The sequence below is a fragment of the Mustelus asterias genome, chromosome 23 (genome assembly GCF_964213995.1).
Source record: "Mustelus asterias chromosome 23, sMusAst1.hap1.1, whole genome shotgun sequence".
In the NCBI taxonomy this organism is placed as follows: Eukaryota; Metazoa; Chordata; class Chondrichthyes; order Carcharhiniformes; family Triakidae; genus Mustelus; species Mustelus asterias.
In genome coordinates, this window is record NC_135823.1 from 66,005,513 (window position 1) to 66,272,949 (window position 267,437).

The 267,437-nt window shown below is 44.0% G+C and overlaps 5 protein-coding genes and 1 non-coding gene across 9 annotated transcripts; 1 reads left to right on the top strand and 5 right to left on the bottom strand.

The window, feature by feature from the left end:
* Window positions 1-33,526: 33,526 nt before the first annotated feature.
* On the bottom strand, window positions 33,527-47,937 carry LOC144510854 (small ubiquitin-related modifier 3-like). The gene is made up of 4 exons (XM_078240836.1): window positions 47,752-47,937; window positions 41,489-41,632; window positions 34,850-34,921; window positions 33,527-33,838 (listed from the first exon to the last, which is right to left on the bottom strand). Exons 1-4 carry the CDS (start codon window positions 47,773-47,775, stop codon window positions 33,776-33,778), a joined length of 303 nt encoding a protein of 100 aa, XP_078096962.1. The 5' UTR covers window positions 47,776-47,937; the 3' UTR covers window positions 33,527-33,775.
* An 8,241-nt stretch (window positions 47,938-56,178) lies between these two features.
* LOC144510940 (U2 spliceosomal RNA) lies at window positions 56,179-56,377 on the top strand. Its single transcript, XR_013500710.1, has one exon. It is a non-coding gene; the product is annotated as a U2 spliceosomal RNA (small nuclear RNA).
* Window positions 56,378-59,216: 2,839 nt separating this feature from the next.
* jpt2 (Jupiter microtubule associated homolog 2) lies at window positions 59,217-73,323 on the bottom strand. 2 transcript variants are annotated; one of them, XM_078240837.1, is made up of 5 exons: window positions 73,220-73,323; window positions 62,969-63,111; window positions 61,967-62,100; window positions 60,766-60,808; window positions 59,217-60,592 (listed from the first exon to the last, which is right to left on the bottom strand). In XM_078240837.1, exons 1-5 carry the CDS (start codon window positions 73,267-73,269, stop codon window positions 60,432-60,434), a joined length of 531 nt encoding a protein of 176 aa, XP_078096963.1. In that variant the 5' UTR covers window positions 73,270-73,323; the 3' UTR covers window positions 59,217-60,431. The 2 variants fall into 2 exon arrangements, with proteins under 2 accessions (XP_078096963.1, XP_078096964.1); XM_078240838.1 differs by having other exon boundaries at window positions 62,969-63,108; window positions 73,220-73,287.
* An 11,197-nt stretch (window positions 73,324-84,520) lies between these two features.
* tdrd5 (tudor domain containing 5) lies at window positions 84,521-152,025 on the bottom strand. Its single transcript, XM_078239897.1, has 19 exons — window positions 151,898-152,025; window positions 146,616-146,852; window positions 142,165-142,560; window positions 141,587-141,756; window positions 137,615-137,698; window positions 133,852-133,908; window positions 132,078-132,231; window positions 130,769-130,816; window positions 130,205-130,329; window positions 119,974-120,176; window positions 117,367-117,579; window positions 115,565-115,631; window positions 114,593-114,793; window positions 112,529-112,711; window positions 108,456-108,626; window positions 100,995-101,151; window positions 95,560-95,625; window positions 89,499-89,627; window positions 84,521-84,534 (listed from the first exon to the last, which is right to left on the bottom strand). The coding sequence occupies exons 2-19, from the start codon at window positions 146,842-146,844 to the stop codon at window positions 84,521-84,523; spliced, it is 2,667 nt and encodes an 888-aa protein (XP_078096023.1). The 5' UTR covers window positions 146,845-146,852; window positions 151,898-152,025.
* Window positions 152,026-158,290: 6,265 nt separating this feature from the next.
* Window positions 158,291-169,399, bottom strand: nhp2 (NHP2 ribonucleoprotein homolog (yeast)). The gene is made up of 4 exons (XM_078240840.1): window positions 169,100-169,399; window positions 166,771-166,840; window positions 161,024-161,129; window positions 158,291-159,395 (listed from the first exon to the last, which is right to left on the bottom strand). The coding sequence occupies exons 1-4, from the start codon at window positions 169,251-169,253 to the stop codon at window positions 159,270-159,272; spliced, it is 456 nt and encodes a 151-aa protein (XP_078096966.1). The 5' UTR covers window positions 169,254-169,399; the 3' UTR covers window positions 158,291-159,269.
* Window positions 169,400-185,063: 15,664 nt separating this feature from the next.
* On the bottom strand, window positions 185,064-266,221 carry brd8a (bromodomain containing 8a). 3 transcript variants are annotated; one of them, XM_078240843.1, is made up of 29 exons: window positions 266,184-266,221; window positions 262,239-262,335; window positions 260,650-260,719; window positions 260,023-260,072; window positions 259,802-259,924; window positions 258,314-258,394; window positions 258,096-258,160; window positions 250,605-250,738; window positions 247,272-247,496; window positions 246,676-246,811; window positions 242,622-242,798; window positions 237,658-237,926; window positions 236,850-237,215; window positions 234,873-235,065; window positions 232,900-232,946; window positions 231,315-231,532; window positions 229,466-229,558; window positions 227,657-227,725; window positions 225,033-225,210; window positions 223,059-223,163; window positions 221,258-221,302; window positions 208,844-209,161; window positions 205,838-205,931; window positions 203,619-203,665; window positions 203,368-203,519; window positions 199,477-199,566; window positions 196,899-196,967; window positions 192,010-192,187; window positions 185,064-185,200 (listed from the first exon to the last, which is right to left on the bottom strand). In XM_078240843.1, the coding sequence occupies exons 1-29, from the start codon at window positions 266,203-266,205 to the stop codon at window positions 185,147-185,149; spliced, it is 3,765 nt and encodes a 1,254-aa protein (XP_078096969.1). In that variant the 5' UTR covers window positions 266,206-266,221; the 3' UTR covers window positions 185,064-185,146. The 3 variants fall into 3 exon arrangements, with proteins under 3 accessions (XP_078096969.1, XP_078096968.1, XP_078096967.1); XM_078240842.1 differs by lacking the exons at window positions 185,064-185,200; window positions 192,010-192,187; window positions 196,899-196,967; ... (3 more) ...; window positions 205,838-205,931; window positions 208,844-209,161 and adding exons at window positions 216,669-216,910; window positions 217,453-217,535 and having other exon boundaries at window positions 250,629-250,738; XM_078240841.1 differs by lacking the exons at window positions 185,064-185,200; window positions 192,010-192,187; window positions 196,899-196,967; ... (3 more) ...; window positions 205,838-205,931; window positions 208,844-209,161 and adding exons at window positions 216,669-216,910; window positions 217,453-217,535.
* Between the last annotated feature and the right edge of the window lie 1,216 nt (window positions 266,222-267,437).

The window sequence follows — 267,437 nt, forward strand, 5'->3', positions numbered from 1 at the left end:
GAGATTGCAACCCCCCCACTGCAACCTGCATCAATCTGCAACCCCCCCCCACTGCAACCTGCATCAATCTGCAACCCCCCCACTGCAACCTGCATCAATCTGCAACCCCCCCCCCCACTGCAACCTGCATCAATCTGCAACCCCCCGCCCCCACTGCAACCTGCATCAATCTGCAACCCCCCCCCCACTGCAACCTGCATCAATCTGCAACCCCCCCCCACTGCAACCTGCATCAATCTGCAACCCCCCCCCCACTGCAACCTGCATCAATCTGCAACCCCCCCCCACTGCAACCTGCATCAATCTGCAACCCCCCACCCCCACTGCAACCTGCATCAATCTGCAACCCCCCCCACTGCAACCTGCATCAATCTGCAACCCCCCACTGCAACCTGCATCAATCTGCAACCCCCCCCCACTGCAACCTGCATCAATCTGCAACCCCCCCACTGCAACCTGCGTCATTCTGCAACCCCTACCCCCCCCCACTGCAACCTGCATCAATCTGCAACCCCCCCACTGCAACCTGCGTCAATCTGCAACCCCCCCCACTGCAACCTGCATCAATCTGCAACCCCCCCACTGCAACCTGCATCAATCTGCACCCCCCCCCACTGCAACCTGCATCAATCTGCAACCTCCCCCCCCACTACAACCTGCATCAATCTGCAACCCCCCCCCCACTGCAACCTGCATCAATCTGCAACCCCCCCCCCACTGCAACCTGCATCAATCTGCAACCCCCCCACTGCAACCTGCGTCAATCTGCAACCCCCCCCCCACTGCAACCTGCATCAATCTGCAACCTCCCCCCCCCACCACTGCAACCTGCATCAATCTGCAACCCCCCACCACTGCAACCTGCATCAATCTGCAACCCCCCCACTGCAACCTGCATCAATCTGCAACCTCCCCCACACACACTGCAACCTGCATCAATCTGCAACTCCCCCCCACTGCAACCTGCATCAATCTGCAACCCCCACCCCACTGCAACCAGCATCAATCTGCAACCCCCCACTGCAACCTGCATCAATCTGCACCCCCACCCACTGCAACCTGCATCAATCTGCAACCCCCCCCCCCACCCACTGCAACCTGCTTCAATCTGCAACCCCCCCCCACCCACTGCAACCTGCAACAATCTGCAACCTGCATCAATCTGCAACCATGCCCCCCCCCACTGCAACCTGCATCAATCTGCAACCCCCCCACAGCAACCTGCATCAATCTGCAACCCCCCACTGCAACCTGCATCAGTCTGCAACCCCCCCCCACTGCAACCTGCATCAATCTGCAACCCCCCCCCCCACTGCAACCTGCATCAATCTGCAACCTGCATCAATCTGCAACCTGCATCAATCAGCAACCCCCCCCCCCCACTGCAATCTGCATCAATCTGCAACCACCCCCCCCCCACTGCAACCTGCATCAATTTGCAACCCCCCCCACTGCAACCTGCATCAATCTGCAACCCCCCCCCCACTGCAACCTGCATCAATCTGCAACACCCCCCCACTGCAACCTGCATCAATCTGCAAGCCGCCCACTGCAACCTGCATCAATCTGCAACCCCCCCCCCACCGCAACCTGCATCAATCTGCAACCCCCCTCACTGCAACCTGCATCAATCTGCAACCCCCCCACTGCAACCTGCATCAATCTGCAACCCCCCCCACCCACTGCAACCTGCTTCCATCTGCAACCCCCCACCCACTGCAACCTGCAACAATCTGCAACCTGCATCAATCTGCAACCACGCCCCCCACTGCAACCTGCATCAATCTGCAACCCCCCCACTGCAACCTGCATCAATCTGCAACCCCCCCACTGCAACCTGCATCAATCTGCAACCCCCGCACTGCAACCTGCATCAATCTGCAACCCCCCCCCCCCCGCAACCTGCATCAATCTGCAACCCACCCACCCCCCACTGCAACCTGCATCAATCTGCAACCTGCATCAATCTGCAACCACCCCCCCCACTGCAACCTGCATCAATCTGCAACCCCCCCCACTGCAACCTGCATCAATCTGCAACCCCCCCTTCACTGCAACCTGCCAATCTGCCACCCCCCCACTGCAACCTGCATCAATCTGCAACCCCCCCCCACTGCAATCTGCATCAATCTGCAACCCCCCCCCCACTGCAACCTGCATCAATCAGCAACCCCCCCCCCACTGCAATCTGCATCAATCTGCAACCACCCTCCCCACTGCAACCTGCATCAATCTGCAACCACCCACCCCCACTGCAACCTGCATCAATCTGCAACACCCCCCCCACTACAACCTGCATCAATCTGCAAACTGCCCACTGCAACCTGCATCAATCTGCAACCCCCACTGCAACCTGCAGTAATCTGCAACCCCCCACTGCAACCTGCATCAATCTGCAACCCCCCCTCCACTGCAATCTGCAGCAATGTGCAACCCCCCACTGCAATCTGCAGCAATCTGCAACCCCCCACTGCAACCTGCATCAGTCTGCAACCCCCCACTGCAACCTGCAGCAATCTGCAACCTCCCACTGCAACCTGCATCAATCTGCAACCCCCCCACCCCACAGCAACCTGCATCAATTTGCAATCCCCCACTGCAACCTGCAGAATCTGCAACCCCCCACTGAAAGCAGCTAAATCTGCAATACCCAAAGGACCCTGCAAATTCTACAACCTGCATCAATCTGCAACTCCCACTGCAACCTGCAACGTCTGCAACCCCCATTGCAACCTGCAAAAACTGTAACCCCCACTGCAACCTACAAAATATGCAACTCCCACTGCAACCTACAAAAACTGCAACCCCCATTGCAACCTGCAAAATATGCAACCCCCACTGCAGCCTGCAAAATTTGCAACCCCACTGCAGCCTGCAAAATCTGCAACCCCCACTGCAACCTGCAAACTGCAACATCCACTTCAAACCAATGATCTTCAACCCCCACTGCAAGCAGCAAAATGCAACTCCCCACTGCAAATTGCAAGCTGCAGCTGCAACCCAAAAACTGAAACAAACAAACTGCAGTCTCCACTGTAACCAACTTCCGTCCCACTCCACTGCACCAGGTAACCTCCCTCTCCCAGTAACCGACCTCCTCTCTTCACTGGAATTCAGTGGGAGGCTGTTATTGTGGAACATTAATGTTGAGCTAATTCACCAAAGATCTTTAGACAGCATCTTCCAAACCCACGACCACTTCCATCTAGAAGGACAAGGGCAGCAGATACATGGGAACACCACCACCTGCAAGTTCCCCTCCAAGTCACTCACCATCCTGACTTGGAAATATATCGGCGGTTCCTTCGCAGTCTCTGGGTCAAAATCCTGGAATTCCCTCCCTAACGGCATTGTGGGTCAACCCACAGAACATGGACTGCAGCGATTCAAGATGGCGGCTCACCACCACCTTCTCAAGGGCAACTGGGGTTGGGCAATAAATGCTGGCCAGCCAGTGACGCCCATGTCCCACGGAGGAATAAAAAAACTAAATGGCCTGATTCTGTGCAGCAAATTAGAAGTGGAATGCATTCTATATGAAAGTGTCTGAGCTTATGGAAATTGGCATAGGGATGAGAAAATTAGGGAAGTAAACACATTGTTAAAGGAGTGGTGCGGGGGAAAAGGGGTTCCATTTTGTGGGGCACTGGCATCAGCATTTGCTTCAGTCTTCACAAAGAAAGACGTGAATAATGTACCAGAAGTGTTGCGAGGAACATGTTTTAGTGCGGAGCTGTAGGAAATCGGTATTAGTAGAGAAATAGTTTGGGAAATTGATGGGATCGAAGATGGATAAATCTCCAGGTCCTGATAATCTTCATCCCAGAGCACTTAAGGAAGTGGCCCTGGAAATAGTAGATCCATTGGTGATTATTTTCCAAAATTCCTTGGACTCTGGACTGGTTCCTACAGATTGGAGGGTAGCTAATGTAAGCCCGCTATTCAAAAAGGAGGTAGAGAGAAAGCAGGGAACAATAGACAAGTGAGCCTAATGTCAGTACTGGGGAAGTTGCTCGAGTCCATTATCAAGGATTTCATAACTCAGCATTTGAAAGGCAGTGGTATAATCAGACAAAGTCAGCACAGATTTATGAAAGGGAAATCATGCTTGACGAATCTATTGGAATTCTTTGAGGATGTAACTAGTAGAGTTGACCGAGGAGAGCCTGTGGATGTGGTTTATTTAGACTTTCAGAAGGCTTTCGACAAGGTATCACGTAACAGACTACTATGTAAACTTAAAGCACATGGGATTGCAGATAATATCTTGAGATGGATAGAAAGCTGGTTAGCAGATAGGAAGCAAAGAGTTGGCATATATGGGTCTTTTTCTGATTGGCAGTCAGTGACTAGTGGGGTTCCGCAGGGATCTGTGCTAGGACCCCAACTGTTCACATTATATATTAATGATTTGGAAGAGGGAACCGAATGTGTTATCTCCAAATTTGCAGATAATACAAAGTTGGGTGGGAGGGTGAGCTGTGAGGAGGATGCAGAGATGCTTCAGCGTTTTTTGGACAGGCTGAGTGTGTGGGCACCTGCATGGCAGATGCAGGATAATGTGGATAAATGTGAGGTTATCCACTTTGTTATCAATAATAGGAAGACAGATTATTACTTGAATGGGTGTAAATGGAGAGAGGTAAATACTCAATGAGACCTTGGTATCCTTGTGCACTGAAAGTAAGCGCTCAGATACAGCAGGCAGTAAAGAAGGCAAATGGTATGTTGGCCTTCATAGTGAGAGGCTTTGAGTATAGGGATAGGGATGTTTTACTGCAATTGTACAGGGCATTGGTGAGGCCACACCTGCAGTATTGTGTGCAGTTTTGGTGTCCTTATCTGAGGAAGGATGTCCTTGCTATAGAAGGGAGTGCTGCAAAGGTTTACCAGACTGATCCCTGGGATGGCAAGTCAGTCATAAGAGGAGCGACTACATTGGTTAGGATTATATTCACTGGAGTTTAGAAAAGTGAGAGGGGATCTCACAGAAACTTATAAAATTCTAACAGGATTAGACAGGGTAGATTCAGAAAGAATGTTCCCAATGGTGGGGGAGTCCAGAATTAGGGCCATAGTTTGAGGATAAGGGGTAAACCTTTTAGAACTGAGGTGAGGAGAAATTTCTTCACCCAAAAGGTGGTGAATGTGTGAAATTCACTCCCACAGAATGTAGTTGAGGCCAAAATGTTGTCTGATTTCAAGAAGAAATTAGAAATAGCTCTTGGGACTAAAGGGATCAAGGGATATGGGGGAGAAAGGAGGATCAGGATATTGAATTCGATATTCAGCCATGATCAAAATGAATGGGGGAGCAGGCTCGTAGGGCCAAATGGCCACCTCCTGCTTCTAGTTTCTATGTTTCTATTGGAACAAGAAGGAACTGTACCTTTGAGATGTGCTCCACCTGAATCGATCTGGGACCAATGTCCGAGAGGAAAGGTGGTCACAAGAGCTTTAAATTAGTAAATGGGGGATAAGGCAGGCCTTGGGGATAATAAATAGTTTCAAACACAAGTAACAGGACAGAGAGTAAAGAAACAGCCTGGAATCCTACTTCAGGTGTCAAAGGTAATGACAAAACTGTTAGAAGTATGTAGATTACACTAGAAGAGAGGGGAGGTGATGGGCTAGTGGTATTATCACAAGTGTAGTTGATAATTCTGATTAATTCTAAATACCCAACATGAGGATAATTAGCAGCTAATGTTTGAGAATAATACAAAATATGTAAGGAACATCTTCATGTCTCTAAGAAATGTTTTTAACATGCTATTAAAATGAAAGATGTATTCATGAAAGATATCAGCACAAGTCAGGCACAAATAATGTAACAAAGTAAATTACCAATGCATATCTAAGCCTGGGGAATAAGTCCAATAGATAAAGATGTCTTCAATGGAACCAGTTTAAATTGGTTAGAGAAAAATGCTGAATCATAAGAAGCCATTTTTTGGGAGAGAACTTCCGTAAAACAAACAGAATTATATTTCATAAAATCTCTACAGTACAGGAGGAGGCCATTCAGCCCATCAAGCCTGCACCAACAACAATCCCACCCTATCCACGTAACCTCACACATTTACCCTGCTAATCCCCCCGAAACTAGGGTCAATTTATCATGGCCAATCAACCTAACCAGCACATCTTTGGACTGTGGGAGGAAACCGGAGCACCCGGAGGAAACCCACAGAGAACATGCAAACTCCACACAGACAGTGACCCAAGCCAGGAATCGAACCCAGGTCCCTGGTGCTGTGAGGCAACAGTGCTCACCGCTGTGCCACCGTGCCGCCCTATTTGAAGGTGCCAGAGAATTATTGACTGAAAGACATGTCATCAGTAGATTGACAGATCAGTGAATGAATAAAATTGCTATTAATTAAGTGCTGGGCAGATTAATCTGATTTTAAAAAGTATAACTATTGTACTTTTTTGGCATGAAATCGGAGCTCTTTTGTGAAAGCCTGCTAACCCATTAGCTCATTTGGTGGAACCATTGATCTCCCATTTTGGCCAAAATGTGATTTGTCTTTTTCTAATTTTATGTTTGTCTGAATATTGTTAATGTGTAATGTTTCTGATTCTAACATGTCAATGTTTTAATTGAAAAATTTAATTGAACTGAATAAACTTTTTTTGCCTTTGTGAAATGAAATGTTTAATGCAAAGATTCAGTCTTTAAATTAATCAGGCCACCTAAAAGAATTTCCCCCAACACAAGACTATCAATCCAGAAACTCAGCTAATGTTCTGGGGACCCGGGTTCGAATCCCGCCACGGCAGATGGTGGAATTTGAATTCCATAAAAAACATCTGGAATTAACAATCTACTGATGATCATGAAACCATTGTCGATTGTCAGAAAAAACTCATCTGGTTCACTAATGTCTTTTAGGGAAGGAAATCTACCCTCCTTACCTGGCCTGGCCTACACGTGACTCCAGAGCCACAGCAATGTGGTTGATTCTCAACTGTCCTCAGGCAACTAGGGATGGGCAATAAATGCTGGCCAGCCAGCGACGCCCATGTCCCACAAATGAATATGAATATAAAAGAAGAGAGAATTAATAATCTGGTGAATAAAAGTTAAGTTTGTTTATTTATTAGTCACATGTAGGCTGACATTCACACTGTAATGAAGTTACTGCGTAAACTCCCCTAGTCGCCACACTCCGGCGCCTATTCGGGTACACTGAGGGAGAATTTAACTTGGCCAATGCACCTAACCAGCAGAATGTGTGGCCAAGTAAAAGTTCTGTATATTCGTGGACAAAGTGTAAGGGATAAATTAAATGAGTTCAAATTGGAGATGATGATATAGCAGTCATTACTGAGACATGGCTGCAGAATGGTCGGGACTGGGAACTAAATATGCCGGGTTCTAATGTTTACAGGACGGATAGAGAAAATGGCCTTACTGATTAGAAACAAAATCACTTCAATGGTGAGGGAGGATTATAATGAGGGAAAAGCATCCAATGGAGACCTTATAGGTGGAACTGAGGAACAGTAAAGGATCCCAAACTTTAATAGGTGTTGTGTATAAACCCCCAGGTAGCAGCTCTGAAATGCTGGATTGCATAAGTGCAGCAATTAGGCAAAAGTGTAGCAAAGGCAGCGTCGTATTACCACAGATTTAAACTTTAACACAGATTGGGAGAGGCAGGCAAGGAGCTGTCAGAAAGGCTGTGAATTTCTGGAGTGTGTCTGGAACAGTTTCCTGCAGCAATATGTCCTGGATGTAGCGAGGGGACAAATAATATTGGATTTAGTAATGATCCAGATTTAATTAGTAACCTAATTGTGCGTGAACATTTATCAAATAGTGATCATAACATGATTGAGTTCATAGAATCCTACAGTGCAGAAGGAGGCCATTTGGCCCATCGAGTCTGCACCAACTACAATTCCACCCAGACCCTATCCCCTTAACCCCATGCATTTACCCTAGCTAGTCCCCCTGACACTAAGGGGCAATTTAGCATGGCCAATCCACCTAACCCGCACATAATTGGAGTGTGGGAGGAAACCGGAGCATCTGGAGGAAACCCACGCAGAAAACGGGGAAAATGTGCCAACTCCACATAGACAGTGATCCAAGCCAGGAATCGAACCCGGCTCCCTGGCACTGTGAGGTAGCAGTGCTAACCACTGTGCCACCGTACCGCCCTGCAGCATTTGAAAGCAAAAAGCACAAATCAGCTACTAGAATGTTAGATTTAGCTAAGGTTGACTTTAATGAGATGAGACGGAGACTGTCCACAGTAAACTGTCCACGGTAAACTGTTCACGGTAAACTGGGAGACTCTGCTAATGGATAAAACAGCAGTGGAACAATGGAAGATGTTTCAAGAAACATTTAACACATTACAGAACCAGTTTGTACCCCTGAGAAGGAAAAACATAACTTCATGGAAACAAAAACAGCCATGGGCAACTAGAAGTTAAGGAATAGCATTAAGCTAAAATAGAGGGCATAGAAAATGCAAAAAAACAGCACAGATCCTGTCAAAAATGGGAAAGATACAAAGACCAGCAAAGGGCCACTAAACAGCTTAAAAGAGCGACTAAAATGAATTATTGAAAAGAAACTTGCAGGGACATCAAAATCCATCAGAAGAAGTGTTAGAGTTACATAATGTGGAATCGGGAGGTCAGGAGTTAGCCCAATAAATACTGAAAGTGGGGATATTGTCAATGACTATGGGGAAATGGCAGACACATTAAATAATTACTGTGCCTCAGTATTTACAGTAGAAGAGCGGAATTGTCAAAATCCCCAGGAACTTAATAGTGGATTGGGGACAGGGTCTAAATGAAATTAACGTAAGCAAAACATCAATAATGAGGAAATTAATGGGACTAAAGAGTGCCAAATCCCCAGGACCTGCGGTTTCCATCTGAGGGCGTTAAAGGAAGTAAGGGAGCACATTGTAGATGACCCAACTATAATCTTTCAGCATACCTAGATTCTGGAGTCATCCCTCTGGATTGGAAAATTGCTCTGTTTTTTAAGAAGAGTGAGGGAGGAAAACCAGGGAATTACAGACCAGTTAGCCTAACATCTGTGGTGGAGGGAATTGTTTTCACTTGTTTATTAGTCATATGTTGGCTTATATTAACACAGCAATGAAGTTACTGTGAAAATCCTTCAGTCCGGTGCCTGTTCGGGTACACTGAGAGAGAATTTAGCATGGCCAATGCACCTAACCAGCACACCAAAGAACAAATAACAAAGAAAATTACAGCACAGGAACAGGCCCTTCGGCCCTCCAAGCCTGCACCGACCATGCTGCCCGACTTAACTAAAAGCCCCTACCCTTCCGGGGACCATATCCCTCTATTCCCATCCTATTCATGTACTTGTCAAGACGCCCTTTAAAAATCACTACCGTATCCGCTTCTACTACCTCCCCCGGCAACGAGTTCCAGGCACCCACTACTCTCTGTGTAAAAAATCTGCCTCGTACATCTCCTTTAAACCTTGCCCCTCACACCTTAAACCTATGCCCCCTACTATTTGACTCTCCCACCCTGGGAAAAAGTCTTTCAAACTGTGGGAGGAAACCGGAGCACTTGAAGGAGACCCATGCGGACACGGGAAAACGTGCAGACTGCACTCAGACAGTGACCCAAGCCGGGAAGCGAATCCAGGTCCCTGGCGCTGTGAGGCAGCAATGCTAACCACTGTGCCACCGTGCCAAATTGTTGGAGTCTATAATCAAGGATAGGGTAACGGGACACCTTGCAAATTTTCCATTAATCAGGGAGGGACATCATGGATTCATGACAGGCAGGTTACGCCTGACAAACCTCATTGACTATTTTGAAGAGTTGACTAAGGTAATGGACAGGGGAATGTCTGTGGATGTTGTTTATATGGACTTTCAGAGATTCCACTAAGGTTAACTAAGGTAGAAGTCCATGGAATAGAGGGCAAATTACTGACATGGCTGGGATATTGGTTGAGTGGCAGATGACAGAAAGTAGGGATAATGGTTAGGTATTCAAATTGGCGGGATGTGATGAGTGATGTTCCACAAGGATCTGTGTTGGGGCCTTAATTATTCACATTATTTATTAATGACTTGGATAATGGCATAGAAGGTCATATATCTAAACTTACTGATGACACAAAGTTAGGTGGCGTTGCAGGCTGTAGATGATAGCCTAAAATTACAAAGGGATATTGATAGACTCGGTAAATGGGTAAAACTGTGGCAGATGGATTTCAATGTAAGCAAGTGTGAGGTTATCCATTTTGGACTGGAAAAGGATCGATCAGAGTACTTTCTAGATGGTATGGAGTTAAATACAAGGGATGTCCAAAGAGACTTGGCAGTTCAGGTGCACAGATCTTTAAAATGCCATGAACAGGTGCAGAAAATAATCAAGAAGGCTAATGGAATGCTGGCTTTTACATCTCAAGGACTGGAGTACAAGGATGCAGAGGTTATGCTGCAGCTACACAAAACCCTGGTTAGACCCCACTTGGAGTCACTGTGAGCTGATCTGGGCACCACACTCAGATCCTTGGATGAAGTGCAGTGTAGTTTTACAAGAATGATACCTGGACTTCAGGGGTTTAATTATGAGGAAGGATTTTTTTTATTCATTCGTGGGACATGGGCATTGCTGGCTGGCCAGCATTTATTGCCCATCCATAGTTGCCTTTAGAGGGCAGTTGAGAGTCAACCACATTGCTGTGGCTCTGAAGTCACATATAGGCCAGATCTGGTAAGGACGGCAGATTTCCTTCCCTAAAGGGGCATTAGTGAACCAGATGGGTTTTTCCGACAATCGATTCATGGTCATCAGTAGATTCTTAATTCCAGATATTTTGTACTGAATTTAAATTCCACCACCTGCCGTGGTGGGATTCGAACCCGGGCCCCCAGAACATTGGCTGAGTTTCTGAATTAATAGCCTAGCGATAACGCCACTGGGCCATCGCCTCCCCTTTTACGAATTATACAAATTAGACCTGTTTGCTCTAGAATTTAAAAGGTTGAGGGGTTGATCTGATCAAAATCTTCAAGATTTTAACAGGAAAAGACAGGGTAGATAACGATAAACTATTTCCACTGGTTGGATATTCTTGTACTGGGGCATTGTCTAAAAATTAGGGCCAGAACGTTCAGGGGAGATGAAAGGGTGGTAGAGGTTTGGAATTCTCTTCCACTAATGGCAGTTGATGATAGATCAGTTGCTATCTCTAAATCTGAGATAGATACATTTTTGTTAAGGAAAGATATTAAGGGATAAAGGCCAATGGCAGGTATATGTACAGTGGCACATTGCACCATTTCTACATGGGATTTACACCAATCACCCCCTCTGCCCCTGCCCCTTTGGCACTGCCAAGGTGCCCCTTATACAGTGCCAGTTTGCCCCTTGGGCAGTGCCAGGGGACCAGGCTGGCACTGCCAGGCTGATACTGCCCAAGGGGCACCCCCCCCCCCTTACCCCCGACCTCCTGGGGGGGACCTCAATGGCCTCTCCTCACTCCAGCAGGTTCGGGCCGCCTGTTTCTCCCATTAGTGGAGAGCAGTTGTAAACCACTCCTGGCAACAGGGGGTAGACACTAGTGGGCCCAGAGACTTCAGCCCCGGGCCCACTAATGACATGTAAATGTTAATTTCCATATTATAATCAGCTCCCATGTGACTTAAAACAAAGAGAGTTGGATATAAACCAATCCAGAAGTGAGGTTAGGACTCACTATCGTGCAAACAGTGATTTATGGTCTAGCTGATCAATGAGGGCAAAAACTCTGAAATCGTTCAGGAGAGAGTTGAACATTGTGATGATGGAACCATAAATGTCCAGGGAAGAATGACCCCCATAGTGCTGTGAGGCAGCAATGCTACCCACTGTACCACCGTGACCCCCAAATGACCTCTCTAGGTGGATTGGCCATGCTAAATTGCCCCTTAGTGTCTTAAGTTGTACATGTTAAGGGGTCAGAGTGTAAAATATAGGGTTTGGGTGGGAGGATTTGTCGGAGAATCTTCAATTCTCTTTGTGATCAAACTCTTCTCCAATTGCTTGACGTTTCAGGGGTCCAATATTGCTCCCTTCCCCAATTATAGTTTTCATTGAATCATACATAAATATAGTGCAGAAGGAGGCCATTTAAAGTAAAGTTAAAAAAGAGTAAAGTTTAGTCATAAGTAAGGCTTACATTAATACTGCAATGAAGTTACTGTGAAATTCCTCTGGTCGCCACACTCCGGCGCCTGTTTGGGTCAATGCACCTAACCAGCACGTCTTTCAGACTGTGGGAGGAAACTGGAGGAAACCCACGCAGACACAGGGAGAACGTGCAAACTCCGCACAGACAGTGACCCAAACCGGGAATCGAACCTGGGTCCCTGGTGCTGTGAAGTAGCAGTGCTAACCACTGTGCTACCGTGCTGCCCCATCTGGCCCATCAAGCCTGCACCGACCACAATCCCACCCAAACCCTATCCCCGTAACCCATGTACTTACCCTAGCTAGTCCCCCTGACTCTAAGGGGCAATTTAGCCTGGGCAATCAACCTAACCTACATATCTTTGGAGTGTGGGAGGAAACCGGAGCACCCGGAGGAAACCTGTGCAGACACAGGGAGAACGTGCAAAAGATTCCCAAGCCGGGAATCGAACCCACGCCCCTGGCGCTGTGAGGCAGCAGTGCTAACCTTTTGATGAGAAATAAGCAATATTCCTCAAACTGCCGTGCAAAATGTTTTAAGTCGCAGTTACATTAGAAGTTAGAGATCGATTTTCCTTATTTCACATCCTGCTATTTCAGTACAAATGTGATTAAAGGGGCAGAATGTTAACAGGAGCTGGCATCCTTTAAAGTCTATATCCTAATTTCAAGCATTTTGTTTCCTATTACTCCTTCTTAGCCAATTCATGACTTTAATGTTCACTCTAATGAAATTGTATTCAGTTTCATTGTTGCTCAGATATTATTGTGTTGCAGTGATCCATTAATTATGTTACTTTCTGCAGAGTCAGTAATAGGGTGACACAATATTTAGCAGACACGGTTACTCAATAAGGTACTTATCCTTAATTAAATACTAAGTAATGTTCCCTGGCTTTAAGTTTTCCTGACAAGTCTCTGTGGTGAGTGAACAATGTCTGGAACAGCTCAGAATGCTTCCAATGGCACGAACAAGATTCAGATGATATACTTTGCATTATGAGGACATGTGCCCAAATTGGCACAATGGGATAGATATTAACAAGAGTGGCACTGAAGGTAGAGCTTTGTCATCATGCTGCCAGGGACCTGCGTTCAAATCTGGCCTCGGGTGACTGTGTAGAGTTTGCACTTTCTCCCCATGTCTGCATGGGTTTCCCCCGGGTGCTCCAGTTTCCGCCCACAGTCCGAAGGTCATAGAAGCCCGAAAGTGCAGAAAGAGGTCATTCAGTCCATCAAGTCTGCACAGACTCTCCGACAGAGCATCTCATCCAGGCCCTATCCCCGTAGCCCCAAATATTTGCCCAGCTAATCCCCCTAACCTATACATCTTGGGGCAATTTAGCATGGCCAATCAACCTGACCTGCACATCCTTGCAGTGAGGGGAGGAAACCGGAGCACCTGGAGGAGATCCACGCAGACACGGGGAGAAGGTGCAAACTCCACACAGACACTGACCCGAGGCCGGAATTGAACCCGGGTCCCTGGTGCTGTGAGGCAGCAGTGTGCTAACCACTGTGCCACCATAACGCCTATATGTGTAGGTTAGGTGGATTAGCCATGTTAAATTGCCCCATATTGCCCCAGGATGTATATGTTCACGGATTAGAGAGTAAAATATATGGGGACAGGGCCTGGGTGGGATGATTTGTCAGAGAATCAGTGCAAACTTGATGGGCCAAATGGCCTCCTTCTGCACTGTAGGGATTCCATGATTATACTGTGCCTAGCTGGCTCCAGGGTGGCGCAATATATTTTCATTCATTAAAGGGGTGTGGGTTTCGCTGGTGAGGTCTGCATTTATCCCTAATTACCCTTGAGGAGGCGGTGGTGAGCTGCCTTCTTCAAACGCTGCAGTGGTGTAGGTACACCCACAGTGTTGTTAGGGAGGGAGGTCCAGGATTTTGACCCAGTGACAATGAGGGAACTTGGAATATATTTCCAAGTCAGGATGGTGAGTGACTTGGAGGGGAATCTCCAGGTGGCGGTATTCCTATGTAGGGGGTGCCAGTTTCCTCATTTACCCGTTAATGCATCAGACCTTTGAATGGACTTACCTCGCATTAAGTTGATCTTTCTCTACACCCTAGCTATGACTGTAACACTACATTCTGCACTCTCTCGTTTCCTTCTCTATGAACGGTATGCTTTGGCTATGTAGAGTGCAAGAAACAATACTTTTCACTGTATATTAATACACGTGACAATAATAAAGCAAATCAAATCAAAATCAGGTGCTAGCACCACTGGAGATTTCCAACTTCTGGTGCTAGGGACCTTTGGTTGGCACTGCAACAGGTGGGCAATTGGCCGCTGGATTTGGGCCAACCTTCTGGTGGTGGGGGGCCTCTCCCACATCCAGGCCAGATATGGCAACAGGGCAGCAGCCTGGTGGGGTGGGCATGGGGGCAATCTGGTTGGGATCCCTCTCCTGGTGAGTTGGGTGATGGGTTCCGTGTCTTGCGGGACACTACTGCCCCCTGGGGGATGGTCAGCCCTTGCTCTACCACCAGGTGGCCTGTCTACCGGGGGTGGCAGTTTCTTCACCAGCTCACCAGTATGTAGGAATCTCTGAGGGCTCCTGCTAAATTGGGAAAGGTGGGTTTGGATAGCCAGACCTCCTGCACCTCCAGCAGGGAAATGAACTCACTTCTTTTCAGATTTGCTGGCTGAGTCTAGGGGGTACTTTCTGTGCCCTTAGTTAAATCCAGAACAAAGGTTTCTGCTCGCCATACCTTAAACGTTTCCTTTCCAAGCTCAAGAGGCGGAGACGATGGCCGAGTGGCATTATTGCTAGACTATTAATCCAGAAACACAGCTAATGTTCTGGGGACCCGGGTTCGAATCCCGCCACGGCAGATGGTGGAACTTGAATTCCATTAAAATATCTGGAATTAAGAATCCACTGATGACACTGAAACCATTGGAGATTGTCGGAAAAATCCATCTGGTTCACTAATGTCCTTTAGGGAAGGAAATCTGCCGTCCTTACCTGGTCTGGCCTACGTGTGACTCCAGAGCCACAGCAATGTGGTTGATTCTCAACTGCCCTCCAAGGGCAACTAGGGATGGGCAATAAATGCTGGCCAGCCAGCGATGCCCATGTCCCATGAATGAATAAAAAAAACCCGTGCTATTGGGAAGTCCAGAGGCTGACATGAGCGGCTGGAAGGTCAACTCAGGAAAGGTCAGTCCAGCAATCCACCTCCTCCGAGCCTTAAAAAAAAATCTTAAATTTACCACTTCGATCTTCTTCGGCTGTAGGGTAGAGTAATGCTGGACAAACATGCACAGGACATCCCTTCCCTGTAGCCAAAATCATCCCAATGCTCTGTGGGAATGTAAGAATTAATCTTCACAACCATCAAGATTGCCCTATTAATATGAGATAGTGAAATAGCATAAAGCCAGATAAAGCTTTGACAAGGTTCACATACTTTGCCCTGATGAATATTTGGAGTAAAGACGGAGATGATAAATTGTATTACTATGTTTCTTGTAGCCTAATATGTTCCCCACCAGTTCTGTTTCAACACGTATGTGTTACATCTACATTTACACCATTTTCAATGTTGCCCTGGTGGAGAATTAACAACCATGCACTTCTACATCAGGAAGTTCAGGATATTCTTAAACCCACTGCCCTGCAAGGCTCAGCTATACTAAATCCAGGATCAAAAACTGGTTTCTCTTTGTGAATATAGAAACATAGAAACTAGAAGCAGGAGTAGGCCATTCGGCCCTTCGAGCCTGCTCCACCATTCATTTTGATCATGGCTGATCATCGACTTCAATATTCAGATCCCCCCTTCCTCCCATATCCCTTGATTCCTTTAGCCCCAAGAGCTATATCTAATTTCTTCTTGAAATCACATAACATTTTGGCCTCAACTACTTTCTGTGGTGGTGAATTCCACACATTCACCACCCTCTGGGTGAAGAAATTTCTCCTCACCTCAGTTCTAAAAGGTTTACCCCTTATCCTCAAACTATGACCCCTAGTTCTGGATTCCCCCACCATTGGGAACATTCTTTCTGAATCTACCCTGTCTAACCCTGTTCGAATTTTATAAGTTTCTATGAGATCCCCTCTCACTCTTCTAAACTCCAGTGAATATAATCCTAACCAATTTAGTCTCTCCTCAGCTGACAGACCTGCCATTCCAGGGATCAGTCTGGTAAACCTTTGTTGTATTCCCTCTATAACAAGGACATCCTTCCTCAGATGGGGACACCAAAACTGCACACAATACTGCAGGTGTGGCCTCACCAATGCCCTGTACAATTGCAGTAAAACATCCCTATCCCTATACTCAAAGCCTCTCACTATGAAGGCCAACATACCATTTGCCTTCTTTACTGCCTGCTGTATCTGAGCACTTACTTTCATCAACTGATGCATGAGGACTCCAAGGTCTCATTGAGTATGTGCTTCTCTCAATTTACACCCATTCAAGTAATAATTTGTCTCCCTATTATTGATTTTGGTTTGATTTGATTTGATTTATTATTGTCACATGTATTAATATACAGTGAAAAGTATTGTTTCTAGTGCACTGTACAGACAAAGTATACCGTACATAGAGAAGGAAAGGAGAGACAAAGTGGATAATCTCACATTTATCCACATTATACTGCATCTGCCATGCAGATGCCCACACACTCAGCCTGTCCAAATCACGCTGAAGCATCTCTGCATCCTCCTCACAGCTCACTCTCCCATCCAACTTTGTATCATCTGCAAATTTGGAGATAATACATTTGGTTCCCTTTTCCAAATCATTAATATATAATGTGAACCGTTGGGGTCCCAGCACAGATCCTTGAGGAACCCCACTAGTCACTGACTGCCAATCAGAAAAAGACCCATATATGCCAACTCTTTGCTTCCTATCTGCTAATCATCCAACTTTGTCTCATCTGCAAATTTGATTTGATTTGATTTATTATTGTCACATGAATTAACATACAGTGAAAAGTATTGTTTCTTGCGTGCTACACAGGCAAAGCATACCGTTCATAGAGGAGGAAAGGAGAGAGTGCAGAATGTAGTGTTACAGTCATAGCTAGGGTGTAGAGAAAGATCAACTTAATGCAAGGTAAGTCCATTCAAAAGTCTGACAGCAGCAGGGAAGAAGCTGTTCTTGAGTCGGTTGGTGTGTGACCTCAGACTTTTGTATCTTTTTCCCGATGGGAGAAGGTGGAAGAGAGAATGTCCTGGGTGCGTGGGGTCCTTGATTATGCTGGCTGCTTTGCCGAGGCAGTGGGAAGTGTAGACAGAGTCAATGAATGGGAGACTGGTTTGCTTAATGGATTGGGCTTCATTCACGACCTTATGTAGTCCCTTGCAGTCTTGGGCAGAGCAGGAGCCATACCAAGCTGTGATACAACCAGAAAGAATGCTTTCTATGGCACATCTGTAAAAGTTGGTGAGAGTCATAGCTGACATGCCAAATTTCCTTAGTCTTTTGAGAAAGCAGAGGCGTTGGTGGGCTTTCTTAACTATGGTGTTGGCATGGGGGGACCAGGACAGATTGTTGGTGATCTGGACACCTAAAAATTTGAAGCTCTCGACCCTTTCTACTTCGTCCCCATTGATGTAGACAGGGGCATGTTCTCCTTTTCGCTTCCTGAAGTCGATGACAATCTCCTTCGTTTTATTGACATTGAGGTAGAAATTATTGTCACTGCACCAGTTCACCAGATTCTCTATCTCATTCCTGTACTCTGCCTCATCATTGTTTGAGATCCGACCCACTATGGTGGTGTCATCAGCAAACTTGAAAATCGAATTGGAGGGGAATTTGGCCGCACAGTCATCGCTGTAAAAGGAGTATAGTAGGGGGCTGAGAACACAGCCTTGTGGGGTGTTGAGGATGATCGTGGAGGAGGTGTTGTTGCCTATCCTTACTGATTGTGGTCTGTGAGTTAGGAATGTCAGGATTCAGTCGCAGAGAGAGGTGCCAAGGTCCAGGCCACGGAGTTTGGAGATGAGTTTCGTGGGAATAATAGTGTTGAAGGCTGAGCTGTAGTCAATAAATAGGAGTCTGACATAGGTGTCCTTGTTACCTAGGTGTTCCAGGGTTGAGTGCAGGGCCAGGGAAATGGCATCTACTGTGGACCTGTTGCGGCGGTAGGCAAACTGTAGTGGACCCAGGTAGTCCGGGAGGCTGGAATTAATTTGGCGATAATACATTCAGTTCCCTCTTCCAAATCATGAATATATAATGTGAACAGTTGGGGTCCCAGCACAGATCCCTGCGGAACCCCACTAGTCACTGACTGTCAATCAGAAAAAAATCCATTTATGCCAACTCTTTGCTTCCTATCTGCTAACCAATCAAGTCAGATGTGGCTAACCCTTCACAAATTCATCCTGATGATCTGCTCCAACTTGTCCAAGCGCTCAGTCACTCAGTATCCGATGGTGGTTTCCAGTAATTTCCACACAACCGATGTTTTAATGATGGGTCTGTAGTCAACCAATTTCGGCTGCCCTCCCTTCCTATGTCAATGATTGACAGTTGCAACTTTCCAATCCAAATGCACAATTGCTAAATCTAGGGAACTTTGGAAAATTTTAAGTAACGCATCTACTAAAGTAACGCAGGGGCGGCACGGTGGTACAGTGGTTAGCACTGCTGCCTCGCAGCACCAGGGACCCAGGTTCAATTCTGGCATCAGGTCACTGTCTGTGTGGAGTTCTCCCCATGTCTGCGTGGGTTTCCTCCGGGTGCTCCAGTTTCCTCCCACACTCCAAAGATGTGCAAGTTAGGTTGATTGGCCATGATAAATTGCCCGTTAATGTCAGGAGGACTAGCAGGGTAAATAAGTGGGGTTAAGGGGATAGGGCCTGGGTGGTATTGTAGTTGGTGCAGACTCGATGGGCCAAATGGCCTCCTTCTGCACTGTAGAGATTCTATGATTCTATGAATTTCTTCACCTGTTCTTTTAAGAATCTGGGATGGAAACCATCAGGTCCTGGAGATTTGTCTTCCTTAATCTCATTATTCCACTAGCATCTTTTAACTTAAACTCAATCCACTAAGTTCCTCCACTTGACTTATTTTTATTGTACCTCTGGTATTTTGTCCATTTCTTCTGCTGTGAAAACATATGCAAAGCATTAATTTAATAAGTCTACCATTTCCTTATGCTCCATTTCTAATCTTGCCTACATCTGTTTTTAATTAATCTAAATTCCCGTTACCACTCTCTTTCTCCCAACATAGAAAACTATTTGCTGTTACCATAGAAACCATAGAAAAGTTACAGCACAGAAGGAGGCCATTTGGCCCATCTTGTCTATGCCAGCCCAGGTGCCCTTTCTAATCCCACCTTCCTGCACCCGGCCCTAGCCCTGGAGCTTGCAGCACTTAAGATGCAGATCCAGGTACTTTTTAAAGAGTTTAGGGTCTCTGCCTCCACCACCAACTCAGGCAGCGAATTCCAGACACCCACCACCCTTTGCGTAAAAACATTCCTTCTCATGTCCTCTCTACACCCACTGCCACTTATCTTGAATCTATGTCCCCTGGTTCTAGAACTCTCTGCCAAGGGAAACAATTTTATTCTGTCCACTCTATCTCTTCCCCTCATAGTTTTGTGCACCTCTATCAAGTCACCCCTCAGCCTTCTTTGTGCTAAGGAAAATAACCCCAACCTATCCAATCCCTCCTCATAGCCACACTTTTCCAGCCCTTGCAACATTGTTATAAACCTTTGATATCCCTTGTAAATCTTTTCTCATATTCCTTTTCTGCAACTTCTATCGATAAAATTGTATGGGACAAGGCATTGGCACAGGGCCGCCGTGAACTACCATCGCCGGTACAGGGATGTTGGCATCATTCTGCAACACATGGCTGGCTGACTTAACACACCCTCTCATCCCAGATACTTCCATTAATGCTTCCTATTTTTTAGCTGTAGGTTTACCCATTCGCAGTTCAGCACAGTTTATTGCAGGCAGTTTATTTCTAATTCCCATGAAATTTTGCCTTATTTAAATTTAAAACTTTGGTTTGTGACTTTCCTTTTGCCCTCTCAAACCTAAAATTGAGATCAATTGTATTACAGTCAAATTTGCAGGATGTTTATTACGGTCAGAATGTTAACTAATTCTAATTTGTTACTCATCACCAAATCTGATGTGGCGCTGTTCCCTTGTCGGTTTCAGAGGAACTTGTTCAAGAAAATGGTCCCAATATTTTTTTATTCATTATTGGGACATGGGCATCGTTGGCTGGCCAGCATTTATTGCCCATCTGTACTTGCCCTGGAAGGGCAGTTGAGAGGAAACCACATTGCTGTGGCTCTGGAGTCACATTATGTAATGTCACATTGTAATTATGTAAAAGGAATGTTCAAAATGTAAAAGCAAGTGATGTATTCCACACTTTCATCTTTAATGAAAGTCAGACTACTCTCACAGAAGCTCAATTTAAAGTTGCCAGTGACATAATATCACATAATCATAGGCCAGACCAGGTAATCGTGTGGAGGGCATAGAAGGTCTGCAGAGAGATTTGGACAGGCTGAGTGAGTGGGCGAGGATCTGGCAGATGGAGTATAACGTTGACAAATGCGAGGTTATTCACTTTGGAGGAAATAATAGCAAATTGGATTACTATCTAAATGGAAAAAAGTTACAACATGCTGCTGTGCAAAGGGACCTGGGGGTCCTTGTGCATGAGATGCAAAAACCCAGTCTGCAGGGCAACAGGTGATCAAGAAGGCAAATGGGATGTTGGCCTATATCGCAAGGGGGATAGAATATAAAAGCAGAGATGTCTTGCTGCATCTGTACAGGGCATTGGTGAGGCCGCAGCTGGAATACTGTGTGCAGTATTGGTCCCCTTATTTGCAGAAGGATATATTGGCCTTGGAGGGAGTGCAGAGAAGGTTCACCAGGTTGATACCAGAGATGAGGGGTGTTGATTATGAGGAGAGACTGAGCAGATTGGGTTTGTACTCGTTGGAATTTAGAAGGCTGAGGGGGGATCTTATAGAGACCTATAAGATAATGAAGGGGCTGGATAGGGTAGAGGTGGAGAGATTCTTTCCACTTAGAAAGGAAGCTAGAACTAGAGGGCACAGCCTCAAAATAAAGGGGGGGTCAGTTTAGGACAGAGTTGAGGAGGAACTTCTTCTCTCAGAGGGTGGTGAATCTCTGGAATTCTCTGCCCATTGAAGTGGTGGAGGCTACCTCGTTGAATATGTTTAAATCACGGATAGATGGATTCCTGATCGGTAAGGGAATTAGCGGTTATAGGGATCAGGCGGGTAAGTGGAACTGATCCACTTCAGATCAGCCATGATCTTATTGAATGGCGGGGCTGGCTCGAGGGGCTAGATGGCCTACTCCTGCTCCTATTTCTTATGTTCTTATGTTCTTATGTAAGGATGGCAGATTTCCTTATCGAAAGGGCATTAGTGAACCAGATGGGTTATTCCAACAATGGTTTCATGGTCATCAATAGATTCTTAATTCCAAATATTTTTTATTGAATTCAAATTCCACCATCTGCCGTGGTGGGATTTGAACCCAGGTCCCCAGAACATTAGCTGAGTTTCATGGATTAATAATCTAGCGATAATACCACTAGCTCATCGCCTCCCAGTTTACATTCTAGGAATTCTACACTCTAGGAATGCATTGTCTTTACTCCCTGAGATTGGGAACACCACCACCCAGAAGCACCACTCCAAGTCACTCACCATCCTGACTTGGAAATATATCAGTGTTCCCTCCAAATCCTGGAACTCCCTCCCTAACAGCACTGTGGATCTACCTACACTACAGGGACTGCAGCGGTTCAAGGCAGTGGATCACCACCGCCTTCTCAAGGGCAATTAGGGATGGGGCAATAAATGCTGGCAAGCCAGCAACGCTCACATAGAATCATAGAAACCCTACAGTGCAGAAAGAGGCCATCTGGCCCATCGAGTCTGCACCGACCACAATCCCACCCAGGCCCTACCCCCATATCCCTACACATCACATTTACCCACTAATCCCTCTAACCTACTCATCTCAGGACACTAAGGGGCAATTTTCGCATGGCCAATCAACCTAACCCGCCCATCTTTGGACTGTGGGAGGAAACTGGAGCACCTGGAGGAAACCCATGCAGACACGAGGAGAATGTGCAAACTCCACACAGACAGTGACCCAAGCCAGGAATCGAACCCAGGTCGCTGGAGCTGTGAACCAGCAGTGCTAACCACTGTGCTACCGTGCCGCCCCTCACATCCCGTGAAAGAATCAAAACAAATTCTGCTACACCCAGTCAGTGTGAAAATTAAAATTTCCCATTTCTTTGCTACATGGGGTGACACTGTGACACAGTGGTTAGCACTGCTGCCTCACAGTGTCAGGGACCTGGGTTCGATTCCCGGCTTGGGTCACTGTCTGTGTGGAGTTTGCGTTTTCTCCCCGTGTCTGCGTGGGTTTCCTCCGGGTGCTCCAGTTTCCTCCCACAGTCCAAAGATGTGCTGGTTAGGTGGATTGGCCATGCTAAATTGACCCTTAGTATCCCAGGATGCCTAGGTTAGAGGGATTAGCGGGGTAAATATGTGGGGTTATGGGGATAGGGCCTGGGTGGGATTGTTGTTGGTGCAGACTCGATGGGCCGAATGGCCTCCTTCTGCACTGTAGGGATTCTATGATTCTTTGACATTAAAAGACGAATGAAATAAAAGAGTCGGGTGGAAGCCAAAAGCAGGAATCAGTAACTGGAACTAATTTTAAAACAAGTATCGTACTGCGGCAAATTCCTTGTCCTAAGAAAATGGCCACAATTGATGCCGAAATGTTGATTCAGCATGAGAATAAGTGAGAAAAGTTTGGAGACCTTTAGTACAGATCAGTTGAAAGCTCTGACTAGGGAGATACAGTCCAAATTACCCAGCAACGTCAAAAGAAATGAATTAGTCCTAGTATTGGTATAAAGTTTATTTATTAGTTTCACAAGTAGGCTTACATTAGCACTGCAATGAAGCTACTGTGAAAATCCCCTAGTCGCCACACTCCGGCGCCTGTTCGGGTCACACAGAGGGAGAATTTAGCACGGCCAATGCACCTAACCAGCACGTCTTTCAGACTGTGGGAGGAAACCAGAGCACCCGGAGGAAACCCACGTTGACACGGGGAGAACGTGCAGACTCCGCACAGACAGTGACCCAAGCTGAGAATCGAACCCAGGTCCCTGACGCTGTGAGGCAGTAGGGCCAACCACTGTGCCGCTGAACCGTGTGCAGATGAGGACAATGACAGAAGGTTGCTTTAGTGACTGGAAGCCAGTGTCCGATTGTGTAGCTCAGGGATCTGTGCTGGGTCCCCTATTATTTGTCATTTATATAAATGACATAAATGACAGTGTAGGCGGTAGGATCAGTAAGTATGCGGATGGCACAAAGTTAACAGAGAAGCAGAATGTCTCGGGCTACAGGAAGATATAGACGAGATGGTCGAATAGGCAGGTGGAATTTAACCCTGAAAAGTGTGAGGTGATACACTTCAGAAGGAGTAATTCGACAAGGAAGTACTCAATGACACTGGGAAGTTCTGAGGAACAAAGGGACATTGGCATGTTTGTCCATAGATCTTTGAAAGTGGAAGGGCATGTTAGTAGGGTGGTGAAAAAGGCATATGGGACACTTGGCCTTATCCATCGAGGCATAGATGACAAAAGTAGGGAGGTCACAGCTAGAGTACTGTGTGCAGTTCTGGTTGCCACATTATGGGGAGGATGTGATTGCACTGGAGGGGGTGTAGAGGAGATTTACCAGGATGCTGCCTGGGATGGAGCATTTAAGTTATGAAGAAAGGTTGGGTAGACTAGAATTGTTTTCGTTGGAGAAGAGAATACTGAGGGGCAACCTTATCGAGGTGTATTAGATTATGAGGGGCTTGGACAGAGTGGATAGGGAGCAGCACGGTAGCACAGTGGTTAGCACTGCTGCTTCACAGCTCCAGGGTCCTGGGTTCGATTCCCGGCTCGGGTCACTGTCTGTGTGGAGTTTGCACATTCTCCTCGTGTCTGCGTGGGTTTCCTCCGGGTGCTCCGGTTTCCTCCCACAGTCCAAAGATGTGCGGGTTAGGTTGATTGGCCAGGTTAAAAATTGCCCCTTAGAGTCCTGGGATGTGTAGGTTAGAGGGTTAGCGGGTAAATATGTGGGAGTAAGGCCTGGTTGGGATTGTGGTCGGTGCAGACTCGATGGGCCGAATGGCCTCCTTCTGCACTGTAGGATTTCTATGATTTCTTCTATGAGCTGTTCCCCTAGTTGAAGGGTGAGTCATGAGGGGACACATGTTCAAGGTGAGGGGCAGTAGATTTAGGGGAGGGATATGAGGAAAAACATATTTATCCAGAGGATGGTGATGGTCTGGAATGCACTGCCTGGGCGGGTGGTCCTTTAGAAAGCATTCAAGGCTATGGGCCAATGGTAAATAGGATTGGGTAGGTCAGGTGTTTCTCATGTGTTGGTGCAGACCCGATGGGCTGAAGGACCTCCTCTGCATTGTGTGATTCTGTGATTGTACTTGGACAGAGCTCCTTCTGCTGCTACTTGTTTGATGGTATGATGTTCGACAGCCACACTCTGCTGCCTGGAGTCCTGCTCTCTTTGGAGGTCAAACAGTGACTGAAGATAAGATCCAAAGGCTTATTGGCTAAAGGAATTCAGGCAACTCAAGTCTCAGTCATGTGATTGTGTTGCTTCCGGTTGACTAATGAGACCCCTGGTTGAAACCCACTGTATTTTGGAGCAGGTAATGGTCGGGCCATTAGGATATTAGGAGCCACAAACAGCTGTTTTTGTCCTTGGAGACACAGTTGCTGGAATTTTATCGCCTCGCCCACCCGAGGCTCGTAAAATCCCATCCGAGGCCAATGGAGAATGCTGTTCTGTGAGTCTCGGCAACCCCGATTCTGGGGCAAGCAAGGCGGTAAAACTTTGGCCAGCACCTCTGGTCGCCAGAATTTTTCTTTAGCAATGCACAGAAGCTTTGTGCAGTTCTGGGGAGTGGCATTAGCACCCAGTTTAAAGATAACAAGACACTACTGGTTTGTCTGAAGGTTGGAAATTCCTCTGGTATGAGTCATGGCGAGTCAGAGTAACCTTGTCTATTTTTTAAAGCTAAAAATGACAATTTCACAGAGTAGCCTGGTTGGCACAGATATGTATCCTTCCTGTCGCAACCGGGACAGAACCTCCCCTTACAGAAAACAACATTAATTCCATTTCAATTCAATTTTTTTTCTCAGTAGTCTTAGGGAAGGAAGGAAAGGAAGTGCAGAAGTTTACAATTGTACTTTCATTCTTGTTGGGACATCAAACACACGGTTAGGGGGGGGGCGATGGCAGTTTCCTCCTGCATTTACACTTTTCACTTTCAACCCTGGACAAGGTTTGGTGCAGTCCTGGGTTTTGGGTGATTTGGGGAAGATTTGAAATTCACCTCGCCTTGGGGAAGTCTACACAGGGTTCAAACTCCATCTTCACCTCTCTCAGGCCTTCCAATCTCCTGATTAAATATCTTCCAAAGGGTCCAGGGGTTCCCAGGGTGATGCACCCCTCATGCGGGGGTGGGGGTGCAGGGGGGGGGATGGGTGGGGTGATGATCCAGCTGCCCTGTTCCATGCTGGGCATGTCACTCTGGGGATCAGGCCTCGGGATCATACGCTGCTCTTGTCCGGCTAAGCAGCTGCCTGTTCACTTGGGTAACCTCGTTGTTTGGATCTAGGGTCTGGGGTTAGGCTAAGTGTCAGGAGAATGGGATGTTCAAAGGGACTTCGGGCCTCTTTAGGGGGTCCCAATTGGCCCCTGGATTTGGGCCAACCTTCTGGTGGTGGGGGCCTCTCCCACATCCAGCCGGGTATGGCAACAGTGCAGCAGCCTGGTGGGATAGGCATGGGAGCAATCTGCTTGGGGCCCCTCTCCTGGTGAGTTGGGTGATGTGTTCCATGTCTTGTGGGACACTACTGCCCCCTGGGGGATGGACAGCTCTTATTGTACCACCAGGTGGCTTGTCTACTGGGGGTGGCGGTTAATGCCACCCCCAGTAGAAAAGAGCTGATGTTTCGAGTCCAGACGACCCTTTGTCAAAGCTCACACGTTTGAGCTTTTGATAAAGGGTAATCTGGACTCGAAACGTCAGCTCTTTTCTCTCCTTACTGATGCTGCCAGACCTGCTGAAATTTTCCAACGTTTTCTCTTTTGGTTTCAGATTCCCACATCCGCAGTAATTTGCTTTTATATAGGAATGGGCAATAATTGCTGGCCAGCCAGTGACGCCCATGTCCCACGAATGAATAAAAAAAAGACCTGGTTTTCTTTCTGCCTCTTTGACTACGTGGAACACCTCTCTCGCTATTTCTTTCCCTCTTGGAGGATTCCTCTGGTCCCTATTCAACTTGGGGATATTTGTAGAATCTATTTTGGATTCTAGGGGCCTTCTCTGGACTCTGTTTAATTTTAAGGCCTGGCTTTGGCCTTCCTGTCTTCAAGCAGCTCTCTCCCCAGGTCTGTGAGGCCTTCCCGCCCTTTTGGGCGTCTTGACCGTCTCCTGCTTTCTGTTCCGTGGATTTCCGCTGTTTGGTCTCGGCTTCATGTCTTTCGCTGGCTAACACCCGGCTGTCAGCAAAATGATGTCCAGGGGGGATATTGATTCCTGCTACTTGTAGCTTAGGGGCAATTCCTACTGTGACAGGGCCTGAAACAAGGTCACACTCTAGGGGTGGACCTTATGGAGGGGTGCAAACACAGATCATCCCCTCATTCCACTAGTCAGAGCTTTGGCCTTCAGGGAGGGCTCGGTGGGCGGTGGTGGGGGGAGTGGCAGTACCATGGATTTGCTCACATTTCCGGATGGGTAGAGGGGAGACAATGGACCAGATTATCAATCCAGAAACTCAACTAATGTTCTGGGGACTCAGTTTCGAATCCTGCCACGGCAGATGGTGGAATTTGAATTCAATAAAAAATATCTGGAATTAAGAATCTACTGATGACCATGAAACCATTGTCGATTGTCAGAAAAACCCATTTGGTTTACTAATGTCCTTTAGGGAAGGAAATCTGCCGTTCTTACCTGGTCTGGCCTACATGTGAACCCAGAGCCACAGCAATGTGGTTGACTCTCAACTGCCCTCTGAACAAGGGCAACGAGCGATGGGCAATAAATGCTGGCCAGCCAGCGATGCCCAAGTCCCACGAATGAATAAAAAAAAGTTCCCGACAGGATAAAACTCTGGGAGCTCTTTGGGAGGTTGTCCGGTTCTGGCACACATATTGCCACGCTCTCCAAAGGCTAAGCTTTGGTACTGAGAAGCTCTGCTGTACTACCCTCTGGGCCTTTCTTTGGGAGATTACTCATGTGAGGCCCTACTAGCTCAACTGACCAGCCTCACAACCTCCCATAAGCGGGTCTGGAATGACCTATTTTGCTGCAATGAGACCACACCGGCCTCCAGGAATACTCCTTTCGGATTGTAGGAGAGGGGCTTCTCGCATCCTCTCCTGCGTTGTCTTTCCTGGGTGGCAGCCCTTTACTCCCTGGATTGTCCTGCTTAACTTGCCAATGTTCATGGGGGTTGTTTGGAAAGGGTCTTCCTGAGTTTATAGGCCTGTGGGTGAGGTTTGCCGTGAGGACTGTTTGTTCCTCCAGGTGTATTTGCAGGTTTATTTATTATTGTCACAAGTAGGCTTACATTAACACTGCAATGAAGTTACTGTGAAAATCCCCTCGTCGCCACACTCCGGCACCCGTGTGAAAAACCTCATTTCTGGAAAGACAATCGACCAACCCACCCTCTGAAGAAACACTTTTGATTCTGGACTCTGGTAAAACTGCAACTTATATTGTTATGATCAGGCTGCATACCCCTTTTTCACGTATCCCTCTTTTATTGTATGGATGCAAAAGGAGCAGATGTTGCAAAACCCCTTTCCCTTGTTTTGTGTGTTTGAAAGAAATCAACCTTTTTATTTTATCTCACCTCGTGTTTGCTGTGCAAGTTATTCATAGATTGAAGAAGGGTTGGGGAAAAAACACCAGTATTTATAAAGGGGGGAATGAAAAGTTTTATAAAGCACCTTTCTTTTTAAGGAATGGTAAAGGAGAAAACAAGGCTGTTTAAATTAATCCCCCTCTTATCCTTATCAGCTGGACAGTCTATAGGGATCAGATTGGAGAATGTTGCAATGGTTAAACTGGGCGACCAACAGCACAGGGTTCGATCCCCATATGGTTTTGGTGGATTTGGGGCCTGCGGTGGAGATAGTGGTGCTGTGGGCTACACCTGTCTTCGGGCAGAGAACTGAATATATCCTAGCTTTAGCTGAAACTTTACCTGGTCTCTCCCCATATTCCTCCTCTTCACTCTGAGCATTGTAAGCTGTAGACCGACATGAAATGGTTGAAGAGGAATTTCATGCTGGTCTGGAACTTACAATGCTCGTTCTCCATCCTGTTCTTTCCTGTTTCTGTATTGAGTGGCTCATCACGTGTTTCTTCATCCTCCCTTAATTCACTGACCTCCATTCCTTCTAAACCTCCCTCCAACTCTCCTGTCCATATTCCTTTGACCCCTATTGCCCCATGGTCTTGATCATTGACAAGCAAGTGGTTTGGAAGATCTCAGGGAGTGGGTGAGGTGGATTGTGATATAAACAGAATGAACTCTCCCCAAGTGGTTTCTAACTGGCAGGTTTCTTCCCACACCACACACACTCATTACACCTCTTGTGTTGTGAACTTGCTCAACAGCCTTCCTCAGAATCACATACACCTCCTTTTCCTCAAATTCAGTTTCTTCCAATTAAACATTGGGAAGACCAAGGCTAAGCTTCAGCCCCCCATCCAACTCTACCCTTCCCACAGACTCCATCCCTCATAGAATCCCTATAGTGCAGAAGGAGGACATTCGGTCCATCGAGTCTGCACCGACAACAATCCCACCCAGGCAGGCCCTATCTTTGTAACCCCTCGTAATCCCCGACAGTAAGGGACAATCCCACCCAGACCTGTTTCCCACAACCCCATGTATTTACCCCGCTAATTCCCCTAACTTACACATCCTGGGACACTAAGGGGCAATTTAGCATGGCCAATCCACCTAACCTGCACATCTTTGGACTGTGGGAGAAAACCGGAGCATCTGGAGGAAAACCACGCAGACACGGGGATAACCTGCAAATTCCACACAGTGACCCAAGGCCAGAATTGAACCCAGGTTCCTGGCGCTGTGAGCCAGCAGCACTAACCATTGTACCACCATGCCGCCCCAACCACTGTGCCACCATGCTGCCCCTCTCTATTTCACATCCCTCTCTGGCATCAGGCTGAAGAACCTGTTTTACAACCTCACTCTCCGGGTTCAGTCTTCCATTGGGCTTCCAAACCAAAGTCCATCTCCGTCACAAAGACTGGCCAAATCCACTTCCACAACGTTACCCTCTACCTCATCCACAGTGCTCACCCCCAGGTTCCACTATTGCAATGTTCTCAAACCAGCGTCCCATCCCTTCTCCACAGTTGTTTGTTGGCCAGGTGTCAATGTACTTTGTCATTCTGAGAACAATGCAGTCGGTGTTAGATGATTTTTGGGGCATGGGGAGAAAGGAGCTTTAAAGATCATTTGTACATTAGGGAAAGAAAAGTTGAAGATAATCTCTTATTCCAGCTCATTGAAACATTTTGGTAGCAAATTTTGTTCGCACAATGCCATCCTAAGTGTCGGCAACATTTCAGACGTTCCATCTATACTTTCTGTGCAAGTTTGTTCATAAGTCTTAACTTGCATTAAGATCCAGATCTCTACTTACAAGATCTCAAGATTAAAGCACCGGCAATCTCAAGTGCTTTAAATAAGCAAGAAATGGTTACTTGTTACAAATAGCCTGCATATCCCTACAGATCCTCAACAGCATAGAACATATGCTCCTGGACAGCACAATGGTTAGCAGTGCTGCCTCACAGCAGCAGGAACCAGGGTTCAATTCCCGGCTTGGGTCACTGTCTGTGTGGAGTCTGCACGTTCTCCCCGTGTCTGCGTGGGTTTCCTCCGGGTGCTCCGGTTTCCTCCCACAGTCTGAAAGACGTGCTGGTTAGGTGCATTGACCTGAACAGTCGCCGGAGTGTGGCGACTTGAGGTATTTCACAGTGACTCCATTGCAGTGTTAATGTAAGCCTTACTTGTGACTAATAAACTTAACTTACATGGCATAGAAAGACCATTTGATGCCAGTGTTTATGTTCAATTGGAACTGCCTCCCATCTGTCCTCATATAACTCCATCATTGCAACCCTCTATTCCCTTCTCCCTCAAGAAATATTCGCTTCAACCACTCTGTGGTAGCAAGTTTTCACATTCTCAACACTCTGGGTAGAGGCATCTTTGGAATTCCCTATTAAATTTCTCAATGATTATCTTAACGGCCTCCAATGATGCACTTCCCTAAAAGTGGAAACATTCTCTCTGTCCACTCTTATCGAAACACCTCAATTTTAAAGACCTCCATTAGGTCACCCCTCAGCCATTTTTCCAAAAGAAATGAGACCCAGCCTGTCAATCTTCCGGCAATATACCTATGCTTTACTGATATCTTGCTTGGAAATCTTCTCTGTACATCTCTAGAATCCCTACAGTGCAGGAGGCCATTTGGCCCATCGAGTCTGCACCGACAACAATCCCACCCAGGCCATATTTCTATACACCCACATTTTTCCCTGCTAATTCCCCTGACACTAGGGTTAATTTAGCATGGCCAATCAACCTAACCCACACATCTTTGGACTGTGGGAAGAAACCCACGCAGACACACGGAGGACTTGCAAGCTCCACACAGCAAGCGAGGCCGGAATTGAACCCAGGTCCCTGGCGCTGTGAGGCAGCAGTGCTAACCACTGTGCCACCGTGCCGCTAGATTATTTTAATAATGACAGCCAGAACTCTGTATTCTTAAGTGTGGTCTAACCACAGTCCAATACAGGTTTAGCGCAATGTCTCTATATTTTCAATTCTACCCCTCTAGAAATAAAAGCCTAGCGTGCGATTTGCTTTTTTAAGACCTTGCTAACCCGCAGTGCAATGTTTGATTGCTTATTTACCAATGTTTGATTGCTTGAGCAGAAGGGAATGAAAATTTTTCTACTGCCTTTCAGATCAAGATCTTCAAAACCAATGAGCTGTTTCTGAAGTTCAGCCACTTACGTAGGCAAATATAATGGCAAACTTGCCCAGGAGGTAGTATCTTAATTTCATACAATCCCAACAGTGTAGAAGGCCATTTGGCCCATTGAGTCTGCACCGACCACAATTCCACCCAAGCGCTATTCCCATAACCCCACGTATTTACCCTAGCCAGTCCCCCTGACACTAAGGAGCAATTTAGCATGGCCAATCCACCTAACCCACACATCTTTGGAGTGTGGGAGGAAATCGGAGCACCCGGAGGAAACCCATGCAGACACGGGGAGAATGTGCAAACGCCACACAGTGACCAGAGGCTGGAATTGAACCCGGGTCCCTGGCACTGTGAGGCAGCAGTGCTAACCACTGTGCCACCCCTGATTTCAGGATTTTTGATCCATTTTCCCATGGGAATGAATTTGGTATTGAGTTATGGGCTACAGTTTAAAGCAAAGTAAATTTGCACATGTTTAAAGAAAAATAGCCACAGGTGACAGGTATCGAAATGTGTTAAAAACAGATGAGCTGATTTACTTCAAACCTGATACAACTAACTATTGCCTGATTCCAATTATTTTAGGTAGAGTCACCAGGAATATTAAGTAATTCCTTTTACTCAAAATTCATAACCTACAATCACCATACGTTCATCAGATATAGGAGCAGAATTAGGCCATTCGGCCCATCGACTCCGCTCCGCTATTCGATCGTGGCTGATATGCTTCTCATCCCCATTTTCCTGCCTTCTCCCCCACAGCTTTTCAACCCATTACCAATTAAAAATCTGTCTAACTCCTCCTTAAATTTATTCACTGTCCCAGCATCCACCGCACTTTGGGGTAACGAATTCCACGGATTCACAACCCTTTGGGAGAAGTAGTTTCTCCTCAACTCTGTTTTAAATTTGCTACCCCTTATCCCAAGACCTTAAACCTCTCGTCCTAGAATGCCCCACAAGAGGAAGCATCCGCTCCACATCTACTTTATCCATACCTTTTATCATCTTGAATACCTCAATTTGATCTTCCCTCATTCTTCTAAATTCCAGAGAGTATCGGCCTAAACAGTTCAATCACCAGATCCCAAGTTTCTTTAGGTGATCACTACATCTGGTTCTGTAGGTGTCAGAACATTAAAAGTGGCCTGTGCTGTCCTTTTCATCTCTGCCCTGAGCTCAAACTACTTATGGAAGCATCACTGTACTCAAGAGAATACCCAAGGCAGACTTGAAACTTTTAACACTGGGGTTTTTTTTCCCCCATGTGAAGTTTTATTACGTTAAAGACATGGTTGCATACATTAACAATGACACATTGCTCAAAAGCAAAATCTGAACTAGTATGGGATTTCCCAGTTTAATTACACAACTTCTATACCAAGAAAAACTGTACAAACTATCCCTACCTATATTAGAAGGGTCTCATCAACTATTAGTCGACAATGTAGCAATTGAGGTCAGATTTGTTCAGTAGAGTTCTTCTTCTGTAGAAGTGTATATTTTAGTACTTGGATTAAAACCCCCGCCCACCATGGTTCCCATGTAGACTATGGAAGCTACAGGTCTAACTCCCAAAATACATTATTTTAGTTCAGGAGTGCCCAAATTACAGCCTCTGAGTCACATGCAATTGTTCATCCATGGCAATCTGCCCCACAAAGGCCAAGCAACCACATTTTTCATGGACAATTCCTATTTGCTGATTTGTACGAGTAAACTTTTGACGGTTGTGGATTCGGGAAAGGCTATTTTAAGCCATGTTTGCCGCAGTGGTAGACTGGTTTCCAAATTAGAGCATCAAGCTCGGCTAGTATCAATACTGTTATGACAGGCACACAATAGCACGGATTTAAACTCTTGGTCCTAAACTGCCATGGCTTTTACACATGAACACAGAATGCTCAATATGGGCAGTACAATTAGCCTCAGTACCATTAGCTGAAGGCTGTGCCATTTGTGCGCACAGCAAAGACAGGATTGCCCTCCACAAAACTGACCAACAACACACAATGTTCATAGTATGGTACCAACACCCACTGCAATTGCACTAAGGGTTCATTACAATGTAAAATCTAGTTGTTCACTTTGCTTCTTTCAGTAATATAACCCATAACACACATAACCAAACACTGTACATACAAGATCAACTTTATTGGGATTAATCCAAAATACAAAGAAAATTCCCTGTATCCAGAAAGTAAAACAATGCAAAAAAAAAGCAATTTATTGCAGAGATGTCACACAGCTCTTTACCCCTCCCCCTCTAACATTTTTATAACAGCGATCGCCCCAAATGTTGCAGATTGTTCAAAATAGAGTAAAATGCAAGAACATGTACATTGTGTGGAACGTTATTTACATTAAATTACTGTCATGAGGTTAGCAGGTTCCTCCCGTCTGCTGCTGGAATACATCAATGGTGTCTTCGTCTTCCATTTCCAACTGCGGGGGGATAGGGAAAAAATAATTTACTATCCAAACCGTTCAATAAAACAAATTATTAATCAACATTGATGTGTCTAGGTGCTAGAAATAATCTCTCTCTCTCTCTCTCCCACCGTCCTTTATCACTGCAATTCCCTGCCCCACTCTGACCGGTTTTCCTTGAATTCCCAACAAAACCATACTCCATGCCAGCTCCAAGAGTAGAGCCTATGTTTCTACCCTGCATCTCACTACACGCTGGTGTCATTCATGACAAATCTCAAATGCAGCTGCCACATCCCCTTTGGCAGAATGCGCTGACAATCTGGAATGGGTGTACTAGCCTTTGAGGGGCAGCATGGTGGCACAGTGGTCAGCACTGCTGCCTCACAGCTCCAGGGACCCTGGGTTCGATTCCTGGCTTGGGTCACTGTCTGTGCGGAGTTTGCACGTTCTCCCAGTGTCTGCGTGGGTTTCCTCCAGGTGTTCCGGTTTCCTCCCACAGTCCGGAAATGTGCAGGTTAGGTGAATGGGCTACGCTAAATTCTCCCTCAATGTATCCAAACAGGCGCCAGAGTGTGGCAACTTGGGGAGTTTCACAGTAACTTAATTGCAGTGTTAATGTGAGCCTACTTGTGACTAATAAATAAACTTTAACTTTTAACTTTCCAGGAAATGCATATATTTAAGGCTGAGTGACAGATCTTAACCACAGAAGAGTCCTGAGGTGTGGGAAACAGGCAAGAAGGGGGAGCTGAGGCGAAGATTATAATCAGCTATATCTTGCTGAATGCCAAAGTAGGCCCGAGCGACTGTATTCCCTACTTGTGCTTCTTATTCGCTCATGACTATTTAGGTGGGCAGGAATCAAGAGGGGAAAGTACACATTGGTGAGCCACATAGAAGAGTTTAAATGTTCAACGTTTCACTGAAGACAGGAATCCGACATTACGGAAGATTAGAATTTAATCCAAATGATCCCTCATCCCCTGGCACACCGCTATTTCCAATCATTGTGAAGCTACTCACCATAGCCGGTGTATCAGTTTCATTTATTGGCTGCCCATCGAAACGAAACCTGATCTGTCTGATCTGCAAGCCCTGTAGGCAGAAAAATACAGTCAGAATATGAGAAATTACAACAGGCTGGCACATCTTCGGTGGTCGTAAATTGGGCAGCAAGGTACTGTCCTTTCATTTCTGCAACCTGGGTCTGCTCCACCTCACAGATACTTTACCCCTCTACGCTGACTGTAAAGGTCTGGGGTGATTGGAGTCTGAATATCTTATAAAGTTCAATTTTCCTCATTTTGTGCCTCATTTTAAAGCAATATTCAAAACATACTCAGGTAAAACTATTTGATATCAAGTCCCCATCTTAACTGCCTCTGCCACATTTCAAAGATTTCAGCCTTTTTGTTTAAATAACAATACAAAGGTACTTTGCCTTGTGCTCAATACAAACCAGTCCCCATTGGTTAAGCCTGTACTCCCTATCAAACAAGGCCAGACTTTGTGTGCAAAGTAAGGCAGAACAGCACATTTATTGTCTTGATGTATATAATTTCCAAGACACACCAGATGATTCATAACTTGTGCCAGAAATCTTTCTCTTGTGTTGGGTCAAAACAATGGCTAACTGGGACTTCTTAGTGTCAGATTCTTACATTCACAGAAAATGTTGGATATATTCACTTGACTTTTCTTAGGTAAGATTGTGAGAAATACTTTACTCAGTGGATATTAGACTCCATCACATACACAGAACCTACCATTTTGTCACTTGTGGTTTTGATAAATAATTTCTGCATTACGGCTATCCCCTGTAAATTATCATGCATCCATCTTTAAAAGGAAAAGGGTGCTGCCAAAGTTGTAGTGAATGAAGAGGTGGCTGAGACACAGGATGACTAAAATTGATAAAAGAGATGGCATTAGAAAGGCAAACTGTACTTAAAATTAATAAAGCAGCAGGACATGAGGAAACTGAAGGAATTAAGGGTGCAAATGTGGAGGCACTGGTCGTTATATTTCAGTCCACATTAGATTTGGGGGATGGTGCCACAGGATTAGAGAATTGCAAATGCTACACTCTCGTACAAAAGACATGCAAGGATAAGTCGAGCAACTTGTTTAAAGTTGTCCTGGTTAATATTGTTTCACTTAATGTCAGTAAGTTAATGGAGTCGGTAATCTCATTGTGCTCCTGAGATTCATCTTAAGGTCGTTTCCTGTATGATCCAAGTGGTGCTATTTCAGAGCAGCTTCTCCCCCCACCCCACCCAAAAAAACACCTTCTCAACGAACCTCCAGGAGTATTTAAAAAAATAATTTCTGCAGCCTCAGCTTGGCAGCTGTGAACTATCAGTACTCACAATTCCAGAACATTGGAGCACTGGCTTTGGATCAGATCTGGATCTCGAATGGGAACAAAGGCAATAAAGGATACAGGAGCCGAAGGACCCAGGGGTATAGGTGGACAAATCATTGAAGGTGGCTGTGCAGGCTGAGAAAGCTGTTGACAAGGCATATGGGATCCTAGGCATAGAGTACAAAAATAAGGCAGCTATGATGAGCTTTTACAAAACACTCTTTGCCCTGAACGGAAGCAGTGTGTCCTTTTGTGAGCACCGCACTTTGGGAAGGGTGTGAAGGCTTTGGAGAGGGTGCAAAAAGATTTACTCAATGGTTCTGTGGATGAGAGACTGCAGTGACGTGGATAGATTCACATCAAAGCGGGGACTGTTTTTAGCAGGGCTACAGGGAAAAGATGGAGAGTAGGACTGGCTGAGTTGTTCTTAGAACCATTTTATAAATGCCAATTAAAGGTTCCTAGCAACTGAACATAGTCACCTTGCAACTCCAGTAAATTTCCATTCAAATTTCTCCCAACTACTAAATAAAACAACTCAACAAGCCATGAATGACGTTCGCCATGAACAGTGCTTTAACCCTACTCATTCTCTCTGCACCATTCGATGCAGTTAATGACACCCTATCCCAACTCTCTCTTCTCTATCTCTCTTGGACACCACTTTGCTGGTTCTATTTAAATGCAGGTCGAATAGCTCCAGAAAAATCCTCTGATTATGTCCGTGTCACCTCTGGGGCCACCCTGGGATCTAACCTTGGCACCTTATTTGTGCCATCGATGTTCAGTGCTTCACATTTACCCGCATTCAATTTAATCTGCCACTCATTTGTCACCAATTTCAGAGCTGTCCTTTCCTAGTTAGATATCACTTGCTGATTTACATTGTTGTTTCTGAATCTAAGGCACCAAAGTAAATGAGCAGCAGAATTAACACCTAACTGTGTTAGAGGGTCAATGTGTGCGGGGAGGTATTACCCACACACACTGATCCTCTAACACAGCTTTCTGAAACGAGATTCTGGGGGATACATAGAACATAGAAAGCCACAGCACAAACAGGCCCTTCGGCCCACAAGTTGCGCTGATCATATCCCTACCTCTAGGCCTATCTATAGCCCTCAATCCCATTAAATCCCATGTACTCATCCAGAAGTCTCTTAAAAGACCCCAACGAGTTTGCCTCCACCACCACCGACGTCAGCCGATTCCACTCACCCACCACCCTGAGTGAAAAACTTACCCCTGACATCTCCTCTGTACCTACCCCCCAGCACCTTAAACCTGTGTCCTCTCGTAGCAACCATTTCAGCCCTTGGAAATAGCCTCTGAGAGTCTACCCTAACCAGACCTCTCAACATCTTGTAAACCTCTATCAGGTCACCTCTCATCCTTCGTCTCTCCAGGGAGAAGAGACCAAGCTCCCTCAACCTATCCTCATAAGGCATGCCCCCCAATCCAGGCAACATCCTTGTAAATCTCCTCTGCACCCTTTCAATGGCTTCAACATCTTTCCTGTAATGAGGTGACCAGAACTGCGCGCAGTACTCCAAGTGGGGTCTAACCAGGGTCCTATAAAGCTGCAGCATTATCTCCCGACTCCTAAACTCAATCCCTCGATTAATGAAGGCTAGTACGCCGTACGCCTTCTTGACCGCATCCTCCACCTGCGAGGCCGATTTAAGAGTCCTATGGACCCGGACCCCAAGGTCCTTCTGATCCTCTACACTGCTAAGAATGGTACCCTTCATATTATACTGCTGCTTCATCCCATTGGATTCCAGGGGTTCTGCAGTAGACCAGACCGAGGTGTAAAATTGAAAAACGCTATGAAGCTCTTGTCCAATCAGAGGTGGGAAACTTCATGCATTGGCTGTTGATAGGCTCGCTAGCGGCTATGGGCAGTGGAAGAAGCAGTCATGGATTGGGAGAGAGAAAGAATGCGGGAGGTGGGAGGAGTGCCCGTGTACCTGCGCGAGGGGTGGGAGGAGTGCCCGTGTACCCGCGCGAGAGGCGGGAGGAGCGCCCGTGTACCCGCGCGAGAGGCGGGAGGAGCGCCCGTGTACCCGCGCGAGAGGTGGGAGGAGTGCCCGTGTACCCGCGCGAGGGGTGGGAGGAGTGCCCGTGTACCCGCGCGAGGGGTGGGAGGAGCGCCCGTGTACCCGCGCGAGGGGTGGGAGGAGCACCCGTGTACGCGCGCGAGGGGTGGGAGGAGTGCCCGTGTACCCGCGCGAGGGGTGCCCGTGTACCCGCGCGAGGGGTGGGAGGAGCACCCGTGTACGCACGCGAGAGACGGGAGGAGTGCCCGTGTACGCGCGCGAGAGGCGGGAGGAGCGCCCGTGTACGCGCGCGAGAGGCGGGAGGAGCGCCCGTGTACGCGCGCGAGAGGCGGGGGGAGCGCCCGTGTACGCGCGCGAGAGGCGGGGGGAGCGCCCGTGTACGCGCGCGAGAGGTGGGAGGAGCGCCCAGGTACGCGCGCCAGAGGCGGGAGGAGTGCCCGTGTACGCGCGCGAGAGGTGGGAGGAGCGGCCATGTACACGCGCGAGAGGCGGGAGGAGTGCCCGTGTACGTGCGTGAGAGAAGGGAGGAGTGCCCGTGTACGCATGCGAGAGGGGTGAGAAGAGTGCCTATGGACATGCATGCGCGCACTAGAGGGGTGGGAGGAATGCCTGGGCATGGGAGTTGAGGTGTGGCCTGTGTGGTCACGCGCATGAGAGAGAAGTGCCTGTGTGGAGGTGCGCACAAGAAAGCGAGCGAGCTGTGTGCACATGGGAGTGAGCAGTGTGTTACGCATCTAATGAGAATCCAGCTCTCCCTTATTTCTTATCCTTTTTACAAAGCATAGAATATTTTATATTCACTCTTTTGGTGTTATAAAACTGGAAAATGTCATTCTCTGGTTTCTATAACCTCAGGGGGATATGGAAGGACATGCACATCGCCTAATGTTCAGCCTTTTCTCTCTTCCGATGATTCACCCAAATTTCAATTTTCTTTTATCCACTGCCTGAGTGTTTAGTTGACTAATTTCTTAGTTCTGTATTCATCCAATAGGTTCAATATATTTTTAAAACACCTCTCTTAAACTGAATGAATAGTTTGTTAATATTTTGTCCATTCCTTTGTAGTTTGTCCTTTAAAAGTCTTTATTTAGCCTGTAACTGCCATTTCTGATTGATTGATTATTTCAATATTGAATCATGAGTCAATTATGGTCCCTAATTCCCTTCTAGCCAAACTATAAATGCTGTTATGAATCATATCATGATTTGCCTAGACACCGTGTGTGATCAGAAAAGCAATCACATATTACATTGACGAACTGCTTTTGAGTATCACAGTTGATGTTGGGTTGATTGAAGCCACCCAGGATTCTCTTGTCACTGTTAATATTGCCCCTTATTTAACTGCACCTCCTTTATGGAACCCAGGTACCAGTAATTGATTCCAAATCTGCAGTGCAATTTTAGATCCCGGGGTATCAATCCAGTTCTCTTTGCTTCCAAGTAATCAACATCTCGATATTTTCTAGTATTCTGTACCATATATCTTATAATCAACTAAACTCTAGCAAAATTAGCAGTATTCCAAGTTGAGCACCATTTTGAATGCTTCAAGCGTTCAGACACAATGTTAGCCTGGTCCAACTAGTAACTTCCACCTCTAGTTAGGTTTTAGTATCAAAACTGCTCCAGGACTTGAGCATATGGACGGCACGATGGTTAGCACTGCTGCCTCACAGCACAGGGACCCGAGTTCAATTCCAGCCTCGGGTGACTGTCTGCATGGGGTTTGCACGTTCTTCCCGTGTTTGCATGGGTTTCCTCCGGGTGCTCCGGTTTCCTCCCACAGTCTGGATGCTATGCTGGTTAGGTGGATTGGCCGTGCTAAATTGCCCCTTAGTGTTTGGGGGATTAGCAGGGTAAATACATTGGGGTTACGAGGATAGGGCCTGGGTGGGATAGTTATCGGTGCTAGCTCAATGGGCCGAATGGCCTCCTTCTGCACCGTAGGGATTCTATGACTCAGACAGAAGCTGTGCTACATCAGAAGTTCTGCTCTTCACATGTGACATGAATCAACTAAGCAATATACTTGTTCAGCGTGCTGCTCAGCTAAACAAAAATAATTACACGGACATTTAACCCTGCTGTTGTTGGGACCTTGTCCAGAGCTTAAACAGTTCATTACATGATCACTTCGGGGTGTTTCTGCGTGATGCAAGAACGTACTACATAAATTCAATATTTAGTTTTTAAAAAATCATCCAGTGACTTAATTTTCTTTTTCAGCACAAGAGCAGCCATAACTTAGTACAGTGCACACTTAAATAAAGGGAGTTTAAGTTGTAAGGCATTTTTATACCTCATTTACTTTATAAAGGATCAGCTTTGAAAGCAAAAGGCAAGTGAAAACATTCTGGACACAGAGTTAGGACATACCTACAAAATACTCAAGTCAAAACACATCTGGAATAAAGAAATCCCAAAACCATTAGTGGTTTCCGTAGCAGCCAAAATCAACTCTAAAACAAACCTGCGCTTTAAAGCTGCCGCTTAAAATGTTTTGATGGAAAATTGATTTACACTGGAGTCCAAAATGAAAACAGGTGTCCCTCTCCCCTTCCAGATGGAAACCCACCTATTTACTCTGAACACTGATGCTGCCAACTCCTTACAGGCCACTAGCAACGTCAACGAATAGGAAAACCATCTCAAATCACTACTTTTAACACTATGCTTTGGAGGATTGGTTTGCTGGGGCTGAAGCTGACTCCCAGGGCAGAAAGAAAGAGGAAACACACCACTTTGGCCTTGAATAAAAACAGAAAGGGCTGGAAATATTCAGCATCTGAGTGGAGATAGGAATGAACAGTTCAGGGTTGATGTTCTTCTGTGGTTGAATTGCTCATCTGTTTTGGTGAAAGGTCGCTGGCCTGTAAGGTTAACTCCTGTTCCCCCCCTCAAAGGAGAGATGCTGCTTGACATGATGATTACTTCCAGAATATTCTATCTTTAGGTCAGATTTCCAGCATCTGCAGCGTTTTACTCGTGTCACTTTGTCCGTTACAAAACAGCCGATCCATAATTTGAAGAACAGCTTCACAGCTCGGCAAGGGAACAAGGTGACACAGCATAGCAAACTGAACATATTTCTGTACAATACTTCCAGTTGCTGTTCTGGATAAAAGCTGACAAGCTATTAGCACTAGCTGCGATGCTAGTGCACATATTCTGTAGTCAGTACATATTCCAAACACGTACCGACTACACTTATTTCAGTCCATCAGCACTAACCTGTCGCTCACAGTACGCTTTCATCAGTTTGCTCAGCGGTGTTTGCTTCTTTATCTTGAATTGTACGACTGAACCATCTTGTCCAGCCACCTTCAGGTTAATATGGTCATTCCTGTGGTCATTCCCTTCACTTTTAACGTTTTCCTAAAATCAGGATCAAGAACACATTTAAAAGTCAATATCCAGAACTACAAAAAAAAGGTAAGCCACACTTAACGAGCTGCTCGAATACTAGCAGTGTATCAATATGTGGGAAAAGCCAAGTGTTCAAAAAGAAACACGGAACTATACACATCTCCAAAGATGTGCGGGATAGGTTGACTGGCCATGCTAAATTGCCCCTTAGTGTCCCAGGATGCGTAGCTTAGAAGTATTAGCGGGGTAGATATATGGGGTGATGGGGATAGGGCTTGGGTGGGATTGTTGTCGGTGCAGACCCGATGTGCTGAATGGCCTCCTTTTGCACTGTAGGGTTTCTATGATTCAAGTTATGCATTGCTTTAAATATAATCTTCCAATTGCCAGTGACATTTTGGTAAACCTTAAAAATAAAACAATATAGATCCTGCATCAATCATACCAGTTCCATACTGCTTTGCTAACTCGCAATTCACGTGTTTGGTTTTAACCTAGTTAGAAGTGCAGATAGAAATTCAGGTATGGTACATGGAGTATTTTTCCTGACGCAAACATTGACCGTTTATAATATCTAGACCTCACCAGAAAGAGCAAATTTAATTTCCAGAATAATTAAGTGGACAATTGATCTATTTTCGCAGGCAGATGTTCTGATTAAGAAACACCATACACTCTGTCCTATCACCTTTAAAGATTCTAAAGACTTCAACTGCTTGTACTCTTCACAGAACAATTTGCATTCACGTAGCACCTTCATTGCAGCAAAACATCCAAAGATGCTTCACAGGAGCATGGATCTGACAAAATTTGAGCCACATAAGAGGATATTAGGTTAGAGGACCAAAAACTTGATCAAAGAGGTGGATTTTAAGGGGCATCTTAAAGGAAGGTTAAGTAAAACAGAGATTTAGGGAGAAAATTCCAGAGTTTAAGACAGGCAGACCAGTGGAAAGATTAAAATTGGGGCTGCACAAGAGACAAATTGGGGGATTGTAAATATGCCAGACGGAAGAGGTCACGAAGATAGAAAGATTTAGGCCACAGAGGGGGCCTGAAAACCAAGGATAAGAATTTTATAATTTGATGAATTGCTTAACCAAGAGCTAATGTAGGTCAGCGACCACAAGGGTGATGGATGAAAAAGATGATACCAGCTAGGAAATGGGTTGTGCTTTGGATGAGCTTAATTTTATACAGTGAGGAAGATGAGAGGCTGGATTAGTCATGACTGGAAGTCGCCATAGTCCCAGAGCACCATTGGCTGCTCTGGCTTTGAGAGAGAGCTGACGGGTGGTGATTTAACTTGAGGATCATCAGGCTTGAGGCAAGATTGAGAAGGCGGGACCTTCATAGATAACCTCAGCCGGTACAGGAATTGAACCGGCACTGTTGGTGTTGCTCCGCATCATGAACCAGCCTTCCGAGCTAGCTGACTCCAGTCACGATTAGAGGCAACATGGATGAGGGTTTCAGCAGATGAGCTGAGGCAGGAGTGGCATTTGCATCAGGAAAAATACTTCACGTACTATGCCTGAATTCCTATCTGGACTTCTAACTAGGTTAAAACCAAACACGCAAATTGCGTGTTAGCAAAGCAGTATGGAACTGGTATGATTGATGCAGGATCCAATATTGTTTTATTTTTCAGGTTTACCTAAATGTTACTGGCAATCTTAGTGAGGACATGATTAAGTAGTTGGAATCACACCTTGGAGTCAAATATATTTGCGAACAGTCTGGTACAGCCTCAAACAGTTACCAGGGAGAGGGATGCTGCATCAGGCAAGTATTCTGACAATTAGGGACAGTGAGTGAAAGTTATTGGTGAGGTAGAACTAGTTGGGTGCCATTTACTGGCAGCATGCAGATGAGAAATTGGAGGTGGAGTCAAGAACAGATCCTTGGGGGACAGCAGATATAATGGTGCAGGACTGCTGCAGCAGAGCCCATGTGAGAAAATTAAAATCAATGGGACCTCCAGAAACATACTGCACATAATGCACACTGATAAACAAAGATGTAGATCTGTGATCTGTCAATATTCTTTCTCCCCTTCTGAAGATTCGCACATGATGCACTGAAGTATCAATAATGGATAAAAGTCTAAACTGGGTGGAGAACAAAGAACACAAATCCGTTTCTCACCAAACCAAAATACTGCAGATAGCTGGCCTGCTGAGTATTCCTAGCATTGGCGTTTTGGTTTCATTTCGTATTACTAGTCTTCCGTTGCATTTCATTGCTAGTTTCAGGGATACATCTTGTATGTCACCAAACCCGTTGCCTTTCATAGAATCCCTATGGTGCAGAAGGCCATTCAGCCCATCGACTCTGCACTGACCACAATCCCACCCAGGCCCTATTCCCGTAACCCCACATATTTACCCTGGATAATCCCCCTGACACCAAGGTCAATTTTGCATGGCCAATCCACCTAACCCATACATCTTTGGACTCTGGGAGAAAACCCAGACACGCAGATACAGGGAGAACATGCAAACTCCACACAGTGACCCTGGCCAGAATGAACCCGGGCCCCTGGCGCTGTGAGGCAGCAGTGCTAACCACTGTGCTGCCCAAAAGCTCAAACCTCAGTGTGACAACACTGCCAGTTTGTGCCCCTACCGTACCCCAGCTCTTGCTCTCATAATATTTGGGATCATTTCCTCCAAGCCCTGCACCTCCAAAACTCCACTGACCGCTTCCTGTCCCAAGTCCCCACTTGACCATTATCTGCTCTGGTTATGCTGGCAACACACGACTAACCACCTGTACTCTGCCAACATTGTTAATAAAACAGCAAGGTAACACCGACTAGATAACCTGTTTCGACCAGGACATCGGGGATAACCCCCCCTAATTCTTCCCCAAAAACAGTGCCTTTTACAGTCACTCAAACAAGCAGCGGGACCTTGGTTGAAAGTCTCATCTGAAGGATAGCACCTCCAACAGTGCAGTTCTCCCTCCCATTGCTGACTTGATTAGGCAGGGGCTCGATGTCCAATAATAAATTTAAACTTTTTTCCAATATGTTCAAAGCTCCAGACTTGTCCCCTGGTATCTCTAACAACCTCCTGAGGTCCCACATCTGCTAACTGATTTATTGTACATTCCTCATCCACTCCCCCATCCTCAACAATCCATAAGAAATAGGAGCGGAATTAGGCCACTCGGCCCATCGGGTCTGCTCTGCCATTCAGTCATGGCTGATATTTTTCTCATCCCCATTCTCCTGCCTTTTCCACATAACCCCTTATCAATCAAGAATCTATCTATCTCTGTCTTAAAGACACTCAATGACCTGGCCTCCACAGCCTTCTGCGGCAAAGAGTTCCACAGATTCACCACTCTCTGGTTGAAGAAATTCTTCCTCATCTCTGTTTTAAAGGATTGTTCCTTTAGCCTGAGGTTGTGCCCTCTGGTTCAGGTTTTTCCTACTAGTGGAAACATCCTCTCCACATCCACTCTATCCAGACCTCGCAGTATCCTGTAAGTTTCAATAAGATCCCCCCTCATCCTTCTAAACTCCAATGAGTACAAACCCATTGGTGACAAAGCCTTCAGCTACTTCAGACCTACTATTTGGAAGTTCCTCCTCAAATCTCTGCTATTATCTCTCAATGCTATCCATAACCAACCTTTTCACTAAATCCTTCTCTGCTCAGTGCCTTGGATTAATATTTTTTTCTACACTGTAGGCACCGTAAAAATGCAAGTTCTGTTTTTGACAGGGTTTGGAATATTATCCAAATCAACTGCACCCCTTTTGGCAATTATGTCTAGTACATATGAAAGGCAATCTTAGCTGTTTTTTTTGCTGCCTGGCAGCTTTAATTTGGAATCCCAGCAGAAGTCAGTGGCTTTTCCTCCACTTGCCTGCATACAGAAACAAAACCTGACACTATTACTCATGCAAGTGAAAACATTTCCTACTCCCAGTGGAACACAATGGTTATAATTTTGCTTTCTGGGGGAAAGGATGGAGTTCCTTAACAAACTAAACAGCAATATTATTAGTGTCTGGATAACAATACCCTGCTTAGAAGAAAATGTTAGGATTGTGGATTGTTTTATAGAACAAGGCTTTGATTCTAGTCCAAATTAAATGGCATCTGAAAGAACGACCATTCAGTCCAACAATCTCAATAAAGTTGAAATAACCAAGAATGCATGACTGAAAATTCAGTGTTAAAATGGTTTATGCTCCAACAACCACATTGAAGATCATCAAGAGCTTCAGTATAATGTAATAGATTCAACAGGACCATACTTTTGGTAGCAGTTTATGATACAACTCGCACATCTATCATAAACTATGCTGAAGTCTTGTGTTCTGAGGCAAAAAAAGAGGAATCTGTACTGCTGTGCTTGTATAATTCCCCCACCCCCTCGATAATGTTAGACATTGCTGGCTTGTATAATGGACAGGCAGAATTTAAATGTTGGAACAAGCAGCAGCATAGTTTTGGATGGTGTAGGGATGCAAAATGCTGGAATCAAGGCCAGAGATAATAGAAGTACAAATGGGTGTCAGGTAGGAGCACAGCAGGTAATGCTGCGAGGATAAAATGACGAATTTGTTGAAAGTTCAAGACTTAGTGACAAAACAAGTCATAGAATCCCTGCAGCGCAGAAAGAGACCATTCAGCCCATCAAGTCTGCACTGACCACAAGCTCACTCAGGTCCTATTCCCGTAACCCCATATATTTACCCTGCCGATTCCCCTGACACTAGGGGAAATTTAGCATGGCCAATTAGCCTAACCCACACATCTTTGGACTATATTTGGAAATATTTGAAGAGCGTGTAATTTAGGATAAACACAGAAAATTGCTGGAAGCACTCAATAGGCCTTGTGGAGCAAACAGAAGAGTTATGCCTCAGATCGATTATCCAAAAAAGGTCACTATTTTTCTCTTCGCAGGTGCTGCCTGACCTGCTGAGTTCTTCCAACATTTCGTTATAACGGATTTCTAGCATCCAATCTTTTGAATTTAAGAAATCTAGGATGACTTGTTCTTGCAATTTGTCAAATACAAATTTCCCAAAAACATTGTTTTTTTTAAAAAAAAACAGCTAACTATAGTATCACACATTTATTTTATTCACCATACAAAATGAAAAATTCATTGGAATGCAGGAAATAAAATGTTGATTGTGAAGAATGTGAAAACATTGCAAATGTAGAATGACGATGTAACACCACAAAATTACACAAATCATTAAGATACATAAAAGGGCATTTTAAAAGAGTAAAATGCTCCCCATTAAAATGCTTACACTACCTCCTACAAAACAAAACTACTCTTAAATCTATGTATGCATGTTTTCCCCCTCTTCAAGAAAAAAAGTGCCTAAATTCAAGAATTTAAATAGTGGCAATTTATAATCCAGATTTTACACAATAAAGTAGTTTATTCTTCCAGATCATCTGTGCTGGAACCTCACTTCATGCACCAAGTTCTGTAAGTCCCCAGACATGTGAAAGATTTTAAAAATAGCCTCCGATTAGGAAAGGGTAAATGCAAGTTCTTTAGGGCACTAACATGTTTATGCATCGAGCAACGTCTTGTTTTTTTAATCCTAACTCTGGACTGAATTAAAATATGGTGCAGTTATGGCCTGGAGTGAACAAGCCGCATCCAATCGCAGCTTTCTGGTTTGAATTGATGTCTGTGTCGAAATGAAATCCAATTGTCCATTTGCAAACACGGGAATAAAGCAAAATAACGAATAGATATATTCGGCAGAGGCATCAGTGAGCGGATGGCGGCGGGTCTGCTCTGCAATGAAGCTGCGTTTGAGAGATACCCGGAGGGCACGGGCAGGCCGCCTGCAACCTGAGCCCGGGGATGCAGTTCGGGCCTTCACCCAGCGACTTTAGATGTTCCCCCCCCCTCCCCCTTTCCCCGGCTTTACAGAGCAGGAAAGGCCGCCCCGCACCTCCAGCGGTGCGGCGGGGAGGGTGAACTGGAAGCGACGCGGTGTAGGCCTCGAATTCACACAGTGGCTCCGGGCGGCCAGCCCGACCCCTCCGTCCCGGACCGCGCCAGTAAACCAGAGGGATAGCTGGCCCTCCGAGCATTAGCTAACTAGCCCCCCCGCCCGGCCCCAGTGCGCTCACCCCCTTGGCTTTCTCCTCGGCCATTTCGGCGCTGTGCTCTGACTGCGGGCTTTTCAATGGCGGCCGGGCCTCTTCGCTTCCGCTCCTTGTCTCGCGGCCTTCCCTCGTGTCCCAGCGCGCGCTCCCAGCCGCGCCCGCCCATTGGCCCGCCGCCTGGTCACGTGCCTGACAACCTCACAAAGGATCACGTTGCCTGCGTCGCGCCGTTCTCACCGCACCGGAGGTCACGTGCTTTCAGGCGTCGCCCCGCCCCCGGATCACGTGCTTTCTGGCGCCGCCCCGCCCCTGGATCACGTGTTTCCAGGCGCCCCCTGGGGTCACGTGTTTTCAGACGGCCCCGCCCCTCTGCCTCAGGTCACGTGTTTCCAACTCCTCTCCCGCCCAAAGGGCACATTTGTCTTGTGTTGCCAACTCTCCAGGATTGGCCTGGAGCCTCTAGGAATCGAACAAAGATTTGTCTTCAGGACACTGATTGATTTGATTTATCATTGTCACATGTATTAGTATGCGTAGAATGGCATTTGCTACCAAATAAACCTGTTGGACTTTAACCTGCTGTTGTTAAAACTCTTACATGTATTAGTATACAGTGAAAAATATTGTTTCTTACATGCTATATAGACAAAGCATACCATTCATAGAGTACATAGGGGAGAAGGAAAGGCGAGATCCCTCCACGCTGATGCTATAGTTTCGAAAGCCTCTACTTTCTCAGGAGACTAAGGAAATTTGGCATGTCAGCTACGGCTCTCACCAATTTTTACAGATGCACCATAGAAAGCATTCTTTTTGGTTATATCACAGTTTGGTATGGCTCCTGCTCTGCCCAAGACTGCAAGAAACTACAAAGGGTCATTAATGTAGCCCAATCCATCACACAAACCAGCCTTCCATCCATTGACTCTGTTTACACTTACTGCTGCCTCGGAAAAGTAGCCAGTATAATTAAGGACCCCATGCACCCCGGACATTCTCTCTTCCACCTTCTTCCGTCGGGAAAAAGATACAAAACTCTGAGGTCACATACCAACTGACTCGAGAACAGCTTCTTCCCTGCTGCCATCAGACTTTTGAATGGACCTACCTAATGGCTGATCTTGCTCTACACCCTAGCTATCACTGTAACACTACATTCTGCACCCTCCCCCTTCCTTCTCTGTGTACGGTATGCTTTATCCGAATAGTGCGCAAGAAACAATACTTTTCACTACACTAATACATGTGACAATAATAAATCAAATGAAACCTTCTCTGCGGGTAATTAGCAATGGGACAAGTTCCAGTGAGTATGTAGGTGACTACTGAGGCTGATCTGAGGCCAGAATGTCTTGCTGCAGATAGAAGATTTATTATTGTCACATGTATTGGGATACAGTGAAAAGTATTGTTGGGATAGTTATCACATTATAGATAGAAATAGATCTAGATGGAGCTTGGAGTGAACTTTAATTTAAAGTGTTGTGCAGTAGTGGTGTCCTGACCTCTGCAGAAGGCAACAGCAAGCCACTGCAGGTCCTTTGTCAAGCATAATTATGGACCAATAGTCATCAACACCCTCTTAAGGCCTGGTACCTAAAGGAGGAGGTGGCTTCAGTAAAATGTGAATGAAATTAACAATTGTGGACGCCTGCAGTTTTAAATGCTTGAACTGCACTCCATCACTGATGTGGTCCCTTCTCCCATGTTAAAACATTACCATGGTTATTTATTTATGGTGATGCAGAAAAAAATGTAAGTCTCACAACACCAGGTTAAAGTCCACCAGGTTTATTTGGAATCATGAGTTTTCGGAGTGCTGCTCCTTCATCAGGTGAGTGGAGCAGCGCTCTGAAAGCTCGTGATTCCAAATAAACCTGTTGGACTTTAACCTGGTGTTGTGAGACTTCTTACTGTGCCCACCCCAGTCCAATGCCGGCATCTCCACATCAGAAAATAATGTGACAGGATAGTTTAAGAATCTCTTTTTAATTACTGACAGTCTTACACATTTAACTAATAGATTTTTTTTACAGTGGGCTGCAGATGAATGCTTACTGACCTCAAAACTAAATTGTAAGTGAAATAAATGAACATTGTGAAACCCATTCACATGGTTGCATTTGATAGTTCTGAGCTTAGCCAACAGATGGAGCTTTCTGCCTTTAAAAATAGTTTGTATGGGGAAAGACATTAGGGCTGGTCTTATTTGGCAGATATGCATGTCCTTTGCACTTATCCATGACCTTAGTGTCTTATTATCCAAATTAATTTGGATTCTCCTCCCTCCTACTTACCCTACTCTCTCATAGCCTCAATCACAGAAGTGGCCATCTCCAGCCACTTCCTTGTATCTGTGACCACCCACATCCACCTACCCCCTTCCTAACCTCTTCCTTTCTGCAATTACTGATGGAGCACACACTCTTTACCCAAGTTGTTTATGACGGTGTTATTAAGGTGCGGATCGCCAGGTCTTTAGCTTTGCTTCCACCAGCAGCTGCTCAAAATCTCCCTTCTCTCTTGCTTTTGATGCCCCTCTGTCCATTCAAAACTTTGCTCTCACCCCCATCCTGGCTGTTCTCTCCAATATGGCATCCCATCATCACTCATGCTGTTCGAAAAGGAGCAAACTTTGAATGCATCTTGTGTATGGCTGGTGGTTTCATTCATTACTAAGTCTGGCTGCGCAATAATGGTCATGTGCTTTCAGGAAAAAAAGAGGAAATATCAATAAAGGCAGAAAATACGGGCAATTGTAAAAATTTTAAAAATAAGAAAGTGTAGAAAGTGTCTTACCTCCAAACTTGAATCTTATTAATGTTTTAAAAAGATTGATTTAATGAATTAGTTCAGCCACCTTGACCTACAATCCAACCCTGGGCACTCTGAAAGCTAGTACTTGCCTCAATTAATGTAAAGTTATCTCATTTATTTATCTGTGAAATATTCCATTGATGCTTTTTTCAGGATTATGAGGTCTGAGAGGAATACTTGTTGTGGTGTGTGCCCTGTTGACCCTTCCAGCTTTTGCAATGTTGGCCATTCACTCTTGGACCACCACTGGTTTTCATAACATGGTTGGAAAGGACCTACTCATTTTCTGCTGTAAGTTTAAGTTTATTTATTAGTCACAAGTAGGCTTACATTAACACTGCAATGAAGTTACTGTGAAAATCCCCTAGTCACCACACTCCGGCGCCTGTTCAAGTATGCTGAGGGAGAATTTAGCATGGCCAATGCCCCTAACCAGCACTCTTTCGGACTGTAGAAGGAAACCGGAGCTCTCGGAGGAAACCCATGCAGTCACGGGGAGAATGTGCAAACTCCACACAGTCACCCAAGCCGGGAGTCGAATCCAGGTCTCTGGCGCTGTGAGGCAGCAGTGCTAACCACTGTGCCACCATGGTGTCCATTTGTGTTCCTCTGATAATGATGCATTTCCTTTCTCTTCCCGGCACTGCCCCCCATAATAATTCACATAACTTATCTCTTTTAATTAAGGAATTTGCTGTTAGACCTCTACAATAACCTCTACATTATTAACCCTCATTGTATGAATTATGGGAATTCTTAAAAAGTGTAATTTTCCCTTTTTTCTGTACTGTATGCACTATTTTTTCACCCAGCAGTATGAAGTTTGGGCTTGTTTTTAAAATAGAAAATGATACCTCGCTATCAGTAAGCACTAACTCACATAGGTTGCTTCCCTGTATCTCTTAATTAGAAGGGGCTGAGAAATGGCAGCCAACAGTGGGGCTTGGTTATCTTGATTTACCCAAAATTTATTTCAGTCCAAGATGGAGGCTTTTAATCTTTCTTTGTCAATCTCCGCTGCCACTTTTGACAGGCTGTTGAATATGTACATCCTGCCTGGTCCCAGACATGAGTCTCTGGGGCATTGTCTTCATTAAGGTTGTGCTCCACAGCTGCTAGGCAGTGCCTTTTTGGGAAAGAGATGGTTGTGGCTGCTGAAGGTCAATCATCTCAGTTCCAGGACATCACTGCAGGAGTTCCTCAGGGTAGTGTCCTAGGCCCAACCATCTTCAGCTCCTTCCTTCAAGCATAAGGTCCAAAATGGGGATGTTCACTATGATTGTACAATGTTCAGCACCATTAGCGACTCCAGATACTGAAGCAGTCCAGGTCCAAATGCAGCAAGACCTGGAAATATTTAGGCTTGGGCTGACAAGTGGCAGAAAACATTCACAACACACAAGTGCCAGGAAATGACCATCACCAACAAGACTGAATCTAATACCAAAAGAGAAAATGCTGGAAAATCACAGCAGGTCTGGTAGCATCTGTAAGGAGAGAAAAGAGCTGCCGTTTTGAGTCCAGATGACCTTTTGTCAAAGCTAAAAGGCACAGAAAGAGGGAATGAAAGATGAGTCATAGCCACAAAACAAAGGGGAAAGGCTGCTAATGGCAGTCCATAGAGAGAATAGAAGGTGCGAATGGCCATCACCTATGGCACCTTCCCATGCAATCGCAGATGTTAACACCTGCCCCTTTACCTCTTCCATGCTTACCATTCAAGGTCCAAAACACTCATTTCAAGTTACACAGCGTTTCACTTGCACCTTTTGATTTGATTTGTCACATGTATTAACATAGTGAAAAATATTGTTTCTTGTGCTCTATACAGACAAAACATACCGTTCGTAGAGAAGGAAATGAGAGAGTGCAGAATGTAGTGTTACAGTCATAGCTAGGGTGTAGAGAAAGATCAACTTAATGCAAGTTAAGTCCATTCAAAAGTCTGACAGCAGCAGGGAAGAAGCTGTTCTTGAGTCGGTTGGTACGTGACCTCAGACTTTTGTATCTTTTTCCCGAAGGAAGAAGGTGGAAGAGAGAATGTCCAGAGTGCATGGGGTCCTTAATTCTGCTGGCTGCTTTGCCAAGGCAGCGGGAAGTGTTGACAGAGTCAATGGATGGGAGGCTGGTTTCAATTTGGTCTATTGCATTTGCTGCTCCCAATGTGGTCTCCTCTATATCGGAGAGACCAAACGTAGACTGGGTAATCGCTTTGCTGAGCACCTTCGGTCTGTGTGCAGTCATGATCCTGACCTTCCCGTTGCTTGCTATTTTAACACACAATCCTGCTCCCATGTCTGTCCTTGGCCTGCTGCAATGTTCCAGTGAAGCTCAACGCAAACTGGAGGAACAGCATCTCATCTTCCGGCTAGGCTCAACATCGAATTCAACAACTTCAGATTATTAGCTCGACCCCACCTCAACCCTTTTTGTTTTCATTTTATTTAATTTTTAACTGTTCCCTACCTTTTATCTCTTCATTGGCTTTATTTTTCTTCCCCCCCACCACTCTTTCCCTGTATTTTATCCCTCTTTTTCTCCATTTTACCTCTCTCCCACCCATTGCCCCCCTCCCCCTACATCTTCATCTGTCACAGATATCAAATCCCTCTGATTTCAGCTTCTCTGCCGTTTGGCCATTCACACCTTCTATTCTCTCTATGGACTGCCATTAGCAGCCTTTCCCCTTGGTTTTGTGGCTATGACTCATCTTTCATTCCCTTACTCTACAGTATAAATATGTCACCTTTTTATGCCTTTTAGCTTTTACAAAATGCCATCTGGACTCAAAAACATCAGCTCTTTTCTCTTCTTACAGATGCTGCCAGACCTGCTGAGATTTTCCAGCATTTTCTCTTTTGGTTCAGATTCCAGCATCCGCAGTAATTTGGTTTTGGACTGAATCTCATCATTGCCCCTTGACATTCAATGTCACTAACATTGCTGAATCCCCCACTATCATTCTTATTTTTCAATGTGGCTTATCTTTCATGAGTTAAAAGTTTTACAAAGAATCCTGTGAATATTTCAATTTATGATGTGGAAATGCCGGCATTGGACTGGGATGGGCACAGTAAGAAGTCTCACAATACCATCTCCGACTTACCTAATGAAGGAGCAGCGCTCCGAAAGCTTGTGAAACCAAATAAACCTGTTGGACTTTAATCTGAGACTTCTTACTGTTTTAAGTTACACAGCATTATTGTGCTGTGACTAGTTTACAGATTACTGGTGTTTCATTAAAATGATGGAGATTCCACATGAATTTATTATGAATAATAATCAATCTTCCACTTCAGTCTCCACCTTCATGGTTAGTCCTGGATCACGCACAATGTTCAGACTGGCTGTCTAGGTTGCTTACTGTTCCTGCAGCCACTATAAATACTATCCAGAAATAACTTGCTTTAAATGCTGTGATCATCCAGTATTCAAGGTGGTGAGAATTTTTGAAAGAAAAATGTCTTCGGTCTCCTCCTGTTCCATAGGTGTGGAGATGCCGGTGTTGGACTGTGGTGGGCACAGCAAGTCGTCTCACAACACCAGGTTAAAATCCAACAGGTTTATATGGAATCACAAGCTTTCGGAGTACTACTCCATCAGAAACTGATAGTTTCTGCACGCATGAGGATGGCCTCAACTGGGATCTTGGGTACATGTCACACTACGTGTAACCCCCACCATCTGGCCTGGGGCTTGCAAAGTCTTACTGTCCCGGCTTGAGACAATTCACACCTCTTTAACCTGTGATTATCCCTCTTTCCATTTGCACTGTCTGTACTTGTAAAGACTCCCATTCCAACCATTATCTTGCAAGTGTGCCTTTGTCTATATATGCCGTGTTTGTGAAACCTACCTCTCCTCTTATCTGATGAAGGAGCAGCGCTTCGAGAGCTTGTGATTCTAAATAAAAAGACTTTAACCTGGTGTTGGGAGACTTCTTACTGTGCCTGTTCCATAGGTTAATCACCCTCTATGGAAAAATTATACTTTTGAATATAAAGCTGCTGATGGGTGATCCTAATTTCTCCATAACTATCACAGCAAACATTCTGCCGACTACCATGACCTCTATGCCCTCAACAAGTATTTGTATCAGTTGTGTCTCATTTGTCCAGCAAATACTCATTTGAGCCACCCAATCTTCCACCATAGCTCAGTTACCTCAGGCAGGGCATCATCCTTATGATCTTTCTCCACACCTTTTTGTCAAAGCAAGTTTTTATTCCATATAGAAATGGAGGACTCTGCTCAGCTGAGTTCAGCCTTTACTTTGCCCTGAAAGTTCCAGGGTTCCTTCACAGGGGTAGAGTTAGGAGCTAGACCTGAACCTGGTAAAAAGTGTAAACCCAATGTGATGTTTGAATAGCTGCAGGGAAGTTTACTGCTGAGAAACATGAAATATCTTTGGTGACTTGTTTGATATTAGAGTTTTCAGGCAGCCATTTGCCAAAATCCTAGTGCCTCCTGTGTCTTGTGGTACCCCATTTCCCCCAGTAATAACTCTCCAAAGTAAGATCTTTGACTGTATCAGCTTGGCTTATATCCAAAATTATGGTTTTCCCACAGTTGTTTTAACAAAAGGCATGTTTAATGTGGATGTGCTAGCCTAATAGTTAAGTTGACTGCTTTTATTGGCTCCTTCCTTTGGACCTGTGACTTGGGTGGCCCAAACAAGAGTTAGACACCTGTCAGATGTCATAGGGACAGGCTAGCTTTCTCATTATAATCACAAGTGCAGTCTCAGGCACTCAAGTCCACAGCAACTCTCCACTTTTCACCTATTTTCCAGTATTGGTTCTGTACAATATTTTTTAAACTGACATCCACTTGACGTTTTCTGTACTGCAGTAAAAGGGTCCTTTTCCAATCATCAAACACTATCCTATTAACTATTGACAATGGTCACTACCACATCTTTTAAGGAGCTAGGTTAAAACAAGTCTGGCCCTGCTGCTTTTTCTACATTGACCCCTTTGAATTTGGCTACTACCATTTAACTCAGAAGGAAAATGGCATGTAACTGTGTACAGTTCTGGTCACCCTATTATAGAAAGGATATTAAAACTAGAAAGAGTGCAGAAGAGATTTACTAGGATGCTACTGGGACTTGATGGTTTGAGTTATAATGAGGCTGGTTAGACTGGAACTTTTTTTTCTCTGGAGCATAGACAGCTGAGGGGTGATCTTAGAGGTCTACAAAATAATGAGGGGCATAGATCAGCTAGAAAGTCAATATGATTTCCCAAAGGAAAGTCTAAAAGTAGAGGGCATAGGTTTAAGGTGAGAGGGGAGAGATACAAAAAAGTGTCCAGAAGGGCAATTTTTTCACAGAGGTTGGTGAGTGTCTGGATCAAGCTGCCAGAGGTAGTAGAATTGGGTGCAATTTTGTCTTTTATGGGTAAGATGGGTACAAAGAGATATGGGCAATTGGGACTAGTTTAGGGGTTTTAAAAAAAAAAGGCAGCATGGGCAAGTTGGGCCGAAGGGCCTGTTTCCATGCTGTATGACTATGACTGTCTATAACACAAGTTCAGGCTGAGATGTAAAGTGCAAATCATTAAGATACAGGCTCATGAAATTTCTGCAAAAATTTAGCATAATTCAGATTTACAATCCAAATATAGAAATGTTGCTACTTCTCGGCCTTTTGGCTAAGATCAAGTGTAGTATTGACATGCTGTGCTTGTTTGAAGTCATTAGGTTATATTTTAGCTTTATTTGAAGCAATTTTTAAAAGCAGCATCTTGGCCCTTTGGCTAAGATGCAAATGAGATCAAGCCTTGGAGGAGGAGCTATGCCTACTCCAATCAGCTTGGATCATGTAGATCAAGCCCAAGACAGGAGGCGAGAGCCCTGTCTTGTCAGCTTGGATCAGGAATGTCTCAACTTGTTGAGACTCTGAATTGGACTTTATTTGATTGAATTGGAATAAAAACAAAAAAAAATACTAAAGCAACATGATTACAATGGATAGCATTTTTAACCTTCGGTTGGGGCCATTTCATTTTGGTGCTGTGAATGGAAACCCAATTAGAGCTTGAGTAGAGAAACCCACACTCTTATTTGGGGAGCAACTTGTTCAAAAGTTAGAGCAGAAAGGAAGGTCAACATTGGGGGGCAATAGTTAACAGACACTGGAAAGACTTCCTTACAGGTATGTTATACAGCATCAACCGAGGTAGCTACTTTATGCAGTAGTACATTCACTTGGCAGTCAGATGCTGCACTACTTTGTTATTTGCATATTGATTAAGTTTCATGCTTGCACATCAAGTTTCCTTGCATTTTTGTTCCTTCCTGTTCCCTCATTAACCCTTGGCAAACACTATTTGAAAGTTATCCTGCAGTTTCATAAAGGCAGAAACCTTTCCTCTATTCAATTACCTTTTTAGTGTAAACTGCTGTCATGTCACTTCTAGTTCAACTTCCATTTGCCTGGGAAATTTGCTTTTTGCTCTAATCACTGGAAGTTTATGCATCAATTTGGACAACGCTCTCAAAATGAATCAGTATGATTTTCAGCATGGCTTTTCCAATGCAGATCTGCTACTGATACAGCTCTACCTCCAGCTCTCTTGTTCCACATCAAACAAAACATTTGACTTCCAAAATGTTACGACATCAAGCACTTTGCATTTTGAAGAAAGAGCTGGCTTGTCAGCAATATACATTCCTAATTTCTCAGTGACTGGAGTATGGACATCAGGAAATGCCACCGGGCCAGTTTGACCTTCATGGGCAACAAATTACCTCCCATCATCCAACCTTACCCACTATTTTCCTGATGCCACTTCAGATTCAGCACTCAGGCTAGAAATTGAATGACTGGACTGAACAGTGCACACTAGTCTTCTTGCCCAAATACTGCCTGCAACCTCTGCACCATGCAGTATCACAAGGAGAATCACAAAGGCAGACTCTTGAACTGCAATGCTGAGGTGACGGCTGAAATATTTGACTGGGAACGTTGCAGAAAGCATAATTGCACAGCACTAAGAGCACACTATCAAGTTTAACAGTGCTACCCTAGAAGCTCGCGACCAAGGTAGAGTTCATGGGGCAAGTTATATTCACCTTGAAGGGAAGCCCTTGTTCATCAGCTGGGGGTTGGGGGAAAAAAGAGGGGTGCGTGGAGGAATAGGGAACAGCCTATCAGGACAGGAAGACTATTTCTATGTCAGCTGCTGGAAGACAAAGCCACAGATATATCACCATGAGAGAATTGCACCGAGATGCTTGGCCCTTGGTTTTGTCAAATCTCCGCCTGTCATGGTTGAGCATGGAGAGGGCCAGGAGGGAACCATGCAGAGCTCTGGAGTGCATCATTTCCACTGTGGAAGTGGAAATGATCATCAACATCATAACCACCAGCTATGATGCAAAGTCCAGTGGTTGTCCAAATGCACAGCAGCACTGGCATAATCCACCCAACAGTTTGCAGTGCAAGCTGAGATGGAGGTCATGAGATCTGTAATTCCTGCCTGCTGCCCAGGGATATAGTGTCTCAGTGTAGTTCAGTTCAGTGTAGTGGAGCTCATGAGGATTTGTTGAGGCGTTATGTCAGACTGTGTGGAAGATGAAGTTGGTGCACTTGATGACATTTGTGCTTGCACTACCACCACTCTGCCATCATCATTGCTGTTGGCTCTCAGCCAGCCCAGTTTGCTGCCAGGCTCAAGGATTTAGAGCTGCTCACAGGTGTACTTCAAGGCCATCCCAGTTTCTAGGGCAGTAAGGAGTACACAAGGGTGAATGTCATTGACAATTTGATTTGCAAAATACCTACCTTGTTAAATAGTTCCAAGTTTTTGCTTGTGGCCTTTATTATTGGACGTTGTGAAATGGAGGGTAGGTCCATGCTGTGGTAACAGACTTTACAACTGGCTGATGCGCAGACCACCCACTCACATGAAGTCTTGTATGCCAGCTCCTGTTATGATTTAGCAGGTACTGCAGCAACTGTCTAACCTGTAGCCAAAGGTTATTCAAAAACATCACTTGACAAGATAGTAGCTTCACAGGTTGTGGGCTCAGCTTGCAGCTTTTTATTTTTTGCAGAGTGATCAGAGGCCAACTGTGCAGGTGTTGCCTAAATTTGGAGATCTGGCATTACAGTCAAATGACTGGATACTTCAGCATGACAAGCACAATCTTGTGGTATAAACTCTTCCAGCTTTGCTCTACAAAACATAGCTAGCATGACATTGCGCCCATTGGAAATGGTGGTAGGGCTTTGCACTTCTGGTCAAGATGGCACCACATGAATCTCTAGCTGATATACCTTTGATGCATTCAAAAAGTGAAATTTCACTTCAGGTAATTACATTTACACAACAGCCACCTGTCATCTTTTAATCAGAATCAAGTCTTGTCCTCTAGCATGCAGAACACTTCACTGCTCAACTCTAGAAAAATGTTTCCAGTCTCATTAGAGCAAGTGGAAAGTGCCAATTCTGGGAGACAGGTACTAAATAAATCTCAGGGTCCGTCAGCATCTGTGCAAACAGTCAACGTTTCAGGTCAGCAATTGCTTTAGAATATTGTAGCATATTATAGCAATGGAGGAAATACAGGGCAAGTTGGAATGGACATCAGCTCAGACTGTGAAGATGAAAGTAGCACTACAAAGTCAATTTAGATCAAAGGCAAATCTGATTTTACCAGTCAGGTAGAGGCTAGAAAATATAAGTTTTATTTTTGGCTGTTGCCATCCAGTTATCTGCATCCAAATACAATGGTTGCATTAAAAGGCACAGAAAGAAGTTTCCTCACTGGCAATAATTAACAATTGCATCCCGACTTCCAGTACATCCCTTGAGGTATAAAGAGAGGCATCAGTTAAGCACCTTGAATACTGCTGCAGAAGCTAGAATCCATGGCAGCCAATACAAAATGCACACTGGGAACAGAGTGGAGCATTGGATAGAATTATGCTACAAAACTACATATAGCAGTGTTGTATCAAAATTGCATATAGAAAGTGATTGAGGATCAATTACAGCAATCTTTCAGTACATTAAGTATGGATTTGATAGTCATTGTATTACAATCCTATGCCTGCCTAGTTAAATACTTGCAACAAGCCATCAGCAAAATTAAAACTTGCAATGATTTTCATAGGCTTTAAAGTTTGCCTTAGAGTTAAATCTTCAAATGGAACCCTGTTGGGAAGATTTCCTTTGCATGATAACCAAGATCAAAAACCCAGTGAGATTTTTGACCAAGCATACACAAGGAAACCTTTGTCTAATGTTTCAAGAAAATAAATATTCTAAACTAATCATGTTTTAAGTTCAAATGTTACCATTGTAACAATGTTCAATATTGTATTCCAGCACACAGCAGGTCAAAGTAAGGACACTCCAGGATTCTGAATTGTCCATAATGGGTATATGCTACAATCACACCAAGGAATCCGGTGATTATCTTTGCAGATTTTGCACAACTTTATCAACTAAGGCAACAGTTACATGATTGGACAATTCTGATCAAACTCATTCCAAATATTAAAAAAATATGTAATCTATTATAGTCCCAACATTCATCCCAGCTCACTTTTCCAAAAACACCTGATGGAGTCAGACACGAGTAGCAGCAAAGGACAAAATGAAATTCAACACTAGGGATATTCTAATACCTATACTTTAGCATAGACAAACTCACATTATTTTATCTTACAATGCAGCTTCTATAATTTTATACTTCTCTAGTGTGACAATGATTTAAGCTGTAGAATACTTATGACAGAAAATTCTTATTGAAATGAAAAGCTGCATTTAAAATAAAAATGTTCTTTAAATGGACAAAAATATTTTTTTTTAAACAAGTTAACCTGCTGTTCCATGCAGAACTTAAAAAAACTGGAGTCAGAGGAGCGAGCCTGCTCAGAACAAGGAGAGTGTTGATCTGCCACCAGGAGGTTGGGTAACCTTGTTATGGGATCGTGGACGTGGACCGAGATGAGGTTCATAGTCATCCACTGTGGGCTCCTTTGGCTTTTCTTCATCTTTCTTCTCTTCACATTCTTGTTTTTCATGCTCTTCAGCTAGAAATTATTAATGTGTTAATGACCAATTGCATCAACTCCTGCATAGCATTTACATTCAATTTGCCATTTAAAGTGAAGGCATTATGGTTATTTCATGCTCAGATATTTAGATATAAAATTTTATGCCCATCACATGCCAATTACATCAATACATTGTAATGTAGGCTCACCTTTCAATTCCTCATCTGCATCAGTAGAGAATATGTTTGCATCCTGTTTAAAAAGTTAGAGGTTCATTAGCGCAATCGAGTTGCTTTGCAATATATAATAAATTAAACTCATTAAGACAGCTTTATTTATATTTTATTGGGATGTGGGCTTTACTGGCAAGGCCAGCACTTGTTGTTACACACCCAATTGCCCTTGAACCGAGTAGCTTGCTAGGCTACTTCAGAGAGCAGCTGAGAGTCAACCACATTGCTTTGGGTTTGGAGTCACGTGTTGGCCTGACCAGACAAGGGTGGCAGACTTCCTTCCCTAAAGGAAGGATGATACTGTAGTTGTCATGTTCGCCATTACAAAGACCAACTTTATATTCCAAGACAATCTGATCAATTCAAATTCAGCACCAGCCTCATGGTTGGACACATGGTAACCTGGGTATTTGTAGATGCAAGAGTGTTTTTACTCCAAATCTTCAAAGCAGGGTATCCATTGATATTTAATGTGATCTATGCTCACCTAGCCTGTGACACCCACACCTCATGACAAATTTCAGAAAATACTTGATTAACACTTCATAATTGGCAGTCAATGCACTTCTCTCCATAATTCTAGATGGAACTCGCCTAGGAAATGAGAATTTTGGGCCATTAATTGCTAGATGCAAAAAGGGCACTCTTTCCCCTCTGAGCAGTACACTAATACATGAACTAAATCTAGATAACACCAGATTTTTTTTTTTAAACAAGGTAGAGCCAACTATGTTAATAGCCCTTTAGGCCAATACTTCCCAAACTTTGGTGTGATGCCAGAGTGACAATTGGAAGGGGAGGGGGGTAAGAAACAGGTGTTTTATTTTTGAGTGGAGTGGGGGTTCAAACAGTAGTGAAACAAGTACAAAAAACCCTCAAGACTCCAACTATTTTGCAGGGTTCCAGTGAGGTCAGCAATTAAGTCTCATTGGATTAGGCCATGTTCAGATTTTTAAAACAGTGCATTCTTAAGAGGGCCTCAAAGCCCATCCAGTCAAGTCTGAGTCTCCACTCCACAGCTGTCATTGCTGCCTAGACTCGCAACCCCAATTGCTCCTCCTGCAATCCAGGGGGGGGGGGGGGGGGGTCAGGTCATGACCCAGGTTTGGAACCCCTGCTATGGGTTAATATTGGTCCTTACAGCAACTCAACATAACGCCATGTTTATAATCTGTACCTTTGGTTTATTTGGATGCACTCGAACTACAGCTGGTTCCCCCAAGTGGTCATTGCTCTGTTGATCAACTGAAACAGCAGGTGATTGTGAAGGAACGGGCTCCGCTTCGCTGAAAATACCACTGCTTTTTCCACCTAGGAAGGTCAAAAAAGAAAATGCAGTTTAGTTAACATTACATCAATGCAGCAAGTTTACGATTTTGAAAGCTCTGCCTGAAAATGGTGGATAACTTCAGTCAGTCATAACTTAAGGGAATTGACTTAAGGAGCAGCAGGGAGGCACTGCTGCCTCATAACACCAGCCTTGGGTGACTGTGCAAACTCCACATTCTCCCTGTTCCTGTGTGGGTTCCCTCCACATGCTCCAGTTTCCTCCCACAGTCCAAAGATGTGCAGGTTAGGTGGATTGGCTATGCTAAAAAGCTCCTTAGTGTTCCAAGATATGTAGGTTAAGGGGATTAGTGGGGGTAAACATATGGGCCTGGGTGGGACTCTGTCAGAGAGTTGGTGCAGACTCTATGGGCCATTATGGCCTCCTTCTGACTGTCGGAATTTTATGATTCTAAATTTAGTTTCTTGGGAATTAGCAACCAAATGTAGAAGAGGAAAAATATTTCCACTCAGCAGTAGATATTAGTCGATTTGTGTTTAGTCTCAAATATATTTCACAATTTTGATCATCCTGGAGGTCACTAAAGTTTGCCACAATAAAATCATTAAATGCTGGAAGTGCTCAAGCAGGCTGGAGAGCATTAGCAGAAAGTTAACATTTCAGCACACAATGACCGTTCATGTTTGCATTATTAATACCAATAAGACCTCAGCAGGATCAACTCTGACTGTCCATTCAGCCACTAATGACACCTGCAGACTATAGCAAGTTGCATCACGTATCTACAAACTGATGTTATATACACACACATTTATAGGATGTGTACATCCAATACCAGTAATCATCCATGAAAGACAGCATAAAGATTTTAGTGCCATTCAATCTCCTTACCCGGAGGATTAGATCTCTTTGGCAATGATGTTTCTTCGGGAGGACCAAAGATGTTGGATGCCATCTTATGGGGTTTAGTGGATGGCACATCAGGGACACCAAATATGTTACTGGAAGCACCACCAGGTGGTTTGAGTACTCTGCTAATGAGGAACAAAAGAATCAAGATTTATTATCACACTAGTGCTCCATTTTATCAGCTGTCATCTTCACTACCCCTCCCATCAAGTACATTAGAAAAACCCACAGGCCCAGCTTGTGACCTGGTTACCCAGACTCAAATTTAATTAATGAAAATCTGGAATGAAAGCTAAATTCCAGAATGAAGACCCAAAATTGTCACATGGTTCACTAATATACCTGGTCACGTCCTGTCCCACTGCAGGGCAGACCCAGCAGCACCATGCTATACAGTCAGCAGTGGAATGCCCTGGGAGTCCTCAACATTGACTCTGGACTCCATGAAGTCTCACTACATCAAGTCAAACACAAGTAAACCCACCGACCAGAATCCAAGATAGCACCGGAGCGTGGCGACGTCTTGCAAGCTGTGCCCAGCATACCTTCTAATTCTATGCTTTAAAAACGTCATTCTAACTCTTTTCTATGACTAACACTACATTCTGCGCTCTCGTTTCCTTCTCTATGAATGGTATGCTTTGTCTGTATAGCACACAAGAAACAATACTTTTCACTACGTTAATACATGTGACAATAATAAATCAAATACCACACCATCCCCTTCAGTTGATATATCAGTACTCCCATGTTGAACACCACCTGACTTGGATTCACAGATCTGTTGCTGGATCAGATTTGTGGAACCCTTCGTCTAGCACCACTCCAGGTGTACCTGACCAGATAAACTGCAGCAGTTCCACATGATCAATTAGGGATGAGCAACATCACCTTTGCCAGTGACACCCACATGCCATGAGACAGCCTATACACAAGTAGAATCATAAGGAAATTGACTGCAGCATTAATATCACTTGTACTGCAAAACATCAGAATCATTCTGATGTGGCAATTTTTTAGTGAAGTATTCTGTTATACAATTGTCATTTAATAATAGGGACATGATGCTCCCCTATTTTGAAATTTATACCACAAACAAAATCTAGGGTCTGTATTTCAGGTTAATTTTTAACCTTCAAACACAGGGTCACACGAGTTAGGTTACTTTTATTTAAGCTGCTCAGTTTCAAATTGATCCACATGGTTTGATACCCAAATGGGATTGTTAAGTTTCAGCAGCTCTTACTGTTTGGAAAGGATGTTTCTTCTTGGAGAATCTAGAATGGAATTATTGTTAAAATAAGTGGCTGTCCATTCAAGACAGACAAGCTAATAGATTCTTCATAAGCAAGGGGGCGAAAAGTTATTGGAGGCGGGTGGGAATGTGGAGTGAGGTTACAATCAGATCAGCTATGACCTTATTGGCTTAAGAGGCCAAGTGGCTTACCCCAGCTCCTAACTTGTAAGTTTCAATATGGTTTTGAAACAGGGAAATTTTGCAGAATAGATGACTTGGACACTACAGAAACAAGTCAGTTGACTGCAAGCTGATATCTATAATAAACTTGTATATGGGCTTAATGATATGATAAACTATTGAAGTTGGATATTATGCATACAAAATCCAAGTAAACTAATACAAAAACACTATCAAATAAGCATAGCCTCTGCAAGCAGAAAAATCATTTCACCCTAAACAGTGTTGTGCAAGTGCTCGTGTCATTCACAATTTCAACATGGTACCATAAATCAAATAGACTTTAAGTGGTGTCAACCTGAAACAATGGAAGTCCAGAGTCCACAGAAAAACATCATAAGAGTCTGACTGCTTTAGAGGTTTACTCAGATTAGATACAACTAGTTACCACTTAATATTGAATTTATTCAGAGTTGTAACTAACCAAAGCAAATCTAGTGATTCATAGAAACCCTACAGTGCAGGAGGCCACCATTCGGCCCATCGAGTCTGCACCGACCACAATCCCACCCAGGCCCTACCCGCTAATCCCTTTTTTTTTTACCCGCTAATTTACCCACTAATCCCTCTAACCTACGCATCCCAGGACTCTAAGGGGCAATTTTTAACCTGGCCAATCAACCTAACCCGCACATCTTTGGACTGTGGGAGGAAACCGGAGCACCCAGAGGAAACCCACGCAAACACGAGGAGAATGCGCAAACTCCACACAGACAGTGACCTGAGCCGGGAATCGAACCCGGGACCCTGGAGCTGTGAAGCAGCAGTGCTAACCACTGTGCTACCATGCCGCCCGATAAACAAAACCCAGGCATTAAATATTGACTTAACAGGCTCAAGAGTGTAACAACTGAAGAGATTCAGAAAACCAAGTGTTTTAAACTCTTCACACAAGGTGAAATGAACTTGACCACTTATCTGCAAATCTTAATGCCAAGGAAGATTAAAACAATATTTTTGTTGTACCGAGGGGGGAAATTATTTAGCAGCCATTACAACAATGGCTCAAGCAGCAACATGATCTGTTCCTTTCTAGGGCTGAGGAGAGAAATATTGGTCAGGATGGGACAAGAACTCTGTTCAATATCTTTTGAACATTCATTTGAACAGATGGCATTTCAACTGAAGGAAACATGCAGCATTCAATTCATTCCCATTAGCTCAGTATGTGCTCAAGCTCAAATCCACGACAAATTTCAGAAGCCAAACAGATCAGACAACTGTCATCATTTCCCATAGTGGTGAATTGGTAAAGGCCTGGAATTTATATTCACCATTACTCCACATGGAGGACACGAAGAATTTGGGGCGATGTACATTAATACATGCCAAATACAAAAACGTACCTCACCAGGTGAGCATAAAACAATAGATCTGTGCCTCCTCCCATTCTACTGAACATTTTATTACAGCCAAACCAGATTCCAAAATATCTAAAGTAGGTATTGGCTTAACCTTGTAGTAGCAGTAAACACAAGCCAAATCCTTTGTTTAAAATAAAGTGCTCTTAGTAGGTTGAATGTTTGGCATCTTTGATACTTCCAAACAAACCCTGGCCTTTAGCATTGACTAACATGCTCAGTCTCCCATAAAACATCCGACAAACATGTTTTCTTAATTCCAATGAAATAAGGGCAATTTCTACATGAACAGATGGCCATCTGAGACAGAACAATGCATTGCTCCATGTCTTTATCCTGTTCAATAAGTTAGGATGAGCATACCCTTGTTGAGAGGCACACCATTTCAGAGTTTAAAAAACTCCACTCCAAAAAACAATTCAAATGCAAACCTTTAAGTGAAACACGTTTGACTTTACAAAACAAAACATTCCTTTCATTACCATGAATATCTTAGTTGGGTCACAGGTCGAAACAGATTCAAATTTTTTAAATGTAGATCAGTATGGCCACCTTTCAGTATGCACATGGTAATTAAACAAGATAAGCTGACAAAGTAGTTACCAACTAATTCAGCCGCTTCAAGATTAATTCAGTATAACAAGTTTGTGTTTTAAGTTGTTTCATTTTAAAGTTGTTTGTTTTAGATCATTTCCTCCAAGTCAGGGCTTCCATTTAGAGTTGTCTTGTCAGTGTCCATTGGTGTGTATCACCACCATGTATTTACATTATACTGCACACCAGCTCCCTTGATGTAACACCAGGTCCTTATCAGGTGATGGGGGGGGGGGGGGGGGGGCGAAAAGGAGAGAGAGAAAGAGAGCTGTTTGTACTCTACAAGACATTTAAAAAACATCCATATTGTCAGAACCCCAACCTCAGCAAAAAGTTTACTTAAATATTTGGAGCTTCAGGAGCACCTGCTGTGGGCAAGACACAGAAACATAGAAAAACTACAGCACAAACAGGCCCTTCGGCCCACAAGTTGTGCCGAACACATCCCTACCTTCTAGACCTACCTATAACCCTCCATCCTATTAAGCTCCATGTACTCATCCAGGAGTCTCTTAAAAGACCCTATTGAGTTCGCCTCCACCACCACTGACGGCAGCCGATTCCACTCGCCCACCACCCTCTGAAAAACTTACCCCTAACATTTCCCCTGTACCTACCCCCCAGCACCTTAAACCGGTGTCCTCTCGTAGCAGACATTTCCACCCTGGGAAAAAGCCTCCGAGAGTCCACCCGATCTATGCCTCTCAACATCTTATACACCTCTATTAGGTCTCCTCTCATCCTTCGTCTCTCCAAGGAGAAAAGACCGAGCTCCCTCAGCCTATCCTCATAAGGCATGCCACTCAATCCAGGCAACATTCTTGTAAATCTCCTCTGCACCCTTTCAATCTTTTCCACATCCTTCCTGTAATGAGGCAACCAGAACTGAGCACAGTACTCCAAGTGGGGTCTGACGAGGGTCTTTTATAGCTGCATCATTATCCCCGGACTCCTAAACTCAATCCCTCGATTGATAAAGGCCAGCACACCATACACCTTCTTAACCACCTCCTCCACCTGCGGGGCCGATTTTAGAGTCCTATGGACCCAGACCCCAAGGTCCTTCTGATCCTCTACAGTACCAAGAGTCTTTCCCTTTATATTGTACTCCTTCATCCCATTTGACCTACCAAAATGGACCACGACGCATTTATCTGGGTTGAAGTCCATCTGACACTTGTCCGCCCAGTCTTGCATCCTATTTATGTCCCTCTGTAACTTCTGACATCCCTCCAGACTATCCACAACCCCACCAACCTTCGTGTCGTCGGCAAACTTACCAACCCATCCCTCCACTTCCTCATCCAGGTCATTTATGAAAATGACAAAAAAGCAAGGGTCCCAGAACAGATCCCTGGGGCACACCACTGGTGACTGACCTCCATTTAGAAAAAGGCCCATCTATACCCACTCTCTGCCTCCTTTGGGCAAGCCAGTTCTGGATCCACCGGGCAGCAGCCCCTTGGATCCCATGCCCTCACTTTTTCTAGAAGCCTCGCATGGGGGACCTTATCGAACACTTTGCTAAAATCCATATAAACCACATCTACCGCCTTCCCTTCGTCAATGTGTTTAGTCACATTTTCAAAGAACTCCACCAGGCTTGTAAGGCACGATCTGCCCTTGACAAAGCTATGCTGAGTATTCTTGAGCATACTAAACCTCTAAATGCTCATATATCCTGTCCCTCAGGATCTTCTCCATCAGTTTACCAACCACTGAGGTTAGACTCACCGGTCGGTAATTACCTGGGCTATCCCTATTCCCCTTCTTGAAAATAGGAACCACATCCGCAATCCTCCAGCACCTCTCCCGTCTCCATCGACGACGCAAAGATCATCGCCAGAGGCTCTGCAATCTCTTCCCTCGCCTCCCACAGTAACCTGGGGTACATCCCATCTGGACCCGGCGATTTATCTATCTTGATGCCATTCAAAGATTCCAGCACAACCTCTTAAAGTCCACATACTCAATCCTTTCAGTCCACCGCACGCCCGCAGTACATCCACCCAGGTCCTTCTCCTCTGTGAAAACCGAGGCAAAATACTCATTGAGCACCTCTGCCATTTCTACTGGTTCTGTACCTTTTATAGGCCCTATTCCATCACGTTTCATCCTTTTACTCTTCACATATTTATGGAACGCCTTAGGGTTCTCCTTAATCCTACCTGTCAGGGCCTTCTCATGACCCCTTCTGGCTCTCCTAATTTCATTCTTTAGTCCCTTCCTACAAGCCGTATACTCTTCTAAATCCCTATCTTCGCCAAGCTGAGCCTTTTGTACGCTTTCCTTTTCTTCTCGACTAGGTCCCGCACAGCTTTCGTGCACCACAGTTCCTTTAACCGACCAACACCTCCCTGTCTGCTCGGAACGTTGTCCTGTAGAACTCTAGACGGACATTAGAACCATAGAAAATTACAGCTCAGAAACAGGCCTTTTGGCCCTTCTTGTCTGTGCCGAACCATTTTTTGCCTAGTCCCACTGACCTGCACTTGGACCATATCCTTCCACACCTCTCTCATCCATGAACCTGTCCAAGTTTTTCTTAAATGTTAAAAGTGACCCCACATTTACCACTTTATCCGGCAGCTCATTCCACACTCCCACCACTCTCTGCGTGAAGAAGCCCCCCTTATATTCCCTTTAAACTTTTCTCCTTTCACCCTTAACCCATGCCCTCTGGTTTTTTCCTCCCCTAGCCTCAGCGGAAAAAGCCTGCTTGCATTCACTCTATCTATACCCTTCAAAATCTTATACGCCTCTATCAAATCTCCCCTCAATCTTCTACGCTCCAGGGAATAAAGTCCCAACCTATTCAATGTCTCTCTGTAACTCAGCTTCTCAAGTCCCGGCAACATCCTTGTGATCCTTTTCTGCACTCTTTCAACCTTATTTACATCCTTCCTGTAACTAGGTGACCAAAACTGTACAAAATACTCCAAATTCGGCCTCACCAATGCCTTATATAACCTTACCATAACACTCCAACTTTTATACTCAATACTCCAATTTATAAAGATTTTCAAATTTGTCTGATTACAGCAAGTCCTTGTTTTAAGTTGTAGTTGTATTCCTGGAACTTGACTTTAACTGAAACAACTTTGATTCCAATGAAAACCCATGATTCAATAGGTTTTCAATCTAGATAGCCACATGAACGGAGTGGGAATGGAGGGATACAAAAGAATGGTCTAGTTTTAATTTTTTTTTGTAATTTCTTTACAAATTTACATTCCTTGAAAAACTGCCACCTCTCAAACACAATTCAGAAACACCCACAAGTGCTGGTTCTGTGCCTGCTGCTAACAAAGGAGGCAAGAAAAGCCATTACCCTACCAATCAAAACAGGTTGGGGAGTGTTATCCAATTTGAATTCAGGATTTTTTATATTTAAGTGATTTGCTTTATTGTGCATGTTATTTCTGCTGGGTACACCTAGTGCTGCATATGTGGTGCAGTATTTAAATTTGCACATTTCTTGTCTGGGAAAAACAATGTTTATTTATTAGTCACTAGTAGGCTTACATTAACACTGCAATGAAGTTAGTGACAATCCCCTAATCATCACACTCTGGCACTTGTTCAGGTACATTGGAGGGAGAGTTTAGCATGGCCAAGGCACCTAACCATCATGTTTTTCGGACTGTGGGAGGAAACCCACACAGACATGGGGAGAACATGCAAACTCCAGACAGTGACCAAGCCAGGAATTGAACCCAGGTCTCTGGTGCGGTGAGGCAGCAGTGCTAACCACTGTGCTATCCTAAAGGAACCCAACTCCACTTCAGCATTGAACAAAGAATACAGCACAGGAAGAGGCCCTTCGGCCCTCCAAGCCCACACCGCTCCCTGGTGCAAACTAGACCATTCTTTTGTATCCCTCCATTCCCACACCGTTCATGTGGCTATCTAGATTGAAAACCTATTGAATCATGGGTTTTCATAGGAATCAAAGTTGTTTCAGTTAAAGTCACAAGTTCCAGGAACACAACTACAACTTAAAACAAGGACTTGCTGTAATCAGACAACTGAGGTTGAGCATTCAAATTCAACACCTATATTGGAACGAAACCATTTCACAACTAATAGAGAAAATGCAGAAATTTAGTCACATTTTATGCCACTAATCATAATTAAATGAATCAATTTCCATATTTAGCTTTTGACATAGTTATAACAGATGAAAGAATCTGAATTGGTGATATTCATAAGCAGCCCCTTTTAATATAATTATGAGCTGGAAGAGATATTGGACTGTAAAAATCACAGCATATTAAATCTGGCTCATCAAGCTTGCCCGTCTAGGGATTTCTTCCATGGAACTGAATGTATACTGCTCAAAAAAAAAACCTTCACCATTTTACAATAAAGTAATCAATTTATTACAGCCAAGTTAGTAAGTTTAACAGAACAGAGGCCATTAAATTGATCACCAAACAGTGGCCATCAAAAAAGGCTGACGAGTCCCTTCCCATTCCCCAATATAGAAGGAACAAATTTAGGATTCTCTGGAAAATCAGATCATCTATTTTTGGCTTGGCCGAGGGATAACTGTTGATTAGGACACGAACTCCTCTGCACTTCTTGGCCTGGAGATTACTAGACCAACAGGGCCTCATCTTAGCAGTGCATCTAAAATGACTGTTGTGATTACAGAGAAGCTGACTTTTGCAAGACTGACGGTGATATGAACTTACCATCTGACTAGTGTGTTGACTCAAGTGACTCCCTTGAGTATTCCCAATTTTAATTGTTCCTATTAGTGTTAATTGTATCAAGTGAAGTTACCTATAAACATTGATTGGATGGTTATTTGAGCACAGACACTTACTGACAAGAGTTGAGTCAGGAGATAGTGTTTCACTCGGAATAAATCTACCCCAAGGAAACAACAGCTCTGGATTTTTCCTTCAACTATCAAGGGACTATGCCTTCATTTGCCTAGGCCCCAAGTGCTCAAATTCCCTCCCTATATCTCCCCACCCTCAAGATGCTTTAAAAACTTGCCCCAACCATCTACCCCACTTAAGGGGCAGTCAAATTTTCCTTTATAATGTTGTCAAAAGCTTTGGGATGTTTTATTACATTAAATATACCATACAAATGAAGTGTGGCACTGACCCAAAGCTGACATTTCTTAAGCCTATAAAAAGAGAGAAGCTGTTAAGCACAAATGCAGTGAACATGCTCAAGCATCACCTCCGACAACAATACATGGGTGGCACAGTGGTTAGCACTGTTGCCTCAGTACCAGGGACCCAGGTTCGATTCTCGGCTTGGGTCACTGTGGGGAGTTTCCACATTCTCCCAGTATCTGCGTGGGTTTCCTCCCAGTCTGAAAGATGCACTGGTTAGGTGCATTGACTTGAACAGACACTGGACTGTGGCCTCTTTTTCACAGTAGCTTCATTGCAGTGTTAATGTAAGCCTTACTTGTGACTAATGAATAAACTTTAACTTTATGTTAGCAAGGGTTGAGCAGAAAACCTCAGTCCCAGAGGAAAGGTGGCAATACCAATTAGAATATGCTTTGTGCTCAGACAAATTCTTTATAAAATACTGCATTTAGTTCAGAGAGTGAAAGAAAGGTATGGCACGGTGCTCCAGGGGATATTTTCTGAAAAAAGTGGGCGAGGTGAAACTAATCTTGTGAACATCCCCATTTGCCTCTTAAGATACCAAATCATAAGTATCAGCAAGTTTAAATGATCCATCAGCAAAGAGAAAGCCAAACCTATTTATATCCCCAGATCAGCATCTCTTGATCAATTCCTTCCTGCGCAAAAGGCCAGAACTGCAGTAGCCAGCAGCTTCACCTCATAGCTGATTTGCCTTTCTCGGGATGATTCAAAAATCATTAAGAGCAAGTACAGTCAAAGCATCACAGCCTGATGGCTACATTACAATGTGGGAGCAATTGAAGTGTTCTCTGGCAGGATGGAGCACAATACGGGGGGGGGGGGAATCCTCAATGCTAATCTAGCATTCTTTCTCAGCAGCCTACAAAAGGGCAGTGTGGTTAGTCCAGGGCAGGGAGAGAGATGCCGGAGATTCCTAAGGATGAAGGGCCAACGCTCACATGAGGAGGACAAGTTGGAAGGAGTGAATAGCGGGCAGTGTTTGAGCTCTACTGAATGTGTCCAGGAGGGTGACAAAGGAGCTGCAGAATTTGCTGCGGCCGCTGAGGGAAGAGGATGGGAGTCCAGATGTGAACTCTGTCTGATACAGAGAGCTTGGGGGGGGGGGGGGTTTGCCCCACGATTGTTGGGGATTTTATTTCGAGAGGAGGAGGAGGGTAAAAAAAAAATCGCCACGAGTTTCTCAGCCCCGATGAGGAAGCAGCAAACTCTGCCCGGGCGGAAGAGAATGAGTGAGTCAGAGTGAAACTCCAGCGGGAGTCACTCACAGGCGGGGCGGGGGATGGGGGCAGGAGGTTTACCCCAGGGGAGACCGACCCCCGGGGGCTAACTGGGGGGGGGGGGGGGGTAAAGAGACCGGCCTCGGGACCGACCAGCCCCGGGGGAGGCTGACCGAGAGGGAGGGGGGGGGGAACGGCGCCGGGGCTAACTGGAGGGAACCGACTCGGGGCTGACTGAAAGGCGAGTCCGGCCCCTGGGGAAAGGAGGGGGGGGGGGCGCTGACTGCCTGAACCCCGATCCCGGTGACTCCCGCCGGTTTCTCTGGAGAAACTTTCTCCTCAGGCGTCCGATCTCCTCCTCCCCTCCCCGCCATCCCCGGGTTGGGGAGGGGTGTGTGGTGGATGCTCGGTGACCCACCCAGCGCCGCCTCTCTCTCTCTCACCTGGAGTTGGCTTTATCCTCCAGGCCCTGGAAGGTGTTGGTAGAAGTCATTGCGCTCGCGCTCTCTCCCTAACGGCCGCGCTGAGCCCGCCCCCTCGCCTTTATAGCGGCCGCTGGGACATCCCCCGCCTCCCATTGGTCAACCGCCACGTCCATCAAACATTCGCCCCGCCCTGTCCCGCCCACAATGCCATTCCCGCGCCCATTGGACCGTGATCCCGTCAATCAGGCCGGACCACTAACCAATCCAGATAACGGAGCTGGCAGCTGGGCGTTTAATCCCGCCCTCCAGCAGAGGGAGCATTCTGATTGGGCCAATTCGAATCCTGGAGCCACTTTTTGTAACTCTCACTGAACACCAGGCATTGATCAGGAGATAAGACCTAGGAGCAGGAATAGGCCATCTGGCCCCTCTAGCCTGCTCCGCCATTCAATAAGATCATGGCTGATCTTTTCCTGGACTCAGCTCCACTTACCCGCCCGCTCACCATAACCCTTAATTCCTTCACTGTTCAAAAATCTTATCTATCCCTCACCTCAACTGCTTCACTGGGCAGGGAAGTCTACAGATTCAGAACCCTTTGTGTGAAGAAGTTCTTTCTCAACTCAGTCCTAAATCTGCTCCCCCTTATTTTGAGGCAATATCCCTAATTCTAGTTTCACCCGCCAGTAGAAACAACCTCCCTGCTCCTATCTTATCTATTCCCTTCATAATTTTATATGTTTCTATAAGGTCCCCCCTCATCTGAATTCCAATGAGTATAGCCCCAGTCTACTTAGTCTCTCCTCAGAAGCCAATTCTCTCAGCTCCAGAATCAACCTAGTGAATCTCCTCTGCTCTCCCTCCAGTGACAGTATATCCTTTTTCAAGTAAGGAGATCAAAAACTGTACACAGTACTCCAGGTGTGGCCTCACCGGTAGCTTATACAGCTGCATCATAACCTCCCTGTTTTTAAACTCCATCCCTCTAGCAATGAAGGACAAAATTCCATTTGCCTTCTTAATCATCTGCTGCACCTGTAAACCAACATTTTGTGACTCATACACTAGGACCCCCAGATTCCTCTGCACAGCAGCATGCTGCAATTTTTTATCATTTAAATAATAGTCCATTTTGCCATTATTCCTACCAAAATGGATGACCTCACATTTACCAACATTGTACTCTATCTGCCAGCCCCTTGCCCACTCATTTAAACTATTGATACCCCTTTGCAGACTTTGTGTCCTCTGCACACTATGCTTTACCATTGATCTTAGTGTCTTATGTGACCTTGAACACACTGCACTCTGTCCCCAACTCCAAATCATGTATGTAAATTGTAAACAATTGTGGTCCCAACACTGATCCCTTAAGCACACCACTAGTCACTGATCGCCAACCAGAAAAACACCCATTTACCCCACTCTTTGCTTTCTGTTAGTTAACCAGTCCACTACCCATGCTAATATATTACCCGTAACACCGTGCACCTTTATCTTATGCCTCTCATTGGTCTTTGGTCTCATTATGTCTTTGGTGCGGCACCTTCTCGCATGCCTTCTGGAAATCCAGATACACCACATCCACCGGTTCTCCAGTGTCAACCGTGCTTGTAATGTCCTCAAAGAATTCCAAAGTAATGTCTTCATAGCTCATTAATCTGGGGCTTTCTCTTGCCATATAATGTCAATACCAACACTATAAAAGCGCTCCGAATCTATTTCTATCATCTCTATCATTTATACTAACTTTTTAAAAAAGTGTTAATTTCACAAGACTTTTGCATTACTATTGTCAACTTAATATAAGGAAGGACAAAATAACGACAAACATGGTTTGTAATTGCGCCAACATGTATAAATACTAAGAGCCAATGAAAATTCACAGTAAGTTTGGCAATATTAGCTGTTCTAGCAGATTTCCAGCAGCCACAATATTTTGCTTTGACATCTGACAAAAGTACTATTTAAATAAATTATATTCTCAATTTTGCTTTTGGACTAAGAACCATCCTTGGAGAGCCAGGTCAAAATCCGCCAAAGTAAATATAAAGCTTATAGAACAAGCTGTAGCGTGTTGGAGTTTGTCTGAGTCCTATAGTTAGAAGGAACTGGAATTTGAATCTGTGTTAACATGGCCAGAACAATGGGGGTAGAAACTCTGAGACCGTTGCTACATCCCACATCAAGTCTGAGTATTGGGTTTTGGCCAGAACAATGGAATACCTGTGCAGCATCACATAGCTCTTTGAAATTGTAGAACATTCTGTTCCTTTTGCAATGTTAACTGCTTAACAGTTAAACCATCGATATGGTCCTTAAGTTTGGTGGCTGGGCAAGAAGAAACTCGCTTCAAATACATTTCTGGGTATCATGTGATGTAACTCACAAAAGGAAAGGTACACAAAATAACAGGGAACAGTCCTCTAAGTACAGAACTCAACATTGACAGAGGCCAAATTTGATCAATTTGGCTTGGGTCTGCAAGAAATCAGATTTCATTAAACTACTGTATAGCTGTAACAGTTATTATGCTCTTGGTGTCTGAGTAATAAACTTGCCTTTGAACCTGAATAAAGAGGAATTATTTAACTGTGTTTAAAAGATTTCCTAACATAGTGTCAGAATATTAAAGGCTAGATCACCTTACATGAAAATAGATGATGTAGAAGGGAAGGCGTTGGCTTCGTGGTATTATCGCTAGATTATTAATCCAGAAATCACAGTTAATGTTCTGGGGATCTGGTTTCAAATCCCACGATGGCAGATGGTGGAATTTGAATTCAATAAAAAATATCTGGAATTAAGAATCTACTGATGACCGGCACAGTGGTTAGCGCTGCTGCCTCACAGCACCAGGAACCCGGGTTCGATTCCCGGCTTGGGTCGCTGTGTGGAGTTTTCACTTTCTGCCCGTGTCTCCCACAGTCCAAAGATGTGTGGGGACTAGCTAGGGTAAATACATGGGGTTATGGGGATAGGGCCTGGGTAGGATTGTAGTCAGTGCAGACTCGATGGGCTGAATGGCCTCTTTCAGCACTGTATGATTCCATGAAAGGGCGACACGGTAGCATAGTGGTTAGCACTGCTGCTTCACAGCTCCAGGGACCAGGGTTCGATTCCCGGCTTGGGTCACTGTCTGTGTGGAGTTTGCACATTCTCCCTGTGTCTGCGTGAGTTTCCCCCGGGTGCTCTGGTTTCCTCCCACAGTCCAAAGATGTGTGGGTTAGGTTGATTGGCCAAGCTAAATTGCCCCTTAGTGTCCCGGGATGCGTAGATTAGAGGGATTAGCGGGTAAATATGAAGGTTAGAGGGATTAGCAGGTAAATATGTCAGGATACGGGGATAAGGCCTGGGTGGGATTGTTGTTGGTGCAGGCTTGATGGGCCGAATGGCCTCTTTCTGCACTGTAGGGTTTCTATGGTTTTCTATGGAAACCATTGTCGAATGTCAGAAAAATCCATCCGGTTCATGAATGTCCTTTCGGGAAGAAAATCTGCCATCTTTACCTGGTCTGGTCTACATGTGACTCCAGAGCCACAGCAAAGTGGTTGACTCTCAACTGCCCTCCAAGGGCAACTAGGGATGGGCAATAAATGCTGGCCAGCCAGCGATGCCCATGTTCCACGAATGAATAGAAAATAGGGTGATATTCCCAGAGTGAGAACACGTAATTAAACTGGGAAGAGACTCCTATGTAGTTTTGATACCTTTATGTTGCAGGTTCTATACATGAAAGGAATAACATGCTGGGCTGGGGTTCATGATTTTTCCTGGTACATATGGTAAATTTATTATTTGTTTGCATAAGTAGTATCAGATATTTATGACTTTAAAACAGTCCCTCTGAATGCCTCTTAATGGAGGTGAAGAGACTTTGACCCTGTTTTCCTACGATGGTTCATTGGTTAATACAAAAGCAAAATAGAGAATAGAATTTACTTAAATAGTATTTTTGTCAGATGTCAGCAATGTTACTTTTGCTATATCAATTCTGTTCAGTTGGTGCCGGCCTCTGTGCTTAATCAGAAGGTTATGGGTCCAGAATGGGTTTGGGTGAGAGGCCATTTAGTCCATCTATCCAGAAACAACAATTTGGATGCCAAGCCAGAGAGCAGCTATTTGGAAGGATTGGTCAGGAATAGGTTTGAAGGAGAGTGTTGAAGGAGGTGGAGGTGTTCAGGGTGGCAATTCCAGATACCCAGGTAAAGCATTGTATTTAATAATGGGGTAAAAGGGAAGGGGGTTCACAAGATGTTGTTCTTCGAGGAATGGAGAGTTTAATGTGGGGGTCTATAACACCAGAGAAGGTTACTGAAATGGGTGGTGGGGAGGAATATAAACAACCAATGAGAACCAATAAGAATTTTACATGCGAGTTACTGGGGAAGCAGGAACCAATGCAGTTCAATGAAGATAAGAGCAATATATAATCAGAACCTGGCACTAAGTTATTTTTTTATTCATTGGTGGGACATTGGCGTCGCTGGCTGGGCCAGCATTTATTGCCCATCCCTGGTTACCTGAGGCCAGTTGAGAGTCAACCACATTGCTGTGGCTCTGGAGTCATACGTAGGTCAGGCCGGGTAAGGACAGCAGATTTTCTTCCCTAAAGGACATTAGTGAACCAGATGGGTTTTTTCGACAATTGACAATAGTTTCATGGTCATCAGTAGATTCTTAATTCCAGATTTGTTTTTGTTGAATTCAAGTTCCACCATCTGCCGTGGCGGGATTCAAACCCGGGTCCCCAGAACATTAGCTGAGTTTCTGGATTAATAGTCTAGCTATAATTCCACTAGGCCAACACCTCCCCCTAAATAGGATATAGGTTATGCAGTTCCAGATGAACATAAATTTATGGAGGTTGATGGCTGTGAAGGTGGTCAGAATTGCATTGGAAATTGCGGGTTTTAGTGGTAATTGTGCCTAAGTTCATGTGTAAACAGGTAATATTATGGAGGTAAAAGCAGGCAGCTGGAAAGATTAGTCAGGCTGGGAGGCTTTGTTAAGAGGAACGTGTCTGCATCCATGAGCCAAGTTCAGTCAAAGCTAAGTCAAAGGTCTTGTGGCACAGAGGTACAGCCTCTACCACTGGACCAGAAGCTCTTGGTTTGAGTCCAACAGCAGGATTTGTTGACCATGGAATGAGCATTCAGAATGCGGTTCAAAGGGCTGATAATCAGCTTGGGAATCTTTCCACCACTATTCCCCAAAGGGTGTGAAGATACGCTTAAAAAAATGGTATTGTCTGTATACCAATAACCCAGAGACCCAAGGGGAACTGGGTTTGAATCCTAGATGGCGAAATTTAAATTCAATAAAAATCTAGAATTAGAACTCTAATGAGGACCATGAAATCATTGTCAATTGTCACAAAAACCCATCTAGTTCACTAATACCGTTTAGGGAAGGAAATCTGCTGTCCTTACCTGGTCTAGGCTACATGTGATTCCAGATCCACAGCAATGTGGTTGGCTCTGAAATAGCCTAGCTAGTCAACTCAGTTCAAGGGATGGGCAATAAATGTTCGCCTAGGCACCCACATCCAATGAAGTTAAAAAAATCAAAGCCAGGACATTGATACAAACAATATATATGTTATGTAACCTTTAACATAGTAAAACTCAAGAACAGCTTCTTTCCTGCTGCCATCAGACTTTTGAATGGACCTATCTCTATTAAGTTGATCTTTCTCAACCTTCTGGCTATAACTGTAACACTACGTTCTGCACCTTCTCCTTTCCTTCTCTATGCTTTGTGTAGCATGCAAGAAACAATACCTTTCACTGTAAGGCGTTTGCTTCATTCAAGAATGAAATTTGACACTGAGCCACATAAAGAGGTATGATAACAGATGATCAAAAGCTTGATCAAAGCATTGAGCTTTGACAAAGGGTCATCTGGACTCAAAACGTCAGCTCTTTTCTCTTCTCACAGATGCTGCCAGACCTGCTGAGATTTTCCAGCATTTTCTCTTTTGGTTTCAGATTCCAGCGTTCGCAGTAATTTGCTTTTAATCACTAAAAGCAAGTGAACAACCAGATTCAGCCTAGAAACTGGATATAATACAGCAGTGGAATTAAACTGAGAATCCAATAGTACACTGGAGTATAATCTGCAAATTGGGATGGACATATTAGGCTGCATAGAACAGGTTACCTGAAAAAATGAGTCAGAGCAGGTATGGATGATAAAGCACACTCTTTACAGAAAATCAAATACAGAGATGGAGTTGTTGAAAAGCAGAATCACAGAATCAGAATCACAGAATACTGCGGTGCAGAAGAGGCCCTTCAGCCCATCAAGTCTGCACCAACACACGAAATGCCCTGAACGGTCCACCTAATCCCATTTGCCAGCACTTGGCCCATTGCCTTGAATGTCATGGTAGCCAAGTACTCATCCAGGTACTTTTTAAAGGATATGAGTCATCCCGCCCCCACTACCCTCCCAGGCAGTACATTCTAGACCATCACCACCCTCTTGAGTAAAAAGGTTTTTCCTCAAATCCCCCCTAAACTTCCCATCCCTCACTTTTAACTTGTGTCCCCTCATAACTGACCCTTCAACTAAGGGGAACGGCTGCCCCCTATCCACCCTGTCCATGCCCCTCATTACTAAGAGTTCTACTCAGCTTCTCTGAGTGGAGGCCTGTGACTAGTGGTGTGCCGCAGGCATCGGTGTTGGGTCCATTGTTGTTTGTCATCTATATCAATGATCTGGATGATAATGTGGTAAATTGGATCAGCAAGTTTGCTGATGATACAAAGATTGGAGGTGTAGTGGACAGTGAGGAAGGCTTTCAAAGCTTGCAGAGGGATTTGGACCAACTAGAAAAATGGGCTGAAAAATGGCAAATGGAATTTAACGCAGACAAGTGTGAGATATTGCACATTGGAAGGACAAACCAAAGGAGGACGTAGAGGGTAAATGGTAGGACTCTGAAGAGTACAGTTGAACAGAGGGATCTGGGAATACAGGTACAGAATTCCCTAAAAGTGACGTCACAGGTGGATAGGGTCGTAAAGAGTGCCTTTGGTACATTGGCCTTTATAAATCGGAGTATCGAGTATAAAAGTTGGAGTGTTATGGTAAGGTTATATAAGGCATTGGTGAAGCCGAATTTGGAGTATTATGTACAGTTTTGGTCACCTAGTTACAGGAAGGATGTAAATAAGGTTGAAAGAGTGCAGAGAAGGTTCACAAGGATGTTGCCGGGACTTGAGAAGCTGAGTTACAGAGAGAGTTTGAATAGGTTGGGACTTTATTCCCTGGAGCGTAGAAGATTGAGGGGAGATTTGATAGAGGTGTATAAGATTTTGATGGGTGTAGATAGAGTGAATGCAAGCAAGCTTTTTCCGCTGAGGCTAGGGGAGAAAAAAATCAGAGGGCATGGGTTAAGGGTGAAAGGAGAAAAGTTTAAAGGGAATATTAGGGGGGGCTTCTTCACGCAGAGAGTGGTGGGAGTGTGGAATGAGCTGCCGGATAAAGTGGTTTTTTTAACATTTAAGAAAAACTTGGACGGGTTCATGGATGAGAGGGGTGTGGAGGGATATGGTCCAAGTGCAGGTCAGTGGGACTAGGCAAAAAATGGTTCGGCACAGACAAGAAGGGCCAAAAGGCCTGTTTCTGAGCTGTAATTTTCTATGGTTCTAAGGTTCTACAGAACAAAACTTGTTTAGAAGATACAATTTGATTTGAATCAATTTGAAAATTGAGATTTTGTGCAGGATAGGATACAGAGTGAGTAGGATACAGGGTGAAGAGTTTTGGACATGTTGGGTGCTAGCAAGCAAGCTATTGCAAAAACAAAATCTGGAGGTGACAAAAGTGTGGGACAAGCGATTTGTTGCCAGGCAATGTTGTGCAGGTAAGTCATCGTGGCAACCGGTAGCATTACAGGATTTGAGGTTTAATTCTGAATGAAATAAGACACCCAAGGTTTTGTGTGGTCTAATTTAGCCTTTGAGTGGCTGGAGTTATGGATGCAATAAGTGAAACAGGAGAAGAGTTTATGGCAGGAGCTGGAACTATTGCTTCCTGTTCCCAGTTCTGGCGGGAGGTAAAACACTAAAAAATGTTTCATAAAAGATAATTCCAAAGACTTTTGCCTAATTGACTAGAATTACTCAGAAGCCACATTGTGTTTTAGGACAGTAAAGATTTTGTTGTATATTTAACAAAGTATTACTAAGTAATTGATGCAGAGTGAAGGTCAATCATGCCCAAATTGACCAAGAGTTGGAACAATGTTAAAACACCAGAACAAATAAACAATGCTTTGTTTAGTTACAGGAACAACAGAAAAATAAAAACGAAACAAGTAAATCTGATGTCTCAACATGTGAAAATTTTCATTCTTAACAGAGACATATTTCATACAATTAGCACAGTAACAGGCAACTTTGCTCAATAGATCTAGATATGCTTTACATGATCCTCCTTCGTCTAACCAGTGAGGATACCCTTCTATTCCTTTCATGAGTTTATTTGTCTCAATTATTCCTTGTGGTAGAAAATTCCATTCTTGCCAGTCTTTGGGTAAAGACATTTCACCCGAATTCTCCATTGAATCATAGAATCCTACAGTGCAGATGAAGGCCATTCAGCCCATCAAGTCTGCACCGAACACAATCTTACCCAGGCCCTATCCCCATAATCCCCATGCATTTACCCTAGCTAGTCCCCCTGACACTAAGTGGCAATTTAGCGTGGCCAATCCGCCAAACTCACACATCTTTTGGACTGTGGGAGGAAACCGGAACACCCAGAGGAAACCCACTCAGACATGGGGAGAATGTGCAAACTCCACACTGTAATAAATCTCACAACACCAGGTTAAAGTCCAACAGGTTTATTTGGTATCATGAGCTTTTGGAGCGCTGCTCCTTCATCAGGTGAGTCACTGCTGGAAGATGGATATCAATTTAAGGACAGGTTGGGCTTGGTTACAATTGCCTGCAAGGATTGAATCACCTGCCAAAATTTACTGGTGAGGCTCCCATATAAATACTAAAATGTGACTGGCACCTGTGCAACTGCACACTGGCAAGGAGCTAATATACTGGGCAGGGGAGAAAGGAGGGAAAAGAATAAGGAGCTTTGCACGATAAGAATTAGACAGACATAGCAATACCAAAGATTTATTTGAAACAACTTTGTTCGTGCCCACATTTCCCAATTGTCAATCAGAAATTATTGTACAGAACAAATATAACATTGATGCAACCCTAATTCTTTATTTAAATATATATATATATATATATATATTGGAACCAAATTTCCCCAAATATCATGAACTCTCCAGCCAGTGACATATTCAACCAGCAGCTCTCACCACCAGTAACCCAAAGAAAAATCTTGTCCTAAAAAACAGTAACATATGCTTGGGTACGATTTTCAAAGCACTGTAATCCTCTAACTCAGTTAACATACATTGTTTATCTTCATTTTGGAGGAACTATTTTATTTGATGTGCGTGTGTGAATAGTGTACTCATTTAAGTAAATTATACTACTAGTTCCAGCATGAGGAAGTCATAGCTCAGAAATATCAGTGTGACACAAAAGCAAATCTCCCTCTTCTCAACAATTTGCCTTGCCCTCTATGCTAGAATACAGTATATTACAAAGTATGTACATTTTTAATTTACTATATTAGTTATTTTGTCCTATTAGAGCTAGTGTTTTACGTACTGAGAGCCTATACTCAGTGGAACTGGATTGAAATCGAAGAAATTTGACATTGGATTAAACCCATGCACCTTACATGAAAGAAAGGTTGTGTCTCACCCGTACTGTAAAGCTCCCCTACACTTTTTTAAGACTTTAGCTGAGGAGTTTACTATTGGTTACTTTAAATGGAGACTCAAGTAACATTTTATCCTTAAACAGCAAAATTGAATCAGCGCACGGCATTTCAATGCATCCAGGATAAAGGTGTCTCCTTCCTGAGTGTCAGGGTCCTCGTGAAATCTACTCAGGAAGCTTCAATCCAGTTGCTAAATGTTATATGCCAACAATTGCCAATCTTATTCAGGAATGGCTCATTTGAAGATGGAAATTTCACATGGTTGAGTAGAGGGTATTTTTTACTAGCTAAAGCGAGGGTAAATTTGGGGAAAAGAAAATAAAGATTTGCATTTATATCCTAATTTTGGAGCCAATTAAGTACTTTTGAAGTGTAGCCAGTTTTGCGTTTAGGAAACATGACAGCCAATTTTGTGCACTGCAAACTCCCACAAGTAGCAACGTGATAACAACCAGATAACAAATTTTTGTGATGGCGATTGAGGGATAAATATTGGCAAGGACGCCAAGGATCACACCCTGTCCTTCTTCGAAATAGTGTCCTGGGATCTTTTACATCCATCAGAGCAGACAGACGGAGCCTTGGTTTAACACTTCGCCCAAAAGATGGCACTTCTGATAGTGCAGCACATCCTCAGTACTGCACTGAGTGTCAGCCTTGGTTTCTGTGCTTTATAATTTTATTTATTAGTGTCACAAGTAGGCTTACATTAACACTGAAGTTACACTGAAGCAATGAAGTTACTGTGAAAATTCCCTAGTCGCCACACTCCGGCGCCTGTTCGGGTACACGGAGGTAGAATTTAGCATGGCCAATGCATCTAACCAGCACGTCTTTCGTACTGTGGGAGGAAACCGCAGCACCCGGCAGAAATCCACACAGACACGGAGAGAGCATGCAGACTCCGCACAAACAGAATTGAACCCAGGTCCCTGGCACTGTGAGGCAGCACTGCTAACCACTGTACCACCGTGCCAGTCAAGGTCTGAAGGAGGACTTGAACCCAGAATCTTGTAATTCAAAAGGTGAGAGAGCTACCACCTGGGCTACAGCTAAGGTTCTTTACCCTACAGCTCATTGTGCTGGACCTGATCTTGTGGGGGGGGGGGGGGGGGGGTTGATCTGGAAAAAGCGAAAAATGTTTCACAACCATCAGCAAACAAGAAAAACAGCTTTAATGTACACAAAGTGGTAAAAGTGATAGAAAGTAGAAGTAAACACATTAACATCAACAGAAGAGGATGTGAAGGGCCTACAGAGCATGGCAAGCATTGAGAGTTGAATATCAGCAGCTTTCTATTCATTACATTAACATAAAAGAATGCTATTACAATTCCACGCGTTAGATCAGCTTCATCACACTGTCAGGCTGGCTCCTTCAATAAGGTCCACATTCATCAGTAAAACATACCTTTCCACATTAAAAAAAACTCAATCTTAATTCTGTGAAGCTGATCTCCTGGATGGTAACTTAAGCAACTTTCACAAAAAGGATAAATCAATATCTTAGACGATGTTTCCTTTGTAGAAGCAAGTAAAAAAAAGAAAACCGATAACGCAGGGAAAGATAGTCTCAAAACTGTGTGAAATGTTTGGACAACGGCAGTATTTTCAAAGGTTTTGTCAGTTCAATCTTTTGAAAATAAGCTCTCCAAGACAGAGCATCTTTTTAACAAAGTCTTGAGGTGTTCAGGCTAATGCAGGCTGATTTCCTGGCGCAAATCGTTTCAAAACATTCCATTAAAAATCGAGAATGTGGGATGCTTGGAAATGATTAAAAGCTAACCAGAGAGATATTGAAGAATGAATATCTGAAAAAAATTAGGTCATCTTACAGAAATTATAGTCATTTATAAATAAGTCACCTAAATCCTTGAAACTTAAAATCACTCCAGTATATTTCAAGCTCTACAACTTCCAAGTTTTCCCCCAGAGAATCATAGAATCCCTACAGTGCAGAAGGAGGCCATTTGGCCCATCGAGTCTGCACCGACCACAATCCCACCCAGGCCCTATTTCCGTAACCCCACATATTTGCCCTGCTAACCCCTCCAACACTAGGGATAATTTAGCATGGCCAATCAACCTAACCCGCACATCTTTGAACTTTGGGAGGAAACCGGAGCACTCGGAGGAAACCCACGCCGACATGGGGAAAATGTGCAAATTCCACACAGTCACCCAAGGCCGGGAATCGAACCCGGGTCCCTAGCGCTGTGAGGCAGCAGTGCTAACCACTGTGCTGCCCTATTAATATTGGATAGTTTCACCTCACCTATTGGACCATTTTACATGTGATGCTGGATAACAATTGGCAGCCAGTGATTTGACAGTGGACAGGATTAAAACTGAGCCCGATCCTTTTCTTAATAAACATCCATAGGTTTATTTTAGTATCATCACTCAACAATAATTTGCCCTCCGTAACCCAGAGATATTGAGATGAATTGTGGTGCACCTAATGGTGTCCATCTTGTCCTGGATTTTGTGATGGTAATGACAGTGAAACCGTTGGCACTCGCAGTGATTCTTCCACCTATACCGACACCAACTGGAGTTTACGCAGGCATAGAGCAACACAGAAGTTGCTGCCAGTGATCTACACTGCTCCAGAGGGTGCCCTGCGGAGGTTACCCCCAGACTGCAATCATTGACAAATTAGCAAGAATTTCCACTCTCATGCTGCTAGTCTTGCTGTAAATACCCTTGAAATCACTTTGCTGAATGAGGTGCAACTGCAGGAAGTGAAGGGGTTTAGCTTGTTCTTACACGAAACACAAAGTTAACATGCAGGTACAGCAAGTAATTAGGAAGGCAAACGGAATCACAGAACCCCTATGGTGCAGAAAGAGGCCATTCGGCCTATCATGTCTGCATCGACTCTCTGAAAGATCATCTTACCCAAGCCCCCCCCTCCTATTCACCAAAAACCTGTGTATTTACCATGGCTAAAGCACCTAACCTATCTTGGGACACTAAGGGGCAATTCAACATGGCCAATCCACCTATTCAGCACAAATTTGGACTGGATGGAAACCAGAGCACCCAGAGGAAACCCGCACAATGGCAGAGCGTGCAAAGTCCACACAGTCACCCAAGGCCGGAATCGAACCTGGGTCCCTGGTGCTGTGAGGCAGCAGTGCCAATCACTGTGCCACCCTATATGTTGATCTTTACTGCAAGTTATAAAAGCAATGGAGTATAAAAGCAGAGAATTCTTGTTACAATTCTACAGGATTTGGGCGTGATGAGGGCCCACTCAGAGTACTGTGCACAGGGAGATATACTTGCATTGGAGGCAATTCAAAGGAAGTTCACGAGGTTATTTCTGGGATGAAGGGGTTGTCTTATGAAGAAAGATTGAACAGGTTGGGTCAATCCTCATTGGATTTTATTAGGAAGAGAGGCAATTTGATTGAAACAGATAAGGTTAAGAGGGGATTGACTGGATAGATGCTGCGAGGATATTTCCCTCATGGGGGAAGGTAGAACTAGGAGCACAGTTTCAGAATAAGGGGTCTCACATTTAATTAAGGAGTTCAACAACACCAGGTTAAAGTCCAACAGGTTTATTTGGTCGCAAACGCCACTAGCTTTCGGAGCGCTGCTCCTTCGTCAGGTGAGTGGGAGTTGTGTTCACAAACAGGGCATATAAAGACACAAACTCAATTTACAGAATAATGAATGGAATGCGAGTCTTTACAGCTAATCAAGTCTTAAAGGTACAGACATTGTGAGTGGAGAGAGCATTAGCACAGGTTAAAGAGATGTGTATTGTCTCCAGACAGGACAGCCAGTGAGACTATCCAAGTCCAGGCAAGTTGTGGGACTTACAGATAGTGTGACATGAACCCAAGATCCCGGTTGAGGCCGTCCTCATGTGTGTGGAACCTGGCTATCAGTCTCTGCTCAGCGACTCTGCGCTGTCGTGTGTTGTGAAGGCCGCCTTGGAGAATGCTTACCCGAATATCAGAGGCCGAATGCCCATGACTGCTGAAGTGCTCCCCAACAGGAAGAGAACAGTCTTGCCTGGTGATTGTCGAGCGGTGTTCATTCATCCATTGTCATAGTGTCTGCATGGTCAACCATGCAGACGCTACGACAACGGATGAATGAACACCGCTCGACAATCACCAGGCAAGACTGTTCTTTCCTGTTGGGGAGCACTTCAGCGGTCATGGGCATTCGGCCTGTGGTATTCGGGTAAGCATTCGCCAAGGCGGCCTTCACAACACACGACAGCGCAGAGTTGCTGAGCAGAGACTGATAGCCAGGTTCCACACACATGAGGACGGCCTCAACCGGGATCTTGGGTTCATGTCACACTATCTGTAACTCCCACAACTTGCCTGGACTTGCAAAGTCTCACTGGCTGTCCTGTCTGGAGACAATACACATCTCTTTAACCTGTGCTAATGCTCTCTCCACTCACATTGTCTGTACCTTTAAGACTTGATTAGCTGTAAAGACTCGCATTCCAATCATTATTCAGTAAATTGAGTTTGTGTCTTTATATGCCCTGTTTGTGAACAGAACTCCCACTCACCTGACGAAAGAGCAGCGCTCCGAAAGCTAGTGGCGTTTGCTACCAAATAAACCTGTTGGACTTTAACCTGGTGTTGTTGAACTCCTTACTGTGTTTATCCCAGTCCAACGCTGGCATCTCCACATCATGTCTCACATTTAAGATAGAGCTGAAGAATTTCATACAATCATAGAATCCCTACACTGCAGAAGGAGGCCATTTAGTCCATCGCATCTGCATCGGCCACAATCCCACCCAGGCCCTATTCCCCATAACCCCATACATTTACCCTAGTTAGTCCCCCTGACACCAAGAGGCAATTTAGCATGGCCAATCCACCTAACCCGCATATCTTTGGTCTGTGGGGGGAAACCGGAGCACCCGGAGGAAACCCACGCAGACACGGGGAGAACGTGCAGACTCTGCACAGACAGTGACCAAAGCCAGGAGTCGATCCCAGGTGTTGAGAGGCAGCAGTGCTAACCACTGTGCCGCCTCTTTTCTGAGGGTTGTGAATCTTTGGAATTCTCCACTGTAGAGACGTGTAAGCTGAGACACTGAATATATTTCAGAGAGAGACAAATTGTTGAACTATAAGGGAGTCAAGGATTATAGGAGACAGGTAGGTAAGTGGAGTTGAGACCATAATCTCCTCATCCATGATCTTATTGAATGGTGAAGCAGGTTCAAGAAGCCATCTGGCCTACTCCTGCTCCTATTTCTTATGCTCCTAAACAGGAATCAAAGTTTATAATTACTGGCAAAATACCCTCACTGACCCTGAAAAGTTAATTTTATATTTATGGAATGTTACATTTTTCCATTGTGGTTAGTATCCATATTTTTAAATTCACGGGTTGTTGATAAATATTTTAGCTTTGATTTTAATCCAATCAAAATTATTTAATTCACTTTGTGAAAATTTAAATTGAAATTAATCAGTGCTTCCTGGTTCACTGTCTGTGATAATGCTTTAATGTGACTGGCTGCTCTCTCTGCTGACATCACTAATGTTGGATGCCTGGAGATCCACTTGACTTGGAGCCGGCCTTAAACGGTTATTGGGAATGGGGGAAGTCCATGCTGGATCTTTGTAGGCTGCTTTCTTTGGAGGTCAAAGGCAAAGGTCGCTACCTCGCCAGTGCCAGAAAATTCCAGACTCTTGCGTACCCTACAGCCTGGTTTCAAAAACATAGATAATCAAAGATTTAACTTCAGTGAAATATACCTGACTGCATGAGGTGGGAAAAGGTCACAGTATATGTAGCAAAAGTCATTAATTGGAAACCAAAAATGGCTTCTGATCCCATGTTTTTAAACAGGTGAAAGTGTGTGTTTCTGCTGAAATATTGTCTTCTGGCTGATGCACTTTATAATTCTCTTTGTTGATGCCCTTTACATTTAGCCAGAGCTAAATTTAGCCAGAGCACAGTGGTTAGCACTGCTGCCTCACAGCACCAGGGACCCGGGTTCAATTCCGGCCTCGGGTCACTGTCTGTGCGGAGTCTGCACATTCTCCCCGTGTCTGCGTGGGTTTCCTCCGGGTACTCCGGTTTCCTCCCACAGTCCGAAAGATGTGCTGTTTAGGTGGATTGGCCGTGCCAAATTCTCCCTCAGTGTACCCGAACAGACGCCGGAGTGTGGCGAATAGGGGATTTTTCACAGTAACTTCACTGCAGTATTAATGTAAGCCGACTTGTGACACTAATAAATAAAACTTTTACGTAGATGCCCTCGGGGAAATATAAATCTTTTTCCAAAGCTTTGCACCAACAACATTTTTCTTCTCTTCCCCACCCCATACAGAAATTCTCTTTTAACGTTTACCTATCTGGAATTGTGAGGATTACAGTTTTTTGTTCATTATAGACAGCCATGATAAGTGATGGAGTGCTCCTGCCATGCGTGCAGAGGGGCCCAATGCTACAGATGAAGAGCTCAGAGGTAGGTGAAATTTACTCTGCCCAGCTGATGCAGCAGATAACACAGGTGATACTTGGACAGACTTCTCCTGGACATTGCTGAATAATGACACCGCAGTAGCCTGAATGGATTCCTTTTGTACAGTTTCAGAAGTGTAGCTGGAAGCTATTGAGAAAAAGAAGAATATTTTATCAATTGATATGCGGTATAATCCGGCAATCAGCATGGAGAAGCACGCTGGAACCGTCTCTACCCATTTCTTGTTCAGCCGAAATGTGATACTCTCAGTTAAACAGAGGGTTGATTTGCTTAGTTTGCTCAAACTTTATTTTCTATTAAAAGAGTGTGATTCAGTAATCTTGGTGTTCGTTTTAATTTCCAGATTACTTGGGAGCAGTTTTGCATTTTCTTCTAAGTTCCTTTAGTTAGGGGATCATGATCAGCACAGGCTTGGCGGGCCGAAGGGCCTGTTCCCCACCCCACCAAGAGATATATTTTGATTGGTGCAAGAAAGGACCACTTCTGAGCATTTATCCCCTTTTTCCAAAACAATTAAGGTCTCTAACTTGCAAATAAAGGAAAGCCAAAGCCTGGGTTACTCTCAAGACTAAAATACTCACTTGCATCTGGATAGATAGGGGAGGCGATGGCCTAGTGGTATTATTGCTAGACCATTAATCCAGAAACTCTGCTAATGTTTTGGGGACCTGGGTTCAAATCCCGCCATGGCAGATGGTGGAATTTGAATTCAATAAAAAAAGAAACTGGGATTAAGAATCTATTGATGACTATGAAACCATTGTCAAAAAACCCATCTGGTTCACTAATGTCCTTTAGGGAAAGAAATCTGCCCTCCTTACCTGGTCTGGCCTACATGTGACTCCAGAACCACACCAATGTGGTTGACTCTCAACTGTCCTTGGGCAATTAGGGATGGGCAAGAAATGCTGGCCAGCCAGCGACGCCCATGTCCCGCAAATGAATAAAACAAAAGACAGGGAATAGAGGGATACAAACGGTTGGTCTAGATAGGACAATGTGATTGGTACAGGCTTGGAGGGTCGAAGGGCCTGTTCCTGTGCTGTACTGTTCTTTGTTCTTGTATCTATGTTTGATACAAATCTATACTGATTTCTTTCTTCACTGTTATATCCACGTTTATTATAATCACAAACTTAAGAACTCAGTTGCCTAAGGAATATGTCAATGAGTAAAGCACAATCCATTGGACTGTTAACTGGAAAGCTACCCTTCCTTCTCCTAAAATGAAGATACGTTGGCTGTGGGTCACAGAGATTCACTGTTTTTCAGGGCAAGTTTCCCTATGGAACTTTTATATGCGCCTCTCTTCCTATACCTCTAAATACCGTGCATCGCTTATAGCCAAGATGACCGTTGCCAATCCCACTCTGATACCTGATGTGACCCTTAAGGTTTTTCCTTTTTCTTTGTACAGCAGCATTTAATCCGTACAACTCAGGAAATCATGGCGGATCAGCATTATAAAATGGTGCATTGATGCTGTGGGTTTTCACTTTCCATGAAAATGTCAGCATGAGGGCCACATTTGGAATGTGCAACTACTGCTTTCTCTACTGAGCTGTAATAACCATCACCGTACACTTATTTCATGGATGAAATTATATACAAACATGTTATCACAAAATAATTATGAATAAGGAAGGCCATTTGGCTCAGTTTAATCATCCATACAAAATGACTCCAAAATTTCCTTTAGGGAAGGAAATGCAACACCTAATTGATTCTTAAATAATTTCAAGGTTTTTTTCTTACCTGGATCATTCTGTCCAAGGGCCCATTACATGTGCTGATCATAAGATAAACCTCCTGATATCGATTCCACATATGCCTTTTGAACATGTGGCAGTAAGTTCCTGTTTCTCCATTTTAATTTGAAGTTATTTTCCAAATTTATCTTTACTATTTAGAACCTTGTAGACCTTGGTAAGGTGGCCTTTTAGCTTCTGCCTTTTCCAGTCTTTTCTTATATCTCACATCATCATGACTGGCGATTAATCTGCCTTCCTTACCCAGTCTGGCCTACATGTGACTCCAGAGCCACAGCAGTGTGGTTGACTTTCAACTGCACTCTGAACAAGGGCAACCAGGGATGGGCAATAAATGCTGGCCAGCCAGCGATGCCCATGTCCCATGAATGAATAGAATGTGGCTCCTATTTATACTGTCAACTAAGTGTCTCACATTCAGTGACCGCTACTGCATCTAGTACTCAAAATAAGCCTCTTACCAAAGCACTACATGCAAGTAAGACCATGAGTCCACTTGACTTGCATTCTACAGTTTAACAATATGGCTCAACATTCAGCTGGTGTTGACTTCCGCTCTGTTCTGGCTGGCCATGCTAATCATCAAGTTTTAGACCCCTAGGTCTTTTTCACCTTCACCCTAAAGCTATTTTAACTGCACTCTTGAAGTGTGTATTCATTAACAAAATGGTTGAAGCCACATTTATGGTCCATTCCTCGTTGCCACATGATGTTAACAGGTTACTCTTTGAGCCATTGCAGTCTGTTCAGTGTGGCCAGTCTTCGCTTTCTACCCACACATTTCACATCTTTCTTTGGCTTAAATTTAATTTTTCATCGTTTTTCCCCAAGTACATCTATTCAATTAAGACCGAGCTAAAAACTTACCTGATCTTCACATGCAACATCTTACCAAATAGTTTATGAAATAAGATAAAGCATTTAGTTATATGGGTGAAAAATCAATAAGATAATTAGTTTCTAATAAAAAAAGCAGTGCCAGAAACCTTGAAAATGAATGATTTAAATAATAAGAAATTTAAGTTATGTTTATACAGATTACTATCTCAATCAAATTTAGAATATGCAAGCTAAAGTATGTGTAATGCACAGCCAATCCTTACAGAAGTGTGTGTAAATTGTGATGTACAAGATAGAATCTACATTTGAGCAATGACAAGAACAAGGTATCTTTATTTGGCTATAATCTACATACTATATGTCTTAAACAATACTTCAGAGAGAGCAATTTACCCGTCTCAACCTGAGCGCCAATTGTCTCTCTTGGTAGAGGTTTGGTTAATTTGATTACTCCAAATAGTAGCTTCACATGTGCGACTGAGCAGAATTGGAATATCATTTTAAAACAGCTCTGACCATGCTGTACAATTGCAGTATTTAGAGCTCCAATATACTTCAATATCACCTCCTGATAGCAGCATTAAGGAAAATTCCAAGGCTTTTTATACATAAATAAAGAGCAAGAAGGTAGCCAGGGAGAGGGTTGGCCCACTCAAGGACAAGGGAGGGAATCTATGCTTGGAGCCAGAGGAAATGGGCGAGGTATTAAATGAGTACTTAGTGTCAGTATTCACCAAAAAGAAGGACTTGGTGGATGAGTCTGGGAAAGGGTGTGTAGATAGTTTGAGTCATGTTGAGATCAAAAAGGAAGAGGTATTGGAGTTCTTGAGAAACATTAAGGTAGACAAGTTCCCAGGGCCTGATGGGAAATACCCCAGAATACTGAGAGAGCCAAGGGAGGAAATTGATGGGGCCTTGAGAGAAATCTTTGTATCCTCACTGGCTACAGGGGGGTCATGATGTGGAGATGCCGGCGTTAGACTGGGGTAAGCACAGTAAGAAGTCTCACAACACCAAGTTAAAGTCCAACAGGTTTATTTGGTAGCACAAGCTTTCGGAGTGTCGCTCCTTCTTCAGGTGAGTGAAGAGTTGTGTTCACTAACAGGGCATACAGAGGCACAGACTCAATTTACAAGATAACGGTTGGAATGCAAGTCTTTACAGGTAATCAAGTCTTTACAGGTACAGACAATGAGAGGGTTAAGCACAGGTTAAAGAGGTGTGAATTGTCTCCAGCCAGGACAGTTAGTGAGATTTTGCAAGCCCAGGCAAGTCGTGGGGGTTACAGATAGTGTGACATGAACCCAAGATCCTGGTTGAGGCCGTCCTCATGTGTGCGGAACTCAGCTATCAGTTTTTGCTTGGCGATTCCGCGTTGTCATGTGTCATGAAGGCTGCCTTGGAGAATGCTTACCCGAAGATCAGAGGCTGAATGCCCGTGACTGGGGAGGTCCCAGAGGATTGGAGAATAGCCAATGTTGTTCCTTTGTTTAAGAAGGGTAGCAAGAATAATCCAGGTAATTACAGGCCGGTGAGCCTTACATCAGTGGTAGGGAAATTATTGAAGAGGAGTCTTCGAGACAGAATTTATTCCCACTTGGAAATAAGTGAACATATTAGTGAGAGGCAACATGGTTTTGTGAAGGCGAGGTTGTGTCGCACTAACTTGACAGTTTTTAGAGGAAGTGACGAAGATGATTGATGAGGGTAGGGCAATGGATGTTGTCTACATGGACTTCATTAAGGCCTTTGACAAGATCCCTCATGGCAGACTGATGCAGAAGATGAAGTCATATGGGATCAGAGGTGAGCTGGCAAGGTGGATACAAAACTGACTCGGTCAGAGAAGACTGAGGGTAGCAGTGGAAGGGTGCGTTTCTGAATGGAGGGCTATGACAAGTGGCGTTCCTGGGATCAGTGCTGGGACCTTTGCTGTTTACTATGATTTGGAGGGAAATGTAACTGGTTTGATTAGTAAGTTTGTGGACGACACAAAGGTTGGTGGATTTGCACATAGCGATGAAGACCATCAGAGGATACAGCAGGATATAGATTGGTTGGAGACTTGGATGGAGAGATGGCAGATGGAGTTTAATCCAGACAAATGTGAGGTAATGCATTTTGGAAGGTCTAATACAGATACGAAATATACAGTAAATGGCAGAACCCTTAAGAGTATTGATAAGCAAAGGGATCTGGGTGTACAGATACACAGGTCACTGAAAGTGGCAACACAGGTGGAGAAGGTAGTCAAGAAGGCATACGGTATGCTTGCCTTCATTGGCCGGGGTATTGAGTTTAAAATTGTCAAGTCATGTTGCAGCTTTATAGAACCTTAGTTAGGCCGCACTTGGAATATAGTGTTCAATTCTGGTCGTCACACTACCAGAAGGATTTGGAGGCTTTGGAGAGGGTACAGAAAAGATTTACCAGGAAGTTGCCTCGTATGGAGGGCATTAGCTTTGAGGAGAGGTTGGAGAAACTTGGTTTGTTCTCACTGGAACGACGGAGGTTGAGGGGTGATCTGATAGAAGTCTACAAGATTATGAGAGGCATGGACAGAGTGGATAGTCAGAAGCTTTTTCCCCAGGGTAGAAGAGTCAATTACTAGGGGGCATAGGTTTAAGGTGCGAGGGGCAAGGTTTAAAGGAGATGTACGCGGCAGATCTTTTACACAGAGAGTGGTGGGTGCCTGGAACTCACTGCCAGGGGAGGTAGTGGAAGCGGATATGGTAGTGACTTTAAAGGGCGTCTTGACAAATATATGAATGGGATGGAAATAGAGGGATATGGTCCCCAGAACAGTAGGGGGTTTTAGTTAAAATCAGGCAGCATGGCCGGTGCAGGCTTGGAGGGCCGAAGGGCATATCGTGTGCTATAATTTTCTTTGTTCTTTGTCTATCAGAGCAGATGGAATGTGCTCATTCTATGACAGCCTGACTCATTTGGTTATTATTTGTTTTCAGATGAGGTGTCAAACCAAGGTAATGTCTATTTTCTCAGTTTTTCAATCATGGAATGACAAGTGGACACAAAATATTCCAAGGCATTATTCAGAAAATGGGGAATTCTGCCCAATATTCTTCCTTCAAATCACTACCAAACAGATTATCTAGTCATTTATCGCTGCTTAATACATAATAACTAAAATTTTAAAATAATCTATGGGTTAAGTACTTCAACTTGTCTGGAAGATTTAATGAAACACTGCATGAACCCAAGCTTGCTTCATTAATTTCCCTCAAGTTTCCAACCACAGCCTCAAATGAGACAGTCCTCCACCTCTCTCATTTGCCCATCAAGTGACTTGTTGAAGAGTAGGGCTGTATGAAATGGAAAGTACTTTCAGCAGAAGAGGTGAACCAAAGGAGAATTGGACTGAATCATTTAGTTCACAGTGAAAGTGCAGTTAGACAAACCAGGTGTGTCCCAGCATGTCTGATGCTTACCTTCCCTGATATCGATTGTTACAGAGGACTGAACCTTCTCAGGATTGAAAATTTCACCCAAAATATCTGTATTCAATAACAAACGCACCATTACTTCAGGGTAGTGGAATGCAGCAAAAAAAGTTTTGCAAATTTAAAAAGAAACAATCTAATTTACATACAAAAATTGGCCACAGGATAACATTTCCAGCACTAAGACATTTACAGCATGGAAACAGGCCCTTCGGCCCAACTTGTCCATGCCGCCCTTTTTTTTTAAGCCCCTAAGCTAGTCCCAATTGCCCGCATTTGGCACATATCCCTCTATACCCATCGTACCCATGTAACTATCTAAAGGCTTTTTAAAAGATAAAATCGTATCCGCCTCTACTACTACCTCTGGCAGCTTGTTCCAGACACTCGCCACCCTCTGTGAAAAAATTGCCCCTCTGGTACCCTTTTCTATCTCTCCCCTCTCACCCTATACCTATGCCCTCTAGTTTTAGACTCCCCTGCCATCCTTTTATATACATATGAACATACGAATGAGGAGGAGGAGTCGGCCATTTGATCATTCTGAAATTTGATAAGATCATGCCTGATCTGATTGCAGGCTCCCAACTTCACTTTCCCGTCTACCCCATGTACCTTTTTACTCCCTTGTTGATCAAGAATCTACCCAACTCAGCCTTAAAAATATTTAATGACCCAGCCTCCATTGCTCGCTGGGGAAGAAGATTCCACATACCAATGACCCTCTGACAGAAAAAAACTTCTCACCTCAGTCTCGAGTGGGAGATTCCCCTTAATTTTAAGGAATATTACCCCCTCTATGAGAGGCTGAGTATACTGGGCCTGTATTCTCTGGAGTTCAGAAGAATGAACAGTGATTTCACCGACACACAAGATTCTAAATTGTTTGATAGGCTAGACGCTGAGAGATCGTTTCCACGATAGGAAATTATACCTACCTGTCTAATATCGATTACATTACATATTTTAACAAGACTCCATCAGAACTTGAAATAATTTGAAAGGCAATAATTTCTCATCACATCTTTATCTCTAAAGGTAGGTTAGGAATGGTGCTGGTCATTGAGGTCTACAACACAGAAGGCGGCGCTTCGGCCCATCGAGTCTGTACTGGTCAAATAAAAACCACCCAACTATTCTAATTGCATTTTCCAGCATTTGGTCCATAGTCTTGTGTGCCTTGGCTTCGCAAATGCACATCCAAATATTTCTTAAATGTTATGAGGGTCTCTGCCTTCACCACTCTTTCAGACAGTGAGTTCCAGACTCCCACCACCCTCTGGGTGAAAATGTTTTTCCTCGCAGCCCCTTACCTTAAATCTATGCCCCCTGGCCATTGATCCCCCCACCAAGGGGGAAAAGTTTCTTCCTGTCTACTCTATATATGCCTGTCATAATCTTATACATCTCAATCATGTCCCTCCTCAGTCTCCTCTGCTCAAAGGAAAACAACTCCAGTCTATTCAATCTCTCTTCATAACTAAAGCTCTCCAGCCCAGGCAACATCCTAGTCAATCTCCTCTGCGCCCTTTCACACCCCTCCTATAATGCAGGTTTCAGAATTTCTCTGGCTATGGCCGAACTAACATTTTATATAGTTCCAGCATAACCTCCCTGCTCTTAAACTCCGTGCCTAGGCTAACAAAGTCAAAATACTATATGCCTACTTAACCATTTTATCCACCTATCCTGCTACCTCAAGGGACCGGTGTACATGCACATCAAGGTCCCTCTGATCTTTGGTGATTCCCAGGGTCCTGCCATTCATCATGTATTCCCATGTCTTGTTTGTCCTGCCCAAGTGCACGTTCTCTCAGAAAGAACTCTTCAAAATGCAGCTAATGGAACTACAACAAAACTTACTCCAACTTATAAATCAAAGAAAAGGTTTAATAAAGAAATATCATTACTTCAAACTTGGGGCCTTGCCCTGGGCCACTCCAAGCTCCCCACAATTCTGCATAGTTCCTTAATTATAGTGAATCAGCTGGTCAGCTGACTATTACACCAGACTGTAATTGGTTCCATGTTTTACTGGGTTAGTTGATCCTTCCATCGTGTTTCCATTGGTCACATTACATCCAATCAAAGTCGTCACCGGTTACATACTAACAAGTGCATCACCTCACACTTATCCGGATTGAATTTCATTTGCCACTGATCAGCCCATCTAACCAGCCCGTCAATATCCTCCTGTAATCCAAGGCTATCCTCCTCACTATTTACCACCCTACCAATTTTTGTATCATCTGCAAACTTACAGATCAACCCGTCTACATTTAAGTCCAAATCACTTATATAAACCACAAACACCAAGGGCCCCAACACTGATCCCTGTGGATGTCCACTGGACACAGTCCGAAAATCACCCCTTGACCACTTGCTTCCTGTCACTCAGCCAATTCGCCAAATTTCCTTGAAGCCCATGACCCTTACCTTCACTATCAGTTTCTCATGTGGGCCTTGTCAAAAGCTTTGCTGAAGTTCCAGAAGACCATGTGTGGGAAATGCATTGCCCTCATCTACATACCTGGTCACCTCTTCGAAAAATTCAAATCAAGTTGGTCAGATATGACCTCCCCTTAACAAAATCATGCTGCTTGTTCTTGATCAATCCCAGCCTCTCCAAATGCAGATTAATTTTGTTTCTCAAAATTGCTTCCAATAGTTTCCCCACCACTGAGGTTAAGACTGACTGGCTTATACCTTCCTCTCTTCTTGAATAACGGTATTGCATCAGCTTTCCTCCAGTCCCCTGGCACCTTTCCTGTGTTAAGGGGAGTTGAGAATTATTGCAGGTACTCCTGCTATTTCCTTCCTGGCCTCACTCAACAGCCTGCATGTTAAAAGACCCTACAAGAGGAGTTTAGTTACTTATAGAACAGTACAGCACAGAACAGGCCCTTCGGCCCACGATGTTGTGCCGAGCTTTGTCTGAAACCCAGATCAAGCTATTTCCTCCCTATCATCCCGAAGTACTCCATGTGCCTATCCAATAGCTTCTTAAATGTTCCTAAAGTTTCTGACTCCACTATCCCTGCAGGCAGTCCATTCCACACCCCAACCACTCTGAGTAAAAAACCTACCTCGGACATCCTTCCTATATCTCCCACCATGAACCCTATAGTTATGCCCCCTAGTTACCGCTCCATTCACCCGAGGAAATAGTCTTTGAACGTTCACTCTATCTATCCCCCTCATCATCTTATAAATCTCTATCAAGTCTCCTCTCAACCTCCTCCGCTCCAAAGAGAAAAGCCCAAGTTCCCTCAACCTTTCCTCATAAGACCTACCCTCCAAACCAGGCAGCATCCTGGTAAATCTCCTTTGCACTCTTTCCAGTGTCTCCACATCCTTCTTGTAGTGAGGTGACCAGAACTGCACACAATATTCCAAATGTGGTCTCACCAAGGTCCTGTACAGTTCCAGCATAACCCCACGGCTCTTAAACTCAAACCCCCTGTTAATGAACGCCAACACACTAGGCCTTCTTCACGGCTCTATCCACTTGAGTGGCAACCTTCAGAGATCTATGGATATGAACCCCAAGATCTCTTTGTTCTTCCACATTCTTCAGAACCCTACCTTTGACCCTGTAATCCACATTTAAATTTGTCCTACCAAAATGAATCACCTCACATTTGTCAGGGTTAAACTCCATTTGCCATTTTTCAGCCCAGCTCTGCATCCTATCTATGTCTCTTTGCAGCATACAACAGCCCTCCACCTCATCCACTACTCCACCAATCGTGGTGTCATCAGCAAACTTAACATTAGAATTTGCAGGTTACAGAGTTAAATGCAAACCCAGCCTACCCACTCTTGCAGCAAGTAGCAATATTTCAAGTAGGATAACATAAATTTTAAAAATACTATATGATAATTTTGTCCCCAGAAATAATTTTGTTTGGTCAGTCTTTCATTTTCTCTAACATTATGCATGGACAGGGTGGATAGGGAGCAGCTGTTCCCCTTAGTTGAAGGGTCAGTTACAAGGGGACACAAGTTAAAAGTGAGGGGTGGGTGGTTTAGGGGGGATTTGAGGAAAAACCTTTTTACCCAGAGGGTGGTGACGGTCTGGAATGCACTGCCTGGGAGGGTGGTGGAGGCGGGATGCCTCACATCCTTCCAAAAGTACCTCGATGAGTACTTGGCACGCCATAACATTCAAGGCTATGGGCCAAGTGCTGGCAAATGGGTTAGGTGGGCAGGTTAGGGCCTTTCATGCGTTGATACAGACTCGATGAGCCGAAGGGCTTCTTCTGCGTTGTAGTATTCTGTGATTATTGAGCACTATTCTACTATCACTGGATGTGCTACAGTACCCAACCCACGTGGCCATTCCTCATGTATAAGTATAGACAGTGTTCACCTGTACGTGAACACCACAGCTAAGGCTGACCTTCTCCAATATCTACCTGCACAAAGGGTGCAGAGGAGATTTACAAGGATGTTGCCTGGATTCAGTGGCATGCCTTATGAGGATAGGCTGAGGGAGCTCGGTCTTTTCTCCTTGGAGAGACATAGGATGAGGAGGAGACCTAATAGTGGTATATAGTGTTGAGAGGCATAGATCGGGTGGACTCTGAGGCTTTTTCCCAGGGTGGAAATGGCTGCTACGAGAGGACACAGGTTTAAGGTGCTGGGGGGTAGGTACAGGGGAAATGTTAGGGGGAAGTTTTTCACAGAGGGTGGTGGGCGCGTGGAATCGGCTGCCGTCAGTGGTGGTGGAGGCAAACTCAATAGGGTCTTTTAAGAGACTCCTGGATGAGTACATGGGACTTAATAGGATGGAGGGTTATAGGTAGGCCTAAAAGGTAGGGATATGTTTGGCACAACTTGTGGGGCCGAAGGGCCTGTTTTGTGCTGTAGTTTTTCTATGTTTCTAAATACTTTTCAATGCTTCCCTGTCTAGCGGACTGACCAGGATCCAGAATGATTTTTGTCCTCTAGCTCAATGGTATGACATCTAGCTGTAATACTGCTATCGCAATTCCAGCCAGAAGACTCAGCAGGAGATGAGGAACCCAACATGTACTTTTATGCATAGGTTCAGTTCCATACTTACCAGCCAAGCCAACATCTTCTACAAAGGTTTAGTAACTTTGATTATATTATATGTATTTTTATTTTCTTTTGGATTTAACTTGGGAGAATTACAAAGCCCACTGGGAACAGCTGAAAGTACATTACAAACAAATCATACAGTTGCAGAGCATCAGATAGTAATGATTTTATCTTGGTGTTCAGTTCTCACGCTCACACTGTTGTGCTCAGTTATTGTTCTACTCAGATTATTCTAATCATATATTCAATGTTAAAACAAAAATATCTTTTCAAATTCTAAAAGTAAAAAATACCCGTATAACACACCTCTCAAAATGTCCAATTCTCCAATTTCATCAATACACTGTTATACTCACCAGGCTGGTCATGCACACTTGGAATCTCAGCACTGGATGGTTCCACAGAATGCTTAGTATCAATTAGTGAGATGTAGAACTCATCTTGTGATTTTAACTTTGCCTCTGAATTTTGGAGCTGATTCACGCTGTTCAATGATTCACAACACGGATCCTGCTATAATTATACAGGCAGTTAATAAAAGGGAATAAACACAAAGTAACCTGCTGAAAAAGTTATCAATTGATATTACAAGAAATATGTTGCATTATCCCCATTTTATGTGCAGAATTCACTCTTCAATCTAAAATAAATGACATAAGAAACGCAAAAGGGTCATCTGAACTTCAAGAATTTGGACCTTCTCTTGTCTTCCAAGTCTGCCCAATATTTGCATCTTCACAACAGGAAGACGACTTAGGGACTCAAATATACAGGAAGCGAAAACCTCTCCTTAAACCCTAGAAGTCAGATACAATAAGAAATCTACTCAATGTTGAATGTTTCATGTTATCTGCTATTTTTGGTTGTTAATGTAATAAATTGTTCACTTTGTTTGACACCACTTTGGAGATGGAATAATTGGATGTCATACTCTTTAATTTGGAGTAACAATTCATTAAGTTAACTTGATAACTTTTTTTTTGTTATAGTTGCTTTGTGGTTTGGGGAAAAGGAATCTGGGGTTGGGGGGGGGGGAAACTGGAGGGCAGGGCGAATGTCAGGCTGAGCACTTCCTGCATAGCCAGAAGTGGGAGCAGCACAGACAGAGCAACCAGTAGAAGGGGAAAAATGAAACATGGGAACTGTACAGAATCTCTCAGTGCAGAAGAGACCCTTCAGCCCATTGAGTCTCCACTGGCACGAGAAACACCCAACCTACCTACCTAATCCCATTTACCAGCACTTGGCCCATGGCCCTGAATGTTATGAAGTGCCAACTGCTCATCAGGTACTTTTTTTAAAGGATGCGAGTCAACCCGCCTCCACCACCCTCCCAGGCAGCGCATTCCAAACCGTCACCATTCTCCGGATAAATATGTTTTTCCCACATTCCCCCCTAAACCTCCTGTCCCTAACATTGAACTTGTGTCCCCTTGTGACTGACCCATCAACTAAGGGGAACAGCTGCTCCTTATTCACTCTGTCCATCCCTCTCAATCTTGTACACTGCGATCAGGTCACCCCTCGGTCTTCTCTGCTCCAAGTAAAAACAACCCAAGCTTATCCAACCTCTCTTCATAACTTAAATGTTCCATCCCAGGCACCATCCTGGTGAATCTCCTCTGCACCCCCTCCAGTGCAAATCACATCCTCCCCATAATGTGGCGACCAGTACTGCACACAGTACTCTAGCTCTGGCCTGACCAAAGTTCTAAACAACTCCAACTTGATCTCCCTGCTTTTGTAATCTACGCCTCGGTTGATAAAGGCAAGTGTCCTATATGCCTTTTTCAGCACCCCACTAACATGCCCTTAAACCTTCAGAGATCTGTGGACAAACATGCCAAAGTCCCTTTGTTCCTCAGAACTTCCTAGTGTCATGCCGTTCATTGAATACTTCCTTGGGGCGGGCACGGTGGTTAGCATTGCTGCTTCACAGCGCCAGGGACCCAGGTTCGATTCCTGGCTTGGGTCACGGTCTATGTGGAGTCTGCATGTTCTCCCCGTGTCTGTGTGGGGTTCCTCTGGGTGCTCCAGTTTCCTCTTACAGTCCGAAAGATGTGCTGGCTGGATGCATTGTCATGCTAAATTCTCCCTCAATGTACCCAAACAGGTGCTGGAGTGTGGCAACTAGGGGATTTTCACTGTAACTTCATTGCAGTGTTAATGTAAACCTACTTGTGACGCAAATAAATAAACTTTAAACCGTTGTCAAATTATTCCTTCCAAAAAGTGTATCACCTCACACCTTTCAGGGTTAAATTCCATCTGCCAATTTGGCCATCCCATCTATATCTTCCTGTAGCTCAAATCATCCAACCTCACTGCTAACCACCCAGCCAATCTTTGTGTCATCAGCAAACTTACTAATCCTATCCGCCACATAGTCATCTATGTCATTACATAAATGACGAATAATGGGTGACCCAGTACAGATCCTTATGGTACGCCACTGGACACTGGCTTCCAGTCACTAAAGCAACCTTCTGTCATCGCCCTCTGTCTCGTACAACTAAGCCAATTTTGAATTCACCTTATCAAATTACCATCCCATGTGCATTTGCCATCTTTATAAGTCTCCACAGGAGCAGGCTGAGGGTAAGGGAGCTTGTTTGTGCACTAATTTATTTAATTATTTTTCAGTTAAATTAGTGAAAAAAATCGGAGGTTTTTTTTCTAAACAGGAAATAGGCCCAGCAGCAGCCTGGGAAGATTTTGGAGGGTTTAAAAGTGCTTAACTTGGAGGTTTCAGCCTCATTGTTCCACAGGAGCAGGCTGAGGGAAATAGGCCCAGCAGCAGCCTGGGAAGATTTTGGAGGGTTTAAAAGTAGGCCGCACCTTTGAGCGGGCAGCGTCGTTAGCGGGCAGCGGAGTGAGCAGGGGACAGAGTGAGAGCTAAAAGGGCTTTGGCTCACAGGGCTTCGGCGAGGAAGGTTGTTTGTTTGTTTTTCTTTGGTTACACCCCCTTTTTGTTTTATCCCCAAAACTAAAAAGGACATGGCTGGTATGAGTGGGAGGCCAGTATACTGCATTCGGTGTGGGATGTGGGAGTTCCTGGAGACAACTTGCCTCCCGGAAGTCCATATCTGTGCCAGATGTGTGGAACTGCATCTCCTGAAGGATCGTGTAAGGGAGCTGGAGCTGAGGCTCGATGAACTCAGTTTAGTTAGGGAAAATGAGAGAGTCATAGATAAAAGTTATAGTCAGGTAGTGACACGAGGGTCTCGGAAGGAAGACACGTGGGTCACGGTTAGGAGGGGTAATAGTCAGAAGGGTGATGTGCCAGAAAGCACCCCAGTGGCAGTCTCCCATAAGAGAAAGGGATGGGCAACAGATGGGAGAAGGGAAGGGAGTGAGCAGTCTGTGGAGGGATCCCCTGTGGTTGTCCCCCTCCACAATAGGTATATTGTTTTGGATTCTGTGGAGGGGGATGACCCTCCAGGGGTAAGCCACGAGGACCAGATCGCCTCCACGGAGACAGGCTCAGGGGTCCGGAAGGGAAAGAAGGGGTTTAGGAGAGCGATAGTTGTGGGGGACGCAATAGTTAGAGGCACGGACAGGCGCTTCTGTGGGACTGAACGAGAATCCAGGATGGTAGTCTGCCTCCCTGGTGCCGGGGTACTGGATGTCTCCGAGAGGGTAGGAAGCATATTTAAAAAGGAAGGTAGTCAAACGGATGTGATTGTACACATTGGGGGAAATGATGTAGGTAGGAAGAGCAGGGGGGTCATACGAGAGAAATTCAGGGAGTTGGGTGCTAGGCTAAAAAGTAAGACCTCCAGTGTAGCAATCTCTGGACTGCTCCCGGTGCCTAGTGCAAGTGAGGCTCGGAACAGGGAGATTCTACAGTTGAACGCGTGGCTAAAGGACTGGTGCAAGAGGGAGGGTTTTAAATTCATAGATAACTGGGAAATCTTCAAGTCAGGATGGCAACTGTACAGAAAGGATGGGTTACACCTTAACTGGAAGGGAGCAAATATCCTGGCTGGGAGTTTTGCTCGAGTGTTTCGGCAGGATTTAAACTAGTGTGGCAGGGGGGTGGGGAACAAAACAGGAGGTCAGTAAATACTGAGGCTGGGGTCGAGCTGGGGGCCAGGGCAAGGCTAGCTAAGAAGAGGAGCACTCTGGAGGAGGAGGACCTGACTGGGCCTGGAGGTCTGGAGTGCATCTGCTTCAATGCGAGGAGTGTAACGGGTAAAACAGACGAACTTAGGGCCTTAATGCTTGTGCGGAATTTGGATGTGGTTGCGGTGACGGAAACTTGGTTAAAAGAAGGACAGGACTGGCAGCTGAATATTCCGGGGTATCAGTGTTTTAGGCGAGACAGAGGAGGGGCTAAAAAAGGTGGGGGAGTAGCGATATTAGTTAAGGAGCATATTACCGCGGTGCAGAGGGTAGACAACTTAGAGGGGTCATGTACTGAGTCGCTGTGGGTGGAACTCAGAAACAGGAAGGGTGCAGTCACTATGCTGGGGGTGTACTACAGACCACCCAACAGCCCACGGGAAGTGGAGGAAAGGATATGTCAGGAGATTCTGGATAGGTGCAGAAAAAATAGGGTTGTTGTAGTGGGGGACTTTAATTTCCCTGGCACAGACTGGAAAGTGCTTAGAGCTGGGGGACCGGACGGGGAAGAATTTGTAAAATGCGTACTGGAAGGTTCTTTGGAACAGTATGTAGATAGCCCGACTAGAGAGGGGGCTATACTGGACCTAGTTCTGGGAAATGAGCCCGGTCAGGTCGTCAAAGTTTCGGTAGGGGAACATGTGGCAAATAGTGACCACAACTCTGTTAACTTTAGGATAGTAATGGACAAGGATGAGTGCTGTCCTACGGGCAGGGTGCTAAATGGGGGAAGGCTGACTATAGCCGGATTAGGCAGGAATTGGTGGATGTTGATTGGGAGAGGATGTTCGAGGGTAAGTCCGCGTCTGGCATGTGGGAGTCTTTTAAGGAACTATTGATAAGGCTGCAGGATAGGCATGTGCCTGTAAAAAGGAAAGATAGGAAAGGTAGGATTCGAGAGCCGTGGATAACCAGGGAAATTGAGGATCTGATTAAAATGAAAAGGGAGGCGTACGTTAAGTCCAGGCAACTGAAAACAGATGGAGCTCTGGAGGAATACAGAGAGAGTAGGAAAGATCTCAAACGGGGAGTTAGAAGGGCAAAAAGAGGGCACGAGATGTTCTTGGCAGGCAGGATTAAGGAGAATCCTAAGGCATTCTATTCATACGTTAGGAACAAAAGAGTTGTCAGGGAGAAAATCGGACCTCTCAGGGACAAAGGAGGGGAATTATGCTTAGAACCCAAGGGAATAGGGGAGATCCTAAATGAATACTTTGCATCGGTATTCACGAAGGAGAGGGGCGTGTTAACCGGGAGTGTCTCGGAGGGAGGTGTTGACCCGTTAGAGAAAATCTCCATTACGAGAGAGGAAGTGTTAGGTTTTTTAGGGAACATTAAAACTGACAAAGCCCCAGGGCCTGATGGCATCTATCCTCGACTGCTCAGGGAGACGAGAGAGGAAATTGCTGGGCCTCTGACGGAAATCTTTGTCGCTTCTTTGGACACGGGTGAGGTCCCTGAGGATTGGAGGATAGCGAATGTGGTCCCGTTGTTTAAGAAGGGTAGCAGGGATAACCCAGGAAATTATAGGCCGGTGAGCTTGACGTCCGTGGTAGGGAAGTTGTTGGAGAGGATTCTTAGAGACAGGATGTATGTGCATTTAGAACGGAACAATCTCATTAGTGACAGACAGCATGGTTTTGTAAGAGGGAGGTCGTGCCTTACAAATTTGGTGGAGTTTTTTTGAGGAAGTGACAAAAACGGTTGATGAAGGAAGGGCCGTGGATGTCGTCTATATGGATTTCAGTAAGGCATTTGACAAAGTCCCACATGGCAGGTTGGTTAAGAAGGTTAAGGCTCATGGGATACAAGGAGAAGTGGCTCGATGGGTGGAGAACTGGCTTGGCCATAGGAGACAGAGGGTAGTGGTCGAAGGGTCTTTTTCCGGCTGGAGGTCTGTGACCAGTGGTGTTCCGCAGGGCTCTGTACTGGGACCTCTGCTATTTGTGATATATATAAATGATTTGGAAGAAGGTGTAACTGGTGTAATCAGCAAGTTTGCGGATGACACGAAGATGGCTGGAATTGCGGATAGCGAAGAGCATTGTCGGGCAATACAGTAGGATATAGATAGGCTGGAAAATTGGGCGGAGAGGTGGCAGATGGAATTTAATCCGGATAAATGCGAAGTGATGCATTTTGGAAGAAATAATGTAGGGAGGAGTTATGCAATAAATGGCAGAGTCGTCAGGAGTATAGAAACACAGAGGGACCTAGGTGTGCAAGTCCACAAATCCTTGAAGGTGGCAACACAGGTGGAGAAGGTGGTGAAGAAGGCATATGGTATGCTTGCCTTTATAGGACGGGGTATAGAGTATAAAAGCTGGAGTCTGATGATGCAGCTGTATAGAACGCTGATTAGGCCGCATTTGGAGTACTGCGTCCAGTTCTGGTCGCCGCACTACCAGAAGGACGTGGAGGCATTGGAGAGAGTGCAGAGAAGGTTTACCAGGATGTTGCTTGGTATGGAGGGTCTTAGCTAGGAGGAGAGATTGGGTAGACTGGGGTTGTTCTCCTTGGAAAGACGGAGAATGAGGGGAGATCTAATAGAGGTATACAAGATTATGAAGGGTATAGATAGGGTGAACAGTGGGAAGCTTTTTCCCAGGTCGGAGGTGACGATCACGAGGGGTCACGGGCTCAAGCTGAGAGGGGCGAAGTATAACTCAGACATCAGAGGGACGTTTTTTACACAGAGGGTGGTGGGGGCCTGGAATGCGCTGCCAAGTAGGGTGGTGGAGGCAGGCACGCTGACATCGTTTAAGACTTACCTGGATAGTCACATGAGCAGCCTGGGAATGGAGGGATACAAACGATTGGTCTAGTTGGACCAAGGAGCGGCACAGGCTTGGAGGGCCGAAGGGGCCTGTTTCCTGTGCTGTACTGTTCTTTGTTCTATGTGGGACCTTATCAAAGGCTTTGCTGAAATCTATATAGACTACATCAACTGCACCCCCCTTATCTACACATCCAGTCATCGACTCAAAAAATTCAATTAAATTTGTTAGGCTGATGAAGCCATGCTGACTATCCCTCTCCAAGTGGAGATAGATTCTCTCCTTCAGAATTTTCTCCAATAGTTTCCCTACCACTGACATGATACTCAGCAGTCTATAATTGCCTGACTTATCTCTACAACCCTTCTTAAATAGCGGAACTTCCCCAGTGGCCAGAGAGGAATTCAAAATCAGGGTCAGAGCCCCTGCAATATCCTCCCTTGCCTCCCACAGCAGCCTGGGACACAATCCATCTGGACTTGGACATCTGTCCACTTTTAAGGTTGCCAACACCTCCAATACCTTGTCACTCCCTCTGTCGATTTGCTCAAGGTCCTCGCAGTCTCTCTCCCCAAGATCCAAACCTTCATTCTCATGGGTGAAGATGGAGGTGAAGTATTCGTTTAACACTCTACCGGTTTACCTTGAGTATATAGTGAAAGATTGTCTCCACTGAGAGAAACCTTCTTCCATCTTTTTTAAAAAGATAGGTTTCCAACTCTACAAAGCTATCTACTCAATTGCAAATACTCTTCAGTGTTATGGAACATGGATTTTGATTTCTTGGGTATGTGAAGCTGATACCAGTCACCCCTACCAGAATACAATGATAAGCTGTTTTTGTAATAGTGAACACAGGCTTGTTACTAGTTATCACGTTTCTAGTGATCAATTCTGATTGTTGGTAACACATACTTGCTTTTCCTCTTCCACCACCTCAAGTGCCGGGAGCTCATTATATTCAATTTCCTCAAGCACTCCTGGTACAGACGTCTTTGAAGATTTACAATCGTCTTCAACCGAAGTAACAGAGCAACATGGATATGGTTCCAAATATGGTAAATCAAATGTTAGTGATTCAAAATCCTGTAAAAGAATTGGCATGTCTTAACACGTTGTTGGTGATAGATCAAATTCTATATTAATTACAATAGGTGACAATTGAATGTATTGCAGTAAGATCCCAATGTGCCACATTGGTGAAACTGGAGAGGAAGGATGGATATATTATCTTCATATGTACATCATTTAGGATGGCAAGACTGATGAATTAGTTTTATATATGATGTGGAGATGCCGGCATTGGACTGGGGTGGGCACAGTAAGAAGTCTCACAACACCAGGTGAAAGTCCAACAGGTTTATTTGGAATCACAAGTTTTCAGAGCGCTGCTCCTTCATCAGGGATGAAGGAGCCACTCACCTGATGAAGGGGCAGTGCTCCAAAAGCTCGTGATTCCAAATAAACCTGTTGGACTTTAACCTGGTGTTGTGAGACTTCTTACTAGTTCTATATATGTAGTGATTAGGATGGCAATGAATGGTTTTTCTCTCGGTTTAAAAATGATATGGGTCAGGAAGCTGCTGCACTAGTTCCACGTATTGAATCATCTGCGGTCACTGATGCTTCCTATTCCCACCCTAAAATCCTTTGGGGTGCACAATTTATGATTCCAGTGAATAATTTCACATCAGTGGCTAGAAAGGTAAATTTTGTTCACCAGCTGCTCCCTCCTCATTGGAATATCAAGGATCAGGAAAGGGGAATATGATACCATCCCAAAGCAGAGAGAAGTATTCATGTTATATTCTTCAGTCGTGTTATAAAAATTACCTTTTATACTTGCCTTGCAATGAATCCTTCCAGCTGAGTCTCAAAGGCAGGTCGAGGTGTTCACAGTGCCACCTGCCCTGGGTTTAGTAACAGTAGACCTATTGGACCTAATGGCTCCCAACCCTGCAAGCTTATGATGTGTCCTTTTCCACACTCATGATTGCTGCTTCTTGCCATTGTAGAAGTGTGGTTCCAGCTGGGAGCAGGAACTGTTTAAGCTCCTGTGGACATTTTGCATCATTACTATAGCATAAAGCATTAGTACCATTTGAGCTGGAAACATCAGTGGCTTCCCCAGCAAAATTGTGGGGGATACTTTTACTACTTTTAATTGTTTGGAGGTGGTAAATAAAGGGAATTTTGCAGGCTCACAACTTCTCTTTCTCTCTCATTTCCAAAGTACAGGACGAGTTTTAAGAACTTATTCAGTCGCAGGATACGGCCAAATGCAGCTATATTACTTTTCCAAGCGGCACTTAGAAATCTCCCCCTCTGTTCCCTCCCTCCAGGATCCACTTTCCAGAACTCTCACAACCCTTCTCCACTGCTCCCATAACCTGTCACCATCAGGCAGGACTCTCAAGGACGCACTGCCCCACTTCCACACTCCCCGCACATCAACACCAGACATCAAAATCACCTGTTCTCCACTGAAAGTTAGCAAAACCAATGCAAACAGTTTCAGGTGTGACATTTCTCAGAGTGAGAACGTTCCTGGATGCCAAAACTCAAAAGCCCATTTTTGGCCTTGGCACTCGAAACAAGATGCTCTTTTTGCGCAAATATTTGTTTCTTCTGTCAAAATGGAATGTCTTCGATGGCAGCAGGCTGATCAACTTTAAGAGTGTCAAAAGAATTATTCAGGAAATTACAGAGATCCGCAAAACATTGAGGTGAAATTAGTATTTTTATTGCAACATTACTTCTTTGAGTCCCCATCCAATGTCATTCTATTATTCCCACACCATCCCTATCCGATTCCTTGTACCTTCTCATTATCTTCATCACTATTCCTTCTCCAAAGATGTGCGGGTTAGATTGATTGGCCATGCTAAGTTGCCCCTTAGTGTCCCAAGATGCGTAGGTTAGGGAGATTAGCAGGGTAAATATGTGGGGTTATGGGATGGGGTCTGGGTGAGATTGTTGTTGGTGCAGGCTCGATGGGCTGAATAGCCTCCTCTGTAAGGATTCTATGATTCCCTTCTGCCCTATCCCATTCATCCCTCGCGTTATCCCACTACCATTCCATCCCGCCCGCTGCCCCAATGTCTCTAAGCAGGCTAAGATTCCGCTTACCTTCTGACCTGCACAATATTCGTTCTGCACCTGTGGCAATAGAACTTTATTTAAAACTTTATTGCAAATTCAACATCTTCAGGAGTCCAAAAGGTAAGTGCCACTGAAACACAAGGTTAAGTGACCAGCTGATTAAAATGGAGGAGCACCACGTGTTGTGTGACATCCTCAAAAATATTCAACCGAAAATTGCCATTTATACTGAGGAAACGGTCAGGTAAACACATCCCAAGACATCGAAATGCGAATGGTCAAATACTTGGATCATTTGAAATGGAACGATTTATGCAAGTAGGATCTCAGAAAGGTCACAGCACAGAAGCGAGCCATTCAGCCGGTCCAGTCTGTGCTAGACCTGTGAATGAGCAATGTAACTTGTGTCATGGCCGGATTGGTAGCAGTCAGTTAAGAACCAATCGTGAGAACTTCAGCATTTACTGATTTGGGAACAGCAATAAAAATAATTCTTAGTACAGAGTAATACTGCAATTCAAAGGCAAAGAAAACCCAACAATTAAATGACATGTCCTGTATTTTAGAGGCAAAACTTCTGAAGGAGCATCTCCTGAGGTGTGGCTACACGAATCACTAAGCTGGTGATAACAATGCGCACGCAGATCAAACATTGCAACAGCACACTGACTAATGGTAAAGGCAGCAACTTCCTGAGATTCACCAGAAAATGGTCAAACTGAACTGCAAAAACTGACTCCTCTCCCCCCCCCCATTACACTGTCCTCCATCCCAATAAACATCTGGAACATGGAACTAAATGGAAAACATAACCCGACAGTCCCCAACCAAATATTAACAGGTTAGCATTAAGAAATGGTGGACAATCCCTCCAAATCACAGCTACTGGAACTAGATATCCCCGTCCCGGCTTGAATGGAAATTGTTCTTTGGACCATCCATTCACTCGCTCCAAATGTATCTGCCTCCTTCCTTGAGTAAACGATTTTTGGGAGTACCAGCCCCTCCCCCAGGAATTTTGACTCACAACCCTTCTAATGAGTTTAATTCAGATTCCTTTTCCCCACCCTAACCTCGAGCTGAAGCAGGGCCCACCCCAAACTCTCTTCCAATCATTCCAACTTTGAACAAATTCAGGCCTATTCAAATTTCTGTGAACAGTAACTCAATTACCACTTGGAAGTAAATTGCCCAAATACAGATTTTAAAAAAACTTTCCTCTTCTGACTCACACCCAATACAAGGTACCCACCCACACCCGAAAGACGTGCTGGTTAGGTGCATTGGCCATGCTAAATTCTCCATCAGTGTACCCAACAGGTGCTAGAGTGTGGCGACTGGGCGATTTTCACAGTAACTTCATTGCAGTGTTAATGTAAGCCTACTTGTGACTAAAAAATAAATAAACTTCTACTTTAAGAAGAAAATTGCTCTTCTGCTTTCAACCCCTGCCACAGGCAGAATGGATTTGGACCCTGCACAGTGCAAGTTCTCTTCCCACTGAGGAATCATGGCCCTGGCAGTGCCAACCCCTTTCTGTCCACCATTATTCCTCATCTCCCTCCTTTTCCTCTTGCCACCTCATCCCCTCATTTATCCCACTGTAAAGGAGTGTATCCTAATCCAGTGCCATGTATTTTAGGATTACCTTCTACTCTTATCTGTTCCTCCTGTCCTCATCCACGATCTCCCGCAGTATGAAAAGCATCCTCTCTCCATTGGTCCCTTCTCTCCTTACCTAGACCTAGTTATCCCTCTGCCTTTTCACCTGAATACTGGACATGGTCTTGACTTGGTTTGTGTAACAACACAGGAAATTGATAGCCAATTCAGAAAGATGATCAAAATGTACCACTCCACAGCTTAGACAACAAAGATCAGCTTACCCGTTTACTCTGCTCTTCACGTACTGGGAGATATGATTTTTTGCTGTTCTTTTCTGCTATGGAAGATTTGGGTTTTCTGCCAAGTGGAGTTGTTGGAGACTCCTTTGTTTTCGAAGGTACCTCCTGTACAGAAATTTGGTTTGATTTCAAATACCGGGCAGCTGGATTAAACAGCCCAAATCCCTACAGCCAAAACCAGAAAGAAGTTATAACCAAAGCTCAAAAAAAATGCTTCGCATCATACTGCAGCTCAACAAGTTAAAGTTAATTTATTAGTCACAAGTAAGGCTTACATTAACACTGCAATGAGGTTACTGTGAAATCCCCCTAGTCGCCACAGTCCGGCGCCTGTTTGGGTCAATGCACCTAACCAGCATGTCTTTCAGAATGTGGGAGGAAACCGGAGCACCCGGAGGAAACCCACGCAGACACGGGGAGAACGTGCAAACTCCACACAGACAGTGACCCAAGCTGGGAATTGAACCCAGGTCCCTGGTGCTGTGAGGCAGCAGTGCTAACCACTGTGCCACCGTGCCGCCCCGGACTCTATTGCTCCCATCTCTCTTTTTACTCATTTTAAACTAAGCACAAAAGCCTCTCACTTTGCATCAGGTAGGAAGTGGGTTTGTTTTGTCCAACCATCTGGTTTTGCATATTAGGGGTGCTGAGGAAAAGCTACCATACAGAAGCCAGAACGCTGTCTCACATTCTACACTATATTGTGCAATCCCCAGCTTCAGGCTGAAAAGCAGCACATGGACAAAAAACAAAATCAACAAGTACCTTGCTCACCATTTTGGACAAAGAATGGCATGGAGGGGGAGGGGGGGGGGTGGTCAGTGGAATTCAAAGGGTCATTTGGAACACATGGAGATTACTGTGTAAAATAAAAGCCCGTGGGATTGGGGCAGTGTATTGAGATGGATAGAAAGCTGATTGGGAGACGGGAAACAAAGAGTAGGAATAAATGGATCTTTTTCCAAATGGCAGGCAGGGTACTGCAGGGATCGGTGCTGGGATTCCAGCTATTCACATGTTCCTGACGGCAGGGGAGTCTAGAACCAGGGGTCCATAGTCGAATCTATTCAGGATTTAAATGAGGGAACTAAATGTAAATAGCTCCAGATTTGCAGATGACAAAAAACTGAGTGGGAGGGTGATCCGTGAGGAGGATGCAGACAGAGATCCTTCAGTGTGATTTGGGGAAGTTGAGTGAATGGGCAAATTCACGGCAGACGCAGTATAATGTGGATAAGTGTGAGGTTATTCACTTTGGTAGCAAAAACAGGAAGGCAGATTACTATCTGAATGGCTACGGATTGAGAGATGGTAAAGCGCAATGAGACCTGGGTGTCTTTGCACACCAGTCACTGAGAGTAAGCATGTAGGTGGTAAAGAAGGCAAATGGTATATTGGCCTTCATAGTGAAAGGATTCAAGTACAGCAGCAGGGGTGTCTTGCTGAAATTATACAGGGCCTTGGTGAGACCACACCTGGAATATTGTGTACAGTTTTGGTCTCCTTATCTGAGAAAGGATGTTCTTACTACAGAGGGAGTGCAGCAAAGGTTTACTAAACTGATGGCAGGACTGATATACGAGGAGAGATTGAGTCGGTTAGGATTATATTCGTTGGGAGTGTGAAGGTGGGGGGAGCTCATTGAAACTTATAAAATTCTAACAGGGCTAGACAGGGTAGATGCAGGAAGGATGTTCCTGATGGCAGGGGAGTCTAAAACCAGGGGTCCATAGTCTAAGGATCTGGGGTAAACCATTTAGGACAGCGATGAGGAGAAATTTCTTCACCCAGAGAGTGGGGAGCCTGTGGAATTTGCCAACACTGAAAGCAGTGCATGTTTTCAAGGAGTTAGATATAGCTCTTGGGGCTAAAGGGATCAAAGGACATGTGGGGGGGAGGGGGGGGGAGAACGGGAACAGGTTAACTGAGGAGGATGATCAACCATGACCATAATGAATGGTGGAGCAGGCTTGAAGGGCCGAATGGCCTACTCCTATTTTAGAAAATGCAATACCAAAGTACTAGCTACAGTGGCACTGACTGTACCTTAGTGGCGTTGTTTGTAAGGCAGGGCACAGCATGACCTGCTTTCTTGAGGACATCATTAATGTAAATATCTTCATCTGTAGAGGTATCACAAAGGAACAAGTGCAACACGTCGTCAAGGTATCCACAAATCAGGGCCACCAGTGGTTGCTTTCCACAGAATCTCAGGAACTGATTTTTAGCAGCAATGCTCCAATCATTCTGTCAAAGGAAAGATAAATCTTTATAATGAAATTGTGCAGCTGGAGAGACATCACATTTCATGGGCATCGTGCCTGGAGGGCAAAAAAAATTGCCAGTGGTTGCAACGGGGACTTAAATTTGTTCAATTATCAGAGACCTGAATGGCAAAACACAAACCAAAATGAACAAGTGAAAAAACAAAAATATCTGTGTTTGAATACAAAACCAAAGCATAAGCTTCATGTTAGACAAAATATTTCCTATGAATAAAATATTAATCTGTACAAACTTCAATTATAGTTCCTATTTCTACATTTACAATGGAAATGACTTACGTAAACTTTACTCAACTTCAATTTTACTCTCAGCCTTTTCACCTGTATTTTCCAAATTGCTGCAAGTTTTTCAACTTGTTAAACTAAAAATAACAAAATGGAACTGTGGAAAAATGTAGACTCAAATGAATGTTAAAATGGGGATCGTGTTCTGATGGAAGTACACTTGCCCTTTAAATCCACTCAACTGATGAAGGAGCAGCGCTCCGAAAGCTCGTGCTACCAAACAAACCTGTTGGACTTTAACTTGGTGTTGTGAGACTACTTACTGTTCAGGTAAAGCAGGGGTAGACTTCATTCCCTATGAGAATTCCTCACAGGTAGTCAACTAATAATTTTTAAATTGGGGAAACTTGCCTTTAAATGAAAGCCACAGCCAAAAGCAGTTGCGGTGGTTTCAGTTTTAAAACATCCTCGAAGTGGATTCAAACCACTGTTTTTTTCCCTACCCTACCTCAGTTGGTTGTAGCCACATGAGCGTTGATGGAACTCCTTGGGCGGGAAGCTTTGAATGACAACATCTGAGGAAGACAATAGAAGCAATGTTAGGGTTCATTTAATCTTTACGGGTAAGATTTTAAGGATGATGGGTAATCGGCGCCTGCCATTCTGAGAGTCAACGCTGATCAAGCAGCCTCCGACTCTCAAATTCTCACTGCCATTTAACGTTCACTTGAGTGTTGATGTGGAGGGTGGGGGGGGGGGGCAGCCTCTGTCCACACTTGGAAGGAAGACCTACCTGTGAGAGCTGCCCACCAGTCAGATTGGCCAACAGCTCTTCAAACCGGTCAAGCACAGCGCTGCAGTGGCCAGAAGTGGTACTGCAATGTTCTGCCTGAAACTGAATCCTGGGACTTTATACATACAATCCTACAGTGCAGAAGGAGGCCATTCGGCCCATCGAGCCTGTACCGACCACAATCCCACCCAGGCCCTATTCCCTTAACAGCACACATTGCCCCACACATTAGGGTCAATTTAGCATGGCCAATCAACCTAACCCGCACATCTTTGGACTGGGAGGAAACCGGAGGAAACCCACGCAGACAACGTGCAAACTCCACACAGACAGTGACCGAGGCTGGAATTGAACCTGGGTCCCTGGCGCTGTGAGGCAGCAGTGCTAACCACTGTTCCGCCGTGACGCCTTTGAAAAGGTACATTCCGGCAGTGGGAGGATAGGGAGCAGCGATTACAGTGTCAGGAGTGGGCCAATAGGGGAGGGGGTTCCGGAGCCCCAATATCCCTTCAGAGTGAGACACCCCCCCAGGACTTTGTATGTCTGATTTGTCTAAATTCATTGAAATGTTAATTTAATGTATATTGTACCGAGAGGATGCCACACACTGACCCGAGTCCCCAATCAAAATCTACTTGAAACACAATTACATTATTATTTAAGGCCTATAACCTCTTTCATGTGGGAATTTATATTTTTGCACTGAACTTTTCCATTGATATAATTCCTTACAAATCACTGTTCCCATTCCTCATGGTGTACATCCTGTTAAGTAACTCTGATCAGACAAAGCTTCTTTCAGTGTATTCACATCTAACTCATTCCCAGGCCAGTAGCAAAAATGATTCAAAAAGTAAACTACTGCAGATGCTGCAAGTACTAAATATGAATAGAAAATAGTTGGCACAATGGCACAGTGGTCAGCATTGCTGCCTCACAGCGCCAGGGACCCGAGTTCGATTCCCAGCTTGGGTCACTGTCCGTGTGGAATTTGCACATTCTCCCCGTGTCTTTGTGGGTTTCCTCCGGGTGCTCCGGTTTCCTCCCACAGTCCAAAGATGTGCAGGTTAGGTGGATTGGCCGTGCTAAATTGCCCCTTAGTGTCAGGGGGACAAGCTAGGGTAAATGAATGTGGATAAGGCCTAGGTGGGGTTGTGGTTGGTGCAGACTCGATTGGTCGAATGGCCTCCTTCTGCACTCTATGATATGAAATAGTCAGCAGGTTAGGCAGCATCTGTGGAGGGAAACAGCTAATGTTTTAGGTCAATGAATACTCTTCATCGGACGCAAATGCTGCCTGACCTGCAGAGTATTACCAGCATTTTTTAAAACAAAATGATTGCTGTAGCCTGTACAGTGAGATGACCCATTTTGAAATTATGCATATAACGTGCTTTCTAATGAAAACCAAGAGCTCTCAAATTATCAAGACGAACACAACCTCAAGTAACTGGAGATAAGCAGACATAAAACAAATGCAGGACAGAAGTGACCTACGTAAAATAAGCTGCTCTTACTTGAGGAATCTTAGCCTAGATCTTTCCACAGTAGAAATATCTCCAAAGTCAACATAGTACACCTCCACTAGTTTTTCATCTAGCACTCGATGGATAATGACACGATACCACCACACATCATCAGGGTTCCGCACACAACATACTTGTCCTGGTTGGATAAATGAATCTGGCATCACATAGCGTTCAGAGACCTCTTGATAAGAATAGCAACGTCTGAAAAGTAAAACAATATTAACACTTAAATGATGCCCATTCAGAATGACCATTTCTGCGACTGGCAGCACTTTGGCCTGCTGTGTTTTATTTGTAAATGCATCTACAAATTTGACATTTAATTCAGTTTTATTTATTTATTGGTCACAAGTAGGCTTACAGTAACACTGTAAATGAAGTTACCTTGAAAATCCCCTAGTCGCCACACTCCGGCGCCTGTTCGGGTACAGTGAGGAAGAATTTAGCACGGCCAATGCACCTATCCAGCACGTCTTTCAGACTGTGGGAGGAAACCGGAGCACCCAGAGGAAACCCACGCAGACATGGGGAGAACGTACAAACCCCACACAGTGACCCAAGCCGGGAATCGAACCTGGGAACCTGGTGCTGTGAGGCAGCAGTGCTAACCACTGTGCCACCCCAACCCAAAGGTGTTTTGTTGTTCTGCTATGATTAGAATTGCATTCTCCCTCCCACATTCCCTATAGGTAACAATAGAAGTGCTCGGAAAACTACAGCATGAAATGCAATGGGGTGCTCTCTTAGATTCACCCACCACTCTTGTCCTCTCTCAAATGGGAGTGGCTGACACATCTGAGGATGGTTCACTTAACTGTAAAACACATGTTTTTGCAGATTAGGAATGGCATTCTCTTGCTTTGATATGACAGTCAGGGTCACCAATTCAGAGTCCATCACCATCCATCTTATAATTAACTTCTTCAAAAAGACAAAAATAAAGCTCTCGGAAAAGTTTCAGTCTCGAGTTGGACCCTGTGACCTTTGTGATGTTTGGTAATGCAGCTCAGGGGAATACAGTTGGACCTTGTATTCCCCTAAACTGCGTCACCAAACATCACAAAGGTCACACAAGAATGATCAGAGGTAACTACTCACTGCAGCAGCTCTGATGAACAGTAAACTGGGGACTTCTTTTGCAAGTGTTTACAACATTTTTCAATGATACAGGCAGGAACAAGATCAAAATCATTTACTGCCCACATCATACTGTCCCTGTTCATTACCCCTCTTAACTATAATAGTTGACTCTTGCATTTTAATTGTAGTTCAGAAAGTCAAAGACAAACCTTTTCATTAAAATGGGAGTTAATTGGATAATTTATGGTTACGCAGACTCTATTTTGGGTTAGAATTTTAGAACAACAGCATGTTACATATATAAATGTTTTACTTGCTGGGGGGGAAGGAAACAATAACAGGCTGGATTTTCTCAGCCCTGCAGTGGCAGGTTTGGAGATGGGACAGCTATGTTGGAATGGAGCGGGCAGCCAATTTAAGCTCTTTAAGGCACCAATTTGGATTGATTTTTCAGCCTAGCAGGCATTTTGCCACCAGCAGAGCAGTTCCCCCAACAGCTGAATGGAGATGGCCACCCTGTGGCAAGCTGCAGAGTCATCAGTGCTGGTGGAGCCATGCCCCATTAACTGCCACAAGTACGAAAAGCCATAACTGTGGTGGCTGAATCTGCTTCAACAGAGAACAAAGAACAACAAAGAACAATACAGCACAGGAACAGGCCCTTCGGCCCTCCAAGCCCGTGCCGCTCCCTGGTCCAAACTAGACCATTCTTTTGTATCCCTCCATTCCCACTCCGTTCATGTGGCTAAGTCTTAAACGTTCCCAGTGTGTCCGCCTCCACCACTTTGCCCGGCAGCGCATTCCAGGCCCCCACCACCCTCTGTGTAAAATACGTCCTTCTGATACCCGTGTTAAACCTCCCCCCCCACCTCACCTTGAACCTATGACCCCTCGTGAACGTCACCACCGATCTGGGAAAAAGCTTCCCACCGTTCACCCTATCTATGCCTTTCATAATTTTATACACCTCTATTAGGTCACCCCTCATCTTCCGTCTTTCCAGTGAGAACAACCCCAGTTTACCCAATCTCTCCTCATAACTAAGCCCTTCCATACCAGGCAACATGCTGGTAAACCTCCTCTGCACTCTCTCTAAAGCCTCCACGTCCTTCTGGTAGTGTGGCGACCAGAACTGGGCGCAGTATTCCAAATGCTAACAGAGGATGCCCCTCCGGATCTGCGGCCTAGATTTTGGTTATTTTTGCACTCCTGTGCAGCCCAGGGAGGGCCCGTATGGTCCACAACTTGCCTCAGCAGTGCCCACTTCTCCCAGTGGGGCTGCTGATACTCCAAGTTGTCATCTTTCTAATTGGGCCTGCAGCAGAGAGCCTCTCTGCTGCCCTTATAGGGTGTCACATGGAGGTGGACATTTGGGAGACCGCCTTGCGAAAGATTGCTGATCTGGCCCTCACTGTCAGTAACATACAGGCTTGAGATCTCCGTTTAATCCCAGTGTCGTGGCCCTGAAGCTTGTGGCAAAATTCATCCCAATGGGTCACAGTTAAAAGTCTATACCTCATCTCAATCATCAGATCCTCCAGTATCACAGAAGTGGAATCCCCATAGAAACGAATATAAAACCGACTGGGCGAAGTCACGCTTTCTACAAACACACAGACAAAGGAGTTTTCCTCCAGCTCTGGTAGCTTGTAGAGATTTCCATCCTGTATGGCATCTGGTGGGATCTCAAATTCTGGTGAACACCAGGTCTTCCTGACCTGTATAAAGGAGAACAAAACTGTAAAGCAAGGTCTACTATCTTTCTTCGCATGGAACTCGTTTTTGTACATTTACCCCCATCTTGCCACCATGTTCAGATTCAACTGCAAAATCAACTTCATCTCCACAAATGTTGTTGCTTGGTCTGAGCAGAAGATTATGTAAACGATACAAGATGAGAACTTAGCCCCAACTCGCCTACCCTTTCTCAGACAATCAAGATTGGTAAATACTTTGAATGTCCTTTTAGATGAGTACTCCAAGACTCTATCCTGGAGCCATCAGCATTTCCGATTCAGAGTTCAACACTTTCGTCTAGTGACTTTGCAGCTATTGATTGTATATGCCTAGCCCATTACCTCCATCACTATGGAGATCAAGTGGTGGTTAAAACAATAGAACCACGGAGTTATTGGTGTCAGAGGCTATAACCACTGGAATTAAAATGAAATGTAATTTGTTTGGATTACGAGAAACAGATCCAATAATTTCACTTATTCATAAATTTAAAAATTATTTGTTACAAATGCAAGGATTTGTAAGATGGTTAGCGCCAGGAACCCGGTTCAATTCCGGCCTTGGGTGACTGTCTGTGTGGAGCTTGGATTAGTATTTGGAACTATGATGTTGTTGCCATTACAGACTTGGTTAAGGGAAGGACAGGGTTAGCAGCTTAACGCTCCAGGATACAGATGTTTCAGGCAGGATAGAGGGGGATGTAAAAGGGGTGGGGAGATACACTACTGGTTAAGGAGAATCACAGCTGTACTGCAGGAGGACACTTCGGAGGGCTCATACAGCGAGGCAATATGTTTAGAGCTCAGCAATAGGAAAGGTGTAGTCACAATGTTGGGGGTTTACTATAGGCCACCCAACAGCCAGCGGGAGATAGAGGAACAGATATGTTGGCAGATTTTGGCAAGGTGTAAAAGTAACAGGGTTGCTGTGGTGGGAGATTTTAACTTCCCCTATATTGACTGGGACTCACTCAGTGCTAGGGGCGTGGATGGGGCAGAGTTTGTAAGGAGCATCCAGGAGGGCTTCTTGAAACAGTATGTAGATAGTCCAACTAGGGAAGGAGCCGTACTGGACCTGGTATTGGGGAATGAGCCCGGCCAGGTGGTCGACGTTTCAGTAGGGGAGCAGTTTGGGAACAGTGACCACAATTCAGTAAGCTTTAAGGTACTGATGGATAAAGATAAGTATAGTCCTCAAGTTAAGGTGCTAAATTGGGGGAAGGCTAATTACAACAATATTAAGCAGGAACTGAAGAATGATTTGATTTATTGTCACATGTATTAGCATACAGTGAAAAGTATTATTTCTTGCGCGCTATACAGGCAAAGCATACTGTTCATAGAGAAGGAACCGAGAAAGTGCAGAATGTAGTGTTACAATCATAGCTAGGGTGTAGAAAAAAATCAACTAAATGCAAGGTATGTCAATTCAAAAGTCTGACGGCAGCAGGGAAGAAGCTGTTCTCGAGTCGGTTGGTACGCGACCTCAGACTTTTGTATCTTTTTCCTGACGGAAGAAGGTGGAAGAGAGAATGTCCGGGGTGCGTGGGGTCCTTAATTATGCTGGCTGCTTTGTCGAGGCAGTGTAGACAGAGTCAATGGATGGGAGACTGGTTTATGTGATGGACTGGGCTACGTTCACGACCTTTTGTAGTTTCTTGCAGTCTTGGGCAGAGCAGGAGCCATACCAAGTTGTGATACAACTAGAAAGAATGCTTTCTATGGTGCATCTGTAAAAGTTGGAGAGAGTCGCAGCTGACATGCCAAATTTCCTTAGTCTTCTGAGAAAGTAGAGGCGTTGGTGGGCTTTCTTAACTATAGTGTAGGCATGGGAGACCAGAACAGGTTGTTGGTGATCTGGACACCTAAAAACCTGAAGCTCTCGATCCTTTCTACTTCATCCCCATTGATATAGACAGGGACATGTTCTCCTTTATGCTTCCTGAAGTCGATGATAATCTCCTTTGTTTTGTTGACATTGAGGGAGAGATTATTGTCACTGCACCAGTTCACCAGATTCTCTATCTCATTCCTGTGCTCTGTCTCATCATTGTTTGAGATCCGACCCACTACGGTGGTGTCGTCAGCAAACTTGAAAATCGAATTGGAGGGGAATTTGGCCACACAGTTATGGGTGTATAAGGAATATAGTAGGGGGCTGAGAACACAGCCTTGTGGGGCACCAGTGTTGAGGATGATCGTGGAGGTGGTGTTGTTGCCTATCCTTACTGATTGTGGCCAGTGAGTTAGGAAGTTCAGGGTCCAGTTGCAGAGGGAGGAGCCGAGGCCCAGGCCATGGAGTTTGGAGGCGAGTTTCATGGGAATAATGGTGTTGAAGGCTGAGCTGTAGTTAATAAATAGGAGTCTGACATAGGTGTCTTTGTTATCTAGGTGTTCCAGTGCAGGGAGATGATGTCTGCTGTGGTAGTGTGCATAGGCAAACTGTAATAGATCCAGCAGTCCGGGTGGCTGGAATTAATTTGTGCCATGACTAGCCTTTCGAAGCACTTCATAATGATGGACATCAGAGCCACTGGACAATAGTCATTAAGGCACGCTGCTTGGTTTTTCTTAGGTACTGGGATGATGGTCGTCTTCTTAAAGCAGATGGAGATCTCAGACTGTTGTAAAGAGAGGTTGAAGATGTCTGTGAATACCCCCGCCAGCTGATCCGTGCAGGATCTGAGTGCTCGTCTGGGTATCCCATCTGGGTCAGTCGCTTTCCGTGGGTTGACCTTCGAGAAAGCTGCTCTGACATCTGCAATGATGACCCCGGATACAGGTTCATCCAGGACTTCCAGGGTGGAGGGCATGCTCTCGCTGACCTCTTGCTCAAAACAGGCATAGAATTCATTGAGCTCATCAGGGAGGGGTGCGTTGGAGCCGGCGATTTTACATGCCTTCATCTTGTAGCCTGTTATGTCTTGCAGACCTTGCCATAGTCGGCAGGGGTCGGTGTGGCTTGCCTGGGACTCTAGCTTGGTCCGACGCTGTCTTTTGGCATCTTTGATGGATCTCCTTAGGTTGTATTTGGCTTTTTTGTATAGGTCAAGGTTGCCTGACTTGAACGCCTCAGACCTGGACTTCAGCAAGCAGTGGATATCCCTATTCATCCATGGTTTCCGGTTGGGGAACACGTGGATTTGCTTCTTTGGCACACAGTCTTCCACATACTTACTAATGAAGTCAGTTACTGTAGTGGCGTACCCGTTCAGGCTGGTTGCAGAATATTTAAATACTGACCAGTCCACGGACTTCAAGCAGTCCCGTAGGAGATTACCCGATTCCTCAGACCAACATTGCACGACTTTCTTTGATGGATTCTCTTGCTTCAGTTTTTGCTTGTAAGCCGGGAGCAGGAGCACAGCCTTGTGGTCTGATTTACCAAAGTGTGGGCGGGCGATAGAGCGGTTCGCACGTTTAATATTTGTGTAGCAGTGGTGCAGGATGTTTGGGCCTCTGGTGGAACAGGAGACGTGTTGGTGGTAACTTGGTAATACGCTCTTGTAGATTGGGGGCAGATATTTGAGGGCAAATCAACATCTGGTATGTGGGAGGCTTTCAAGTGCAAGTTGATAGGGATTCAGGACTGGCACATTCCTGCAAGGATTGGGGTTCTTGAGGAACATTAAGGTAGACAAGTCCCCAGGGCCTGATGGGATATTCCCCAGAATACTTAGAGAGGCAAGGGAGGGAATTGCTGGAGCCTTGAGAGAAATCTTTGTATCCTCACTGGCTACAGGGGAGGTCCCAGTGGATTGGAGAATAGCCAATGTTGTTCCTTCGTTTAAGAAGGATAGCAAGGATAATCCAGGTAATTACAGGCCGGTGAGCCTTACATCAGTGGTAGGGAAATTATTGGAGAGGATTCTTCAAGACAGGATTTACTCCCACTTGGAAATAAGCGAACATATTAGAGAGAGGCAGCATGGTTTTGTGAAGAGGAGATTGCGTCTCACTAACTTGATCGAGTTTTTCAAGGAAGTGACGAAGATGATTGATGAGGGTAGAGCAGTGGATGTTGTCTACATGGACTTCAATAAGGCCTTTGACAAGGTCCCTCATGGCAGACTGGTGCACAAGGTGAAGTCGCGTGGGATCAGAGGTGAGCTGGCAAGGTGGATACAAAACTGGCTCGGTCATTGAAGACAGAGGGTAGCAGTGGAAGGGTGTGTTTCTGAATGGAGGGCTGTGACAAATGGCGTTCCTCAGGGATCAGTGCTAGGACGTTTGCTGTGTATATATATATATAAATAAATAAATGATTTGGAGGAAAATGTAACTGGTTTGATTAGTAAGTTTGCGGACGACACAAAGGTTGGTGGAATTGCAGATAGCGATGAGGACCGCCAGAAGATGCAGCAGGATATAGATCGGTTGGAGACTTGGACAGAGAGATGGCAGATGGAGTTTAATCCGGACAAATGTGTGGTAATGCATTTTGGAAGGTCTAATACAGATAGGAAATATACAGTAAATGGCAGAACCCTTAAGAGTATTGATGGGCAGAGGGATCTGGGTATACAGGTACACAGGCCACTGAAAGTGGCAATGCAGATGGAGAAGGTAGTCAAGAAGGCATACGGCATGCTTGCCTTCATCGGCCGGGACATTGAGTTTAAAAATTGGCAAGTCATGTTGCAGCTTTATAGAATCTTAGTTAGGCCGCACTTGGAATATAGTGTTCAATTCTGGTCGCCACACTACCAGAAGGATGTGGAGGCTTTGGAGAGGGTACAGAAAAGATTTACCAGGATGTTGCCTGGTATGGAGAGCGTTAGCTATGGGGAGAGGTTGGAGAAACTTGGTTTGTTCTCACTGGAAAGACGGAGGTTGAGGGGCGACCTGATGGAAGTCTACAAGATTATGAGAGGCATGGACAGAGTGGATAGTCAGAAGCTTTTTCCCCAGGGTGGAAGAGTCAATTACTAGGGAGCATAGGTTTAAGGAGATGTATGAGCCAAGTTTTTTTTTTTAACACAGAGGGTGGTGGGTGCCTGGAACTCACTGCCAGGGTAAGTAGTGGAAGCAGTGACTTTTAAGGGGCATCTTGACAAATACATGAATAGGATGGTAATGGAGGGATATGGTCCCCCGGAAGGATAGGGTAGCATGGTCGGTGCAAGCTTGGAGGGCCGAAGGGCCTGTTCCTGTGCTGTAATTTTCTTTGTTGAGTTTGCACATTCTCCGCATCTGCATGGGTTTTCACTGGACCTCTGGTTTCCACCCACTGTCCAAAGACGTGCAGGTTAGGTGGATTAGCCACACTAAATTGCCTCTTAGCTTGTTTGTGTGAGAGAGAGAGTGGCTATGCTTAATGTGGTGTAATGCCCCTCATTCTACAAGCCCCTGGTGACAGACTTGAAACCTGTTCCAGGAATAATTAGCAGCAGAAAGTCTGCCCTATGCACTGTCAGGCTGTGGAAAGGTTGTGAGAGAGAGAGAGAGAGAGCAAGATTTTGTAAGATGGCTATGTTTTAAACTACCTCGTTACATACAATGGAGAAAAGAGAGTTGTGTGATCTACTACAAGTTCTGCCCGTTGACAGGCCTGTGGGGCTTGGTTACCATGGAGACCAGAGGTTTGTTTAAGTGCTGTTGAAACACGTGTGCCAGATTTTAACACCTGTAAACAAAGGCAGAAGCAGATGGTCATGTTATTGCAGACGGTCATGTTATTGCAGACTTTCTGTCTCATTGATTTTAAATGCAAAGAGAGAGACAAAGAGAGAGGCAGAGACAGAAAGACATCAGTGGCAACACGCAGCAAGGAATAGGCTGCTGTGTGTTAGCTTCCCAGCGGAATACTGATGGCAGCTGCTCATCTAGCTGAGGAGGAGCGGGAACGAGCAGGAATTGAAGAATTTTGAAAGATTTGTCCAGGCATGGCCAGGGGAAGGAATTATCAGGGTCAGCCGTGCTGCTCTGGGTCAGCTCTGGATTTCTCGGGACAGAAGGAAAGGATTCTTAACAGTTGCTGGGCGTTATGATGAGGCAAAACAGGAACAAGTAAACCAACTGGAAAAGGAGAGTGACTTTGGACTGCTTCCTCAAAAAGACTTCAATTCTGAGGAGAGTACCAACGTGGTGTGGGGTTATCAGTCATGTTAAGACATTTATATGGGTCATCTGGGCGGTATGGTGATAGTGGTTGGCATTGCTGCCCCACAGCGCCAGGGACCCGGGTTCAATTCCGGCCTCGGGTCACTGTCCGTGTGGAGTCTGCACATTCTCCCCGTATCTGCATGGGTTTTCTCCGGGTGCTCTGGTTTCCTCCCACAGTGAAAAGATGTGCGGGTTAAGTTGATTGGCCGTGCTAAATTGACCCTAGTGTCAGGGGATTAGAAGGGTAAATATGTGGGGTTGTGGGGAGAGGACCTGGGTGGGATTGTGGTTGGTGCAGACTCGAGCCTAACGGCCTCCTTCTGCATTGTAGGGATTGTGTGGATTGTATCTTTTCTGTAGTTTAGAGTTTTAGTTGCCTAAATAATGTTCACTTGATGTTAGTTTGTCACAGTAAAAGTCCTAAAAACTTAACCTAAAACCGTATCATGTGATTCTTAAGTTGGTCACTGGGAACCTAGATCGGTTTCTGTAAGGTTATTGGCCTTACAGGGATCATAATACACTGGCCCGACAGCCCAGAAAATGGAATGAATAATGTAGCAAAATTGCAGGTTAAGGTTCAAGCTCCTTGGTTGTCAGAAACTGGTAATAGCATTCTGCAAAGGTTTTGATGCTGGGAGATCCTCTACAAAAAAGCAGTTTACACGGAATGAAGTTAAATTGATACAAGCTTTATGAGTAACCTTTCAGTGGCTAGCACTGCTGCCTCATAGCACCAGGGACCCGGGTTCGATTCCCACTTGGGTCACTGTCTCTGCGGAGTCTGCACATTCAATGGTCTAGTTTGGACCAGGGAGCGGCGCAGGCTTGGAGGGCCGAAGGGCCTGTTCCTGTGCTGTATTGTTCTTTGTTCTTATTCTCCCCGTGTCTGCGTGGGTTTCCTCCGGGTGCTCCAGTTTCCTCCCACAGTCCGAAAGATGTGCTGGTTAGATGCACTGGCCATGCTAAATTCTCCCTCAGTGTCCCCGAACAGGTGCCGTAGTGCGGCGACTAGGGGATTTTCACAGTAACTTCATTGCAGTGTTGATGAAAACCAATATGTGGCACTAATCCATCATTATGAAGTGCTTCGAAAGGTTAGTCATGGCACAAATCAATTCCAGCCTCCCGGAATACCTGGATCCACTACAGTTTGCCTTCTGCCGCAACAGGTCCACAGCAGACGCCATTTCCCTGGCCCTGCACTCAACTCTGGAACACCTAGATAACAAGGACACCTATGTCAGACTCCTATTTATTGACTACAGCTCAGCCTTCAACACTAATATTCCCACGAAACCCATCTCCAAACTTCGTGGCCTGGGCCTTGGCATCTCCCTCTGCGACCGGATCCTCAACTTCCTAACTCACAGACCACAATCGGTAAGGATAGGCAACAACACCTCCTCCACAATTATCCTCAACACAGGTGCCCCACAAGGCTATGTTCTCAGCCCCCTACTATGCTCCTTATACACCTATGACTGTGTGGCCAAATTTCCCTCCAATTCGATTTTCAAGTTTGCTGATGACACCACCATTGTGGGTCGGATCTCAAACAATGATGAGACAGAGTACAGGAATGAGATAGAGAATCTGGAGAACTGGTGTGGCAATAATAATCTCTCCCTCAAGGTCAACAAAATGAAGGTGATTGTCATTGACTTCAGGAAGCGTAAAGGAGAACATGCCCCTGTTTGCATCAATGGGGACGAAGTAGAAAGGGTCGAGAGCTTCAAGTTTTTAGGTATCCAGATCACCAGCAACCTGTTCTGGCCTCCCAAGCTGACACTATAGTTAAGAAAGCCCACCAACGCCTCTACTTTCTCAGAAGACGAAGGAAATTTGGCATGTCAGCTACGACTCTCACCAACTTTTACAGATGCATCATAGAAAGCATTCTTTCTGGCTATATCACAGCTTGGTATGGCTCCTACTCTGCCCAAGACCGCAAGGATCTACAAAAGGTCATGAATGCTGCCCAATCCATCACGCAAACCAGCATCCCATCCATTGACTCTGTCTACACTTCTCACTGCCTCGGCAAAGCAGCCAGCATAATTAAGGACCCCACGCACCCCAGACACACTCTCTTCCACCTTCTTCCGTCAGGAAAAAGATACAAAAGTCTGAGGTCACGTACCAACCGACTCAAGAACAGCTTCTTCCTTGTGCTGTCAGACTTTTGAATTACATTCAGTTGATCTTTCTCTACACCCTAGCTATGACTATAACACTACATTCTGCACTCTCTCGTTTCCTTCACTATGAACGGTATGCTTTGTCTGTATAGCGCGCAAGAAACAATACTCTTCACTGTATGTTAATACATGTGACAATAATAAATCAAAATAACAAATAAATAAAATAGTTGTGTACAACACTACCATCTGAACATTTATTGTTCAGCTGCTGTCTCTCCAAGCTGGAAATAAATTGGGGGCCTGGAATTTCCTGTGTAGCCCTGGAAACACTCAAAACTGGGGCACAAAGAAAAAATGTGCATTGTTATATTATTCTCAAACCTCAATCTTTTAGAATCCTCCCTTTGACAGAAATCCACCCTTGTGATGGCCCTGCCCTAATTTAACAAACCTTGCATGCTATTTTCCTGCACAGAGGCTCTCTTCAAATTAAAACCAGACTTTCATGCACCCAGTTACCTTGGGTGGATGCAAACCAACTGCGTCAGGAAGCACTGAAGCTACTCACATCCTGTTAAGGCATGCAATTTCCCAGCCCTGTTGAGAAATAAAAAAAGGCTCTTTTGCTGACTCTACCCCTGCCAGCTCATATGAAATGAAGCAGGACGCACAGATAGCCTGGAGAGTGAAACACCACTAAAGGAGCAGCACCCCGTGTGCACATAATGAAGAGTGTAGAGGATTTGATTGACATTCCTGATGCATGTATCCTAGAAATAAGATTCGGAGCTGCCTCTTGCAGCATGCCTTGTACAGGTGGCATAGTGCCTGCTGTTTGAAGGCCTGGGGGGCTGGCTGGTGCTGACACCCAAAGAGGTGGTAGCAGCAGGCAATAGGAACATAACAGCTTCCACTTCATCCTCAGCCCCACTCATCAGACTGATTGCTGACACGACGACAGTCATTAGACCAGCGGGACTGGAAGGCACGATTCATCATGACTTCTAGTGCGTCACCAAAAGCTTAAGAGCTGCGCTTCCATCAAGGTGGAATCCTAACTGCTCCCTCGCTTTACCCTGCTGAGGAAACTGCTGCATCTCCCAAGTGCAGCATCCACTTGTGCATAATCGGTGCTCAGTATTATAGCTCAGAGACCACGTCTCTAAGAAGCTCTATGTTACTGCTGCTGGCTGTCAGAATCTTCCATGCTCTCTGATTCTCCGCCACCAGCCTGTGGCCAGAGTCCGGTTCTAATGACACGGCAGTCTGTGGCTACCTTTGCATTCCTCGCCCTCTCCCCTTCCTTTTTCCTGACAGCTTTCTCCTTTAAATAAGTAGGGAATTTACTTATTTATGCGAGTAGGGAAAGATTTGTGTCAATGAAGACTGTCTACAGAACAATGTAAATGGAGCTAAAAAGAAATCTTTGACAATGAGTTGTGCACTACTTGGTTTGTACTCCCAGCTTGCCTCTAAGGAAATCTCTAACCTTCACCTTTGAGACCTCATTCCAATTATGTTCAAACTACATTGATTATCTACACCTCCCTTACATTTGTCAATTTCATTAACACATGCACAAGATATGCGAGCGCAACTTGCCAATGCCAAAGTGACCACAGAAATAGGTGTAATCTCAGGTACAGATTCCAGGTTGCACTTCCATGGGAAATTCCGGGCATTGGGCCAGTAACAGGACTGAGGAATAATGATAATAATAGTCGAGATAAAATTTAAATTGAAAAAGATTTTAATCTTTACCTTTTCCACATTAAATGTTTGAAGACTGAAGTTCTTTTCAGGCTCCCTATTGTCTGCTATGACCGCATTCTTTCGGTCTGCAGATGGCAATGAATTGATTTTGTTGAGTTGCGATTCCACTTGCTCTAGAAAAGGAGAAGACATTAAAAACCGATGATGATAGAAATAGAAATCCTACAATGCAGAAGGAGGCCATTCGGCCCATCGAGTCTGCACCGACCACAATCCCACCCAGGCCCGACCTCCACATATTTACCCGCTAATCCCTCTAACCTACGCATTTTAGGATTCTAAGGGGCAATTTTTAACCTGGCCAATCAACCTAACCCGCACATCTTTGGACTGTGGGAGGAAACCGGAGCACCCGGAGGAAACCCACGCAGACACGAGGAGAATGTGCAAACTCCACACAGACAGTGACCCGACCCGGGAATCGAACCCGGGACCCTGGAGCTGTGAAGCAGCAGTGCTAACCAAGTATTTGCACTGAAGAAAAGTAGAGAAAATTTTCCATATTAATCTCCCATGGTACATCTTTTATTTTATAAAATAATGCAGCCCCACCTGGAATACTGTGCGCAGTGCTGGTCGCCATACTGTAGTGGGTACATCCTGGCATTAAAATATACAAAAAGTGAAACAAGTTAATCACTTGAGATTGAATAGTAACGACACCAGGACTGTTTACACTGGAGAAAGATAGCTCAGAAGTGACAGACATTTGCAAGCTCCTCGGGGGAATGGATAAATTAAGCTTTTAACACACGGTTGATGATCACAAATTCTGGAGAGCACTAAACAGATACTCAAAAGAGGGAAGGTAAACAGACAGTTTAAATTTAATTGCAACGTTGTGACTGTATGAAGCAGACTGCCTGGGGACACAATGGAATATGTTGCTGAATTCAGGAGAAAATAGGATGGATATTTGACAGAGAAAGGGATTAATAGGATACACTAATCTTAGAGCTATGGGATCAGGCTGATGGATTGCCTTAATCTAGTCTGGTCTTTTACATTATTTCCATCCATTCTCAATAGTATGCTTGAATCTGAATTTAAGATCAGCACCAAATATTTGAGTGTGAATTTTCCTTCCCCACACATTAGAGCTTTGGTGTGAGATTCCTAATTCAATGCAACTATGGGGCGACATGGTGGCACAGTGGTTAGCATTGCTGCCTCACGGCGCCAAGGACCCAGGTTCAATTCCCAGCTTGGGTCACTGTCTGTGTGGAGTCTGCACCTTCTCCCCGTGGGTTTCCTCCGGGTGCTCCAGTTTCCTCCCACAGTCTGAAAGACGTGCTGGTTAGGTGCATTGGCCATGCTAAATTCTCCTTCAGTGTACCCGAACAGGCGCCGGAGTGTGGCTACTAGGGGATTTTCATAGTAACTTCATTGCAGTGTTAATGTCAGCCTACTTGTGACACCAATAAATAAATAATCTTTAAAACTTTAAACTATATGCTACAGACCCAGACCCACTGGGAACTAGATTGAGATTTCCCAGACTTATGTTATTTTGGAGCCACGTAGTTGGTAGAATGACAAACCCTTTTATCAACATTGTAAGTATAAGATGATACTGGATAAAATATCAGGCATTTTCCACAGATGTGGAAGAGAAATCCTAACATGTTCTTCACAATCCTATTAGCATCCACCTATAGAGTATACGGTCTGTGAATGCTTCAAGGTTATTTTCTAAAGACTAAGAAAATTTAGAGAAGAATTTAGAAAAGTTTATTTCAATATTTAATGAACACAACTAATCTGTAGGAATCTAAAACATGACTGTGACCTCAGGAATTTGCCGAAAGGAGAACACTTTGCAACTAAACAGAAAACAAACAGTGCTTTATTAGCCTTTTACTTTGAAGTGACTTGCAGTGTTTGACGTCGAAGACCAGCCAGTCCTGGTTAACCGAGTCACGTTCCACACACAGGGTATCACTTAAGGCACCAACAAGTTCAGTCACACTATAGAAGCCCAAATCCTTTAAGGGAAGTTCCATTCCAAAAATATTCTGAAAGTCAAGAAAAGCATATTTTCCGATTAAGCCATTAGCCTGTTGTTGTTTGGAAGTAGTTTGCTCACTAGATGTCCAACAGGACACAAACTACATTGCGGATCTTCAAGAATGGGGCGGCACGGTGGCACAGTGGTTAGCACTGCTGCTGCATAGTGCCAGGAATACAGGTCTGATTGCCGGCTTGGGTCACGGCCTGTGCGGAGTCTGCACGTTCTCCCCGTGTCTGCGTGGGTTTTCTCCGGGTGCTCCGGTTTCCTCCCACAGTCCGAAAGACGTGCTGGTTAGGGTGCATTGGCCATGCTAAATTCTCTCTCAGTGTACCCGAACAGGCACCGGAGTGTGGCGAGTAGGGGATTTTCACAATAACTTCATTGTAGTGCTAATGTAAGCCTACATGTGACACTAATAAATAAACTTGTTGAAAAATTACATTTGCCTCGATAGGTGTTCCTGGATATCTCTGCCCCTTCCTGTCAAAAGGCAATATTCAATTTGTACATCTTCTATACATAGGAAAGGAAGACTAAGACAAACTTTAGTGAAGTTTCAGTATCACACTTGGTGATTTAACAAACGGTTGGTTAAGGTCAGGTAGGACGATAGGAGAAGATTGTAAGAAGCAGCTGACATCACTTTTTACAAATTACGTGGTAATTTGTGTAACTTCATCCAGCCAAAGCGGTCTTTTTACACATACATTACCCTAGCATATTCCACTAAAAAGGTTCCTCTCAACCCTCTCAACCTTCCACATAGCAAGGGTGGGGTGCCCAAACATGTTTGAAATTGGTGACTGACTACCAGAAGAATTTCTTCCCTGCTCCAAAACTGCCAGGATAACAAGGCAATTCTATTTCACAAAAAGGAATGAAGAGAAAGTTCTGAAAAACGTAGAGGCAAATCCTCCAAATTCTATTTGAAAGCAATAAAATATACTGAATCATATTTTTTGAATTATTCAATATTACTTAACAGAGTGTTGAAATTCATTATAAAAATGTCAAGGATGGCTAAGACAATGGCTAATTGGCTAAAATAATACATTCAAGAGATTTTTTAAAAAGACAAAAACAAAGAAAATTACAGCACAGGAACAGGCCCTTCGGCCCTCCAAGCCTGACCGACCATGCTGCCCGACTGAACTAAAACCCCCTACCCTTCCGGGGACCATATCCCTCTATTCCCAACCTATTCATTTATTTGTCCAGACACCCCTTAAAAGTCACTATCGTATTTGCTTCCACTACCTCCCCCCAGCAGCGAGTTCCAGGTACCCACCACCCTCCGTGTAAAAACAATTGCCTCATACATCTCCTTTAAACCTTGTCCCTCAAACTTTAAACCTGCGCCCACTAGTAATTGGCTCTCCCACCCTGGGAAAAAGCTTCTGACTATCCGTTATCTTATCAGCTCATTAAAATGTTGACATAATTTAGCAAGTGTGCTTTACTAAAATTCACAGGATGTTAGTGACGTACAAGCAACCCTCTCAACCAATTATCATTTAAAAAATTCTATTAAGGTGCTTCACTGAATGAATAGGCTAACCCACGGCCTTGTTCTTGTACCTAGGTGCACAGATGCGTGTTTGATATTTATGGATTCTGGAGTTACCTTGAATTCCGCTGGGAGTTTGGATGCCAATAACCCATTAGGTTGTTGTGCTACTGTCTAAATTAAGAGATAGAATAGATCGAATCAGAAACCGCACGCAGAACCGAACTAAGAACATACTTTTCATTCCCAAGTTCTGGCTAAACTAATCTGGAGTCAGTGAAGCTTGCAGCTCCAGGTCTCGATACAAGAATCGCACAGCATCCAGTATAAATCAATCTTAAATTCTGAATTTAAATCTGCTAAAGAAAATGAAGGATTTCAAAACCAATCAGTGCCACAGAGCAGACAAAAGAGAGCCGGAACCATCTGAGCTCTTACCAGAAACTACGGCAAATTTTCCAGGATAGAAAATTCAAATTTAGCCTCAAAAGTGTGTGGCATTTTGGCACCAACATTTATTGAATTACTTGAGGAAAACAAATAAATTAACTTGCAACAAACAATGCCACAAATAATGGAAATTGCTGAAAAAGATGTGCTGACAAATTCTTTTGTCTTGCGCTCATCAGGACAGACACAAGATCAAATTTGGAAAGGGAGCAACAATTTATACTGCATGAGAAAAGTTGCTGACGGCCTTAACCAGACTCCACTTGCCAATCATTGTTATGGAGAATGAGCCAGGGAACTATTGTCTCCCAAGCTTTTTAATTCAAAAACAGCACAATGCCTGGACATGTTCCTTTTGCTTGCAGCGGGGTGGTTCCTGCATATCTATATGTTTAGCTGCCAGCAAGTGTAAGTGAGCCATTTACGAACCCGACTAATGATCATAAATTAGTCATTTGTGTAATTCTTAGCACATTTGGATTGTTCTGCAAGTGCTGACCAATTGTGAAACATTATGTTCGGAGTTTTGCAAGCATTGGCTGGCTGAGTCCAATCAGCACTCTGCCTATTCTGAACACGTGAAATTTGGCTTTGGAAATTTGGTACTCATATTATGTCTTGATGAGTACAAGGCAAAAAGCTTTGACAGCATCTCTCTTTTTTCAACAGTACTCAAGTTCTGTACTATCAAGAATGAAAAACTCTAAAATTCATAGCCATCAGGTCTGAAGCTTATAACATATTGGTATGAGGTCATGCTCTTTTCATACAGCAATTATTTTGCCCTGGTCAAATCATTTTCATCCTCCAATATTTCCCAAAAGCTATTCACAAGCATGTACACATATCTACTGCGTGGCATCTTCCAGCAGTGAAGGTGTGTAAGCCAATCATTCAATTATCCCACTTGAATTCCAGGTGGTTTGCTCTTTGCTACTTTGAGTGACTGCAGGGATTATTTGTTTGTAGACATTTTGCATTTTGACCAACATTATTCAGTAGCAGATGAATGAATACAGGGCAAAGCTCTGGCCACTGTCCTCTCTGTTCTTTCAAAGTTCAAATTCACAGTCCACAATCTATATCCTTACAGGATTTGCTTGCCAATTGTCAAAATCACTGGCCCACTATCTCAAAACTATTAATGTTCTCCAACTCAATTGCTTCCCTGGGATGCCATTCCAAACATTAATCCCCCTCTGAAACAACTCTCTGATCTATCTGTCCCCCTAACTTTGAATCCCAGAGCTGGATAAGCAATTTACCAGAGTTTAAATAGCTGTATAACCCTCAAGGATCCTGAATACCTGTTTCTGGCAAGTAAATTCAGCTTCTGTAGTCTCTCCCTGTAAAATCAGGCATCTGGTGCTAGGCATCAGAAGTTTTAATTCCTTTGCTACAGATTTTCCGCTGCCACAATGTCCTTCCTGTAATATGGCAGTGGCGATCAGAAATTCACAATGGTACTGAACCATCTGGAGTATTAAGACCCAGTACAGGCTTAGTATCACATCCCACAATCTGCATTCTATTCTAACATAATACTTCAACATTCAGTGGGATTGGTATGTGCTTGGTGCAGTTTGAAAGTGAGAGTGCTCTGATTAAAATTTTCAGGCCCGGACATTTTGGAAGTGTATCTTGTGAATTCATCCAATATAAATACTTGAATAATTAATTGAAATTGGGTTATATTCCTAAAATCAATGGGAAGTTTCTACCCAATACCCGAGTGTCAGGTATTCGGTTTCCAAAAGGTTGGATGTTCTGAACAAGGTGCTATTTATCTGCTGATAAAGCTTTTATGCAGAATTTGGTCATGGTGGCCCCAACATCATCTTGTTAATCCTCACTGACTGATATCAGCAAGTCCCCCCCCCCCCGGCCACATCTAAAAACATTGCTCAACTTTTCCCCAAAGATTGTACTGGGGAATTTTACCCCCAGTCTCTCTCACAAAAAAGGAAGAGGAAGTAAATAGACCAAAAACATTTTTTAAAAAATTCTTATTTCCAGGAGCCAGAATGAGCAATGACTGCGGTACCAAGTGGTTCAAGGTACAAGAGAAAAAAATTACACAATTGTCAATAAACAAAATTGCTCTTGTAAATTCGAGTCAAGCTTTCCCCATCTCCCTTAAGATGAGCAGGAAACGACAACCAGTCTATCACATCTGTTCAGTGAACAGTCTCTGAAATTATGTTGGAGCCACAAACTTAATAGTTTTGAAATATTGGGTTGTATATTTGACTGAATGTTTGTTTACAGTTTTAAAATGCACGAATGATTAACAGTGAATGTGACCCTTGTTAGGATACCTGATCAGAAACCCCAAGGTATATTATGAAGCCAGACTAGACCCCAACTATTTTCTATTTTGGCATTAATGTGAGGATGCAATGTTTCACTCCAGGTGCAATTCTACTGACAAACTGGGAAGCTTTTAATCGAAACAAACTTTATTTAACAACATGGTTTAACTATAACAAATGAATTTGCTTAACTTTTAACGATTGAACAATACAAGATACAATTCTTAACTGCTAACCTATCCCTATGAGTTCCAAACAAGTAAAATTTCCCATATAGATTTAAACCCCTCTTTATAATTAATTAGCGAAACACAGGTATTCTTGCTTGTGACTTAGGTTCACAGTTCTGGAGCTTTCAGAAAATCTCTGAAGAAAGAAGGGCAGAGAGACACCTGCTTCTTCTAGCAGGTCCAGGTAGCAACTGCTTGTATTGTAAAATTAAACTCTTTCTTTCCTGCAAGTTTAGCTTCTCCCATTAACCACAAGACTCTGTCAATCAACCTAAACAAAACTCACATGACTCTGCACAAGACTGCTTAATCAACCTTATAAGGGCAGCACGGTGGCACAGTAGTTAGCACTGTGTGGGTTTCCTCCAGATGCACCTTCATTGCAGTGTTATTGTAAGCCTACTTGTGACACCAATAAATAATGATTAAAAGCCCAGGAGAAGTTAAATAAGTGAAAGATTCATTAACTCTACAAAGTAGCACATTCCTAGCTAAAATCAGTCATTAGCCTGCATTTCTAGCATCTGCTGCAGGTTTCCCAGACAAATTGACTCTTGTAGCAAAACACTGCCTCTTAAACCACCGTACACGTATAGTGGCATCACACCCTACTTGTAAAACCTAGCTGAAGAAATACGAATATGGTGTTTTCATGCTCTTTATGAACTTGTTTTCCATCTGTACTATCAAAAATCATTAAAGATGATGTTTCTCTGTAGTTTTAAAGCTTTAGGATCAATTGCCCCCATCTACAATTATTTTCAAAATGTCTAAGTTTCAAGCTTACCACCACATGGTTTGATACAAATATATCCCTCCTTGCTCTCCTTAACCCTCCCCCTTCCAACACCAAAACAAAAAGTGAAACAATATTCACTTTCTACTTACAAACCGAATTTTCTCCTTTATTTGTGAATCAATGGTACCTTCGAGCCCTTTATCTACAAGTACCGTCCTCAGGTCTTCTACAAGCTTGAAAACCAAAAAGGTACAGGTTAAAAACACATCACTACAAAGCACCAATTAAAGAACAGAGTTGAAGGCAGTGAACAAAACAGCAACAATTTCTGCACACCTGCCTTATCCCAGTTAGACCCAGACACGAATCAAAAAATGATGACAGGCAGCTTCTCATTTGTGGTTGGCTAATGGTCAGTCTACTTTCAATAAAACCAATTAAACCATTCACTTGCCTCCACCGATTTTGTTAAGATTGTAAAGCCACGATAAACTCCTTCAACGTAGATTACTCCATTAAATCCCAAAAAACCGGCCATAGGGGCGGCACAGTGGTTAGCACTGCTGCCACACAGCGCCAGAGACCCAGGTTCGATTCCCGGTTTGGGTGACTGTCTGTGCGGAGTCTGCACATTCTCCCCGTGTCTGCGTGGGTTTCCTCCGGGTTACTCAGATTTCCTCCCACAGTCCAAATATGTGCGGGTTAGGTTGATTGGCCGTGCTAAATCGCTCCTTAGTGTCAAGAGGATTAGTGGGGTAAATACATGGGGTTGTGGGGATAGGGCCTGGTCCGGTGCCTGAATGGCCTCCTTCTGCACTGTAGGTATTCTATGATTCTAACTGAATGGGTGTAGTGGGGCGGGGGAAAAAAAATCACAAGTCATGGTCACCAGAATTTCTTTACAATACCTATCATACTTATCACTAAAAAAAATCACGGTCATTTTCTTTTATGGAAGAGTTTCAACAGGATTTCTGAAGGAATCAAAATAATTTTGCAAACTATCCAATGTACTTGAAATACGACTACCTTTATCTGAATAATGTAGGTGATCACTTGTAGCAAGTTATTCTCCCTCATCTCCATTGATATAGAACAGTTTTGGATGAGCATCAACATATAGATTATTAAAATTGCAGCCTTACATCTCAAAATACATGAAAATTCCTAAGTGGGCTTTATTAATACAAAAAACAATATTAAAAGGTGTCAACATTAACTTGCAGTATCAATTATGTCCATCTGTGGTGCTGTCAGAAGTGATTCTAAATGTTAAACTGCTGGGTAACGCTAGCTGGAAAACAGCCAGGAATGAATTATAATCCCCGAGTTGGTCACATGCCCAGTCCATGTAAATCAGCGGGTATTGCTAGAATGGGTTGGCGTCTGTTTTTCTTACTTGCTCCAGAGGTAACACTCAACCTGGTGTAACAGACAATACAATGCTGCAAATGCAAACCAGGACATGTCAGTATCTGTAAGAAGAGAAGATACAGGACAATGATGCTTCAGGTGTGCATCTTTCATCAGAAAGGTTGTGGTGAGGGGTACACTGTCAAAATGAAGCAACAAATGCTGACTGCTGTGCATTTCTCCCATTTCATTTTTTCTAACATTTAGATTTGTAGTAATCTTTTCCCCACTTATCTGGTTTACCAAAATATGACATTTACTCAGACAAGTTCTCTTGCAAGGTGCACACTTCAAGTGGTTTCACTTCTTTATTTACCATCTTATAATTTTCATTGGAGGGTATTCAGTCCTTTGATTCTGTTCCAGCATACAATTACCTTCTGGCTGACCTGCAGCTCCATTTACCTACATTTCCTCCATATCCTTACCTCAGAGCTTTACCCTTCGGCCCATCGAGTCTGAGCCAGCCATCAAGGGTCTATCTATTCAAATTCCATTTTCCAGCACATGGTCCTCTGCCTTGTATGCTGTGGCATTTCAAATGCTCATCTAAATGTTTCTTCAATGTTGTGGGGGTTCCCGCCTCTACCACCCTTTCAGGTAGTGACCAGATTCCCACTCCCCTCTAAGAGTAAAAAGGTTTTTCTTCAAATCCCCTGCCCCTTAGTTATTGACCCCTCTACTAAGGGGCAAGAGTTCTTTCCCATCTATATCCATCATAATTTTGTACACCTCAATCAGGTCTCCCCTTCAGCCTTCTCTGCTCGAAGGAAAACAACCTGAGCCGATCCAGCCTCTTTTTGTAGCTGAAATGCTCCAGCCCAAGCAACATCCTGGTGAATCTCCTCTGCACCCTTTCTAGTGCAATCACATCCTTCTTATAGTATGGCCACAGGAACTGCACACAGTACTCTAGCTGTGGCGTAACAAGCGTTTTGTATACCTCCTCACTCCTCTTAAATCTATGCCTTGGCTAATAAAGGCAAGTATCCCAAATGCCTTCCTAACCATCTTATCTACCCCGTCCCCGTGCCTTTAGGGATCTTTTATTGCCTTTCTGGTCTCCCAGCGTGAGGTCACAGAGGTCACACTGTGGGAGAGGAAGATAGTGCAGAGAATAATCAGTGGTCAACTGGGATACTTGGTTTCAAAGACAGAAAAGTGCATCATCGGAGACACTGGGTAGAGATTGATAAAGCAAGGCATTTCCTTAAAGATCGAAGGAGGCAATAAACAAAACATCAGATAGTAAGAGAGAAAATACAGATCGAATCATACAAAACCAAACTCCACAAAAGAAAGCTGTATAGCAGATATGCAGAAGAGATGGGCAATTGTTTGATATAAAGTGGTCCCAGGGAGATCACCGGAAATAAAACAGTCTGAAAAATGCCAGTGAGAAACACCCAGATCATGACAAATAAGAGAGCATGGGTGCAGATGAAAACGAATTATAACGGAGGGAACAAACATTGTACAAACTCATCACAGGATAGAAATGGACACAGAGCAATGTCAGCAACAATTTGCAGTTGTATAATGTCCTTAGTGAGGTCAAACGTCCGAAGACAAATCAGGGTGAGCGAGAGAGATGCAACCATATGATCTTTAAAACAAAACTATTACCTTCAAAACAATTGCACTACACGACTCACTGATTATAATCCATCTAACTTTGCTCCTCTCCTTTGCAACGTTTTCAGGTTAAAAGATTAATTAAGAATAATACTCCCAATGATAGAATGAAGCCCACAAAGGCAGTCTGGGAACACTCGTTCAGGACTTGATTTCTCTCTGCGGGAAAATAAACATCCCCTCTTTATTCTACAACTGGATGGATAACCTTACAGAGTAGATGCAGCAAGGATGTTTCCCATGGCTGGGGTGGGTTTTAGAACTGAAGGCACTGTCTCAAAGTTAAAAAAAAGAGGGAGGTTATTGAGGATTGAGACGAGGAGAAATTTATTCACTCAGATGGGGGTGAATCTTTGGAACTATCCCCGAGGGCGGTGGAGAGTCAGTCGTTGAGTATATTCAAGACAGAGATCTCTAGATATTAAAAACATCAAGGGGGACAAGGATGTTACCGGAACTAGAAGGTTTGAATTACGAGAGGCTGGGACTTTTTCCCTGGAGCGCAGGAGGATGTGGGATGAGCGTATAGAGGTCTATAAACTCATGAGGGGCATAAAATAAGATGAATAGCCAAGATCTTTTCCCCAGGGTCGGGGAGTCCAAAACTAGAGGGCACAGGTTTAAGATGAGAGGAGTAAGATTTAAAAGGGTCCTGAGGGGCAATTTTTTCACAGAGGGTAGGGCCTATATCAAATGAGCTGCCAGAGGTGGTAGAAGAGGTACAATTACAACATTTAAAGAACATATGAACAGGTACATGGATGGGAAAGGTTTAGAAGGATATGGGCCAAATGCAGGCAAATGGGCCGGTTAAGTTTAGGAAACCTGGTTAGCATGGACGAGTTGGGCTGAAGGGCTTGTTTCCGCGCTATATATTTCTCTGACTCTAGTGTAGGAAAATGGCATTATGGCAAAAGATCAGCCATGGTTTAGTTGAATGCTCCTATTTCTTATGTAGCTATATTCCAAACACTTAAGGACACCTTCTGTCTGTGGGATAGCACATTGACGTTTGACACACAGAAAATGAATGATGCTACCTATACTCTTATGATAACCAAATAAATGCAGACCTTTTGCAAACCGCCAAAGTACTGTGTATCTGGAGCAAGATATGGCATGTTCTCTGGCCTCAAAGACGATACAGTTTGGTTCCCTGTGGTTGGTGTGACAGGGCCCGGCAGCACTGTTATCACATTTGATTGGTCTTGGTTGAGCTGAGTGGGCTGTTTTAGCTGTTTACCTAAATCAACGCAAAATATAATTGGATGTTGAAATTTGCATTAGCACCTGGAAGAACAAACTATATAAGTTTCCATCCTCTCCAAGCTGTATGACTGGGTATTTAGATTTTATCCCTGACTTTGCTGGCTAACATTGCAATTCTTTAATAAGGTGTTTGATTCCACCAAGCTGAACTGAGGGAAAAGGTCTGCTTTCTAAGTAGCACTCGAGAGAAAGCACAATTTATGAATGGTTCGTCAGGTCAGCCAAGGAGCAGCACTAGCATCTATCAACACCATCATTTATCTCCTGAATGCATTAACATTTGAAGGGATGGTAATTAAAAACTCAACAAAGCAAAATAAATCACTTAAATTCAAAGGCAATTAATTGTTCAAAAAACACTAGCTCCCGAACAAAAACCCACCTTGTTTAAGTGGAGTCTCTCTATTTTTGTTTCTCAGCAGCAGCAGGGAACCCTGGCGTGTTTGTTGGATTTCAAGGTCATCTCCAGCGGCTTTGAGAACTTCCTGCAAGGAGTAAAAGCCGTATCTTGTGTATTGAAATGGCCGTCCATACTTCTTCCGAAACGACCTGTCAAAGTCAGAGAGCAGGATACCACCAGGAAAGGAAGCCACCAGCTCTCTCAGTTCACATTTCACTAATGCTGGCAGTACCGGGGTGGTGTTGTACCGTCTGGGCAGGAATGTTTGCTTCTGCGTGAATTGATACCTAGTTTTTCTCAAGTTATGTCTGGTCTTGGAGGAGACTTTTGCCTTTGCCATCAGATCCTCAATTCCTTTTGTTGTTTCATTTCCAACCCCTGGAAAAATAATTTAAAAACTAAATGCTCCCATTAATTTAATTTAAACTCTATACAATGACTTAAAAACAAAATATTTTGTATTATTCCTGCAAGATCACATCCCTCCTACACAATGCATTATCTTCCCACACCATATGATATAGTTTAATGCCAAAACTATAGCCGGCAAAAACATTCTGTCATCTAACGGTGGCGAGTTAAATGTAATGCAGAGATGCCAGCGTTGGACTGCGGTAAGCACAATAAAGTCTCACAACACCAGATTAAAGTCCAACAGGTTTATGTTGAGCGCTGCCCCTTCATCAGGTGAGTTAAATATACAATGTTGAGAACAGTGTTAATACATCTACCAAACAAAAACCCAACTATGTGATAGTGTCCCAGGGTTACACTATAAAAATATAAAGCTCTTTTCAGTTTCCAAGCATTTGGCTCCTTAGGTTCCATATGAACAAAAGAAGAATGACAAAAAACAATAAAGCCTATTCATCCAGTCGCTGAACAATGTTATCTACCGAGAAAGATTAAAAGGAGAGAGAAAAATCAGCAGCCAATTTGGGACTTTTTTGGGGGAATTCCTCTTCAACTTCTTAAGGGAATCAAGCAATCTTCTGATCCCATCAACACAAACACCAAAGTCTTATCCATTAGGTCACATGGTCAGTCTGTGCAAGATAGGTGACAGTTCCCTGACCGGGAATCAAATCTGGGCCGCAGCAGTGAAAGTATCGAATCCTAACCACTGGGGAACAGCAAAAGCAGGGCCCAGGCACGGACTTGAACTCTGGACCCTCAGGTTAAACCTCTGATGCTTTACTAGTCGGCTAAGCTCCAGCTTTGATTTATTACTGTCACATGTATTAGTATACAGTGAAAAGTATTGTTTCTTGCACACTATACAGACAAAGCATACCATACATAGAAAAGGAGAGAGTGCAGAATGTAGTGTTACAGTCATAGCTAGGGTGTAGAGAAAGATCAACTTAATGCGAGGTAGGTCCATTCAAAAGTCTGATGGCAGCAGGGGAGAAGCTGTTCTTGAGTCGGTTGGTACGTGACCTCAGACTTCTGTATCTTTTTCCTGATGGAAAAAGGTGGAAGAGAGAATGTCCGGGATGTGTGGGGTCCTTGATTATGCTGGCTGCTTTTCCAGAGGCAGCAGCAAGTGTAGACAGAGTCAATGGATGGGAGGCTGGTTTGTGTGATGGTCAAGCTCCATGTGATTGTGCCAGCCATTGCTCCTGATAATCACAATTAATTAGCAATATATTCCCTGCAGCTGGAAATGCCTTCTATTCAGGAATTCAAGATCCCATTTAAAGAATTTTAGCAACTTCTTACCACACATTGACAGGATGACAACTCTGAAAAAGAAATAAGTCCTAGCATCTAACCCAATACATTAGCTATGTACCATGAATACATGACTGCTGGTCTCCCTGTCCATTTCAACTAGCCTACCTAGCTTAAATTCCTTCACTATTTTGAAAACTTCAATCTTAAACACATAAAAGGAGATAAGAAGAAAGTCGTGCTGAGGAAACATGGGGAATAGTGATTAAGAATCTGCTGTGGCATATTCATCATCATTCATCCTTCAGTATCCATGATGTGGAGTTGCCGACGTTGGACTGGGGTAGGCACAGTAAGTAGTCTCACAACACCAGGTTAAAGTCCAACAGGTTTATTTGGTAGCACGAGCTTTCAGAGCGCTGCCCCTTCACCAGACTCACCCGATGAAGGGACAACGCTCCGAAAGCTCGTGCTACCAAATAAACCTGTTGGACTTTAACTTGGTGTTGTGAGACTACTTACTGATCCTTCAGTATTGAAGACCATCTTCATTTGTCATCCAGGTGTTGGGCTGTGTGGGTCTGAAGGTGACTGATGAGTCCTATCTTGGCACGAAAGGCTCTAGTGCAGCGAGGACAGGAAATGAGGCTGGCAGGTAGTTGGGGCCACTGTTCTCATGTTTTCACGTGCCTTGTGCTCATTTTGGGCTGGCATTATCCTTTGCTCCTCATATGCTGATCCGCCTTTGGCAATTGCACTCCTCCAGTCGGAGCGATCCTGGGCAAGGATCTCCCATGATGCAGTGTCAATTTTAAAAGTCCTTGAATGAGAGTTTCAGGGTATCCTTGACACGTTTCCTCTGGCTATCAAGGGAGCATGCTCTGTTCTGCAGTTCACCATACAAAATTCACTTAGGGAGTCGTTTGTCAGCCATTCTGGTGACATGTCCAGCACATCGCAGCAGTTTTTGTCGTAACATTGTGAAGATGCTGACCATGCCGGTTCTCCAGAGGAACTCTGGAACTGGGACTTGCCACTTGATGTTGAGAAGCTTGCGGAGGCAGCAAAGGTGGAAGCGATTTATTTTCTTTGTTTGCCGCTGGTAGAGAGTCCAGGTCTTACTCGTGTAGAGAAGAGTGGAGAAGATGATTGCTCGGTAGACCTTGAGCTTGGTTTTTAGGATCACCCTTCTACATTCTCATTCTGAATAGCAAAGTCTTCTAAAGGACACACTGGCCTTGGCAATTCTGGAACCAGTCTCATCATCAGCGTGAGAGTGTGCTGCCTGGTTAAGTGAACTTGTCCACAACAGTGAGCTTCTGGTCATTTACTCTGTCAGCTCTTGATAGAGCTTTCCTGGAGCAGGTTGGAACATGACTTCAGTCTTCTTTGTGCTGATGGTGAGACCAAAGTTATGACAGGATGCGGAGAACAGCTCCATAATGTGCTCCATGTCTTCCCAACTTCCAGCGTTTAGTCATCAACAAATAGAAAGTCATGCATTTTATCAATGAGGACCTTGGTCTTGGCCTGGAGATGGCACAGGTTGAAGAGCTCGCTGACTGTTTGGTAGGTGATGTCTATTCTTGGTCCACATCCTGGAAGTGTCAGTGAGCGTGGCTGAGAACATGATGCTGAAGAGGAGCTGGCGCCAGTTAACAGCCTTGTGTCACTCCACTGGTGACTGGAAAAGAGTCAAGACTTCTTGTTATCAAGGACAGGTCTCCATGCCATCGTAGAACTATCTGAATGAATGTGTCTGGGCACCCAAACTTGCTAATGATCTGCAGAACCCTTCACAGCTGAGTGTTGAACGCTTTAGTTAGCTCAACAAAAGCAGATTTGGTGCAATGTACAAACATATGAAATAAGAACAGAAGTAGGCCATTCAGCCCCTCGAACCTGATCAGCCATTCATTATGACCATGGCTGATCTGTTTGTGTTCCCAATTCCACATTCTCATCTGTCCCGATAACCTCTGATTCCCTCGCTTAACAAGAATCTATCTACTTCTGCCTTAAAGAGAGTGGAGAATGTGTGGAATTCGCTACCACAGAAAGTAGTTGAGGCCAAAACGTTGCCTGATTTCAAGAAGAAATTAGATATAGCGCTTGGGGCTAAAAAGATCAAGTGATATGGGAGGGGAAGAGGGGATCAGGATATTGAATTCGACGATCGGCCATGATCAAAATGAATGGCAGGGCAGACGCGAAGGGCCGAATGGCCTCCTCCTGCTTCTAGTTTCTATATTCAGTGACCCCGCCTCCAATGCATTCTGAGGCAGAGAGTTCCAAAGTTGTACAACCCTTTGAGGTAAAAAGATTCTCTTGATCTCTGTCCTATTAGGACGACCCGTAATTTTAAAACAGTGCCCCTACTAGTTCTGGACTCGCCCACAAGAGGAAACATCCTTTCCACATCCACCATGTCAAGACCATTCAGGATCTTATGTACTTCAATCAAGTCTCCTCCTCTTACAATTCATTTCTTGAATTTTCAATTTGATAAAGGAAACTAGATGCCTTCTTTACCGGAAAGGAGGCAAGATCAGAACGAACATGGGGCATCCACCTATACAACAATATCGATAAAGAATTTAAAGTAAGTTTCCAGTTTAGCTTTCCAACCAGAGATGCCGCTCAGCACAAAATTAATCTTCAGGTTTGAAGGGGTAGAGAGAGAATAAAAACTTGCGAAAATCAACTGGCTCCAAGAATCAGTTTTTTTTTGGTGTATGAAACAGAAGATTCCCGCTTACCTTTCAGAAGGATGCCATCTCCACATGTGCGAACTTCGATAGTATCCGGTATATTGGAGGCAAGCTCCTGAACAGACCTGTAACCTAACGCACACAGAGGCAGCCGCTTCCCCATCATGCTGTGGTAATCCCTTTCCAGCTCACCAGGAGTCAAACTATTTTTGGCGGAAATCAGCAGAGAGCGCAGCTCCTTCTTTAAAACCTCCAGCAACTTCTCCTGATCCGACATGCTGGACACTGCAATAATAATCGTAAAAAGAGCAATAAAAACTTACACAAAACCACCTCTCCCACTTCCCTTCACTCAAAACACTTTTAAGCTTAAAAACAGCTATTTAGAAGAAAATAGTTTGACCAGAGTCAGGGTGAAAAAGTTCATAAGAACTAGGAGCAGGAGCAGGCCCACTCACCCCTTCAGCCTGCTCCGCCATTCAATAAGATCATGGCTGATCTTTTTGTGGACTCAGCTCCACTTACCCGCCCACTCACCATAACCCTTAATTCCTTCACTGTTCAAACATTTATCTATCCTTGTCTTAAAAACATTCAATGAGGTAGCCTCAACTGCTTCACTGGGCAGGGAATTCCACAGATTCACAACCCTTTGTGTGAAGAAGTTCCTCCTCAACTCAGTCCTAAATCTGCTTCCTCTTATTTTGAAGCTATGCCCCCTAGTTCTAGTTTCACCCGCCAGTGGAAACAACTTCCCTGCTTCTATCTTATTCTGCTTCTGCTTCCCTGCTTCTATCTATTCCCTTCATAATCTTATATGTTTCTATAAGATCTCCCCACATTCTTCTGAATTCCAGTGAGTATAGTCCCAGTCTGCTCAGTCTCTCCTCATAAGCCAACCCTCTCAACTCCGGAATCAACCTAGTGAATCTCCTCTGTATCTCCTCTAGTGCCAGTATATCCTTTCTCAAGTAAGGAGACCAAAACTGTACACAATACTCCAGGTGTGGCCTCACCAGCACCCTGTACAGTTGCAACATAACCTCGCTGTTTTTAAACTCCATTCCTCTAGCAATAAAGGACAAAATTCCATTTGCCTTTTTTAATTACCTGCTGCACCTGCAAACCAACTCCTCGAGATTCCTGCACAAGGACACCCAGGTCCCTCTGCACAGCAGCATGCTGCAATTTTTTACCATTTAAATAATAGTCCATTTTGCTGTTATTCCTACCAAAATGGATGACCTCACATTTACCAACATTGTACTCCATCTGCCAGACCCTCGCCAACTCAATTCAACCATTGAGTTTTAAAAAAGGGTTTTATATTCTATTTTCCCAGCTAATGAATCATCAGAGGAAATGGTATACCTTTGAACAAGGAGAAACATAAAAATACTGAAAACCTCCATCCTCGGCTGGGATTCTCCAGTGCCACTGAAAGTGATTGGAATTTTGGTTGGAACGCCAAATTCTCCATTCTCACTTGCAGCAAGGCAGCCAAAGACGAGATCGGAGAATCCCGCACAAAAGGTATTCATAGAATGAATGAAAAGAATCCCTACAGTGCCATTTGACCCATCGAGTCTGCACCGACCACAATCCCACCCAGGTCCTATTACCATAACCCCACATATTTATCCTGCCAATCCCCCTGACACTAAGGGTCAATTTAGGATGGCCAATCAACCTAACCCACACATCTTTGGACTGTGGGAGGAAACCAGAGCACCCGGGGGAAACCCACGCAGACATGGGGAGAACGTGCAAACTCCACACAGACAGTGACCGAGGCCGGAATTGAACCCAGGTCCCTGGAGCTGCGAGACGGCAGTGCTAACCACTGTGCCGCCCCAATATTACTCTTTTATTTTCTATATCTGGCAAAAGAATTAATCCCAATCTACCCATATATTCTCTTGTTACAGAGGGAGTTCCACTAACTTTCCTGGTCTTTCCAAAACCCTCCACCCTCCCCTCAAAAATGTAAAGATTTGGAAATACTTAGTTATTTAAAATACAACTACAGATAACAAAATATTAACTCAGATGTAATTTTATAAAGATATTAAAGGTTTTTACAGCTGTTAACTTGAATAAATGCCAATGCACATTTGTCGAATAAATCAAAATGGTCGCTAAAAATCAAAACTAGATGGAATGGAAAGGGATACAAGAGCAATAAGTCATAATGGTCCTTCGTGTATGAGCAGATGACTATTGATAAACTGGAAAAAGCATTACCAAAAGCAAAATACGAAGGAAATAGAAAATACACTCGAGGGGCTACAATAATGATAAAATATCCATCCTTGTGGTCACGATCCACAGAGAGGGACATAATTTCAGCCTTTAGAACATCTTGTGGTGATATGAAATCTGAATGGTGGTTGGTTACATACCCCAACTTCAGAATGTCTCTTAATCCCACTTCCACCTTGATCCAGTGATATTCCCATACCCTCCACAAGCAAGGAGGTCAGACAGCAGTAAGTATATCGCAATCTACTTAGTGATTATTGAGGCTGGTTCAATGAATTAAGAGCTTCTAATGCTTAACTTGGTTACTTTTCATTTTAAATTCAACCTCAAGCTTCGTCTATACATACAGCTCTCTTGCGCTTAATGAAAAGTTAAATATCACAAATAAAAAGGGAGAATGTCAAAAAGGAAATGTCACCCCACGAATCAATCTTTTTGCTCCATTAACTCTGATTGTTCAAGAAGTCAGTAGAAAATCAGTAGTGGCTCAGTCAAAGATAGGATTATCTCTCCTTTATTAATTCACCCTTAATGAACTATCTGACTATATTTACCCCCACACTTCCAAAGTACTTGGAGGAGGGGGCTGAAGGGTGGGTCAATAAATTTGCTGATGACACCAAGATTGGTGGAGTAGATGATGAGGTGGAGGGCTGTTGTAGGCTGCAAAGAGACATTGATAGGATGCAGAGCTGGGCTGAAAAATGGCAGATGGAGTTTAACCCTGATAAGTGCGAGGTGATTCATTTTGGGAGGACAAATTTGAATGCGGATTACGGGGTCAACGGCAGGGTTCTGAGGAATGTGGAGGAACAGAGAGATCTTGGGGTTCATATCCACAGGATCTCTGAAGGTTGCCACTCAAGTGGATAGAGCCGTGAAGAAGGCCTATAGTGTGTTAGCGTTTATTAATAGGGGGTTTGAGTTTAAGAGCCGTGGGGTTATGCTGCAACTGTGCAGGACCTTGGTGAGACCACATTTGGAATATTGTGTGCAGTTCTGGTCACCTCACTATAAGAAGGATGTGGAAGCATTGGAAAGAGTGCAAAGGAGATTTACCAGGATGCTGCCTGGTTTGGAGGGTAGGTCTTATGAGGAAAGGTTGAGGGAGCTAGGGCTTTTCTCTTTAGAGCGGAGGAGGATGAGAGGCGTCTTAATAGAGGTTTATAAGATGATGAGGGGGATAGATAGAGTGGACGTTCAGAGACTATTTCCTCGGGTGGATGTAGCTGTTACTCGGGGGCATAACTATAAGGTTCATGGTGGGAGATATAGGAGGGATATCAGAGGTAGGTTCTTTACTCAGAGAGTGGTTGGGGTGTGGAATGGACTGCCTGCTGTGATAGTGGAGTCGGACACTTTAGGAACTTTCAAGCGGTTATTGGGTAGGCACATGGAGCACACCAGGATGATAGGGAGTGGGATAGCTTGATCTTGGTTTCAGATAAAGCTCGGCACAACATCGTGGGCCGAAGGGCCTGTACTGTGCTGTACTGTTCTATGTTCTACGTACATTTTTCAGTTCTATTAGCTAGACCCAGAAATCAGAAACCTTGTCCACTCTGTAGTGGCTGTAGAACTGACTCCTCAATGTTGATGACACTGGGCGCCCTTAATGACATTCCTCAACTCACCCCACAGGATGGCAAAAAAAGTCATTCAAAGCAGAATTATGAAACCAACAGGTGAAGAGATGTAGCGACTACTCAACACATACAAATGGGGAGAAGAGAACTTGTAAAAGTGTTTGTAAACAATCTGCATTTATATAGCACCTTTCAACATAGTAAGATGCACCAAAGCATTTCACAGAAGTAGTGTTAAACAAAATTTATCACCAAGCCAGGTAGGATGTTAGAGCAGGTGATCAGTTTGGTCAGGGGTAGATTTTAGGGAGCACCTTAAAGGTGGCACAAGAGGTTTGCAGAGGGAATTACAGACCTTAGGGTTTTTGCAGTTGAAGATAAGGCCACCAATGATGGAATGATTAAAATCAATGTCACGGAAGAGGTCAGGGCAGCACGGTGGCACAATGGTTACCACTGCTGCCTTACAGCACTAGGGACCCGGCTTGGGTCACTGTCTGTGTGGAGTTTGTACATTCTCCCCATGGGTTTCCTCTGGATGCTCCGGTTTCTTCCCACAGTCCAAAGATGTGTGGCCATGCTAAATTGCCCCTTAGTGTCAGGGGGACTAGCTAGGGTAAATGCATGGTGTTATGGGGATAGGGCCTGGGTGGGATTGTGGTCTGTGCAGACTCAATGGGCCGAATGGCCTCCTTCTGCACTGTAGGATTCTATGATTCGAGAATTCAAGGAGCACTGGCATGAATGAGGGCGTCAGCAGCAGATGAACCGAGGAAGTGGCAGAACGGGGGAAGTTACAGAGGTAGAAACAGGCAGTGATGCTGCTGCCCGAAGTTCATCTTGGGGTCAAATGTGACACCAGTTTTTGGTCTGGCTCACCCTCAAAGTAGGAAGATAACATGGTCAACTGTGTCAAAGTCACAGTCGTACAGGATGCATCATTGACAGGAGCAGTTGCGTAACCGTGCCAAAAACAGAAACTTGATGAGAGAATCAACTGAGACGCTTTGGGAAAGATGGGACATGCATTTGAGATGTGACTGCATATTTGTGGAAAGGAAGGTGGAAAATGGGGTGGTAATTTGCAAAGATGGAAAGGGGGGCGGGGTCAAGAGTTATTTTTGAGGAGAGGGTCGATAAGGGCAGACTTGTTGAAGAAGGGGCGACACTTGAAGAGAGAGGAACTGTTAATAGTGTCAGTTAGTGTGGGAGTGAAGAAAGGAGGTGAGGCAGCATTAGATTTATTCAGATTAATTTAAAGCACATCCAACCAAAAAAAACCCATTTAACCAGGGGTAATTAAATCAAAATACTTCAAACTTTGTCCTTTGAAGAGAGACATGGCGACTTTACAGAGCAAGATCCCAGAAACCTCAGGTCTATTCATGTTAACATTCAATGAACCATTAGTGGTTGAGCCCCTCCCTCACTGGCCTTGCGCTTGTTTATTTATTAATTGTACCGATGGAGAACCTCACTCACCGTTTGGGACTCCTAAAGAAACGTGTAACCCCGCTGTAAGGGTGTCCCTGGACCGCGGATACCAGTACTGACCGCTTTCCTGGGGTTTTATTGGGCTTGGCTTCCTCACACCGTCCACCCGGCCCGTCTTCCCGCTCCTTTCCTCGGGTCCCACGTGCTCCCTTCCCCCCCACAAGTGTCCCAGTAAACACTCCCCCCGCCGCCCCTGTGCGCTGAGCAGACGTTCCGTTGCCCTAGGAGGAAGCTGTGGGAGGCTCTGAATAGTTGGACGGGATCATGTCTGCACCAGTATTATTCCAATTCCAAACAAACCACAGCACTGTTGAACCGTATTTTTTAATGAGTGACAATGAAAGCTGGGATCAAGCCCAAGAGGAGGTGCAATGTCTTATCTAATAAAAATTTCCAACTAAAAATGGGATAGGAGGATATGGGAATTGGTGGAGAAGTGGATTTGAGACCAGTGAGAGATCAGCCCTGATCAGATTGAATGGCTGAGCAGGCTCCAAGGACAGAATTTACCTACTTCTGCTCCTAATTCCAATGTTCCTATCTTGGCAGCTTGGATCTTGTTTGTCTCTCTTGTGCTTGGATCTTGTTTGTCTCTCTTGTGGGGACCATGCATTGGAATCAGTTGGAACACAGTGGGCAACACAGTAGTTAGCACTGCTGCCTCACAGCTCCAGGGACCCGCGTTCACTTCCGGCCTCGGATCCCTGTCTGTGTGGAGTTTGCACATTCTCTCCTGGTCTGCATGAATTTCCTCCGGGTGCTCTGGTTTCCTCTCTCAGTCCAAACATATGTGGGTTGGGTGGATTGGCGATGCTAAATTCCCCCTTAGTGTCAGGGGGACTAGCTAGGGTAAATGCATGGGGTTATGGGGATAGGGCCTGGATGGGATTGTTGTTGGTGCAGACTCGATGGGTCAAATGGCCTCCTTCTGCACTGTAGGATTCTATGAAATAAGGAATGGATTTGGGTCCACTCAGTCTTCTATTGAGCATTGGCTTTGTAACTTTAAGAATGGAGTAAACAATTTCAAATAATGGCAAACATCTGAGAGGAGGATCTTTGAAGAGGGTTTAGGATAAGATTTTCTCTTCTGAGTAATGGGTAGGGAAATCCTGTCTGTCAATAACTGGTTATGATGGTGGGTAAAGTACCAGTTCAATGATCTTCCCCAATGTTGCTTTGAAGTTGTACCTCAGAAATATGTCCCTTCACACCTTTCAGGAGCTAAGGTGGAAGAATGGAGGGGGTGCCAAAATCGAGATCTAAACACAGGGGTACACCAATAAGGTCCTTCAATGTTACTCACATAAAGTACACATGGACGTGATTGGGAATGAAGTTATGAGGAATTATTTGCAGTCAGTTTTTGCTGTCATGACGTGCAAATTGGTTGACCTCAAAGTGACTGCAGTGAGAACTTGATTGGTCATTGATTCCACCACCTCACCATTTTTCTATTTAGCTAAATTACAGACATGGTGTGAATATTCCCTTCAATAATTTATCACTGCTCATCCCTCCCTTTAATCAGGACTTTATCTGTTTCTATCTCATCAAAAATCTCCCCTCCATAACATCCAACTCCCAACTGTCTAGTCCTCTTCTCTGTTCACCACAATATTTCCAGGGTAACCAAACTACTCAACCTCATCCTTACCTGCACCCATGATGCACTTGCCCCAGTAGAACACTTACTCCCGCCAAACCTTACTGCTCCCTTTGGTACAACCTCTTTCTTTGCTTCCTAAAGACTAAAGACTGTTTATGTCACAGATAAACACATATGTTTATAACCCATTCATAGAATCATTATAGAACCTATTTGGCCCATCGAGTTTGCACTGACAACAATCCCACCCAGGCCCTATTCCCACATCTCACGTATTTACCCTGCTAACCCCCTGACACTAGGGTCAATTTAGCATGGCCAATCAACGTAACCCGCACATCTTTGGACTATGGGAGGAAACCTATGCAGACACGGGGAGAAAGTGCCCTGACCTGAGGCCGGAATTGAAACCGGGTCCCTGACACTGTGAGGCAGCAGTGCTAACCACGGTGCTACCATGCTGCCCATTCATCACCAGACCTGGCTGGACCACACTTTTCCTCCACTTCCAAGTGTCTCCTTATACTGCTTTTCCCTGCTCCCAGCTGCAAGGAACTCATGGACTCCTTTGACTATGGCCATTTGTTCAGCTGACTTTACTGTATCTATTCCCCTTCACCCTGAATGCGTTTTTCTCCAGTTTTATTACTTCCCATTTCCCTCTTTAACCTCATCGTGAACAAAAGACCCATTTCCCTACTCTCTTGACCTCATTCCTACTGGACCTCCTTTCCCAATCATGCTCACTGTTGTATTATAGTTTCTTCTCCTTCAGCATTGTCCCACACCCTTTCAATCTATCACACCCCTTCTCAAAACATCCAACATCTTTGAACTTGCTAACCAGCTTCTTCAGTGATCACACACTCATGAGTATGACTGTCCACCTAAGGAACTCCATGATACTGGTCATGTGTTCTGTGGGTCCTTGCGTGGCTAATGAGCCCAATCATAGAGCTGTAACTTTGACTATTACCGGGAGGTGCATTGGGTACTTGGACTTTAGATCCTTTCTCAGGCTCCATTGCTGGGCCTCCCCTTGCCGTCGGGATGTCCTCAAAGAATTCTGTCCCTTCAATCAGGGGATTCTTCCAAGTAGGTCTTTCTGAGCAAGGGTCTTCCAGGCGTTGATGTCTATGTTGCATTTCTTGAGGTAAGCTTTCAGGGTGTCTTTAAAGCGCTTTTTTTGACTTCTTGTTCTGGAGCTGGGCAAGTGAGATTTGCTTTGGCAGTCGGGGCTCTGACATCCTAAGTGCATGGCTAGCCCAGCGGAGTTGGTTTTGGATAATCAAGACCTCAATGCTTGCGCACTTGACTCCTTCAAGGACGCTGATGTTAGTACACCCGTACTCCCAATAGATGTGGAGAATCCATCTCAAGACGGTGTTGATGGTACCTCTCCAGGGCCTTGAGGTGGCATCTGTAGTCCAAGTTTATAGAAGAATTGGGAAGACGACTGCCGTGTACACACATATCTTGGCCTCTTTTTAGTGACTGCCGTGTACACACATATCTTGGTGTCAGCACGAATGTTGCGGCCATTGAAGGCACTCATCCTTAGGCATCCAAAGGCGGTGCTCGCGGATTGGATACGATGTTGGATCTCTGCATCAATGTCAGCCTTAGAGAGATGGCTCCCCAGGTAGGGCAAATGTTCCACGTTTGGGAAGGTTTCTCCATTGCTCTTGATGGAGGGAGACTGGATGTTGTCCTGGGATGGGTTGGTAAAGGACTTGGCTCTTCTTGAGGTTGAGACCAATTCTTCAGTATGCTTCCGCGAAGGTGTCAAGCATGGCTTGGAGATTCTCTTCTGAGAAAGCAGAGATGATGATGTCATCAGCATACTGAAGTTCCACCAGCAATGTTTGTTTCTCGGATTTCAACCGGTTGAGGTTGAAAAGTTTTCCATCCGTCCTGCAGACGATGTCCACTCCACTGGGAAACTTGTTCTTGACAAGATGAAGGATGGTGACGATGAAGATGGAGTGGAGGTGATGACACATTCCTGCTTGACTCCAGTCTTGACCTCAAAGGTTTTGGTCTTATTTCCTTTGGTGAGGGTTAACTATCATCCCATCTTCAAACTCTCCAGCATTTTTGAATATGCCTTTCTGAATCCGCACTAAAATCTTCATGTTTGAATCTCTCCAGTCAAGTTTCTGCTGCAGAGTAGATCTAATCAAAGTCTCAAATGACATTCTCTGTGACAGAGGTTCATTATCTCTTCTCAACCTATCTATAGCTTGACATGATTGGACACATCATCCTCTTCCAATGCCTCAACTCCATCATCCAGCTGACTGACAATGCCCTGGAGTTCTTCCACCCTCAGGTTATAGACAGAGAATTCTGTTCTCTCCCCCCCCCCCCCGCTTTAAACTTCCAAAGAATCACTCTTCAGCTCTGTCCTATTCAAAGAACAAAGAAAATTGCAACACAGGAACAGGCCCTTCGGCCCTCCAAGCCTACACCGACCCTGCTGTCCGACTTAACTAAAACCCCCTACCCTTCCGAGGACCATATCTTTCTATTCCCATCCTATTCATGTACTTGTCAAGACGCCCCTTAAAAGTCACTACCGTATCCACTTACACTACCTCCCCCGGCAATGAGTTCCAGGCACCCACTACTCTCTGTATAAAAAATCTGCCTCGTACATCTCCTTTAAACCTTGCCCCTTAAACCTACGCCCCCTAGTAATTGACTCTTCCACCCTGGGAAAAAGCTTCTGGCTATCCATTATGTCCATGCCTCTCATAATCTTGTAGACTTCTATCAGGTCTCCCCTCAACCTCTGTCGCTCCAGTGAGAACAAACCAAGTTTCTACAACCTCTCCTTATAGCTAATGCCCTCCATACCAGGCAACATCCTGGTAAATCCTTTCTGTACCCTCTCCAAAGCCTCCACATCCTTCTGGTAGTGTGGCGACCTGAATTGAACACTATATTCCAAGTGCGGCCTAACTAAGGTTCTATAAAGCTGCAACATAACTTGCCAATTTTTAAACTCAATACTCCAGCCGATGAAAGCAAGCATGCCATATGCCTTCTTGACTACCTTCTCCACCTGCGTTGCTACTTTCAGTGACCTGTGTACCTGTACACCCAGATCCCTTTGCCTATCAATACCCTTAAGGGTTCTGCCATTTACTGAATATTTCCTATCTGTATTAGACCTTCCAAAATGCATTATCTACATGCTGTCCCTGGCAACAACATCCAAAGAAATGTTAGGTTCTACATCCAGTTCTACTTCATCTCCTTTTGAGTTCTCTATTGCCTGTATTATCAGATAGTTCGTCTGACATCCATAAGACATAGCAGAGTTAGGCCACTCGGCCCATCGAGTCTGCTCCAGCATTCAATCATGGCTGATATTTTTCTCATGCCTTTTCCCCCTAACCCCTGATCCCCTTATCAAGAACCTATCTATCTCTATCTTAAAGACACTCAATGACCTGGCCTCCACAGCCTTCTGCAGCAAAGAGTTCCACAGATTCACCACTCTGGCTGAAGAAATTCCTCATCTCTGTTTTAAAGAATCTATCCTTTAGCCTGAGGTTGTGCCCTCTGGTTCTAGTTTTTCCTACTAGTGGAAACATCCTCTCCACGTCCACTCTATCCAAGTTTTAATCAGATCTCCCCTCATCCTTCTAAACTCCGAGTACAGACCCAGAGTCCTCAACCGTTTCTCATACGACGAGCAATCCTAGATGAGCTGAATCTTTCTTCAAACACAGACACTAGTCTAAGATCAAAGCCACTGGACCAGAATTTCATTGTCAAAATAATCAATGGATTAATGGTTGTCACAACTGATGTACAAATCACCAGGCTAGATGTGATTAATCGCAAAAAATTAAAGGTTGCTGTTCAATCTGTACCTCTGTCATGATCTATGCAAATGACATCTTGCTATCTGACTCACCATTTCAAATGCATCGAACATGAAATTCCTTAACATGCATGGTTGATACAAACCTGTTACAGGATATTAGAAGTCATCCACATTAGTCTATGGTGTATCCTTTCACCCCATCATCACGGGCCCGTCTCTGTAAAACCCTGTAATTTCTACACTTGTGACCAAGCTTTAAATCTTTACAGTACTGACAGGGTGGCACAGTGGTTAGCACTGCTGCCTCATAGCGCCAGGGACTCGGGTTCAATTTTGGCCTTGGGTGGCTGCATGAAATTTGCACATTCTCCCTGTGTTTGCATGGGTTTCCTCCCAGTTAAATGAGGTGCAGGTTAGATAGATTGGCTATGCTAAATTATCCCTTCGTGTTTCAAGATGTGTAGGTTAGATGGATTATCCATGGGAACTATGTGGGATTACGGGGATAGGACCATAAGACATAGCAGAATTAGGCCACTCGGCCCATCGAGTCTGCTCCGCCATTCAATCATGGCTGATATTTTTCTCATCCCCATTCTCCTGCCTTTTCCCCATAACCCCTGATCCCCTTATTAATCAAGAACCTAAGGGCCTGGGGGTAAAATACTCTATCAGAGAGTGGTGCAAACTCGATGGGCTGAATGGCCTCCTTCTGCACTGTAGGGATTCTATGATTTCTTCCTAATACATCCTCTGGCTGCGTCCTTTCTTTAAATAAATTACACCCATGAAAACAGTGTTTTGTGTGATACGTGCTGCATGAATACAAGTTGTTGCTGTCTCACACTCCACTCATATCCCCCAAGCACAGAAATATTCTGAATAAAAGTTACACTTTATAAAACTCCAAATAAGATGGGCCATTTGCTCAGTGTTTGAAAAAGAACAAATATTTAATCACTTTATTTCATTGAAGACTTTGGCAAATTTTGCACAGAAGATAAAAAAATATGCAACGGTAGCAGTGATACGGGAAATAAGTGAGGCTCTTGATCTAACCTGGACAGGGAAATTTCCAAACGGATTTATATAACCTGACAGGTGGAATAAATGAACTGGAAATATTTATGCTCCTTGCCACAAGACCATGACACATTTCCAAACACCTGCCCTAGTTTTAAAGTGAACACATTCATCTTAAATGGTTATCTCACAAAAACACCTAAAAGATTTTTTGTGATGTGCCAACAATGAGAGCTGGGGGTCCCAAGCTATTTTTTGAACTCCAATGACACTGAATGTGGGTCAGTCTGACTCTATCCCTAAATAAAAACAGCAGCCCAAAAAAACATGCCACTCCTTCCAAGGGTGATGGGACAGGAGTAAACTTTCCACTTGCTACTGGTAGCTCAAGAGTTTCCCACACCTCAGGACTGTCCGCCCTTCTCCCTAGATCTCCCCCACCACAAAGATCTCTGAGCTGCAGATCAGTCTTGTTGAAGCACTAGTAGCTCGCCAAAAGCACTAGGGCAAGAACCCAGTCACTGAAATGTGACTCTTGCTAAGCAACACCATTGTTCTTCACCCACACAATGTTCACCAAACTCAAAAGATCAGCCCCAGGAGTTTTAGTTTAATTGACATGGTCTTAAGCCAAGTGAGCAACCCTAGAAACTCAAAGAAAACAGGCATCTTTTTTGCTGCAGTTTCCAACTTACAGTAGAAGAATCCAAAAATCAGGACAAACCTGATATCTGTACATTTTTCAAATATAAAAAAAACCTAATAAGTGTTGAAAATAACTAACGCTGCAACTGGCAGAAATAAACTATCCATTTCAGATATCATTCATCCAGTGCACCGTATTGTGACGACACATTCAATGTCCACTGCAGATGATGAAGAGTCTGTCTTCATACAGGGAGATTCAGTGCCCGCACCTCATCTAAGCACTCGGTGTAGGCCTCCTGATACTCTTCATGAGGTTTGATCATTATCACACACGTTGGCCGTTTGGATCCCGCAGCAGCTCCCAGATCCTTCACAAAATAAAAACAAGTGTTACCATCCAAACCTTTTATAATCCAGTCACAACTGTGCAAACATAACTGTAAATCGGAGACAACCCAATGTGATAATAATACCCAGTTGTGTTGACACCAGAAAAATGTGATTTCCAAAAGTATTTTGTCAATTCAATGCTTCCTTCAATATATATTGAACGGCACAATGGTTAGCACTGCTGCTTCACAGCACCAGGGACCTGGGTTCAATTCCAGCCTCGGGTCATTGTCTGTGTGGAGTCTGCACGTTCTTCCCGTGTCTGCGTGGGTTTCCTCCGGGTGCTCCAGTTCCCTCCCAGTCTGAAAGACGTGCTGGTTCAGTGCATTGACCCGAACAGGCGCCAGACTGTGGCGACTAGGGGAATTTCACAGTAACTTCCTTGCAGTGTTAATGTAAGCCTTACTTGTGACGAATAAACTTTTAATTTAACTTCTTATGGGCAGCACGGTGGCGCAGTGGTTAGTAATGATGCCTCACAGTGCCAGGGACCCGGGTTCAATTCTAGCCTCGGGTCACTGTCTGTGTGGAGTTTGCATGTTTCCCCCGTGTCTGCGTGGGTTTCCTCCGGATGCTCCGGTTTCCTCCCACGGTCCAAAGATGTGCCGGTTAGGTTGATTGGCCATGATAAATTGCCCTGTGTTATGGGACTGGGAGGGTAAATAAGTGAGGCTACGGGAATAGGGCCGAGGTGGGATTGTGGTTGGTACAGACTTGATAGGCCAAATGGCCTCCTTCTGCACCGTAGGGATTGTATGATTCTTCCATCTTGTTTACTCAAGGTGAGAAAAATGTCACAGCAATTTCTCCCAACGCTGAGCTTCATCATCTCATCTATTTTATTGTTTGCATTTTTCCTTCATATATCAATCGAGGGATTGAGCTTAGGAGTCCGGGGATAATGATGCAGCTATATAAGACCCTTGTCAGACCCCACTTGGGAGTACTGTGCTCAGTTCTGGTCGCCTCACTATAGGAAGGATGTGGAAAAGATTGAAAGGGTGCAGAAGAGATTTACAAGGATGTTGCCTCGATTGAGCGGCATGCCTTATGAGGATAGGCTGAGGGAGCTCGGTCTTTTCTCCTTGGAGAGACGAAGGATGAGAGGAGACCTAATAGAGGTGTATAAGATGCTGAGAGGCATAGGTCGGGTGGACTCTTCAGAGGCTTTTTCCCAGGGTGGAAATGTCTGCTACGAGAGGACACAGGTTTAAGGTGCTGGGGGGTAGGTACAGGGGAGATGTTAGGGGTAAGTTTTTCACACAGAGGGTGGTGGGCGAGTGGAATCGGCTGCCGTCAGTAGTGATGGAGGCAAACTCAATAGGGTCTTTTAAGAGACTCCTGGATGAGTACATGGAGCTTAATAGGATGGAGAGTTATAGGTAGGTCTAGAAGGTAGGGATGTGTTCGGCACAACTTGTGGGCCGAAGGGCCTGTTTGCGCTGTAGTTTTTCTATGTTTCTAGGCTTCTAATCTGTCTGCTCTGGAACTTCGCTTTATGATCCTACTAATCAAAGTTGTCGGGGAATTTTTCACTTTGGTATTCTTTAGAAACAAGCATCAGAACTTTTCTTTGTAATATAAAACAAACCAATTAAAACCTTACCATTTTGGACGGGATGTAAGCATACGGAAGACTGTTATCCTCACACAAGACTGGTAGGTGGCTGTAAACATCAATCGGCACAGTATCACCAGCCAGTATGACAATCCTGCAACCAGAGAAATACAACATCAGCACAATACCAAACGAGGAAGAGAATAAAGAACAAGTTCCCCTAACACTCCATTCTATACATGAGGCCTGCATCATTACACAAACTAAGTTTAAACTTTATTTATTAGTGTCACAAGTAGGCTTACATTAACATTGCAATGAAGTTACTGCGAAAATTCTCTAGTCGCCACACTTCAGTGCCCGTTCGGGTAACACTGAGGGAGAATTTCGCAGGGCCAATGCATCTAACCAGCACGTCTTTCAGATTATAGAAGGAAACCGGAGAACCCAGAGGAAACCCATGCTGGCATGGGGAGAACGTGCAAAGTTGGCACAAACAATGACCCAAACCAGGAATTGAACCCAGGTCCCTGGCGCTATGAGGCGGCAGTGCCACCCACTGTGGTTCGGGGCAAAATAATCTGAGGTGGGGAGAATTGAAGGGCAGGGCGAATGCCAGGCTCAGTATATCCTGCATAGCCGGAAGTGGAAGCAGTAGCAGCAACATGGTGGGAGCAGCACAGACAGAGCAACCAGTAAAGGGGAAAGTGAAACCTGAGAACTCTACAGAAGAGACCCTTTAGTCCATTGAGTCTGCACTGGCACGAGAAAGCTACCTAATCCCATTTACCAGCACCTGGCCCATGGCCCTGAATGCTATGCTGTGCCAAGTGCTCATCCAGGTATCATTTAAAAGATGTGAAGCAACCCGCCTTCAGCACCCTCCCAGGCATCGTATTCCAAACTGTCACCTAACCAGCACATCTTTCGGACTGTGGGAGGAAACCCAGACAGGGAGAACATGCAGACTCTGCACAGACAGTGACCCAAGCCGGGAATTGAACCCAGATCTCTGGCGCTGTGAGGCAGCAGTGCTACAAGTTATCAGTGCATTTTCTGAGTCATTTGCTCCATAAAATTGATTCAGAGGTAACAGTAGAAAGTGTACATCATATGTATCATAAAAGGACCACATGGAAGAGAGTTCTGCTTCATTTAAAAATTCTTGTTTAATCAATAATCCAGGTGCCACAAAGCAAGATGCTGGGGATGGAAGAAATGGGAAGGGGGACAGTAAAATACAATGATAACAGGTAGGTCAAATATGAAAAATGGGAGGGTGGCATGGTGGTTAGCACTGCTGCCTCTCAATGCCAGGGACCCGGGTTCACTTCCAGCCTCAGGTGGCTGTGTGGAGTTTGCACGTTCTCCCCGTGTCTGCATGGGTTTCCTCCGGGTGCTCCGGTTTCCTCCCGTTTCCTCCCACAGTCTAAAGATGTGCAGGTTAGGTTGATTGGCCATGCTAAATTGACCCTCTGTGTCAAGATGCGGAGTTGCCGGCGTTGGACTGAGGTAGGCACAGTAAGTAGTCTCACAAACCAGGTTAAAGTTCAACAGGTTTATTTGGTAGCACGAGCTTTCGGAGCACTGCCCCTCACCTGATGAAAGGGCAACGCTCCGAAAGCTCGTACTACCAAATAAACCCGCTGGATTTTAACCTGGTGTTGTGAGACTACTTACTTGGTGTCAAGGGGATTAGCAGGGTAAATACATGGGGTATGGCCTATTTGGGATTGTTGTTGCTGCAGGCTCGATGGGCAAAATGGCCTCCTTCTGCACTGTAGTGACTCTATGGACTTTTGACTAGCAGGATTTTTGTGGCCAAGAGCCTTGAGTTCCGTGTTCTTCAAACACAAATCATTTTTATTATTCTTTCATAGATCTGAATGTTGCTGGCAAGGCCAGACTTTGCTGAAAATCCCTAATTACCTCGTGTGTGGCAGTGAGCTGCCTTCCTGAACTGCTGCAGTAGGTATGATGTAGGTACACTCAAAATGCTGTTAGGAAGGGAACTCTAGGTTTCTCACCCAGCAATAATGAAAGAACAGTAATATAATTCCAAGGTACAGTGGTGTGTGGCTTGCCGGGGAGCTTTTATGTGTTGTTTTCCCCATGCATCTGCTACCCTCGTCTCTGAAGGTGGCAGAAATCGCAGGTTGGAAGGTGCTGTTGAAGAAACCTTGGCAAATTACTACTGTGCAGCAAAGGCACTCATTTGCCACTGTGCATGGGAAAGGGGTACCAATAAAGCAGGTTACTTTGTCTTGGATGGTGTCAAGCTTCTTGAGTGCTAATGGACCTGCACTCACCCAACCAAGTGAAAAATATTTCATCTTATTCCTGACAAACCCTGAAGATGGACAGGCTTTGGGGAATCAGGAAGCGAGTTACTCACCACAGAATTCCCAGCCTTTGACCTGAACATTAGCTGCAGCTTTTATGATTGGTTCAGTTAAGTTTCTGGTCAAATGTAACCCTACGATGTTGATGGTAGAAGATTTGGTGATGGTAATGGTGTTGAATATCAACAGAAGATGGTTAGATTGGTTGGTGATGGTTATTGCGTGGCGTGATTGTTGCTTATCATATATCAGCCCAAGACTGAATGTTGTCCAAGTTTTCCTGCAAGTGGACATGAACTGCTCAGTATGAGGAGTTGTGAATGATGCTGAACATTGTGTAGTCATCAGCAAACAAGCCCAATTCTGACCGTATGATAGAGGGAAGGACATTGATGAAGCAGCTGAAGATCGGGCGTCAGACATCACCGCAAGCAACTCCAGCAGTGATATCCTGGGATTGAGATGATTGGCCTCCAACCACCACAACAGCCCCCAAACGGTGCTTTTTCCCTGATGCCCATGGACGAGAGTTCTTCAACGTTTAGGCAGGATTCTGACTTAGAGGCGTTCAGTCATAATCCCACGGATGGTAGCTTCGCACCATTGGCTCCTCAGCCAAACACATACACCAAATGTCCGAACCTGCGGTTCCTCTCGTACTGAGCAGTATTACTACTGCAACAACACTTCCTGTAATCCTCAGTAGGGTAAAACTAACCTGTCTCACGACGGTCTAACACTCGTTCAAATCATATCAGGGGCATTGTCCCTGGAATTTAGCTTTATGTCTGTGTTTGGACAAGGCTGTAATGTGGTCTGGAGCCGAGTCTGGCCGACGACTGATGGGGTGGTGGTTGGGATGGTTTAGATCTGTCCTACATTTGCAGAAAGAAAAAAACCGGGGCATGTTTCCACATTGTCCGATAGATGTCAGTGTTGTAGCTGTCCTGGAACAGCTTGGCTCGGGCTGTGGCTAGTTCTGGATCACAAGTCCTCAGTACTACAGCAAGTATGCCAGGAGCAGTCGCATGTTGATAATGGAATTAGATGAGCAATCCAGAGGCTGGGGTTCAAATCCCACCATGGCAGCAGTTGGATATTTTATTGAATTAATAACTCCAGAATAACAAAGGCTAGCATCAGTAATGGTGCCCATGTAACTACTGAACAGTTATAAATACCCATCAGCTCCACTCATGTCCTTTAGGGAAGGAAAACTGCCATCCTTACCTGATCTTTCCTGAATGTTCTCCCCGTGTCTGTGTGGGTTTCCACCCGGTGCTCCGGTTTCCTCCCACAGTCCAAAGATGTGCAGGTTAGGTGGATTGGCTATGCTAAATTGCCCCTTCGTGTCAGGGGGACTAGATAGGGTGAATGCATGGGGTAATGGGGATGGAGCCTGGGTGGGATTGTTGTCGGTGCAGGCTCGATGGGCCGAATGGCCTCCTTCTGTAATGTAGGGTTCTATGATGTGACTTTAGACCCGGGACAAGGTGGTTGACTCTTAACGGTTCTCTGAAATGACCCAGCAAGCTACTCAGTTCTATCCAGCCATTATAGCTTTATCATCCTCATAACTGGTATGATGAAACTAAACTTTTCAATCTGTGGACCAAGCTTTTTTTATTCATTTGTGGGACATGTGTGTCACTGGCTGGCCAACTATTTTTGCCCATCCCTAGTTGCCCTTGAGAAGGTGGTGGTGAGCTGCCTTCTTGAATCGCTGCAGTCCATGTTCTGTGGGTTGACCCACAATGCCATTAGGGAGGGAATTCCAGGATTTTGACCCAGCGACTGCGAAGGAACGGCGATATATTTCCAAGTCAGGATGGCGAGTGGCTTGGAATGGAATTGCAGGTGGTGGTGTTCCCATGTATCTGCTGCCCTTGTTCTTCTGGTTGGAAGTGGTCGTGGGTTTGGAAAGTGCTGTCTAAGGATCTTTGGTGAATCGCTGTAATGAATCTTGTAGATAGTACACACTGCAACTACTGAGCGTCGGTGGTGGAGGGATTGAATGTTTGTAGATGTGGTGCCAATCAAGTGGGCTGCTTTGTTCTGGATGGTGTCGAGCTTCTTGAGTGTTGTTGGAGCTGCACCCATCCAGGCAAGTGGGGAGTATTCCATCACACTCCTGTGCCTTGTCCTTTAGGGACTTAGATAGGCTGGAAAATTGGGCAGAGAAATGGCAGATGGAATTTAATCCAGATAAATGCGAAGTGATGCATTTTGGAAGAACTAATGTAGGGTGGAGTTATACAATAACTGGCAGAGCCATCAAGAGTATAGAAACACAGAGGGACCTAGGTGTGCAAGTCCACAAATCCTTGAAGGTGGCAGCACAGGTGGAGAAGGTGGTGAAGGCGGCATATGGTATGCTAGCCTTTATAGGATGGGGTATAGAGTATAAAAGCTGGAGTCTGATGTTGCAGCTGTATAGAATGCTGGTTAGGCCACATTTGGAGTACTGCGTCCAGTTCTGGTCGCCGCACTACCAGAAGGACGTGGAGGTGTTAGAGTGAGTGCAGAGAAGGTTTACCAGGATGTTGCCTGGTATGGAGGGTCTTAGCTTCGAGGAGAGATTGGGTAAACTGGGCTTGTTCTCCCTGGAAAGACGGAGAGTGAGGGGAGACCTAATAGAGGTGTACAAAATTATGAAGGGTATAGATAGGGTGAACAGTGGGAAGCTTTTTCCCAGGTCGGAGGGGACGATCACGAGGGGTCATGGGCTCAAGGTGAGAGGGATGAGGTATAACTCAGATATCAGAGGGACTTTTTTTACACAGAGAGTGGTGGGGGCCTGGAATGCGCTGCCAAGTCGGGTGGTGGAGGCAGACACGCTGGCATCGTTTAAGACTTACCTGGATAGTCACATGAGCAGTCTGGGAATGGAGGGATACAAACGAATGGTCTAATTGGACCAGTGAGCGGCACAGGCTTGGAGGGCCGAAGGGCCTGTTTCCTGTGCTGTACTGTTCTTTGTAGATGGTGGATAGACTTTGGGGAGTCAGGAGGTGAGTTACTTGCTGCAGTATTCCTAGCCTCTGACCTGCTCTTGGAGCCACTGTGTTTATGTGGCGAGTCCAGTTGAGTTTCTGGTCAATTGTAACTAGTTTTCCTTTACCTTGTACAACCCTACACAGCTTCACAGCCAAATGGCAAGTCGAAGTCTGAGGCAAGATATGCAAGCATTGACCAAACTGAAGTCCTACACATTCCCTTCTCATGTGAGTGACTGTCGTGAGCTGCAGTCCCAAAACAACATGGCTCAAGTGGGCAACTGAACCCACGGAAGATTGTTAACACTAATCCAAACCTGCTACTTTGGAGGACAGTATGCTATGGTTCTAATACACTGCATTTACTATTTTATAAATAAACTCAGGGAATTACAATTAAATATCATTATTAAAAACTGCTCTTTGTGCTTCACTTGAAAACAGACACGTCACTCACCCCTTCTCCCCCTTGTTGATGAATTTCTGAACTTCCTTCACTCCACGACGTATCTGCTTCACTTTTGCAGCTACAGATAAAAATGGAGCAAGTTGTGGTTAAATATTCTGAAGTCTCCGAGCAATGTACAACAATTGCATTCGCTCCAACATTCACTTTTTAGGACTAACAAGGCAAAGGAATATACAATAAATGGTCGGACTTTAGGAAGTACCAAGGATCAGAGGCACCTTAGTGTGCGTGTCCATAGATCTCTGAAGACAGCAGCACAGGTAGATAAGGTGGTTTAAGACAGCATATGGGATATTTGCCTTTATTAACCCAGGCATTGAATATAAGGGCAGGGAGGCTATGATGGAGCTGTATAAAATGCTGGTTAGGCCACAGTACTGTGTGCAGTTCTGGTTGCTGCATTATAGGAAGAAAGGGCTTGCAGTAGAGAATTTCCACTCCATCTGACAAAGGAGCAGCGCTCCGAAAGCTTATGGTATTTGCTACCAAATAAACCTGTTGGACTTTAACCTGGTGTTGTGAGACTTCTTACTGTGTTCACCCCAGTCCAACGCTGGCATCTCCACATCAGTAGAGAAGGTGCAGAGGAGATTTACCACAATGCTGCCTGGGCTGGAGCTATGAAGAGAGAGTGGACAGGCTGGGGTTGTTTTCGTTGGAGCAGAGAAGGCTGAGGGGGGACCTGGTTGAGGTGTATAAATTTATGAAGGGTATGGATAGGGCGGACAGGAAGAAACTTTCCCCCTTAGCAGAGGGGTCAATAATCAGGAGGCATAGATTTAGGTTAAGGGGGTAGGAGGTTTATAAAGTTTATTTATTAGTCACAAGTATGCTTACATTAACACTGCAATGAAGTTAGTGTGAAAACCCCCAAGTCACCACACTCCAGCACACTGAGCTTTGACCATAACATCACCACAGGCACAAAACTGGATGCAGTTCACAGAACAGATTTTAAAAATGTGGAACTTCACTGTTGCTGTAATTTATATTCAGGGACGCAGACAGGCATTAGGATACTCACATTTGGCACCAGTTATATTTCTATAACATGTAGGTGTCTTGTGCCAATACTGGTGGTGTGGTTGTGCTGAACACTATCACAAAAGGATCAGCTGTAGTATCTGTGAACATCTAGGTTATTTGAGGTATGCTGGGATAACAAGTTAATTCAACCTGAATAGTAAATCTTTCTATAAAATAACCAAAAAGTTAATGATGGCTTAGTGGTAATGTCAATGGACTGGTAATACAGAGACCCAAGGTCATGACCTGGGGGACAGGGCTTCAAATCCCACCACAGCAGTAGCTGTAACTTAAATTCAAGATCTGGGATAGCCATAGTAACGGCGACCATCCTCAACTGTGGGGGGAAAGATTGTCCTTTAGGGAAGGAAATCTGCCAAGCGAACCTGGTCCAGCCTATATGTGACTCCAGACCCAACTGCCTTCTGTCATTGGCAAGCAAGAAACTCATTTCAAGGGGCCACTGTCTGTGTGGAGCTTGAACATGTCGGCATGGGTTTCCTCCGGTTTCCCCCCCACAGTCCAAAGATGTGGGGGTCAGGTGCATTGGCTGCCAAGGGTTCTAAATGAAGCCTAGTCCATCACGCAAACCAATCTCCCATCCATTGATTGCATCTCCACTTCCTGCTGCCTCAGAAAAGCAGCCGCATAATTGAGGACCCCACGCACCCCAGACATTCTCTTTTCCACCTTCTTCCATTGAGAAAAGATACAAAAATCTGAGGTCACGTACCAACTGACTCAAGAACAGCTTCTTCCCTGCTGCCGTCAGACTTTTGAATGGACCTACCTCGCATTAAGTTGACCTTTCTCTACACCTTAGCTATGACTGTATCACTACATCCTGCACGCTCTCCTTTCCTTCTCTATGAATGGTATGCTTTGTCTGTCTAGCACGCAAGAAACAATACTTTTTACTGTTATTACATGTGACAATAATAAATCAAATCAAAAAAATTGCCCGAGTGTCCAAAGATGTGCAGATTGGGTGGATTAGCAGGGTAAATATGTAGCACGCGGGACTGTGGAGGGGGCTGGCTAAGACGCTCTGTCGGAGAGTCAGTGCAGGCTGGATGGGCTGAATGGCCTCCTTCTGCACTGTAGGGGTTCTATGGAATTAGGGATGATGCTGGGCCTTGTCAGCAATGTCCACATCCCATGAAAGAAGGACACGGGATTCTGGCTGTTTTATGTTAAACAGCAGATTTACAGTTTAACTCAGGTTGGGCCTGGTGTTTCTGGAGGTTTCAGCCAGTCCCCGCCGCTCTATTTATAAACCCCCCATCCTGACCTCTCTTCACGCATTTGTACAGCTTCTTGCTCAGCTTCCGGGCGGCCAGCGGCTGGGAAATCGCATTCACGTTCGCCACCAGCTCCTCGTAGGTTTTCTCCGTCTCCTCGTACTCGATCTTGCCGGCCGGCTCCTTGGGCTTGGGGGATTTCATCCTCTCGCTGAAGCGGCAGCACCAGGCTCACTCAGCACATGGCAACGGGGGAGGGCCGCACATCCGGGCACTCGTCACATCCGGGTCCTCCGGAAACCTCCGGGCACTCGTCACATCCGGGTCCTCCGGGGGCACACGTCACATCCGGGTCCTCCGGGAACATCCGGGCACTCGTCACATCCGGGTCCTCCGGGCACTCGGCACATCCGGGTCCTCGGCGCGTCCGGGACCTCAGAGCACAGGCGCGCACTTCCGGCTACAAACGTCACCTGGTTGGGAGGCCCCGCCCCATCGGCCCTGTCAGTCAAAGGGGAGGCGGGCGCCATGGCAACGGGGGAAGTGCTGCAGATCTGGGTAAGGTGAGCATCCTCTTGTCAAATTATAACCAGGGACACTTGGTTGCCAACCCTCCAGGACAGGCCTGGAATCTCCAGGAACTGAAGATCAATCTCCAGGACCCTGATGTGTGCAACCCCTGGGGGGGAAAATCCTGGAAAAGATATTCTGGAGAAAAATCCTAGGGAAAAATCCTAAGGGAAAATAAAAAGGATTGTGTTTTTTTCCCATTCTCTTTGAACATTTCATAGAATCCTACAGTGCAGAAAGAGGCCATTCGGCCCATCAAGTCTGCACCAACCACAATCCCACCCAGGCCCTATCCACATATCCCTACATATTTACCCACTAACCCCTCTAACCTATGCATCCCAGGATACTAAGGGGCAATTTAGAATAAGAACATAAGAAATAGGAGCAGGAGTAGGCCATCTAGCCCCTCGAGCCTGCCCCGCCATTCAATAAGATCATGGCTGATCTGACGTGGATCAGTACCACTTACCCGCCTGATCCCCATAACCCTTAATACCCTTACCGATCAGGAATCCATCCATCCGCGCTTTAAACATATTCAGCGAGGTAGCCTCCACCACCTCAGTGGGCAGAGAATTCCAGAGATTCACCACCCTCTGGGAGAAGAAGTTCCTCCTCAACTCTGTCTTAAACCGACCCCCCTTTATTTTGAGGCTGTGTCCTCTAGTTTTAACTTCCTTACTAAGTGGAAAGAATCTCTCCGCCTCCACCCTATCCAGCCCCCGCATTATCTTATAAGTCTCCATAAGATCCCCCCTCATCCTTCTAAACTCCAACGAGTACAAACCCAATCTCCTCAGCCTCTCCTCATAATCCAAACCCCTCATCTCCGGTATCAACCTGGTGAACCTTCTCTGCACTCCCTCCAATGCCAATATATCCTTCCTCATATAAGGGGACCAATACTGCACACAGTATTCCAGCTGCGGCCTCACCAATGCCCTGTACAGGTGCATCAAGACATCCCTGCTTTTATATTCTATCCCCTTCGCAATATAGGCCAACATCCCATTTGCCTTCTTGATCACCTGTTGTACCTGCAGACTGGGCTTTTGCGTCTCATGCACAAGGACCCCCAGGTCCCTTTGCACGGTAGCATGTTTTAATTTGTTTCCATTGAGATAGTAATCCCATTTGTTATTATTTCCTCCAAAGTGTATAACCTCGCATTTCTCAACGTTGTACTCCATTTGCCATATCCTCGCCCACTCACTCAGCCTGTCCAAATCTCTCTGCAGATCTTCTCCGTCCTCCACACGATTCACTTTTCCACTTATCTTTGTGTCGTCTGCAAACTTCGTTACCCTACACTCCGTCCCCTCCTCCAGATCATCTATATAAATGGTAAATAGTTGCGGCCCGAGTACCGATCCCTGCGGCACGCCACTAGTTACCTTCCTCCAACCGGAAAAACACCCATTTATTCCGACTCTTTGCTTCCTGTCGGATAGCCAGTCCCCAATCCACTTTAACACACTACCCCCAACACCGTGTGCCCTAATCTTCTTCAGTAGCCTTTTATGGGGCACCTTATCAAACGCCTTTTGGAAATCCAAAAACACCGCATCCACCGGTTCTCCTCCATCAACCGCCCTCGTCACATCTTCATAAAAATCCAACATGTTCGTCAAGCACGACTTTCCCCTCATGAATCCATGCTGCGTCTGATTGATCGAACCATTTCTATCCAGATGCCCTGCTATCTCCTCTTTAATAATGGATTCCAGCATTTTCCCTACTACAGACGTTAAGCTGACCGGCCTATAGTTACCCGCCTTTTGTCTCCTTCCTTTTTTAAACAGCGGCGTAACATTAGCCGTTTTCCAATCAACCGGCACTACCCCAGAATGCAACGAGTTTTGATAAATAATCACTAACGCATCCACTATTCCCTCTGACATTTCTTTCAATACCCTGGGATGCATTCCATCCGGACCCGGGGACTTATCCACCTTCAGTCCCATTAGTCTACCCAGCACTGCCTCTCTGGTAACATTAATTGTATTAAGTATTTCTCCTGCTGCCAACCCTCTATCGTTAATATTTGGCAAACTATTTGTGTCCTCCACCGTGAAGACCGACACAAAAAACTTATTTAAAGACTCAGCCATATCCTCATTTCCCACTATTAACTCCCCCCTCTCGTCCTCCAAGGGTCCAACATTCACTCTAGCCACTCTATTCCTTTTTATATATTTATAAAAACTTTTACTATCATTTTTTATATTAATTGCTAGCCTAGCTTCATAGTCTATCTTCTAGAATGGCCAATCAACCTAGCCCACATATCTTTGGACTATGGGAGGAAACCCACGCAGACACAGGGAGAATGTGCAAACTCCACACAGACAGTGACCTGAGCCAGGAATCGAACCCAGGTCCCTGGAGCTGTGAAGCAGCAGTGCTAACCACTGTGCTACCGTGCCACCCAATTTCTCCTTATCAGATATAAAATAATATTGATAAAGGGGAATTCTAAATTGCCCCTTAGTATCCTGGGATGTATAGGTTAGAGGGGTTAGTGGGTAAATACTGCGGATGCTGGAATCTTTAACAAAAACAGAAAATGCTGGAAAATCGCAGCAGGTCTGACAGCATCTGTGGAGAGAGAATAGAGTAAGAACATAGAACATAGAACATAGAAAGCCACAGCACAAACAGGCCCTTCGGCCCACAGGTTGCGCCGATCACATCCCCACCTCTAGGCCTATCTATAGCCCTCAATCCCATTAAATCCCATGTACTCATCCAGAAGTCTCTTAAAAGACCCCAACGAGTTTGCCTCCACCACCACCGACGTCAGCCGATTCCACTCACCCACCACCCTCTGAGTGAAAAACTTACCCCTGACATCTCCTCTGTACCTACCCCCCAGCACCTTAAACCTGTGTCCTCTCGTAGCAACCATTTCAGCCCTTGGAAATAGCCTCTGAGAGTCTACCCTATCCAGACCTCTCAACATCTTGTAAACCTCTATCAGGTCACCTCTCATCCTTCGTCTCTCCAGGGAGAAGAGACCAAGCTCCCTCAACCTATCCTCATAAGGCATGCCCCCCAATCCAGGCAACATCCTTGTAAATCTCCTCTGCACCCTTTCAATGGCTTCAACATCTTTCCTGTAATGAGGTGACCAGAACTGCGCGCAGTACTCCAAGTGGGGTCTAACCAAGGTCCTATAAAGCTGCAGCATTATCTCCCGACTCCTAAACTCAATCCCTCGATTAATGAAGGCCAGTACGCCGTACGCCTTCTTGACCGCATCCTCCACCTGCGAGGCCGATTTAAGAGTCCTATGGACCCGGACCCCAAGGTCCTTCTGATCCTCTACACTGCTAAGAATGGTACCCTTCATATTATATTGCTGCTTCATCCCATTGGATCTGCCAAAATGGATCACCACACACTTATCCGGGTTGAAGTCTCACAACACCAGGTTAAAGTCCAACAGGTTTATTTGGTAGCAAAAGCCACTAGCTTTCGAAGCGCTGCTTCTTCATCAGGTGACTCACATAAGTCTCACATCAGTGAGACTTCTTACTGTGTTTACCCCAGTCCAACGCCGGCATCTCCAGAGAGAATAGAGCCAACGTTTCGAGTCTGGATAGAACAGTCATCCAGACTTGAAATGTTGGCTCTATTCTCTGTCCACACATGCTGAATCGGTTGCATTCTTGGACACACGCATCTCCATTAAGGACGGTCACCTCAGCACCTCACTGTACCGCAAGCCCACGGATAACCTCACGCTGCTCCACTTCTCCAGCTTCCACCCTAAACACATTAAAGAAGCCATCCCCTACGGACAAGCCCTCCGTATACACAGGATCTGCTCGGATGAGGAGGATCGCAACAGACACCTCCAGACGCTGAAAGATGCCCTCATAAGAACAGGATATGGCGCTCGACTCATCGATCGACAGTTCCGACGTGCCACAGCAAAAAACCGCACCGACCTCCTCAGAAGACAAACACGGGACACGGTGGACAGAGTACCCTTTGTCGTCCAGTACTTCCCCGAAGCGTAGAAGCTGCAACATCTTCTCCGGAGCTTTCAACATGTCATTGATGAAGACGAACATCTCGCCAAGGCCATCCCCACACCTCCACTTCTTGCCTTCAAACAACTGCACAACCTCAAACAGACCATTGTCCGCAGCAAACTACCCAGCCTTCAGGAGAACAGTGACCACGACACCACACAACCCTGCCACAGCAACCTCTGCAAGACGTGCCGGATCATCGACATGGATGCCATCATCTCACGTGAGAACACCATCTACCAGGTACACGGTACCTAGTCTTGCAACTCGGCCAACGTTGTCTACCTGATATGCTGCAGGAAAGGATGTCCCGAGGCATGGTACATTGGGGAAGCTATGCAGACGCTACGACAACGGATGAATGAACAGCACTCGACAATCACCAGGCAAGACTGTTCTCTTCCTGTGGGGGAGCACTTCAGCGGTCACGGGCATTCGGCCTCTGATCTTCGGGTAATCGTTCTCCAAGGCGGCCTTCACAACACACAACAGCGCAGAGTCACTGAGCAGAAACTGATAGCCAAGTTCCACACACATGAGGACGCCTCAACCGGGATCTTGGGTTCATGTCACACTATCGGTAACCCCCACAGCTTGCCTGGACCTGCAGAATCCCACTGGCTGTCCTGTCTGGAGACAGTACACATTTCCTTTACCTGTGCCTAATGCTCTCTCCACTCACATTGTCTGTATCTTTAAGATTTGATTAGCTGTAAAGATTCGCACTCTAATCAGTATTCTGTAACTTGATTTTGTGTCTCTGTGCCCTGTTTGAGAGCAGATTTCCACTCCATCTGACGGAGGAGCAGCGCTCTGAAAGCTAATGGCATTTGCGACCAAATAAACCTGTTGGACTTTAACCTGGTGTTGTTAAAATGCTTACTGTGTTTACCCCAGTCCAACGCCGGAATCTCCACATCACAGATGCTGCCAGACCTACTGCGATTTTCCAGCATTTTCTGTTTTTGTTTGAAATAAAAGGGCTCTTTGGCTGCCTGTCAAGCATTTTCCAATTGGGTGATGAGTCTTTTTGCTTTCCAATTGGTGTAGGGAAGGCAGCACCTCATGAGGTTGGCTGAATGATGGCTGGAGCGTGGGGGGCAAGCGATGTGATGAAATCTCCAGGAATGCTCTTGAAGAGTCAGATGGATTTGAAACGTTAACTCTTGTTTTTTCTCTTGCCGCAGATGCTGCCAGACTCGCTGAGTTTTACCCGTATTTTCTGCTTTTATTTCAGAATTCCAGCATTCACAGTATTTTGCTTTTATTATACATTTAATCATAGTTGGCAACTCTATGGAAGGGTGTGGGATGGTGGGAGCAGCTGCCTTTATTAAATAAAATCAGGAAGACATTGACTAGCGGATGGGGGCTCCTGACCTTAAGAGCTGGGGATTCTGTTCAGCGTTTCCCCTGGTGACGAACAGCCACTCTGAGTATGCTCATATATGGGCAAAGGCAATATGAGGCTCCCAGACTCAGTCTTATTTTGTAACATTATCATCACTCAGCTGAATGACCCACTTGCAGTCCCACTTAAATAACTCAAACACGGACTCCCAGGATCAGTCTCCCAATGGCCTAGAAATAAATACAAAAGATGCCCCTTAAGGAACATGGGACTAATAGGAAAAGTATCTCAGTGAACCTTCAGTCTTGCCCCCTCCCCCCACAATTAAGTTTCAAGACTAAATATTGTACATTTATGAATATAAAATTCTACATTTATGATGGGGCGGCACAGTGGCTAGCACTGCTGCCTCAAAGTGCCCGGGACCCGGTTCAATTCCGGCCTCGGGTCACTGTCTATGTGGAGTTTGCACTTTCTCTCTTTATCTGCGTGGGTTTCTGCCGGATGCTCTGCTTTCCTCCCACAGTCCAAAGATGTGTGGATTAGGTTGATTGGCTATGCTAAAATTGACTTTAGTGTCAGGGGGTTTAGCAGGGTAAATATATGGGGCTGTGAGGATAGGGCCTGGGTGGAATTGTGGTCGGTGCAGACTCGATGGGTCGAATGACCTCCATCTGCACTGTAGGATTCTATCTTTTCTGTAATTTAGAGTTTTAGTTGCCTAAGTAGTGTTTACTTGATGTTAGTTTGTCACAATAAAAGTCCTAAACCTTATCATGTGATTCCTTTAAGTTGGTCACTGGGAATCTAGATTTGGTTTCCGAATGGCCTCCTTCTGCACTGTAGGGATTCTATTATATGGATTTTACATGAAAACTGATAATATAAAGATCCTGATTGTCCATTCTCATTATTCTATGCCTTCCATGGGATAAGTACTAGAAGAAATGCACATTATGTGTATATTTGGCTCACATGATGTAATACTAACTTCTTGCAATAGGTGATTTTATGTGCAATTTACACAATCTGTAACAATGATGATAGAGTGGGCTCGTTTAAATTTAATTCTTTGATGTTATTTACTGGTTCACAGTTTTGGAATAGTCACATAGCTGTATAAATTTGTAAAACTTGTGTAAACAGAATGAGACCAAACGAGAAAATGCTGGGAAGTCTCAGCGGGTCTGGCAGCATCTGTAAGGAGAGAAAAGAGCTGACGTTTTGATCCAGATGATCCTTTGTCAAAGCTAAAAGGCATAGAAAGTGGGAGATATTCATACTGCAGGGTGAGGGAATGAAAGATGAGTCATAGCCACAGAAACCAGGGGAAAGGCTGCTAATGGCAGTCCACAGAAGGCGTGAATGGCCAAAAACTGAAATCGGGGGTAAGCTGTGACAGATGAAGATGTGGGGGGAGGGGGGAGATGGGAGAGAGATAAAATTGAGAAAAAGGGGGAAAAGGGAAGCAAGGGGGAGGAAAGGGGGATAAAATAGGGGGAAAGAGTGTGGGAAATAAAGACAAGAAAGAAATAAAAGGTAGCGAACAGTTAAAAGTTAAATAAAACGAAAACAAAGGGGTCGAGGTGGGGTAGAGCTGATCATCTGAAGTTGTTGAATTCGATGTTGAGACCGGAAGGCTGTAAAGTGCCGAGCCGGAAGATGAGATGCTGTTCCCCCAGTTTGCGTTGAGCTTCACTGGAACATTGCAGCAGGCCAAGGACAGACGTGTGGGCATGGGAGCAGGATCGTGTGTTAAAATGGGAAGATCAGGTTTCTGAATGTGCCCAAACCGAAGGTGCTCAGCAAAGTGATCACCCAGTCTACGCTTGGTCTCTCCGATATAGAGGAGACCACATTGGGAGCAACGAATGCAAGAGACCAAATTGAAAGAGGTGTAAGTGAAACGCTGCTTAACCTGGAATGAATGTTTTGGACCTTGGATGGTGAGCATGGAAAAGGGAAAGGGACAGATGTTACACCTTCTGCGATTGCAGGGGAAGGTGCCATGGGTGATGGGAAACAGAATGAGGAAATGTATGAAATGTAGGGAAAGACTGCAATATATTAATACATGGAAATCACTGTTTGTCAGTATAAGTGGATGTATATCAGTAGATTTAGACCTTGCGTTCCCACTGTCGATGCCTGTTCATTTACTTATGCAGCTTAATGAATAGCTCATTCAGTTTTAGCCGCCCCTCCAAATTTGCCGCTCCAGGCGGCCACCTAGCTTTTACCCCGTGGTCACACTAACCATGATTCTAGAAATACTGGTTTTTACTGCTCAGATTCATTTAATGGCAGACATTTACTGCGAGCTGATAAATAAAGCTTCCATCGCGTTAGTGTGGCCTGGATTTAAACCAACTCCTAGCAGTTTAATGTCTAATCAATGCAACTCCACATTAGATTTCTTTAATGTTGACAGTGAGAGATCGAAGTAATGTTGATGAAGACCAAAATGAATTATTTGGCACACCAGCCTCCCACTCCATCAAATCAATACTGCCTTTGTTGGTTTCCATCTTTGATGTATTGTGAGTCAGGTTAGAAACTTCAAAGTGCTTTTGGAGACCGCCCGAACCATAAGTTTTCTTGAATTTGGCGAGGATGAGCATGATATGTTTCACTTCAGGTTTGATTCAACAACCCACCAGAGAGCTATTATCAAACAAGGTTTATTTAAGAATATAGTTAACATGTATAGAAAGAAAATTAGCAATACCTTTTATCAATTACAAACAAAACAGAAAGAAAACAACCACAATAATGTATTAACCATTAATTGAATATTAAAGCTGTTCCAATAAATCAAAACCTTTCATAAACAAAACCCTTTTCACAGGCTTAACACAGCATAGATTAAAATCCCATTTGAGTGGAATTGAGACTTTTCAAAGCCTGCACTTTCCTCCTGGAAGGCAAAATGTTGCCTTGAGATAACCAGCAGAATTTCCAAATAGAACAGGGGAAAAAGAGACAGAAACTTCAGCTTCTTTCTTGCTCGATGCCGTTGCTAAAACTAAAAACTAAACTGCAGCCTCAGAACTCTCAAAACTGAAACTTTACACTGACTGGAAAGGAATAAAACCTGTCCAAAAACACATGAGCTTTTCTCCCAACAATGCAGGATCGTAAAACATAAACAACCCCCACTTAAGCTATTTAAGTCGCAATAAAAAGATTTTCGTAGTCGGCCTGGGAACAATGACATCACTGAAGCTGTGAGCTAAGAAACCACAAACTGAGCGCGCTACAGAAATCATGATTTAAAAAAAAACTTTCTTAAAGGTACACTAACGTCACAGATGTCTTCATCCTGGTCTTGTTTTTATGTTGCAGGATCACTGACACCATTGCTGTAAACTAACTTTATTACTGACACAGTTTCAAAACATGAACACACAATGCAAGGCATCTGCAACCATGCTACAATCTTCCCTTGCATGTTACCTGACCTTCAACCCCTAGGTCATGTCACCCCATGAAGTACAGGCTGCGCTGGAGTTCACGACCACAATCCCCACTAATTACCATCTCCCAGGTTTCTTCTTAGATCTCACCTTTGCACCCCTAAATTCCAAGGGCTGCAGATTTTATCACACTCGAGCAGGAATGGTCTTGTCCAGGGACAGTACAAGAGTATTTCACACCCTTGGTGAACCTTCAGTCTGGAGCCTCCCTCCAGTTTCAAAAATGGAGAGAGTAAAATGGTCCCACTTGGCCTCCCCTCAGCCATCGCTCCTGGTCTCAACACCCCCACTGCTCTGCTTCTGCCACACCATGTTCCCATTGGCGCCATTCATTCGATTCACGCACTCCTCTTGCAAGAACTCAACTGGCATCACCACCAGATCAACCTGGAGCTTGCTGAATGGGTGAACTTGAAATCACGGAACTCTTGGGTAACTGGCATTTTTAACCAGAGCCCCACCCATCCCCAGCACATGATGCCAGATAATGGAAACTAACTGTACTATGCATAAGAAGCAGTCTCCTTCAAAAATAATTCTTCTTCAGTGGGGTTACCCAGAATAAAAATCTGGTGTTTTGGATGTTGTGGGGAGTGAGAATTGTAATTTTCCATCCACTTTCTGAGCATCTTACTGCACTGGTGCTAGATGTCACAGATGTTAAAATGACCTGCATCCTGATGCTTCAGTCGACTGCAGAAGTATCATTAGGGAAGTACAGAAATTGAGTAGTAAAGCTTGCTTCAATTTTCACCTTTAGTATAACATCAAATGTACAAGAAAGGTCTCTCAGATGTTAGAATGTAACTGGTGATAAGATTGGATTTGTTGTAATGTGACCAATGGTAACAAGCTGTAAGGGTCAGCTGACCCGGTAAACCACGTAACCAATGACAGAATGATGTGATGATCAGCTGACTCAGTATAAATAAGAACATGTTGGGAATTGTGGGGAATTTGGAATGGCCCAGGATGCGGCCTCAAGTTTGGAGTAATGACGTTTCTTTATTAAACCTTTTCTTTGATTTAAGTTGGAGTAAGTTTTGTTATATTCTTATTGTCTGCATTTGAAGAGTTCTTTCTGGATGAACATCAGAGAGTTACCTCAGTAACAGCTCTAATATTTACAGCTCTATCAGGTTCCAGGTTTTACATACTCAATTTCCATTTTATGGCAAAGTACTGCCTAAAAAAACTATCTACATGAAGAAAATATAATTAATTACTCCACTGCCATACAGATGGTTTTAATGTGATCTTGCTTCTTAGTAGGATTAGAGGGATATGGGCCAAACGTGGGCAATTGGGACTAGCTGGGAGGGCACCATTGTTGGCATGAATGGGTTGGGCTGAAGGGTCTGTTTCCGTGCTGTATTGCTCTATGACGCTGTGTGATCTTCCTCTTTAGCAGTTATACCATAAAGGTTAAATTGCCAAAAAAAAGGCAAACACTTGTTTAGAATGTTGAGTGTTTTGTGTCGTGTCTCTCAAAATACCTGCATGAAAAGTGACACAAATAACTTAACCACTCAACTCTTGGATCTCTGAAACAATTTCCAAAAACCTGTAGCGGCATGCATTTGAAAATCAGATTCAAATATCAAGTGTCCAAATAGATGCTTTTCGGCATGGTGCAGAGTGCTGTAAGGGTCTGAAAGAACGTGAGAACATCCAAAGATTCAAAAGCAAAAGCATGAAGCAATCTTCGAAGACCAGCAGCAATGAGTGGTTGAAGAGAAGATTCCAATCATAACCACGTACCCAGCGAAACAAGGTCGGTCTAGCAATCCCAGGGGAGTTGGCAGCTCTGTCATACCATGAGAGAAATGACATGTGAAAACTAATCAGAATCTCAGTGCAAGTGAAATGTCAAGAACACCAGTCATCCCACAGACTATCAGACACCGAGGAAGGTTAAGCAATGTTCATTAAAGCCACTACACTTAAAAAAAATTAGAGGGAAAGTCGAGACTATTTCGAATACTATAAACAGAACTAAATTGAAGGAGAACTTCAGGATGAATTACCTAAATAAGCTCTCTTAATTGTTCACATTAATAACTTCAATTCACGATTTATAGATCAAAAACACACACCTCAAATGACTGAATGCAGCACATCTAGGAAAGCTGCGTTCAATTCTTCCACATTTCTGTGGAATTTAATAACCAAGTATAATGTGAAACACATGTATGTAACAGACTTAGCAAGCATTGTCCACTTTGCTCTGTGGGCCCTCTGGAATTTTCCGAAGCAGGAAATTACAGCGGCGAACAGCTCTTTTCCCACTCCAATATCAAACCAAACCAAATCTTAAGAGTCCACATTTAAGAGTTTAGATGTATTTATACAAATCTTTTCCCCAAACTATTTCAAGGCTGCAGCAAGTTGTTAGGAACAGATTTGGAAACAAACTGATGGATCTGTTCGCAAGTAGCTAATCTTTTAGTTTGAGAAAATTTCTGGGAACCGTGTTGGAAAACTGAGCATGCAAAATATAGAAAAAGACGACAAAAAAAACACAAAGTACTGGTGAGATGACAGGAGGCTAAATTCCTACATGGAGAGGTATTGAATGCTAGGTGAATGCTTCCCCATAGTCAGGGAGAGCCTTCAGCAAGCTGCTCCGCTGATGCTCTTAGTTTCACAGTAAGTAGTCTCACAACACCAGGTTAAAGTCCAACAGGTTTATTTGGTAGCACGAGCTTTTGGAGCACTGTCCCTTCATCAGGTGAGTCTGATGAAGGGGCAGTGCTCTGAAAGCTCGTGCTACCAAATAAACCTGTTGGACTTTAACCTGGTGTTGTGAGACTTCTTACTGTGAATACCCCAGTCCAACGTCGGCAACTCCGCATCATAGTTTCATCGTGGAATTGGTGTCACTAACAGCACCTCCCAGGTTTCAGTTATCGGGTGTACTTTGTGAACGTTTTCATAAATAGCTCATTTGTAGCTGTTTCTAACAGATTCAAGACAATAAACAACCCCTTTGTGTTGTGGAATGAGAATACAAATCTAACTTCTGGGTTCTAAATACAAAGGACTGCAAAGAAAAAGATTGGAAAATTGATTTGTTTTTTTAACCCCCCAGCAGAGCTATTGTTTTGAGAAGACAAGGCGGATACAGGATGGGGTGTTGGAAGGAAATAAGAATGCTGGAAATAACTTACATTTTGTGCAAAGTGGAATCATGTTATGAAATTTTATTGACAAATTGTGACAATGAAGTTCAAACAACTGTGAGATGATCCGTCAATAAACGAGGAAATTGAACGAAACACAACTACAAAAACTTTCATTGCAAAAGCCAAAAAGCCATATTTTCCTTTCTGTTGTGAGGAATGAGAACCGTAGACCAACTGCAGTCTGCATTCCTGTGGATCTTCTGCAACTTGTAACAGCTTGTAGACAGTGACTCAACGGTCCCTTCTCCCACATTATTTACCATTTGATGCAACACAATGTCTTACAGCTACAATTACAACTATTATAACTGAATTCAAAAACACTGCATTAAAGTTACAGTGACAAAGCAAAGACAAAAACTTCCTTTTTCTCTCATCCCCTCCAACAGCAGAAATACTGTAAAGTTAAAAAAAAACTCATTAGTTTATTTAAAGATACATTTGATCCAAAATACCAGCATTATTCTGCTACAAATGGGGTGTTTCTGGCATTACAATGTGTTACAATGCTATGGTGACACAATAATTTAATGGTGCAAATATTGTCAACTTGGAAAAAAGCAGGATAACCACAGAAGTCAATATTAAAGTGCACATAAATGGATCCAAATCTAAACTGTATGCCTACACTCCCACTTTCAGTAAGTATACAAAATCATAGAATCCCTACAGTGCAGGAGAAGGCCATTTGGCCCATCGAGTCTGCACCGACAACAATCCCACCCCCAGGCCCTATCCCCGTAACCCCACGTATATACCTGCTAATCCCCCTGACACTAAGGGTCAATTTAGCATGGCAAAAATCAAATCAACCTGCACATCTTTGGGCTGTGGGAGGAAATTGGAGCACCCGGAGCAAACCCATGCAGACACGGGGAGAATGTGCAAACTCCATACAGACAGTGACCCAAGGCTGGAATTGAACTCGATTCCCTGACGGTGTGAGGCAGCAATGCTAACCACTGTGTCACCGTGCCACCCAATGTCAGAAAGCTGTTAAAAGCTACATTATCCTCACTCTAATAATCATTTTAACGAAGGCTATACCCTACGTATGAATGATGTAACCACACATGGTATGTGAAGGGTATAAACAGTTGAGAGTGGATATAAAGTTTAATAAAAGCATCTTGAATGGACATCTTAAACGCTACCGCCTGTAAGCATCGATAGATGTTACAATTTTTGTATATGGTCTGAGATATTCTCTTGGCTGTTTTTCACTCCCATACATGGGTCAAGCATCTTGTGCCAATATTGCCCACTCTTGTTCTACTGGATCATAACCCAGGGCATTAGCAATGAAATTGTGATCTGAACAATACATTGCAACTTTGCACGTGTCCTTGTGTACTTCAATTCACTTATTTCCTTAAAAGAATAATAAATAAACTGTTCACCCTATTTCCTTCCTGGACTTGTTTTCTGGCATTAGTTTTCTTTCGAGGCACATTTTAACGACAAGAAATCAATCTTCATTTTAAGACCATAAGACATAGGAGCAGAATTAGGCCACTCGGCCCATCGAGTCTGCTCCGCCATTCAATCACGGCTGATATTTTTCTCATCCCCATTCTCCTGCCTTTTCCCCATAACCCCTGACCCCCTTATCAATCAAGAACCTATCTATCTCTGTCTTAAAGACACGCAATGACCTGACCTCCACAGCCTTCTGCGGCAAAGTGTTCCACAGATTCACCACTCTCTGGCTGAAGAAATTCCTCCTCGTCTCTGTTTTAAAGGATTGTTCCTTTAGCCTGAGGTTGTGCCCTCTGGTTCTAATTTTTCCTACCAGTGGAAACATCCTCTCCACGTCCACTCTATCCAGGCCTCGCAGTATCCTGTAAGTTTCAATAAGATCCCCCCCATGTCCTTCTAAACTCCAACGGGTACAGACCCAGAGTCCTCAACTGTTCCTCATACGACAAGCTTTTAGCTTCCAGACTCCAACCCAGGAGCCTAATTGACTCTCCAGGTGTCTTTTTTCTCTTGTGTTCTGTCGCTATTCACAGAATATAAAATAATGGAGCTTTCAACTTATTCCCCATTCAGTGATTCAGCAGTATGTCAGCTAAACTAATAATCCCTTCTCCTGAGCATATATTTTACACAGACACCTCACAGTGTGCTCAAATTAACAGAACTTTACCTGTAATAATAGGTCCGTTGTTTTATTTTGTCTTCAGAGACGACATTTATTAATGCTCAGGATGGCGACATTGTTCACCAGCATTTATCACCCATCCCTTGTTACTTGAACCACTTATTTAAGCCACTATCAGCAATTTGATATACCAGAGTGACTTGCTTCAGGGAGCAGTTCAAAGCCAAAATAGAGCCCACCGGAGGCAAGAACCATCATGGGTGAAGACACCAGCCTGATTTAAGTGAGACTCCCAGATTGTCACCAGGAAGACCACCTTATCTACCTTTAATCCTGGCTCTGGCAATGATCTTGGTTCGCTACCTTCTGGTTCACTAATGTCCTTTAGGGAAGGAAATCTACCGCCCTTACCTGGTCTGGCCTACATGTGACTCCAGAGCCACAGCAATGTGGTTGACTTTTAACTGCCCTCTGAAATAGCCTAGTAAGTCACTCATTTTAAAGGCATTTAGTGATGGGTAACAAATGCTAGTCCAGCCAATGACACCCATATCCTATGAATGAGACCACATTGCTCTGGAACTGGGGCTGGCAAGGTGGCACAGTGGTTAGCACTGCTGCCTCACAGCGCCAGGGACTCGGGTTCAATTCCCAGCTTAGGTCACTGTCGGTGTGGAGTTTGCACATTCTCCCCGTGTCTGCGTGGGTTTCCTCCGGGTGCTCCAGTTTCTTCCCACATTCTGAAAGACGTGCTGGTTAGGTGCATTGACTGGCGCCGGACTGTGGCAACTAGGGGAATTTCACAGTAACTTCATTGCAGTGTTAATGTAAGCCTTACTTGCGACTAATAAATAAACTTTAAAACTTCAAAAACTTTAAAATCACGTACAGGTCACAGGATAAGTCTTCCCTAGAGGACACAGTGAATCATTTGGATCACTTTAATGACACTAGATTTATTTTCTTTGAACTGAATTTAAAATGGGATTGAACAGGTCTTTGGATTATTAGTCCAGCAACATGACAACAAATACACAAGTGTACCTTGTATTTGCTTAATCCCACTCCTGCCGTCATTGTAGGTTATAGTAAAGATAGCTTTCTTGTTAATGAATCTAATGCTGCTCTGCCCAATTTCACAGTCTATTCTAACTAAAAAAAAATTCTTTTTTCCTTAAAATCTTTAAACAAAACTAATTTGCAATTCCTCACCCTGAAAAAAAGCTTCTGCTGCAGAAATGTAATCTATGCAAAATCATCCAGAAGTATCAAGAGTGGGAGGATTGGGTAAACAAATAATAAAACAATTATTTTACATTAAACTGTAGCCAAAATGCATTACCTTGATTCTCCGTTAGATTCAAGTCTTTACCCAGTGAGGATCTTGTTAAAGTCACTCAACTCCACTGCTTCCAATATATCCTACAAAGGTAAAAGTGGCAAATTACTTTTACAGATCATTAAAATCAAGAGCTTTTTTTTTTACAATAATGGGATGGATTTCAAAATGCTCAGGGGTCAGGCAAAAGACGGACAGGAACGTAACACAAGAGTGGTATATTCCTATTAATTCGGCATGTCAGCTATGACTCTCACCAACTTTTACAGATGCACCATAGAAAGCATTCTTTCTGGCTGTATCACAGCTCGGTATGCCTCCTGCTCTGCCCAAGACCGCAAGGAACTACAAAAGGTCGTGAATGTAGCCCAATCCATCACACAAACCAGCCTCCCATCCATTGACTCTGTTTACACTTCCCGCTGCCTCGGCAAAGCAGCCAGCATAATTAAGGACCCCACGCACCCCAGACATTCTCTCTTCCACCTTCTTCCTTCGGGAAAAAGGTACAAAAGTCTGAGGTCACGTACCAACCGACTCAAGAACAGCTTCCTCCCTGCTGCTGTCAGACTTTTGAATGGACCTACCTTGCATTATGTTGATCTTTCTCTACAACCTAGCTGTGACTCTAACACTACGTTCTGCACTCTCTCGTTTCCTTCTCTATGAACGGTATGCTTTGTCTGTATAGTGCGCGAGAAACAATACTTTTCACTGTATGTCAATACATGTAACAATAATAAATCAAATCAAATACATTCTCCTCCATATTGTGCCTCTCTATTAATTCACCATCTCTGCTTCATTTAATTTCTCTTCTCTCCTTTTAGGCCCCTTTGTTCCATTCAACTTTCACTGGCCAACAACAAAGAGAGCTTGGCCGGTAGTGAATCAATGGTAGTGACTGGAAGTGAATCATTTCACCATCTCCTCACAAACCTGTCCTCTGAGCTGCCTGTCCCCAAAACACAGCTGCTGTTTGAGGAGGATGGATTAATTTTGTTACAAAATACCACAAACATGGCTTCTGTTTATTGAGAGTGAATTGGTTCACCGTGGAAATTGTTTCAAAGAACAACAAAGAGCAAAGAAAATTACAGCACAGGAACAGGCCCTTCGGCCCTCCAAGCCTGCACCGACCATGCTGCCTGACTGAACTAAAACCCCCTACCCTTCTGGGGACCATATCCCTCTATTCCCATTCCCGTTCATGTATTTGTCAAGATGCCACTAAAAGTCACTATCGTATCTGATTCCACTACCTCCCCCGGCAGCGAGTTCCAGGCACCCACCACCCTCTGTGTAAAAAAACTTGCCTCGTACATCTCCTTTAAACCTTGCCCCTCGCACCTTAAACTTATGCCCCCTAGTAATTGACTCTTCCACCCTGGGAAAAAGCTTCTGACTATCCACTCATCATGGAGATTTCCACAGCAGAGAGTTGTGAACAGCTATCCAGTGAGCGGTTAATATTGAGGAGCGGCTAACGAGGGAAAATGTGTTGGGAGAACGGTAAGCACAGAAACACATTGGCTGAATGTCCGGACTTCGCCGTGCCTGGCACAAATTGCGCCAATCCCGGGAAACAGCGTGCGAGCCTAAACATTATTTTTGCGCCTAGCGCAAAACGGTTGGTTTTTTCCCTGCTCCTTTTTAATGCAGCAAACCGGACCACACCCAGAAAGGACGTGAACCCAATTAGCATATTTAAACTATATGCATATTTTGCACTCTCTCCTTTCCTTCTCTATGAATGGTGTGCTTTGTCTGTATAGCGCGCAATAAACAATACTTTCCACTGTATGTTATATTTAAATATGCAAAGTCTGTTTGAAACCCAGCGCACGGAATCTTCCAGATGTTGGCTGCAGTGTTGTAATGACGTGAATCAGTTCATCTCCCCAAAATTGATTTGATTTATTATTGTCACATGTGTTAACAAGTATTGTTTCTTGCGCTCTATACAGACAAAATGTATCGTTCATAGAGAAGGAAAGGAGAGAGTGCAGAATGTAGTGTTACAGTCATAGCTAGGGTGTAGTGAAAGATCAACTTAATGCAAGGTAAGTCCAATCAAAAGTCTGACAGCAGCAGGGAAGAAGCTGTTCTTGAGTCGGTTGGTACGTGACCTCAGACTTTTTTATCTTTTTCCCGAAGGAAGAAGGTGGAAGAGAGAATGTCCGGGCTGTGTGGGGTCCTTAATTATGCTGGCTGCTTTGCCGAGGCAATGGGAAGTGTAGACAGAGTCAATAGATGGGAGTCTGGTTTGCATGATGGATTGGGCTACATTCACGATCTTTTGTAGTTCCTTGCGGTCTTGGACAGAGCAGGAGCCATACCAAGCTGTGATACAACCAGAAAGAATACTTTCTATGGTGCATCTGTAAAAGTTGGTGAGAGTCGTAGCTGACATGCCAAATTTCCTTAGTCTTCTGAGAAAGTCGAGGCGTTGGTGGGCTTTCTTAACTATAGTGTTGGCATGGGAGGACCAGGACAGGTTGTTGGTGATCTGGACCCTTTCTGCTTCGTCCCCACTGATGTAGACAGGGGCATGTTCTCCTCTGCGTTTCCTGAAGTCAGACCCAGTTGCAGACCCAGTACGATGGTCAGAGGTCCTTGAAGCTCCCCGGGTGGTCAGGGGCATGGCTGGGCAGTGTTCATCCGGCGGTGCCCATTAGACATCCCGGCAGTGGCCATCAAGCACCCGAGCAGCACCAGTTGGGCCTGTCACTGTGCCAGGGGCAGTGCCACGGAGGGGGAAGCTGCCGGGGCTCACTGCGGGGGGAACCTGCCGGGGCTCGTGGCGGTGGGAACATGCTGGGGGTCAGCAATGCCCTGAAGCAGGCGTCCCGTGTTGTGGGGGGTGGAAACATGCCGCAGAGGAGGGTGGAGGGTGGGAGGGATCTCCCAGTGCATCATGAGATTGGGACGCCCTTGTGAAATGGCGCCCTGAAATCAGGCTCCCCCGCACCCACCTCCCCCCTGTACCGGCGCGCAACTCACCACTCTCCACAATAGTGACTGAGTGTGGGGTGACTACGGAGTGGAGCAGACCTGAGAGACCGGCACAAATCTCTCCATTATTCTCACCCTTATAACACTTAGTTTTGGGGGGAGGGGGAAATCCCATCTATTGTTGGTGAGATTTATATCACTAGCACTTTTAACTATCCTAAAACACTGGTGCAACGGGCAAGATTAACACAGATATTTTACATATAATCTCCATTCCATCGGTAATCAAGATAAAGATTCTTCATATCCCACCTCTGTTCCAGTGAGGAAGCATGATGGAGGTTCCATCTGAATGGGATTTTGGGGAATTTAATGGGACTAGTTGATCTTCTGTGATATCAGACAGAGGTAAATGCAATCTTAAATCAAGGTGATGCACGAAAATGGGAACAAAGAACCTTTTTGGAGCAAAATGTCTGATGTTCTTTGGCAAATACGTGTCTCTAGTGCCATTCCGTGGTCAATGTTAAGTACTACAGTTACAACTGACATAAAGGATAGGAGTTCAGTTGATTGAAAGTCATATAATATACGGGGTAATGGGATACATTCACAGCAGCATGTCAGGTAATAATACGTGGGAACAGGGGCGGGTTACTTGAGCTGACCTGTAATCTAAATCCACATGTTTTAGCTCCATATCCATTAATTACCTTAGCTAGCAAAACATGATCAATCTTAAGAGTTAAAATCAATAATTGCACCAACACCACTGCTTTTTGATGAGTTGCGCGTAACCTCTCTTCTAATTTATCCCTTGAAGCCCACGAAACATGCTGCTGAATCCAACTGCATTCAAGTTCAAACATCCTTTATATGGGCGGCTTGGGTCACTGTCTGTGCGGAGTCTGCACATTCTCCCCGTGTCTGCATGGGTTTCCTCTGGGTGCTCCTTTTTCCTCCCGCAGTCCAAAGATGGGTGGGTTAGGTGGATCGGCCATGCTAAATTGCCGCTTAGTGTCAGGGGGACTAGCTAGCATGGGGTTATGGGGATAGGGCCTGGGTGAGTTTGTGGACATGATGTGGAGATGCCGGCGTTGGACTGGGGTAAGCACAGTAAGAAGTCTCACAACACCAGGTTAAAGCTTGTGGATACAGACTCGATGGGCCGAATGGCCTCCTTCTGCACTGTTGGATTCTATGATAAGTTAAGGTGCCCAGAATTATACAGGCTTCACCAGATATGGACCAACCAGGGCTTTGTATAACTTTTGCATAGCAAAACCTCCTCCCCTTTATATTCTAGATAGTAAGGCTAATATTTCATTTGCCTTTTTGATTATTTTTAGAATTTAAGAAATTTTATTGTTCTGTGTACATGGACCATTCAAACTCTTTGGACCTTCACTGTCCCTTGCTGTTCATCATTTAAAAATGGCACTACCACTATCATGTTAAAACCACTCATCAGTTTTAATATGTAATAATGGATAACTCAATACCTAGGAGTCATAGAGATATACAGCACGGAAACAGGCCCTTCGGCCCAACTCGTCCATGCTGACCAGGTTTCCTAAACTGAACTAGTCCCATTTGCCTGCATTTGGCCCATATCCCTCTAAACCTTTCCTGTCCATGTACCTGTCCAAATGACTTTTAAATGTTGTAATTGTACCCACCTCTACCACCTCCTCTGGCAGCTCATTCCATACACGCGCCACCCTCTGTGTGGAAAAAGTTGCCCCTCAGGTCCCTTTTAAATCTTTCCCCTCTCATCTTGAACCGATGTCCTCTATTTTTGGACTCCACTACCCTGGGGAAAAATAGTTTGGCTAATCACCTCATCTATGACCCTCATGATTTTATAAACCTCCAATCAACCTCTATAAGGTCACCCCCCTCATCCTCCTGCGCTCCAGGGAAAAAAGTCCCAGCCTATTCAGCCTCTCCTTATAATTCAAACTTTCCAGTCCCGGTAACATCCTTGTAAATCTTTTTGCCCCCTTTCCAGTTAAATAACATCCTTCCAATAGCAGGGCAACCAGAACTGTACGGAGCACTCCAAATGTGGCCTTACCAATGTCTGGTATAGTTGTAACAAATGTCCCAACTCATGTACTTAATGCTCTGACTGCTGAAGACAAGTGTGCAAACACACCTTCTTCACCACCCTGTCTACTGTGATATCACTTTCAAGGAACTATGTACCTGCACCCCTGGGTCTCTGTTCGACAACACTACCCAGGGACCTACCATTCACTGTGTAAGTCTTGCCCTGGTTTGTCTTATCAAAATGCAACACCGCATTTATCGGAATTAAACTCCATCTGCCATTCCTTGGCCTACTGGCCCACTTGATCAAGGTCTTAGATAACTTTCTTGGCTATCCACTACGCCACTAATTTTGGTGTCATCTGCAAACTTACTAACCATGCCTCCTAAACTCTCATCTAAATCATTTATATAAGTGACAAACAACTGTGGACCCTCTGGGACTTGGTCTTGGGTAAAACCTCTCCATCTCTGCTTGACATTATCGATAGTTTCAATCCTGAGGCCAAGGCACTTAATTGCCAATTTCACACAGAGGATACAATCATGATTGGAGTGTAAATGGGAAATGTAGCACTACAGTGGGAAGTAATACCTCATAAATAAAGATATATTCTATGTAGAGTAATGCATCGAGTATTGTGAATGCAAAACAGGCTAATTTCAGCTGCATCCTAACCCTGAACATACTCAACAGGGGGGTGTTTGATTCAGCAGAAAGTGAAAAATGCTGTATTCACGCCCACCACTCCTGGCAGTGACGCAATTTACTTTTAAAATAATTACTTTCATATAAACAGAAGGTCAAAGCCGTTAGTTGAAACAGATGACCTTTCAATTTCTGAATAGGTCACAAATTTGAATCCTTTAGCTCATTCAAATTTGCACACTTCCATTTCAGCAAGGGTACGAGTGGAACGTACTTAGGCATATCCAACGTTGGAAGGCTGCAATGTGAATAGGAAAAGCAACTGTCCAACTGATCTACACCACATGCTGGCAGAGAGGTGTGGCTTTTTGGACAAGCCAATAACTGAGCAAGCTTTCTTGCTCTTTCAGCTCGTTAATGTTAATGTCGTTCCACTCTCCAAAGTGAAGGAAGTAAATGTCATCCCACTGCCCCAAACCGGTCATCTCAATTAAAGAAACTATAAATGCATAAATGTTACATTGGTGCAGTGAGGACTGTTCTTCGGAGGTTAGAATTCAGGCTCATTTTTGGGAAGAATAGAGCAAGCTTTGTATGTCATGAACTAACACATATCTGATCTGGACATGCTTGATGCTAATGCCCGTGTCCCGAGTGGAAAATATTCTACTTCATGGGATGGAAATTCCTCACGTTAAATCGACAAAGAATTCACACCAAGTAATTAAATAAGATTTCACATCATAAAATAATCATTACAATGTACTCGCAGTCAAATGTGCTGCGAGTCTGTCCACTGTATCAATGGCTTCTTACAGCTTAGAACCCCTACAGTGCAGGAGGAGGCCATTTGGCCCATCGAGTCTATACCGACGACAATCCTAACCAGGCCATACCCCCTCAACCCCACCTATTTACCCTAGCTAGTCCCCCTGACACCAAGGGGCAATTTAGCATGGCCAATGCACCTAACCCGCACATTTTGGGAGGTGTGGGAGGAAACCCACGCAGATACGGGGAGAACGTGCAAATTCCACACAGACAGTCACCCGAGGCCAGAATTGAACCCAGGTCCTTGCAGCAGTGTTAACCACTGTGCCGCCCCATATTAACCATATTAAATAAAAGGGCAAAGTTGTTCTTCTAAGTTGGCCAATTAGCATTATCCGAATTCTGTTCTAAAAACACAAAGCCTAAATAAAGGGTAGTGTATGGAGAACGACCCATGCATTATACCTGGATTTGTTCCAAGATATCCCTCTGCATTTCCACAGTTTTGTGATAGACATCATGATCGGAGCTGTTGTACATCACTGCGTTCTGGAACATCAGCATAATATCCCGTTGGAATTCCGCTGTTGTGCGAATCATCCCTTTTCTGATGTTTCTCTTTATATTGGACAAATCCATTGGTCTGTAATAAACAGAAGCAATGATAATTGGCTGCAGGATTGAAAAACACAGGCCGTGTCTTAAAAACAACAATTATTGACAGAAAGCACAATTTTGTGACATCGTGCCGAGACTCTCTCATTCTCAAATGGCAGGATGTTAACTAATGAAAGTTGATACGTGAAAGCCATTCCCAACATTGAACATAGAGCACAGAACAGGCCCTTCGGCCCACGATGTTGTGCCGACCTTCATCTGAAACCAAGATCAAGCTATCCCACTCCCTATCATCCTGGTGTGCTCCATGTGCCTATCCAATAACCGCTTAAATGTTCCTAAAGTGTCTGACTCCACTATCACTGCAGGCAGTCCATTCCACACCCCAACCACTCTCTGCGTAAAGAACCTACCTCTGATATCCTTCCTGTATCTCCCACCACGAACCCTATAGTTATGCCCCCTTGTAATAGCTCCATCCACCCGAGGAAATAGTCTTTGAACGTTCACTCTATCTATCACCTTCATCATTTTATAAACCTCTATTAAGTCTCCCCTCAGCCTCCTCCGCTCCAGAGAGAACAGCCCCAGCTCCCTCAACCTTTCCTCATAAGACCTACCCTCCAAACTAGGCAGCATCCTGGTAAATCTCCTCTGCACTCTTTCCAGCGCTTCCACATCCTTCTTATAGTGAGGTGACCAGAACAGCACACAATATTCCAAATGAGGTCTCACCAAGGTCCTGTACAGTTGCAGCATAACCCCACGGCTCTTAAACTCCAACCCCCTGTTAATAAAAGCTAACACACTATAGGCCTTCTTCACAGCTCTATCCACTTGAGTGGCAACCTTTAGAGATCTGTGGATATGGACCCCAAGATCTCTCTGTTCCTCCACAGTCTTCAGAACCCTACCTTTGACCCTGTAATCCACATTTAAATTAGTCCTACCAAAATAAATCACCTCACATTTATCAGGGTTAAACTCCATTTGCCATTTTTCAGCCCAGCTTTGCATCCTATCTATGTCTCTTTGCAGCCTACAACAGCCCTCCACCTCATCCACTACTCCACCAATCTTGGTGTCATCAGCAAATTTACTGATCCACCCTTCAGCCCCCTCCTCTAAGTCATTAATAAAAATCACAAAGAGCAGAGGACCAAGCACCGATCCCTGCGGCACTCCGCTAGCAACCTGCCTCCAGTCTGAAAATTTTCCATCCACCACCACCAACAGAAAGGTAAATAAACAGTGTAAACCTTCGTAACATTCTTAAAATTGTTTAACATTTTATTTGTGTTAACTTTGTTGATGACTTGTGTGCATGACATTTGTGTGTGGCACAGTGGTTAGAACTGCTACCTCACAGCGCCAGGAACCAGAGTTCAATTCCGGCCTTGGGTCACTGTCTCTGTGGAGTTTGCACGTCCCCCCCCCCCCGTGTCTGCGTGGGTATTTGCTACCAAATAAACCTGTTGGACTTTAACCTGGTGTTGTGAGACTTCTTACTGTGCCCACCCCAGTCCGACGCCGGCAACTCCACATCATGGTTTCCTCCCACAGTCCGAAAGATGTGCTGGTTAGGGTGCATTGGCCGTGCTAAATTCTCCCTCAATGTACCCAAACAGTGTGGCTTTCACAATAACTTCATTGCAGTGTTAATGTAAGCCTACTTGTGACTAATAAATAAATAAACAAACAAACCAGGAATCAAACCCGGGTCCCTGGCACTGTGAGGCAGCAGTGCTGATCACTGTGCTGGCTACAAAGAAAGCAACAGAGTAAGGTTCAAATCTTCAAAGATAGCTGCTGGAAAGGACAATGGAAAGCACACAAAGGCTGCCATTTCTACCCAGTTTGATAAAGATTCTCACTGAGACAAGACACAGAGGGACAGTATTAGCTGAATAAGAATTGCTGAATAGACATTGGTGTGTCATGCAACATAATGACCTTCACAGGTCTGTGGGAAGTGGCTCAACATGGAAATCCAAAAATGAAGCCCTCGAGAGCAGGATTGAAGCTATTTGATGGCAAGATAACCAGACCAAGAGGTCAAATTAGCCTGACAGCCCAATGCAATGTCAAGAAGAAAGATTTCAAGTTCCAGATCATAGATGGGAGGCAATGATCACCCGTCTCAACTGGAACAAGTCCAAAGCTTGAGCTCGTAACCCTGAACACACCAACAGGTTTGACGCTGGTACAGCAGTTAGCACTGCTGCTTCTCAGCTCCAGGGACTTGGGTTCGATTCCCGGCTTGGGTTACTGTCTGAGTAGAGTCTGCACATTCTCCCCATGTCTGCGTGGGTTTCCTCTGGGTGCTCCGGTTTCCTCCCGTATGCCAAAGATATGCGGGTTAGGTACATTGGCTATGCTAAATTGCCCCTAATTGTCCCAGGATACGTAGGATAGAGGGATTAGCAGGGTAAATATGTGGGGTTACGGGGATAGAGTCGAGGTGGGATTGTTGTCGGTGCAGACTCGATGGGCCGAATGGCCTCCTTCTGCACTGTAGAGATTCTATGATTAAGAATCATGGTTAGTCAGGGTAGCCAGTCCATTTATAAGAAAAAAGATAAGTTTACAGAGTAGCCCAGTGGATGTAGAAATGTATTTAAATTTTCCTTTCCGTCTCAACCAGGATCAGAGTTCTTGCCTGCACTTGTGCCTGTATATCTGGTTGCGTTTTTGAGTTGCCAACTGTGGGTCATTCCTTCCTCCCGGTGCCTTTGTATCATCTCTAAATTTTTTAAAATTCTGATTCTGGGCTCGGGTAAAACCATAGCTTGTATTTTTAATATGGCCTGGCCCTGTACCTCTTTATTTCGCTCTTTTATTGGACGAGTGCAAAAGGGGCTGATGTCGCAAAATCCCTTTCCCGGATTTTGTGTGCGTGTGAAATAAACCAAATCTTTTATCTTACCTTAGCTTGAGTTTGCTGTGTGAGTTATTCATAGAGGGTTGAAACAATCCAACTTTAAGGGTTGGAGAAAATATGCCACGACTTACAAAGACGGGAATCAAAAATCAAAAACACCTTTCAAATACGTTTTCAAATATTTCATGGGAAATTACTGTTTATCATAGAATCATAGAAACCCTACAGTATAGAAAGAGGCCATTCGGCCCATCGAGTCTGCACCAACCACAATCCCACCCAGGCCCTACCTCCATATCTCTACATATTTACCCACTAATCCCTCTAACCTACGCATCTCAGGACACTAAGGGCAATTTTAACTTGACCAATCAACCTAACCCGCCCATCCCTAGTTTATGGAGGGACATTGTCCAGGTTTGAATGAATAGACAGACATTCTGGAGATGTGCTTGTTTACCTTTGGGAATCAGACATATTTATGAAGGATTTTATCCTCTGGAGATTAAACAAAAATACAAAAAATACTTTTAAAAAATTCATTCGTGGTTCATGGGCGTCACTGGCTGGCCAGCATTTATGGTAAGAAGTTTAACAACACCAGAGTTGGACACCAGTCCAACATTGGACTTTAACCTGGTGTTGTTAAACTCCTTACTGTGTTTACCCCAGTCCAACGCCGGCATCTCCACATCAGCATTTAATGTCCATCCCTAGTTGCCCTTGGAGGGCAGTCGAGAGTCAACCACATTGCTGTGGGTCTGGAGTCACATGTCGGCCAGACCAGGTAAGGACAGCAGATTTCCTTCCCTAAAGGACATTAGTGAACCAGATGGGTCTTTCTGACAATCGACAATGGTTTTATGGTCATCAGTAGATTCTTAATTCCAGTTTTCTTTTTATTGAATTCAAATTCCACCATCTGCCGTGGCAGGATTCGAACCCGAGTCCCCAGAATAACAGCTGAGTTTCTGGATTAATAGTCTAGCAATAACACCACTAGGCCATTGCCTCCCCACTTGCCATTCACTATCATGGGACAACTCAAGTACTTTACTGCTTGAAGTACAGTCACTGTCGGAATTTAGGAAAGGTGCAGTTTACAGGCACTCAGCAACCTTCCACAAAAAGCAACTTGATGATGGCCAGACAATCTGTATCTTTTTTAATGCTAACTGAGGGACAGATACTGACCAGGAAACAGGGGATAACTTCCCGACACTCCTTTGAAATAGTGTCGTGGGATCTTGTCCATCCACCCAAGCAACAAGATGGAGCTCAGGTCTCATCATATAGTGCAATGTTCCCTCAGTGCTGCACTGGGATGTCAGCCCCGATTTCTGTGCTCAAGGCATGAAGCTGGACTTGAACTTGGAACCTTGTGATTCACCGGCAAAACGGGCCACCAGCTGAATCACAACACACACAAATAGGTGGAATGTAGTCCATAAGAGGACAGATTATGAGCAGTCTGTGGAAGCAATAGTCGTAATGGATTGAATGTTATTTTCTCACGTGGAAATATCTGGTTTGGAGAATCATGATTAAATTTTTTGGAATACAATATTTTGTGCTGTTGGACTATGCAAATCTTATTCATGGAAATCAATTGGCTAGCTGGAATAATGGAGCTACACAAATAGAAAGGTTGGCTTTCTTTGGCAAACTTAAGGTGCAAACTGTCCCTAGATAATTCAATAAATGGATGCAGAAACCATAAGTCATATTAAGTCTGTCAAATGAACATGGTTGTTGAACAAAGACAAAGGTTTTTCATTCCGTACATTTTAACTTTCTTAATTTAGAGTTTAGCTGTGCACGTGTGCATGTAATCCTGTATTCCTGACACTCTTACCTGCACACTCGGCTGTGATATCCAGGAACACGCTCTTCAGTTACTGGGTTCAAAAACAGACTAGCAAATCTGGAATTTAGAGTGATCAGCACAGTGAGTACAATTGGTACAAAAATGCCTGGTTTCCTATTCTTTAAACGAGGAACCACAAGCAATGAAGTCCATTTGAGATCTTACATTATTCATGAAATCCTCATGAAGTCAGAAAATACACAGCTTTATAAGGTGAGGAGTGTTATACCAAGAAGTCCAGAGGAAGTAATGCAACTTGGCACAGGGAGGCACAGCGGTTAGTATGGCTGCTTCACAGTGCCAGGGACCCGGGTTCGATTCCCGCTTGGGTCACTGTCTGTGTGGAATTTACACGTTCTCCCCGTGTCTGCGTGGGTTTCCTCCGGGGGCTCAGGTTTCCTCCCACATTCTGAAAAACGTGCTGGTTAGGTGCATTGACTCGAACAGACGCAACTAGGGGAATTTCACAATAACTTCACTGCAGTGTCAATGTCAGCCTTACTTGTGACTAATAAATTAACTTTTCTTTAACCTCATACGACCTACGCATTAGGAGTACAAAGAGGCCACTCAGCCCCTTGAGTTTGCTCTGTTGTTCAATAAGATCACGGCTGACCTGAACTTCAACCCCACACTCCTGCCGACTCTCAATGTAGAGTTTTACTCATTCTCTCCCTACTTGTAGGTCTCAGTCTCCTCTTTTCTGTCCGTCTCTCACTTGTTCTTCTTTCTCTCTGTACATCTTTCTCTCTTTGAAGACAATTTTCCAAATGTATGCTTTGGGTTGAGGTGACTCTTAGCTGCCTGGACCAGGCCAGACATTTAGCTGCAAGATGTGCATGGTTTTCTGGCTATTACGTGAAGTGTACGTGAGGTGAGAGTTCCCAATCTGTGCTCCTGATGACAGGGTTCCAACTAGGTGCACATGATTGGAAAATTCATGCTTAAAGGTTTTTCATTTGCTAGTTCTTTCACTACGTGTCTCTTTTTTCTGTGTTTTATATCATCTTGCCTTTTCTACTCAGCTGCCAAGGTGACTTGGGGCCAGAATCTCATCTTCGAAACAGTGGCAGGGACTGCCTCATCTTTTGTTGGGATTAAAGTTTGGATAACGTGCCATCCAATCACGTTAACACAAGGAAGCCCGGGGCCAGGTCTGTGTGTGGAGGGAACACGCCTTTGATTCGATTTGATTTACTATTGTCACATGTATTAGTATACAGTAAAAAGTATTGTTTCTTGCGCGCTATACAGACAAAGCATACTGTTCATAGGGAAGGAAAGGGGAGGGTGCAGAATGTAGTGTTACAGTCATAGCATTGAACGAGAGTAAAAGATAGAATTAGAAGATATGCTGGGACAGCTTGCAAGAAGTCGCCTCACTCTGGTGCCATCTTGGAAAAGTACAACCTCAGCCTACAGCTTAACGGTGAAGGCATGAAGACACATCCTGTGGATGGATTTCTGGATGCCTTAATTAATTGCTTTGTGCTGATTATGTGCATGGCTGCTGGGCTACAGTTTTGGATATTTGCATGTTTATAAAATATACATATTAGTAGATATCCCCTGGCATTGCATGAGGGGAGTTAAGATTATGTGTAATTTTAGATTAAATGAGGTTAGAGATATGTAGACATAATTCGTTTCCATTTTAAAGTTATAGATTCTCTCATTTTAATATTTCCGTTATAAGTTCCAATGTTTATATTTGTAATTGAAGTTGCTGGTGTAAACTTGCATCCTTTAGCTATACCCTTCTGTCAGTGACGCCACTGCAATAGTTCCACTGACAAGACGGTTGGAAATACAACTTTATAACAGACAGTTTCCCTTTACAAATGCGAATACAGGAATTTATAAAGAGTAAAGTGAAGAAGAAGAAGAAGAAGAAACCCTACAGTGCAGAAAGAGGCCATTCGGCCCATCGAGTCTGCACCGACCACAATCCCACCCAGGCCCTACCCCCACATATTTACCCACTAATCCCTCTAACCTACGCATCAGGACTCTAGGGGGCAATTTTTTTTTAACCTGGCCAATCAACCTAACCTGCCCATCTTTGGACTGTGGGAGGAAACCGGAGCACCCGGAGGAAACCCACGCAGACACGAGGAGAATGTGCAAACTCCACACAGACAGTGACCCGAGCCGGGATTCGAACCCAGGAGCTGTGAAGCAGCAGTGCTAACCACTGTGCTACCGTGCCGCCCTTGTGCTACCCGTGAACCGCTGACGAAGGAAGATGCAAGATTCTCTGCAGTTATAGACAGGAAGGTTCTTAGAAATTAGTCTTTCATGGGTTTGAGCATCGCTGGCCAGGCCAGCATTTGTTGCCCAGCCCTAATCGCCCTCGGGAAGGTGGTGGTGATCCATGTTCTTGAACTGCTGCAGTCCAACTGGTGTAGGTCCACCCACAGTGCTGTTAGGGAGGGAGCTCAAGGACTTTGGCCCAGTGACAGTGACGGAACAGTGACAGAGTTCCAAGTCGGGATGGTGCATGGCTCGTCATTACATTATCATCAGATTAAGGTGCAACAGACTCTGATTTGTTCCCGATTCTGACCTGTGGCTGGCTATCTCCTTCCACATGAGCAGCACTGTCCTTTTCCAATTCCTCCGAGCTGAAATCTGATCCTGGTCAGTACTTGTAGATCTGATGAACAGATTAGAATGGTAACTACACTGCAAAAAAAACATTCATTACAACGCGAGTGAACATACCTGGCATTGTGTGTTACGATCCCGATTGATGTTATAACTGGACGTGAAGATCCCAGAATGGAACCCTGGCTCAAAAGACCGTAACCTTTACTTTTTTTTAAAAAAAGAAAACGTGGACGAACAGGATCACAGGGTCGCTAATTAGTTTTAACAGCAAGAAAATAACATTTATTAATCATGAAAAATTTGATTATGGTACAACACTATTTTACTCCCCCAAGGTTCACAAATGTATATAATTTTCAAAACTAACACCCCACTCTGCCGATCTTCTGTGGCTGTTTCTCACACTTCCCCCAGATCAATGCCACATGAGAGTTTCCAAACTCCATTCCCAAAACGACGCACTTTAAAATCTTCTTTCGAACAGTGCTTTCCATCAGCTGCTGGCATGAAACAAAATCCAGGTTTTCCAAACAAAGATTCCACTTTTAACAAGGAATACAGCATCCGGGTTTTCCACTTCTCCTTTCAGGTTTCTTAGAAACATAGATGATGGGAGCAGGAGGAGGCCATTCGGCCCTTCGAACCTGCTCCCCCCATTCATCATGATCATGGCTGATTGTCCAACTCAATAGCCTAATCCTGCTTTCTCCCCATAACCTTTGGTCCCATTTGTCCCAAGTGCTATACCTAGCCGCCTCTTGAATGCATTCAATGTTTTGGTGGTAATGAATTTCCACAGGCTCAACCTGTCTTCTCACCTCCGTCCTAAATGGTCTACCCGGAATCCTCATTCTGTGACCCCTGGTTCTGGACTCCCCCACCATCGCGAATATCCTCCCTGTATCTACCCTGTCTAGTCCTGTTTGAATTTTATAAGTCTCTATGAGATCCCCCCTCATTCGTCTGAACTCCAGCGAAAACATTACTGAACAGTTCTCTGTTAAAGGTACCAGAACCTCAGATCCAACTAAAACTAAGCTTAATAAGCCTCCCTACCGTAAAGGTGCCCCCAGTTGATAAGCAATGAATCACAGAATCCCTAAAGTGCAGGAGGACACCATTCGGTCCATCGAGTCTGCACAGACAACAGTCCCACCCAGGCCCTATCCCCATAACCCCATGTATTTACCCTGATAATCCACGTATTCACCTTGATAATCCCCCGACACTAAGGATCAATTTAACCAATCCACCTAACCCACACATCGTTGGATTGTGGGAGGAAACTGGAGCACCCGGAGGAAACTCATGCAGACATGGGGAGAATGTGCAGTCTCCACACAGTCACCCGAGGCCGGAATCGAACCCGGGTCTCTGGCGCTGTGAAGCAGCAGTGCTAATCACTGTGCCACCGTGCCACCCAATAACGGTCACTTCTTCAAGCTTGTATTTACATTTCACGCCGTAACCTCTCTATAAACACAATAAAAGCAGTTTAATTGAAACCAAATAACCCCCAGATGCAAACACCTTTGTCTATCATGAATCTAACTATAGGTTTATCTTCCTTACACAGGAACACTAAATTAAACCCACTTAAAACTATACCTTATTTCTAATATTTAATATAGCTCATCTCAAATTATCTCCGTTTTCCTGACATGTCTTGCTCGAGTTGTTTCACCTTTTCTCCCCTAAGTGCCTCACATATTATGTATCATTCATAAGTGGTACTGATCCACGTCAGATCAGCCATGATCTTATTGAATGGCGGGGCAGGCTCGAGGGGCTAGATGGCCTACTCCTGCTCCTATTTCTTATGTTCTTATATGCCCAGGATCCGCCAAAGCTGCAGTAATTTGATTGGCAAGATATGCATAAAAACAATTCCTTCACCATCAACCTTTCCCAGCATGCTCCCGCCTGCAAATTCTTTTTGATCTGCCGTCTTTCCATCTCTCCAACCGGTGACCCAATCTGAGACTGGAAAGTTGCTATTGCAAAAGTCATTGACCCAAACCAAAGTTGCACTGCCTTTTATATTTGCATGTGGATATCGACTTTTATCCATCTTCCGAGGATATGCACCAACTGTGGCTAAGATCGCAGGTAAGCTGTACTCTTGAGCGAAGCATGAAACGGTGGGCATGGGAACAGCCTATTCATGTGTTGGCCTGTGTAATTGGATTCTCCTCATTGGGAAACACTGGCTTGCGCTCTACATCACTTCCCACATCTTGGTTAACTCATCAAGTCAGCAAAACAGCAAGTCATAAGCAAGAACACATGCCCTACTTAAATGTGCCATCATTCTACTATCCTTTTTCTTTTCTTTATAAGATTAAAGAATGTGCATTTCAGTGGTATGTTTCAGTAGATACAATGATATCAGACAAAAGAAAGCAAAAAACTGGAAATTTGAAACAAAACCTTCCGAGTGTTTCCAGCATCTTGTACTTTTGTTTCAATATCAAAAGAATGAGTACCAGCTATCTTCATTCTTTTTATGGTTCTACATGTATGGGACACCACCTACCAACGGCATTCCTCATCAGTAAGCTGGATTTGTCATGAGTTATATTTTTTCTGCTCACTGTCCCACATTTACAAAATATCCCAGTACTGCTGCCCGCATCCAATCAGAGAGTCATAGAGGTTTACAGCATGGAAACAGGCCCTTCGGCCCAACTTGTCCATGCCGCCTAGTTTTTACCACTAAGCTAGTCCCAATTGCCCGCATTTGGTCCATATCTCTCTATACCAATCTTACCCATGTAAATGTCTAAATGCTTTTCAAAAGACCAAATTATACCTGCCTCTACTACTGCCTCCAGCAGCTCGTTCCAAACGCTCCCCCCGTGTGTGAGAAAAAATTGCCCCTCTGGACACTTTTGTATCTCTCCCCTTAAACCTTTGCCCTCTAGTTTTAGACTCCCCTATCTTTGGGAAAAGATGTTGACTAGCTACCTCATCCATGCCCCTCATTATTTTATAGAGCTCTATAAGGTCACTCCTAAGCCTCCTACGCTCCAGGGAAAAAAGTCCCAGTCTATCCAGCCTCTCCTTATAACTCAAACTATCAAGTCCCGGTAACATCCTAGTAAATCTTTTCTGCACTCTTTCTAGTCTAATAATATCCTTTCTATAATAGGGCGACCAGAACTGTACACAGTATTCCAAGTGTGGCCTTACTAATGCCTTGTACGACTTCAACAAGGCGTCCCAACTTCTAAAGAACAAAGAAAATTACAGCACAGGAACAGGCCCTTCAGCCCTCCAAGCCTGCACCGACCATGCTGCCCGATTTAACTAAAACTCCCTACCCTTCCGTGGACCATTTCCCTCAATGTTCTGACCAATGAAACCAAGCATGTCGAATGCCTTCTTCATCACCCTGTACACCTGTGACTCCACTTTCAAGGAGTTATGAACCTGTACTCCAAGATCTCTTTGTTCTGTAGCTCTCCCCAACGCCCTACCATAAACCGAGTAGGTCCTGCCTCGATTCGATCTACCAAAATGCATCACCTGACATTCATCTAAATTAAACTCCATCTGCCATTCATCGGCCCGCTGGCCCAACTGATCAAGATCAAATCTATTCAATTATTTTTGTCATCTGGAATATTAATTTTGCATCCAGCACCAGCAAGAATAATTCTTTAACAGAGAGGGCAATGAGAGTCTAATGTATTTCTCAATATAGCTTTCAAAAAATAAATAAGTAATTGAGATGTGGGAGACAACTGGTAAGGCATTATTATATTCTTTAAGGTTAAAAAAATTACATGGTTAGTTCTGTAAGATGCTGCGGCACATTTCTAATATACATTTTTAAGTCACTTACAGCTGGGAGGATGTGTGACTGCTAGCTGCTGACTCATCCAAAACTAAGAACTGTTGGGAATTGAAGCTAAGGTCACTCTCAGACACTGACAGCTCTATGCCAAATTCTGAAAGGTGAACATCACAAAACTCTTCTTCACTAGCAGCATCCGCCTGAAACTTAAGTCAAAAAGTCACAGCGAATATTATAGCAGAGACTTCTCGCTAAACTTCACAATGTTCCATTATTTAAACTTTATATTGTGATCGTACCTCCAGTAGACTTTCTCGCATAGTGCTGTACTCTACTCTAGACAGTTCTGAAATAGGAACATAATAATACATTTAACTTACTTTGTAACAACCTTAAGCGGAAAATATTCTGCATTAAGCCGAGATTTAATTCCCAGTCAATGCTGAGTACAGTAGGTAGAGTGTAATTAGTTTAGCACCCATGAGGAAAAAACAGAGAGTTCTCCTTCTGATGGCTGTACTGACAGATGCTGGAAATTGTAAGTGTGTAGATATCTCAGAACATAAAGCTTGGTGATGCCATCTATTACTGAAGACCTGCTGCGCTCACTGGCGAACCTCACAGTTAAAGATTGGCCAGTTAACTGAGGTATCCTGCATGACCATAACTCAGAAATAATCAGTGCTTGCAGCAGAAGATCTCCCCTTTCTTAGAAAACAAAAGGTTTTAAAAATGTTAAACCGCGATCCAATTGGGGCTCCAGCAACTCTGGAATTTTGTTTTTGCTGCAAAATCAAATCTTTAAGCTTTGCTCATCAGAGAAAACCCCCAAGGCAGATTTTATCTTTATTACGGAAGGGAACATCAGCGCCCGAGACACAGGGAACATCAGCAATTGAGCAACCTCTGCTGAGAACGGAAAGGGGTGTACCGCAAGGACCTGTTTTGGGGCCACTGCTGTTTGTCATTTTTATAAATGACCTGGAAGAGGGCGTAGAAGGATGGGTTAGTAAATTTGCGGATGACACTAAAGTCGGTGGAGTTGTGGACAGTGCGGAAGGTTGTTGCAGGTTACAGAGGGACATAGATAAGCTGCAGTGCTGGGCTGAGAGGTGGCAAGAACATAAGAACATAAGAAATAGGAGCAGGAGTAGGCCATCTAGCCCTTCGAGCCTGCCCCGCCATTCAATAAGATCATGGCTGATCTGACAGTGGTTTAGTTCCACTTACCCGCCCACTCCCCATAACCCTTAATGATCAGAAATCTATCTACCTGTGACATAAACACATCCACTGCTTCAATGGGCAGAGAATTCCAGAGATTCACGACCCTCTGAGAGAAGTTCCTCCTCAACTCTGTTCTAAACTGACTCCCCCTTATTTTGAGGCTGTGCCCTCTAGTTCTTGTTTCCTTTCTAAGTGGAAAGATTCTCTCTGCCTCTGTCTAGCCTCTTCATTATCCTATATGTCTCTATAAGATCTCCCCTCAGCCTTCTAAACTCCAACGAGTACAGGCCCAATCTACTCAATCTCTCCTCATAAGCTAACCCCCTCATCTCCGGTATCAACCTGGTGAACCTTCTCTGTACTCCCTCCAAGGCCAATATATCCTTCCGCAAATAAGGGGACCAAAATTGCACACAGCAAATGGAGTTCAATGCGGAAAAGTGCGAGGTGATTCACTTTGGAAGGAGTAACAGGATTACAGAGTACTGGGCTACTGGTAAGATACTTGGTTGTGTGGATGAGCAGAGAGATCTCGGTGTCCACGTGCATAGATCCCTGAAAGTTGGCACCTCGGTTGATAGGGTTGTTAAGAAGGCATACGGAGTGTTAGCTTTTATCGGTAGAGGGATTGAGTTTCGGAGCCAGGAGGTCATGTTGCAGCTGTACAAAACTCTGGTGCGGCAGTTCTGGTCACCGCATTATAGGAAGGATGTGGGTGCATTGGAAAGGGTGCAGAGGAGATTTACTAGGATGTTGCCTGGTATGGTGGGAAGGTCTTATGAGGAAAGGCTGAGGGACTTGGTTGTTTTCGTTAGAGAGAAGGTTAAGAGGTGACTTAATAGAGGCATACAGGATGATCAGAGGATTAGATAGGGTGGATAGTGATAGCTAGCACGAGGGGACATAGCTTTAAATTGAGGGGTGATAGATATAGTACAGATGTCAGAGGTAGGTTCTTCACTCAGAGAGTAGCAAGGGCATGGAATGCCCTGCCTGCAGCAGTAGTGGACTCGCCAACATTAAGGGCATTTAAATGGTCATTGGATAAACATATGGATGATATTGGAATAGTGTAGGTTAGATGGCTTTAGATTGGTTTCACTGGTCGACGCAACATCGAGGGCCGAAGGGCCTGTACTGCGCTGTAATGTTCAATGTTCTATGTATGAAGGTCAAGGATTCAGATAAAGATGCTGCATTCGATTAATTCCTATTTTGAAAATTTGTATTATTGTTATTGTAGAAAGTAACATGAAAACGGAAAAGTACAAATCTTATATCAGTAACTCACCTAATTGTCCATTCTCCGTAATTCCACGCTGCTCTTCTGCAAGTGGCTCAGTTCTTGTGTAAAGGGAAAGGTAACTGCAACCACTATCTAGGCACTATAGAAACAAGGAATGATGGCCATGGCATCAGTAAGTATGACATTGTTTTTGATCGCATATGCAAATATAGTACTGATTTTTCCATAACAAACTGAAATGATTACATTTTAATTCAAATTTGATCAGGCTGATATCTGACATCAGCAGAAACCCAGCACCATGCTTAAGAGAAAAGCAAAAGACTGCGGATACTGGAATCTGAAACAGAAACAGAAAATGCTGAAGAAACTCAGCAGGTCTGACAGCATCTGTGGAGAGAGAACAGAGTCAACGTTTCAAGTAAGGATGACCCTTTGTCACAGCTCCGACGCAGGGTCATCCTGACTCAAAACGTTGGCTCCGTTCTCTCTCTACAGATGCTGTCAGACCTGCTGAGTTTCTCCAGCATTTTTTGTTTTTGTTCCATGCTTTTAAGACGTCTTTCAAACCAATATACAGAGAAATCCATTCAGGTAGAGTTTGGTTTGTATGATATGGGCTGCACACTTTCTGTTCCCAGGGATGATGTGGAGATGTCGGCGTTGGACTGGGGGTGGGCATAGTAAGAAGTCTCACACCACCAGGTAAAAGTCCAACAGGTTTATTTGGTAGCACGAGCTTTCGGAGCGCTGCTCCTTCATCAGGCTGAAATAAACCTGTTGGACTTTAGCCTGGTGTTGTGAGACTTCTTATTGTGTTCCCAGGGACACAGCCCACTTTGCTAAATTCAGAGAGTTTAAGCAGTTTGGCATTAGCTACAACAATGGTATCAACTTAACGAAGTAGAAAATTGTCCCGTTTTGTCTATACAATAAAAAGCAGGACAACTCAAAATCGACCATTTCTCCCTACCCTCGATCATAAGTGATTGAAGGTGTCATCAATGGCATTATCAAGCACCACTTACCGTTCAAAGGTTTTGCCAAGACCACACTGCTTCTCATTACAGCCTGGGTTCAAACATAGACAAAAAGAGCTGACTCCTGGAGATGAGATGACAGTCAAGGCAGCATTTGACCATATGTGATATCAAGGAGGTTTAGCACAAGTAAAGTCAAATGGAATCGGGGGAAAATTCTCCACTGGTTCGTCATACCTAGCACAAAGGAAGATGGTTGCCGGAAGGAAGCTAACCATCTCAGCCCTAGGGTATGGGCTATAAGAATTTCTCAACATAGTCCTAGACACAGTCATCTTCATCTGCTTCATTAATGTCCTTCCCTCCATCATAAGATTAGAAGTAGCAATGTTTGCTGATGATTGCACAGCCTTCAATGCCATTCACAACTCCTCAGATAATGAAGCAATCCACGCAGCAAGGTCTGGACAACATTCAGGTTTGGACTCATGCCACACAAGTGCCAGGCAATGACCATTTCCATCAAAAGAGAATCTAATCATTGGCATTACCATCATTGAGTCTTCCACCGTCCACATCCTGCGGGTTGGGGTGAGGTGGTAAGATCACCACTGACCACAAACTTAACTGGACCAGCCATATAAAAACTGTGGCTACAAAAGTAGGTCAGAGACTCCGAATTCTGAGGCAATTAACCTCACCTCCTACTCTCCCAATCCTGACTACCACCTATAAAGGCACGTCAGGAGTGCAATGGAATATTTTCCATTTGCCTGGATGAGTACAGCTCCAATAACACTCAAGAAGCTCGATCAACATCATCCAGGAATAAGCACTCCGCTTGATTAGTAGCTTATTCACCACCTTGATTAGCAGCTTATTCACCATCTTTCCTGCCCTCCACCACTGACATGCCATGACAGCAATGTGTACCAGCTACAAGAAGCACTGCAGCAATTCACCAGAACCTTCCAAACCCAGGACTTCTACAACTAGAGGAACAAGGACAGCAGATGTATTGGAACACCACCAGCTGCAAGTTCTTCTTCATCACACACCATTCTGACATGGAAACATTTTGTCATTCCATCAGTCAGTGGATTAAAATCCTGGAATTCCCTTCCTAACACAACACTGTGGATGGACCTACATCACATGGAGTGCAGCAGTTCAAGGGAAGTGGTCTTAAATCACCTTCAAGAGGAATTAGGGATTCGCAATAAAGTTTTAAGTTTATTTATTAGTGTCACAGGTAGGCTTACATTAACACTGCAATCAAGTCACTGAAAATTCCCTAGTCACCACACTCCGGTACACTGAGGGAGAATTTAGCACGGCCAATGCACATAACCAGCACGTCTGTCAGACTGTGGGAAGAAACTGGAGCACTGAAGCACCTGAAACAGAGATGAGGAGGAATTTATTCAGCCAGAGAGTGGTGAATCTGTGGAACTCTTTGCCGCAGAAGGCTGTGGAGGCCAGGTCATTGAGTGCCTTTAAGACAGAGATAGATAGGTTCTTGATTAATAAGGGGATCAGGGGTTATGGGGAAAAGGCAGGAGGATGGGGATGAGAAAAATATCAGCCATGATTGAATGCTGGAGCAGATTTGATGGGCCGAGTGGCCTAATTTTGCTCCTATGTCTTATGGTCACCTGAAAGAAGCCCACACAGACACAGGGAGAATGTGCAGAGTCCGCACAGTGACCCAAGCCGGGAATCAAACATGGGTCCTTGGCGCTGTGAGGCAGCAGTGTTAACCACTGTGCCAGCCTGCCACCATGCTGGCTTTGCCAATAATAACCCTTACCCTATCAGCAAAAAGAAAATGGAGTTTTGTAGGTGATTTTTGTCATTATTAGGCAAGTTTGTTGGAACATCAAAGTATGTGTCATCTAATTTATGTAACAGATCTTGGTTACTCACTGTGGTGCCTGAGGGACAATTACTTTATCTCAATATCAGAGAGATGAAAATAAGCCCACAAACTATCAGAGAAAACTGACATCAAGTAATATTCCCTTCAAATCCAAGCATTTCATGACATTTCTTTTCAACTAAAATATCCTACCTCAGCTAAATACTTTTGTTCGGAATCCTTTTTCATTGCTTCCACCTGCTCTTTGGAATGCTCTTCACTTTCACAATGTTTTATGAGATCAGCCCCCTCCTGTCCTGAATTTTGATGTACTGCCTTTGCCTCAAATTTTTCCGGGAGGGCATTTTTAATACCATTATTCCTTCCGTCCTCAACCAATGATCCATCCAATTCTTCTCCCTCTTCTTTGCATTTATATTCCAATTGCAAGGTCTGTTGCTGAATTTCTTCTTGGTGTGTTTCACTTTCCTGTTCATCATCACTGGCAATCTCAGCCTCCACCTCCACAGCCTATGGAATAAAGTATTTACTGTATACCGTAAATTTAAAGGGATGGACAAACACCATAATGATCATTTTTATCATTAAATTTAAAAATGATTATTAAATAATCACGTTTAAGGGAACAGAAAATGAAAATCCAAAAGCATTTCCTACAAAGAAACCATTATGTTCACATCTAATCCCTGGGCTAACTTAATCTGCAAGTTACTCTTAAATCGCTTTTCACTTTGAATATTTGCACACCTTAAGACAAGGGGAGGCGGTGGTGTAGCGGTACTGTCGCTAGACAAATAATTCAGAGACTCGGTAATTCTCTGGAGACACAGGTTTGAATCCCACCATGGCAAATGATGAAATTTGAATTCAGTAAAAATCTGGAATTAAAAGTCTACTGATGGCCATGAAACCATTGTTGATTGTCATAAAAATCCATCTGGTTCACTAATGTCCTTTAGGGAAGGAAATCTGCCATCCTTACCCGGTCTGGCCTACATGTGACTCCAGAGCCACAGCAATGTGATTGACTCTCAACTGTCAAGGAAACTAGGGATGGGCAATATATGCTGGCCCAGCCAGCAAAGCCCACATCCCATGAATGATAAAAAAAGAAACTTTCCCAATTTATGTCAACATTGATAAGGAATAGCTGTCAGCTGCATAGTAAGGCTCTTTTTACTGCCAAACTGAATGCCTTTGTGCATCTTACTCCCCATCACATCATGAAGACATCTCCCACACCAACTACTCCGGTGGTTTCTGAGTGAGCGCTAATTTGCAGTCATAAACAGTTGCATACTATGGAGTGTATCCACCAAGACAGTCCAATTTAGTTTCAACTGGTGTTTAGGATCCAGAGGATTGTACATCCATGAAAAAACCCATTTGACTATATTTAAAGTACAACTCAGATTATACTGCCACTTGCTTTGCAATATGTTGCATCCTTTATTTATGTCAAATAGTTACCTAGAACCATATATGAAAGTTTACATTTTATAGAATCATAGAATCCCTACAGTATAGGGGGCTGCCATTCGGCCCATCGAGCCTGCACTGACAACAATCCCACCCTATCCCCGTAACCCCACATATTTACCCTGCTAATCCCCCTGAAACCATGGCCAGTTTAGCATGGCCAAATCAACCTAAGTTGCACATCTTTGGGCTGTGGGAGGCAACTGGAGCACCCGGAGGAAACCCACACAGACATGGGGAGAGCGTGCAAACTCCACAGAGACAGTGACCCAAGCCGGAAATCGAACCCGGGTCCTTGGCGCTGTGAGGCACAGTATTCAAGAAATTATGTAACAGAAAATCTTTCATATTCAGCAAAACTTGTGACAAGAAGTTAACTATTTTGGACAGTTCACTTATCCTAACAGCTTCTGTTTTGTTGGTTTTTTTTAAAAAAGTGTTATCTTTTACATGCAGTTGACATATCCCATTGAAGGGAAATCAAGTTTAAAAAACAAACAAACATTGTTACAAACTCACAAGATGCCCCCACCTACTTATTTTGTTTTTGAATATACTATTGGACTACTCGCACAGTTCAGGGAGTTAGGGCAACTTAGCATAATTCAAATCACTTTCCAAACTGTGAAAGGACATGGCAATTACTTAAAATCATGAAAACATTTGAAACCAGAGCAACAATTAATTTAGGCAGAGGATTTGACAGCGGATAACATTAAACAAAGAATGGAGAATCAATCAAGATAAATAATGCCTTGCTTCTAATTTGCTTTTCAACATAGTGAAAAGTTCAGTGCATACGATGCAGTTTTCTGCCTCGAGCTAATTTTGCAAACGACAGCTTTCTGTCACTAAATCTTAATAATATTCAATAAACAGGAGGCTAGACTGTTAATAGCTTCACAAATATTTTCAAGAGCAACCTTCCTGAAGGAGGTCTCAAAAGCAGCTTCCATCCCAGTAAAAAGATACTTGAGATTTTCAAATTCACTTCTTGCTAGACGATGAGCACACTTAAACAAATCATTAAGCTAATCTTGATAACAATGTTTGATTATTAGAAAGGCAATTCATTACGTTCTTGACCATTTCATGTCCTTGGTATAGTCTACATATTATGATCTCATGAATTAAACATTCAATTGACAGAATCTATTCCCATTAAAAATTCGATGTGATTTATTATTGTCACATGCATTAGTACACAGTGAAAAGTATTGTTTCTTGCGCGCTATACAGACAAAGCATACCATACATAGGGAAGGAGAGAGTGCAGAAATGTAGTGTTACAGTCATAGCCAAGGTGTAGAGAAAGATCTGCTTAGTGATGTTAGTGTACCTTTGAGAGTTTTTTAAAATTCATGCTCAGTCTTAGGTGATTTCATTGTTGGAAAAGAAACTGTGGGTAGGTCAGGAGACTGAAGTTTTTCAGCTTTCAGTTTTGTGGTGTTAGAGACAGTCTTAGAAGCAAGCTGGAAAGGAAGTAAGTCTACTTCGCTCTCTGTTTTGTTTTGAAAATTTTACCAGTTAGCTGAAACAAAAGCTTGTTGCCATGCTGCAGTAAAACATTTGTGCTTTGGTGTTTTGGGAAGCTGTCTTGTCTTCAAACTGTTCTGGGTCTCAAGAGCATTGGATTGCAGAATTCAACCAACGGCCTCGATCCCAGTATCAAGTGGGCATTGGTTTGTGCTGTGTTAAACCTGTGAAATTGAGTTTTTGTTGTCTATGGGTTTGGTTTTAATTGGAACACATTAGAGATATTCATTAAGAGTTATACATTATAGTGGTTGTTTTGTTTCTTGTTTGCAATTGATAAAAGTTCTTGCCAATTTTCTTACTATACATGTTAACTATATTCTTAAATAAACTTTGTTTGATAAAAACTCCCTAGTGGGTCTTTTGAATCACACTTGAAGTGGATCACATCATGCTTCTCCGAGCCAAGTTCAACATGCAAAAATTATGATTCAGGCAGGCTTCATAAAACACTGGAGTTTCTGACCTGAACCATAACACACCTAAGTTTTGCATCAAATGGATCAGGAACCAAGAACCCAGGAAAGGACAATGCTTGAAATTTGATGCTGTCTGTTCCTAACAGAATCTGGAAAATTAATTGTAGAAGTATTGAAATAAAAACAGAAAATGCTGCAGAAACCCAGCAGGTCTGGCAACATCTGTAGAGAGAAACACAGTTAGTGTTTCGAATCCATTGACTCTTCTACAGAACTGACTTTCATGGTTCATCATTGACCTTCATTTAAAATGACATTTGACAATTCCTTGGTTTTAAAATTGAGTCACAAGGAAAGTGCTAATTAAAATAGTTATTGTGACATGAGAAGTGGCACTGCTCAGATCATCATGAAATGTCAAACATTCCCTTCTTGAGATGGGTGCAATCAAACCTTTTGACAGTGGGGAGTTGGTCAGAGAATGGTCAGGTTCTGATAAGAAAGGACCTGAAATATACAATTCCTCAACTAATTCATTTAACCCTTTAGTGGAGGTGACAAACTGGAAAGAAGATTACCTAAATACTTAGCAGGGATGGCAAAACCAGCTTAGCCTAGTTGCTTTTACAGGTATGCTCGGAGACAGGTAGGGGGATCAACTGCCATCATAAAGAACACAGGGGATCTAGCCGAGAGGCATGTGAATTGATACAATCCACAGAATTCACAATATCACGTGTCAATTTAAGGTTTGTTTTTGAATGAGAAGGAAACAGTACGAGAAATTTCTATATGTAAGGAATAGGCAGCCATAGAATACTTGGTGCCATTGTCATGGAAGAAATCAATAGAGAAATAATAAAAAATATTAAAATGTATTTTAATAGAAAAATTCATTTAGTGAAAATTAAATGGCTATCACATGAAGAGAATGATGTTCCCTTCAACAATGAACTTTGTCAAGCCAAGAAGCGACAGCAACAATAAGACTTAACAGCCACCTTAATAGGAATGCATTGGCTATAAGGCAGGATGATGGTTCAATAATGTAAGATTTTTCAATGGTTCTACCTGACACGATATCAAAATTAGTCACAATCACCCATGCTGGGAGTGATAGATTACCCTGCATTCAGTTGCCATTACTCAAGATCTTTCCCTTTGATTTTGGAACCCACATGTATCATTTTCTGATCATCACGCTCATCTTTTATTGAACTTGAAATAATCTCACTGAGCACACAATGATGCTCTAAGCAATGTTAGTGTACATTGTACTGCCAAAGTTAGTGTGCAATCTAAATCGCACTGGTAACACTCATTCTGGTAAATATAAAGCTGAAAAGCAAAGGAGAAAGAACATGTATATCCTTTTACAACCTCAGGATATCCAAAAATGTTTTACAGCTAATGAAATGTTTGAAATCTAGTCATTGTTGCAATGTCAGAAACACAGCAGCCAATTTGCACAAAGCAAGCTCTCATTAACAGCAATGTGATAATGACCAAATAATCTGTGTTTAAGTGATATTGGTCAAGGGATGGACATTGAATAGGACATCAAGAAGAACTTCAGCACCCCTGTGCGAAGTAGTATCATGGGATCTTTTAGGTCTAAATGTTTATTAGTCACAAGCAGGCTTACATTAACACTGTAATTAGGTTAGTCACCACACTCTGACACCTGTTTGGGTACACTGAGGGAGAATTTAGCATGCTAATGCACCTAACCAGCACGTCATTCGGACTGTGGGAGGAAACCGGAGCACCCGGAGGAAACACACGCAGACACAGGGAGAATATGCAAACTCCACACAATGACCCAAGCTGGGAATCAAAGCCAGGTCCCTAATGTTGTGAGGCAGCAGTGCTAACCACTGTGTCACCGAGACGCCCTACCTGAGGGAGCAGATGTGGCGATGATTTAATGCCTCATCTGAAAGTTGGCACACCTCCAACAGTGCAGCATTCCTCAGTACTGGACTGGAGTGTCAGTCTGGATTGTGCTTTCAAGTCTCCTAGAAACCACAAACTTCTGACTCAGAGATTAGAGTGTTACCAACTGAGCTGCAGCTGGCAGTAACAGTATGTAAACACAAACTTTTCAATTGGATATAGGGAGGATGAGAAGAAATGGTATTTGAGAGAAGTTACTCCACAAGGTGTAACCCACGCAACACCATTATGTGAAAAACACCATGGGGAAAGAGTATAGCAGCATGTCCTTCATTTATTTGTTATATATTTTGTTAAATCACTAGTCATCACATCTGACAATAGTCACAATTATTGCAGTTACTGTGCTACAATTAAAAAAACATTAATATAAATAGTTGAAGATTTTAGATAAATCTGCAGGTTACTGGTACATGAATTGGATTTACCTTCCAATTCCTGCAATCATATATTGAAAAAGTAAAATGTTTGTAATTACCTTTAATTTTATTTGAATTTCTTTTGGTGGACTCAGTTCAATATACAGGGTGAAACCCTGCTAGGTTGTGGTGAAAACAACAGAACTCAAATTCTCCTGGTAATGTTTCTTTTGGTGATTGTGTGTTCGAGGTGAGTGACACATATGCTACCTAAACGTTGACCCAAATTTGGCAGCCGATGTCAGCATCAAAAACACTCAGGTAAGCTATAACGCAGGCCAACAGCAGAATAAGGGTTCCTAAACTCTTCTCCAACAATCCCAACTTCAGAAGTGTATTCATTACTGTACCAATCTGATACACCAACTACCAGCTGACATCATCCATTTTAACAGTATTATACAGAATTTGGTATTGCGCAACACTGAGTTTAAATTGGATCTTTATAGCCAGAGGTACCACAGCTTAATCTGACCGGACTAAAGATACTATACCACTCAGTCTCCGTGAATTCAAATTTGAGCTGTTCTGTGGTAACTGTTCTATTTTAATCATATATTCTGTAATTATGCCTTTACTTTCAAACTTAGAAGACAAAAAGCTGTAACTTGATCATGAACAGATATTGTTGCATCTATTGTACTCTGTGCTCTTGTGACACAACCTACTTACTGAAGTTATTTTAAGATTGGATTTCCAAAAAGCACTCAATAAGGTACCACACAAAAGAGCCCATGGTACATTAGCATGGATAGAGGATTGGCTAATTGATAGTAGACAGAGAGTTGGGATAAGAGGGGCATTTTCAGGATGACAACCTGCAACTAGTGAGGTGCCACGGGGATCAATGCTGGGACCACAATTATTTATTTGATTTATTGTCACATGTATTTACAGTGAAAAGTATTGTTTCTTGCGCGCTATACAGACAAAGCATACCATTCACAGAGAAGGAAATGAGAGGGTGCAGAATATAGTGTTACAGTCATAGCTAGGATGTAGAGAAAGATCAACTTAATGCAAGTTAAGTCCATTCGAAAGTCTGACAGCAGCAGGGAAGAAGCTGTTCTTGAGTTGGTTACGATATATATTAATGACTTGGACAAGGGAAGTGAATGTACTGTTGCCAAGTTTGTTGCCTACTGCAGCAGAGGGATCTGGGGTCCTTGTGCATAAATCACAAAAAGCAAGCATACAAGTTCAACAGGTAATTGGGAAGGCAAATTGAACGTTGGCCTGTATTTCAAAGGGAATCGAGTATGAAAGTTGGGAAGTCTTGCTAAGACTCTACAAGGCACTAGTTAGACCACACTTGGAATACTGTAAACAATTTTGGTCCCCCTTTCTAAAAGATATACTGGCCTTGGAGGCAGTCCAGAGAAGGTTCAAGAGGTTGATCCCAGGTTTGGAGTGATTTTCTTATGAGAGGTCAAGTAGGTTGGGCCTGTACTCACTGGAGTTTAGAAGAATGAGAAGCGACCTTATCGAGACATACAGGATTCTCAGGGGGCTTGACAGGGTAGAGGGTGTTTCTTCTTGTTGGAGAGTATAGGACCTTAGGGCATAGTGTCAGAGTAAGGAGTCACCCATTTAAAACAGGGATTAGGAGAAATTTCTTCTCTCTGAGGGCAGTGAATCTGTGGAATTCTTTACCGCGCTGAGCTCTAGAGGCTGGGTCATTAAGTATGTTCAAAGCTGAGATAGATTTTAAAACAGTAAGGGAATCAAGCATTATGAGGATAAGATGGGAAAGTGAAGCTGAAAGGTGGAACAGACTCAATGGGCCAAATGGCCTACATCTGTTCTTACATCTTATTGTCCCAAGTCTCAAGACAGGGCTGAGGTGTGCTCGGACCAGTTCAAAGTTTCAGATATTCACACATTATATAAAACAGAGACACCTGCCAAAGATAGGACCCACTGCAAAGACAATTCAACAAAAAACGCTTACATTTAAAAAGCTGCTCTCGATAACCAAACAAAAATGCTTAAGCATTGCGTAGACAAAGATGTTGTCCTACATCGTAAATGAACAGAAATGCTACTTTCATCAAGGCTAGCACACTTATTAATGCTGGTTAAAATGATAAATTTTACAACACCGTGGGCCGAAGGGCCTGTTCTGTGCTGTACTGTTCTATGTAAATGTCCTATCTTTCACTGGTATTAACCAAAATTCATTGTAATTTAATTCTCTGAAGCCAATCGGGTTGTTAGAGTAATTTTATTAAGCACATACATTGTTCGCAGAACAAAATCTGTACACTAGAAACAAGGCTGTACAATACAATTAATTATCTTCAATGCTAATGAAGACAGTACAGCTTCATTTGTCTTTACGCAGTGCTGAATGCTTCACATGGTCAGGTCCCATAGCCTATGGCATGCGATCATTTCTTCATTTTCATATCCGCTTCAATGGCACAGCGGCGTCCTCTTGTACCACCATCCTAACAGAAAAAAAATTATTCTTTTTCACTGCCTAGTGGGGAATTATTAAGCATTTATATTCACAGAACTTATTACATTCCAGAAAACTACATTTTATGAGGCAGACTGCATATGCTTTGGCGAAAGAACAAAAAAAAAAATGGAATTAAACAAAACATTAATTGGCCCAAATAGTTTCCATCATGCTTTTTATTTTGTAATGCATAGCAATTGAACTAAAAAGTTATGCTATATTTATAAATGAAGGTAAAAATATTTTTGTATAACAAAGATTCATGCACAGTATTTGGGTAATAGTTCTGGAAGGAATAATGGAAATGAATACCATATTGAAATAAATTAATGCAAGGCAGACAATCTGATATCTGACAACTTTAGCAAGATAAAGACTACCTGAACAATATTGAAGGGCTGTTGAAGTTTCAACATCAGACAAGGGAGCTTAATGTGCAAAACACTCCTAATTGCTTTCTAATAACCAGCATCAATACATTGCATCCTCAATTTAAAAAAAAACTCAAACTGGATACATTCCACTTACCTGGAAGCAGCAATTAACTGCTTTGCGGAGACCGTTAACAGTATTTTGTCATCAGCTGATGTCACAGCGCTTACTGTTGCTGGCTGAAATACATGGGGAAACTAGAAATGTCAACACAGGACAGCTCTTAAAAATAAATTTCATTCAAATTTGAAAGAAGCATCTTTTTAAACCAGTGATTGAATAAAATAGAAATTTGAGTTAAATTACCATCATGCAATCACTGAAATAAAGATAAATTTAGAACACACAAAACTCCTAGATATCCATGTATTTCAGCCAGCACTGTGACATCATCAGCTGATGACAAAAACCTCTCGAAAGTAGTTAACTTCTGCAACCAGGTAAGAGGAAAACACCCACTCTGAAACTTCTGTGTAGACGAAATGATAAAAATGAATTAGTGTTAGGAACTAAATGTTGGAGTTGTGTTCCTTGCATTTAATAGAAATTATGTTGTAACACAAAAAGATTTTATTTGACATTAAATTGCTGACAGTTAAGATCGAGAAAAAGGGAACTATGTGATTGTACATAACACTCGTGTTAGTAATAATCCTAACGTGGGTGATTTATTTGTCCACTGAAACATTTATTCTGTAGATAGGCATGGGTCATTAGTTGCAAAAACGGGCTGCGTGTGGGGGAATTGAAATACAGTCACAAATACACTTGGGGAAAATACATTATGGAGAATGTCTGGAAAAATCCAGGAACATAAGTCACTGTTTAAACCAGGCCCCTACACAAAACCCAAGACAATATGACTCGTATTTGGATTTTAAGCTAGCGAGAATTTAAGCACAAAATGGGGCTACTGAATCTAGTGCTACTTGCATGACCTGTTAGTAAAATATTTGCCTGAATTGTACATGAAGCTTTTGAATAGTCAGATGTCCTTATGGGGTGGACAGCAATGAAACTGGTTCAAGGATCTTTCAATGAACTGACAGCATTATCTTTTGAGTGACTGTAAAATTTAAAAGGTCTCTCCAATACTCAAGGATAAATTTCTCCACAGGTCCAAATAATCCTAAATACTGCAGTTTGCTCAGATCATGAGTATCTGACATTTTGAAAACCATCTTCGGGGCGGCAAGGTGACGCAGTGATTAGCACTGCTGCCTCACAGTGCCAGGGATCAAAGTTCAATTCCGACCTGGGTCACTGTCTGTGTGGAGTTTGCACTTTCTCCCTATGTGGGTTTTCTCCCAGTGCTCCAGTTTCCTCCCATAGTTCAAAAATGTGCGAGTTACGTGGACTGGCTATGCTAAATTAACCCTAGTGTCAGGGGATTGACGGGGTAAATGTGTGGGGTTGCGGGACGAGGGTCTGGGTGGGATTGTGGTCGGTGCAGACTCGATGGGCCGAATGGCCTCCTTCTGTACTGTAGGGGTTCTAGGAGTCATGTGAGAGATAAATTAATTTTACTTTAGTCTGGAAATCAGCATGCGAGATATAATATGAACATTTAACATGTTTGATTCAAATCCTCTAGTTCTCCAGAGGGAAATAACTTACTATGAAAGTGTTGACACCTCAATTAAAATAATGAACAAAAGAACTTCAAACAAGCAGAGTATAATTTCCTGACTTCAATTATTGGCCAGCCCATCCATTCTCCCTGGCTGCCTGAGCAAACTACAACAGGCATTTCTCCAAGGGAGAAATACAAGTAGTGAAATTTAAATATAACACTTCTTTCATTGCAATCCCCCGCCCTCCCTGCTAAAATATATTTAAACACCCTTCCAAAAAAATGGCATATTCTCAGATAAAGATCCAGAGATGATCATTTTAATTAAATTACTCCTCTGAACAGTGTGTCTCATCTGATCAACACTCTTGTAATCTATTTCCCCTCTTGGACATAGTGAGAGAAAAATTAATTCCCATAGAGCCAGCATTGCGCAGTCTAATACTGATCATCAAGGGGCCAAAGGCACTAATGCTTCTTTAAGTAGCATAGCTGGTGCGATTGTCTTTTTAATCGTATAAAATGTTGCAGCTCTTTTACTTAATTGAAATCCCTCTTCATTAACCCAGTAGCTGACTAATGCACAATTCAGTTTCAGTAATAGCATTTCATTCCTAGTTGAGGGGATGTTAATCTTATTTAAAAATAAAAATGGAAAAGCACAATAATCATATGAGGAAAACAAAACCTGCATCATGTAGTGTTGTCTTGTGGAAATAGCCAGCTTTTTTTCAGAGATTTGCCTTTGCTTCTTTCTGTGGGAACTCTGTGTAAGATGGCAACATGCAAGACAAATGGGTGCTCCAAAGACAGCTTTCCAAAGATGTAATATTTTGCTAAATTCTACAGGATGTGATACAGCACAGCAAAAAAAAAAGCAAAGGCGCTACAGTACTGGTTCCCAAACTGTGGTTAATGAACCCCGAAATATCTCGGGGGGTTCGTGGGAAAAATCCCGTAATGGCAGACACAGAATTATCTGCCTACCAAACTAAATCTCAATTGTCAGTTTGAGTTGTAGCCTGTCACTCAGGATGGTGGATGTCCAAAGCAGTCAATCCAGTACATGGACCATCCTGATTAAGAGGCTATTTGGTCGATGAATTGTTGTTTTGAACGGCAGCAATGATTGGCCCAGTAAAACATGCCTTGTCTCGTGACAGGGCTTGGAATTGGTGAGTGGCGTGCTGTGATTTCTGGTTGGTTTGGCGTTGTGTGTTGCCTGTAGGAGTGGAACTCTCTGAATGTTAATTGCACTGTTTTTGGTGTTTCCCTTCCCCTTCTGACCTCGACTAAAATCCTGATGGTAAGGTGAGAATATATGCCCTCAGGTAAGGGGGAAAATCCCGGGGGGGGGGGGGGTATTGAGATTTGGCATTTTCATGAAAGGGATGTTAATGTTTAGGAACCAAGATTTAGAGTGATGCCATCTTATCCAGAAGTCACCACAGATAAGTCAAAGAATTGCATTAGTTGGATGAAAGCCAGGCTTTCCAACAAAACATGGTTTAAAACACTTCCTGAGTTATTCATAAATGTCAATGAATCCTGCCAGTTCCCTCAAACGGCATTTGTGAAACAATGAAAGGTGGGACCTGAGGTAAGGCTGTTCGGAATTCATTGAGCAGCATCCTACAGTGTGGGAAGCATCACCTACCTGTTCTGTTGTACAGCCCTATCAGAGCGAAGGCAGACTGCATGCCGATGCTCCTAATCGCTGGATCCTGAGCATTTAGGTCACGTGTAACTCTAGCAGTGGAACATGTCATTGCCTTAAACTGTCCTTCACTAGATCTGGAAGCTTTCTTTCATTGGTTTACATCTCTCTGCCTTCTCGAAAATCCTGGCACACAGCATTACGAACGCCTTATTCCCTATATTTCTTTTCACATGCATAGGAAAAATGTTGTGGTTGAAGTTTCTCTTTATGTTGTTTGAATCCATATCTAAACTGAAAGATCTTCCTCCAGACAGCATCTAACTGATATCAGCTCATTGGATACAACCAGCTTTGAACTGGCAGTGACTTCACAGCAGTCAATGGTATCTGGTGTGTCTGATCAACAGTCAACGCCACATTTTAATATGGCGTTTTTGAAACGATGAAATACCAGACATTACTGAACCTAATGAAACAAACTGGGACAATCTCATCAAAACATACTTTCACAAAGAAAAACAGTTACGATTTTGACCAGCTATGAACCACAGTATTTACCACAGACTGAGCATTATAATCTGGGTTAGCATTCAGGACAGAACATTCACTTCCAGACTTTGAGATCTCCTACAATGAGTTATTATCCACATTCTGCATTGAATACTTACAAAGAGAGAGAGAAGAAAGGCGGGAGAGCCCATGGGGACACTGTCCTGTTAAAGGACAAACAAAAAAAAAACACCAAATCAGATTCAACCTGAGGAAGCATATTAAACAAAAAACAGCTACACTCCCTCTGAAGGCATCAGCCTGGATTGCCATTCATTGGTATTTCAATGCTAGCAGTAACCCATTTAGTTGTATCGTTTACCACTTGGTTACAAATCAATCAAAAAGTCCAAGCTTTTTGTATGTCACTAACAAGGGATGAGGGGATTCCTGGAACATCTACAAACTATGTCAAATGGGAGGTAAACCACCAGTTTTGTATATGTGACTGAAAAAGAATTATATTTGCATGACCATATTAGCAACCAATGTTAAAACACTTCTATCTATGGTTATATCTCTGGGGTCAGGTTCTAGGCTTTATCTACTAGTATCATAGTTTTAGGATGGTCAGCAGTAATGGGGATACCTACATCTGCAATCAAAAGTACAAGCAAAGTGTAAAGATAAGAGCAAATTACTGCGGATGCTAGAATCTGAAACAAAACCAGAAAATGCTGGAAAATCTCAGCAGCTCTGACAGCGTCTGTGGACAGAGAATAGAACCAACGTTGAGTCTGGATGACCTTTGGTCGCTCTGACAAAGAGTCATCCAAACTCGAAACGTTAGCAAGTGCAATACAATGGCTTGGGGCATTTTTGAACCTGGGCTCATCTGGTCACCTATAATACTTAATTAAGTAATATTGCCAACAATAATATTAACATTACAAGATCAACTCTGTGAGCAAAGCAGTTGGTTTAACTCATCTGGGTGCTGCCAAAGCTTTTCTGAACTAGAACGCAAGAACTAGGAGCAGGAGTAGGCCATCTGGCCCCTCGAGCCTGCTCTGCCTTTCAATAAGGTCATGATTGACCTTTTCGTGGACTCAGCTCCGCTTACCTGCCCGCTCATCATAACCCTCGATTCCTGTCACCAGAAACACTCCTGCAAAACTTTTCTTTTTGACCATGACACTTCAAAATACAAAGGTTGACCTGGTCGCATCTCAGATCTGATTAGGTCAATTTGAAAACTCTGCACTTCTGGTTGCTGGAAAACTGGCCTTTAAAATCAGTGTTCAGCTAATGAAAGCTCTACTGTGTAAATTTAATCCCGAAGGTAAATCAGAATACCCCGCGTGGAAACAAATTGACACAGGTTATGGAATGTGTTTTGATGGGAAATGCCAATGTAAGTGCTGAAGCCAGAAGTCAAAACAGTGTTGGATAACTGTAAATACTTCCCTGGAGTAATAAGTTATAGTTGAATTCTTGCCCAGATATAAAGAATAAAGACAAGCTTTAATTTCAAACCAGGGTTAACTTTACAAGCTGATGTAGTGATTATGATTGAGTTGGGGATTTCCTAATAAAGGTGAAATCCAATAAATTTATTACAATGTCTGCTATTTAATAGCTATTTTTTAAAAACAGGTTTCACTGTTTAACACACTAAACTAACAGAAATCATAGCTCTAGCTTTCTAAAAAATACTGGCGCGGGGAAAGTTTTCCCACACAGAGGGTGGTGGGTGCCTGGAACGCACTGCCAATGGAGGTGGTGGAAGCAGGAACATTAGCAATGTTCAACCTTGATAGACACATGAACGGGAGGCGAACAGTGGGACAGGAACCGTGTATGGGTAATAAGTAGTGGATCTAAATGAGGACTAGGAATCAGTGCAAGCGCGGTGGGCCGAAGGACATGTTCCTGTGCTGTATTGTGCTTTGTTCTTTGGTGTTTCAGGCATACACTGACCTTTTCTGCAGCGTCCTGCTTTCGGGTTGACTCACGCCCACGCAGACTCTTAGCACTGATTCCAGATTCCGATGTTTGCATTATTAACTGCGTGGCTAGGAATTGCTAAACGGGCAGAGAGAAAAAAAAAATCAGGGAGAAAGATAAACCTAAACAGCAGCAATATCACAACAGGTTCTTGAAGCATAATTGTGTCATTATTTAAGACTAAAGACGTGCTGGTTAGGGTGCATTGACCCGAACAGGCGCCGGACTGGGGCGACTAGGAATTTCACAGTAACTTCATTGCGGTGTTAACGTAAGCCCTACTTGTGACTAATAATTTTATTAGTCACAAATTTTAACTTTAACAATTTTTCCCCAAATAGGGAAAGATAAGGAATTTTTGGAGTTCTTGACTCCCCCTTCCCCCCACCTAAATTAATCATCAAAGGGAAGATTTGGAAATTTTACCAAAAGTAAAGATTTTCCACATAGTTAAACAGAGAGAGAGAGAGAGAGAATTGGAGATTTGATATGTGATGTGAATTCAGACAGGCTAAGACATTTGGCCAAGGAAATGCATTTCAACGCTGATACAGACATCAAGTAATGTACAGTGACCAAAAACCACATCACTGACGTAAACAGAATCAAAATAAATTAGCAAAGGGAGATTCAAAGATGTCTTGGGAGTTATATTTGACTCAGTGCTTCCAGTATGGTGAAGTAAAACAGCAAATAGAATGTTGAGGCATATATTTAGTGCTGCTTAAAAGAAACCGCTGATATGGTTATACTGTTTATGAGTTACATGCACTAATTTTAGTGCAAAATGTCTTGTATGCACTTACAGGATATATGTAAATGTAGTTCACATGCACATATTTACTTCAATATTTACTATCAGTCACTAAAGAAAGCACTCGGAATCATCAAAAGATGCTTGCTCACTCCCCTTTTCAATTTACTAATTTATCAGCAAACACACAAATAAGCTGTCATTTGCGGCATGGTAGCACAGTGGTTAGCACTGCTGCTTCACAGCTCCAGGGACCTGGGTTCGATTCCCGGCTTGGGTCACTGTCTGTGTGGAGTTTGCACATTCTCCTCGTGTCTGCGTGGGTTTCCTCCGGGTGCTCCGGTTTCCTCCCACAGTCCAAAGATGTGCGGGTTAGGTTGATTGGCCATGCTAAAATTGCCCCTTAGTGTTATGAGATGCGTAGGTTAGAGGGATTAGTGGGTAAATGCGTAGGGATATGGGGGTAGGGCCTGGGTGGGATTGTGGTCGGTGCAGACTCGATGGGCCGAATGGCCTCCTTCTGTACTGTAGGGTTTCTATTTCTATTTGAATATGAGCATCGAGATCACATACCCAACAGGGGGCCAGGGTAAGTTGCTCTGTCAGTCGGTGCAAACTCGACGGACCAAATGGCCTCTTCTGCACTGTAGGGATTTATATAATTCTAAAATGGTGCATATTACGTATTTTTTTGTTTACTAACTGGAAATCTAATTATCCTCATCTGGATTTCCAATTAGTCACAACTGCCTATCGGCTGAGGAGTTGATCACTACTGACATTTCTAAATGTCGCAGGAGTATTTCATCTGCAGATTGTAATCAGGGTTTACAATACACTGCTCAAACCACACTGAAAAGAATGGTTTTCAGTTCTGATAACACCACTAAAAACATATACAAGTAATGCAATGGTCGTACTGATCCCGGTTATAAAGACAATGAACTATACAATTACCATCACAGAAACTAAAGGTGCAGACAGTTTAGGAATGTGTGTCAAGACTTGGACCGAATTGCGGTTAGAGTAAAGTGAGCGTCCAAATGATCCTCCATCACCACCCACCCACCTTCCCTTTATAACTTGACATATTTACTACAACAGAAGGATTTAAAAAAAATATACATGGGCTAATTCATTAACCATTTGAATGAAATGACATATTTGTGAAATATTAAAAGTAGCGGATCTACCTGAATTTGTTCCAAGACATCTCGCTGCATTTCTAATGCCATGTGATACACGTCATGGTCGGAGCTATTGTACATCACTGCATTCTGGAACATAAGCATAATGTCCCGCTGAAACTCTGCCGTTGTGCGAATTAAACCAGTCTCAATATTTTTCTTTATTGTGGATAAATCCATTGGTCTGTAAAGATGATATGAAACAGTGATCAATACAAGCAACCCTTCTCTGCTACCGCTACCTTTATCACTCCCCCATGTGATAATTTGCTGTGATGATATTTAACGGTCATTCTTTATACTACAATCAACCTACAACAAAAGTCTCACTTATATATAATGCTAAACCTTCTAATCGTTCTCATCACGATATTCCATCAGAAAGTGCAGATTATTTTCCCTGTAATTCCATAGCTTCTGTAGACATCCATTGCTACAATGCCTCTTGATGGTATATCACCATAGTTCTCGACTGTTAAAAACCTTGCACTGTATACTCAGTTCATCCTTATGTCCCACTGTCCAATAAAGGACCCTTCTATGCACTTACTATAATGTAAATTGTAGCTCACATGCACATATTTAGTTGAATAGTACATAAAACATAGAAGAATCAGTACACATATCTATCGAGATCCTCCTTGGTTTTGTAACTTTACCACTCATGGGTAGATTTATGTACTGCTAAAAAATAAAATTCATGAATTTCAAAAATGATTTACCCACTGGGCAGAACATCACTTCAGTGGATATTTCAGTAACACATTACTATAAAAGTAATAATATACAGCATCTCCGAGGTCCAGGCTCATAAAAGTGGTGACTGGCTCAAATCTCCCTTCTCTTTCTCCAGAATCCTCCTCCAAGAGGCATTGTAGCAACGGACGTCTGCATTGCACCCACTTCCTGACCAACTCTCCAAAATACCCATGTACATCAACATTGTGTGTTCACCACCCCATCTCAATTTAACGCACCATTGTCGACTACATAGGACTGAAAAGCAAAACTCACTAAAAAAAAGTAATGTGTACATTAAAATGGAATTTTAAACTCAAAAGGGGAGTTGTAAATTCTGAAATATTTCCCCTTTTTATAATGCCTGTGTTTGCATTAAACATTTTGGGGAGACACAAAGTAATGAAAACTTATCCCAACTTTACATTCCGTTATTGGGAGTTTTGTGCTGTGAATTGAGTTGAGACTATGAAAGATAATCTCACACAAAATCATTCAGATCAGGCAAGAGACAACTTTCATCCAATCAAGCTGTGCCAAACTTGACACAAAAAGATACTCTGCTAACCTCACTGCATCAGCAAATCCCTCAGTTAATACTCATTATAAGTGAGGACACATTTAAGACAAAAAAAAAGGATGCAATAGCAGCCATTGTCTAAACGATTGTTCAGTGTTTTTCAGATACCGGAGCTTAAACTGGAAAAAAACTATTACTGTGATTTCTATCTGTATGGATCACTTATTGTTCAATTACAGCCACCTCAATTTTTGACAACAAGTTAAATTTTTATACAGTGAAAGGGGAGCATTAATCTGCGCTGCCTCATGCACACTGTTAGATCAAGAATATAATTTGGAGAGATCCCTTAGCATATCATTTGCTGACCAAGCTTCCATTCAGCACTTCTTCAGAACGAAAAAGCCCAGACTGGAAATTCAGAAATATAGTGTTGTGCAAATGAGCGAAAGTGCAGCACTCTGAGACTCCAATATGCTGCACCACCTAAAAAATCATTATCCTTATGTACCACTATGTTTATATTTATACAGCAAAAATCTACACTGGGTACACGTCTATAGAATCCCTGCAGTGCGGAAGGAGGCCATTCGGCCCATTGAGTCTGCACCGACCACAATCCCACCCAGGCCCTATTCCCCTATGTATAAACAGATACACATGTGTTTTTCTGATGGCTCTGTAACATACACAATATGCACTAGTAAAGGCTAACTGCCTGGATCAAGATTTTTGAAAAGAAATTAATAGCAATGACGAAATCATTACTCTTTATGGAACCTTGATAAATATTTTGTGGTGACAGTTTACAAACATGCTGACAAGAGTGAAATTATTTTATGCCAAAAACATTTGTTACAACAATTTTAGAGATATTTATCATTACAATCTAACTTTTTGGTTGATAACATTGTCATTGAGAATCCCTTTTACAAAAATACACTAGACTCGGTGTATAGTCTTGAAAAGGATGGTGAAAAAAATGAGTATCAATGATTAATAAGCCAATAGCTGAAAAGAAGTATAACAATAAAGACCAGCTTTCCCATCAGTAAACATACCACAAATAACTCAGGGTAGTTCAAGTATTTTTGCATCACAGAAGTTTCTGTGCACCAATTAAGGCTTACAGTTGGGCTTTGTAACTCTTCCAAACCCCTGTCATGTGGAGGTGGCGGCATAGTGGTATTGTCACTAGACTGGTAATCCAGAGATCCAAGGTAAAGCTCCAGGGACCCAGGTTCAAGATCTACCATGGGGCATAATTCAATTTTAAAACATCTGGAATTAATAGTCTAACGATGACCATGAAACCATTGTCAACTGATGTAAATTTCCACTATTGAACCTGCAGAACTATTAAGAAGCTGACCTGTGTACAATGCTATGATATCCTGGGGCAATATCATCTGTCACTGGTTGAAGGAATACATTAGCGTATCTGTAAAAGGAAGAAGATATTTTACAAAAAGAGATAGAAAACTTTGCGAAACATTAATTTGTTTTGTGCTCCGGATTCTTCATCATTTATAAGAGTGTTGACAAGAATAACAAACACAAAAAACATCGCAGGTAGTTAAAACTTTTAATGCACAGAAACTGAAGAATTTGGATTACAATTATGGCCAACAATTATTCACCTGAATCTTAGAGAGAACAAACATTTAGTAGCAAATCAAAACAATGAGATGAGGAAACAAAAACTGAAAAGCAAAGAAAGCAGCTATAAAAGGCAGCCAACCATGCAATATGTTAAAGAAAAATAATTAAGTAGGACTCCTCAGATCATAGAATCATAGGGCCGGATTTTACAGCCTCACTTGTTCCGAAACCGTTAAATCCCGTCCGAGGTCAACGTATTTTCCCATTGTCCGCCCCTCGCCTGCTCCGATTCGATGATTCCTGTGGCGGGCGGGTGGTAAAATTCCGACCATAGAATCCCTTTGGCCCATCGAGTCTACACCGACTCTCAGAGAATCCCACCCAGGTCCTCCCCTCTGCCCTATCCCCGTAACCCTGCGCATTTATCATGGCTAATCCACCCAACCTGCAAATCTTTGGATTGTGGGAGGAAGCCAGGGCACTTGGAAGAAACCCACGCAGACACGGGAGAGAATGCAAACTCTGAAAAGCTGGAGTCTGATGATGCAGCTGTATAGAACGCTGGTTAGGCCACATTTGGAGTACTGCGTCCAGTTCTGGTCGCCGCACTACCAGAAGGACGTGGAGGCATTGGAGAGAGTGCAGAGAACGTTTACCAGGATGTTGCCTGGTATGGAGGGTCTTAGCTTTGAGGAGAGATTGGGTAGACTGGGGTTGTTCTCCTTGGAAAGACGGAGAATGAGGGGAGATCTAATAGAGGTATACAAGATTATGAAGGGTATAGATAGGTGAACAGTGGGAAGCTTTTTCCCAGGTCGGAGGTGACGATCACGAGGGGTCACGGGCTCAAGCTGAGAGGGGCGAAGTATAACTCAAGACATCAGAGGGACGTTTTTTACACAGAGGGTGGTGGGGGCCTGGAATGCGCTGCCAAGTAGGGTGGTGGAGGCAGGCACGCTGACATCGTTTAAGACTTACCTGGATAGTCACATGAGCAGCCTGGGAATGGAGGGATACAAATGATTGGTCTAGTTGGACCAAGGAGCGGCACAGGCTTGGAGGGCCGAAGGGCCTGTTTCTGTGCTGTACTGTTCTTTGTTCCACACAGACAGTCACCCAAGGCCGGAATCGAACCTGGGTCCCTGGCACTGTGAGGCAGCAGTGCTAACCACTGTGTTGCCCTTGATAATGAGGCTCTTCATGTAATGGTGCTTGCATTGTAGAGTATTATTACAGTGCGACTGTAGTGAGAGTAGCAAAGGAGTGGAAGAAGCCCTGAAGAGTAAAAAGTGAGCTTGAGGACAGACTGCTCATTGGAAATTTAAACTTTCCAGACCATTTCCACCTAGATCAAAGTGTCAGGATTTCTACAGGGTCTTGACGCAGATCTTCAGTTGTACATCCGTTCTCCAACGATCTGGAAACATGAAGATGTGGTCCATGTTTTTTTCACCCTTGCTTTATGTGATGGTAAGATGCACTTTAGCGTAATGTCACTAGAGGGAAGAGCACTATAGGCCACTCAACAAGATTGGACAGACAGAACCAAAAAGACAAATGATTGCAGAAGGACACTAACCTGTGATTGGCAGCTGCTCTCCATACCAACATAATAGCCTTTTTCCAGATTTTCTGAGCTTGAATGGCCTCCTGGTCTTCACTACAAACTGAACTAGAGAAGACAATAAGGGAAAACTCAATTACAAATTGAGACTCCTAAAATAAGTTGCAGTAATGCAGGCAGCTATCAAAGGTAACACACAATCTATCTATATCTGCACAGAAGCATCATATTATCGGTATTCAAAATGACTTCATTTTATCCATATCGGTTACTTTTCAAAGCAGTGCTATTTTCAAAATGTGACCAAATTGCCAAAATAAAAAGATTTACTTTCTTCGAATTCCACAACAAGCCTCTTAAAAATGCTAACACTGTACATAACACTCATAATACTAACACATGACACATAATACGAACTTGCCTCACTCGTTCCAGCCAAAACATTTATGTTTTTCTACAATATTCCATGTGTAAGTGTATTAAGTTACTTTTCCCAAATAATAAAATTCTTAATGAATCCTAGCAAAGTGCAAAAATAGTCGAAAGTCAACAGTTTCTACAAAACAGGTGATGAATAGGAAAGCAATTCAGATTTTTACAATATACCAATGTACGCATCTCTAACACAATAAAAGGACCCACAATTCTTTACAGATTCATTATAAAATAAAACAACACCAAGACGTATAAAGGAAATAATAGGTCAGATGACCAAAAGCTTTTTTCAGAGGTAGGTGCTAAAGAGGCCCTATAGAACGAAAGCAGGTACAGAGACAGAGAGGTGTAGGCAGGGTATTCAAACACTTAGAGCCCAAGCAACTGAAAGTGTGGTCACCGATGGCAGTGTGATTAAAATCAGGGATTCAGAAGAGAGCAGAATTAGAGAAGTGCAGATATCTTTGAGGTTGTGGACTGGAGGAGATTACAACAACAGAGAGTGGGTCGAAGGCTTGGAGGGGTTTGAAAACAAGGATGAGACTTTTAAAATCAAGAGCCAATGCAGGTCAGTGAACACTGGGATGAGAGGTGAAAGGGTCTTAGTGCGGTGGCAGAATTTTAGATGACCTCAGGTTTATGGAGGGTGGAATGTGGAAACCTGCCAGGATTGTGTTAGAATAGTCATCTAGAGGTAGCGAAGTACCTACCTCTGAAAAAGTTTGGGGTCAGCTGACCTAATATCTCGTGTGTCTTGGTGTCATTTTGTTTTATAACGCATCTGTAAAGATGCGTGGGACCTTTTATTATGTTAGAGGTGCGTACATAGGTATATGTAAAAATCCTGATTGCTTTCCAATTTGTCACTGTTTTTGCACTTTGCTAGGATTCATTCAGAGCTTGCTATTTTATTTGGGGAAAATAACTTAATACACTTACACATGGAATATTATAGAAAAACAAATGTTTTGACTGGAAAGAGTGAGGCGTATTAGTATTGTGCATCATGTATTAGTATTACGAGTGTCACATACAATATTAGCAGAATTTTTAAGAGTTTGTTGTGGAGTTCAAAGAAACTAAATCTTCTTATTTTGGCAACTTGGTTGGAGCAGCTGATGTCTCTGATAGCAGAGAAGTTATGGAGGTGGAAGCAAACGGTCGTAGAGATGGTGCAAATCTGAGGGGGATCTCCAGATCAAATGTGGCAACAAGGTTGCAATTTGTGCCATCAAATAAAAGTTACAATATTCTTGGGCCTTGATTAAAGCTGTGATCAGATTACACTGAAGTCCAGCAGGATGAGTTGTTCCCAAAGTTCTACATTGGAGGGCTAATCAAATACAGATACGATCATTTTTAGCAAGTTGAATGAATATCACATTCCTCCCTCCACAAAGGGTGGAAACAAAACAGCTTCCAAACTTACAATTGAGAGGAAGCAGGGCTGCTGGGTATTGAATCAGCGAGGACTGAAGACTGCAGATGTGCATTATGGACACTGAATCCATCATCACTTTCACTAACAGGTGGCTCATTGTCAGTTTCTGACATGTAGACCTCATTTGGTTCCTCTTCCCTGGCTTCATCCATACTGGCGGCTTCGCTGGCTCCATCTTCCTCTTTTGGAACAAGTGCCTCTTGCAGCTGTGAGAAACACCACACGCAACATTGTACAGAACATATACTTGCAATATGCTGAATTGTCAGAATACTCATCAATTAACACAATACACATGTAAATAATTGACTTATTGTCCACATTACTTTCTATCACTGGAGCAAGTGAAGTTATTCAGTCGCCCGCCTGCCCAGCAACACCGAGGTTTTAAAATGCTCATCCTCATTTTCAATGGCCTCGTCCTGTCCTATCTCTGTAGCCTCCTCCTATATTACAACCCTCCAAGATGACTGCTCCCCTCCAATCCTGGCCTCTTGTGCACCCACAATTTTTCAAGGCCACCAATGATGGAGCTTGGCTCCGGAATGCTCTCCCTAATCCTCCCCGTCTGTCTCTCTCTTCCTTGAAGATGTCCCTTTAAACCTCTGACCAAACTTTTGGTCACCTGTTCAAATATCTTCACATGTATTTGGATGTCAAATTTCATTGAAACCATTTCTGTGAAGCGCCTTGAGAAATGTTACCACATTGGTCATGTCCAAATGCAGCCAAACCTGGACAATATCCAGGCTTGGGCTGTCAAGTAGCAAGTAATGACGTTCGCCAACAAGAGAGAATCTAACCATCTCCCCATGACATTCAATGTCATTACCATTGCTGAATCCCCCACTATCAACATCCTGGGGGGTTACCACTGACCAGCAACTGAACTAGCCATATAAATACTGTAGCCACAAGAGCAGGTCATAGTGTTAGGAATCCTGAGGCAAGTAGGTCACCTCCCGACTCCCCATCCACAACATACAGGGCACAAGTCAGGAGGGAGATGGAATACTCTCCCTTGTCTGGATATATGCAGTTCCAACAATTCCTGATGCAGGACACAAAGCAGCCCGCTTGGGTGGGCGGGTTGGGAGGGTATTCCAAGATGCGTAGAACACTTGAGGATAACACTCCAGCAATTAAAGCAATTCCGAATGCAAACTCCAGAAAAGGAGTCCGCCTAGAAAAGAAACTTTCCACAAATGTCTGTGAAAGATAAGAGCCGTCATAGCTGGTGGAAATCTGTCAAACGCATAACTGCTGAGTACAAAACAGGATCACGCAAACTTACTGATGAGGAAAGTAAAACTGCAAACTACAATGTCTGTCCGTCTGTTTCCCCCCCGCAGCCCAAAGGTGTGTAGGTTACGTGGATTGGCCAGGCTAAGATGCCCCTTAGTGCCCCAAGATACGTAGGTTAGGGAAATGAGTGGGGTTTCTGGCGCGGGGAGCGGGGGGGGGGGGGGGGGGGTTTGCTCTGTCAGTGTAGACTGGATGGGCCGAATGGCCTCCTTCTGCAATGTAGGTGTGATTCTATTATTCAGATGTGCTCTGAATAAAGTAAGCTTACCTTGATTTGGCCCTTTACAATTACTCCAGTCTCTTCCTTTGTGGATTCTGAAGGTTGAAAACAAAGAGAAGTCTGACATTAATTTTAGTGCTATTCTTGAATTATTACTTATATATAGCATAACTTTCATCAGAGAAAAGGTTATCACTAACTGGGTCAGTAAAATTAAAATCACACAGCAAAATAGCATGACTGTGACTCTTCCCCCACCCCACTTTAAAAACCCACCTGCAAAAATTTACTCATAAAAAACACTTGGTCAACACAAAATATGTATACTATAGTAGATTTAGTAAATCATTTGAGTAGTTCTTTGGCAAAGTGAGGCTGCTTTTTCAACATGCAATGTTGTAGAAGTGAAGGATACCAGCTTGCATCCAATGATATTCACAAGGTCGCTTCCTAATTCCATCAGCACACTCACACATCAGTACTGAGCCACCACTCAAGGGCAATAAATGAGATAGCCTTCTCAGCAATGCTCCCATTCCACGAATGAATAACAGAAAAAAAGACCATACGCCTTCTCAGAGAGAAATTGAACCCCACGATAGAAGAAAAAAAAGTCAGACGGAGAGCAGTCAACAAATCTTCCTGAATGGTGCATGACTGGCACAAGAGATTACAAAACAAATGTCTGAGCTGAAACTTGAAATATACTCATCAGGTAAGTTCAAAATTGACTCAACATGGAGTTCAATCATTTCAAATCATCACCTCTACCCCCACGTTCTAAAAGGTCGCTGTTGCCGATGACTCTGCAATCCCCATTTACATTGCTTCTGGATTCAAATTCTGCTCTGGCAACGGGGCCATCAATCTGGAATGCTGAATCGGTTTCCCTCACCACAGATACTACCAGACATGACCAGTATATCCAGCATTTCTGTTTTAACCCCACCTTTTGTTTGGTTTCAACACCATCGCCTTTTGCCTTGCATGGTCATTCCTTTAATCTCTCCTGCCTTTCACCCTAGACAGACATTTCCTTTCCTCTCCTTCTCCCTCCCTCTGCACTTTCTGAAAACCTGTTACGTCTCTAACTTCTTACAATTCTGACAACAGGTCACCAAGCTGAAGCATCAATTCTATTTCTTTCTCCACAGATGCTACTTGACCCGAGTACAAAGAACAAAGAAGATTACAGCACAGGAACAGGTCCTTTGACCCTCCAAGCCTGCACCGACCATGCTGCTTGACTGTACTAAAACCCCCTATCCTTCCGGGGACCATATCCCTCTATTCCCATCCTATTCATGTATTTGTCCAGACACTCCTTAAAAGTCACTATCGTATCTGATTCCACTGCCTCCCCCGGCAGCGAGTTCCAGGCACCCACCACCCTCTGTGTAAAAAAACTTGCCTCGTACATCTCCTTTAAACCTTGCCTCTTGCACTTTAATCCTGTGCCCCCTAGTAATTGACTCTTCCACCCTGGGAAAAAGCTTCTGGCTATCCACTCTGTCCATGCCCCCTTGTAGTACTTCCGGCATTTTCCATTTTTAGGTCATGATTGAGTCCTGGCCGACTCAAGATTCAAGGCTACATCAAGGAGAATCAGTAAAGGTTCCTACTACTGATCACAATCCAGTGGCCTCTGCTGCAAGTGTTTTCACGCGAGTTGGTTGAGGACAGATTTAAACGTGACTGTGTTCAACAGACTCTATCTGGGTGCACACAAAGAAAATTCACTTGCATAAAGTATTAGAGGGACACGGATGTTCTGGAATCACCTGCTAATGATAAATCAAGTACCCCGACGGGGAGTGTAATTCACATGATGAATCAACTCAGGAGATGAGAAGGGGAGGCAAATAAAAGGAAAAAGAACTGGGAAGAAAAAGAAAACTCAAAGATTTTAAAGAATTGATTAAATAAATATCACTAAAATTGGAGAAGAAAGTTGAACGATGTTGATGTTTCACTTGCCAAACTATACCAAACGGGTCCCACTGGCTTCCCATTTCACTAACCTACGATTTCACACTGTCCCACTTCATCAGAGCTGCTTTTGTTCTGCGTTGTGATCCTCGGAGACAGCTGTCCAATTTCCTCAGAGGTACTTTTGCTGCGTGCGGTGCTCCAGGGCAAGGGGTACGCTGGTTCTTCACATGCGCTTTTACTTCGCATGGTGATCCGAGGTAACGAACGTTCCGGCCCAAGTGTCTGCAAATGAGAGGAACGGTGACTTACAAAATGGATGAACGAGATCAGGGTACCTCGTCTCAGTTTGCATTTCTAAAGGCAAGGTCAGCTACATAACTGGCACTCTCTCAAAATTATTAGTTTTAATTTACTATCTACTAAAAGGCTTGAGAATATTTTAACGAGATTACACAATAGAATGATAGATAAAGAGGGATCTGGGTGTACAGGTACACAGGTCACTGAAAGTGGCAATGCAGGTGGAGAAGGTAGTCAAGAAGGCATACGGCATGCTTGCCTTCATTGGCCGGGGCACTGAGTTTAAAAATTGGCAAGTCTTGTTGCAGCTTTATAGAACATTAGTTAGGCCGCACTTGGAATATAGTGTTCAATTCTGGTCGCCACACTACCAGAAGGATGTGGAGGCTTTGGAGAGGGTAGAGAAAAGATTTACTAGGATGTTGCCTGGTATGGAGGGCATTAGCTATGAGAGGTTGGAGAAACTGGTTTGTTCTCCCTGGAATGACAGAGGTTGAGGGGCGACCTGATAGAAGTCTACAAGATTATGAGGGGCATGGACAGAGTGGATAGTCAGAAGCTTTTTCCCAGGGTGGGAGAGTCAATTACTAGGGGGCATAGGTTTAAGGTGCGAGGGGCAAGGTTAAAGGAGATGTACGAGGCAAGTTTTTTTACACAGAGGGTGGTGGGTGCCTGGAACTCGCTGCCGGGGGAGGTAGTGGAAGCAGATACGGTAGTGACTTTTAAGGAGTGCCTGGACAAATACACAAATAGGATGGGAATAGAGGGATATGGTCCCCGGAAGGGTAGGAAGGTTTAGCTCAGTCGGGCAGCATGGTCGGTGCAGGCTTGGAGGGCCTGTTCCCGTGCTGTAATTTACTTTGTTTATTACTTAATGTGAAGCATTCTCAGAGTAAACAGAACCAAATGTGCTATGGTTACATTTCATCTCCAGATATCAGAAACCTCAAAGGTTCTCATATCCATATTAAAATACTTGTCAAAATTTAGTAATTTTGTTCAGGATAAAACTCTGACCCTCGTTCTTTAAACTAAGAAAAATACAACTTCCCCTTCTTTTCATTCAGGAGCAAGGGACATCTTATTTCCCCGCTATCAGTTAATGGTTTCCCGTTAAAATGGTCCCAGGCAGGGAACATTTTCCAAGTACCATAATAGGTTTATCACTTATTTTGGATAATAACTGGATTTACTCATCCTCCCACTTCCAGGCAAGCTGGAAGTCTGTCCTCAATAAAGTTAGCAGGTAGGAAAAAGAAACCACATAACATATCACCATCTAAATGACTGTGCTACAAATTCACCAATGTTCTCCTTGTGTCTGTGTGGGTTTCCTTCGGGTACTCTGGTTTCCTCCCACAGTCAAAAAATGGTTAGATTGATTGACCATGGTAAATTGCCCCTTAATTTCAGGGGGACTAGCAGTGTAAATATCTAGGGTTTCGGGGATAGGGCCTGGGTGGGAATTTGGTTGGTGCAAACCCGATGGGCCGAATGACCACCTTCTGCGTTGCAGAGGTTCTATGAAAACTACCCCAGTTCACCATTCATTTCAGATTAGTGATCGAAACAGGGCAACACCGTTTCACATACTTTGAATTTTCCTTAATACTAAAATGTGCCAACAATTTTTTGGTCTATTTTAAAATAACCAGCAAAGCGGGGTAAACAAACCCCGGGGCCGACGCCAGTGTTTAATTAGATGCACAAATCAATTATTAAAACCATGCTGTTTGTACACTCGAAGTCCTGCACACTTTTCTCACCTCAGTTTTCAGTCCGCTGTCTGGAGAATTTGTGGTCTGGAGAGTTGTGCTTCCAGCAGTGCCCACTTGCTGCGCATGCCCGGAATTAGATTCACCTTCCTGTTCTTGCTCTTCTTTTACTTTCTCTGGCAACTCTAGCTTAATTGCTTTGATAATCAGTTTTTCCTCAGTTCCCAATCCAGCCAACATTTGACTTTCCTCGCTGGGCCGGTGCTCTGATTTATGAGTCTGCTGCTGGACTTCCTCAGCTTCCTCCTTTATCATCTGCTCTGCCCGAAACAGGCAGGCGGTACTTCCTTCAGTGGCAGCTAGCTGCTCTCCAACATCATCAGCAGGGAGATCCATCAGTTCCGTTGTTTCTTCCACCTACAAAATAATGGAGGGTGACCCATCAGCCTTTTTGTTTTATTAAAACCTGTAGGTACCAACTGCTGTCTTTCCATTGGTTTCCCCAAATACCCCACAGCTGAGAACTGCACATTAAATAACACAACAAAAATGTGCAATTCTGGAAGCAGCTGACAGCCCACAGAAACCTCCTCCGCAGCAGACATCTGATTTTGAAAAAGTCTTTCCAGCAACTTTGCCGCACCATACTGTGGGAGAAGATGAACTCCCATTTATGATTTCTTGAGCTTGCATGATGAATCAGTTCAATACTCAAGACAGATCTGTAGCAGTCACATTAAATGCAGCAAAGGAAAGCTTGGAAGCAGAGAACATGCCTACGGTCTAAAGGAATGGCATATGGAATATGGACGCGCCTAAAAGGAAATAAAACGTGCGTTGGAGGGAAAGGACTATTCACCTTCTCTTCCATCATTGCCAGAATGTCTGCAGGATTCAGTACATCTGCGTAATCAGATACTCCAGTGTCTTTGGTGTCTTCGAGCTGCTTTGTCCGGTGCTGCTCTGCAAGGCTCTCTCTTGGCCTTGCAAGCTGCATAGTGCCAGCTGGCAGACACTTACTTTCTCCAGAGTCGATTAACACAGAGAAGCCAGCCAGATCTCTGGATACTGACAGTGGTGGTTGCTCCTCACAGCTCTCTACCTGAACACAAATGGCGGCTTCTTCAACTGCAGGGATAAACATCAGAAAAATCAATGATTCACCAAAAATGAATATATCTTCTGCAATTCTAGTTAGGTATTCTGCACAATAGACATTTTATAAATATGATTTAATGATATAATTAGCATTTCCAAATATTTAAATGAGTTCTCAAATATACTGAAGACATGATAGCTTGGAAACTCTAATAAAATGCAATGGAACTTTGAACAGCCAGGGTGAACAAACTCAACATCCAGGGTTTGAATTTCAAAGCCATGAATGGGATCATGAACAATAAGTTAATTTGAATATATAAAATCCATTTCCTAGTACATTGTTAGCAGAAATATTGGTACAGATAACTGGAGAAAACAAGAGAGATACGCTCTGAGAAAAAAGGTCCTATGTACAAAGCAAAGTATGGAAAGCCTGCATAAATCAGCATAACTCCTGCACAACACCAAACATGTGAGATACAACATCCCAGTGCTTCCTCCTTCCCCCTTGGTTCAGTCTGTTTGTGAAGCATGATAAATCTCAATATCTATTCAGAAGAAGTCCAGGTCAGCTATACTGGATCCTGATGTTGTGGGTAAACCATTCAGCTGCACTGCTCCACTGTTCTGTCCGGAACAATGCTGGCTTGCAATTTACTTGCAACATTGAAAATGTGCACATTTGATCCAAGATCCTCCCAGTTGATTTATAAGATATTCAAGAATGAACAGTATTTTAACTCGCGTTAAATTTCCATGTCACATATAAATTAAAGCACATTTGAAAGTTCTTGACATGTCTCCCAAAAAAAGCTTGAAAAAAAAAGATGTTCAGTGTTATTCATTGGCTCACATTATTTCAGTAGAGATTACTAAAACAAAGTCTGAAGCTGACTTTTCTACTCCAAGTTATTTTTTTGAATTTGTTTTGACGTCATGCACAGTTCACATCTTCAGTTGGGAAAACATTCTGAAAACCTACTCCCAGATCTCTGCCTTTGTAACCCTGAACAGTCCAGGGCAGTTCTCCCTCTAATTCTTCCTCTTTTCCTATGGGGAACTGCTTGATATTCAATCAATCAGTTATCCTCTTGTGGAGAACAACTGAGAATCGCAAACAACTGTTTTGGAAACTGCAGGAATTATCCTCTGCGGCATGACACATCGATGATTCAACATGCAATGTCATTCATTTGACCTCAGTATTTTAGAAAACACAAAGTTGTTGAGATTAAAAAGGCAACTATTGATAAATACAATTATCTTACAAGTAACTAATTGCTGATGGTGATTTTGCATCTAGTCCACATTCTCTCTAATATAGTTAAAGATTGTCCCAAAAAGCAAAGATGAGTTAAGAAATTCCCAAAGTATCAAAATGCTAGTTCATCATACTTGTTTGCAGTGTACTTAAATAAAGGGGGGATCTTAGGCTGCATCTATAAAAACTATTTTACAGAATTGAAATGTGGATGTCAGAACCATAATCATAAGAGTATTTTAACTATTAAAACATTATGTTAGGGAGGGTTGAATGTTATTCTATTGAAGTTTATTTTGGTTGTGCGAATCCAAGTTACAGCCTTTCAAACTCAGAACAATGCTGATGCAGGATTGTAAAATGCTGTACACATGATGAACTTTCATCCGTGACTTTAGGTTTTATAGTTGTAGGGAGGCATTGGCATAATTGTCAAGCTTGGAATGATCATCATCGAGCCTCTCCGACTAAAAGCCATTACAGGCATTCTTTCTGAAGGATCTTGTCCTGATTGCTCTTCCTCATTGGTTTTCCAAATCACACACCATGCAAAGCCAAGATAGCCCATTCTCAAGACTTCACCACTGTCACTCTAAAACTAGCCATTGACCGTGAAATTATTTCCCCCACACAATCAACTGGAATTCCATTCCTTAAGTTTAAATATTTAACTTCAGAGCTAACAATCACTGAGCCAGCGGAGCCAGGCAGTTCCACCTCTGTAGTTGGTACCTACAGGTACCCATCAGGCTATTGGGAAATATTCCAGACTACAATTTCTCCAGTATCTGTTCCCAGCAACAATTGAAGACAAATGGTTGAGACTTCAGCTGCTTATTTCCAGAAAATGTAGTATAGGATGAGGCCATTTGAACCATCACACCTACAATAGTTCTAGCTCCTCTACTAAAGCAAACTATACTATTCTAATTTTCCTTCCCTTACCGCCCCCACGCTTCGCCCCACATCCTTTTTGCTTTCTAAACACTTATTTAATTCAGTTTTACACAATGACTCCCTTCCTCAATAGTCACTCGTGATCATTCATTTCTTGATTTAATAACCCTCTACAAGGCAAAACAATTATCTTTTATCTATATATTATGGAAACTGGTTTGTCTAGAAAACTTTCCACTCAAAAGGCCTATATCAACAGTATCCACAGGTTTTCAATGTTCATTATGCCTATAATTTTAGTAGGGTTTCTTTCATTAATATGATAGCATGGGATCTAGAATACTTGAACTATTTTAAGTTTGTATGCAGTTTCACCTCTGGTCACCAGCAGCACGGGTGAGTGCCAGTTTCTACATCTCAGCTCCAAACTGCCTGTATGAGGGTGGTGCTATCTTTAGCATTTAAAAAAATGTTTTCAATTAAGATACATTAGGCCACAACCAACTCACTTCCCCCCAAAAAAACAAGAACATAGTATTTATAAAGGAAAAATCTGACAGGAAGTGCATACATACCCACATAATATTTTGCATACTTAGATAGACCTACCTATAGGTTATATTTTTAAGAACTCAGGTATGTGTATAGGTTCATACCGTGTATGCTCTCTTCATACCCATGTCTCCTGATCACTACATTTGTTCTTAAATCTCCAATGTGTAGTGAAACAAACTGCATCAATCGGTTCTTGATTTCCTTAGAAACCCTACAGTGCAGAAAGAGGCCATTCGGCCCATCGAGTCTGCACCGACAACAGTCCCACCTCGGCCCTACCCCCGTAACCCCACATTTTTACTCCGCTAATCCCTCTAACCTATGCATCCCGGGACATGACCAATGCACCTAACCCATACATCTTTGGACTGTGGGAGGAAACCGGCGCACCCGGAGAAAACCCACGCAGACACGGGGAGAACAATAATTCTGAGATCATACCCCCTTGTTATTGATTGGCCAAATAATATCTTAACATTTATTCTCTCAAAACCCTTAATAATTTTGAAAACTTTCAATCGATTTTCTCCACTTCAGTGAAATAGGCTTGACAAATCGATTCTGGTGAATTTTGACGCACCTCTTTCATGATTGTAACTTTTTGTTATAAGGAAGCAATACTTTATGATCTAACAATGCCTTGCATGAAGTCAACATTCACTTATTTGCTTTTTTGCATTCAATGCTTCTACATTTAAAACACAGAATTCCACTTGCCCTTTCCATGTGCCCATGCACATCTTCAAAATCCATATGTCTGCAACTCTAGAGTTCTCTGTTCTTTCAATAATTCTTACAAACGTCATTTCTGGTATTAGATTCCCATCACAAGGAAAAAGACTTTGTACTACAGGGACTGAATCATTTCATAGCTCTTCTGTTGAAACATAGGACGAGTTACACTGTGCTCTGGATTACAAATTACACTCAAGGAATTTGACATTTTCTATCTAGGAAGGAAAATGGCCCATTTGAAAATCCATAACGAACTAATAAAATTTGTTATTGGCAATCACACTCTTCCGCCCCTCTTCAGCTCTCCTAATGTCTGGCTGAGTGCCCTCTTCTCAAAGGACAAACAACATTTATGGGTCTCAGATATAAAAAGTTCTTAAGGATTTGGACTTTCGCAATGAATCAACTTGTAACCAGTCTCAAAGAACAAAACATCAATCACAAGATTGTTCTCGAGCCCCACAAGTACAATAATGCCACATACCCATGCTTTATTCTACAATTTTCTTTGACATGATATTTAATGTCAAGGATTGTAACACGTCCGTAACAGCACTGGCCAGCAGTATTTTTATTAAAAAGTGTCACCTTTTTGTATCGCACATTGTAATCCTGTAATTGTTTCTGCATTATCCATTACATTCTGTGTATGTCATCCATTTTCTCTACTGCACAGGATTTTAAGGAAAAGGAATTTAAAATTGGAGAGTTAGTGGTATTAAGCTAACATAACGGAAAAGATATGCTTTTGGTGTTGAAGAATAAATTTTGTGGACTGCATAGCTATGTAAATCTATTTTAATTTTATTATGGTTTATGGTATTAGAGCCACAGTATTATATTAATAGTCACTGTATTGTTGAAAAAGAGACATGCTGAAGCTTTTCATCTCGCATTCATCAGGATACTTCGCAGAAAATCAGTACAAGGAGAAAACAACATTTTATATTGTATGAGAAAAGTTAAATTTTTAATTATTAGTTAAATGTCAAAAAGACAGTGACTAAATAAACGCTCTAGCCAGGATTGGACATTTATATTATTTGTATAGTGTTACTGGTTTTTAATCCTAGGAGAGCATCATGTAGTGCTAATGAACCAAAATAAATTTGGCCATGAATAATACTTTTAAAACATGTGTTTGAAACCCCACCAATTTGCCAGATAGACCAAGATCTAGAAGTTTGGGACAATCTTTAAAAGGAACAGGATATTAGATTACTGTATGTTTTCTGAGATCTGGCAGCGATAGGTTAGACTGCCTTGTGACAGACCTGTCCCGCTGCTCTCCTGCGTCATTGCTGTGGTGCCGGTTGGACGCACCTGATCAGCTAGATTTTGCAAGGGTTTAACTGGAGGTGGTGCCTCACTGCTGACAGTAGAGAAGGGAACGAAAGGTGGAACGAAGTGCGAGAGGCCGGCCTCCAAAAGCCTGGACAGAGTAGGGGCTCCTAACACAAAGTGCACAAAGAAACACACAAGGCTAATGCAGACAGGCAACAGCAACCATTTTCAACGCACAAGTTCATTACTTAGTTAAACCCACTGAGAACTTAATGTTTTTGATGCAGAATCATGCAGTAAAGTCTTCAGTGAAGACACAGTATAGCACAGAACAATGGCAACAGCTAGCACTGTCCCAAAATACCATGTACACAACAGCAACTAGATCTGCCCCTTTCTGCGCTACTGTATACAACGTAAGGAGCCAGATCTTTTTCTACTTTTAGTCAAACTCTCTTACTAGTGCTATCATATAGAACAACTGTAACTTGATCTATCCCCATCTGTTCACAATTAAAGCGAGTAGTTATATCCCTCATCTATGGTCCCACACACCAGAGCAAACTGATCTTACGGCATCACACAAAGTAACAGACTCTCTTAAAAGTGAATGTATAATTCTGCATCTGACAATTAACAGAAAAGTCAAATCTTGACTACCTTGCAAACGACAATGAATACACAATTAACGGAACAAAAAAATGGAATGAAAATAATAAGATTCATCAAGTCTGCTGTCACTCACTTTCTCATAATTAATCAATTTCTAGAAGTTGGGTGCAACTTGCCTACCCAATCAAAAGATTATGAACACTGACACTAACAATCTTCCTGAAGATAGTAAAGATAGAAATGGGGCTAGAGATCATTGTCCAAAATAAGAAAACTCTGTTAACTAAGAGGTGTTTAAATTGGATAACATTCAAGAGCATGCTGACAATCAGTAACTGTTGAACACTCAGACACCACAATTGGAAGTATGAAATTCCAAATGACAATGAAAGATAAGCACCAGAAATCCAAGTCAGAGCAGTTCATGACCTACAGGGAAACTCGCAGGTCTATGTGTTCTCATGATTTTGTTGCTCTTGTGCTTCTGGATGGTACAGCTTATGGAGCACAGACCTGTTGCGAAAGTAAGTTGCTGATTTTCTGCAATGATTCCTCTCAGTAGTACGTAGTGTAGCCAAAGCTGGATGGTGAATGTGATGAATAATGGGTTCAACAGTAGAGGGATGGTCAAGCAGAGTGCTTTGACTCGGATGGGTTCAAACTCTTTGAGGTTTGTTATGGCAGCACAACCCGATTGGGGGCAAGTATTTCATCACACTCCTGACTTGATCCTTGTAGTTGGTGGGGGTGGTGGTGGTTAGGGTTGGGAATCTGGAAATGCTCATGCCATTGTTGTCAGGAGGTGGTAAGACATGGGCTGTTGCTTGGTAGTTAAATGGCATGGATGTTGTCTGGTACGTTGAAGCCCAAGCATGGATGCTGCCAGCTTGGCACAAGCTGCTCCATTATTGTAAATTTTTGAATGGAGCTGAAGACCTGGAATCTTCTGCATTTCTGTGGCAAAAAACAACCCAATATGCTTCATAGGAGTGTTACCAGACACAATTGCGTCAAATATGGTTGGGTAAAAGATGTTGCCTGGAAGATTCTGGCAGGGATATGTGGAGCAGCAATGATTTGTCACTGACAACCATAATCATCTTCCTGTGCATCAGGTACGACTCCAGCCAGTGAAGAGTTTTCACAATGACATCAGTTTTGCTCAGGTTTTTTGGTCACTGGCGAGTGAGAACTAGTCAGTTGTCATGTCTGCATCAAGACTGTGACAGACTCACAAGCCAAGCAGCTCTGGCTGAACTTCAACTGAGCAGCAGGAAGCCTATTATTAGTCAGAACGTACATGTGCTGGAACTACTGATTACTTTTTCATCACTGCGTTGATGACTGAGCAGTAATTGGCTTTTAAGCTTAACCCGTTTTATTGTGGGTAAGCCATAATTGGACAATTGTCCAGATGATACAAAAATTGGCTATGTGGTTGATAGTGAAGAAGAAAGCCGTAAAATCAGGTGGGCAGAAAAGTGGCAAATATAATTCAATCCAGAGACATGCAAGTCAATGCATTTGGGGAGAGGCAACAAGGCAAGGGAATACAAAATAAACGGTAGCTTAATAAGAACTGAGGAACAGACAGAATGGTGGGTCAGATTCCCAAAGGTAGTAGGACAGGTGGATATGGTGGCTAAGAAGGCATATGGGATACTTTCCTTTATTAGCTGAGGCATAGAATATCAGAACAAAGGGACTATGCTAGAATTGTATACTGCACTAGTTGGGTCATAGTCAGAGCACTGGGAACGGAGTACTGTTCTGGTCACCACACTATGGGGAGGATGTGAATGTACTGGGGGCACAAGGGAGATTTACGAGTGTGTTGCAAGGATTGGAGATTTTTAATTGTGAGGAAAGACTGGACAGGCTGGGGTTATTTTCTTTGGAACAGAAGGGGCTGAGAGGAAATTTATTTGAGGCATATAAAATTGTGAGGTATGGATGTGATGGATAGGAAGGATTTTTTTCCCTTAGCAGCACGATCTATAACCAGGAAGCATAGATTACAAGTAAATGGCAGCAAGATGAAAAGGAGAAGCGAGGAGAATGTGTTTCACACAGAGGGCATTACCGATTTTGAACTCTCTGCCTGAAAGGGTGGTAGAGGTGGAAACCCTGGTCACATTTAAAAATTGCTTGGATATACGCTCAAGTACCATAGAGATAGAAAGTGGGATTAGGTTGGATCACAATTTATCAGCTGGCACAGACACAATGACCTAGAGGCCTCCTCCTTAGATTGTCCGTGTTTAAGTGCTAAACAGAAACAAGCTGACTAATTCCACAAGCTCCACTAAGAAATAATCATTGTTGTGGAAGTGGCATTTTGGATGAGTATCATACTTTGGCTACTTTTCACTTTGCCTCTCTGTTTATGTACTTGTAAAATAGCTGGGAATAAAAGAACACGCTAGTTCCGATTTACAGTCACACTCCCTGAATTTATCAATGATAACATCAGCACACTAGAATAAACTTAATGAATGTCTAGATTTTGCTGTTGCAGGAAAATCTGGGCCTATTTGTGTGGATATGCCAGACTGGGTAGGGTTAGGGTTAGCAGATCTCCCTGCCGGAAGGACATTCAAGAACTATTGGGTTTTTTTTCCTAGTGCTGGCTCAGAAGTTACCAAATATATTGGATTCAAGTTTGTAACTGGCCATGATAAAAGTTTGAACTCACCTATAATCGATACTCTATTGTACCCTGCATCAATGTAATGAAACAGCACATCACATGAACTATAAGGCATAATGGAATTAAATAAATGAGCACCAGTGCAAGTGTCAAAGGGACAGACAGTGCCAAAAAAATAAAAACAAATCTTGGTTCAGAAACTTCTGGTCAGGCCACCAAGAGATTTCTAAAAATATATTTATGGATAGAAAACGATGCTGGGGATTGCGGGATTAGAAGGGGGGGTTGGTGTGGAAAAGAGTGAAGAGAAAGAGAGAGTGGGAGAGGAAGAAAATGCATCAAATACTGCTGTAGTTTAATTTTTAAAAATACCTTACATTCAGATCAACAGTTCTTATTCCAGGCTCCAATCTCAAAGTCTACTCACTTCTATTTTTTTCCCTTTTCTCTCATTACATTTAGTTATCTAAAGTAAGGCTAAGTAGTGGGTATTATTGGAAAACAACCACACTTAATACTAATTTACATGAAACAGCCTGACATCCAATGCAAATCAGCTAAAGGCTCACTTTGGCTGAAGCTACAGCAGCTAATATCAGTCAATAAGACAATATGAAATTAATTCCTATTACAAATACAAGGACCCTGAATCACAAACTGCTGTTCCTTTTTGTAAACAAAAATCAGGTGAAACAAGTTGCTGAAAATTAGATGTAACAAACTTGTCATGTTCCTACCGTAAATGGCATTGAAATGGGCATGAATAACAGTAAAGTTGTTACCTGCGGGTGTTGGGGACACTGGTACACTGTTCTGTAGCTCTGGAACATGCAGAGTTGACACACCTGTCCCCATTTCAACATGTACATTAGGACTAACAATATGGCTGGAATTCACCTGGAGCTCAGCTTCACTGACCTAAAACAGGGAAAGGGGTAAAATAACAACCTGTTATTATGATGCGAGAGGCATATTTTCCACTGATGTGGCCAAGTAACAAATACGTAATAACTCAATTTAGGATATACACATCTGTATGGTTGACTGGAAGGAAGCATGTTATGATTTCTGTATTTGAGATTGGGCCATTATCAATATGCTTCATGGTATTTTTCCTCTGGTAATGAAAGGACCACAAAACAATGCATGTCCCATCACACGACAACGTAGACCTAGTAGGTTACAGTTGTGAGATTATACTCACCACACAATTAACTTTGAAGCAGTGCAAATCCTTACAGCATTCAAACTGTTACAGTCTACACACTTTTAAACCCACTACTATTCCATTTACCTAATCCTTTTCTCAATTTTGGTGATATCCTGCCCAATAGGCCTTTCACTTGGGTTTCTAAAAAAAAACCTGTTGGTTACTTACAAGCCTCGGACTGGTAGGCAGGAGACTCCCTTTTTTCAGGAGCTCAGATAGCAGTGGAGAGGGTGGCGGCGTGGCCTTCTGCCCCAATAACTTTTTCTGGGGAGAATCCTCCAGAACTGGAGTCAGAGGAGTTTCAAGGTTAGTGGAGGAAACAGCAGGTCCAGGAGTCTCAGGGGTTGAGATCACTGGAATAGTTGGAGTACTTCCAACGTTCATCGACACCAGCTGTACAAGGAAAAGATAAACTCTTACATACCCTTCTAAATAAGTAGCACGTCTACACACATGCCTTACCACATATACTATCAAACAGGTTGAGCATACCCACTGTTTAATAGTCATCAAATTAAAAGGGGAATCTGGTATAAAGAGATATAAGGAAGAGGTTTCCTTGTTAATGAGATTATCTAGCTAGATTTTCCCTATTCAGTGAATGTAGTTTTTTAAATCCCCAAATACACCTTCTAAATGTGTTTGTGCAAGTGCAAAGAACACTGCGGACACAGTCACTACACAGGAACAATGCAAGTATAGGACTGTCCAGCAATACTGCATGTATTTATATAGTAAAGCATACTTTAAATGGGGCATTTACAAACAAAGTTTGACACCAAACCACTTAAAATATTAGGGTAAATATTAAGGAACATTTTAAAGGAGGAGAGATACAGAAGTTTAGGTAAGGAATTATGACCTTAGGATTTAGGCAGGCTCCAATGGTGCAGCATTTAAAATGGGGGATAAGCAAGAGGCTAGGATCTGGTGGAACAAATATTTCTATGACTCTCATCTCAGTGGGTTTTAGAGCTGGAGGAGATTCCAGACATAGGGAGAGATGAGGCCACGGAGGGATGTGAAAACAAGGATGAGCATTTTAAAACCAAAGCTTGCTGGTTATCAAGCAAAAGGTTGATGGGCAAACAGGAATTGATGTGAGTTTTAGATGAGCACAAGTTTATAGCAGCTGCAAGATGGCAGGCCAGCCAGGAGAGCAGTGGAGTAGTTGAGTCTAGAGGCAACCAAGGTATGGATGAGGATTTCAACTCCTGACCACCCAAGTGCCTCCCTGGCCCCCATCCCGCCCCTGCTTTTCAATGGCTCCATTTCCTAAGGCACTACCCTCCTCTCTTTTGAAACTGCTGACATCACTCACTTATTATGCACAGCCCAACCATTCTTTCCAACTGCTGCCACATTGCTAACCTTTTCTCTCCAAGGTCCTGAAATAGGTTGCGATCTCCCAGCACCAAGCCCACTTTCCCAGCACCAAGCCACACTTAGTCTCTGCTAAAACTTCTTGACAAGGCCATACCTTTCAATTCACAAACTTTAAGTGTGAGGGGCTTAGCTCAAAAACCGAGGAAAAAAGATACAAACCTTTGTTCCTAACATGTAGTATAATATTCGAATAACTTAATGAGGATAATCCTAATGTGATTCACCTGGCAGGAAATCGATATGACTGGATCTGTTGCCCTTCTTACAGCCACCCTATTTTACTTACTTGTCTACAATGGAAAGTAAAATTGGGAGATTGAGGAATGGGAAGCTAGTTTTTTTACTCGGCAGGTTAAGTTAAAATTAGCAGACCACTGCAATCCATCACTGAGTCAAATTCCACATCCAACACGCGCGCGCACACTCCTTCTGTCAACCTCCACTTCCTCCCTTCACCGGGTGATTCTCCACTGATGCTAGGCCACAGGAGTCCAACCCTTACTGCTGCCAAAGTTCAGTATTCCTATCCCAACACTGCCAGGCTGAAAGACAGTTATCTCATTAATGCTAAACTCTATACCCTTGCCCCAGTTCTGCCAACTGCTTCAATCCTGCTAAATACCAGGCACCAAAAGGTATATTTTGGTTTATTTTACCACCTTGCTACATATTCTCAGCTTTAAAAATATATCTTCTAAAATATATGCACTTAAAAATGAAAAATGTTAATGACTGTTCAATTAGATTTTAGAATAGAACAGATACACTTAAGGAACTCGATTCCCAAAGCTATTCCATGATACCATCTTAAAAATAGAAATGGGCTTATTTAGTACTGAATAGGTTAGGGTAAAGCACCGACTACTGCTATTAAAGGGCAAATCCTTCAAATGAATGTGAATAAATCCATGACCTACTAATGACATTCTGCTAGTTTAACTTTAAAAAGTGTGCACTTCTTGTCATTATTCAGCACATCCTGGGGCTCACTGGAAGCAACACAGAGTGTTCTGGATATAAAAGTACTTTTGCTATACCCAGGAACTAGATCTCTCATGACTGCTCGCAGTGAGTTTAACAATGACGGGATGTTAATAAGAAACTGGAATAGGGAAATAAAAACAACGTGCTGAAAAAAAAAAATCAGGTCTGGCAGCATCTGTGGAGAGAGAAACAGGCTTAACATTCAGCATCTCATTCAGACGTTTTTCGAGCACTTTGTTTTCATTTGACACCTCCAGCATCCACAGTATTTTGCTTTTAAGTGTTGAAGGATGTGTGACACTTACTGGAGGTGCATGTTATACGTACAACTTATTAAACTAGAAAGAGTGCAGAAAAGATTTACTCTGATGCTACCGGGACTTGATGGATTGAGTTATAAGGAGTGGCTGAATAGACTGGGACTTCTTTCCCTGGAGCGTAGGAGGCTCCGAGGGGTGATCTTATAGAGATCTATAAAATAATGAGGGGCATAGGTCAGCTAGATAGTCAATATCTTTTCCCAAAGGTAGGGGAGTCTAAAACTAGAGGGCATAGGTTTAAGGTGAGAGGGGAGAGATACAAAAGCATCCAGAGGGTGGTGAGTGTCTGGAACAAGCTGCCAGGAGTAGTTGTACAGGCGGGTACAATTTTGTCTTTTAAAAAGCATTTGGATAGTTACATGGGTACGATGGGTATAGAGGGATATGGGCCAAATGCGGGCAATTGGGATTAGCTTAGGGGTTTCAAAAAAAAGGGCGGCATGGACAAGTTGGGCCAAAGGGCCTGTTTCCATGCTGTAAACCTCTGTGACTCTATGACTTTTAACATATTTTAGATAGTCAGCAATAAGGATTAGAGCAGTTATAAGATCTTTTAATCCATTCTTGGGTGCTTAATAAAACCAATAAGTGAAAGAATGATAGCAGCAGATGAGCCCACGTAGTTTTCATCTAGACTCCCAAGAATACATTATTCAATTTTGTATTTAGGCTTCTTCATTAAATACAGCTCTTTAGATTACAGATATTATCATGTCTTTTTATGTGACTTAAGCTCATTTAAGGGACAAATAAGGTTGGAGTCGCATCAAAGGGGCAAAACAAACATCACAAAGGGATGTCTCATACATACATTATTGTGGCTCTCCTCACTCGCCTGTGGTGTATCTGCAGCTGAGTAGTCTATTCCAGGAGAGTTTGATTCCAGCGGGGACCGGATAGGCAGGCTTATCAGTCTTTTGGGAGCATTTTTTGCTGCTTGACGGGCTGCAACAAATAAAACATCTTGCTGATTTTTTAAAAATCAAATTTATCATAAACTTTAAAAAAAATAGTATTTCAATCATAGTTTGCCTATTTTTCCAGTTATCTTCACACTTAAACACCATGCATCATTCAGTGGAAAATACAGCAGCCTGGCTACATTATGCAGCTACATTAACTTCTGTACCAGCTAGAAGTCTAGGGCGGCACGATGCTCACAGTGGTTAGCACAGGTGCCTCATAGCGCCAGGGACTCGGGTTCAATTCCTGGCTTGGGTCACACTGTGCGGAGTCTGCATGTTTTCCCCCGGGTCTGCGTGGGTTTCCTCCGGGTGCTCCGGTTTCCTCCCAGTCTGAAACACGTGCTGGTTAGGTGCATTGGCCATGCTAAATTCTCCCTCCATGTACCCGAACAGGCGCCGGAATGTGGCGACTAGGGGATTTTCACAGTAGCTTCATTGCAGTGTTAATGTAAGCCTTACTTGTGACACTAATAAATGAACAAACTTTAAACAAACAAGTCAATTTCATTGTGAGAAACAGGTAGATAGAAGGTAACGTAAAAAGGAATAGAAATAGGAGTAGACAATGAGCCCCCTCAAGCCTCCTCCACCATCCAATACAATCATGGCTGATCTTTGGTCAACTCCACTTCCTCGCCACTCCCCATATACCTCAATTTTCTGAAAGACTAAAAATCTAGCTAACACAGCTTTGAACATACTCAATAATGTTGCATCCACAACACTCATGGGTAGAAAATCCAAAAGATTCACAACTCTGAAGAGATCTGTTCTCAGCTCATTGCTAACGGAGCAGTCCCGTATTCTGAAACTGTGCCCTCGTGTTCTGGCTTCCTCAGCCGGGGGAAACAACGTCTGTTTCTACCCTGCCAAATCCCTTCAGAATATTGTATGTTTCAATGTGATCACCTCGCATTCTTCTAAACTTCAGAGTTCCATATCGACCCAATTTATTGAGCTTCTCATTATAGAACATCCCAGGAATTGATCTAATGAACATTTGCTGGACCACCTTCAATGCCAGTATATCCTTCCTTTAATATGGAGACTGGAGAAATTGTACATAGTACTCCAGGTATGGTCTTACTCAGGCTCCATACAACTGTAGAAAAACTTATTTATTCTTGTACTGCAATAAAGACAAAACATGCTATTTGTTTTCCTAATTGCTTGCTGAACCTGCATGCTAACTTTGTGCTCCATGTAAGAGCACACCCAAGTCCCGCTGACCAACATGTACAAGTTTCACACCTTTTAAAAATATTCTGCCTTTCTATTCTTACTGCTGTCGTAAATAATCTCACACTTCTCCACATTATACTCCATCTGCCACCTTGTTGCCCACTTGCTTAATACGTCTATAACTCTCTGCAACCACTGTGGCCTCCTCACTACTTACATTCCCGCATAGCTTTGCATTGTCAGCAAATTTAGATACATTACTCTCTTGCTCTTCATCTATGTAACTATTTTAGATTGCAAATTGAAATGCAGAGTGATCTTAAATTAGAATTTACATTTCCAGAACTGTGAAGTACCAATTCAAAAATGGACAAGCGACAACTGTGCATGGAGGCAAGAATAAGGGAAGTTAACACGTGGCTGAAAGAGTGGTGTGGGAAAGAAGGGTTCTTTTTCATGGGACACTGGCATCAGTTTTGGGGCAGGGGGGACCTATACCGTTGGGATGGTCTCCACCTGGACCGAGCTGGGATCAGTGTTCTGGCGAAGAGAGTAAATGGGGTGGTCAATAGGACTTTAAACTAGAGATTGGGGGGGAAGGGAAAGTCAGGGAACCAAGAGGTGAAGGAATCAGTGGGAAGCGTAGCTGCTTAGGATTACAAAAAATCACGAAAAGACAGCACTCAGGAGAGGTTACGATAGTCCCCATCTCACAAAATATGACACAGTGTCTGGAAAGGCTCAGTAGACCAAGGTCCACCACACTACGAAAACAAAAAGGGACGGTCAATAGGGAATTAAAGGTGCTATATTTAAATGCCCGCAGTGTCCGGAACAAGATAGATGAGCTTGTGGCCCAGATTGTGACTGGCAGGTATGATGTGGTAGGCATCACAGAGACGTGGTTGCAGGGGGTTCAGGACTGGCAGTTAAACATCCAGGGATTCACAACCTATCGAAAAGACAGAGGGGTGGGTAGAGGGGGCGGGGTTGCCTTGTTAATTAGAAATGAAATTAAATCAATAGCACTAAACGACATAGGGTCAGACGATGTGGAGTCTGTGTGGGTAGAGTTGAGGAACCACAAAGGCAAAAAAACCATAATGGGAGTTATGTACAGGCCTCCTGACAGTGGTCAGGACCAGGGGCACAAAATGCACCACGAAATAGAAAGGGCATGTCAGAAAGGCAAGGTCACAGTGATCATGGGGGATTTCAATATGCAGGTGGACTGGGTAAATAATGTTGCCAGTGGACCCAAAGAAAGGGAATTCATTGAATGTTTACAGGATGGCTTTTTGGAACAGCTTGTGATGGAGCCCACGAGGGAACAGGCTATTCTGGACTTAGTGTTATGTAATGAGCCAGACGTGATAAAAGATCTTAAAGTAAGGGAACACTTAGGAAGCAGTGATCATAATATGGTAGAATTCAGTCTGCAATTTGAAAGAAGGAAGGCAGAATCAGATGTGAAGGTTCTACAGTTAAATAAAGGTAATTACAGGCGCATGAGGGAGGAACTGACAAAAATCGACTGGAAGCAGAGCCTAATGGGAAAGACAGTAGAACAGCAATGGCAGGAGTTTCTGGGAGTAATTGAGGACACAGTGCAGAGGTTCATCCCAAACAAAAGAAAGGTTATCAGAGGGGGGATTAGGCAGCCATGGCTGACAAAGGAAGTCAGGGAATGCATCAAGGCAAAAGAGAGAGCCTATAATGTGGCAAAGAGTAGTGGGAAGTCAGAAGATTGGGAAGGCTATAAAAACAAACAGAGGATAACAAAGAGAGAAATAAGGAAGGAGAGGATCAAATATGAAGGTAGGCTAGCCAGTAACATTAGGAATGATAGTAAAAGTTTCTTTAAATACATTAAAAACAAACGGGAGGCAAAAGTAGACATTGGGCCGCTCCAAAATGACGCTGGTAATCTAGTGATGGGAGACAAGGAAATAGCTGAGGAACTTAATAAGTACTTTGCGTCAGTCTTCACAGTAGAAGACATGAGTAATATCCCAACAATTCAGGAAAGTCAGGGGGCAGAGTTGAATATGGTTGCCATCACAAAGGAGAAAGTGCTAGAGAAACTAAAAGGTCTGAAAATTGATAAATCTCCGGGCCCAGATGGGCTACATCCTAGAGTTCTAAAGGAGATAGCTGAAGAAATAGTGGAGGCGTTAGTTATGATCTTTCAAAAGTCACTGGAGTCAGGGAAAGTCCCAGAGGATTGGAAAATCGCTGTTGTAACCCCACTGTTCAAGAAGGGAACAAGAAAAAAGATGGAAAATTATAGGCCAATTAGCCTAACCTCAGTTGTTGGCAAAATTCTAGAATCCATCGTTAAGGATGAGATTTCTAAATTCTTGGAAGTGCAGGGTCGGATTAAGACAAGTCAGCATGGATTTAGTAAGGGGAGGTCGTGCCTGACAAACCTGTTAGAGTTCTTTGAAGAGATAACAAATAGGTTAGACCAAGGAGAGCCAATGGATGTTATCTATCTTGACTTCCAAAAGGCCTTTGACAAGGTGCCTCACGGGAGACTGCTGAGTAAAATAAGGGCCCATGGTATTCGAGGCAAGGTACTAACATGGATTGACGATTGGCTGTCAGACAGAAGGCAGAGAGTTGGGATAAAAGGTTCTTTCTCAGAATGGCAACCGGTGACAAGTGGTGTCCCGCAGGGTTCAGTGTTGGGGCCACAGCTGTTCTCTTTATATATTAACGATCTAGATGACGGGACTGGGAGCATTCTGGCCAAGTTTGCCGATGATACAAAGATAGGTGGAGGGGCAGGTAGTATTGAGGAGGTGGGGAGGCTGCAGAAAGATTTAGACAGTTTAGGAGAGTGGTCCAAGAAGTGGCTGATGAAATTCAACGTGGGCAAGTGCGAGGTCGTACACTTTGGAAAAAAGAATAGAGGCATGGACTATTTTCTAAACGGTGACAAAATTCATAATGCTAAAGTGCAAAGGGACTTGGGAGTCCTAGTCCAGGATTCTCTAAAGGTAAACTTGCAGGTTGAGTCCGTAATTAAGAAAGCAAATGTAATGTTGTCATTTATCTCAAGAGGCTTGGAATACAAAAGCAGGGATGTACTTCTGAGGCTTTATAAAGCACTGGTTAGGCCCCATTTGGAGTACTGTGAGCAATTTTGGGCCCCACACCTCAGGAAGGACATACTGGCACTGGAGCGGGTCCAGCGGAGATTCACACGGATGATCCCAGGAATGGTAGGCCTGACATACGATGAACGTCTGAGGATCGTGGGATTATATTCATTGGAGTTTAGGAGGTTGAGGGGAGATCTGATAGAAACTTACAAGATAATGAACGGCTTAGATAGGATGGACGTAGGGAAGTTGTTTCCATTAACAGGGGAGACTAGGACGCGGGGGCACAGCCTTAGAATAAAAGGGAGTCACTTTAGAACAGAGATGAGGAGAAATTTCTTCAGCCAGAGAGTGGTGGGTCTGTGGAATTCATTGCCACAGAGGGCTGTGGAGGCCGAGACGTTGAGCGTCTTCAAGACAGAAATTGATAAATTCTTGATTTCTCGAGGAATTAAGGGCTATGGGGAGAGAGCGGGTAAATGGAGTTGAAATCAACCATGATTGAATGGTGGAGTGGACTCGATGGGCCGAATGGCCTTACTTCCGCTCCTATGTCTTATGGTCTTATGTTATTGTAACTCAAAGCATTTATAACTAACATGCGTCAGCTGGTAACTATACCATATGGTGGGCAACCAACTTGTGTTCACCAGTAAAATCCAAGGTTCTGTCCCTACTTTGTGCCAAGTTAGCTGGTCTCAGTTGAACCAGTGAAAATACCTTCATTAACCATAAGACAGTCAAAGGTTTTGGTTACACTCCTGATGTCTATCCTTTAATTTATGCTTCAGGTGAAGTGATCCTCAAATGGCCTATTAAGATCCAATTGCTAAATGCACACCAGAACAATGGAACATGGAACAGTTATCAGTATAGCGCTCCCAGTGGCTCAAATCTCAAAGAAAAATCACTACCCAAATGCCAGAAATCTCAGTTATACCAACATCAGGCGACTTTGGTCCGAATAGAGGAGCCATTCCGGTGTTTTTCACATCAGCTCTGAATGTCAAAGTGCAGGTTGATTGAACTGAACTAAATATTGCATCACAATTACTACAACACAAGTTTCAGGATCACAGTGCATTTATATCCTGTAACTCTTGAAATCGTCTTTGCACCCTTATTAACCTTGTCGCATGACTTCAGAGCCACAGCAATGTGGTTGAATCTCAACTGCCCTCAGGCAACTAAGGATAGGCAATAAATGCTGGCCAGGCAGCGAGATCCAGGTCCCATGAATAAATTTTTTAAAAAACATGCCCCCATTCCAGTTTCAAAACCAGCTTTGACTAAAGCTTCTCTACCTGTATTCTTGCGCATTTTGTCTATACCCGGCAGCCTTGTATTGTTAGTGCAGCAGCATAATTGCTCCCCATTGCTAGAATGTTTGTTTAAATCTGGACTAGTGCTGCTCTGTTATTTCAGTGATTTCCCCCTGGGGTTTTGCAAAGTAGGACTTGATCGGTTGATTGACAGTAATGTATCAGGTGACTGGGTGGAGTTAGGCTTGCACAGGGAAGTCAAGTTTAGATGCTGCTTAGAGTTATTAGCGAGCAAAACTTCTGTTTTTGTCTCGAGAAAGAGTGCAGAAAACTAGAAAAGAGTACAGAAAATATTTACTAGGATGCTACCGGGACTTGATGGATTGAGTTATAAGGAGAGGTTGGATAGACTGGGATTTTTCTCTCTGGAGCGTAGGAGGCTGAGGGGTGACCTTATAGAGGTCTACAAAATAATGAGGGGCACAGATCAGCTAGATAGTCAATATCTTTTCCCAAAGGTAGGGGAGTCTAAAACTAGAGGGCATAGGTTTAAGGTGAGAGGGGAGAGATACAAAAGTGTCCAGAGGGGCAGTTTTCTCACACAAAGGGTGGTGAGTGTCTGGAACAAGCTGCCAGAGGTAGTAGTAGAGGCGGGTACAATTTTGTCTTTTAAAAAGCATTTAGATAGTTACATGGGTAAGATGGGTATAGAGGGATAGGGGCCAAACGCAGGCAATTGGGATTAGCTTACGGGTTTTTTAAAAAAAGGGCAGCATGGACAAGTTGGGCCGAAGGGCCTGTTTCCATGCTGTAAACCTCTATGACTCTGGATTTAGAGACTGGACTGTGCCAGGAAATAAGTCTCTTTCTCTGAGATTCTGATGTTTGGGAGTGTGTCCTCCTTTGAGATTCTGTTGTATGAGAGTAAGATGACAGCCTTCTGTCTGGATCTCCCTCCAGGGGTGTTAAAAGACTGGAAATCAAGCATCCAACTGAGCATATCAGTTTTTGGTGCTAACTGGTTCTGAAGAAGGGGTTTATGTCTATGGGGATTCTACTTAAATTGGAACAATAGAAATGAATAACTGTTAAGAATAATACTTTGACATGTTTAAGCATTTTAATTGGTAAAATTTATTCTAATTCTTTTTGTTATATTCTGTGTTCTTAAATAAAGTTTGTTTTAATAAAAGCTTCCTAGTGAAACATCCAAGAGATTGAACAGTTTAGGCCTATACTCTCTGGAATTTAGAAGAGTGAGGGGATATCAAATTGAGCTATTCAAAATGATAGAAGGTAATGGATAAATTGGATGTGGAGCGGATGCTTCCACTGGAGAGGCATTCTAGGACGAGAGGTCATAGTCTTAGGATAAGGGGTAGCAAATTTAAAACAGAGTTGAGGAGAAACTACTCCTTCCAAAGGGTTGTGAATCTGTGGAATTCGCTACCCCAAAGTGCGATGGATGCTGGGACAGTGAGTAAATTTGAGGAGTTAGACAGATTTTAAATTGGGAATGGGTTGAAAGATTATGGAGAGAAGGCAGGAAAATGGGGATGAGGAGCATATCAGCCATGATTGAATGGCGGAGCGGACTCAATGGGCCGAATGGCCTAATTCTGCTCCTATATCTTGTGAACTTATGAACCTAATGCCAAAATCAAAAGTAAAAGTTGGGGTCTCGGCTAACTTCATAACATACCTTGGAGTTTCTGATCTGGTCCCTAACTATAGGTAATTGTTACGTGTACAATAAATCATGGCAATTTGAATTAATAGTTCATACCCTGGAAAGCGCTTTCTGTTGCACGTCTCTTCATTTCAGCCTCCTCTTCCTCCTGTTTCTTCTTTCTGTAAACAAAAGGTAAAAAGCTCAGAACCCAGTTATATGAACCAACTATCCTTTACATGGGAGATTTCAGTACAGAAAATGTAACCTTTGGTTTAACTGCCAGACAATAAAACTAATACTTGTCCATCGCTTCATCTTTTTTCCATACTTACGCAACAATATCGTTCCAAGTTTCCTGAAGTTTACTATCTACATGGCCAGCTTGGATCAGCTCCGCTTCTTTCTTCACCTTTCTGTGGGATCCAAATTTAAATATGAATTAAAGTCTGCTGCAAGTTTGAAGATCATTAGTAGTCAGTCCAGATACTTTCCATTATATCACTCCACAGCTATTAGTTATTATTCCTCACAATGTCCATCTTCAGGAACACAAGCAACCTGAAAATAGTTCAGCATTTACAGAGGCATGTAAACCACATTTTAGCTGGGGAATATAATCCACAGCAAGAAGGACAGACATTGAGTTTTGGGACCAGCGGTAGCTGAAGGTAAACTATGGGTGGCACTGTGGTTAACACAGCTGCCTCACAGCGCCAGGGACCCAGGTTCACTTCCCGGTTTGGTTCACTGCACAGTCTGCACGTTCGCCCCGTGCCTGTGTGGGTGCTCTGGTTTCTTCCCACAATACGAAAGACGTGCTGGTTAAGTGCATCGGCCGTGCTAAATTCTCCCTCAGTGTACCCGAACAGGTGCTGGAGTGTGGCGACTAGAGGATTTTCACAGTAACTTCATTGCAATGTTAATGTAAGCCTACTTGTGACACTAATAAATAAGCTCAAACCTAGGGGGATTAGCGGGGTAATTGTGTGGGGTGCAGGGATAGGGTGGAATGTTGGCCTTTCTCAGGTGCTCTTTCGGAGAGTTGATGCAGACTCGATGGGCCGAATGTCCTCTTTCTGCACTGTAGGGATTCTATGAAAATTCTATGAAACAGCATGTTCAACGAACACAATGACACCATGAAACTATTACTGAAACAACATTCACTATAAATATCTGATAATTGCTTGCACAAGTTCATTTGGCATAAATAGCATATATGTGCTTAAACATGAAGCTTTTAAATATTTTGCAACGGGTCTTTCAAAGATTTAGAATGTTAAACCTATTATACAATCTTAGGGAGTGTTTACAATTTCTCCGTTATTTCAGATGAATGATTTTGTGAACTGGACATTATATTTAGATGAATAGTCAATACAGTCTAGAAAACGTGAAGAAACAATAAAGAAAAACATTAAACAAGACAGGAAACAATTGTTAACACAGGGAATGACAGGGAAACAAACCATTTAAAAGTAAAAGTCCTGTTTTTACTGGAAAAGGAATATATCATTAAAGGATAAAGTTTGAAAAGAGTAAAAGATACCACTGCACCAAGTCCAGCCAGATTATGATTGGTGTAATTGGAGATGCCCAGTTTTATATTGACCAAAAAAAAAATCTTCCAATGACAAACAAAAAATAATTGAGGTAACTTCTATAAACCTGACACCTTGGGTTGATTAAGTTGTTGAAAAACCACTTGACCACAGATACTATAAACACCAAAATCACTATTTATTTCCCTTTGATAATAAATTTGTTTATATGCATAGATTGAACAAATAATGAATACAACTAATTTGTGCAGTTCTGACCTGTATTTCTCCTGCGTCTCTTTAATAAGTTTCTTTAGCTCATCAATTCGCTCAGCAGTGAGCTTACGAACAATTACATCTTCCACGGTTTCCACAACTTCTCCTTTCTCACCACGTTTCCGCCTGTGAAGAGATTAATGGGATCATTGCCAATAGGAACTATTATACTTCGGCAAGTTTTTAATTTCTGACATATGTACAGGTGTGGATTAAACACTTACTTGGGAGTTTCTGTTGTCTCCAGCAGTTCAGAATATTGAGAGGCACAATGCTAGATAAAAAGAACATAAACAAGTACAAGTTTTATGATAATCCAGACACAGCACATCAATCAAAGGCATGGATGAATGTCTCAGTGACAGGTGGGCTGAGCTGGAGGTGAATGATGTTACAGAGATCGAAGTAAACGGAGAGTAAATCGGGCCATAAACTCAGCTTGGGGTGAAAGAGGACTCCCTTTACTTTTATTCAATCAAGGGATATGGCTGTGACTGGTGAGCTCAGCATTGGTTGCCCATCCCTAATTGCCCTCGAGAGGGTGGTGGGGTCTGTTTCAACCTTGAAAAATGTGGGGAGGGGGATTGATAGAGTTAAAATTATTTTTTTGAATGCAAAGTGATTTTTTAAAAAACTTGTTATTTTCTACAGACTGGCCAAAAAAAATCTATTACAAAGAGAAAATAACCAATCAAGAGACAGAAAGCACAAACACAACAAAGAATTAACCAATCAACATAGAAGTCACAGACACACAAGGGTACACGAGAGAAGAAACAAAACCAATTATGTCAAATATGATTATTTACAGATTTCCTCCTTTATTATGCTGGCAAAAATTGAGCTCTTACTTTTTGTGAAAACCAGTCTGGTGGGCGTCCAGGTTCTGCAAAAGGTTTGATTGCCCTGCTAACCGATACCCTGCAAAGGGTGACAGACAAATCTTTGTTGGTTTCACATTAATAATCTGCTGCATACTTTTTAAAAAAAATCAGCATTTAAAATTACCACCACTGAACTTTGCAATTGTTTTGTTTTTAAACGTTGGTACTCAAAGTAGGAACGATAATGATTTGATCAGACAACCAACATCAGAACCAAGTATTCCTGATCAGGTTTAATACAGGTTAAATAAAAAGTTATGTTGTGTGCTTTATTTGCAACTTCAGTAGAACACCCTCTACTGTAGCATGGTCCAGTATGACACAATGATTTTCTTGCTTTCTCAAAAGAGAGTTGAGCATTTTGGTGGGCTATGCCGATTACAAACTGAATGGTAACTAACTAAACCCATTATATTCAAAGGTTTTATAAAAGACAGACAGAGATGTCTTTCATCTCACCACCCCAGGTAACCAAGAAATAGAAAGCAGTGTGTGCTAACGCCCGACATAATCTTCAAAACTCTTTACTGAGATGATGCACAGCAGCCTGCTGGAAGGTTTCTACTAACAACGCTGTACACTGCAAGCGTAAAATGGTAGCTGAGTACATTCCCTGATTTTTCAATCATATTCCGGAAGGACTCTCCTGCCTCCTTTCCTCATTTGTCTGCAAAATGTGTATTCACAGCTTGCCACGGAGAGGTGTCAGTATAAAAATCCCTTTATAATATTAAAACTCAGTAAGAAGTCTCACAACACCAGGTTAAAGTCCAACAGATTTATTTGGTAGCACGAGCTTTCTGGAGCGCTGCTCCTTCCTCAGGTGAGTCACTCAGGTGAGGATGGAGCAGTGCTCCGGAAAGCTCATGCTACCAAATAAATCTGTTGGACTTTAACCTGGTTCTGTGAGACTTCTTACTGTGCCCACCCCATTCCAACGCCGGCATCTCCACATCAATAGTAAAACTAGGTAATGAAGAAGTTGGTTACGATGGCCCTTAAAACAATTTTTTGTGCCCTTGAGACTTCTTACTGAGTTTTAATATTATAAAGGGATTTTTATACTGACACCCCTCCGTGGCAAGCTGTGAATACACATTTTGCAGACAAATGAGGAAAGGAGCCAGGAGAGTCCTTCTGGAATATGATTGAAAAATCAGGGAATGTACTCAGCTACCATTTTACACTTGCAGTGTACAGCGTCGTTAGTAGAAGCCTTCCAGCAGGCTGCTGTGCATCATCTCAGTAAAGAGTTTTGAAGATTATGTCGGGAATTATTGAACCTATTTGAACCTTACTGTCCAGACACAATTTCAGTCCAGACCTGTTTGCGTCTCCTCTACAATCTCAAGTACAAAGAAAGTACTCTGCAATTAAAGTATGACAGCATTCTTGTTGCATAAACTCAAAATTATTTGGTGTGCAGTCAGCAAATGGTCAATTTTGGAATACTGAATCTGGCTCTTTCCAGTTTCAAGATTCAGTACATCTCAACTCTGACTGCAACATTTCATATCTAGCTGCCTTATGAATCAGCTGCACTTAGTGTCACCTACCAATTTTGGTCTCCGCTCCGCATCACTGAAGATGCCAAACACAGCTTCTCGCGGATTGACCATGGTTCAGTAGGGCCAGTACTCAGCAATTTGTGCTCTTTGTAAGAAAAAGAGAAAAGACAATCCAAAGTTATTGACTGTTAGACATGAAACAGGATAAAAATGAAATAGCATCAATCCCAAATTTATAGCAATTACTAATCACATTCTGGGACCACAACAGTTCTGATATTTTTACATGGTGGCTTGAATAGAGAGGTTTAAGTTAACTCGGTTAGTTGTTAAGTACAAACCAAAACAGTAAAGAAACATACTAGTTCCACTGGATGGGGAACATAGTCACCATTACAACTAACATACAACAGTACAGCAGGTGTTCTGAGAATTTAAAAAAAATACTGCAAAACCAAATTTATATTTACAAATGAAGAGGAACTGTAGAAGAAGTCATGATTAATTATAACATCCAGACTCTCAACCATAGCAATATTATTTCGACTTTTATTTACACATTGCCCCAAATATCACACGATACATTGCTGATTTATTTTATTTGATGTTGTTCAAAGACTTCACTATTCTCCGTGGCCATCTTTTGGTCCCAACCTTCATCTATCCTTCCAGACCTTATGTTTACAAAAGGCTTTCAGATTCCCTTCTATGTTTCCATTATTCTATTCTTATACAATCTCGATGGCCCTCTTCTGTCTGTTTTCATTCATGCTCTGACTTTCTTAGCTCCTTTTCCTGTTTCATCATAATGAGAGAGCGCTTTACTCTGCATCTGACTGTTATAGACCTAGAAGTGGACCAGCTACTATGCAACAAAAACAGAAAGTGCTGGAAAATCTCAGCAAGTCTGACAGGATCTGTGGAGCGAGAATAGAGCCAACATTTCGAGTCAGGATGACTCTTCATCAGAGCCCTCATCAACCCTTTGTCATTCTGATGAAGGGTCATCCAGACTCTATTCTCTCCCCGCAGATGCTGTCAGACCTGCTGAGATTTTCCAGCATTTTCTGTTTTTGTTTCAGATTCCAGCAAGCGCAGTATTTTGCTTTTATCTGACTTATTTAATAGTCGGCAAGACTGGCAGGATGGGTGACCAACCTCACGGGATGCTGATTCCCCCATTCCAGTCCACTCTACATGGTGCCAGCCTGCTGTTTATGTCCCAATAACTGGGACCACTTGAATTTACAGCAAGGGCAGCAGACGCTCTTCCCCCACCCTCTTGGGGAGAAGCAGCAACTATCAGCCTCCCTCCACGGAGGGCGATAGCAACTCTCTCTCCCCCCCCCACCCCGATCCCCTGCAGATCTCTCCCCCCCCCACCCCGATCCCCTGCAGATCTCTCCCCCCCCACCCCGATCCCCTGCAGATCTCTCCCCCCCACCCCGATCCCCTGCAGATCTCTCCCCCCCACCCCGATCCCCTGCAGATCTCTCCCCCCCCCACCCCGATCCCCTGCAGATCTCTCCCCCCCCACCCCGATCCCCTGCAGATCTCTCCCCCCCCACCCCGATCCCCTGCAGATCTCTCCCCCCCCACCCCGATCCCCTGCAGATCTCTCCCCCCCCACCCCGATCCCCTGCAGATCTCTCCCCCCCCACCCCGATCCCCTGCAGATCTCTCCCCCCCCACCCCGATCCCCTGCAGATCTCTCCCCCCCCACCCCGATCCCCTGCAGATCTCTCCCCCCCCCCACCCCGATCCCCTGCAGATCTCTCCCCCCCCACCCCGATCCCCTGCAGATCTCTCCCCCCCCACCCCGATCCCCTGCAGATCTCTCCCCCCCACCCCGATCCCCTGCAGATCTCTCCCCCCCACCCCGATCCCCTGCAGATCTCTCCCCCCCACCCCGATCCCCTGCAGATCTCTTCCCCCCCACCCCGATCCCCTACAGATCTCTTTCCCCCCCCCACCCCGATCCCCTGCAGATCTCTTCCCCTCCCCTGCAGATCTCTCCCCCCCCGCACCCCGATCCCCTGCAGATCTCTCCCCCCCCACCCCGATCCCCTGCAGATCTCTCCCCCCCACCCCGATCCCCTGCAGATCTCTCCCCCCCCCCACCCCGATCCCCTGCAGATCTCTCCCCCCCACCCCGATCCCCTGCAGATCTCTCCCCCCCACCCCGATCCCCTGCAGATCTCTCCCCCCCACCCCGATCCCCTGCAGATCTCTCCCCCCCCACCCCGATCCCCTGCAGATCTCTCCCCCCCCACCCCGATCCCCTGCAGATCTCTCCCCCCCCACCCCGATCCCCTGCAGATCTCTCCCCCCCCACCCCGATCCCCTGCAGATCTCTCCCCCCCCACCCCGATCCCCTGCAGATCTCTCCCCCCCACCCCGATCCCCTGCAGATCTCTCCCCCCCCACCCCGATCCCCTGCAGATCTCTCCCCCCCCACCCCGATCCCCTGCAGATCTCTCCCCCCCCCCCACCCCGATCCCCTGCAGATCTCTCCCCCCCCACCCCGATCCCCTGCAGATCTCTCCCCCCCCACCCCGATCCCCTGCAGATCTCTCCCCCCACCCCGATCCCCTGCAGATCTCTCCCCCCCACCCCGATCCCCTGCAGATCTCTCCCCCCCACCCCGATCCCCTGCAGATCTCTTCCCCCCCACCCCGATCCCCTACAGATCTCTTTCCCCCCCCACCCCGATCCCCTGCAGATCTCTTCCCCTCCCCTGCAGATCTCTCCCCCCCCGCACCCCGATCCCCTGCAGATCTCTCCCCCCCCACCCCGATCCCCTGCAGATCTCTCCCCCCCACCCCGATCCCCTGCAGATCTCTCCCCCCCCACCCCGATCCCCTGCAGATCTCTCCCCCCCACCCCGATCCCCTGCAGATCTCTCTTCCCCCCCGATCCCCTGCAGATCTCTCTTCCCCCCCGATCCCCTGCAGATCTCTCTTCCCCCCCATCCCCTGCAGATCTCTCTTCCCCCCCCCGCCCCGATCCCCTGCAGATCTCTCTTCCCCCCCCCCGATCCCCTGCAGATCTCTCTTCCCCCCCCCCCCCATCCCCTGCAGATCTCTCTTTCCCCCCCCCCCATCCCCTGCAGATCTCTCCCCCCCCACCCCGATCCCCTGCAGATCTCTCCCCCCCCCCACCCCGATCCCCTGCAGATCTCTCCCCCCCCACCCCGATCCCCTGCAGATCTCTCCCCCCCACCCCGATCCCCTGCAGATCTCTCTTCCCCCCCCCCCGATCCCCTGCAGATCTCTCTTCCCCCCCCCCCCCCGATCCCCTGCAGATCTCTCTTCCCCCCCCCCGATCCCCTGCAGATCTCTCTTCCCCCCCCCCCCCGATCCCCTGCAGATCTCTCTTCCCCCCCCCCCCGATCCCCTGCAGATCTCTCTTCCCCCCCCCCCGATCCCCTACAGATCTCTCTTCCCCCCCCCCCCCCCGATCCCCTGCAGATCTCTCTTCCCCCCCCCCCCGATCCCCTGCAGATCTCTCCCCCCCCCCCACCCCGATCCCCTGCAGATCTCTCTTCCCCCCCCCCCCCCCCGATCCCCTGCAGATCTCTCTTCCCCCCCCCCCCCCCCGATCCCCTGCAGATCTCTCCCCCCCCCCCACCCCGATCCCCTGCAGATCTCTCTTCCCCCCCCCCCCCCGATCCCCTGCAGATCTCTCTTCCCCCCCCCCCGATCCCCTGCAGATCTCCCCCTTCCCCCCCCCCGATCCCCTGCAGATCTCTCCCCCCCCCACCCCGATCCCCTGCAGATCTCCCCCTTCCCCCAAGCCGTCCTTCATCTTCGCCGCCAGAGGTTGGTCACCTGCTGGCGGAGGGAAGGAGCGGCGTTGCCGCTTTGGGGAACGCTCAACCCGCTGAGCGCTTTCAACATTTTCTGTCCAGATTGAGAGAGTCCGGTTTGCTCCCTTCCCGCTGACACCCCCCTCCTCCCCCGGCTAGGCTGGCCGCGCTCTCTCGCCACTTACTGCCAGTCCCGGCCGCCATCATCCCAGCAACCACCGCGCGCTCTGACCTTTGACCCCCCCCCCCCCATCTCATTACCGTTAAACCGCTGTCTTCCCCCCACCAAATTTCACACAATATCACATTTAACATGCTCTCGGTTGAGAATTTAATATCATTGACGGAGTTTTTCTTTTTTTTTGGAATAAATAAAATCTACAAAGAATCCAAGCCCTCTGATGCCACAGGCTCCATTGGTTGCCAGGCAACAGCCCCAGACCATGGATAAGGAACAATTTGTTGTTGATGATGGAGATTCCAAACACTTTTATCATGGAGGTGACCAGATTTCCAAAAGTCAAAACTGGTGCGGCACGACCAGCTCCCATAGGTGTAGAGTTTCACGTTAAGGGATTATGATTTGATTTAATTTGTCATATGTTTTGGTATACAGTGAAAAGTATTGTTTCTTGCGCACTATACAGACAAAGCATACCATTCATAGAGTACATAGATAAGTTAAGTTTATTTATTAGTCACAAGTCGGCTTACATTTAGACTGCATTGAAAATCCCCCGGTGGCCACACTCCGGCGCCTGTTCGGGTACACTGAGGGAGAATTCAGCATGGCCAATTCACCTAACCAGCGTGGGAGGAAACCGGAGCACCCGGAGGAAACCCACGCAGACACAGGGAAAACATGCAGACTCCACACAGACAGTGACCCAAGCCGGGAATTGAACCCAGGTCCCTGGCGCTGTGAGGTAGCAGTGCTAACCACTGTGCCACCTCATTGGAGAGGAGGAAAGGAGAGAGTGCAGAATGTAGTCTCACAATCATAGCTAGGATGTAGAGAAAGATCAACTTAATATGAGGTAGGTCCATTCAAAAGTCTGATGGCAGCAGGGAAGAATCTGTTCTTGAGTCGGTTCACACGCCATCTCAGACTTCTGTATCTTTTTCCCGACGGAAGAGTGTGGAAGAGAGAATGTCTGAGGTGTGTGGGGTCCTTGATTACGATGGCTGCTTTCCTGACGCAGTGGGAAGTGTAGACGGAGTCAATGGATGGGAGGTTTGCCTGATGGACTGAGCTACGTTCGCAACCCTTTGTTGTTTCTTGTGGTCTTGGTAAAAGCAGGAAGCATACCAAGCTGTGATACATCTGGAAAGAATGCTTTTATTGGTGCATCTGTAAAAATTGGTTAGAGTCGTAGCGGACATGTTGAATTTAAGAACATAAGAAATAGGAGCAGGAGTAGGCCATCTAGCCCCTCGAG

Bases quoted from the DNA above. Each gene is read 5' to 3' on its own strand.
- LOC144510854 (XM_078240836.1), bottom strand. From the start codon at position 47,775: ATGGCCGAGGAGAAAGCCAAGGGG. The intron at 34,922-41,488 runs GTTAGTGCTGAT...TTCTGCCTACAG, and splicing joins AAGCGTACTGTGAGCGACAG to GGCTTGCAGATCAGACAGAT. The intron at 33,839-34,849 runs GTGAGTAGCTTC...ATCCCCCCGCAG, and splicing joins AAACTGATACACCGGCTATG to TTGGAAATGGAAGACGAAGA.
- jpt2 (XM_078240837.1), bottom strand. From the start codon at position 73,269: ATGACTTCTACCAACACCTTCCAGGGCCTGGAGGATAAAGCCAACTCC. The intron at 63,112-73,219 runs GTGAGAGAGAGA...GTTCCTCATTAG, and splicing joins GAGGATAAAGCCAACTCCAG to CAGAGTACTCAAACCACCTG. The intron at 60,809-61,966 runs GTACAGATTATA...CTTTTTAAACAG, and splicing joins TGCATCCAAATAAACCAAAG to GATGCAAACATATTCTCTAC.
- tdrd5 (XM_078239897.1), bottom strand. From the start codon at position 146,844: ATGTCGGATCAGGAGAAGTTGCTGGAGGTTTTAAAGAAGGAGCTGCGC. The intron at 137,699-141,586 runs GTCTGCATTTAT...TTGGTTTTCAAG, and splicing joins ACTTTGGCGGTTTGCAAAAG to CTTGTAGAAGACCTGAGGAC. The intron at 130,817-132,077 runs GTAAAAGGCTAA...TTTTAATGCCAG, and splicing joins ACACTGCAAGTCACTTCAAA to GATGTACCCACTACAGTATG.
- nhp2 (XM_078240840.1), bottom strand. From the start codon at position 169,253: ATGAAATCCCCCAAGCCCAAGGAGCCGGCCGGCAAGATCGAGTACGAG. The intron at 166,841-169,099 runs GTCAGGATGGGG...TTTTATCTGTAG, and splicing joins GTACAAATGCGTGAAGAGAG to CTGCAAAAGTGAAGCAGATA. The intron at 159,396-161,023 runs GTAAGGTTTTAA...TATTTTGTGAAG, and splicing joins CTTACATCCCGTCCAAAATG to GATCTGGGAGCTGCTGCGGG.
- brd8a (XM_078240843.1), bottom strand. From the start codon at position 266,205: ATGATGGCGGCCGGGACTGGCA. The intron at 235,066-236,849 runs GTGAGAAAAGTG...TCTCATTTGCAG, and splicing joins ACAGCGGACTGAAAACTGAG to ACACTTGGGCCGGAACGTTC. The intron at 229,559-231,314 runs GTAAGTTTGGAA...TGTCTTCTCTAG, and splicing joins AGCCCTGCTTCCTCTCAATT to TTCAGTTTGTAGTGAAGACC.